The 203,394-nt window shown below is 48.6% G+C and overlaps 1 protein-coding gene across 1 annotated transcript; it reads left to right on the forward strand.

The window, feature by feature from the left end:
• Positions 1-45,644: 45,644 nt before the first annotated feature.
• On the forward strand, positions 45,645-203,169 carry ZSWIM5 (zinc finger SWIM-type containing 5). The gene is made up of 14 exons (XM_084637496.1): positions 45,645-46,221; positions 153,424-153,780; positions 168,331-168,479; positions 169,644-169,794; positions 177,204-177,383; positions 180,452-180,628; positions 183,594-183,740; positions 184,595-184,732; positions 185,885-186,145; positions 188,347-188,482; positions 190,233-190,390; positions 199,390-199,553; positions 200,675-200,756; positions 201,738-203,169. Exons 1-14 carry the CDS (start codon positions 45,660-45,662, stop codon positions 202,598-202,600), a joined length of 3,525 nt encoding a protein of 1,174 aa, XP_084493622.1. The 5' UTR covers positions 45,645-45,659; the 3' UTR covers positions 202,601-203,169.
• The last annotated feature ends 225 nt before the right edge of the window (positions 203,170-203,394 follow it).

The raw sequence follows: 203,394 nt of genomic DNA on the forward strand, positions 1-203,394 counted from the left end.
CATCGCTAGTTTGTGATGAGGAGGCAGCTCCATTGTTTGTATTTTTTACATTGCTTAAGATGCTTTCAGCTGCTTCTTAAATCCGGGGCTGGGGAGGTGGGGAAAGAGGGGGAGTCAGGGTGACAATGGTTAGAGCAGGGGACTCCAAGCCAGGACTGTGAGCTTCTCTGCCCTATTGTCCGACTGAGTGGCTCGTTGACCTTGGGCAAGTCCCTTCACAGATTGACTAGCAAGTCACCCCATCATTTCTTGCGGGGCTAATTGCTGAGTCAAATCAACACAAATAAAGGTGGCAGAATCTAGCTCTTCATCTCTGAGGGCCTCAATTCCCCCCTCTGTAAAACTGGGATGATAAGACAAACACACATCTGCACGTCTCCCCTTCGCAAAGCCCTTTGAGAGCCTCAGCTGAAAGTGGTGCAGCCTGGGGGTAGCCCTGCGGGCCCCAGGATATTAGCGAGACAAGGTGGGTGAGGTAAGATCTACTATTGGACCTACTTCAGCTGATGAGCGAGACCAAATGTTACCTCACCCCCCCCCCTTGTGTGTACTGAGTGCCAAGTATTCACGAGGGGTTAATTGGCTGGGAGACGTGAGTTCTGGCCCAGACCCTCCCAGGTTTGGGAGTTAGGCACCGAAAGACCTTTGCGGCTCTGGGCCTTGGTGCATATGCATCTGTAGTGCAATAACTTCTGAACGCCGGGTCCGATCGATTCCAAAACACCAGGGAACATTCTAGGCCTCAGTGGGTACCAGACTCCCGCAGCTTCACCCAGGTCTGTGCTTGGCTATAGATCAAAGACCCAGCTGACGGCTGGCAATACCGCCTTCCAGCACAATACCAGCCTCCCTGTGCTGTGCCCAGCCTCCCACCCGAGGTCACCATGTTACACCGCAAGAGACGTCTCTCCCAGACTGAAAGAAATGAGATTGGGGAGGGCAGAGGGGAATGGGGGTGCATAGACAGCCCATGGTCCAGGCAGAATGGGAGGGCATACAGAACCCCCGGTGTGGGGAGAGGGGAAAAGGGGGGGAACTTTGTATGGGGGGAAAAGGGGCATAGGGAGGATGGGGGGATTGGGGAGAATAGGGGACATGCAGCCTGGGGTATGACGAGACACAGAGCCCTTGGCATTAGGGGTAGGGGCTGTGGTGGGGTATACACCCCCCACTGGCACTGACAGTGTTAAGGAGCGTTTGGTTTCAGAGTAGCAGCCGTGTTAGTCTGTATTCGCAAAAAGAAAAGGAGGACTTGTGGCACCTTAGAGACTAACCAATTTATTAGAGCATAAGCTTTCGTGAGCTACAGCTCACTTCATCGGATGCATATCGTGGAAACTGCAGCAGGCTTTATATATACACAGAGAATATGAAACAATACCTATTCCCACCCCACTGTCCTGCTGGTAATAGCTTATCTAAAGTGATTTCCAGCACAAATCCAGGTTTTCTCACCCTCCACCCCCCCCACAAATTCACTCTCCTGCTGGAGCGTTTGGGAGCTCAATTAGGGCAGGGTCTGCACTGGTAGCAGGAGAGACCCTGGCCCTGACAGAAGGGTGGCCCTAGAGAGGCCATGGAGCCTGAGGTGAATGCAGGTCTCCAGCGGGCCCCAGCTCCCTCTTACAGATGCGCTCCTGGTCTGGATGTGATCCAGTCACGATCCCTTGTCCCTAAGCTGCCGTTCATTGTGAGTTCTGGGATCCGTTCCCCCTTAGCTGTCAAGACGAGGCGTGATACAGAATTCCCCGGTGTCGTCATCTGGAATGGTTAGAAAATCAAGGATTTTTAGGACTGGCGGCCTGAGACCTCCAGCACGTCTCATTCAGACTCAAGTCCCCCGTGATCACACGGCTTTTTTTTCCGGCATGATAGAGAAGAGCCAGTCACCCTGCTCCCTGGTGTGACTGGGGATCTGTAGCAGACACCAACTGGCACCCCATCGTGAGCTTTATCTGTTAGGATATCGGTTCATAAGCTTTCAAGATCACTTTCTTGCAAGTCAGGGGAGGCCAGGCGCACCCCACTTTTCAAAGTGGGAAGGCTAGCCCCTCCCACTTTTAATCAGCTGTAAGGGTGAGCGGCAGGGGGTGGAGAGGATTGAGTGTGGGGGGTGAGGTCTTGGGGGAAAGAGGCAGGGCAGGAGCGGGGCTTCGGGGGAAGGGGCAGCGTGAGGGTGGGATTTCAGGGGGAAGGGGAGGGGCAGTACAGAGGGGACACAGTTCAGGCATTGGTGGCCCCCCCGACTTTTAGGGACCTTCCACCGCTCCTGTTCCGAGTTAGCAGTGACTCAGAAACAAGTGATGCCCCAGCCCCTTGTGTCAGCTCAATCCTTCCTGCCTAGGTTATAACCAGCGGTGCTGCCAATCATGGGTCAGCAATACTCAATCAGCCCCCCACTGCAGCCACCACAGGTGTGGGGCTGGAGGCGGGAGCTGAATGGGAAGATCCTGCCCAGCCCAGCTGGGTGCTGACTGGGAATGGGGAGTGGGGCTGCAGCTCTCTCTTGGGAGAAGCCAGGACGCTGAGCCAGACGGCGGCCCGTCAGAGCCTCCTTGAGGGACGGCAGGCCTGAAGCAGGGAGCCCTGGCAAGTGTTAACTAGAGAAGACAGGCCCTGAGTGGAAAGGCTGGGTCCAGCCAGGGACTGGGATGGCTGCCCCTCCTTGGTTTCTGTTATATTTGCTTGGGAGCTTGGATCCTCTGGAAGGGGTGGAGCCTTGGTGTGACTAGCTGGTGGGGTAAGTCAATGCTGGGCTACATGGGAGGTGGCTATTTGACCACTGATGGCCCAGAGGGAAACCGAGGCAGGGTGTCTAGTACCTTACGAAGAGAGGGAAGAGCATCTTTGCGAGCAGGCTGGCTAACCTAGTGAGGAGGGCTTTAAACTAGGTTCACCGGGGGAAGGAGACCAAAGCCCTGAGGTAAGTGGGAAAGTGGGATACCGGGAGGAAGCACAGGCAGGAATGTCTGTGAGGGGAGGGCTCCTGCCTCATACTGAGAATGAGGGGCGATCAGCAGGTTATCGCAAGTGCTTATATACGAATGTACAAAGCCTTGGAAACAAGCAGGGAGAACTGGAGGTCCTGGTGATGTCAAGGAATTAGGACGTGATCGGAATAACAGAGACTTGGTGGGATAACTCACATGACTGGAGTACTGTCATGGATGGTTATAAACTGTTCAGGAAGGACAGGCAGGGCAGGAAAGGTGGGGGAGTTGCACTGTATGTAAGGGAGCAGTATGACTGCTCAGAGCTCCGGTACGAAACTGCAGAAAAACCTGAGTGTCTCTGGATTAAGTTTAGAAATGTGAGCAACAAAAGTGATGTAGTGGTGGGAGTCTGCTATAGACCACCGGACCAGGGGGATGAGGTGGATGAGGCTTTCTTCTGGCAACTTGCAGAAGCTACTAGATCACATGCCCTGGTTCTCATGGGTGACTTTAATTTTCCTGATATCTGCTGGGAGAGCAATACAGAGGTGCATAGACAATCCAGGAAGTTTTTGGAAAGCGTAGGGGACAATTTCCTGGTGCAAGTGCTAGAGGAGCCAACTAGGGGGGGAGCTTTTCTTGACCTGCTGCTCACAAACCAGGTAGAATTAGTGGGGGAAGCAAAAGTGGATGGGAATCTGGGAGGCAGTGACCATGAGTTGGTTGAGTTCAGGATCCTGACGCAGGGAAGAAAGGTAAGCAGTAGGATACGGACCCTGGACTTCAGGAAAGCAGACTTCGACTCCCTCAGGGAACGGATGGCCAGGATCCCCTGGGGGACTAACTTGAAGGGGAAAGGAGTCCAAGAGAGCTGGCTGTATTTCAAGGAATCCCTGTTGAGGTTACAGGGACAAACCATCCCGATGTGTCAAAAGAATAGTAAATATGGCAGGCGACCAGCTTGGCTTAACGGTGAAATCCTAGCAGATCTTAAATATAAAAAAGAAGCTTACAAGAAGTGGAAGGTTGGACATATGACCAGGGAAGAGTATAAATATATTGCTCGGGCATGTAGGAATGTTATCAGGAGGGCCAAATCGCACCTGGAGCTGCAGCTAGCCAGAGATGTTAAGAGTAACAAGAAGGGTTTCTTCAGGTATGTTGGCAACAAGAAGAAAGCCAAGGAAAGTGTGGGCCCCTTACTGAACGAGGGAGGCAACCTAGTGACAGAGGATGTGGAAAAAGCTAATGTACTCAATGCTTTTTTTGCCTCTGTCTTCACTAACAAGGACAGTTCCCAGACTGCTGTGCTGGGCATCACAACGTGGGGAATAGATGGCCAGCCCTCTGTGGAGAAAGAGGTGGTTAGGGACTATTTAGAAAAGCTGGACGTGCACAAGTCCATGGGGCCGGACGAGTTGCATCCGAGAGTGCTGAAGGAATTGGTGGCTGTGATTGCAGAGCCATTGGCCATTATCTTTGAAAACTCGTGGCGAACGGGGGAAGTCCCGGATGACTGGAAAAAGGCTAATGTAGTGCCAATCTTTAAAAAAGGGAAGAAGGAGGATCCTGGGAACTACAGGCCAGTCAGCCTCACCTCAGTCCCTGGAAAAATCATGGAGCAGGTCCTCAAAGAATCAATCCTGAAGCACTTACATGAGAGGAAAGTGATCAGGAACAGCCAGCATGGATTCACCGAAGGAAGGTCATGCCTGACTAATCTAATCGCCTTCTATGATGAGATTACTGGTTCTGTGGATGAAGGGAAAGCAGTGGATGTATTGTTTCTTGACTTTAGCAAAGCTTTTGACACGGTCTCCCACAGTATTCTTGTCAGCAAGTTAAAGAAGTATGGGCTGGATGAATGCACTATAAGGTGGGTAGAAAGTTGGCTAGATTGTCGGGCTCAACGGGTAGTGATCAATGGCTCCATGTCTAGTTGGCAGCCGGTGTCAAGTGGAGTGCCCCAGGGGTCGGTCCTGGGGCCGGTTTTGTTCAATATCTTCATAAATGATCTGGAGGATGGTGTGGATTGCACTCTCAGCAAATTTGCGGATGATACTAAACTGGGAGGAGTGGTAGATACGCTGGAGGGGAGGGATAGGATACAGAAGGACCTAGACAAATTGGACGATTTGGCCAAAAGAAATCTGATGAGGTTCAATAAGGATAAGTGCAGGGTCCTGCACTTAGGACGGAAGAACCCAATGCACAGCTACAGACTAGGGACCGAATGGCTAGGCAGCAGTTCTGCGGAAAAGGACCTAGGGGTGACAGTGGACGAGAAGCTGGATATGAGTCAGCAGTGTGCCCTTGTTGCCAAGAAGGCCAATGGCATTTTGGGATGTATAAGTGGGGCATAGTGAGCAGATCGAGGGACATGATCGTCCCCCTCTATTTGACATTGGTCAGGCCTCATCTGGAGTACTGTGTCCAGTTTTGGGCCCCACACTACAAGAAGGATGTGGATAAATTGGAGAGAGTCCAGCGAAGGGCAACAAAAATGATTAGGGGTCTGGAACACATGACTTATGAGGAGAGGCTGAGGGAACTGGGATTGTTTAGTCTGCAGAAGAGAAGAATGAGGGGGGATTTGATAGCTGCTTTCAACTACCTGAAAGGGGGTTCCAGAGAGGATGGTTCTAGACTATTCTCAGTGGTAGAAGAGGACAGGACAAGGAGTAATGGTCTTAAGTTGCAGTGGGGGAGGTTTAGGTTGGATATTAGGAACAACTTTTTCACTAGGAGGGTGGTGAAACACTGGAATGCATTACCTAGGGAGGTGGTAGAATCTCCTTCCTTAGAACTTTTTAAGGTCAGGCTTGACAAAACCGTGGCTGGGATGATTTAATTGGGGATTGGTCCTGCTTTGAGCAGGGGGTTGGACTAGATGACCTCCTGAGGTCCCTTCCAACCCTGATATTCTATGATTCTATGTGAACCACAAGGGGGTGCTGCAGAGACTGAACCTGGCCCCAGAAGCTGTTCTGGGCTTGTGATTGGCTGTCTAGGCCTGACTGTCATGATCTAGTGGTCATAAATAGCCCAAGCAGGGTGGCTGGCTGACACTCCAGGGCTAGTGCCTGTCTACTGGACCCCGGGCTACCCTGTGGCATGTCACAGGGCCAGTGCTGCTTGCAATGGCTCTCCTTTAGCAGAGACAGCGGGGTCTGCATTGCTGCAGGGAGAGGAGCTGAGTTTGATCTCAGCTGCTTCAAGGAAGTTCTGGGCGGCCACAGATTTGTCAGTGGTGTGGGGCTGGGAGCTGATGCTGTCAAGGCTGTGTGTTGGGGGGGGTGCTTTGTAGGATGGGAGACTTTGTGTCTCTGGATTCTGCAGTGGCTGGGAGGAAGTGGCAGCCGTGAGGGGAAGGACAGCCCACTGGTTAGGACACGACCTGCGTTTGATTCCCTGTTGCGCTACAAACTCCCTGTGTGACCTTGGGCCGTCCCTTAGTCTCTCATGCCTCAGTTCCCTTACCTGTACAGTGGGGATCCAGCCCTTCCCTCCCGCCCAGGGGTGCAAGAGGATAAATACAGTACAGCCTGCGAGGTGCTCAGGGACTCTACCCATCACCACTGGTCAGGTCCTGTCGTTCCTGGTGCAGTTCTTTGAAACACCAGCAGGTGTCCCTCCAGGTGCAGCTGGTAAATAACTTGCGTCCTGGCAGACTGGAGATGCCGCAGGCAGGCACCGGTTTGAATCCCACAGAGGACCCTAAACGGCCCCACCTTGTTCCTCTTCAGAGCGAGGCAGAGAAGCTGCAGTCCCTGAGGAGAGGGCTCCAGGGAGCAGCTGGAAACTTGCCAGAGAACAGGAGACTTCAGACGTGCAGCCGCTGGCTGTGAGTGGCGCGGGACTCTCTGCAGCGCCGGGGGAATCTCTCTTCCCCCCATGCTGTTAGGAGAGACCCTCAAGGCAGCCTGTGCTGGAGGCAACCTTGCTCCCTCCTGTGTGGTTCCTGCCCTGCCCTGGGCTGGGAGTAGGGGGGACATTTCCGCCCTGCAGATATGACCTGATCCATTAGGCTTCAGGGATCTCTTTGTGGTGGGGGATGTCCCCAGAACCTTCTACTGGACGGGGTCAAGACTGCTCCGCTGTGTGTCATAGGCCCTGTACTGCCCTAGGAGAGTTCACACTAGCTCCAGCGGCTAGGCGTTTGGAGCAGGAGAGCCCTAGCACTCTCCCCGCTGGTGCTATGTATTCTGCCTGGCCGTGGTGCACAGCGCAAGAGCAGTTCTGGTTCACCGCAGGTTTCCTGCAATGTCCCTGAGACTTAGTGGGGGCGGGGGAGTAGCAGGGCACATCCTGCTGTGCTTGTTTCCTGCACCAGCTGCTGCTGCTCCCTAAGGTAGATCCTTGCCCTGCTGCCTAGGAAGCAGCTTCCCCGGCAGTCAGCCGGAGAGGCAGGGCTGCCAGGAGGATGGATTCTGCACTGGGGTTCGGACAGCCGGCTGCAAGCAGCAGCCTGGCACGAAGGAAACAGGGACCCCTGTCAATCTCCCAGGGAGAGGAGCTGTTTCCAAGGGGGATAGATGCAGATGGCAAGAGCCCAGCGGACGCAGTGTCCCTTAGCAGCAGCTTCATCTAGATCCCTGCGGAGGGACTGGTGTGGCCGCTGGCAAATCAGCCGCCGGCAGCATCCTCTCTCTACCAGCTACAACCCTCTCTACACTAGCCTGATCCGCAGCCCTAGAGAACCTCCCAGTTCTCGCTGTGCCCACATTACTGCGGCAGCCGCTCTGATCCTCCGACTCACGAAGCACCGGCTTCTCCTGCTTGCGCTAAAGGGGAATCTCCCCTAGCCGTCGGGGGTCTGGGACCCACAGCAGAGCAGTTCTGAGCCCAGCCAAGAGAGGGCAGTGGTACATCGATACTCAGCAGTTCCTTACCACCGATCTCGTCGCCCCGGGCCAGGCCAACCAAGCTGTTGGCTTGTCTTGTAGAACATGCCCAAACTCCTGGGTGTGCCTCGATTGCCCAGCCATTGCCCTGTGGGCCAATGCGTGCCAGCTGCTTCTGCTCTCCCAAGGCTTTAGTTTGTTCCCCTTCCTTCTCCTCCCTCTGATCCCCTATGCTGAGCAATCTGGCTTCCTTCCCTGTTCCCAGCAGCCGGCAAGGGCACCTCTATCCCCTGCTCCTGCCGTCAAGAGCGGGGTTGTCGTCTCGCTCCAGCAGCCACTGTAATTGAAACAAAGCAGGCCGGGCCTTGCGGGCCCTGCTCTCGTTACGTATCTCGCCCACGCTGCCGAGACAATGAATCCATCTTATCGGGACACGGCTGGGCTCCTTGTCAGCAGAGCCAGAGAGTGGGTCCTGCTGCAGGGAGAAGAGTGGGGGTGTCTCCTTCCCCCGCCCACCCAAACTGAGAATGAGCATCCCTTTGGGGAGGGGAGAGAGGGTTCCTTGGCATCCCAGTGAGCAACCCTGTGTCTCCAGTAATGGAATAGGTCTCCCCCTGGATGGGTGTCTGAGGCAGCACCCCTGCAGGAGGGGGCAGCGCCCCGGGTCTTGGTGCTTGTCACCATCACAGCTTTCCAACTGCGACTGCTGCTCCCGAATCCAGTGATCCCAGCAGGCTCCAGCAGAGCAGCTGCCCCCAGGGAGCCCCAGCTGTCTGTAGAGGACTGGGAGGGATAGCTCAGTAGTTTGAGCATTAGCCTGCTAACCCCAGGGTTGTGAGTTCAATCCTTGAGGGGGCCATTTAGGGATCTGGGCCAAAAATTGGGGATTGGTCCTGCTTTGAGCAGGGGGTTGGACGAGATGACCTCCTGAGGTCTCTTCTGACCCTGATATGCTAGGATTCCTGCCCAGAGTTTGGAGACCCACCCGAGCTCTCCCCACCAATGGGCCTTGGGCTCCCACCACCAGAGCTGTCAAGGTTCCTTCCCCACTCTGAACTCTAGGGTACAGATGTGGGGACCTGCATGAAAAACCCCCTAAGCTTATTTTTACCAGCTTAGGTTAAAACTTCCCCAAGGTACAAACTATTTTACCTTTTTGTCCCTGGACTGTATTGCTGCCACCACCAACCGTCTAACAAATATAACAGGGAAAGAGTCCACTTGGAAACATCTTTCCCCCCAAAATCCCCCCAAGCCCTACACCCCCTTTCCTGGGGAAGGCTTGATAAAAATCCTCACCAATTTGCATTGGTGAACACAGACCCAAACCCTTGGATCTTAAGAACAATGAAAAAGCAATCAGGTTCTTAAAAGAAGAATTTTAATTAAAGAAAAAGTAAAAGAATCACCTCTGTAAAATCAGGATGGTAAATACCTTACAGGGTAATCAGATTCAAAACATAGAGAATCCCTCTAGGTTAAAGCTTAAGTTACAAAAAGATACAAAAACAGGAATATACATCCCATTCAGCACAACTTATTTTATCAGCCATTTAAACAAAACAGAATCTAACGCATATCTAACTAGATTGCTTACTGACTCTTTACAGGAGTTCTGATCTGCATTCCTGCTCTGGTCCTGGCAAAAGCCGACACAGACAGAGAGAACCTTTGTTTCCCCACCTCCAGCTTTGAAAGTATCTTGTCTCCTCATTGGTCACTTTGGTCAGGTGCCAGAGAGGTTATCTTAGCTTCTTAACCCTTTACAGGTGGAAGGGTTTTTCCTCTGGCCAGGAGGGATTTAAAGGTGCTTACCCCTCCCTTTATATTTATAACAGGAGGATTGCCTGGCAAGCCAAGAACCGAACTGCAGATGGAGAAGGGGGTAGGCGGGAGCCAGGTTCATTGCACCTGCAGCATCTCCCAAGCTCAGCAGCCATGAGCCACCCATCAGATGGGGGAGGGGTGGGGGCACATCTGCTGAACTGCATTAAAAATTATATCCATTTCCTCTTCAGATCCTTTCTCCATAATAGATTGGGAGGCAACACACCCTGCTGTGCACAAGCAACATACAAAGCCTAGGCGGCTATCAGGGCACACCCATGCGTGAACACCCAGGTAAGAATGCCCATAGACAACATGCGTGAGTCCGTCCATGCCTGCTTGAACACACATGGCAGCATATGCAGGTGCAGAGCCAACCCTGCACACACAGCACCATGCACCCCAAGAAGAAAAATTGCTGAGTTATCTCACGTTATTAATTTACGTGTATTTGAAGTCTTTGTCCCCTAGCCAAGTGAATTGTTAGTAGTTCTGGGTAACTAAACCCAATGAATACCTGCACCAAGGCAATGTAGGTAAGGGTACTCTCTGGGTTTGTAACTATGGTTATTACCCTTGTTAAATAACTAAGATTTACTAAGTAATTTCCCAATATTTCTTGTGGCCTCCAGCCATCCCAGCCTGTGCTGCGATCTTCACGGCACTCCTGCAGCCTGAGCCGGGGCAGAGGGATCCCTAAGGAAGCTGCTCTATGCTACAGGATGTGGTCATGGTGTTTCAACAGGGGGCGCCCTTTCCCCACACGCAGATCTGAACACGAGACTCCACAGGTGCCAGAGACCCCATGCTGCTGGAGTGAGGCACAAAACCATGGCCCATGAACACCAGTCCAAATGTGTGAGTCATTGCTTTGACCCACTTCACTGCAAAGTGACCTGTAAGCCGTCGGTGCCTTATTATTAATTACTCCGCCTACAATTGTGCCAACCAAGACTGGGGCTTCGCTGTTTCAGGTGCTGGACAACTCTAGAAGGAGTTCAGACACCATGGTGATGGGCATGAGATAGGAACCTCTGTGATTATTAAAGATCCCATGGCATCTTTTGCAAAAGTGGGGGGTTAACTCCAGAGCACCGGCAATTCCTGGCACAGATCAGTTTGATCTTGCTACCCACCACTGTTTTCATTCACTGCAACACTCTTCGCTTCATATTGTTATATGCTGATAAACAGCTGCTGCGGCTCACCTCCAGAGGTGGCTGCACTTAGAATCATAGAATCATAGAATATCAGGGTTGGAAGGGACCCCAGAAGGTCATCTAGTCCAACCCCCTGCTCAAAGCAGGACCAATTCCCAGTTAAATAATCCCAGCCAGGGCTTTGTCAAGCCTGACCTTAAAAACCTCTAAGGAAGGAGATTCTACCACCTCCCTAGGTAACGCATTCCAGTGTTTCACCACCCTCTTAGTGAAAAAGTTTTTCCTAATATCCAATCTAAACCTCCCCCACTGCAACTTGAGACCATTACTCCTCGTTCTGTCATCTGCTACCATTGAGAACAGTCTAGAGCCATCCTCTTTGGAACCCCCTTTCAGGTAGTTGAAAGCAGCTATCAAATCCCCCCTCATTCTTCTCTTCTGCAGGCTAAACAATCCCAGCTCCCTCAGCCTCTCCTCATAACTCATGTGTTCCAGTCCCCTAATCATTTTTGTTGCCCTTCGCTGGACTCTCTCCAATTTAGCCACATCCTTCTTGAAGTGTGGGGCCCAAAACTGGACACAGTACTCCAGATGAGGCCTCACCAATGTCGAATAGAGGGGAACGATCATGTCCCTCGATCTGCTCGCTATGCCCCTACTTATACATCCCAAAATGCCATTGGCCTTCTTGGCAACAAGGGCACACTGCTGACTCATATCCAGCTTCTCGTCCACTGTCACCCCTAGGTCCTTTTCCGCAGAACTGCTGCCTAGCCATTCGGTCCCTAGTCTGTAGCGGTGCATTGGGTTCTTCCGTCCTAAGTGCAGGACCCTGCACTTATCCTTATTGAACCTCATCAGATTCCTTTTGGCCCAATCTTCCAATTGGTCTAGGTCCTTCTGTATCCTATCCCTCCCCTCCAGCATATCTACCACTCCTCCCAGTTTAGTATCATCCGCAAATTTGCTGAGAGTGCAATCCACACCATCCTCCAGATCATTTATGAAGATATTGAATAAAACCGGCCCCAGGACCGACCCTTGGGGCACTCCACTTGATACCGGCTGCCAACTAGACATGGAGCCATTGATCACTACCCGTTGAGCCCGACAATCTAGCCAGCTTTCTACCCACCTTATAGTGCATTCATCCAGCCCATACTTCCTTAACTTGCTGACAAGAATACTATGGGAGACCGTGTCAAAAGCTTTGCTAAAGTCAAGAAACAATACATCCACTGCTTTCCCTTCATCCACAGAACCAGTAATCTCATCATAAAAGGCGATTAGATTAGTCAGGCATGACCTTCCCTTGGTGAATCCATGCTGGCTGTTCCTGATCACTTTCCTCTCATGCAAGTGCTTCAGGATTGATTCTTTGAGGACCTGCTCCATGATTTTTCCAGGGACTGAAGTGAGGCTGACTGGCCTGTAGTTCCCAGGATCCTCCTTCTTCCCTTTTTTAAAGATTGGCACTACATTAGCCTTTTTCCAGTCATCCGGGACTTCCCCGGTTCGCCACGAGTTTTCAAAGATAATGGCCAGTGGCTCTGAAATCACAGCCGCCAATTCCTTCAGCACTCTCGGATGCAACTCGTCCGGCCCCATGGACTTGTGCACGTCCAGCTTTTCTAAATAGTCCCTAACCACCTCTATCTCCACAGAGGGCTGACCATTTCTTCTGCATTTTGTGATGCCCAGCGCAGCAGTCTGGGAGCTGACCTAGTTAGTGAAAACAGAGGCAAAAAAAGCATTGAGTACATTAGCTTTTTCCACATCCTCTGTCACTAGGTTGCCTTCTGTGGGAGGTGGCATGATGGTTGTTTTTAAAGCAGTTTGCGGTGAGAGGTGCCATTTAAATGTGAGATCCTTATCAATGTGCTTCTCAGTAAATGCAAGTAAATCACCTCCGTCATCGTTTTATTTTTTTTATGAATTAATAAACCACTACGTATTTTTCCCTTTGGGGGTGTGTGGGGGTGTGTGTGCTTCTAAAGGGCACTGCACTGAGCACGGACTGGCACCCAGGGGGGGGGGTGTGTGTGAATACTCAGGCATATAGGCAGGGTTGGGAGAAAGTCTTTCCCTTGAGGAGCCAACAAGATGCTCTTCTAGTAGCTTTTTGCAGGCTTCAATCTTTGCTAAACCAAAGTGCACACAGATCATCAACGAGAGGCAGCTCAACCTAGCGCAAAAGTGGGTGCATAACTGGTTGGAAAACCCTTTCCAGAGACTAGTTATCAGTGGTTCACAGTCGAGTTGGAAGGGCATAAGGAGTGGGGTCCCGCAGGGATCAGTTCTGGGTTTGGTTCTGTTCAATATCTTCATTAATGATTTAGATAATGGTGTAGAGAGTACACTTATAAAGTTTGTGGACGATACCAAGCTGGGGGGTTGCAAGTGCTTCGGAGGATAGGATTGAAATTCAAAATGATCTGGACAAACTGGAGAAATGGTCTGAAGTAAATAGGATGAAATTCAATAAGGACAAATGCAAAGTTCTCCACTTGGGAAGGAACAATCAGTTGCACACATACGAACTGGGAACTTTTTTCAGAGTAACAGCCGTGTTAGTCTGTATTCGCAAAAAGAAAAGGAGGACTTGTGGCACCTTAGAGACTAACCAATTTATTTGAGCATGAGCTTTTGTGAGAACTGACTGCCTAGGAAGGGGTACTGCAGAAAGGGATCTGGGGTCATAGTGGACCACAAGCTAAATATGAGTTAACAATGTAATGCTGTTGCAAAAAAAAAAAAAAAGCAAACATCATTCTGGGATGTATTAGCAGGAGTGTTGTAAGCAGGACATGGGAAGTAATTCTTCCACTCTACTCCACACTGATTAGGCCTCAACTGGAGTATTGTGTCCAGTTCTGGGCACCACATTACAGGAAAGATGTGGACAAATTGGAGAAAGTCCAGAGAAGAGCAACAAAAATGATTAAAGGTCTAGAAAACATGACCTCTGAGGGAAGATTGAAAAAATTGGGTTTGTTTAGTCTGGAGAAGAGACGACAGAGAGGGGACATGATACCAGTTTTCAAGTACATAAAAGGTTCTTACAAGGAGGAGGGAGAAAAATGGTTCTTCTTAACCTCTGAGGACAGGACAAGAAGCAATGGGCTTAAATTGCAGCGAGGGCGGTTCAGGTTGGACATTAGGAAAAACTTCCTAGCTGTCAGGGTGGTTAAGCACTGGAATAAGTTGCCTAGGGAGGTTGTGGAATCTCCATCATTGGGGGTTTTTAAGAGCTGGTTTGACAAACACCTGTCAGGGATGGTCTAGATAATACTTAGTCCTGCCTTGAGTGCAGGGGACTGGACTAGGTGACCTCTCAAGGTCCCTTCCAGTTCTATGATTCTAAAGAGCTGGGAGAGACAAAATGCCAAGCCAGGCTCTAACACTGACACACGGGGACCTTGGCTCGTTTTTGCCTCAGTTTCCCCATCTGGGAAAGGGGGATAATGATGCAGTAGGGTGGCTGGTGTGGCTGCCTCTAATGGATGGAATCGAGAATGGCTCATTTGAGTCATAGTCCCTGTACTGCTAACAATCATTCCAGAGCTTTAGTGGTGGAAGAGCTTCTGGAGAGAGAGGATCTGAGTTCTCCACCCACTGTGGCCGTGACGTTTCAACGTGCAGCACAGATGTGACATTGCTGAATTTGCTGCAGTTTTCCTCTCAAGCAGCTGGAGGGTTTTGGATGGGTTCCGTGTCTCTTGTCTGTAAAGGGAAATGGGACGGTCTGCCTACGCGTTTGATATTGAACTGGAGTTCTTAGTGGCTGGGATCTGTTGCTCTTGGTTAATATGTGCTCCCCAACGGCAGCCTGGAAGGGATGGAAATCTTCCTGGCAGGTGGCAGCCAGGGGCCGGAACGGTTTGTCTAAGACACCAAAGGAACCCTGAGATAAAAGGCCTGGACTGGTCGGTCTTTTTGTCATCAGCAAGGACCAAGGCAAGAGGAGGTGGTTTCTGGAACACACAGGCCCAGGGCCCGTCAGACACGGTCTTGGCAGGGCCGTTTTGAATTCCAATTCTATCTTTGCTCTTCTGAATTTTTTATTCCCCGCCTCCGAAGCCGGCCGTGGAAAGGAGATTAAGAAATTCTGAGCTGGATAGTGTGTGTGTGTGGGGGGGGTCACTACTGCCCCCTGCTGGATGGAACTGGACCTTCCTAGCCGCGTGTCAGGCGTGACGTGACTGAGGGCAATTCTCCTTTAGCTGAAGCAGCAGGGGCCCGTTGAGTTAAAGGTGTTAACACGACTTCGTCACTGTCCGACATTTACAGTATTAACCAACGTCCAGGGTCTGGCCTATAGAGACCTCAGCCTGCATAGTACCGGAGCCGACACCCGCTTCAAAATCCTTCTGACCTTTTATGAAAGAAACAGAAAAGAAGGGAACACAGTGAAAGCCTTTGCAATATAAAGTAGTCAATAGGGCATTTATTTCATCACCAGCCCTTGTTCCCTCTCCCTTGAGTGGGAGAGTTTTTACAAGGGAAAACGGCTTGTCTGACAGTCTCTTAGATGGGATCAAAGATGGGGGGAAGGGTGGGGGAATAAGTTAGTTGAGCTGAGCTGCTGCTGTTAAAGTCTGAGCCCGTTGATGGTGTTTGGATTGAGCTGGAACCGGCAGAGGTGGCCACGTCATCGGCTGGGTCTCTCTTTCTGGCCCCGTCTGGTCAGGACAGCTCTCAAGATCAGTATGACAAAGGTCCCAGGAGATGGTGAGGGTGGCAGTGAGGATGGTGAAACTTGCTCCAGTCACCAAGTTTTCTCCCCATGGCCTTTCTTTAAGGCCCCAGAAAGGAAGGGATGGGTGCAATAGCCCAGCCCCTCATTGTCTTGTCGACACACTGGGCCTCGTTTCTGATGCAATGACTTTGGCTCACTGCTTTCTGCTTCCTCACTTTTCTTGTTCACCCACCATGATCCTACCACAGCCCTCGGGTTGTGTCTGGAGGCCTTTTTGTTTGGACTAATTCTGTCTTTCTGTCTCCCTTTTGTACCTTTTCCCAGCCATGGTTGTCGTTCTAGGTTATTGTGACGTGAACCTTCACGTGCTTTTCACAGCTGAGCTCAGAGTCAGGGTCTGTTTGTCAGCCTGAGGCTCACAACCATCTGCACTTCTGGAGCAGGAGTATTGTCCCCCCGCTGGTGCTGTCAAGATCTGGGTGGCCTCCAGGTGCACCCAGTAACCCTCCAGCTATGTCCCATTTGGGGAGTGTTAAGCACTTGACCCATTTAGACACTAACCCTCCCAGCCCCTGGAAGCTAGGTCAGGCTTACACAGACGGGGAAACTGTGCCAGAGGGAGATGAAGTGTCTTGCCCAAGGTCATGCAGAGAGACTGTGGCAGAGTTGGGAATTGAACCCACAACTTTTGACGTCCAGTCTTGTCCTCTAGGGATGGCACCTGTGTCAGCAAAAGCACCATCTAGTCCTGACTGGCAGCCTCAGCCCATAATGAGAGGCGCACATGCCATTCCCCACGACTCCCATGTTACGGGGCTAGGGTGATAATACAGTTACGGTAGCTCATCATTGACTCTTGACGTTGCCATGAAACCCCTTCTCCACATCTGCCCCCTTAAACCAGCACCCCCTGCACCTCCGAGGAGTAGCTGTGCCTTCCGGTTGCCGTATCTCCAGCAGCCATACGCCCCCCCCTCCCCCTCCGAGGGGCAAAGCACAGCCAGGGCCTTCCTCAGTGTGCCCGAGGACCCGCTGAGGCCCTCATAGAAGCATAGGGCTGGAAGGGATCTTGAGAGGTCATCATGTCCAGCCCCCTCCACTGAGGCAGGACCAAGTAAACCTCGACCATCCCCAACAAGGATTCCATAATTCCCTATGATGCCAGCCAGTATCCCACAATTCCCTGCAGCCAGTTCCCATCAGGCAGCGTGGCAGGCGCTGAGATGCCTCCGCGTGGCACGCCGTGCTTGCGGCGATCCAGCCTGCTGCCGCGGGCACCGGCAGAAGGGGCCCCGTGCGAATGGGCGCCCGTGAATCAGCCTTTCCCGCTGCAGGGGACGGCTCCATCCTGCTCAGGTGCAGTGGCTGCGGGCGCACGAGCCCTGCCTGATGGCGGCACAGCATCTCCCGCTCCTGTCTCCTCGACGCGGGGCCGAGTTGACTTGCTCTGCCGCTGCGGCGAAGGTATTAAAACAAATCAGCCATGAAATGAGCTCCTTCCTCGCCCCTTAATGGAGCTGTCCAAACTCATCCACAGCCAAGTCAGGGATTCAGACAGGGCTAATGGAACTTGGCTCCCTTCCGTCTCCTGCCCCCATGCAGCACGTACCCGCCTCCAGGTACGCCTCTGTGACTCCTGCCCCCTGTGCGTCCCACCACAGTGCCCGTTGCTTGGCCTCTGCAGCTTGGAGAGAGACACGGACCCCCCTTCCAAAGCATTGCCCAACTCTGCCCCCGCCTGGGGCTCTGCCTACGTCTGCTCCCGCTTTGGCTCCTGACCTTCTCTATTAATCACTGCAGCTTTCGTTCCTGCTGCTTCCTGGGCTTGGATCCGCCGACTCTCTGCATGCCAAGCCCCCTTCTCTTTTCTCCTTTGTTCCCTATCAGCTCTGTGTTCTTGGGGAACCAGGGCGCAGTACCCAGCCTGTCTGACTCCCGGAAGACCTTCCCCCGCCCAGCCTCTGCTTGAACCAAAACCAATCAGAAGAAAGACTTACAAAAAGCAATGAAAAGGCTGTGGGAGACACCTAAACCCCTCCAGACAAGGGTGACGGGATTAAGGATTCGTCATGCATCCAACGAAGTGGGTATTCGCCCACGAAAGCTTATGCTCCAATACGTCTGTTAGTCTATAAGGTGCCACTGGACTCTTTGCCGCTTTTACAGATCCAGATTAACACGGCCACCCCTCTGATACCCAGATGTGAACACCCCCAAACTCTGAAGCAGTTACTGGCCAGTCCACTTCTCCAAATCACAGTGGATCTGGATTGATTTACCCTCGTTTCTCCTATTTCCTTGTTGTTCCTCATTCTGCTTGAGGATGCAGAACAAGGCCAGTCACTTACACTTCCTGCACTAGTCCCCAGCTCTTGTGTTTGGATTGCAACCATTAAAGGGGAAAATCAGTGTTTAAAAAAAATGTATCCATTGAAACTTACATCTTTAAGCTATTGCAAAATCTTCTGATCCATACATAGAATCATAGAATCCTAGAATATCAGGGTTGGAAGGTCATCAGGAGGTCATCAAACCCCCCGCTCAAAGCAGGACCAATCCCCAGCTAAATCATCCCAGCCAGGTTCAACAAGGACAAGTGCAGAGTCCTGCACTTAGGACGGAAGAATCCCATGCACCGGTACAGACTAGGGACCGAATGGCTAGGCAGCAGTTCTGCAGAGAAGGACCTAGGGGTGACAGTGGACAAGAAGCTGGATATGAGTCAACAGTGTGCCCTTGTTACCTAGGGAGGTGGTGGAATCCCCTTCCTTAGAAGTTTTTAAGGTCAGGTTTGACAAAGCCCTGGCTGGGATGATTTAGTTGGGGATTTGTCCTGCTCTGGGCAGGGGGTTGGACTAGATGACCTCCAGAGGTCCCTTCCAATTCTGATATTCTATGATTCTATGTTAAGCCTGACCTTAAAAACCTCAAAGGAAGGAGATTCCGCCACCTCCCTAGGTAACGCATTCCAGTGTTTCACCACCCTCCTAGTGAAAAAGTTTTTCCTAATATCCAACCTAAACCTTCCCCACTGCAACTTGAGACCATTACTCCTTGTTCGGTCATCTGCTAGTACTGAGAACAGTCTAGATCCATCCTCTTTGGAACCCCCTTTCAGGTAGTTGAAAGCAGCTATCAAATCCCCCCTCGTTCTTCTCTTCCGCAGACTAAACAATCCCAGTTCCCTCAGCCTCTCCTCATAAGTCATGTGTTCCAGTCCCCTAATCATTTTTGTTGCCCTCCGCTGGACGTTTTCCAATTTTTCTACATCCTTTTTGTAGTGTGGGGCCCAAAAGTGGACACAGTACTCCAGATGAGGCCTCACTAATGTCGAATAGAGGGGAATACAGTTTGAGAAAAGCTTTTTGCTAATTTTGAAACCTAGATTTTTTTGGTCCTAATTGTTTCATGTTCTGTGTTTTGGGTAAAAATGTGAGAGGGCTCCATGCTTGTCAGACTAAGCTGGCTCTTTTTCAGAAAACTATCTACAGAAGTGCTGCAGCTGCCATTCAAGCCATGTGTACACAGACTGACTTCCTGATGGCTTCTCCAAACTCTTCCCTCCTGCAACACGTGCTTCTCCCTCCAAGTTCCATTCAAGTTGCTAAACTAAGGGCAGGTTCACACTTAACATGCTGCATCAGCGCAGTTGTGTCACTATAACACTTATGCCGATGGGAGAGAGCTCTCCTGTTGGTTTAGTTTATCCACCTCCCCAAGAGGCAGTGGCAATATTGATGGGAGAAGCTTTCCTGCCAACATAGCACTAACACAATGGTTAAGATCATGTAGCAGGGCGGTCACCCCGCTCCGGCTCTGAAAGGGTCAAAAGCCAGCCCTTGGAGAGGGCTGGGGCTGGGAGCCAATCACAGAAGGTTGGGAGGGAGCCAATCAGGGCCAGGCTGGGCCCTATAAAAGGGCTGCAGGGCCAGAAGGCTGGCAGTCTCTCTACAGCCTTGGAGAGAGATGGACCTGAGTACCTGAAAGAGCAAGGGGGACCTTGGACAAGAGCAGTGCTGGGGCAGAAGGAGCTGGGGAAGCTCCAGCCTGGCAAACCCTCAGGCAGAGGCCTTGCTGTCACGGCCAGAGGAGGTACTAGGGCTGTGGGGAGGCAGCCGGTCCAACCCCTTGGCTGATGATGAGTGGCCACTTCAGACTGCAGTTTGCCCCTGAAGGAAGGGGCTAGATGAAGACTGGCACTAGGTCACTGCGGTGAGGTGGGATTGGGGTTCTCCAGGAAGGGGAGGACCCAAGAGAAGAGGCACTGTGGGTGGGTGAGGGATGCAGGGCCTGAAGTCTAGTGGTGGAGATTCACAATGAGAGACACCAGCCAGCAGGAGGTGCTCTGAGGCTGGGATGAGCTAATTCCCAAATGACCAGCAGGAGGTACTGTGGCGGTGAGTCTGCACCTGTTACAGGTCGGTATAACTATGTTGCTCAGGGGTGTGAATTTTTCACATCCTTGAGCAACGGAGTTAGACTGATCTAGGTCTGTTGTGCAGACCTGGCCTTGAGAGTACTCGCTTTAAAGGGACACAGGTTGGCCAAAACTCTGACTGATTGGCAGCGACAGAACTCAGGGCTGACAGAAATGTTTCCTCCACTTTTATTTGAAATTGCAATGAGCCGCTCTGGTTTGTAACCGGACACATGGCACCCTTTCCTTGCAGCGTCCGCAAGCCAAACGTTCCAGCGCTCAGCACCGGACCCTGACACGGCTTTCACGGATCGTCGTCGCCTCAATGACAGATTCGTCTTGCCAAGAGAAAACCGGATATTTAAAATACTCATTTTAAATAAGCTAAGTTTTAAAAATGATTATTCTTTAGTGAAAGGCAGGGAAGGAAGCATTGCCAGGTCACAGCAGGGTATTTAAATAAACAAGGGCCGCTTTAAAGAAAAAAGTTTTTTGTAATGTCCATTTTGCCAACAGATGGCAGCATCACAAGCCCTTGTCTATCTGCATCCACCTTTTGTCTTACACAGATAATACCCAAATTTTCCTGATCATGTGATTAATAGGCAATACTGCCATCTGGTGGCCACATTCAATCAGTCCAACAGCTACAGTGTATTCGTCTATTTTCTTCTTCTTCTTCTCTCTCTGCTAGCCCACGCCGGTCGCCGCTGGACTCCTGATCTGACATACATCTTATTTTTCTTGCAGTGGCTAAATGTATTGGAAAATGTGAAATAAAGAGCAGACAGGAGCTAAAGTGATGATACAGACTAACACGGCTGTTACTCTGAAACGCTTTCCCCCCGGGCTAGGTTGGAGACTCTGGCAAGAAATTGCTCATGGGGATGAAGTCAAGTTAAAAATCCTATAGCAAAAATACTGCAGCAAATCCATGGCCACCTGGCATTTCGCAGCTGTCCCAGTGCTGCTCCCAGCAGGGATAGAACCTAGATCCTCCTGTTCCCAATGCACAGGTCCCTGCCACTCAAATGAGAATCTCCTTTAGCTGCTAGCAGTATGGGGTATATGGCACCTAGGTGAGCAGTTCTTATCCTGCCCAGTGGAGGACAGTGGTGCACATAGAATGCACTTGTCCTTGCTTATGTGTTCAGGCGAGGGCAGGCTAGAGGTGCGGCCCAGGCCAGTCCTTGCCTACAGACAGCCCCCCAACCTGAAGCAAATACTCACCAGCAACCACACACCACACAACAGAACCACTAACCCAGGAACCTATCCTTGCAACAAAGCCCGTTCAGGGGACACCATCACAGGGCCTAATAACATCAGCCACACTATCAGAGGCTCGTTCACCTGCACATCTACCAATGTGATCTGTGCCATCATGTGCCAGCAATGCCCCTCTGCCATGTACATTGGTCAAACTGGACAGTCTCTACGTAAAAGAATAAATGGACACAAATCAGATGTCAAGAATTATAACATTCATAAACCAGTCGGAGAACACTTCAATCTCTCTGGTCACGCGATTACAGACATGAAAGTTGCAATATTACAACAGAAAAACTTCAAATCCAGACTCCAGAGAGAGACTGTTGAATTGGAATTCATTTGCAAATTGGATACAATTAACTTAGGCTTGAATAGAGACTGGGAGTGGCTAAGTCATTATGCAAGGTAACCTATTTCCCCTTGTTTTCCTAACCACCACCCCCCACCCCGTTCCTCAGACATTCTTGTTAAACCCTGGATTTGTGCTGAAAATGGCCCCCCTTGATTATCATACACATTGTAAGGAGAGTGATCACTTTACATACGCTATTACCAGCAGAAGAGTGGGTTTGTTTGTGGGGGGGGAGAAAACCTGGATTTGTGCTGGAAATGGCCCACCTTGATTATCATACACATTGTAAGGAGAGTGATCACTTTACATAAGCTATTACCAGCAGGAGAGTGGGGTGGGGGGAGAGAAAACCTTTTGTAGTGGTAAACACCCATTTTTTCATGATTTGTGTGTATAAAAACATCTTCTGTATTTTCCACAGTATGCATCCGATGAAGTGAGCTGTAGCTCACGAAAGCTTATGCTCTAATACATTGGTTAGTCTCTAAGGTGCCACAAGTCCTCCTTTTCTTTTTGCGAATACAGACTAACACGGCTGTTACTCTGAAACCTGTATTTTGGAGATACCTGTCCTCCCAGAAAACTCAGCAACTGACAGAACAGTTTGTTCCTTCACTCGTCCCTGCCCGCAGCAGCCTGGCTGGATGGGGCGGGGACTCTGGCTAGGTTTCCCTCCTGCTTGCTGCTCGGGACCCTGTAAGGTCATGGGCTAGGCTGAGAGAGAAAAGCCTGGATGTTCCTTCTCCCTGCTGGAAGTGGCCGTGTGGAGCTGTCATTCGACTGGCAGATACAGATAATGCTCATGCCTGGGGCAAAGCAGATGCAGACTCTTTAAAGGGGCAGTGAACCCAGGGTCCAGAGCAAAAAAGTGACCCTCCTTAAAACTGTAGCCAGTGAGGGCCAGATCCTACAATCCAGGACACCTGCTTGTCCTTTTAAATCCTCCACTCCATTACACAGACACTTAAAGGAGGGAGGAAGAAGCTACAATTTGTGGAGGGTCTAGAGAAAAGCCATGTTTTAGGCTCTTGGGTGCCCCCTGCTGGCTCTGCAAGGGCAGCTGATAGCAGACACTGTTCCCGGAGCAGTGCTGTGCCACGGTGGGTGTGCTCAGGGCTGCTACTGTAGGAACAAGGCTGCAAAACTCACCCTCTAGATTTCAAGCTCTCTGGCGGTCTTGGGCGGAGGAGTGAGGGTGGCGAACGTGTGTGTGTGAACACGGGCTTGCCTCCAGGTGTGTGAGCCTGCACGACTTTGCATGCTGAGATGTGTGCAAGTGTGGCTGTTCACATGGTTTAGTGTGAACGGGAGGACGGTGGTCCTGGCTATGGTGGAATGCCTCCACTTTGGGGAACCCAATGACGAGACAGCCGGGCCCCATGTTGCACCCTAGTTGTGTGTTGTAATTGTAGACAGGACCAAACTGTGCAATCATCCCATTAAGGGATCTCTAGCCCCGCTGGTGAATTCGGGGGGTGTGTGTGAATAACTGGGGGGGACATTTGTGTATCTGTACAGCGGTTTGTGTGTGTGTACCTACAAGTGTGTGGGCACGGACACTTGTGACTGTGCAACTATATGTGAATGTGCCCGGATACGTGTGCCAATGTGCTGCCGTGTGCGGGGAAGTGGGGTTTTCTCTGGCTTCTCCATGTGTGGCGCTCGCTGGGGGAGGACAGCAGGCTTGGCATAGCATAAATCTTGCAGACAGCTGAGAGATGGGAGCCCAGCCAGGCATGGGGCATATGCACGGAAAGAGATCTTGGTAAAGGGCCCGGCTAGGGGGGCCTGCTGGGAAGCACAGCAAGCTGCAGGTACAGGCCAGCTGGGGGGCCGGGAGAGGGGACCCTAGGCTATTTCTCTCCATCAAGGCAACCTGAGAAGAGGGGGCGTGTTATCTCCTTATCGCTTCTATCAACAGGCAAGGACGGGAGAGACAGGAGGCGTCTGCAGTCTGTCAGCCCAAGGCCAGGGCCTGGGCTGGTGAGCTCACCCAGTGGAGGAAGGCAGGGCTGCGTGGGATGGGTTTTAACCAGGTTACAACTTCATTAGCCCAATGGCATCCAAGGTCCCCCAGCAGCACTGGCCAAGCCCCAAGGCAGCAAGCCCCCTGGGCCAGCATAGGAGAGACAGGGGGAGTCTAGGGAAACGGACCAGTCTAGTGGCAGAGATCGGGAGGAGATGGAAATGGTTAACAGCCGAGCTGGGCATTAGATTCCCCTTCCTGCTTCTGGCAGAGTAAATCCAGAGTAACCCACTGAAGCCAGCAGGGTTACACTGGTGTAAGCAAGATCAGCATCTGGCCCTGTGTTCTCAGTATTACTCTCCTCTGGACGCAGTCCCTTTTAAAGCTAGGTGGCCCAGGGCTGGCCCTGCTGTGCCAAGGCCAGCCGGGGGCGCTGGGCCTCACGCTGCTTGGTCCATGTCTAACCTCTGTGGTCCTCTCCAAGTCGCTCTCTGCAGGGAGCCCCGTCGGGAGCCCGTCTCTCCTCCTCCAGCGCTGCAGAGAGAGGCATTTCCAAGGCTGCATTTTGGAGGGACGGGGGGGGGGCAGGAGATAAGGGCCCCAGATCCCCCTTTATCGCAGCCAGGCCGGGATCCTCACTGCTAGTCGAATGGGGCAGCAGGAAGGAAGTGAAGTTCCCACGGCTGACACCTTGACACGGCTGACACTGCTCCCACGGAGATTGACCATGCGGCCTCCGGAGCTAAAAGCACAAGGGGGCTACAGCTTGAGCTAAAACGTGGCACCGTCCCGGGCGGTACCAACCCCCGCGGATTGGCCTGGCGGGCAACTGCAACGCCGCTTCGCTGGTGGGTTACGCGGTCCCGCTGGGAGTCCCTACGGGGAGCCTGGGGAGAAGAGCAAGACGGGGCAGCTAGTGATTTTCAGCAGGGACCCCGGCATGCTGCCGCCCACTCACGCTGCACGTCCGCCCCGCAGCTCTGCCTCGCCCCTCCTGCCAGCCGCCTGGTCCCCAGGCTTTGTTTCTAGCTCTCAGACAGCGGCAGGCGAGCGGCCGCAGGGCTCGCGTGAAGGCCGCTGACTAGCTGGCGGCGCTGCCCTGGACGAGCTTTTCTGCCCTTGCATTTCTTGCCGCCACCATCGTCTGTGTTTCCTGAGTTACAGCAGATTGCTCTGGGCAGGGCTGTCTCTTTGGAGTCCCCCAGCAGCCGGCAGTGACCACCCCCAGTAACGCACGGCCGCAAGCGTCTCGCTGCTTCATGAGCAAAGCAACGACGGCCAGACACCAGTGTCCTCTCCTCAACCCAGCCCTGGAAGCAGTGCCAGCCAGGCAGGTCTCCTTGGAACCTGAGCGGAACATGTGGCAGGGAACAGCTGGCGGAGCGGGGAGGGGGCCGTCCGAGCAGGGACATCAGGATTACCCAGAACGCAAACCCAGGAGCACTTCATGCAGCTCGTGCATAAGGCACCTATAAGGCCAAAGTGAACTAGTTCCAGCCCTCCTCCCTTCGATCTCACAGGCCCAGGAGGGCTGGGCCGGGTCAGTACCTGAGACTGCCAAGGAAAAGCCGGGGGGCGCTTAAGGGGCACCCCTCTCCCCAGACTCAGTACTGGCCCCAGCATGGCAGTAGGTCGGGGGCACTGTGCTGCAGAGAGCAGGATGGGTGGCACACATGAGGGGCTCTCCCTTCTGGGCCAGCACTGGCCTCTCTGTCTCAGCATGGTGCCCGGGAGCGGGGCGGCTGACGTGTCTGGGTGGAGAGGGGAGAACCCAGGGAGATCTGCTCGGCTCTCTCCCCGCCCAGTCTGCAGGAGCCAGCTGGCTTTGTTGTGGGCCGGCGGGTCCTGCTCCAATGGCACTGAGGTTTTGTGGCCGGCCCGACCGCATCCCAAGAGGGATTCCTGGCTGAGACGGCTCTGCCCCCTGGGCACACAAGTCTCGTTCTGGAGGGTGACGGGGCTGTTGTTCCGGGATCAGGGGAAAAGCATCTGTCCGGGGAGGCGATGCCCTAGGGAACTCTGGACCCAACCCCCCGGGGTGGGGAAATGGCTGTGTGGCAGGGACCCCCCCGGAGCACGCCCCCATGTGTCACCGCATGGTCCTGCAAGCACCTCGTCCTCAGGTCTCTCCTGTGAAGAGCAGGATCTAAACTTTGAAGTGGACCTAACTTGATGGTGGCTTAGTGGCAAGGAGCTCTGTCATGGGCTGGCTGGCCCCTTTAAGGGGAGCCGGGGCCCAGTCTGCCAGTGAGGGGGAATGGCTGCTCGGAACCTAATTGATTAACAAGCACCCGGGCCTGATGAAGGGCTGCCAGAGCTCCGCTGAGGAAGCCCACATGGAGGGGAACTCCCTGAGCAGACAGGCCCCAGGAGGATGCTGAGCAGCTCTCAAATACATGGGGGATAATTCTGCTCGGGTTATTGCCCAGGGGGAGGTTGTGGGTCTCCTGAACTTAGGAGAGACCGGAGGCCTGTTGGATTTGGCACCCAGGCTCCCAGAAAAAGGGTGGGCTGGAGTTTGCACCCTGCCAAAGCGTTAATAAATGAGCCACACTGAGGTGGGAATCCTGATGTAAGTGTTTGGTCCAGCAGACAAGCTTTGCAAGGGGGCAAGAGGGAGTGCAAGGGGGCAGCCGGCCTGCAGGGCCACCGGGTGCCAAGAGGGGGCGTGCTCAAGGGCAGTGCTAGCGGGCATGTCTACACTGCAAAAGCAGCAGGGCTGGGCTTGGCTCCGGTCAGCTGACTCAGGCTCCCTGGGGCCCAGACTGCAGGGCTCTACAATTGCAGTGTAGATGTTCCGGCTTGGGCTGGAGCCTGGGCTCTGAGACCCCTCTGCCTGGGGCCTGCATGTTACTGCAGGGAGGGCCTGACCCTGGGCCCCCCAATGGGCAACAGCTCTACGGGGCGGAGTGAAAATGGGGAGCTTCCTCCGGCTGAGCTGGGAGCAGCTGCCCTGAGCTGCAGTCGCCCCTGTGCAGATCGTGCGGCTGGTCTGTAGCCTGGGAACTTGCAGAACTCAGCCCTCTATCCACAGGCCGGGCCAGGGCAAGCTTCCCCCGGCTCCCATTGCGCTTGGGCCTGGATCATCCCCAAGTCCCAGCTCTAGGGGCCAGAGGGGAGCCGTGTCTCCAGAGCTGCCCCTCTCCTTGGCCTGTGTGCTCAGATCAGCTAGGATCCTGAGCCCCTGTTTCCTTCCTGAGCCCGGAGGATGAGAACAGCCCTGCCTGTAGGGGAAGCAGGGACAGGGCTCCAGTCCCGGGCCTGCCTCCAGCTGTGTTCTGCTGGCAGCTGTGAGCCTGTGTGGGGCCCAGATCTCTCTGCATTAAGCAGCAAATTGGGTATTTAATCCCCCTGTACTGGCACGGCAAGCAGCAAAAACTGGAAGGAAATCTCTGAAAGAATTCCACGTCTCCAGCCTGGGCTCCGTTCTCAATCCCTCGCCGTCCTCCTGCGTGTTCCCTTTGCTGCTGGAGGCAGTTCGTGGGTCGGAGGAGCCGGCGGTACAGCCAAAGCGTTAGCAGTCCAGTACCGTGCAGTATCCTCTTCACATTCCTGCCTGGGCAATCAGCTGCAGGACGATGGCCGGAGTTAGTGGCTGGCGGAGCTGCCTGAAGGAGGATCTCGGTGGCGCAAGGCTTCTCTCTCTCTTGTTTGTGTGGAGGGGCATAGTTGTCACGGAGCCAGCAGCTGCCCCTGCGATTGTGGTGGCTCTGGGTTTCCAGCGTGGGACTGGGTCCTCAGCCATTCATAAAAACCCGACTCCCCTCGCTTGGCTCTGTTCCAGCTGGCGCGCCGCAGAAGGAGGCCAAGCCAGCCGTGCCCGCTGCTGACCACAGAGCACGTGTCACTGGCGCAGCCCGTTCATTAAGAGCAGATTTATGGGGAGCTTAGCGCCCGCAGTGACACCTGGCCATGGGGCTGGAGCGCAGAGCCGGCTGGTGCCCTTGGGACGGGCTGCAGCTGTTTCTCTGAGCTGGGGGCAGGGCTGCAGGGGGACACGCACGCAGCTTGCAGGAGCATGCCGTGCATGAGATGCCTGGAGGGACTTTCTAAATCCATGTCACTTCCTCTCTTCCTGCTGCAGGATGGGCTGTGCGTCTGGCCGGGAGAACTAGAACAGGCCCTGTGATGAGCAGTCATTCCTGGGCTGTGTCACCTTGTTGAAGCCCACATGACCTGCTCCCTCCCCACGGCATGGGGGCGCGTCGAGCTGGCCCAAGCACACGGTGCAGTGGGCAGTCATTGGCTGGCAGAGGAGTCCCTGCCCTGATGGGCTGGTCCAGGGTGCAAGTGGACACAGACCTCATAAATCAGGAGATTATTTTATTTATGGGTGTTCCAGAGAGACAGCCCCTCCCCTAAAAAGCTTATAGTCTAAACAGACCAGACCAAAGGTATGAGAGAAGGAGACAGCGGATGAGCGGAAGATTGGGTAGTTGAGGCCCAAGGAGATTAAGTGACATGGGCATGGTCACCCAGGAGTCTGTGGCAGAGCCAGCAACTGGGCCTAGCTCTCGTGACTCCGGGTTCAGGGCATTGGCCACACCGCCATTATCAGCCCCGCAGGCTCTGTGGGTTTTGGGGAGGGTGATGCAGGGAGCCAGGCGGGACGATGGATGTCAGTGATGTAGGATGCAGCTGAGACTGGAATTTTGGGACAAAGGAAGCAGTGAGGAGAGGGGAGGGGAAGAGCATGGGTTAGGCAGTGTTGGTGGGGAGGGCAGTGCTCGCCACCACGGAGTAGGGGCTGGTGGGATTCAGGAAGGGGGTGACATGGTGAGAGCAATGGGAGAGGAAGGGGACTCTTGCAGTGGCAGATAGGGAGAGCAAATGGCATCGTGTCACTAAGGTGAAGGGAAGTGTTGGTCCCTTGCTTCCTAGGCCTCAGAGCTGTGTCCCTGGATGGGTTCTGCTACCACCGGTCTCGGTGTGCGAGGGGGTTGCCAGGCTGCGGCTGTGCTTGGCTCGGAGAAGCTTCTCCCCTGCCAAGAAAAGTAGCCCAATGACCGTGGCTCTGATCTCGCTTCCTTGACAATCTGCAGCCACAGTCCTTGATATCCCGGCCTTCCCTTGCCCTCCATGTGGCTCACCCAGCAAGGGCCCAGGATGGTTCCCTCAGGAGACTGGGGAACAGCAAGTACTAATGTCGGCAGAGGCTGGGTGAGGAATGGGCCCTGCTCCCCCATTCACCGGCGACAGGAGCTGGAGAGCTGCCGGCTGAGGCTGCTTTGAAGCCATTTCACTGAGGAGGGAGCTGAGAGACTGACAGGTGAATGGAAGAGGCCTGGTCTGCCCTGTGCAGTGAGCGTCTGCACTGCTGAATGGGAGGGGCAGCGTTTTATCCTCACTGGTGTAATGATGACACCAGGTGCCGGGCTGTGGGAGACCAGGCCCTGGGAATTTACCTTCCACCACCTTTCATATCCCCTCTGGCCGATTGCATCTTCCCGGCAGACGGCTTCATTCCGTGGTGTCAGCTTGACTCAGAATCCCAGGCGGTGGGGATGCAACCGAGCAGGTGAGCTGGTGTGATCCTTCCTTGGCTAGAGCTGAAATGCATTGACATCCCCAAGGGAAGAACCAAGTCCCCCAGCCCTGCGTGTGGCTGCACCATGAAGCTCTCCTGCCTTCCCAAGCAGCGGGCGTGGTGCTGAAACACATTCTGTCTACTTACGGCACCCTCTTCTGTCTCCTGCCTCCCTGCCCACCCGGCCTTGCGAGGCCCAGGGTCACCCACCTTTGTTCTGGCTCCAGAAATAAAGTCCATCTGGGAGAGTTCTCCAAAGTACTTCTCTGGAGTAGGCTGTCAGTGGGTGCCTCTCCCATACCCTTCCTACCTACAACAGGAGAGGGGAGAAGTAAGAGAGAGAGAGAACACTCAGCATAAATGTCTGGACCCGTTTCCTGACCCTAGGCTGTGGAGCAGCCTCCTGGCGAAGGACTGGGAGCTGCATGGCACGGGACATTTAAACCAGACTGGGCAGTGCCCGGGCAAATGTACTGTAGGGGACAATCCTGCACCAGCCCTGGGGGTAGATGGGATGACCACTAGAGTGGGCATCCTTCGTCTGTAGTTTCGCTGAGTCCGGGAGTTAAAGCGGGAGGGTGGGAAGGTGTTTAAATCAATCCACTAACTTGCCCCTTGCCTGGTAAATCGTGTCCCCTAAACCTCTCTTTTCCTTCCGTCTCTAATTCAGTTACGCAAACGCAGCCTGTTCCCGCCCCTCCATCTAACGCTTCGGGAGACTGGAATCAGCACCGGCTCCTTTCCTGTCTGTTACAATCCATCTGGAGGGGGTTGATGATGTCAGCCCTGAACTTTCACCTCCGGAGCGCTTGTTTTGGCCCAGCCGAGCAGATCTGCAGCCTCTGAGTCCAGCACTGACAGTCAGCAGCACCACGGATAATCAGAGGCGATCAGCAGTATCTGCTGCCCAGGAGAAGCCGAGTGAGTGTGGAGGCTGCATTAGACCCCCTTAGGGCCTGGCAGGTCAGCTTGGAGGTCGCTTGGAGAAGCTATGTGGGGGAACCGATAGGCACTGCACAGTATGGTGCTGATGTCAGGGAAACATGGCCATGTCTAGTTCGCTGGGAGAATCTGAACAGGAAGGGCCAAGTTAATTCCTAGTGTAAATCCTCTGCTGCCCAGGGACTTGCCCTGGGGATGAATCATGCTGGTATGTTTAATGATGATGGCACATTTTATATTTACCTCCCAGTGTTGAGTACAAATCCATAGCTAATGAGCCAGTCTGGTAGATAGAGCCATGTTTACAGGACATGCTACGTGGCAGGAAGAGGGAAAGGATCTGTAGCAGGGTACACTAAGACTAGAGGGAGCCAGAAGACTAGGGTTACTGGAATAAACAAAGGCCCTGGAAATGGCCTTGAAACAAGCAGAGACGACGTGATCCTGGGGAACTAGTAGTGGACTGGAAAAAACAGGACACTGTCCCTTTAAGGCCCCGGGACCAGGAGCTCTGTAACATAGGGTGGGGCGGGGCTCCCTTCTCTCCCACCAATCAGGGGAAAGCTGTCTGAGGGAGGGCTGTATATATGCTGCCTTCTCTCTCAGAACAGGGAGCAGGAAGGCTGAGCTCCCCCCAGGAAGGACAGGATCGGTGGCTCCGTGAAGAATAGTCTGGGGCCGGGCAAGAGCTCCACGTGCGGCAGAAGAGCCGGAGACCAGGATGAAATTTTGTGGGGGCCGTAATGCACTTTATTGCGGGGACACTGAGGACCATTTTGACAGGCTGTTGGCTGTTAAGCTGGCCCCAACGGGCGGTCAGTGGCAGTCCCGACAGGGGCTGTGGGGAGTTCCTGAGGGCCCCGTGGGGGAACAGAGCAAGGGCGCTGCAGAGGCACCACTGGCCATGAGGGGGTGCTCAATAAACAGCAACCCTGCTGTAGGATCCTATGGCGGAGAGCCTGGCAGGGAAGGGAGTACAGCCTGCGGATGTAACTCTCTCAGGTTTCTTCCCTCCATGCCTGGCGTCACCTACAGTTCAGCCTGGACTGTCCCTTGGGGCTCGGGAGATCGGGGTTCTGTTCCCAGCGCTGCCCCAGACTCGCTGCGTGACCCACGTCGAGTCACTGCATCTTCCTACACCTCAGTGCCCCATCTGTGAAATGGAGCCACTGCTGCTTTTTCTCACGCCCTTTGTCTCCCCTCCTGTCCACGTAGACTGTGAATTCTTCGGGGCAGGGCCTGTCTCTCACTGTGTCTCTGGAGTGCCCAGTGCGACGGGTCGTCTTGCTCGCGTCTCGAGGAGCTGCTGGAATACAAATCTCAAATAACTGTTGGAAAGTCAGCTGTTGTCATGATCTGACTGTCGCTGCCAGCCACAGTCTGGCAATCTGCCTGGACAGAGCCAACTCCCGGAGGGGGTGGGGGACCCTGTCCCCCATGAATGTGTGCTAGGCCGCTGAGGCACCAGAGATCAGAGCTAAGGGTGCCGGAACTTGCTTTTGTGGGTTTCTGACTCCACCTTCCTGCTTTTTTTTTACATAGGTTTTCTTTCTTCTGCTGTGTTCCAGCCACTGTGATCCAGCACAAACCAGCTGTTTCTCCGCACTGTGATGTCAGGCTGTTTTTTGGCTTCTACCTTCATCCGCCCGCAATTAAAGCAGGGGTTCTCAGGACAAAATTTTTGGTGGCCTCAGAGTGCGGCCATCAACTCTTGCTGGTGGCTGCTCTCACACTTTTCCCTAAAATACTTAATTAGCTTTAGGAAAAACAAATAAATATGCGCATAGACACGGCCAAATCATTGTAATTTATTTATTGCTAGCTAGTAAGTCCATTGTGAAAAGTGTTATTAACAAGTATCGCTTTTCACAGCAGACTTACTCAGCCCTGGCAAGCCTGGGGACAAATTAAGCCCTGGATGGGGGGCGGGGGGGAATCGGGGGAGGCAGCAGGGGCCAGGGGCAATGAGGGGGGGCTGGAGCCCGAAGCCCTGTGGCCACAGCCTGCCGCCCCTCTGCCCCACCTCCCAGGGCTGAAGCCTAAAGTCTGAACCCCCACCGCCCCTGGGAAGGTGGGGAACTCATCGGCTGCCTGGTCCTCCAACATTGTGCCCCGGGTGTCTCCACCCGGGGGAACAGGGCCCAACCAGTGCTAGCGACCAAAGCAACCAACACCAAGGTGGTGCTTCTACTCCCCCCCCCCTCGCCTCTACTCCCCCCTCCCCCCTCTCGCCCCGCATCACAGCCCAGGAGGCTGTGGCCGCAAGAAAAGCCCCTGGTGGCCACATGTGACCACATTGGAGAAACGCTGAATTAAAGGATGGCACAGAGAGAACAATTTGCTTCTGTTATCTTTATCCGAAGGTTGAAAGAAGCACAGTCTGAGCAAACAAAGCTGGTCCAGTACCATGCACCCTGGCACAGAAAAATCTCCCCCCAGCCAGCAGCAAGACTCGACACTCATGGATTTTCATCCCGGCTCAGACATACGGGGTCCGATTTTGAGCTCAGAACCAAACCTGGACCACTCATTACAAGGAGCTTTGTGTCTATTTAGTCCTATTTTTAAACTTTTCTTTACATTTTTTTTTAAAGCAAATTTGGTGCTGAACAAAGGGTGCCGTATCGGAAGCCTTCTGCTGAGCCATCAAGGAAAGCAGTGATGCAGACCCGCATCCATTCCACGCCCATATGTGTGTGCCTAAACCCTGTTCTGAAGAGACCAACTCCAAGGGCAAAACAAATGATCTGTGTGCATGGCCTATTCCGTGCTTTGCCTCTCTGAATTATCTGTGACAAAGGGACAAATTAGAAATAGCTGGATGGACTGATTAGATCATCTAAATAGGAGAAAGTTAGGGCAAAACTAGGATGGGTTCAAACCTCTAGTCAGCATCTGGAATGCCAGAGTGAGCGAGGTTAGCCAGGGAAGAGGCAGATTTGTTGTGATCAGAACTAACTTGGTATCTGCCCAATCCTGGTGTTCAACGCGTGTTGAAAGTGAGAGAACGGATGTGTTCTGCTGGTTGGCGCAGGGAGCATGGCAGTCAGGACCCTGGGTCTAATGGCTTGATCCGACATGATCTCTGAGTGCGGGTGCCACCGTCCCCGGGCGGCACACCTGGGCCAGTTTGAAACCGCTGGGCTTCTCTTTCAAACGTCCCGAGCCCCCTTGCCTCGAGGTGAAATCAGCAGCAGCTGCCGGTGTCCAGCCTCCCTAAGTGTGGCCGAAGGTATCACCAGGTGGGCATGAGAAATCTGAGGCTGTTCTCTGGAATGTTGGCCTCAATCGCTCCCAGATTCATCGATTTTGTTTGCTTGTTTCTTTTTTAGCAGCCAGGAGGGACTATTGTGTTCATCTCGTCTGACCTGAATAACGCAGGCTGGTGAATTTCACCCAGGGCCCTCCCTCAACCCCACAACATCTGGGTGAGCTAGCGCAGATTTTTTGGATTGAGACACTCTATCTTGATTCAAAGTCTTCAAGTGAGGCAGAATTCGGCACCTCCCAGAGTAAGCTGTTCCAGGCAGCAGTTAATTACCCTCACGGTTAAGATTTTATGCCCTATTTATACTCTGAATGAGTGAGACCCACAAAGATGTTTAGGTGCCTTATTCTCAGGTTTAGGCACCTCAGTGCCAGTTTCTCTCCACCAGGATCCACAAAACTCCTGCCAAACTCCCGAGGTGCCTAAACGCACTCAGTGCCTAAGTTTCTCAGAGTAAAGTTCCCTTAGCGCTTATGTTGGGTGTACGACCTCCCTCTTAGGGTCCAGACACCTAAGCCCCAGCGTGATTCACAAACCAGGGAAAGACAGGCATTTGGCTTCCAGAGTTGGGTGGGGCCTACTCCGCTTGGCATGCTCACAGGCTTGGGTCCCATCCAAAATCCAGTCAGAGGAGGCGGTGCTGGCCACCTTCTGACTTTTAAACCAGTGGTTAGAGCAGTCACCTGGGACATGGGAAACACAGGTTCAATTCCCCCCTCTCTGCCAGAAGGGAGGAGAGAATTTAAAGTGGGGTCTGCCACCTCTCAGTAACCACTGGGCTATGGGACACTCTGATGTTGGGCTGCCTCAGTCTCTCCTCTCGAAGCTGGTGCACTCTGGATAAATAAGGAAAGAGTGGCTGGAGCAGGGGAGTGGACCTGGGGTCCCCCATCTCCTACCCAGCTAGGTGCCTTGTCCACTAGACCAGAGTCACTGCAGTTCTCTTGCTGTGGCCTAATGATTGAGTATTTTTCCAGTGTGGAATAGTCACTCGGTGAAAGCACGTGCATGAGAGAATGGCTCTGTAGTCCAGGGGTTTGAGCACACTCCTGACAGCTAGGAGACCCCTGTGCAAATCCTTTCCCCCCCTCTGGCAGAGAGGGGGCAATTGAACCTGGGCTTCCCCTGTCCCAGGTGACTGCTCTAACCACTGGGCTAAAAGTCAGCAGGTGGGTGCAGCTGGCTCGTCCTCCTCCCCCGGCTTTGTGCAGAGCGAGTCAGACCCGTAACGCATTCCCTCAGCAAACCGTTCGGGTGTCTAAGCTGCTTGGCTTCAGGCCGCAGGTTCCCGCTCGTGGATCACTATGCTGACTTAGGCACCTCTGTGTGGGAGAGGGGCAGGGGCACCCCTCTCATCAGCATCTCCCACTGGCTAGCTTAGGTGACTCCCTGTCTACCGTGCAGGGAGTTTGAGGCGGAGGAGAGTTACTGGAGTCAAGGAGAGCTCTGTAAGGGAAACTGACGACACATTTCAGAAACTGGGAACTAGAACAAGAGGGGCTGGGTCGTGTCCTGAGTTGGGTGCAGGGAGTTGAGATTTCCCGAGATTCTGAATGGAATTGTTGACTGTATATGTGTCAACCAGAGGACTCGTGATAACGGCACAAGACCTGATGCATTCCAAGGTCAAATATCTCCATCTGGAACTTCTTAGTGAGTTCTCTTTGCCTGCAGTGGTGAGGAGAGTAGTAGAAGAACCTAGACAGGCAAAAAGAGAGAAGGAACCGATGAGTCTTAGGCACTTGGGACATGGGAGTTCATATTCTAATTCCCCAGCACGCAACCACCTGTACTGCGGCTGGTTAGGGGCTGCAATGCAACTCCGGTCCAGAGCTGACACGGGCTTTCCACCATGCTGGAGCTAGTTCAAGTCTCTGAAGTCAGGGCCGGACCCATTAGGAAAAGCTAATGGTCATGTTCCTGTTTACTCCAAGTGTTCATATAATTTATTCATGCTCTTTTAGGCTGGCAAAATGATCCCCTTGTTGCGTTAGCATTTCTAATTAACTGTAGTGAGCATTAATGAGGAGGGGCCAGGCCATCGCTCTGGAAAGCTCCTGGGAGCCAGGGGTGGCTGGGCCTAAAGCCTGTTCTCTGGTTTCTTTGAGTAACTTTCTAGATCTCTGCATGCTATTAGCATTCACGCCTAGGAGGGAGAAGAATAGTTTCTCCTGGAAGACTGGAGTCTTCACCCAGCAACTTCTCTGTATTTAATTGTCAGTCCATAAAGTACTTGTTGGCCTCAAAGGCAAATGCATTTGGTGGAACGATGAAGTTCTCTGCTGGCTGGATCTTGCAGCAAGGAAGTCTGCCTACAGATGCTCAGCCCTTTGCTTTTCATGTGGGTACCATGTGAAAGGAGGCCTGGGCTAGCTAGAAGCGAGGCCAAGCTGTTCCTCTTGTCCCTTTGTGGGTGGATGTGTGATGCTGGAAAGTAGGGATTGAGGGCCCAGCCAAAACTTCGCCTGTCACTCATTAATTATAGGGTCTGACATTAGCCACCAAGAAGGGATCTGGTAAACGTGGGGTCACATGCTGCTCTCCGCTGCCCGGAGGACTTACTCTGCTGTCGTGGCATGAGAGTGGAATAGATTTCAAGGCCTGAAGGGACCAGAGTCTGACTGTCTGTACAGCATGGGCCAGAGAACTGCCCCAAATAATTCCTAGAGCAGAGCTTTCAGAAAACCATCCAACCTGGATTGAAAAATCGTCAGTGATGGAGAATCCACCTCGACCCTGGCTAAATTGTTCCAATGGTTAATTACTGTCACTGTTAAAAATGTACACCTGATTTCCAGTCTGTGTGTCTAGCTTCAGCTCCCAGCCATTGGATTGTGTCAGACCTTTCTCTGCTAGACGGAAGAGCCCATTATTAAATATTTGTTCCCCATGTAGGTACCTACAGACTGTCACCCCTTAACCTTCTCTTGGTTAAACTATGTAGATTGACAGGTTTCAGAGTAGCCCCCGTGTTAGTCTGTATTCGCAAAAAGAAAAGGAGGACTTGTGGCACCTTAGAGACTAACCAATTTATTTGAGCATAAGCTTTCGTGAGCATCCGATGAAGTGAGCTGTAGCTCACGAAAGCTTATGCTCAAATAAATTGGTTAGTCTCTAAGGTGCCATAAATACTCCTTTTCTCTTTATATAGATTGAGCTCCTTGAGTCTGTCACTACACATCGTGTTTGCTAATCCTTTGATTATTCTTGTGGCTCTTCTCTGAACCCTCTCCAATTTATCAACATCCTTGAATTGTGGGCACCAGAACTGGACCCAGTGTTACCACACCAGCGCCAAAGACAGAGGTAAAATAACCTCTCTCATCCGACTCAAGATTCCCCTGTTGACGCATCCCCAGATTGCATCAGCTCTTTTGGCCACAGCATCACCCTGGGACCTCATGTTCAGCTGATTAGCCACCATGACCCCGAAATGCTTTTCAGAGTCCCCCATCCTGTAAGTATGGCCTACATTCTTTGTCCCTAGATGTGTACACTTATATTTAGCCATATTAAAACGCATATTGTTTGCGCGTGCCTTGTTTACCATGTGATCCTGATCGCTTTCTATCAGAGACCTGTCCTCTTTGTTATTTACCCCTCTCCCAATTTTCCCATCATCTGCAAATGTTTCCAGAGATGATTTTATGTTTTTGTTCAGGTCACGGGTAAAGATGTGGCCCCTTTATTCACTGATTTCCCCGTTCTGCAGGGCACTGAGCCTCCTCAACTTCCAGCTCTTGATTTTACAGCGCCAGCCCTTGGATACCCTGGGGACAAAGGCTATTCTAAAAACCTGAGATAGAGACAGAGCAATGTTCCGGTCCCAGATGAGAATTCCAAGCAGCATCTGTGTAGCCACAGAGAATGACCAGTACTTTTTTCTTGGCAGCTGTCCTCTACCCCATAGAGACCCCCCCCATACGTTCTGAAATGTTGTAGCCCTGATAAATGCTGACATGAACGATTGTCACACTTACAGTGTTTATTGGTGATCACACTAATGTTTCAACAATTAATCACAGGTCCTTTCCCAAAGCGGGCTATACAGAAGTTTCTCTCCGGATTAAACGTTTCTCTTTCTCTAAGGGGCTGGCGGGATCGGTGATAGAGCTGGATTGATTCAATTATAACCTTACAGAGAAACTAAATAATCACGCTACTTCTAAATATCAAACGGCATAACCCTATCCCAATAAGCAACCCGTGTACCCAAAGCGGTAGAGCTAATGAGCTCATTTCATACTTACTGTCTAAAAGAGGAGAAGAATCAGTTAGCTGAGCACCTCAGAAGGCCACAGAACCCATAGACACCAGTCCCAGAGCCTGAGAGAACCCAAGAAATGGGAACTGGGTATGGTGTTTTATACCCTACTTTCTGGAGATGTCAAGGATATATCCATATTTGATCCTGTTCCCTAATTACAATAAGGTTAATACTTGTCCCCATCCATCTATGGCATTCTGGGCATCCTTCATTAACCGTAAGCATTAATATTCATAATCTGCTTTAATCATTTCTTAATTATAGGTTGGTACTTTTTCATATAGCCGCTCACCCACATTCCAACACATAGGTTACATTCCCCTTACACATTACTGCTGAACTTAGACACTGAGTCTGAGTGAGACTAGAGCATTGCGTACACAACCAAGAGGGTGGGGAAGACCCCCTGACGTAGAACTGATTCACAACAGTGCCTTGGGATTTGCCCTGGTGCCCCACTTGGGTAAAATGAACCAGTGCAAATGGCGATGTGCTGTGGTCACTTGTGTTGACACAAGGGGTTTGTCCCATTGCTGCTACACTGGAAGCTTAAGTCGCAGTGTAGACAAGACCTTAGTTAATTTGCTTTAATTCACAGGCGAAGGGCCAGAAGAGAGGAGCATATGCAACCGAGAGGAGGATAGAAGAAGGTGCAAGATAAAGAGGGCCCAAGCTGTTAAAACACAGATCTTCTCTATGCAACATCAACCTTCCCCAGGGCTAGGGTTCCCTTTTCATTTGGCAATATAGGAAGGGCAGGGTAGCAGTGACCCCCAGGCTGAGAACCCCTGTTTTAAAACTTATGCAGTGGGGAGCAGAGGTAAGTAGATGTAAGGGAGTCTAACTGTGTGTGAAGGAGTTTAAATGAGCGACAGGGTGTCCACCTCGCACGCAGCTTCTGAAATTAGCCTTGTAATTGCTTTCTTCCCTTCTGCCACAAGAGGGAGCTGAAACGTAAAGTGGCAAAGATTTTTTGTTAAACCAAGCAAATTTAATTTCATTACAAAAGGCAAAGCCCTCTCCCAAATATCCAGACCCTTAAGTCTATTCTGTTCTATATAGGTTCTTATGGCATGCTCACCAGCATGGTATCTGACAATCAGAGAGTGACAGAATTAAGTGAAACATTAATCTGTTAACGTGTGGTAGCAAAACAGCACTTTGAGCATCATCCCTTGGTGACCTGTCGTATATTATTTTATTGTAGAATATAAACCCGCTAGCCATAAATACCTCCACTCCAGGACGTAGTGTGATAATACAACGTGGTGCTGCACTCCCTACCCTCCATATCTGCTTTATGGCTATCTGTTCAATTAACGTCATTACCAGTGCTGGAGAGGCCTGGCACATCTCTCCTCAAACAGTCACTCCAGAATGGCGGTGGCGGATCGCAATGTCTGATAAATCTGTTGTTGCAGATGTAGAGTGCAAACTCCTCTTGGGGGCATGCCCGCAAACTAGGAGACCCAGTGGAGTTCTGTTGTCTACCAGGGTTATGATAATAATCAATAGTTGTATTGCACCTGTCATCTGTTAGTTATTCTCAAAGCACTTTAGAAATGTTAACTGAGTCTCTCAATACCCTGTGTGAGGTCAGTAGGTATTATTTATGTTTTATCAATGGACAAAACGAAGACACAGTGACTTTCACTTGCCTAAAGCTCCAGTGGATAGTAAGTTAGTGGTGAAGCCGGGAATAGCTGGGAGTTCTGGATCCGGCTTCTTTGTTTTAACCACTAGACCCACTTCCTCTCTCTTCTATAGCAAAAGGCTTGAATGAAGGAGCTTGAATCAGTAAGTGATATTTTGCTGGTGGCTTTTTCTGGTGCCAGGAAGCCCTCAGAGAGGACATTGGGTTTGTGGAGCTCAGTAGAATCCCTTTCCGCTCTCTGTAAGTATAACTGAAACTAGGTATTTTTTATTAATTAATTGATTGGCTAACTTGGATTCATTTAACACTAAAAAGGTTGTAGGAACTTTACGGACAAAGAGGAGCATAAGATTCCTACCCTAAAGAGCTTAACATTACCATTTAAAATGTCTTATCTTTTAAATCAAGTGAGCACCATAGATAATAAAGAGGCTGGAGAAACCTGGGGCAACAGCCACCCAAATCTATTAGTTATTTATCTAAAGGGCCCCTTTAAAGTTTTTTTCTATGGCTAAGCCCCTCCAACATGAAAAAGAGTTCTGCAGTGCTTCCATTGTTTGGTACAAGAAGGGGGGGTGTCCTGCAGAAAGAAGGCAACACCCCCCTACCACCACACTTAGGCAGTGGAGGTCCATAGTGCCAAGGGTCCCTGACCATGACCACCCTGTATAGCTTCATTCCAGGCGTCTAAGAGCTCCACAGGGTTCTTACTGACCTCAAGTCCAATCTTTGGAGCTCCGGTGGGTGGGGACAGAAAGGGCCAGCTGGCAGTGACCAGTGGTGACATTAATCCTCAAGACCAGTTCCTAGATACCTCCCTATTACCGACAAAGCCAAACCAGTACTCACTGCTGCTGCTGCCCGTGAAATGCCGCCAGCTTCCGGATGCCTCCAGGAGAAAGAGGTCACAATGCAGATAATCTAGAAAATCAAAGGGATGACGGAGGCAGGTGGTAATACAAACACAGCACATTGCGGGTTATGAAAAATATTCAGGGAATTAGCGATGTGCCTGATTCCATGCTGCAAATGAATGGTGCATCAGGATCAGGGCTGGGCAAGAAGGGCATTTAACAACTATCCCCTTATGGTGGGGATTTGTCCACTTCATCAAGGAGTGGGGAATGTCCAGCTTGTCTGCTCACAAAGGTCAGAGAGGAACACAAGGCACAAGAAGAGGGAAAAGATGAAAACACAAGGGGAAAACGGTCAGAAAAATGAAAAATATATATTTTTTATCTTTAAAACATGGTAAATCAGGAAAAGTAAGACGGCTGGCCAGCGGTTGTTCCAGCCCTAATCTGATCTGAGTCTGGATTATATTGTTATGTAGTGAAAAACCAGTTGCTTTTGTGAATGACACCGGTGCTTGGATTAGTGTGACAGATCTGGAGTCTGAAATCCTCTCTACAGGCACAAAATAGGTATGACATAAATCATGGCCTTGCAGGCTAGCCAGTGTGAGAGTCCTGTTATGTCAAGACCCCTATAAGGGAAAGAGAGCAGTTCAGTCTCTGGTCCAGTTCATTCCTTGGCTTCTCTGCTGCAGCTGTCCAGAAAGGGGCTCAGTAAACTGTGCAAATGTCTGATGTTACAAATTCAGCATTCTGGTCTAACTGGGAGGCCGAAGCCCTCACTAGTTACCAAAGTTACTGGTGCTTTTACAGCAGACAAGTGTGGTGGGCAAAATGAGACCATCCACTTGGCTTGCAGATGAGGGAAAGTTTGTAGCTATACTTTGTTCTTTAGTCCAAAAATCCCTTGTGGAAGCTGAACTGCACCCAGGGCTGGAGGGAGTGATTTGTAGTTTAGCGAAGCCTAGGAACTGGTATAATGGATCAGACCAAAGGAATAGCTTGTCCGGTTTCCTGTCCCTGACAGTGGCGAGCACCAGATGCAAGTGCAGGAACTCAGGAATGAACAATTGTTGAATAGCTTGGCCACAGGGGAAGTTTCTTTTAGACCCTCCTAATTTAGCAGTTGGTTTATGCCCTGAAGCATGAGGATTTTTAATCCCTTACAGAATGTTTCATCCCATCTACTGTAACTGCAGATGTTCTCATTCTTCACCAGAGATGTCCAATCCTTTTTAAAATTCTGCTAAGCGCTTGGCCTCAGTGGTATCTTGTGGCAGAGAGTTCCACATGGTAATTGTGCATCATGTAAAACATTTTCTGTAATCCATTCTCAGTTTGCTGCCTTGAAATTTACTCGTTCTCTAAATATTAGAAGGGATGAAGTTGAGTGCCTGATTACTAAGAGTGAATGTGGTAGCTGGCTAGAAGTATTTAAAGGGTGTAAACCCCTGCGAGAGAGAGAGGAATTATTTAAATTGGTGCAAGGCAGTACGACTAGGATTAAATGAATAAATTTAAAATATAATTGAGTGCTGGGAGATCAGTTAGGTTATTGAGCAGTCTTTCAAGGTAACTGGTGGAGCATCATCACTAAACGTTAGACAGGACAAAGCACTGGAGCATGGACCCCTGGGAAGAATCCGGCATTGGAGGATCTAAGAGGTTCCTTTTCTAGAGCTTGATTCTCTTTTTACACTGGTTTTACATCAGTTTCACTATATTGACTTGAGTGGCATTATTCCCAATTTACAATAATAGTGTAAGGGAAAGAAAAATCAGAATCCTAACTTCAGGGTGGCCCAAATTGTAGTAGAGAGAAAAGACCTCAGTATATATCCCCAGTTAAAAAGTAAAACACAACACGATTCACCATCATAGTTAGAATTTACTGGCCATGTCAGCAGAGAGGCCAAAGCCTGAGCGGGCCACGGAAGCTGAATTTCCTCTTGCTCCAGGGATGCTCTGCTGCGGTCAGGGGTGAAGCAGTTTTACTACTGGCTTTTAAAAAAAACTGATTTCTATCTAGGGACAAATTCTGCTTTAGGTCAAGTAGCTCTCTAGACTTCAGTGGAGTTACTCTCTGCGTCAATGGGAGCAGGACTGGGCCTAGCTCTATAGGAGCTAAGCTAAATGCAACCCACTCAGAGTAAGTCTCCCAGGCGCTCAGCCATCTCAAGAGCTGAGCCTCCTTAATCCCCAGTGGGGGTTTCACAGGGAATCAACCCGACTCTAACCCAAATTCTGCACCTTCCTCAACTTCTGCGTGAGAGAAGCAGGGTCCCTGGGCTGGACTGGGGAGCTCAGCATATTCCCAACGCTCACTCCCTCCTCTGCAACATGCTGTAACTTGTGATACCCCTGTAAGGCCAGCTGGAGGTTCTTGCTGTCCCTCTTGGGCCATGTTCCTTAATGCTACCGGTCTTGAAGGTCCAGGCAGGCTCTCTGCCTGCTTATAGCCTTGGCTGTCACTGCCCCTCGAACAGGGGATGGGACAGGGCGCTGGTGCTAAAGGCTCCTTGTCAGTTGGACTTCAACTGTGGCTCTTGAAGCCCACTAGGAAAAGAAATTGGCGGGCGGGGGGTCAGGCTCCCTCCCCGGAATGGGGATGTGGGGAAGTGCTGAGGGCAGGGTTCCATCTAAAGGCAGCTGAGGTGGAGTGTGAGCCCAGGTGGGGAGGCAGGTGCTGAGGGTCGAGGCCTGGAGTCGGGGAGCAGTAAGCCTGAACAGTACACTCTGTGCGGGGGCCACAAATAGGTCCCTAAATCTGTGGCCTGATTCAGGATTTTAGGCAGCCACACTTGCAAACTTTGGCCCTTAGTTTACAAGCTGGGCCACGGCCTCAAAGAAGCTCCAATGGATGTCCAGCCACATACTCATTCCCTGGCGCCCCTTCACCCGTGTCCACTGACCAGCCTCGTCCGGGGGGGTGGGGAGGGATCTGACTCTGCTAGCCGGACAGGGGTTTGCAAAGGCAGCCTAGACATCTCGGCTGGGAGATGAAGGTAGCCAAATGGAGATGAGAAATGAGGGAGGGTAAATAATCTTTGGAACAACTCCCCTAGGAGTGTGGTGGATACGCCACCACTTAAAATCAATGTGGCTACGCAGGGAAGTACACGTTAAGCATGCGTTCGCAGGATCAGGGCCTAGGTGTGTGTGCATACACGCTATGTGCAGATCTGTGCCCAGAGGCTTGGCCATAGGCATGTAAGAAATACAACCAAATGCTAATGAAATAACAGACTATTGATAAAGACCTGAAGTTAGGTGAGCCGGGGACACCCACAAACTATGAAGCAAATCAGCCCGTGGGTGGGGTGCAGGGAGGGGGACTGATTTATTGTGGGGGCTGAGGAGGATTTGGCTCTGGAGGGAGTGTAGAGACCCTCCCTTTCCTTTTGAAGCTATTTCCCTGTATTATCCTGTGGCACTGTCTCCTGGGGGTAAGTTTGTTGCTCTGCACGTAGAACAGATTAATACATCCCAGGGGTTTAATAGTGAATTAATTTCCCACAGTACCACAATATACTACATTACCCCCCCTGAGCTGCTAGTGGGGGGGTCTTATGCCCCACTCCCAGTCATGGGTCTCCCCTTCCCCCCAGGATCTCCCCCTGCCTCCTCTCTTGTTTTCAGTCCCCCTTCCCTACCCCTTTTCTTCCCACTCCCCTGCCCCCCTTCTGCCCCAGGGTCTCCCCCTATGGGTCTCTCCCTGCATTCTCTCCCCTTTCAGGCCCCCTTCCCCAGCCTCCCCACTCCCCTCTGATCCCCTGTGTCTTGCCTGCCCCCCTGAGGGTCCCCCCCTGCCTCCTCTCCCCCTTTGGCTCCCCTTTTCCCCTGTCCCCCTCAGGAATTGGATCTTCCCCCCGCCTCACCCCAGTCTCCCCTGCCCCCCTTGATCCCCTGGGTCTCGCCTGCCCCCCCATCCCCTCCTCAGGAATCGGATCCCCCTTCGGTCCCCCCACTTCCTTGCCCCCCTCTGATTCCCTGGGTCTCGCCTGCCCTCCCCGGGTCCCCCCCGCCTCCTCTCCCCCTTCGGCTCCCCCTCAGGAATCGGATCTTCCCCTCTGCCTCACCCCGGTCTCCCCTGCACCCCTCTGATCCCCTGGGCCTCGCCTGCCCCCCCTGGTCCCCCCTCAGGAATCGGATCCCTCCGGTCCCCCCACTCCCCTGCCCCCCTCTGATCCCCTGAGTCTCGCCTGCCCCCCCCGTCTCCCCCTCAGGAATCGGATCCCCCCCGGGTTCCCCCGGTCCCCTGCCCCCCTGCCCCCCTCTGATCCCCTGGGTCTCGCCTGCCCCCCCGTCCCCCCCTCAGGAATCGGATCCCCCCCCGGGTTCCCCCACTCCCCTGCCCCCCTCTGATCCCCTGGGTCCCGTCTGCCCCCCCGTCTCCCCCTCAGGAATCGGATCTCCCCCCCCCGGTCTCCCCACTCCCCTGCCCCCCTCTGATCCCCTGAGTCTCGCCTGCCCCTCTGTCCCCCCCTCAGGAATCGGATCCCCCCGGTCCCCCCACTCCCCTGCCCCCCTCTGATCCCCTGAGTCTCGCCTGCCCCCCCCGTCTCCCCCTCAGGAATCGGATCCCCCCCGGGTTCCCCCGGTCCCCTGCCCCCCTGCCCCCCTCTGATCCCCTGGGTCTCGCCTGCCCCCCCGTCCCCCCCTCAGGAATCGGATCCCCCCCCGGGTTCCCCCACTCCCCTGCCCCCCTGCCCCCCTCTGATCCCCTGGGTCCTGTCTGCCCCCCCGTCTCCCCCTCAGGAATCGGATCTCCCCCCCCCGGTCTCCCCACTCCCCTGCCCCCCTCTGATCCCCTGAGTCTCGCCTGCCCCTCTGTCCCCCCCTCAGGAATCGGATCCCCCCGGTCCCCCCACTCCCCTGCCCCCCTCTGATCCCCTGAGTCTCGCCTGCCCCCCCTATCTCCCCCTCAGGAATCGGATCCACCCCGGGTTCCCCCGGTCCCCTGCCCCCCTCTGATCCCCTGAGTCTCGCCTGCCCCCCCGTCTCCCCCTCAGGAATCGGATCCCCCCCGGGTTCCCCCGGTCCCCTGCCCCCCTCTGATCCCCTGAGTCTCGCCTGCCCCTCTGTCCCCCCTCAGGAATCGGATCCCCCCGGTCCCCCCACTCCCCTGCCCCCCTCTGATCCCCTGGGTCCCGCCTGCCCCCCCCGTCTCCCCCTCAGGAATCGGATCCCCCCCCCCCGGTCTCCCCACTCCCCTGCCCCCCTCTGATCCCCTGAGTCTCGCCTGCCCCTCTGTCCCCCCTCAGGAATCGGATCCCCCCCCGGGTCCCCCCACTCCCCTGCCCCCCTCTGATCCCCTGGGTCCCGCCTGCCCCCCCCGTCTCCCCCTCAGGAATCGGATCCCCCCCCCGGTTCCCCCACTCCCCTGCCCCCCTCTGATCCCCTGGGTCCCGCCTGCCCCCCCCGTCTCCCCCTCAGGAATCGGATCCCCCCCCCGGTTCCCCCACTCCCCTGCCCCCCTGCCCCCCTCTGATCCCCTGGGTCCCGCCTGCCCCCCCCGTCTCCCCCTCAGGAATCGGATCCCCCCCCGGTTCCCCCAGCTCCCCGCCGCCGCGCCCCCCCGCCCGGGGGTCCCCCGCCGCCCGGCCCGCCCCAGTCTCCTCCCCCGGCCCGCTCCCGCCCGCCTCTCCTCCCTCTGCCGGCTCAGTCGGTCGCAGCCATGGCGGAGGGAGGCGAGGGCGACGGGCTGCTCCGGCCGCCGCTCCCCGCCGGGGCGCCGGGGCCCAAGCGCCTGTGCTCGCGGGCCGGGCCGGCGGCGGCGGCGGGGGGGGTCGGGGCGGCGCCGCCCCGCCTGGGGGGCCCGGGGGCCGGCGGCGGGGAGCCGGGCGGCGGCGGCGGGGCGCTGGCCGGCGGGGGCCCGGCCCTGGCGGGGCCGCGGGGCGGCGGGGGCCCGGCGCTGCTGCTGCTGCTGCAGCCCGAGTCGCTGCTGGACGCGGCGGCCAAGCGGGTGGCGGCCAGCTGGGCCTTCGAGCGGGTGGAGGGCCGCTTCCAGCGCATCCCCGAGCCCGTGCAGCGCCGCATCGTCTACTGGAGCTTCCCCCGCAGCGAGCGCCAGATCTGCATGTACTCCAGCTTCCAGCCCGGCCCGGGGGGCGCCGCGCCCGGCCCCGACGACAGCCCCGCGCCCGCCGCCGCCGCCGCCCCGCCCGCCGACGGGCTGCCCTTCCGCCGCGGCGCCCGCCTGCTCGACACCGGCGCCGTGGACAACGTGCTGCAAGTGGGTGAGTGCCCGGCCCGGCCCGGCCCGGCCCGGCTGCCCCCTGCTCTCCTTCCCCCCCCTCCCCCTGCTCTCCTTCCCCCCTCGTCTCCCCTGCCTTCCCTCTCTCCCTGCTTCCCTCAGCTCTCCTGCCTTCCTCTCCTTCCCCCTGCCCTTCCCCTCTCCCTGCTTCCCTCAGCTCTCCTGCCTTCCCCCTGCCCTTCCCCTCCGCCCTTCCCCTCTCCCTGTTTCCTTCAGCTTTCCTCCCCCCTCGTCTCCCCCTTCCCCCTCTCCCTGTTTCCCTCAACTTTCCTCCCCCCTCATCTCCTCGCCCTCCTCTCCCCCCCTCCCCTCCCCCTGCTCTCCTTCCCCCCTCGTCTCCCCTGCCTTCCCTCTCTCCCTGCTTCCCTCAGCTCTCCTGCCTTCCTCTCCTTCCCCCTGCCCTTCCCCTCTCCCTGCTTCCCTCAGCTCTCCTGCCTTCCTCCTGCCCTTCCCCTCCGCCCTTCCCTCTCTCCCTGCTTCCCTCAGCTCTCCTGCCTTCCTCTCCTTCCCCCTGCCCTTCCCCTCTCCCTGCTTCCCTCAGCTCTCCTGCCTTCCTCCTGCCCTTCCCCTCTCCCTGCTTCCCTCAGCTCTCCTGCCTTCCTCTCCTTCCCCTCCGCCCTTCCCTCTCTCCCTGCTTCCCTCAGCTCTCCTGCCTTCCTCTCCTTCCCCCTGCCCTTCCCCTCTCCCTGTTTCCCTCAGCTCTCCTGCCTTCCTCGCCTTCCCCTCCGCCCTTCCCCTCTCCCTGCTTCCCTCAGCTCTCCTGCCTTCCTCTCCTTCCCCTCCGCCCTTCCCCTCTCCCTGCTTCCCTCAGCTCTCCTGCCTTCCTCTCCTTCCCCCTGCCCTTCCCCTCTCCCTGCTTCCCTCAGCTCTCCTGCCTTCCTCTCCTTCCCTGCTGCCCTTCCCCTCTCCCTGTTTCCTTCAGCTTTCCTCCCCCCTCGTCTCCCCCTTCCCCCTCTCCCTGTTTCCCTCAACTTTCCTCCCCCCTCATCTCCTCGCCCTCCTCTCCCCCCCTGCCCTTCCCCTCTCCCTGCTTCCCTCAGCTCTCCTGCCTTCCTCTCCTTCCCCCTGCCCTTCCTCTCTCCCTGCTTCCCTCAGCTCTCCTGCCTTCCTCTCCTTCCCCCTGCCCTTCCCCTCTCCCTGCTTCCCTCAGCTCTCCTGCCTTCCTCTCCTTCCCCCTGCCCTTCCCCTCTCCCTGCTTCCCTCAGCTCTCCTGCCTTCCTCTCCTTCCCCCTGCCCTTCCCCTCTCCCTGCTTCCCTCAGCTCTCCTGCCTTCCTCTCCTTCCCCTCCGCCCTTCCCCTCTCCCTGTTTCCTTCAGCTTTCCTCCCACCTCATCTCCCCTGCCCTCCTCTCCTTCCCCCTGCCCTTCCCCTTTCCCTCAGCTTTCCTCCCCCCTCGTCTCCCCCTTCCCCCTCTCCCTGTTTCCCTCAACTTTCCTCCCCCCTCGTCTCCCCGCCCTCCTCTCCTCCCCCCTGCCCTTCTCCTCTCCCTGCTTCCTTCAGCTTTCTCCTCCCTCATCTCCCCTGCCCCCCATCCCTTTACCTCTCCCGGCTCCCCCCCCCAGCTTTCCTCCCCCCCTTGTCTCTCCTGCCCTCCTCCCCTTCCCCCCATTCCTTCCTCCTTCTCTTCTTCCTTTCCCTCATCCCTTCCCTCCCCCTGCTCCCCCCAGCTTTCCTTCCCCCCTTCTCCCCTGTCCTCCTCTCCTCCCCATGCCTTCCTCCTCCTCTTTCTCCTTCACCCCATCCCTTCCCCTCTCCCTGCTTCCCTTCTCTACCCCCAGCTTTTCTTCCCCCTGTCCTCCTCCCCTTCCCCTGTCCTCTTCCCCTCTCCCTGCTTCCCCTTTCCACCCCCAGCTTTCCTGCCCCCCTCTTTTCCCCTGTCCTCCTTCCCCCTGGCTCCCCCTTCTCTTGTCTTTCCTTCTCCCTCAGCCCAGTAGCCCCCATCTCCTTCCCCCTTCCTTTCCCTTCTCTGTTCTGTCTCCTAACCCCCTCTCATTTCCTTCTCTCCCATCCCTCATCGCTCCCTGTTGCACCTTCGTCTCTCCCCTCTGCCTCCGCCATGTCCCCAACCCTCCTTTCCTTTGCCTCTCCCCCACCGCTCTCCTTTCCTTCTCCCTGCATTCTTCTCTTCCCTCCCCGTGCCCTCTTCCCTGAGCCTTCCCTCTGGCATCTCTTCATTCCTCTCTTTTTCCCATCCTCCCTTCATCCCCCTTCCTTTCCCGTCTTCTTCCCTCTCCCTTTATTTCTGTTTATTCCCCTCTTCCCCATCTGCTCTTCCTTCCCCCTTTCCTCTCTTCCCCCCTTCTCTTCCCCTCCACTCTCCCCATATTCCTCTTTTCATTCCCCTTTCCTCTCCCTGCCCCCTTCCTTGTTTCCTCTCCCCTTCCTTGTGATCGCTGACCCCATTATTGTTATAGGAGATCTGGCTCCCCTGAAGTTTTTTTTTTGCAAATATTTCAGCCTTTTGTCTGGCAGATTTCTTGTTTGACAGTAAAATCTCCCCCTTCCCCCTCCCTCCGCTGCCCTGGATCTTCCCTGTACGCAGTAATCCCATTGGATCCTTCCCAGACTGTTTTTGAAATGGGGAGGGCTAATTGCTTTCCCATTTTCCCTTGCATATGACTTGGGAATGGGGTGTGTGAGCTTGTCAAAGACTGCAGCTGCCTGAATCTGGTTCAATCGATTCCTTTGAAAATTGGAAAACAGAGTGACTCCCAAACCGAATGTCTTTTCCAGGCAGCACCTCCCTTGAAATGTACCTTACCCCACCACAACACCTTAGTGCTAGCTGTGCATCCAAGGGCTGGACTGACAATAATAACTACAGGTGAAAAATGAGAAACCTACACACAGCCCTGGTGACGGGGGTACTTCTGTTTGCACCAATACCTGGTCACATTGGGTTTATAAATACCCTGTGTTTCACTAAATTCTCTTCATCATTTTGCCTTTTGTGTGTGTGTGTGCGTGTTTTTCACTTTTTCTTGAAAAAGGAGAGAAGATTTTCGACTCCTCTTCCCCCTTCCAAGTCTTGTTAATCTCATTAAATCTATAAATACAGCAAATCAGATTCATTCCATGGGTTGGGAGGCAGAAAATAAAATGAATTGTTTGGTGCTGACAAGTTGGGTGGACAATTAGGAGTCTATAGAGTATTGTGTGTAGGGTGTGTATGAGATTTGCAGGGTGTATAGAAGAGAATTTTTTACAATCAGTAACAAACGGAACATGGAAAAATTTGCCATTGTTTTTGATTGTTAGTAGAAGGCTTTTTTAATTAAGGGGTTTGTGAGGGGACTTGTAGTGAATTGGAAATGTATTTGCCCCATCAGAAATCTGCTTGGACACATGTAGGTACTTAAAGAGAAGCAAATTATAGTGTTTTACATTAAATAATTTGCTTCTGATTATTATTGAAAGTGATTGGAATGAGCGTTCCCATTAAAACAGGATTGTGCTGCTATTTGGTTTGCTAATGTAAATTAGTCTGGAATGGAGAGAAAGTTTGGGTTTTAGGAATGATTAGTCCTGCAGAGTTTATTTTTGAGTATTGTGTCCTCTGAATGGAAAGGGGGCTGTATAAATAATTACATTGCAGAACAGTTTACATGCAAAAGAGCTTGATCAAAACATTTTCCTGTTCTGACAGAAAATTTTTATTTTACCTTCTAAGCTATTTAGTTTAAAAAAAATAACAGAAGATAATGTTTTTAAAGACTATTTGATTATACCTTTTTTTGTCAATACATGTTTTCTGCAGGCTGCTTTGAGATGGTTAGCTTGCTTAAAATAATTTGAAACTGCAAGGCAAACGTATTTTATATGGAAGGAAGTGGTTCAGAAGGATCTTAAAATTAGAAAAATGATTTAGTATGGGAAATGTTTTATTAAACTGCCTATGGATCAAATCAATAGCGGATGTGGGAATAGATTACTTAGGAATATGAATATGAGGGCTTGAAAATCAGGACTGATTTTGTATGTTTTTTTTTTTTTTAAGGATGATTTTTCACTCATACCAGTTTGGAAGTAGGTATGGGGAGTTAATGTACATTATGTAAATGATTACTGTGAACTGTGGGGTGAGTATCTGGGAGACAAAACAGTATGATAGCACTGAAAAAGCTATTCGAATTTTGCAAGTCAAAGTTCCCAGTCCTCTTTAGATTTCCCCTAATCTGTTGTACCAGTGGTTGAAGCCTATAAGAAGATAGGGATGCTTCTGTCTCTACCATTTCATATCCCTTGGTGAGATGAGATTAGAGATCCCATCCACTAGTTTCTGAATCCTAAATTTTTAGGTCAGATTCTGTGTTTTGGAAATATTTGCTGCATAATTGGGCATGATTTAAAAAAAAAAAAAGACTATTATTGTAGGATGGGAACAAGAAGGTTTTTTTTGTTTTTGTGGAAACACGTACCATGCACATAGAGGGTAACTTTTCTTCAAATGGAAATGAGGAGATGGTGTGGAATTTAACAATTTCACTGCTTTTTCTTTTTGTCTAAAAGTTTGCCATTTCTAGATAAAATTATAACAGGCTCACACTTTGATGGGATGAAAGACTGCTAGTTTAGAGGGGCTGGAATAGTTCCACAGTAACAATCCTTTACAGAGCTGAGCCAAAAGAAGATTTAAATAAAACAAAATGCTTTGAAAGGCTGTGTGTTTGTCATACAGATGGTAGGCATAGCGAAAAAACAAAACAGAATGTTTTCTGCTAACTTTCCACGTCAATTCTGATAATGCTACTTAAAGTTGTGGTGACCTGACCCACACAGATGTAATGGGTTGTGAGTCCCATTAAGATCGGAATTATGATGCTGGCTTGTATGGGCACCATTCTATTTAAAGAACTTGGTTTTCTTGATTGTTACCAGTATTAAATCAGAATGATTGTTTGCCTCAAATGATCTCTTTCATGGACAACTATAAATCACATTGTTGTTAATAAAAAACAGATGTTTACATGGTTGAATTTTGGACCTGCCTTCTCAGACCTGCCAAAATAGTACGAATGTGCAGTTCCATCTTTTTGTGATTGAAACATGTTTTTGAAATTATAAAAATACAAAAAAACTAAATAAACTTTCCCATTTGAAAACTGCAGACGATGTAATGTGGAGAAGATTATAATAATCTGGACAAATGGTTTTGGTCTGCAACCCTTTTGTGCCTGCAAATCTGTCAGGTTTGAGTGATGTGTATGCTACATTATGAATTAATAATTCCTTCATGCTTAGTAAAACTTAAACGAGGCTTAAACCATGATCTCACTGGAGTCATTAAATTGATTTTCTTTTGTAAAGAAAGATCTTGGAAGTTGAACACAAGCATCTTTGTCTTTCTAAAAACTGCTGAATTATTATGTGCACAGATCCCGTCTTTGTGTGTGTGTGTGGTGTTGTTGTTTTTTTAGACAAATGACAAAAGCATGCAGGAAAGGAATGCAGAAATGCTGGGCTTAATGTAAAGCACTGCATGCTGGGACATCTAAAAGATACAAAACCTTTAACGGTGGAAGTTAATTTTTAACAAGTGCATTCACATAAATATTTATGGATAAAAGTTTTACACCCTACTTTTTTAGGTTGGTGGAGAGAAAAGACCTTCAGTAGATTTTGATAGCAGACTATTACCCATTGTAACAAATGCATGTTCCTAGTCTGCATTTCCTAATTTAGTATAATATAGTTTGTCCTTGAGTTGTCATGTTTAGTTCTGAGTATGCAAATATCTGTGGCAATTTTAGGTGAGTCTTTTTTTTATTGCTTTTATGATTGCAGCAAGGAAAGGCACATTTTATATTGTAACCATAAACACCAAGCTTTGCGTTATTCTCTGCATGATAACATAACATGTGAAAACCTGGATGGCAATGCATTATGTGTACTGCATATTTCTTCTGCAGAGTAGGCACTCTAAGAGATAAGCCTGTGTACAGTAGGGTAGTGGTATGCAGTCCAACCATTGGTACATAAGCAGAATTTACTTTTGCTGTTAGTGACAATGAAGCATGGTTTAAAAGTGCACTGAATCTGTAAACATAGAGAGTGAGCAAGTTTTTAGATCTGTTTATAATTTTGAATACCGGGAGTATGCAATCAGGCAGCAGCAGAGGATCCCCCCACTTCAAAAAAAAAAAAAAAAAAAGGGCAAATACACAACAGTACTGTGTTAAATGTAAACTGCTAAAAAAAGAAGGGGGGGTAAAAGAAAAAAAAGATTTGACAAGGTAAGGAAACTGTTTCTGGGCTTATTTCATTAAATTAAGATGGTTAAAAGCGACATTTTTCTTCTGCATAGTGAAGTTTCAAAGCTGTTTGAAGCCAATATTCAGTTGTGAACTTTTGAAAGAACCACCGTAACATTTTGTTCAGAGTTATGAACATTTCAGAGTTACGAACAACCTCCATTCCCAAGCGAGGTTCTGCTGTACTTGAACAAACTCTGATATGGCCAGCCCTTGTCAGCCTGTGGCCAGGCTTGTTGTGCAGTAGGAGCGTATGTTGGTAGAACTACATCGCTCTGGAAGAAACCACTTCAATAATTTTTAATTAAAACTTTTGGGGGAGGGGGCATCAGATGTCTGTTTTAATTTAAGCATGAGGATTTTGATAACAATTCAAAAGCCTTTTTGAAGATGAAAACAATAGTAAAATGCCTCATTTTTAACTTTACTGAAACCAGTTTTTAAAATTTCTTCTAGATTCAAAAGGAAAATAAGCATTTGGATTCTGCCGCACTTAACGTCTGAGTTAAGCCTAAAGTTTATGTACAATGATTTTTCTTTTTAAAATGTAAACTTCACAGATGTACTGCTGTTCAAAGGTCTAAATATTCTGTGTGGAGTCATTTTTACTGTGTTTACTTTATGCCTAAATATGATCAAGTATTTGCTTTAAGCATCAGTCATTCTCCTCCTGGAAGCAGGTTTGGGATTGGCAGTTGTGTGGGTGTGATAGAAAGCAGAATGAAGAGGATTTCTTAAAAGATATTACCTCCCTCACCTCATCTCCCTAATATTCTGGGACTAACATGGCCACAACAACACTGCAAATGGAGTTTAAGGAATTTTCTCAGCTCAAAACCTTATGTATCGTATTAGAATGACACTGATTAAAGCAGTTTAGGTTTTTTTCTTCTAGGGAATCTTTATTTTTGTTTTGTAATAGTTGTTTCACAAAGTGCTCCTAACTTATTAATTAAACAGAATTTTTTATTTTTACAGTTGGATTAGTTTATCTTAACCACGTCATATTAAAGTAACCCTTGTAGTCTACTTTTATGTGGCATGAGGGAAGTGGGGGCAGCCATGATGGAAGCAGTTATACACTTTTAATACATACCCTCCTCTTTCCATGTCTAATAATTAGTTCTGAACATTTAAAATGAAATAATCAAGGTACATTAAACTTTGCATCACTCCGTAATAAAGAGAACAGATTAGATATTTCTCCAGCATGTTTTTGAGTATATTATATAACTTTGTATCTGTGACGCTAAAACTAGAGGGAGCATGATTGTTGATAGGAGAAAGAAGGCAAGTTCAACTTTGAAAACTGGAATTTTACTTCAGCAGCTTTATTGACTTTTGAGTCCTTTTCAGATATATGAACAGATTTTTCTCAAGTAGGGTGAGATTTTTGGCTTAGAGTCAATTACTTGCTGGAAAGGTGGTACTAGTAGGAAGGGGTTAGGAAGACCTTGGAAAATAATGCACAATAACTTAAATATTTGGCCTTGGCTTTAGAATCTGAGTGGTGCTTCTTTAGAGAGAACTGAATTACATAGAACAGGTTCTAGTTCTGTAATCTAAAGAATGTGATATCTGGTTTGAGTAGCCAATAAGGTTTTGTATTTTAACTTGGATAATGTATTTTTTTAATGCTTAGAACAGGTGAGACAGGAGCATTTTTCATTTGCAAAGTGCAGTTAGTTTACAATAGGCTTTTATTTTGGTCACATAAGAAATCATTTAGGAAATATTTAACTAATCTAAAATTCCGGTAAAAGAAGGCATAGGGCCCTGTTTGTTGTGTATTCTGGAGCTTTGTATGAGGCAATGTATTTTGCTATTATTTAAGATTTTGATGAGAGAGATCCTTCATTCATCACTTTTAGCCCAAGTTAGAATTTTACGGAAACTTTAAAAAAAAAAAGTTAAATTTAATATTTTGATAAGTGGCATAACTTTGTAAGGTAAGGTTGTACTTTTAATTAGGTAACTTTGTGCTCTGAATTAGCCCTTCATATGTATGCGATTTTCATTTTCTCTGGAGACTCTAGTGGAGATTTTTTTATGTATTGGAGTAAAAGGTATATTGGGTTCATATGTATTTAAAATAAAACCTATAAGCCTAAGTCTGTAATTTTGGAGAGAAATGTGAGGATAGGAGAAAGACAGCGGGTTTGTTGAGCTTATTTAATTAATGCATTTCTTTCTTTCCCCATCCCACTAGTAGGAAGCCTGTCACACTGGGGCCTTAATTAGATTCTCACTTTAGTTAGCAGCAAAAAAGAAAATGAATTGCATAGTTAATATGTTGTGTTATGCTTAATTTTAGGGATTTTGCTTCTAGGTGTCATTTACAGCTCTATGTTTAGCTGGAATGCAATTTTCCCCTCATCTGCCCACTTCATGTAAGATTAGAATAGCTGGTATTGTGAAGGAGGTGGATAGTGATTTCAGAAGGAACAGTACTTCATGTGTGTTTTTTGACCAGCCTTGTCACAGGGTGGCCAGGATTAGAAATGATAATCAAGAGACAGAGATTTTGTTGTAGTGCAGCAATGAGCATGTTACTAAATACTGGAGCACTGGACTGAAAGGGTGGTTTTCGTCTGGAAACCTATATGAAGTTGCTGATCTTTTTCCTATGGGGGTAGGGCTCAGATTTCTGTGCATCTGACGCCTCTCTGAGTAATGGAAAGAAGTCATGGTATTCTGAACTTACCTAAGAGTTTCTGTAGAATAGAATATATTTTTCTCTCGTTGGCTTCATATGATGCTTGATCCTTCACCACTGAATGTAATGGAATTTTTTCCATTGACTTGAATTGGAGCAGGGTCAAGCCTGTGTTCCCCTGGTATTCAGAGTGAAGCCTCACTGTTTCCTCAGTAGTGACAGGGCTTGGAAAATGTACCTGATGCCTACTAGCCACAATACTGAGTCTGATAAGGAAGATTCTCTTGTTAGGTGGGCGGAGAACCAGTGAGATCTGTTGGGAAGGTGCTGGGATTCCTACCAGGGCGCATTCTGTGGACCCTGCTTTGGGGGCTTGCCTTGTGTAATTCTCTAGGTACTAGATGATAAATTTGAAGCTGGGCGGGCTTCCGCTTCCACACACTGTCCCCAGAGTACTGGAATGAACACATCCTCTCTTGCCCCTATTTTGAGTCCCCCTGGACTGAGTGGTGGAAGCGTATAGTAGTTTTCCTTGATGCCATAAGGATATACCACTTCTTTGTTCTCCTCCCAATCATCTAGTTGTTGCAATGGAGAGAGGCAACCTGTATCTGTCCTGCCCTACTCCTTGCCTTTTTTTTCAGGGTGGTTCTCCATGAATAACTTACATCTGCCTGTTTTGTTTCCTAGCTTTCTCAAACATCAACATCAGTAGAAAGTGATCTGTTTCCTGTCAGGTTCACAGCTGTCTCCTACAGGGTTTTGAATAGAAGGTATGAAAGTGACCAATCTTGTCAGTTGCACTGTGCTGATATTTGGGAAAATTATGGGCAGGCACAGAGGCATTCAAACGACCTGTCTGCAGATTCAGAAAAACAGCACTGAATCAATTCACATGCACAGTCTTGTCTTCACAGTCCTAAGGGTTAGAAATATAGGCCCTGATCTTGTGACTTGTTGCATACACATAATAAATTTCAGAAGTGGGGCCATAATCTCCTTTTTAAAAAAACCCCCCAAAACAACCGCATAGATTCTGCAGGAACTGATGGCTTAACGCTCCCCCAGCACTACGTTCACCAGAGGCGAAAAGTAAAGAGGATTTTTTTCTTGAGCCCAATAATGCTCCAAGAGCAAGTTTTTATTTTTCATCATTTTTTTTTAAATCCCAAAGTTTAAATATAAATCCAATATAAATGACATTTGGCTGACTTCTACTGTGCACATGATTTATTAACTATTGAGGATTTACCTGAGGGAGGTCAGGTTTGCCACCCCCCCTTACAATTTACTAATGTTTCATTTTAAAGTTATTCATTTTTGTCTTAACTTGTAAGCTTAGGAGTTAAAACAGGATTTTGGTTTGCTCTTATTAAAGTGGTTGAATTAATTTGCTGCTTTCATAAAATCTTGAGCTATTACTTGTAGTTTTCAAAGACTTTCTTGTAACTTCTATAGCGCATGTGCATATTACATATTTTTGATTTTCTTGAATCGTTATGAAAAGTCAGGTTTTAGAAAAGAGCACTTGAAAATACTAAATACTGGATTTGTTAACAGAGTAAGTTCTTAATGCTGTGATACTAGTCCATCTTTAGATGACACCTCCTCTCCTTGATTTGAAGGGGAAGTATTCCCTTATGCAGTCAAGATTCAAAGACTTCTGAACCTTCACTAGTACATGATTACCCAGCTAATCACTGTTCAGAACAACACAACCTCAGTCTCTTGTTGACATGCCATATCTCCAGTTGCCTTGCTCCTTTAACACACATGCTGTGTAATCAGCAGCTCAGTTACTCAGTGCAATTAGTTATTCACTGTTTAAGTCCTTACTCATTTACTCATGCTCAGTTATTCGTTTTATCTGTGTCTCCAGTGTGTGTCACCGGCTAGCCCCAAAATGAAAGTGGGCCACTCTTGAATTCTCATAATGACGTAGGATTTATACAGCTTCTTATTATAACTTGTACAGTCCCTATTGTGCAGTAGGTGCACAATGAACTGCTGGTACACTTTATTTAAAGCCTAAATGTTGATGATTAGTGAGAGTATCCATCCTTATTTGCATTTCTAAGGTGACAATCACTTTAGTAGCCTCGTGCCATTGTGTGATTTTAACAATACAAGTCCCCCGATAAAGACAAATGTTGCATCAAATGGAATTGCATCATACAAAACAATAGATTCTTTAAATAAAACTCCCTTTGACAAATTACAGCTGTTTAAATACAGGAGCTACAAAATAATTTATAGGTTAAGAAAAAACACATAAGACTTTTTCATCTACTGGTTTTTCCCCCTTTGGCAAAGCCAATTTTATTTATTTCACTAACAATTAATTGATCCTAGAGGATCTGAAATCTCTCTGAGGAAAGATTGGAACTATCTTACAAATGCTTTTTTGTTGTTGTCTTTTTTCATCCTTTTTTCAAATGAGTGGGTGTTATTGTTTCTAATATGCTAAAATCTGTTTGCTAGCATTTTCCTTGCATTTCTCAACGTAAACTAGAAATCAAAGCTAAATAAATTGCATGGATTTGTACCTCTGCTACAGATTTTTCCCCTCATTGAAGTCTGAGCAGCTGTCTTAATCCACACGCAGCTGATGACATCCACAGATGAGTTTTCTGCGATTAAAGGGAGAAATAATGCCCCAGTGTGCTGAATGGGGGGAACCGGGGATAGGAGCTGCAAGTGAATGCTTTATTACGCCTAGATTCTTGCGTGGATAAATAAGTAAGCAATAGAATCGGGAGTCACCGTGTATGAACTGACTGGCTGCTTGTACACTTGTGTTCAAATCTTAATTTCTCTCTAAATGTTTTACATGAGATGTCCTTTGTCACTGGGTGGAAAGCTGTTCTGCCAGTGAGATTCTCAGTCATACCTTTTCCAGAGTGGCTGCTCCCGGCTTCACGCAAGCGGGACACTGTGGAGGTCCAACCCTTTTATTTTATTTAGTTGGGTTGAAATATGTATAGCTCTCCCAATAGTGCACACTGAAATGGCTTGTTCAACATTTCCTGGGTATTTTTTCAGTGTACCTGGGTAACATCCAGATGCGAAGCAGTGCGGGGAAAAAAATCCCCACGTCTTATCGTTGTGGTACCATTATATTTGCATGCTATTGCTTTGGCTGTTGTGGGTTCAATAACATAAAACGATATCTGACCTTTTACTTACAAGTAATAGGTTAAACCATTTTTAAAGGCAGTGTTGCAGTCAAAGGAGCTGTTTCACGTGGTTGATAGGCTGTGAAACTGTTCAATGGACTTTGGTTTCAGAGACAATATCCATTTAAATTAATCTTTGTCAGATACATGCCACCGCAGACCATTCAAATTCCATTCACTTTGCTGATCTCATAACAAAAAAGCACCTTACGCTAGTTCTTTTATCATAAAATTAGCCTTTGTGTGTGTGTCCTGGTAACTGGGGTGGCATTAAATCTTGTTGAAAAGGCTCTGTTATAGGAGGATTCAGTTTCTATTAACAAGGCAGACTTTTTCTCTGAGCATTTTTTTTTTAAAGTGCTGAAGATGGATTAAAAAGAATGCAAACAGATGGACAGATTTGGTTGTTGTTGTTGGCAACCACCTAAGCAGCCATTTTGAGCAATGCTGATTCAGGGGTACAGACAGTGCAGTGATGAGCGTTGTATAAATACCCTAGGTAGATTTTTCTCCCCCTAGTAACTGAAGCCACAATTAATTATAAAGAATTGAGGAGCTTATTGCTTCTAGAGAGGTATTCTGTTGAGTGCAATAGACAACCAAGAAGTGGCTGAATATCTCCTCAACTTTCCTAACTCACACCACATATGTGGATGGCTTGACTTTTTCCAGATGTATAACTCAGATGTGTGGAAGGGAAATATCTTGAACTTGATTTGGCATAACAGTTTTATTAAATTGCTTTAATCCCTTTTGTATCATGACAAAGCAGGTACAGTAAAACCTGCCTTAGTGTCCACCTCTGAAGAGAGACTACCTGTGATCTGTGACCACCAACCATATTTTCTTACTCCCTTCAGAGCTGGGCGCCCAGCCAGCAGCTACTGCTCTCTGCTGTGCATTCAGAGCAGGGGGGCCGGAGAGTGACAGCTGCTGGCTAGGCACCCAAATAGGATGGCAGTGCCGCTGCCAGCAGCAGTAGAGAAGTAAAAGTGGCACAATATGGCATTACCACCCTTACTTCTCCTCTGCTGTTGGCTGCGGCAACGCTGCCTTCTTAGCTGGGCGCTCGGCCAGTAGCCGCTGCTCTCCGGCCTCCCAGCTCTGAAGGCAGCAAACCTTTGAAGAGAGACCACCTCTTACAAGCCAACTCTTTTGCTAACTCCCATGAGTGGTTGCTTTTGTCAGGTTTTATTGTATTACTTGGTCCTTCAAGTATAAATGGGGACAGCTTTCCTTCTTTTTTTTTCCATCGTAAGTGTTTAATTTTGAGGGACATGGTGGCCTTTGGTGGGTATATTCTGGGGTTGGCAGGAGACGTACTGTAACCTTAATGGCTTTGATTACTCATTGTCTAATATAACGGAGAAGAATGGTTGCAAAAGAGTGGTCTCCCCTGGCATGAATCCCGTTTCTCCCACTAGTTTCTCCCACTGTATTCTATATGCAGGCCACAATCTGGTCCTGGACTGAATGATGTTGTAGGAACTGTCTATCAGTGTCTGGACAGGCTGATTTTAGGATCAGAATCAGTGGTCTTGTTTTTCAGTAGGAAATGTAGTGCTAGAACAACATACTTGCCTTGGGCAGAGAGAACTTTGCAAGGAACGTTGTTCACCGATCCAAACAAATAATCCTCTCCAGGCTGGAGGGTGCGGGCTATTGAGTTTCGGCTAGGGAGCGTCCATGACTTGTTTTGGGGTATTGTGCTGTAGCAATAACCCCTAGTACTAAAGGCCGTGTGGCTTAGTTAGGAACACAGTGCTATAGTGCAGTGCTAGAACAACCTATTCATTGCCCTTTATAAAGAGGGCTTGGTTTTGAATGTGTAATAGATGGGGCTCATCCAGGGAAATAGGAAGCAGTCCATCTCCCTGAAATTCTTGGGGCTGGCGCTCAGCTCCTCTCCACATCAGGTTCTCCATCTCCGATGCGCAGCATGGAGAGCCAGCTTGAATGAGGGAGTTGATCAAGGATTCATTTTCCATACTCCCTTCTGTCTTCAGATTTGGACCAATGGTTTGGGATTTTCAAAGTGGGAAGTAGCCTTGATTGTGTCTGTCCCAGGATGGCTGTCAGGCCAGTCTTACTAATAGCTAAATGTGATTTTTATATTTGTGCTGCCAGTTCTCAGCAGGGGGCTTTAGACCAATGCTCTTCTGTTAAATTTCAGCATTTCCTGTGGTTTTGGAAAAAAATATTCCTGCCTGTCTTCCAATGAATCTCTTAGTTGCAGATGTTTGATGTGAAATCTCAACTGTTCTAGAGATGAGTACAATTAAGAATTTAATTTGGGATTTAAAACCAGCAAAATAAATATATATATTTGCATCTAATTATACATCGTGGCTGAAAGTTACTGTAAAATAACAGATGTAAGATTTTTTTTTTAAAGAAAAGGTTAGGTAAACATTTTATGTTTTCCTCTTATTTTGTTCCCTGAGGTTACTGGATCCTGAGCTCAGAGTAGTGTTCTAATTTTAATTATTTTTGTCTGAGGAGTATCTTCCCTTCACTGTGTCTGTCATGAAGTCATTCTGTTTAGGTTGATACATAAATCACTGGCCAACAATATTACATATTTGAACTTCTTGCCAAAATAGGTAGTCTGGCCTGGAAATTAGAAAATTGTGCCTTAAATTCTTCTCTGAAATTTCATTACATTGAGTTGGAAGGTCATTGAGGTCAGCTGTGATCTCTGAAGACTTTAATCAAGAGAGACTGTAGAGACCGTGCATAGGAACAGGTTAATTGTGTCTGAAGTTACTTGATGCTAGAGATGACCTGTACTTTGCTGCTCAAGTTCATGGTAAGGATGAGTGAGGGTGTTGCATGTGTGTTGTGTTGGGAGGTTTTGTATTGATTTGTTCAGGCTGCGAATGAGGGGTGTTTGCTGCAGTTGGGGGCTACGTATGATAGGGATTATCATGTGTGGTGTGCTGTGTGTTGAGTTGTGGCAGGGGCTGCCATGCTGGGCGATTTTGTGAACATTTGTGTGGGTGGTAAAGGAGGAGTGGTTGTATTGATTTGTGTGTGTGAGGGTTGTGCTTGGGGATTTTGTGTTGTGGAATTCGTAAAGTCAAAATGGTGGAAAACTTAAAACTACTTGTTCCCCGAAGGTGGTGCACAGAGCTGTCCCTGGGCTGGAGGTACATAAACCCGTGGAGCTGTCACTCCCACCTTCTCTGGTCACTGCCACATTCCTACCACCCACCGCAGGACCTTTGGACTCCAACCTCCATCTGGTCCTCACGGCCGCTAGGAATGAGGGTGGGCTAAGAGTTGTGTTGATTTGTCTGTGGGTCATAGAACCATGGAAATGTAGGGCTGTAAGGGACCTCGAGTGGTCATCTAGGCCAACTCTGGACTGTGGTGGGACCAAGTAAATCTAGACCATCCCTGAGAGGTGTTTGTGCAACCTGTTCTTAAAAACCTCTGATGATGGGGATTCCACAACCTCCCTTGGAAGCCTGTTCCAGAGTTTAACTATCCTTATAGTAAGAAAGTTTTTCCTAATACCCAACCTAAATCTCCCTTGCTGCAATTATGCCCCTTACTTCTTATCCTGCCTTCAAGGGACATGGAGAACAATTGATCCCCGTCCTCGTCGCATCTTTGAAGACTGTTATCGGGACTAAACATGCCCAGTGGTTTTCTTTTTAACCTTTCCTCATAGGTCAGGTTTTCTAAACCTTTGATCATTTTTGTTTCCCTCCTCTGGACTCTCTCCCAACTTGTCCACGTGTTTCCTGAAGTGCGGTGGCCCCAGAATTGGACACAGTATTTCACCTGACGGTTCACCAGTGCTGAGTAGAGCAGGACAGTTACCTTCTGTGTCTTACATACGAGACTCCTCTTAATACACCCTAGAATGATATTAGCCTTTTTCACAACTGCATCACAATGTTGACTTATATTCAGTGTGTGAGCCACTATAACCCTCAGATCCTTTTCAACAGTACAACAGTACATCTAGCCAGTTATTCCCCATTTTGTAATAGTCCATTTGAATTTTTCCTTCCTAAGTGTAGTACTTTGCACTTATCTTTATTGAATTTCTTCTTGTTGAATTCAGACCAATTCCCTAATTTATCAAGGTCCTTTTGCATTCTACTCCTGACCTCCAAAGTCATTCACAGATTTTATAAGCATGTTCTCTACTCTTTTAGTCAAGTCATTAGTGAAAATATTGACTAGTACCAGACCCAGGACTGATCCGATCCTTGCATGAATCCATTAGATATGCCCTCCCAGGTTGACAGCAAACTACAGTATTGATAACTACTCTTTGAGTACGGTCTTTCAACCAATTTTATACCCACATTATAATAACTTCATATAGACCATATTTCTGTAGTTTCCTTATGAGAATGTCATGTGGGACTGTGTCCAAAGCCTGACTAAAATCAAGATGTGTCAAATCTACTGCTTCCCCCTCTCCACTAGACCAGTAGCTCTGTAAAAGAAAGAAATTAGGTTGGTTTGGTATGATTTGTTCTTGACAAGTCTATGCTGGGTATTCCTTATAACCCTCTTATCATCTAGATGCTTACAAATGGATTAATCATTTCAGTATCTTTCCAGGTATGAAAGCTAGGCTGACTGGTCTATAATTCCTCGCGTCTCTTTATTCCCATTTTTAAAGATAGGTATTATGTTTGCCCTTCTCCAGTCCTCTGGCACCTCACCCAACCTCCATGAGTTCTTAAAGACAATAGCTAATGGTTCAGAGATTGCTTCATTAGTTCCTTTAGATACCGTAGGAGAAATTTCATCAGGCCCTGCTGACCTGAATACATCTAACTTATCTAAATGTTGTTTTACCTGTTCTTTCCCTATTTTGGCTTATGTTTCTTCCCCCTTGTTGTTAATATTAATTGCCTTGAGTATCTGGCCATCATTAACCTTTTAATTGAAGCAAAATTGGGATTAAACGCTCACCCTTCTTGATGTCACCAGTTATTAGCTCTTCTTCCCTGCTAAGTAGAGGACTTACACTTTCCTTCATCTTTCTCTTGCTCTGAATGTATTTAAAGAACTCTTCTTATTGCCTTTTATAGCCCTTTCTAGGCGTAGCTCATTTTGTGCCTTGGCCTTTCTGATTTTGTCCCTACATACTTGTGCTATTCTTTTGTATTCATCCTTCGTAATTTGTCCATGTTTCCAGTTTTGGTAGGATTCTGTTTTGATTTTCAGGTAATTAAAGAGCTCCTGATTAGCCTCTTACTATTCTTCCTCTATTTGCTTTGCGTTGGGGTACTTTGCCGTTGTGTGTTTAATATTGTCTCCTTGAGAGACTTCTAGATCTCCTTAGATTTTCTTCCTAGGAAATATTACTCTGTTTCTCTCAGTTTTTGTTTTTTTGAAGTCTGTTGTCCTTATTTTGCTGCTCTCTCTCCTTCCTTTCCTTAGAGTCTTTAAGTTTATAATTTCAGTATCATGTTCCCCCAAATTGCCTTGCACCTTTGGATTTGCTACCAGTTCTCCCTGTTGGTCAGAATCAGGTGTAAAATGGCTGTCCCCTTAGTTACTTCCTCCATTTTCTGAAACCAAAAAGGCGAAGGAACTGAATGGGGTAGGGTGAAATGTGAGGAAAAGCCAAGTGCCTTCTCTATTCCGTAGTGAGCTGAGATATAACAGACAGCGAGGCTGTATCTTGACATGTCCAAAGGCGCTTGTAGTTTTTGAAGAAATTGAGAAACGATTGGTTGTGCCACATAACTGCGTGTGGTTGAGAACATGGCTGTCTAACACACTGTTAGCTGTCCCTTTTGTTGTATGCTCCTACTCACCTGTTTTAGACTAGGAAAAACACCTGTTCGCGGCCAGGAGCATCACCAATGAATGCAGCTGAACAGGATTTAGTTGCAAACATAGCCAAGGACAAAGTGCATGCAGCAGATTTTCAGAAACTGGTGAAAACAGTCTTTTTAGCCCCATCTTCTGAGGCGGCTGTGTTTGTAGCTAAACCCCATTCGGCACCAGTTCAGTGGCATCCACTGCTAGGAGTATTTATTTTTTGGATTGTAGGCAAAGCTAAAAGCGACTGGAAGAAAACATAGGTAGAAAATGTCAGGACACATTCCTGCTTCCTGCAGCTCGAGGGTCTGAAGTCCATGGAATTTTCCTGTGTGAAGGGCATGCAGGAGTAGCCTCTGACTTTCGAGACGAGCTTTATTGGGAATTGGTGTTAGCAGCGATTCGTCATTTGGAATGCTACAGAACGTCATGTCTTGTCGCCCCCCAGCCCCATTGTTGGAATAATGCTGAACACTTGTTTCTTGTAGTGCATAACAAGTGTATAGGTTGCGTTGCATTGCATTTAGGCCATGATTCAGCAAAGCACTCGTGCACACCCTTCACATTCACCATGTGGGTAGTCCTGTTGGCTTCAGTGAGGCTATTTCCAGGCACAAGTGCTTTGTTGAACCTGGGACTCGCTCAGGAATGACTTACAGTGGCTCTCGTACCCACAATATTGAAATGGGCATCCCTTTTAAGGCATGTTGCAAAAGCTAAAAGAAAAGGAGGACTTGTGGCACCTTAGAGACTAACACATTTATTTATTTATCCGATGAAGTGAGCTGTAGCTCACGAAAGCTCATGCTCAAATAAATTGGTTAGTCTGTAGGGTGCCACAAGTCCTCCTTTTCTTTTTGCGAATACAGACTAACACGGCTGCTACTCTGAAACCTGCCATTATAAAAGCTGTCGTGCTAGCTGTGAGAGAAGAATAGGGCTAATTATGGAAAGCCCAGTGGAAGCTGGGGCACTTTGCTGATGGCTGTGTATTGTTGTATGCTCATAGGTACAAAGGGTCATTGAGATCTTTACTTTGGCCCCAATCCTGCCAAGGCTTCCCAACTTGCTTCATTTTACTCATGTGAGCAGTCAGTCCCCTTGAACTCAATGGAACTACTCACATGACTGTATAAGGGCTTGACTACACTTGCAAGTTACAGTGCACTAAAGCAGCCCCGGGCGCATTAGCTCACTCCCCATCCACACGGGCAAGGCACGTAGAGCGCTCTGACTCCGGCTACAGCGCTGCTGGTCTCCACCTCGGCGAGTGGGATAACGTTTGCTGCGCCCCTGCTGGAGTGCCACGGCACCAGTGTGAACGAGGTGTTGCATTACTGTGCTCTGATCAGCCTCCGGAAACGTCCCATAATCCCCTTCAGTCAAGTGGCCACTCTTGTCATTGTTTTTAAATTGCTGCAGGAATGCGGATATGCCCTTTGAAAGCTCTGTTTCTGACAGCCAGCCTCTTATCTGCTCCGAGACAAAGCAACCATTAGTGTGGAATGCTGTGTGAGAGAGAGAGAGGCGGGTGGGAGGGGGGTCTGCTGCTGTCTGAACTTACAAGACAGTATGCTGACATGCTCTCAGCCCCCCAAAAACCGACTCTCTCTCTCCCCACATACACATAACACACTCCCTGTCACACTCGCCCCTGCCCCCCCCTTGAAAAGCACGTTGCAGCTACTTGCATGCTGGGATAGCTGCCCATAATGCACCGCAGCCAATGCCGCTGCAAGTGCCGCAAATGTGGCCACGCCAGTGTGCTTGAAGCTGTCAGTGTGGACAGACTGCAGCACTTTCCCTACTGCGCTCTCCGAAGGCTGGTTTAACTCAAAGCGCTCTACATCTGCAAGTGTAGCCATGCTCTTAAGTGACTGCAGGATCTAGTCCCTTTGTTTGCAGACTCTTCTGGATTGCAATAAAAATTCCCTTTCCTGTCCCTCCTTTTTAAAATGGTGGAAGGGTCAAGATGAATTGGGAAGTGTTCTTATGCATTGTTCCAGAATCCTTCACTATACCTGTAGAGCAGATGGTGAACGGCACTTGAGATGATTTAGTGGCACTCCTAAAATCTGGAAAACTTTTTCAAAAAAAGGCACTTGGCAACAAGGCAAATGATGACCATGGTGGAACAGTTAAGAGCTGGTGGTCCCTGCCGAATGATTGATGTTCCATTTATTCTTTTGCATTTGAGTAACAGATGCAAAATAAGGAACAGCTGAAAGAAAGCAAATCAAATAAAAATTCAGCTGGAGGTGAGAATGAATAGGTAGTGTGGAGGATTCAAATTCTGTTATGGTGACAGGCCTGTTCTAAGGCAAACAGCAAATTCAAATGCCGCATCTTTCGCATCTTTCTTCTGCAAACAGCATTGTTCTCTCCCAAAGCCGTTGGTGCTGCTCAGCATCTGTGAAGCGTCAAACTCATCCTCTATTTATGTAACAGGCACGGCTCTTTTGCACATGGAAATTCAGTGCTGTGGAGAATGTTCTTAAAATAAGATCTAGTTTCCTTCTTTTGTGTGATCATTGTGGCTGCATGTTAGAAATATGCCATGTCGGAAGGTGTCACAAAGGACTATTCGGGTGCTCTCTGCAGATGCTGCTTGCCTTAGGGTTTTTGTGTCGCTTAAGTGTTTGGTGGTTTGGCGCTCAGGAATATAACACATGGTTAAAGTGCTGGACAAAATGGCAGCGTTTGCACTGACCAGTGGTCTTCAAACTTTTTATGTTGTGCCCCCCGCTTACCCATAATGTAATCTGGATACCCATAATGTAGTCTGGAGCAGCCCCAAGTGCCATGCCAAGGCATTGATTCTGAAAGAAGAACTGCCAGCTCCATTGCTTCCTGCGGCACCTTGGGGTTTCCCGTTCCAGTGCTGACCTGGCCCAACTCTGTTTAAATTGCCAGGTCTGACAGGATCACAGCCAGAGCGGGTATGACTGCATAATAAACGGCTGTTAGCAGTAACTAAGGACATTGCTTCACTGCGTGCCATTGTGATGTTGCATAAAACTACAGAGGAAGGTTTGGGTAGAATGGCATGGACAGATCAAGCCCAGCAGAGCTTCTGATTTCGCAGGACTTGATGCACTTTGTAATTCCATGACCCCAAACTAGGTCTGACATGTAGTGTCAGTTTTTTTCCTTCAGAATGTTCTAATTTGAGTAGTTAAACACTTTCATAGTTACAGGTCAAATTAATTTACCCAGCATAATGTTTGACTAGATTAGTACTCTGCAGCCCAGTAGCGTCTCTTAAAAGTGATTTTTCGGCTGCTTGGATACAAAGTGTTGACCTTTAGTTGCTAAGGTGTCTGGAACTGGGGAAAATTGGGTAATGTTGAGGGTCATAATACAAGTACATCCATTTGAAGGGAGCGTGTTGTTGCGTGTGCTGGTTATGTTGGCTTTAGGTGAAAGGTTTTATTCTAAATTCAGGAGAGAGTGTGTTATCATTTAAATGGGTAACTTTAGAAGAAAAGGAGTGTAATCTTGCTATTTCAATATCTTTAAGATTGTATATGAGTCTGCTGCATACTCTTGATCAAAAGGGAATGCTGTTAGCTCCAAAGTGGAATAAATGGAGGACACCCTTATCTGGGTAAGATAAATGACTATTGTTTAGGAAAGACACTCCAGGGACTGAAGAATTTAATTACACAGGGATTATGAATATGCATGTACATTAGACAATCTAGATTTGAAATGGCTACAATGCAACTGCAGGGAATTGTTCTGATTTAAAAGTGTAATAATTTTTTATCAGTATGTGGAGTCTAATAAGAAGGGAGAGGCTTCCCTCTCCTGTTTTGCTAGATTTTTCTTATGACTTGGCCTGTTTCAGGTCATTAAACAATGGAAATTATCCAGAGCAGATCAGCTGTCTGCAGCCTGAAAAGATGATGCACTTGATCCTTTTCCTCTCATCCAGGCCGTAATGAATCTTGACAACAACCAATAGGGAAGCAGTCTGCTGTGTGGAGAGATTGTGGTAACACTGACCCAGATAAAGGACTTGGAAGCCAGGGAGCATGTGGTTTTCATTCTGCTGGAAAAAGGGAGAATAAACCTGACTGATGGAAGGTTGGATAGCCTCACGCCTGCCTACGAGTAACTGAATCACATGCTTGTGGAACATGCTCAGTGATAGAAAATTATGATCTGTAGTAATGAGGTTGAAATGTGCATTTCTTTTTAAATTTCACATTGTTGTTGCCATTGTATTTGGAAAACTGCCTGCAAAATCAGTTGTGTTTTCCTCAACAGCTATTGCTGTGTGTGGGGTTTTTTTGTGTGTTAGTTTCCATTTGCACAAATAGGAAGATTTTTTTTCTCTGTTCCTGAAATTTTGGGCATTTTTAACATCAAGCTGAGGCCTACCTCAAAAAAGCAAAACAAAATTCTGTTGTTCAGGTATAAGTATTTAAAAGCTAATGTAGAAATACTACAGAGCTGCAGGAAGTATTTCTGGGGGGATATGTTGGCTAATCAGCTTTTAAAACTACCTTGGTATTTTTTAAAAATATACACCTTTCCATTTTTTGACTTCTCCTTTTTAAAAATGACTTAATCTCGAAATGGAGATGAATGTCTGTGTGGTTAAAAATGTTAATTGAGAGCTTTGTTTTTCTTATGACTGTGTAGCAAAGTGTGAAACAGCAGAGGTGCATTACTAGGGCCCAGGATTCCAAGATATTCAGAATGAAGTGTTAAAACCTGCCCATGCTTTAACTACAATCAAGTTGCGGAACTGATAGCATGGTTAAAATATGTAGCACAGACAGGACATTAAAAGGGTGTCAATTTTATATTTAAGTTCTGCCTTTTAAAATTATTATTATTTTTAACCTGCTACAGTAACAAGTAGCACAAACAATATAGCAGAAAGATTAAAGAGAAATATTTTTCTCTGTTTTCAAGTCTCTTTCCTTAATGTATTTGACATCCCCTCTTGTCCATTCACTTTCACTGTTTGCTGTAAGTAGTCAGTCAGTTTCCGTTGTTGTTTGTGTAAGGGTCTTCCAGCGGTGGGGGAGAGAAACATTTTTTTTAAAAATAGGAAAATGTGATGATGAAATCCCCAAAACTAGCAGGTGGACTTGGGCAGGATTTCGAGTTGCTTTTAACTTGCATTAAAAAAAAAGAAAAGAAAGAGAGACTGGATTTCAGATGGATGGTGTCTGTTTAACTGTGTTTCATAACGGGGCTAATAGTCTGACTTCTCTACTCCTCCCCCAGATTCATTTTTTTGTGTCTTTCTCCACTGTGATTAGTTCCAGTGGCTGTTTCTGTCACAGTATTGCCAAACAGACCCATCCGGACTGTGATCAGTTTCAGTGATGTCATTTAGAACCCTGTGAGCATGAATGGAACTGATCCAATTTCACTCCTCTTCATCTCTGGGAGGCCCTACAGTGGTGTACGTCTGCAGACCCAGGAAGGACCGCCTTGCCTTGGATCTCATTTGGGCGGTTACCTTTACAACTGTAGGGGATCAGCACTTTTTGTCTTCCCACCTCCCTTACTCCAGTACAGGCTTACATTAATTGAGAATGTAGCCTCATTCATCTCCTTGGGAAAATTTCCTGTTCATCCCCGGAGAGTGGTCATCCCCCTGCAACTCCTGAGTCAAATGTTTTAATTAAGGGAAAAAAAAGGGAGGGGGGGTTGGTCAGGGTTTTTTTCCCCCCACAGTTCTTAGATGCCAAATGAGACCCTGCTTTTGTTCAAGGAAAAATATAATGAGGATGTATATTTTTTGTAAAGAGATTAGTTTGAACATTTTGTAGTATAGTATTTGTAATAAAAATTAGTATGTGTGAGACAGTATTATGGTAGGTTTCAGAGTAGCAGCCGTGTTAGTCTGTATTCGCAAAAAGAAAAGGAGTACTTGGGGCACCTCAGAGACTAACAAATTTATTTGAGCATAAGCTTTCGTGAGCTACAGCTCACTTCATCGGATGCATTCAGTGGTAGTTCATTATTATTAAAGGTCATTTGAAGAGTATTAATAGTAAATGTTATGGCTGAAAGTAAACTTTGAGTGTTACAGTTATTAATATATATTTATGATCTATGGGATATATGTAGAAGAAAAGTGAGGAGGATATAAATGAGATGGCGAGCTTTCTTTATCAGCCTCATGTCTCGGTGTTATTTTGGGTTACATGATAAAGATGCAACTCTTGTTAAATGTTTGATATTATCTTCATGCAATAGATTCTGCTTTTTATTAAGCTTGTATAACATTTTCATTCTGCCTCATATTGGGATAGATGCTTTTATTTCTGACTGTATCCATCAAGGGCATGTGTATTGCGTCTGCTGCTAAAGTGTGTGTCTACTGCAAGACCTTTTTAAACACATTGGACCGTTTTAACACTGACACAGAACCGTTAAGGAATGAACTTTGTGTGTGCGTCCAGATTACTAAAATACCTAGGAACGCACAGTAACATGCACCCATGTTGAGTTTAATTAGCAGAGATTATATCGGTGGAAGCAATTAGGAAGCATACGTTTTAAATGAAGCAATTATTCAGTAACTCTAAAGCTGTATATTGAGAAAAATCAGGTTACTTCAGATCTGTTTTCGCTATATTCGAAGATTTTAATGTCCCCGTTTGTACATCTAACGCAGAAGAGCTACATAGACTGAATTTTCAGGCTCTTTGTATAAAAAAAGATCTGCTGTGGCAGTAGGAAGATAAACAGTGCTTGTGATATTTCAAAGTCACATTAATCTGTTTTTTTCTTTTAATGTATGACTTTCTCAAGGGAAAATTGTCTCCTCCTTGACTGCAGTGGATTAATGTTCACAGATCAGCTCCTGCCTTATTTTTCTGTTTTGACAGAGTGCTGATTTGTATTTTGCCAAGGCTACAACTTGTGTTTTCAGAGTTTGGAATAGTTCCACATTCAGAGGTGGCAAAAAAAGGGAAAGAAAGCTCTGATGTAAAACACTAGCAAACGAATCTCATTTAGTATGGAAGTTATTTTCTGGGCGGTAGTGATGAGAAGTCCACTAAAGCTAGTGGGAGACAGGTGAGCTCAGGGGAGCCACATAACATTCCAGTATGTATTTGTATGCAGCAACACCAAAGATCCAGGATCGGTGTTTCGATCAATACGTTCAGTTTCCGTTTTTTGCTAAGGGCCTGAGCCAAAGCCCATTGAAGTTCATGAGTCTTTCTATAGACTTCAGTGGGCTTTGAGGCCTTAAATTCCCACCTCTTGGATGAAATTCTGTTCTGACTGATGCCAGGGCAGCTTCTATTGAAATCAATGGGAGTCGTACCTGAATATGCCGTGGCGAAATTTTGCCTCTTGTGTTTAATGCTGTAGGCCAGGGGTGGCCAACCTCTGGCTCCAGAGCCACATGCGGCTCTTCACAAGTTAACACGCGGCTCCTTGTCTAGGCACCGACTCCGGGGCTGGAGCTACAGGCGCCAACTTTCCCATGTGCCGGGGGGCGCTCCCTGCCCAACCCTGGCTCTGCCCCCACTCCACCCCTTCCCGGGCCCTCCCCTGAGCCTGCCGTGCCCTCACTCCTCCTACTCCCCCTCCTAGCCTTCTGCACGCCAGGAAACAGCTGATCGGGAGATGCGGGGAGGGAGCGGCAGGCGCTAATCGGTGGGCTGCCGGTTGGTGGGAGTGGGGGGAACTCATGGGGGGCTGCTGACGTATTACTGTGGCTCTTTGGCAATGTACATTGGTAAAATCTGGCTCCTTCTCAGGCTCAGGTTGGCCACCCCTGCTATAGAGATTAAAAACCTAATTTAATCAGTCCAGTATTATAGGAGTTGTGCACCATGAGCCATAGGTGAATCCCTTCTTTTAGTCCTTGTTTTTCTGCCAGTAAGGATGGCTGCAGGAACTGTGCACTGCTAGGGGAGAAGCCGGTTGGCATGAGGCAAGGCAATATAATAACAAAAAGATGCAATTTTTGAGCAACGCATTCTCACTTGTCATTGATTATATGCCTGCAAATTGCAGCGTAGACAAGCTCTTAGAAGAGATTCCATGGTACAGGTGTGCTGGGCTTCGTACAATTATAGTATTGGAACGAAATATAAATTTCGCTTTGCCCAATGAGCATCAAAATAACATTTTTTAACTAATGAAGTGACTGTTAAACAATGTCACTGGCCAGAACTGAAACTGAAGCGACCGTATAGTGACAGACATTTTTCATGGCTCCCTCAGGATCTCTGGGCAATGAACTTGACGTTTCATTTTTGATGATCATCGCAGCCTGTTTTTAACGGTTTGTCTAGACAGTGCTGACACAACTATGAAAGTAGTTTGGTGACCTAGAATTAGAATTAATGTGTGTAAGAAATCAAACTTCAGATGTCTGCAATCCATCAGTGTGAATAATTATATTGCAGGGAAATTTAAAGGGAGACAGATTTTGGATTCTCTCCAGAGAGAGAATCATTTGCATTTTTATCAAAAAATATATGCGACAAGGCCAGAATGAGTGGTGAAAATGTCTGAATAAAATCAAATTAAAATATTAGGCTTGTACAGTGAGGGTAGGATTGTGGGGTCAGGAGCAGAAGTGGGATATTTTTCTCTTCTTTGGGCACAGAATGTTTCCTTGAGTTTTTATAACCCTGACACCAAACTTTTCTGTGTTGTCTTAAGAGACACACTGTCGACTTAAGTCATGTATTTCAAACAAATTTCTTTTTCTGTGTAACCAACAACACCTTCGATCGGTGATTCATGGACTGTAAGAGCTTAATGTATGGCATCTAAAATTCAAATGCGCTTGGCTTACCACCTTTATAACTTTAGTCAGTATGGCTATAATGGTTTTTTTGGTCTGATACAATACTGTAAACCAGCTCCCAGACCTCCTGATTGCTGCTCTGATGCATGTACCACAGTTTGAGAACAGCTGAAGTAGATTACTGAAACTGGAAATTTTAGAAATCTGGTATGTCTCATGCTGTCTGTTTGCTCTGCGTCTTTCTCCCTTGGTCAATGAAATGTCCAAGAAGTCAGCTTCCCTTTGAGAGTCACAGATTTACAATGTTGGGGTTGCAGACACTCTCAACTTCCCTGCAATGTTTGCAACTCCAGCTCTGAACTTCTGAAAGGAATAGATGAACACTGTCAGATAGTAATATTAATATGACCATGGCTTGGCTATGCTTACTAGTCGTCATTGGTTAAAAGTTGTGTACACAGCTAGCCACTTGTCTCCTTCACCTGTCATGTCTTGTATTTTTTTATTTTTTGTACTAAGCTTTGCTGTGGGAACTGTCATTTTACTGTGTTTGTAGGTTGCTTAGCTCCTTAGGGCCCCAACTTGGTGAACACCTGCAGGGCTTCTGCAATATAAATTTAAAATAATAAATATATCACTATCCAGTAGATTTGTGTATGGAATATGTCCTCTGTGTGTGGTTTTCTTTTGTTTGTGCTGGGTGTGTCCTACATGAGACGGCAGCCTGGGTAAAAATTAATTATATCTTACTCAACTAGATAAATGCTTAAAAATAAGCCTACAATGGGTATTACATTACAAAATAAAGCAACTCCCCCAACCATGCATCCGCAGCATTGGTCTCAATGTCTTTGTCAAGCCACATACATGGATCCAGTGACTCTGCTAAAGGTCTGGTTTGACAGGGCTGCTTCTGAATAAGTAAGAAACAGAAAAGCCAGGGAATGTTATTAACAATAGGCAATGAGAATTTGCATGCATTGGGCACTAATGCAGAATGCGCTGTCCTGCAGCCATAACGTTAACTAAATTTATTCTGATCTTGTCATAGTGTTCATGAGGTGGCCTTCATTGTGCAGTTCTGTAGCCTCTAAAAACTACCCAACCATACTATAGAATCATAGAAGATTAGAGTTGGAAGAGACCTCAGGAGGTCATCTAGTCCAACCCCCTGCTCAAAGCAAGACCAGTCCCCAACTAAATCATCCCAGCCAGGGCTTTGTCAAGCCGGGCCTTAAAAACCTGTAAGGATGGAAATTCCACCTTAGACTCGCAGGGAGCGTTTCTTAAATTGTTTATTGTGCATTTTGTGTCCTGGATCAGACCACAAATCGGAAGAACTAAATGCTGATTTAAAACAACTAGCCTATCTACAAGGGAATGTGTGACATACAAGAGGGAAGTTGCTATCAAACTTAATAGTGGGGTGCCACAGTTCAATTATTCCATGTATTAGTATTTACATAGCACCTGAAAGTGTAGTAGGCACTTTACAGACATACAGAGGCAGGCCCCTGCCCTGATGAACTTACATTCCAAGCAGGAATCATTGTAGGTTGCCAGCTTCAGTGGGCAGTTAGCAGAAAGATGAATGTACAAATTCAGGAGCTAAACAACTATAGCTGGGAGGAGGGTGGTTTGTAGAATCCCCAGTAAAACTCTGTGGCACTCCCATGCTTTCCTCTCCTTTCTGTTGCATCCTCTGAAATTTGTGTCAGCCAGATCCCTTCAAAGAAGGAAGTCATTTGCCGCATGCAGGAGAGGAAGCAGGAAACAAGTAACTCCCTGTGCTTGCAGAATCGTAGCCGTTAAAGATGGAAAAGTCCCACTGGGTCATCTAGTCAGTTCTGGGCCGATGTAAAACTCTTCCTGTTGGTCCACCCTTGGGCTTGACACAAAAGGTAGCTTTTCTCATTGGATAGCAGCCTGGAAAATCTGAGCTCTGGACTCGTGTAAAAGGTGGAGTTATTTAGACACTAAATGCTCTTGTAGTTTCCAGGTGTGGTAACATCTGATGGTATCTAGGTGTTGCGTGCTGACTATCCGCTTACTGCTACGCTGTAGGGATTAAAATGATCCTGTTCCTCTTTGTTACTTGGAGAAAATGATGGGCAAACAAGATCAAGGAAAGTTTAATGAATCAGCCGTGTAGACACAACTAACTCATGTGAGCGTGGCATTCGTGTTGCAGCAGCACAGCACAAAGGCAGATCTAGATTTGTTCTAGGGCTGGTCTACACTTCAAAGTTACATTGGCTTAACTATATCGCTCAGTGTGCTGAAAAATTTCTAAGTCGACCTAAACCCTGGTGTGTGTAGACACCATTGGGTCGAGGGAATTTACTGCACTGATGGAAGAATCCCATCTGTCACTGTAGCGTGTCTATACCACAGCGACGCAGCACTGCAGCTGTGCCGCTGTAGCGTTTCTAGTGTAGACGTACCCTTTAGCCTCAAAGCAAAGTGAGGGAGAACCGATCAGGGCCTTTTCATCCATCAGACAAAAGCATAACGAGACCGGATGCCTGGGAGATGAAATCAGCAAATTCAAACTAACAACAAGAGACGGGTGGTTTTAACAGTGAGGGTCATTAACCATTAGAACAGATTACCTAGGAAGGTGGTAAATTCTCCACCTCTGGAGTCTTTAAATCTAAACAGAAAAGGAGGACTTGTGGCACCTTAGAGACTAACCATTTTATTGGAGTATAAGCTTTCGTGAGCCACAGCTCACTTCATCGGATCTAAACAGACACTCTTGTTCAGCCAGAGATTATTGGGCTAGGTGCCGGAATTGCTGGGTGAGATTCTGTGGCTGTTATGTGGGTGGTCAAACTAAATGATCATAATGGTCCCTTTTGTCCTTAAAAGCTATTAAGTTTATGAGCTAACCTCTTGCTAAAAGAAGAAAAGAGTTGAATGGAAATAAGAATTGGCCTCCGAGCATGCGTAAGGGTATCTAATTCCTGAGAACTGCACAGTGACTTTGTCCCCTTGAACCTTTGCAGAAACCCCCTCACAATAACCAAATGTACTGACATTTCTGCCCTGCAGTGTGGAGACCTACACAAGCATATGCCAGAGTTTAAGGTGCTGTCTTCTGGCTGCAATTAGTTAGGGTGCCTTTAAAAACAGTTTTTCTTTACTGAATTGGAAACCTTGTGAAAAGGTCACGCTTCAGAAGCCTGCTCGGCACTGCAAAGCTGCCTTTGAACCAAAAGGTGTAGGAGTTTAACACCCTTGCTGCGGTACTGGGTTTATTAAACCCTTAGGTCAGAGTCTAACACAGCTGCAGTATTAACTCTTTATATAACAAGCACATTTGGTCTCAAATCAAGTCTTTATTTTTGCATTTTCCCTCTACCCTGGACAGATTTGAGGATTGTGCAGTCTGGTACAGATGTGCAGAATTATCTTGTAACTCACTGCCTGACCAGCTGGATGGAGATACTGCACAGGATGGTAGCTGCATGGGTTAGCTGTTATTTTAATATTATTTTTAAATAAAAGAAAAGGGAAGCAGATTTTTTTCCCCTCCCTGGATTTGCCAAATTTGTTCAGTTAATTCGATTATTTAGTTCGGGGGTGGCCAACTTGAGCCAGAGAAGGAGCCAGAGTTTACCAATGTACATTCCCAAAGATCCACAGTAATACATCAGCAGCCCCCCATCGGCTCCCCTCCTCCGCCCACCGGCAGCCTCTCCAGTCAGCTCCATTCCCGCACCTCCTGATCAGTTGTTTCCTGGCATGCTGGGGGGTGGGGGGTGGGGGAGGTGCGAGATCATAGCAGGCTCAGAGTGGGAAGGGGTGGAGTCGGGGCAGGGCCTGGGGCAGAGCCAGGGGTGGGGCAGTGAGCGCCCCCCGGCCCATGGGAAAGTTGGCGTCTGTAGCTCCAGCCCCGGAGTCGGTGCCTAGACAAGGAGCCGCGTGTTAACGTCTGAAGAGCCGCCTGGGGCTCCAGGGCACAGGTTGGCCACCCCTGCTCTAGTTCCCTGCATTACCAGTAGGTGAGTGGTGCTGGAACTGGGGGTACGGCTACACACCATGGTTTGAAGCGGTTTTCATCATTTACAGGGTTTGCAGTTTTGCTTAATGGCTATCAGCACCCCCGCTATAAAAATTGTCCCAGCACCTATGGGTGAGTTTGGCCTGGTAATTACCATATTATCAATTATTTTTATACAGCAAATCCCCAGCTCGCTTCCCTGCCTTCCCAGTCTGATGTCCCCTGTTACATCTTTACTTGGTTATTCACGGCCTCTTCACGGGTTATTCCTTTAAGCGTTATGTCTTGTAGCCTTTCTCTCCCCTTCGCTCATTTGAGCGATAATGAACATTTTTGCATTGTGCTCCACCCCCACAGTGATTATTCATAATGAAATCTTTGTTTAGCACCCCTCCACGAACCACAGCTCAAACCCTTTAATAAAGGCTGAGGCCTGGCTTTCACGGCTGGCAGCGCTTTAGTGGAGACACTCCTACGCTGAGTTCTTCTGTCGGCAGAGTTAACCCACAAGTTGTGCCCCCAAGAGGCGGTAGCTGTGGAGACGGAGAAGCTCGCCCATCAGCGTAGCACTGTCTACACAGGGGGTTAGGTTGATATAACTCCATCGCTTGGGGGGGTGGATTTTGCACATCCCTGCGTGACGTAGTTATATCCGTCTAGATCTGTAGTGTAGACCTGGCCTGAGACAAGGTGGAGGCGGTAATATCTTTTATTGGCCTAACTGGTGCTGGTGAAAGAGACCGGCTTTTGAGCTTTAATAACAAAGGCTGTTAGTTAGACATGAATGAGCTGCGCTGAGCGCTTGCAGTCCCCATTGATGTTCAGGGATCAATCCCCATTGATCAGTCTCTAAGTGCTGAAAAGGCCATATTGCTTATTAGAGAACAGGAGGCTCCCCACTTGCAAGTCTTGCATTACCCTTCGCATCCTTTCAAATATTGAGTTTTCTAGACACAGCAGTGCCAAGGGGCCAGCAGAATACGGGATCCCATTGTGCTAGGCACTGTACAAACAGAATAGGACACAGCCCCTGCCCCATAGAGCTGAAGGCCAACAGATCTGGAGTATTTGGGGCTATTCCGAAGAACAGCTCGTCACTTTCTGGTGCTTTTAGTGGCCAAGCACATGTTGCATGGGGTCTAAGGGGTGTTAGCAGGCAGTTAGCGTTCATCATATCATTCATCATATCATAGTTGCTGGTTCCGGCTGTTGGAAGGCCGGGGTATGGGGCAAAGGTCAGTCAGTTTTAGGAACATTTCTTTCTCTTTCCATTATCTACACTTGGTTATGGCCTGATAGCCCTTGCTCACCCAAGTTGCCTGTACTCACGGGACTAGTCCCGCTGACTTCACTGAGATTACTCGTGTGAGTAAGAGCTGAAGGATGGGATCAGTTTCAGGGAAAGGCAACCGCCACCATTAATTTTAGCTGTTGGTCTCTAGTGCTACCTTCTCCTATTTAGTTTCTGCAGCTTAAATTTTCACTGATTCCAAGGCCAGAATGGACCACGGTGAACATCTAGTGTGACTCCTGCATAACACAGTCCACTGAGCGTTCCTGAAGGACATACCTTCCCTTGGTTGGAAGTGAACCAAAAGCACGCCTCTGGTGGGACTCAACTCCCCAACCTTCGACTGCCTTCCTAGGTTCAGGAGTCCATTGCACTATCTGTTGCAATGCAGAGCCAGTTTTCAATTGTCCTGTACAGTTCTGAAGGAGTGGGGGAACGTGGGGCTTGGGAGATCCTGCAACGCTAGCAACCAGGACACGCTGCTTCCTGCACAGCACAGTGGATGATGATATTAACCAGGGGCCATGCCATTCAGAAAGGAACACATGGGAGCCATTAAAACCAAGAGGTGTGGTAAGCATGACAGTCTAGTCCAAACAGGTACTGGGTTGCAGCTAGTCTACCTCACGCCACTCCGGGTCAGACCTTCAGGACTTCTGGTGGCTGTGTTATTATTTGTTGACATCAATTATTCTTTTTAAAAAGAGGTGTGTCTGGTTTCCTGGCTGTGTTTGGGATTACTCTGTCCCTATTCTAGAAGAGAAGCTCACCCAGGTAAACGCTGCTTTCCCAGGTAAACATGGACTTTCCCATGTTAAATATATTCTGCTTTCTTCCAACCCCCCTGTGGTCCCTTCTTTTCCCATATCCAGCTAAATGAGATGGGAAACATTCTTCAGTGGCTAAGGTCCATTTTTCTGTGAGGGCCTAAAAGAGCCACCAAGGGGTCAATTTTGGACCCAGTAATTTAAATGGAAGGTTTGTGTCCAGGATTGACCGTGTTCAGGCATTGTCAGTCTTGTGAGACTGGCCGTTTTCTCCAATCCCTTCAGTCCCCCCAGGGCCCCTTTTCCTTTGTCTTGTAGCTAATCCCCTCCTAACATCATCACACTGAACAAATTTAAACAAGAAAACCAAAGCCCCCACAAATTGTGGCACTGTTGTCACTGGGAAAGTGTCTCTTCCCCATCACACGTTCCAGCAAGAACAGGGATGATGATGAATTTTGTTCTGTGGTAACACCTAGGAAACCCAGTCTTGCACCAGGATTCCATTGTGCAAGAAGAAGTCGAACTGCTCTAAGACTTAAAAAAATCTTTCAAAGCTGTGTCAGCTGAACTAAGGAGGAATTCTTTACCAGGGTGAGTCACCTGTTTGCCATGTGTTGGTGCACAATCTGCCAGACTACCCCAGTTCTCAAGATCTGCAGTCATCTTGTGTTCAGACACAGTCGGGTGGAGAAATTGCTGATGCAGCCTTCAGGGTATAAAATACATGGTTGCCATCTGCTTCCGTAACAAAATATAAGCAGCTTTCTTTTTTTAACTTGAGCTCTCTGATCGTCGTGGCTAATTGGCTGCCTTTGAGATTTCTAAACTTAAAAAGCTGGTAAGGTGAGATTTTTACCCATTGCCCTGGAAAGTAATGAATTTTAAAAACTAATTTAGACACAAAAAAAGACACAGATTCAGTTGGCTAATTTGTTTTAGTTTTAAAATTGAATTCTGATTGATTCATCGTTTCCAAATGAAATTAACACAGCTGTGATCTTGGGCACAATCTTGCTCTGTGCAGCTGTTCAGTACGTTTCTTGGAAGAAGGTGAAGAAGTTGTGCTGTCCCGCCATCCTGGTGGTTCTGAGCCAATAAGACGCTGAAATATACTAGACCCTCAGCGCCTGTCTTGTCTTCCCATGGTCAGTCGCTGGTCAGCTCACAGGCCTGGAACAGAGGGACCACTCCTTGCTGCTCTTACAAAGAAACCCAGTAGCTGGGGTTGGTGATTGGTTACTGAGCAGAATGGTGTTGGGTGGTGGATTCCCTCCAGAGCCCCCTTCCAGGCCCTGGTTTGTAACCTTTCACTGGCAAGGAGGGCTGGGTATAGTTCCCGGTAGCAGTAGCCAGCATGTTTAGCAGGCCAGAGGAGATTTATAGACACAGGAATGAGGTCATCCTCTGCCGGGACAGTACATCCTCCCTGCCCCTGCTGGCTCCAGACACGGGAGAGCGCACCCTGGTGTGGCCTGTGTCACTGTGGGAACTGATGGGCATTCTGGGGCCAACAGAGCACGTAGAAATAGGACTTCCCGGTGTTTTTAAAGGCAGTACGTTTTGGACCTGTTCACCTCATGTAGCCCTTTAAGAGGTCAAGGGTCTTATTTTTTATTTTTCCCAAAGAAAACCCAACTCCCTCCTGTTTGGTTTAGGTAGGAGTCATGGAGCCCGCAAGCAGTTGGTAACCACACCTTCAAATACTCGGAGCAAGCTTTGGGTAAGTTTCCATTAGGTCTGGGCCTCCTGCCATGTTGCAGAAACCACATCTGACAGATCTTAACACGAACTTGCTGCTTGCAAATGGAAATTACAATTTGATGCCGGGGCGGCAAACCTAAGTTGCAGCTACTGCCTCTGACATTTGCCCCTCCAGGACCAAACAATGGCCCAGCCAGCTCAGCTAGCTCCACTCTTTACACAGGCCTGCTGCTCTTGAGCATACCGATGGTCCACAGTAATTAAAAAAAATCCAATCTCCGTTTTGTTTGCTAGGAGAGCTCATTGACATGGGAGGCAGGTGTGTGGGGCCTGCTTCCACAATACAAGTTGCCTGAGTTCTGTGGACAGTGGCTGCAGGCAGACCTCTCAGGCCAGTCTCTTCTCTGTACTTCTCGTCAATGAGCTCAAGAGGAGGGAAATGTTCTCTGTTGCATTTCATTATTAAAAAAAAAAAAATTCCATCTCCCAAGAAACCTTCCCAAGTTTGTGTCTTTCCTGTACAAAGAACGATGTTTCCTTGTGTTTCTCATTCTAAAAAGGGCTGAGTCCTCCTGAAAGTCCTTGAATTAACCACCATTTAGAAACAGTTTGCTAACATTTTTCTCTCCCTCTCCTTGCAAATCGCTAATGATACATGATCTTTGGGCTGGGGACTCCATTGTCTGAGTCTCCTTGTGTAGTCACTTCCACTGGTGCAAAATGCTCCCGTTTTGGATTACTGTGCTGGTGAAAATGTCTGCATGAGGCGCAGGGGAGTGGAGAATCAGAGTTTGCTTCTGTTTTGTTACTTTCACCAGAACCTGTGACCTTGTTGGTGACATTATAGCCATAGGCCTGAAGCAGGTCATAATCCCCTGACATACAGTAATTGGTTGACTTCTAAATAAATGAGTCTTGCTAGAAACATCCCAATTAGTAAGTCTTAAAAGGGAAAAAGAGAGGCCGAAATTGTGTGTAAAATTTAAGCCTCCCGCCTTTTGGTCATCCTCGTTTTCTGAAACTGGTGTGATGATGTCTGAGTTGTACAATGTACATGAAAATACAATGTGCCTCTTTCCATCTCTGGCTGAGGGCGGCCATCTTGCTGAAATGTGAAATCACAGATGATACCAGGAGTTAGGAATCTCTTCGTAAAATTGATTCCTCCCTGCTTTTAATACTGGTTTAACATTCAGATGAATGTTATTTATTGCAGCTACCAAATGCTGGAGGGAGGTTGGATTTTTGCCCTCTGAAATTAGGGTACTTGTTTTGATAGAATTAGTGACACACTGCCTGACAGCTGGAGTTCTGAATGGTTTTTCTGTGCATCAGCTCTGTAGACAGAGGGAAAAACATTCCCCAGAATCTTTAATTGATTTTTTTTAAATGATAGGATTAAATTCTGTGCAGCCGGACAAGGAAAGAGAGCATACACAATTGCTAAATGAAATACTAGTCTTCTGCTATTTTGGGAACTCTCCTGTAATTGCATAGACTTGCTGTGGCTAACTTAAACAAAAACTGCGCCTAGCTAGGAGTATTACAAAGCTATAAGACTCAGTTCCCTGCAGCAACAACCTTCTGCAGCGCCTCTCCCCCGGCCCAAACTCAGAACTGTAGGAGATGCTTCAGGGAGCTACTGTCAAATTGAAGAAACACATGTGATTCGCTGACAAAAATCAGCGGGGTTCTGTGGTGGGGTTTTGTCTGTATTTGGTTTTCCCTCTTCATGTTTCTACTTCTCCTGTTTCCAATTCCAATTGGATTTTTCCACCTTTTTTGGTCTCTCCTCCTTCTCCCTCCCCTCCCCCCCCCCCCGGCTTGTCTTCCTCCTGCAGTTGAGTAGATTCGAGAGAACCTGTTAATTCTTTTTCCAGATCAGAGGGACTTCTTTCTTTCTCTCTGTCTCTCTCTCCCTCCCTCCCGTCTTCCTGCCCATCTTACCCTCTTTGTCTCTCTTCTTCTGGCTCTCTAGTCCTGTCAGTGGTGTGAGAGCAAACTGAAAGACCCAGAGGATGGTTCTAAGAGCTGAGGTTAACCGTATGATGGCATTTGAAGTGAGTTTGAAGGAGGACTGAATGTTGGCAGATTTGTAGGAGTTTTACTTGAGAGGCGTTGGGTTTGGGGAGCAGTGGTCAAAGGACATTGATGTTCCAAGTGCTTTAATGTCTCTTCTTCCATAATCTTGTTTTTTCATTTAAAAAAAAAGTTCTAAGTATGTAATGATTTGGTAGGCCAACTTGGATAGGAACTAGATTGCTGACCGACCATGTTTAGGGTCTAGCCAAGAAACATTCAGATACAAGATCTCAGAACTGGGATGAAATCCTAAACCCCTTGTAGTCAAATGGAGTTTTGCCTTTGACTTCAGTGGGGCCATGAGCAAGAGGAAGAACCCATTCCTATCGACACGGTCTTACCCAAAGCTGGCAGAGAAACCAAAGGCTACATCCTGCAAAAAGTTGAGCACCATGAGAGCTCCCTTTGGCAGTTCGGGGTTCCTCCAGCCCAATCGATGCCATAGTCCTTCAGCCTAGCCACCAACAAGCTCCCCAGCAGCACACGCTGGTAACAGAAGACACTGAACAATCACTGTGCATGTTCTCAGCTCTCTTTGGAAGTAGGAAAACGTCAGCTTCTTGGCTTTCTGTTTGCAGTGGCTAAATCTGTGGTGAAGTTCCATTCTGGGTGGTTTGGGAATTGCTCTGGAGAAGTACCTCCAAAATCATAGGTGACTCTTAAACCCTGAAAGAACAAGGGCTATAAGTTACATTATTTTTACTAAACCATGTTTGCACTGGAGTCTTGGAGAGCCTTTTAAAAAATCTACAGTATAATCACATTTAAACCTGAATCCATTGATCTTTTCTGTGGGATTTCATGAATATTTTTCATTTTTGTAGCACTGCTGTCATCTATCAGAGAAGTGTGATTAAACCAGGATTCTTTTACCATAAAACCCTATCTCCTCCCGCTTGAGACTGCGGTGAAGTGCTGAATCTGTGTGATAGTCATAGCAACTAATTTATTAGGAAGGAGGAATTACTAATGTTTGCTTGGTAGCAAGTGGCAGAGTTGAGGATTCTGTGAGATTTCTGTTACAACCCTCTGGAGTTGTACATGAACATGATAATAAATTGCTGAACTGTTCTATGCTTGGTCTCAGATCAATGATTAACTTTTGTTCAGTCCTTTCAAATCAAAATCCCTTTTTGAGCTCTGCTGTGGTATAAAAAATATTCATTTCCCCCATAAAAAGCTGTAGAACTTTTGGTATGTGGTTAGCTTAAAAAAAAAAAAAATCAACTTTCCAAATGATTAGCCCTCTGTGATGGCTATTCTTTGGACCAATTAAAAATGGAGTTAAAAGCAGTTTAAGAAGTTTTGCACATGTGTAATATGAATTTTCCACTCCATTTTTAGAGGTCAATACTGTTTAGAGCATTGATTCTCAAAGCCGGTCCGCCGCTTGTTCAGGGAAAGCCCCTGGCAGGCCGGACCGGTTTGCTTACCTGCTGCGTCCGCAGGTTCGGCCGATCGCGCTTTCCACTGGTGGTTTGGCGCTCCAGGCCAATGGGGGCTGTGGGAAGGGCAGCCAGCACGTCCCTTGGCCCGTGCCGCTTCCTGCACTCCCATTGGCCTGGAGCACTGAACCGCGGCCAGTGGGAGCCACGATTGGCCGAACCTGCGGACGTGGCAGGTAAGCAAACCGGTCTGGCAAACAAACTGGTCTGGCCCACCAGGGGCTTTCCCTGAACAAGCAGCGGACCGGCTTTGAGAACCACTGGTTTAGAGGCCTTCCCCCGACCAAAGATTTGAAAGTATCTTCTTTCCTCATTGGTCCTTTTGGTCAGGTGCCAACCAGGTTATCTGAGCTTCTTAACCCCTTACAGATAAGGAGGAATTCTAGGCTACCCTTAGCTGTATGGTTATAACAAGAGGTGTATGGAATAATACAATACAATTGCACTTGGCTGTGTAGGGATAGTTTTGCATTGGTATTTCACAGTTCAGGTGTATAGTCAAAATCACATACAGCTATGTTCCCAATAAAATCAGCACAGACATTAGGGTGCCCCCCTCCTTTCTTTTTTTAAATAGGGAAACAGAATTAGAACATTTGTGCACCTCGGTGTTAAGGATACAGTTTAAACATGCGGAAAGCTGGAAAGTCAAAGGTTCAAGTTGTCATAGTAACCATGGGTGAGATTCTGGTCTGCTACTCTGAGCTGCAGCCCAGAGGGAGCGGGTGCTAAGTTGGCTTTAAGTCACCTTTCGTGCCTTGATTCTGGGGTGCTTCATGGGAGATGGCATAATTTAGACAGTCCTGGGGGGCTACGGTACATCTCCCCTACGAGCTAGGGGTGTGATTCCTCGCCTTGCGTACGCAGCTACTTGACTGCGCTCTGTGCGAGTATAAATAGCAGCGTAGCCGTGGTAATGTGGGTTGTGGCCATGGAGGCATGGTGCCACTGGTTTCAGGTGGATCTGTACGCTGCTAGTTCTGCTCAAGCTGCCCCTGGCATGGGAGTTGGCAAGGGGGTCGTCAGCTGTCTTCCACAGCATCTGCACCAAGGGAATCCTCTCCCAGGTGGAACTGTGGGTTTTTGGGCCCCTCCGCTCTGCTCTGGCCCTTTTACCTGGCATAAGGCGGCTGGAGCAGGGGTGAGAATCTCACCCCGTCCCTCATCCAGCTATGGAGAATCTGGGGTTATTTGTTCCACTGTTACCGCTGACCTAAAATTCTGATCATCCCAGTTTTCCACTCTGACCTGCATGCAGAACTGTAATTGACTTTAATGGGAGTTGCACAGATGTAACTGAGACAATGTTGCCTCAGATATGGGAGTTATGGTTACCATTTGCATTCCTGGCTTTTGGGGTGTTCAAAATTGATAAGCCTAATTGGTTGTAGATGTATTGTGACACTTCCCAGCTCTGGTGTTCATTCAGCCTTTGTGTTTAATAATTTATTGGGTTACTGACATATAACTACGCCCATCTTTTCTGTGTCTGGGAAAGAGACTGACGGTAATCCCATAACACGCCCAGCGGTGCCCAGGTGCTGCAGAGACCTGTCCTCCGTTCCCGGAACCTGTATATTTCATCTAAGGGCAAAGAGCTCATTGTAAAAACAGGCTGGTGGCAAATTGATTGAAGGGGAACTAGATGGATTTCCTCCTCCACTTTATCCTGCAATAAACTCCTCATCGTGCATTCATGATCACCATTCACAAAGCTGGAATTCGCTAAGGGTGTCAGTCAGGCAAGGAAATGACATTGTTTAAACCCGCTTTTAAAATGTATGTAAACATCAATTTGCTTTTCAGGTTGTTGTATTAGAAGTGGCAGTAAATAGCTATATTATGGTACTTCTCAAAGGCCGCAAACCACCGTGCTGGGTGCTGTACAAACAGAGGAAACATTTTTTTCCTTTTTATCTTTCAGATTATTTCCTTACCCCCCCCCCAAAAAAAAGAGTGTGAAGTCTCAATATTTCTTTTTGTTTTGTCTTCCCAAATTCCTCCAGTCACTGTTCAGAGGTTTTACTCCCAGATCCAAGTGGTACGGTTTCGGTTTTTTTTAATAACATTGAATAGGCAGAACCATCATCTTTCAGCTTGCGATTGGAGATATTTGCCCTCCAGATTGAAAATCAGCTTTCAAAGGCATGGTAATTTTATGGAGTTTGCCACTTTTTAATGAGAACATTGAATTAGGAGAGATTTTCATCTGAGCGCGTCTTGTTTTAAAACTGTCGGGGATGTTGAGTGAAAACCAGAAAAAGCATAGGGAGAAACACAACCAGATCCGTAATTTAGGATACCCATATTGCCCATTTGTCTTTATTTTCATCATTAGCTGTTTGCTATAGGTCTTTTTTCATTAACTCTGAACACAAATGTTCCAGTTAGGAGGGTAAGGAACTGGTCACCTACCGGCATACCGCAGAGGACAGTTTAACAGGGTGAAATGAGCTCCATTTCTCTCCCCTACTGATCATTAGGCAGATTAAGCTATAGATTTTAAAAAAAAACCCTGGCTGTTGTTTGTCCCTTATTGATGGGGGTTTTGGATTGACTTTCAAAGGAAGATTGTTCCTTTGTGATGGTTGCTGTTGTGTGACACCTTTTCTGTGCAATATATTCACATTTCCCTCCCACCCCCCTGTATTTTTAAACTCCTAAAACATCAGCCACAGACATGAGCATAATTTTTTTTTGTAAAGGAGGGTGAATGTAAATGATGAGGAAGATCTCCTGACACTTCTGCCAATGCGCTTGAAGCCTGCTGAATCCAGGCTTGGGTCTCGGAGCAGAAACGGCAGGTTGTGCTGACATGTGTAATACATGAATACTGCGTGCAGGTCTGGTCGCCCCGTCTCAACAAAGATATATTAGGATTGGAAAAGATACAGAGAAAGGCAACAAAAATGATTAACGGCTTCCATATGAGGAGAGATTTAAAAGACTGGGACTATTCAGCTTGGAAAAGAGATGACTAAGGAGGGGATATGATGGAGATCTATAAAACTGTGACTGGTGTGAAGAAAGTGACTACGGAAGTGTTATTTACCCCTTCATATAAGACAAAAACCAGGAGTCACCCGATGAAATTAATAAGCAGCAGGTTTAAAACAAACAAAGGGAAGGACTTTGTCACACAACGCACAGTCAACTTGTGGAACTCGTTGCCAGGGGATACCGTGAAGGCCAGAAGAATAACCGGGTTCAAAAAAGAACTAGATAAGTTCCTTGTGGATCGGTCCATCAATGACTATTAGCCAACATGGTCAGGAACACAACCCCATGCTCTGGGTGTCCCTAAACCTCTGACTGCCAGATATTGGGACTGGATGATAGGGGATGGATCACTTGATGATTGCTCTGTTCTGTTAATAGGCCTGGAAAAACAGGATACTTGGCTAGATGGACCACTAGTCTGACCAATAATGGCTGTTCTTATGTATTTTTGTTAGGAAAAATGACCAAATTCATGATTTTTAATAGAAATCAGGATTTGAACCCAGGACTTCAGGAAGTGAGTCAAATAACCTGAGTGCATCACCAGCCCTGGCACAGAAATGATCAGTATAGAAAAGCGGGTTTTATAGGGACTTAACACTCATCCCAACTTTTCCCAGATAAACGTGGGAGGAATGTTTTCTATTAAACTGTGAAAATCTCTTCTTTTAAGTTGGGAATTTTTCTGCACCCTAATGCTTTTATTTCTGTTTGCATTAAGGGAGCTACAACTTTGAAAACCTAGCCAGCTCGCGAAGTACTTTTGGCACAAGGGACAAAGGAAAGAAGCATTTTAGCTGTGCAATGTGCAACATACCCACCATATGTTGATTTAAACCGTCGTGGTGTACAAGCAATGCATAAAATAGTAACGCTGCCATTCTTGATGCCGGCTGAACCTTCAGTTCATGCCCTCCAGGCTCCATGGATAGTGTATAAACCCATCAGATTCCTCCTGTGAGTGGGTAACTCATTAAATCCCATAACAGCGAGATCAGCAATGTCCGAACAGGTGTCAAAAATGTCTCTCAGTTTTTGAATGACATAGCTATTTGGTGGGTTAAATTATTCTAGTATAGAATTCAAATACCTAGTTGCAACTAAATGTAAATAGGAAGCAAGTGATCCTGCTGCTGTGACAATACGGACTGGTAAAAACAATTGACTGGACATTTAGGGCCTGATCCTGCTCTTATTGACTCCTGCAGGAGCAGAATTGGGCCCATAATACTTACAGCTCAGAACCTAGAGGAGGAGAATTTTACAATCAGAGCTTAAAGCTGTTTCTCATTTGCAAACTGGCATTACAATAAATACCTTGCGGTGCGTAGTGTGTGCATGAGCTTCCATACTGAAGCTGTACTGGTGAGTGGGCATGTCTGCTCAGTGTTAGGTGCTTGTGTGACTCGTTAATTGTGTACGTGTGCTGGCGGGAAGTGGCATGTTCGCTGTCATACTAGTCACGTGGCTATGTGAGGCATCCTCATTTGGGACCCTTTCAGGCAATACCGGGCTGTGGGGTTGGATAGAACAACTCAAGCCATTTCTATCATCAGTTCCTATGAATTGATGCTGGCCAACAAAACGTCAGCTTGTTGAAATGATAAGCCAGGATCATACTGTTGGTGTTGAAGAACTATGGTGGACAATGGGGTTCATGTTGCTGTTTAAATACACTGCTCTTTGGAAATCAACCTACTCTGACCCTTGACCGTTGAAAGGAGCAGCCTGTAGTAAGTTACAGATGCTGAAACAGTTCTTCGTGGAGCTCGTGTTCTTCCACCATGCCAACAGTATCGGTGTGAGTAGTAGATGTTTCCAGCCAGGTTTTAGCTGCAATTTCCAATGTGTGTATCTGCCTTCCCCGTGGATGCTTTCCGCATGGGCTGGGGGTGGGCGTTGATCATGACACTCAACGTAACAAAATGAGTTTGAAGAGACCAGTACTCTGATCGGCAGGTCCCCTCTCAATGTCTGTCCGTTCCTTCTGTATTAGATCCATCTCCACATACCTGCGAGGTCCAAGGTCCAGGGATGGGTAACAGGAAGTTGATTGCTGAACCAATCAGGACGTTCTCTGCCTGAGACACAGCAGGGCACTTCTGTTGGTCCTCATGCTTCCTTCAGAGAGCTTTAATACTTCTGGGAAATGTTCCTCAATGCACGTTTCTTACCTCTGCTTTTCCTTCTCTTGTGGGTCAGTAATTTTAGTACTGTGGGGCCATGATGTCCTCTGTTGGGTTCAGAGCACAGCAAAAGGAAGAAAAGGAGCATGTCTGGTGGATAGAGTATTGGAGTGGGACACAGAAGGAGTGGGTTCTATTCCCAGCCCTGCCACTAGTTGCTGGGTGACTTCACCTCCCTGTGACTTACCGGTAGTTTCCCATCTGTAAAACGTGGATAGTGATGCTTTTCCCCTTTTATAGAGCATGATGGATGGAAAATGCTGGATAAGATCTCTGTATCGAGCTAACTTCTGCTACAGCACCAAATGGAAATCTCTCTCTCTCATGTTTGTTGAGGGGAATCTGGGTCCTGTTTGTGGTTGTTCCCAAATCTCAGAGGAACTCTCCAAATCAGAAGGTGATCCCCCAGCAGCTGCATCTCCTCGCTGTATGACAGGGTCTGAGACAGCTGGGTCAAGGCAATGAATAGAATTCTCTGCTTCGGAAAAAGGGAAAGAAACAAAACCAAACCCACTACCAGCATTTAAATAAGACAGAGCTAGAGAGAAAACCTATGGTCCTCCGTTTCCTGTGTCTACAGCTACCTTTCAAATGGGGTTTGTGATTTCAGGGACTTACCTATGACTTGCATCTGGAAAAGCTCTGCCTTTCTCGAGGTGGTGAGGAAACTATTAATAGAAGCTGTTGTAAGGTGGCCACTGATTATTAGGGTCAAGGGGAGAAGTGACCCCCCAGAGTATGTACCAGGATATGGAGGAGATTCGGATGTTGGTATGTGGATAAAATAATTTAATTCAGAAAGAGCAAAATGAATTCCTCCTGTCAGAGCCAACCCTGAGATTGAAAGCCTCTTGCTGTCTTTCAATGTCTACACGTGGAATTTTTAAGAGGGGCAACTATTTTAGTTATCCGTCTGGGATTTCAACTCTTGAGTTGCAGGCTCCGATGAGCTAATTTCTTGAACCAATGGAGGCCTCTTTACCCTGTATTTTGTGTGGAAGGAGGCAGCATTTCTCCTTCTGGCTGACTTCCGTGGGACTGGTGTTGGATCTGGGTACTCCTTATGTCTGCACTTTTCACCAGGGCAAAGTGGTGGTAATCGGGTTGGGTGCGTCCACTCCTAAAGTTAGTGATGGTTCACCACCCACTAAAGAAAGGGTTACCTTCTTTACTGCTCAGTTCCTTATTGTGAAGAAGAGAGGCCTGTTTGATGTCTGTAGGACGTCTGAAAACGTACAAACAACCAGACCCTTTCAGGAAAGTTTCAGTTATTTTTTTCTCCCCCTCATCCCGATTGTTTTATCTGTAGGGACACCAGAGTGTACTCTGGCTCAGACACGGCGTCAGAGAGGTCTGTCCTCCGAGGGTATGTCATGTCCACATGGCAAGTGGAAGTATGATTGTGGCACAGGTAGGCATAGTCATGCCAGCTTTAATCCAGCTAGTAAGGAGAAAGGTAATAGTGCAGATGTGGCTGTACAGGCTTCAGTGTGGGCTAGCAAGGAGAGTATGTACCCAGGCCCCCCGTGGGCCACTGTGTCTGCGGTATTGTTATTACCTGGACTAGCTAGATTAAAGCTAGCACTGGGCTACAATCCTACCTTCACTTGCCATCTAGACATACCCTAAAAGGAGTTATTAGCCCTCATTTAACCATAGCAGTGCCTCCTTCATGGACAGGAACAGTCCAAAAACTTCAGCAGATATGTACAGGATGGGCATCGGGTCCAGCATCTGTGCCAAGAAAAAGGAAAAATCAGTCTATTGGATTTTTCTTCTTTTGGCACATATGTTTTGGCTACTTTTCAAAGGATTGATGGAAGTGTGTTAAATAAGAGGAGACTTTTCCTTACCTGTTAATTTCTTCTTGGAAAAAGCAGTTTCATGAGTGGGTACCTAACCTGAGCATGCGAGTAAGAGGGCATATGTGACATGAGCATAACCCTTTTAGGAAGACACATGCTGATGTCCGTTTGGTTCATTTCAGTGGGCTTGTAGTTCAAACAAAAGGGACATTGTGCTTAATCTTTCTTTTGAGGTTCTCCTACAACCTCAACTGCTGTCATAGAGAGAAGAGAGCCACAAGGACAGATAATGAAGAGAGAGAGAGAGGACGTCAAGAGAGGCCAACTTGTTCTACAGCGACCAGAGATTTTAGTTGCTCATCTTGAGTCCCCCGTCAGGAGCCTGATTTTAAGAGTTGGGGATGCAGAGCCCCCTTTTGAAGTGTCTCTGTTGGGCGCATGAAATCACAAGTCACTTTTGAAAATCTTGGCCCTCGTATTTAGCCCATGTGTGAGTTATACACAACGTTGTGGTGTTCGAGGGGACTGGGATGGGTAAAGAAAGCTTTAAGGAGCGATCTCCATTGAGCATGGTTTCCATGCTCATCAAGATTGCTTTAGGATAGTTTGAAATGTATCCAAAATTAATGGAATTAGAAGGACTGTGATCTGTGCCCTTGTGGGTGTCAAAATCCATTAGGGGATGTTCCTAATGTCCAGGGCTCCCCAGGAAACTGGAACCACTGAAGCAAGCCAATAGGCTTTCTCGGATTGCAGAAGAGCAACTGAGTCTCTGGTGTATAATTGCAGGTTTCAGAGTAGCAGCTGTGTTAGTCTGTATTCGCAAAAAGAAAAAAGTGAGCTGTAGCTCACGAAAGCTTATGCTCAAATAAATTTGTTAGTCTCTAAGGTGCCACAAGTCCTCCTTTTCTGGTTTATAAGGCGCCGTTCCCATTGCATTGAACTACCAATGGACAAGTATGGGCCACCACTTCTGTAGAAGAACCTATGGCCAGTTAACACAGTTTGATTTGTCGTCCCCCCCAGCCTTATCTCATAAAACACTTTGTGCTCTTCGAAATAAAAAAGGATTTGCTCCCCCAATATTCAGTGGTGTTTATCGTTTTAAAAAATGGTTCTTTTCCCCAGTCCATATCTCCTTGTACTGCGACACTGATCTGTTCTGTTGTTGGTGGTGTGTGTGTGTTTAAAAAAAAAAAAATCTAAAAGACTTTCTCCATTAAAAGTATAACTATGTAAATCAGCTGCAACCTATGCTGTGTGAATGAAGGCCTGGAAAAAATCTTGCTCAGCGTTAAATAGTTCTTCTTTGAACCCTCTGTACAATGGAGAAAGTGACAGGGTGTTGCTGGAAGTGCCTGATCTCTCTGTATTTGTATTTGCTAGGGCCCAGCACTCCATTGTGCTAGCCACAGAACAAAAAGTCAGTCCCTGCCCCGAAGAACTGGCAGTCAAAATATAAGACAAGAAACAACAGATGGAGACAGATAGGTGCAAGGAAACAATGAGACAATATCAGCCAGTCTGAGCCGTGGTGATCTCAGCACACTTGCAGCCTAACCATTGCGAGAAATGCTAGGAAGCTGAAATGGAATTCAGCTGCTTCTCAGCCCTTCCCCAGACATCATCCAGACAGCTTGGGCCACGGGGCTCTGCTCTCCACAGGGTTAGTTAACCATTTCAGTCTTTGGGATGGTTTTGGTGACAGCACCACCATTTCTACTGTGGCTTCATGCCACTTACGAACACCGCATCCCCCAGATAAATTACAATTCTGCTTTCAGGCCTTGCCCTCATGAGACTTTAACAATCGGTTTAGAGACCGATTTAATTAATTCGGTGTCTTTGTATAGACACTCTCTCTTTTATTTCAGTCTAAGATTGCCATGGATCAGTTTAGCTTAATGGTAAGGAATCCATTTATCCAACCACTCAAAACCGAAATGAGTGTCTACACGAGGGCCTTGCACCAGATTAACCAGATCAGTTTCTAAACTGATTTAGTTAAAATTGGCACCACTTTCACATGAAAACGAGGCCTTACTAAAAGCTCAGGGCACTGTGATCTGTGGAGAAATGTACCTGTGTGTGATCGTTTTTGAAGCAAGTTAACAAAACCGGTGTCTCGGAAGTGGGCAGTAAAAAACTCATTTCTTCTCTTATATTTAAGTGCTGACTGTATGCTTTGCAATACACAAAAGCAGACAGCTCCTGCCCTGATGAGCCTACAGTCTGATAGACAGAGACAGTAAGATGTGATGGCAAATCTGTAGGAGAGGATAAATAAAAATTATTTGTTAACTTACTTAGAATTATTGCTATGGCCCTGCTACAGCCAGCAGTTCCATAATTAAAGCTAGAAAACCTGACCCCCCCCCCCCCAGCTCTATATAACGTAGCACTTTTGTAAACTGCTGTATTTATACTCTTAAAACCCTGTCATTTTGCTACGCTACATTCATTTATAGTTAAGAGATTTCTGATCATCAGAAGCTCTAGGATCTACTCCCTGGAGCCTAATGCTAGGTGTAGAGATATCGGGGCTTGCTTACCTTTGTCATTCACCTGTAACCCAAAGAGAACAGTCTGAGTCACAGTGCAGGGGGTCTGAGCAAGATGGCTTGAAGTTAGCTTCCAAAATCCACGGGTAGGCCCTGATTCTGCAATTGACAGTGCCCGGGTGGGTCGGCTGTGCCTGCAGGGAGCCTCACTGATGTCACATGGAGCTCCTTGTGTGCTGTCAGTCCTAGGATTGGGAGCTCAGGCATCTAAATAAACATGGTCTGATTTGTGGAGGTGCTGAGCGCCCCCAAACCCATTGGAGTCCATGGCAGCCGTTGCTTTCTGACACTGCTTCTGTGTCAGTTACTTATAGCAAAAAGGCCATGCAGTTGCCTCTTGTCCAGTTGGCCAAAATGGCAATTTTTAGCTATTAAAACTGATTCAATCTTTTTTTTTTTTTTTCCAAAGGAATAAAAGGTGAAAGCGTTTGTAAGAGGACAGCAGCCTGCAGCGTGAGCAGGAAAACCTGTGCCCAGCTGTAATTAAACGGGCAGTTAAGAGAGCTTTTTGGAGGGACTGTCAAATTACTTCAGACCCTCAGAAAAAAATTACTCAGTTGCCAGCTTCATTAGTAATTAAATGTCCAATTAGTGTATGTAATGTTTCTGCTTTGCTGAACTCTACAACTGCATTCATAAACAGCCCTAAGGAAGGCCTCTAATCTGTGCCATTGTTCTTCAAGTGGTTTGCACATGCAGAAAAAGAAAAGAAAAATCAGCCAGACATTTATAATATGGAAAGAAAAGGGAGAAGGGGGTGGGAAGAGGAGGAAATCAAATCAACATCGCTCCCCCCTCCCCAAAAAGCTAGGATCTTTGCCAAAACCCATAGCGAACCCCCTCAGGCCCCTCTCAAGCATGCAAATGTAATTTTCTATCCAGACAACACACTCCTTTTTAAAAAAATGAACTCCAAAAAAGCAATCTGTGAATGCACAACAGAAGCAAGAGGGAAATTACAATAAAAGGCGGGGGAGGGAAACACAAACAGAAGGGGAGACCGAGGGAGAATGGAGATGAATATGTAGTGTCCAGAGCTGAAATAGACATAAAAGATAATGAAGGTGAGGGAGATTGTAATCAAACAAAATTATTTGGGGCCTCTTCAGTCATCACTGGTTTTCAGGCTGTTGCTTTGTACAAATTAGAGCAGGGGTAATTTATGAATATTCACTGAATTTCAATCACCTTCATTAAAGGGAGTCCTGTCAAGGCCCATGTGCCATCGGTTCTTTGTTTCATTAGAACAAGAAAGCCGCTTGCGTGCGAACAAGGGCAGTGGCTTGAATGCCCACCCTGCCGCAGCTGGCTACGGGCAGGAGTGGCTGACTCACAAACAAACAAGGCGGACCGAGGGGCTTAGGTGCTCAAGCAAGGTTTGGAACAACCAGGGTTGTGCCCCACCAGTCGCGGCTCTGAGATCTCAGATCGCTGTGGGGTGGGAGATAGCGGGGCTAAGGATCATCAGAATGGGCACTGCCTCTTTAACTCCCCCCCAAAACCTCCAATCTCTCTTTTGAAGGAAAGTTGTATTGAGCCAGAAATAGCTTTAAACCAATTTGGATTAAATAATTACCACATTTTACATTTCAGCCCTGGCTGGTGAATCGAATTCCTTTTCCTGCACATGGCTGGCCCCATGCTGTGGGATAGTTCCTCTAATACATAACCAATCAAAGATGTATTCAAGCCCTTTGTGATGAGACCATGGATGATTATAAGTAAAGAGATCCAAGTCTTTACCCACTGCTTTCCCTCGCACATTACCAAGTTTCTGTGAGAGCGGCAGACAAAGGCTGGCTTTTCAGACAACGTACCGCGATAGCCTCTCTTGGTTGTCTAGCATTTAACTGCCTCACAATATCAGCCTCTCATTTCCAAGAAAAGCAGACAGTGTATCCTATTGTAACATGTCAAGTACCGAAACTCTGCCATTCAGCAGCGTCTCTCTGTTTACACTACACATTCTCTCTACTCGGTTGGTATCGGTGATGCTGTGCGATCGCTTTTCTGCTGGAATGGCAGGGCGAGACCGGAGAAAAAACGTTCGTTTTAAATATTTGATTGCACTGTAACCATAACAAACTAATTGAGCTGCCCACCCCAGAACGCCCCTACATTATCTAAGTGCACATCTGAAATCAGTATGACTTTGTGTCAGGTTCTCTTATAAACAGTGTACTCAACTGTAAGCAGTCAACACACTGCAGATGAGACTCAGTTACTCTATAAAGAATATCTTTGCTTGGGGACCTGGGACTTGAACTCTGGTTCTTTGGCTTCAAAACCACAGCCCTCTCTTATTTGAGCTGATGGGGATCTCCTTTAGATGCTAGGGGTGCAGGTTCCATGCTCCCTGTGCGCCCAGCCACTAGAGGGCACCATCACTCACTTATATATGCAAAGCCCCTGAGTGCTATATAAGGCATAAATCTTGTGATGGAACTGTGGAAGGAGCTTCCCCTTCTGTTTGTCATATCACAACATTTTGGCTTCTGGGAAGAAGAAAAAAAATTAGATATAAGGAAATCCATGGCGGGAAATAAAACTCTTATTTTTATGCATGTTATTTAGCAACAAAATCTAGTTTACATTTTGTGCAGTAAAATGCCTGATGACATGTATTCTCGTCTCCTAAAGTAAGTTCTTTCCATTTCCAGATAACATGCAGCAAATAAAGCCAGGTACCCACATAATAGTTTTACATGCTCCAATAGAATCCGAATAGTCGTGGCTTCTGCTTAGACTGCAGGATATCCTGCAGGGTGCCCTTGACCATGAAACAAGCAAGAAGGGCAGATTTATATTCCTGGACACTAGCTCACATGATTTCGGTGGGTCAGCTGAGACAGAACAGACTCCTGCTCTGCCGAGCTTTCCAAGCTGACAGTTCAGTGAAAGAATCTCTGCCTTAGTAGGGAGCTGGAGTGGCCTCACTGATTTTGTCTTGAACAGAAGGAATCAGACTGAAGATGCGGAGCGTGGGGGGAATCCTGCGTGGCTATCAGTTGTCACCCTGCCTGTCAGGATGAAGGAGGAGGAAGACCCCCATGTCTGTGCTGCCACAGACCAAGCTGCATAAAGCACATTAGCCAATAAGTGGGAGTATACTTTTCCTTTGTTGCCTGTTTCTGCTCAATTTCCCCCAGTGTCTAATACAGGGCTGCTCCTTCTCCCCCTCTCTGGTTAGACCAAACTGCTTGTCGAGGCTCTTTGAAGTATCCTTGGGCCTCTTTACTTCCACTGGAGTAAACCCTGTTCCCTAAACCCACTGGAGGCAAGATTGGTTTGGTGTTTAGAGGAGAGACCAGGGGTCAGGCGTGCAGAGTCCAATCCCACCTCTGCTGGGGGATAGTTCAGTGGAAAGGGAAGCAGGCCCTGCCTTGTAAATTCCTCTTTATTATTTTTTGGCCCAAGAGAACAGTTCCCATCTTTCCCCCCAGGTAAGTTTCATAGGGCTCAAGGTGTCTGCATCTCTAAAATGAGAAACCCTGGTATTCCCCGGATGGAGTTGTGGTTCTAAACTCCCGTCTCCCTGCAACTCAGGAGTTGAACAAATGTGATTCCCCATTCCTGTTTTATCCTCTGTTCTAAGAAAGGTCCAAAACCAGCTTGACCTGGTTTGACTAAGTGGATACAGTCTTGTATTAAAGAATCTTAAAAGGCTGGGAAGAGTCCCTCTCTTCCTTGGGGGTCTGGGCACGTTCGCTAGGCGTCACCTTGTCCTTTGATGCTAGAGACCTGCCAGGCAGCAACCTTTTACCATGTGCCACCCTGTAGATTTGGCATTTCTCAGTGGGTGGCTTGTCTCAGCTGATCTTGCCGCCCTCAGGGGTGCCTAGGATTACGGCTAAGCAGAACTCGTTAATTGCATTTCTTCACAAGTTCTCCCAATCTGGAAGTGTTTTATTTTTGTGAAGGACTCTCCCAGCCTGGAAACTCTAGCTGCTGGTCAGACTGTATGATCTTTGGGGCTCGGGCCAGTGACTTTTTGTACAGTACAAAGCATGCTGGTGGTGGTCAATGTAGATTGGAAACTCCTTGGGGGTGGGGGATTGTCTTTCATTTTGGGTATGTACAGCACCTAGAACAGAGTGGCCCACTCCTTGAGGGCTGAGGCTAGTCACCGTAATTACCAAATGAGTCATGCCTGGGAGATCAGGGTGATCGCCCTACAAAGAGCAGTTGGAGACTGCAATGAGAGGGGAAGCATAGAAAACTGTAGAGAGACAGCAGGGAGCATGAGGGGCTCCTGCAGGGAAGTTCTTGTCTCAAGGGAGCTGTGAGAAATGAGCCCAGGAGGCTTCTGTGGAAAAACCTGGATGGAGTTTTGGGCCTAGGTGTTTGGGGGCCTAGAGACCAAAGCCAGACGGCTGAGCTCCAGCTAGGAAGAGCTGGGAGGACGGGCTGTGAGAACAGACGGGGGTAGAGAAAGAGCTCCGGCTGTGAGAGAAGACACCTGCGCTAAATATGGACTGTTGTGTGGTGATGAACCTCGTTTTGGGACCCTGAGGATTGTTTGAACTGTTTTGGTTATTAAACCAGCACACCTGAAAACCCATGTGTAGTACTTACGGGGCCACGAAGAGGGGGGGAAACAGAAGTATGGAGCTGGATAAATGTACCTGAATTATGGTACAAAGTAGCACAAAATTAATAGTTGTGTTATCAAGGAAATGCCAGCCCATGGCCGTGAGGAAGAAATGGAAAGAAAGGGTAACAGCACAGAGAGAAATGCCAAGAGATCAGACAAGACAATGGCATAAACTCAACATTATGAAGCCCACAAGTAGAAGTTAGAGATGGAAAAGACCTGGATCATATCTACCCTGTTCCACTGCCAGGACAGGATGGCTGCCTAGAACTTACTCTTTATTGCTTTGTCCCTTCTAGTATTAGATGCCCCAAGGAATGCTGCTTCTTGGGGAGACTATGCCCCAACTTGCTAAAGCTCCCATTCTAGCTCTCTGGCTAAAAACCAGCCCCCCACATTTATGTAATATTGAGCAGCAGCACAACCTCTTGAGTTTGGCCTGTTCTGTACATCAAATGATCACCACAGGCTTATTAATTTTTTTTTAATGGATTTTAAATAACTGGGTTTAGTGTTTCTGGCAAGTCCTGAAACCCTCTGGCTCTGCAGCCAACTTGCACAAATGTGCCAGTCCTGTGTCGCTGTGTCTTAACCAACAGAGTAAATGGTTTTATTTATAGCTGAAGTGGCTCAGCCAAGAAGTATAAATCCAGAAAAGAATATAAACTGAATCATGGAAATAATAAACCTCAAATTCACGGAACTTCTAATGTTCCACAAATCTGTTTAACAGCCGCGGAGTGATATTTGGCTGCAAAGCAGAAACCCAAAGTTGTTTTACCATGCCAGTGATATTTCTGAGTGTTTCCTTATTTGCTGGAATGAGGGAAACTTGATTTTCTTCGCTGGGTTTCTGCAGTGAACAGATAAAATTCCAAGTCATGGCTTTGCCTTTTTTCTTGGTTGATCTCTGGTTAACATCTGAGGCTTGTAGTTAGAGATTGTACCGCATGGCTTGTCATTAGGAGCAGCTTTTGGTCCCAAACCTCGGTACCAGCATTGACTGCAGATGTCCGTGTAGGGAGCTGGTGGGGAGAGTATGCAGCGCAGGAAAATCCTGATGCTAAGGAGCGTCTGGAGCAGTTTCACCAAGATACACGTTTTGAATCTTTTATGGAGCTGCTTCAGTCTGAGGAACTGTGATAGCAGTCGGTTGTTGTGAGCGACGGGCTGTTTTGGTCACAGTGGGTCCGGTTGCTAAGAGGGAGGAAGACTGAGTCAGTCAAACAGAGGTTTACTCCAGGCATCACAGTTTGAAAATAAACAAGCAAGCATGCTGGTACATTTTTGAGATGAGGAGCTTGAGGACAAAATTGCTCCAAACTGATATTCACAAAGAGCTTGGCCTTGCGCGTGCTTAACTCACCACTCATTCATTTTAAGGAGAGCAGGGTTGGGCCCCAAATACTTATATTTATAGCAGAGCCTTTTCTTTCAAAGGTAGTTTGTTCACCATGGACCTGATCCTGCGCCCCATGCTCAGGGACAGTACAAGTGAGTACACGGGAAATTACACAAAGTGCTGAATGGAAGGATTACTCATGTGAGTAAGGGTAGGACAGGCCCTCTAGGAATTACATGTGAATCTTTAGAAAACTGCAATTGTGTCCTCCTTGTTCCTAGCACCTGTGATTGTTTTACCCCTCCATTAACATGCTTTCTTTGCAGAAGGTAGTGGCTCACTGCAGCTGTGGCTAGAATCCGATCTTCTGTGGTGCAGTATGGTCTCTGGGAGACGTACACCCCTGGTTGATAACTGCTTGACTGTATTTTTGTTTTGCTAGCTTGGATCAGGTCAGTATTTCATGCAAGTTGTTGCCCCCTTCTCATAGCCAGTTGCTGTTTTCTGTTCCCTAAAAATCTGGCTCCATTTTGCCCCTCTGGGGCTTAACCCAGCTAAGCAAATTTGCAGTTTCTGTGGGTTTGAGTGATTGACACTGCGTTTGAACACCAAATTCAAAGCTAATACTTTGCGCAGATGCTGAGATAAATATCTGTAAATCTTTGCATTTACCATTATCCCCAATTTTCTTGTGCAGTGCCTGCTGTCAGTATATAATGGTATTTATCCTGCATGTAATCTGATTGGAAAATAAGGCTTTGAAACGGAAAGGAAAATACCCATTTCAGGTGGTGGTAGAAATGTCAGGTCTGGATGCCTAAACAGTTTTGATTTTCTCTAGCATTTGGAGCATTTTTGTTTTCAGCACCCTATTGTTAGATCTAAAGCTGCTTATTTGAGTCCAAACACTTCTTTTTGCCCAGGATGTCCATCTTAGATCCCAAAGGAGTTAAATTTGAACCGTTGGCTTGTGTAGTGAAGGTCCAAACAAAGAAACTGATCCTGCAGATGGAAAGGAATAAAATGCTCTAGTTAAATAATAATATGTCAACCTTGTCTCTTGCCCCCCACCATGGATCTGCTAAGGACTTTGCAAACAGTAAGACCTTGATCTCACAAGTGCTTGTATGGTGCATAGCAGGGTGCTTCGGGTTCTTGTGCGCCGATAAAAGGGCGTGAAAGAAGGCTATGTGTGGGCCATGGGTAAGGTTAAATGCTGGTATATCCTCTGCACTGAGGGGTAATAACTCTCAGCTCCTTGTGCACCTGCTTGCTCACCTGTATGAGGGCAGGGTGTGGGTGGAGAATAGGTATGCCAGGAGTCCTAGGCGATCTTCATGGTTGTGAGAGCGTTAGCTGTGTGCTCCCCTGGATGGCCTCGGGATCAGGTTCCTCCTTCCCCACAAACAGGAGTTGTCTGAGGGTTTTCCCTTTTTTAGTTAGGCCTTGGGAGCCCCAGGAGCTCTGCTGATTGATTGGTTGCTTTCTTCCCTTTCCCTTGGGGTTTCTGCCAGGTGTGGGGCCAGGGGGATGCATTTGAGGGCCCAGTTCTCAGAGGCACTGAGCACCTGCAATTCCAGTGAAGCCAGTGAGCGCTGGGAGGAATGGGCGCCTCTGAAAAGGCAGCTTGGCAGCACTGCCTGATCCTGGAGCTTTCTGCCACCTCCTCACTGCACAACAGACTTGCCTCTGCTAGAACTTCCTCCGGGGTGAGCCTGGCCAGGTGAATACCCCTGCCCCCTAATGATTGTTAGTCTGTTCCATCTGAGGGGATGAAATTAGCACAGACAAATCAGCTGAATTCTGCTTAGGAAGCAAGTCTCATTAGCATGTGCCTCTGCAAAAATCCATAGACTCTGGGGTCTGTAGTTTTTAGCATAGTAATGTCGTCAGCTGAATTTTTCCCCTCATTGTGCATTCAAATCTAAGATGCAGGCTGTGCTGGTGATCCAGTTTTAAATGTGGCTGTGATTTAAGTTTGGCATGGATCTGCGGGTTTCGCTTAATTTTGAAAGCTCCCAGTGTGAATAGTTCCTCTCTGAATGCAGATCGCAAGGGGTGGGGAGATATTGATTTAAAGCTTTAAAGCTGGTTGTGATGGAGTTAAAAAAAAAAAAAAAAAAAAAAAACAGAAGAGGAAAATTTATGTTGGCAGAGCCGGTTGTCCTAATGTTAGTCTCTTACGAAAGGGCCTTTCTGAGCAATGGACAGGAGTGACAAAAATCCTATCAAGTTTTAACTCTGATTTGATGGCAGTTGGAAGCCAGCTGTGGGACACTCCATGTTGCAGTTTCCCACTCACATAAAAATGTTTGATACGAACTCCCTGACTCCTGGGTAAGTGAAGTTAAGTGCATTAGTCTGGTTTCCTGCAGGAAGTGTGTAGGGTTGGAGCTGCTCGGAGAGCTCCTGCAGTCTGAACCCTTCCAGTTTAGCCTAATCCAGATTGTCTGCAGGAAGGGAAAGTGCAGGTGGGGGAGGGCTGGGAGGAAGATAACAGATTTGTTTTCTGTTGTGTTGTCTGCACCCTGGTGCTTGGAGATATTAGTGTGACAGCATTAGAACAGCAGGCTTTAGAGCAATTGGCAGAATGGCAGCTCAGAGGTTTAAAAACAAAAGCCCTTGAAATTGGGTCCAGTTTTTGTATGAAAGATGCTGCATGCAATTAAGTGAATTGTAAATGGGGAATTTGTACAGACAGGAAACCAGTCTGGAGGGGTCTCTAACACCAGCATTTTGCATTTCAGAGGAGATCCCGTTAACCACCTGTTTCGGTAAAACTTTAATCAATGCATCTTGGGAATTCGGAGCAGCCAAAGAAGCTCGCTTCCAATTGCCTTGCCATTCTATAGGGCTGGTTGTCTCTGAAGCTTCCTGGGTTGTGATGCATTTCTCTTGTACGGATTTGTTATGGATTGATTCTGTTCTGAGGCCTGAGGTCAATATTTGAAACTGTGCTCTCTTAAGCTGTTAATCAGTTTTAGCTATTGTGGTGATCCGTGCTATGGAAAGGCCTTAGATAGTGACCCAGATGCTTTGCAAAAACACATGTTAATACCATTAATTGGTCAGCTGTTTGCAGCATGTTCAACAATTTATACTCCATTTTATATGTATCTAACTCTTAAAATCGTCCTGTAAAAAGTTTATCCTTATGTCCATGCTGGGGAAGGTTTTCTAAAATGCAGTTACCAGGATGGACTGTTTTTAGCTTATGAAAATAACCCCTCAGCTGGCAGCCAGCTTTTGAGAGTTAAGTGTTAGTGACAGTCACTAGGCAGACAGTTTTCAAAAAGGCCTAAATCCAGTTTTTAAAAGATAGGTAGTTAGTAGCCTACATCTCATTGAAATGCTGCAGAGTAACTTGGATGCTTTTGAAAAGATGCTAGGTGTTTAGGCCCGGTTTTAACTACTTTAAAATTATTTGCTGGAGAAAGACATCAAGCAATTTTAACTAGCTAGTTAAAAAAGAAACCCAAGAAACGGTGTGGATATAAGCATCAGGGTTAGAGAGGAATTTTTTATGGGGATAAGTAGGACACTTGATTAAAATTCAGATGGGGGAACATGATGACTGAATATCAGGAAAAAGTGGTGGCTGGAAAATTGTCTAAAGGAAAGCTATTGAAAACCCATTATTTGCAATATTTAAAACTATCATCAAGATCCATGTGTGTAGGACTTGATCTACCACTGAAATCAATGGGAGTCTTCCATTTACTTTATTGGGAGTTGGTTTGGGCTTCTAGTGATCACCATTAAAAATATCAACATTTGCCAGCAGTTGCCACATCATAGTACTGAAAAGCCACACTTATTTCTTCTTCTGAGTCTAGGGAAAGCTGTTGTAACTGTTGGCAAATATAGACCGTAATGGTGACTACTGCATATATTTTACAGCAGCAAGGGTTGTTCGTTTAGGTAAAAAGGATCTGTGTACAAATAATGGCAATGATGCCGATAAAACTTGATTAGATTAGCAGAATGTAGTTTCCAGCTGGACTGACTCATGATACCATATGTTTAAACACCTAATTGCCCGACTTTATATACAGGATGAATTTATAGGAAAAAGAGACTCCAAGCCTGTTATTTCAACACCCATGGAATGTGTAAACAGTGCAGGATTTTAGAAACTTTCCTCTTGTTTTGGCTAACTTTTTAAAGTGGAAAATTAGAGTATAATACGGTAGCTGTCAGGTATTTCATCGCAGAGTATAGAATTTTACATATGCTAGACATTGTTCTGAACGGCATCCCTTCTGGTGGAGTTCTGTCTGATCCTGCTTTGTCCTCTGGCTAAAAGCAGTGTTAATCGTGAGGCTGGAATTTCTGACTTAACTGAATAGACATTTTAATGCTTTTCCTGTAATCAATCAGCAGCGTAGGAGACACTGCCTCAGTGGTGATGTTTTATTGACCTCAGCTGTGTCACTTGACTGCTTTCCCTGATCTTCAGTTCTTTCAAATTCAGGAATATTATCCAATGTGCCTCTTTTCCCCTCCTCTCCCCTTGAGTTGATGCCTTGGATGATCTGAAGGTTCATCTTGGCTGAAACAGAATGGGGCTTTTTATAGACCCTCTGGTTGCTGAAAAGGGGTCTTCTCTTTTCATTCTGCAGTGCTGAACGGTGAGTCAAAGATGTGGAGAACTTTCTTCTGAATCCATGCTGATAGAACAAAAAAAGCCCTTACATCAGAACTTGCTATTTATACTTCTAACTTGAGACTCCTTAGCTGCATTATTAATGAAGCGTTTACCAATTAAGATAGATGAGTCTGCTCTTGAGGGTGTTTGTTAAGGTAAGATACCTTATTAGCATATCTGATGGATTGAGTGCCAGGGTGCTGATTTAAACCTCCTGAACTCTCTTGGGTAGAAGTCTGAGGAAATAAGAATGAAAAAGTTGCACTGTTTCCTGGCTTTGACCTCTAATGGAGGCAGGGGAAATAGTATTGTATCCCTTCCCCAGATTCAGCCCTTAGATACTGACCTCTCTAAATACCTGAAATTGAAAAATTTCATCCGTTTAGATCAGAAATTCCAATAGGTTGAGTGATGCAGTTGTGATTAATACCTCTTGGATGTGAAAGGTGGAAAGACGTTGGTTTCAGTCTTCTTGCAAAGCTGGCAGTTTCGAAGGAGAGGAATTAGTTTCAGACATTGATCCAATAGATTATGTAGGCCACAAAAAATGGATGCTTACTTACATTATAGAGTTTCACTGGTACAGTAAATTAAGTTTGCAGGCGAAAGGCGAAATGATGCTGAAGTGCTGTAGCACACATAAGAAACCAGTTTTCCCATGAAACACCGTGGTATGGAGATCAGAGGGTAGCAAGTTTATCTATAGGCATGCTGTAGTTTAGAAGTTTCAGTATTGGGAAGTTGTTTTCTGTGTCCTTATGTAAGACAGCAATTAATGGCACGATAAAATACCAGCTGGGTAAGGTAGGTTTTTAACAGTCCATATGTGAAGAATATCTTTAAAATGTCTTACTTGAGATTCTGGAGGAACATACATATTTACAGAATATGTGCTGAGATTTTGTTACTCTTTGCTAAATATAGTTGTGGATGTAAGTAATCTGGAAAATATAGTTTCCTCCTAAATTATCATCTTGTCATTCTCTTCCAATTTTGGTGTCTGTACTGGGGAAGGTTGATTTGAAATGAATGATCGGTTTGAGGCAGACTGACGTCTGGAAGCAGTTTGCTCAAGGGATTTAAAATATTACATGTGGGACTATAGCACCACCTATTATGAGGTTGCATGACACTCCCAATGTCAGACCTTGTTTTTAAGTGTTTAGAACTTGGCCAAACTTTAGCCAATTGGGCTGAAATTGACCAGGCTGGGTGTCTGCTTCCTGATGATTTTTGAAAATTTCACACAAAATGGTTCAGCCATTTCCAAGAATAATAATAATAATTAAAAAAAAAATCTGGTCACCTTTTATTTTGAACCGTCCTAGCATCCTCAGGCTTTGGAGCAGAAATATGACGTTTGGCAGCCAGCTGGCCTTTGTGTCTGGGACGTGCCTTTTGCCATCCCAGTAAGATTTTGCTCAAATTTGGCCAAGGGATAAGCCTTTGAAAAATCACACTTCACACATGCTCAGGAGAGACTTCTTCGATTTCAGCGGCTAAATCGCCAAAGATTCCATCGTCACGAAGCATGCTCGAGCCTTTCTCGGCTCCTAATGGTGACCAGCCTGTGCATATGCCATCCCCACAGAGCGGCTGTGCTTGCTCCAGTCCAGGGCAGCAGCGTCAAAGTTGGGATTCCCTTGTAAAGGCCGTTCCCAGCTGCTCCAGGGTGGGGCCTGGTACTGACTTGAAGACCAAGGAAATCTGTCTCACCTGTGCACCCAGGCAGCCTGGGGGAGGACGCCTTCTGATTTGAACGGCGAGGAGACAAAGGAGGGAAAGGAGAGGAGTAGATTGAGATAAGGAGGGAAATAGGAGAGAATCGGCGACTGGCTAGGCAAGGAGACTGGGACTGGGAATCAGGAGTGGGGGAGGGAGGGAGGAGTTGTGCCAGGAGCCTGGGATTGGGAGCAGGGAGAGTTGGGGAGGCAGGTGTCCTATAGAAAAATAGTCTGTGCTCATGTCATTAAAGACACAAGCAGAGGCATATGCCTGAGGGGGCTGAGTTAGGGCTGCACAGGGAGACTTAATTATGGCATTTCCTAACCTTTGTGTACTTGACTTTATAACCCTTAATGCTCACTTAGCAAAGTGTTTTTGTGTATAATTATTTCTGTAACACTGTCTGAGCATGCAGCATTTTATAGATGGGCAGAAAGTTAAGGGGACACGTAAATGTAGCCACAAATGTGTGTGGTGTTAAAACAGGCATTTCTAAAGACCACAGCCCCTTTGAGAAATGGCTGGAATATTTCTTTAAAGTTTCAGTGCAAACAGTTGGTTTTTTAAACAAACATTCCCCTGCCTTGCTTGCAACCTGAACATGGGGGCAGATGACTACAGCGGCACCAGAGAAGGAAGGAGAACCGGCTGCTCTGTGGGGAGGAGACTGGCTACTGGCCACTTCAGGTCCCCCATCCAGGTCCCTCATCCATCGAAGTGAAGAACCGGTATGTTGTACTGGCTCACAGTCATCTCTACCAAGAGGACAAGGCGTAGGGTGCTAGTGATCTGGGACTTCCTTCTGAGGGGGGAGGGAGGCATCTGTTTGCTGACTTGCTGTGGTGTCCCAGGAGATGTGCTGCCTGCCTGTAGCCCGTGTCCAAGTCATGGAAAGATTGCCGAGGCTCATCCACATGGGCACTAACGATACTGTCAGGTGTGACCCGGAGCAGAGCAGCTCTGGGAGCAAGGGTGAAGGGGTCTGGAGCGCAGGTTGTTTCTTCTCCATCCTCCCAACTGAGGGTAAGAGTCCATGTAGGGACACACACATCCTGGAGATGAATACGTGGCTGTGCACATGGTGTCGATGGGAGGGCTTTGGCTTCCTCAACCATGAGAGGATGTTCTGCAAAGAATGTCTGCTGACAAGATGAGGGCCACTTGACCAAGAAGGGGAAGAGCATCTTTGTGCACTGACTCACTAATCTAGGGAGGAGGGCTTTAAACTAGGTTCAGTGGGGCCAGGTGGCAGAGCCCCCGGGTAAACATAAAAAGAGGTGACCTTAACAGAGGACTAGATGTTGGTGGGGCAATGAAAAATTACAATTGGGTCCTAGGAGCAATGAGAGGGAAATCAGTGGAGGAATCTGCTCAGTATCTTAGATGTCTGTACAGAAATGCAAGCAGTATGTGGAATAAACAGGAAGGACTGCAAGTATTAGCCACAAGCTCAAGTATGACATAGCTGGCATCACAGAGACTTGGTGGGATCAATCTCATGACTGGAATATTTGTATAGTGCGGTATAGTTTGTTCAGGAAGCAAAGGCAGGATAAAAAGGGAGGAGTGTTGCCTTATTGACCAGGAATATATATATTTGTTTTGGGGCCCAGAAGAAGGTGAGAGCCAGAGCAGTTGAAAGTCTCTGGGTAAAGAAAAAAGGGTTAAAAAAAAAAGGGAGAAAGAACAGGTTAAAGAACATTTACATAAGTTAAATGTATTCAAGTTGCCAGGGCCTGATAAAATTCATCCTGTGGTATTTAAGGAACTAGCTGAAGCAACTGTGGAACCATTAGCAATTATCTCTGAGAACTTCTGGAGGACGGGTGAGGTCCCAAAAGCCTGGGGAAGGGCAAACACAGCACCTGTCTTTAAAAATGAGAACAAAAAGGACCCAGAGAACGTATAGACCAGTCAGTCTAACTTCGGTAGCTGGAAAAATACTGGAACGAATTATTAAACAATCAGTTTGTAAGCACCTTGAGGATGCCAGGTTACAAGGAATAGCCAGCATGGATTTGTCAAGATCAAATAACGCCAAACGAACCGAACATCCTTCTCTGACAGGGTTACTGGCCTAGTGGATAGGAAGGAAGCAGTAGACATGATATATCCTATATCTTGATTTTAGGAAGGCTTTTGACACTGCCTCCCATGACATTCTCATAAACAAACTAGGGAAATGAGGTATAGATGAATTGAATATAAGGTGGGTGTGCTACTGGTTGAAAGACCGCATTCAAATAGTCATCATCAATTGCTTGCTGTCAGACTGGGAGGGCATATCTGGTTGGGCCCCGCAGGGGTCAGCCCTGGGTTTGGTTCTAGTCAATATTTTCATTAATGACTTGTAGACTGGAGTGGAGAGTATGCTTATAAAATCTTCAGATGACACCAATCTGAGTGGGGTTGCAAGCACTTTGGAGGACAGGTTTAGAATTCAAAAGGACCTTGATAAATTGGAGAATTGGTTTGAATTCAACAAGATAAAATTCAATGAAGGCAGGTGCAAAGTACTTCACATAAGAAATAAAAATCAAGCACACAACGACAAAATGGGGAATAACTGGCTAGGTGGTAATACTGCTGAAAAGGGTCTGGGGGTGATAGTGGGTCAGACATTGAATATGAGGCAACAATGAGATGGAGTTGCTAAAACAGGCTAATATCTCTCTGGGGTGTATTAATAGGAGCGTGGTGTGTGAGACACAGGAGGTAACTGTCCTGCTCTGCTCAGGTCTCAGCAGGAGTATTGTGTCCAGTTCTGGGCACCACACTTTAGGAAAGATGTGGACAAATTGGCAAGAGTCCGGAGGAGAGCAACCAAAATGATCAAAGGTTTAGAAAACCTGAACTATGAGGAAATGTCAAAAAAACAACTGGGCATGATTAGTCTTGAGAAAAGAAGATTGAGGGGGACCTGACTGAGAAGTCTTCAAATACGTTAAAGACTGTTATAAAGAGGATTGTGATCAGTTGTTCTCCATGCCCACAGAAGGCAGGACAAGAGGCAATGGGCTTAGTCTGCAGCAAGGGAGATTTAGGTTAGATGTTAGGAAAACTTTCTAACTCTCAGGGCAGTTACTCTCTGGAACAGGCTTCCCAGGGAGGCTGTGGAATCCCCCTCACTGGTTGTTTCTAAGACAGGTCGGACAGCAGTCAGGGATGGTCTAGGTTTACTTGCTCCTGCCTCAGCGCAGGGGGCTGGACTTGATGGCTTTGCAAGGTCCCTTCCAGCCCTACATTTCTAGGATTCTGTGGCACCCTGAGAATTTGAAAGTGAAACTGACTGTAAAAAACCAAACAAACATGAAACTGACGCCATTGAATTTCTTTGTCCAAGCTGAAAGAAATGCAAATAGTAAACATACAGGTAAAGAGATGAAATGTTAAATCAGATTTGAAATTTTTCCCAGTTTTAATAATATAAGAGGTTGGTAACGACATTTGCTTACGTAGCCCAGTTCTAGCAACATTTACTATGGGTGTAATGCTTATGAACATGAATCGTCCCATTGAACCCTGACTACTCTTGGGAGTAAGTCTTTGTGTGGTATCTCACTCTGACAGGTGCATTAGGACTGTCTTGTCTCTCTCCCCAACAGAAGTTGGTCCAATAAAAGATATCACCTCCCCCACCTTGTGTCTCGATGCATTGGGAAACATTCCTGTCGCTTGGAACTTGGAAAATTGCAGCTCAGACTTTGGCCTCCTGTGATTGCCCATTCCCCAGCCCCCCAGAGATGAGAAAAGACACTCCAGGAGAATGATGGAGGCGAAACCTAATTGCTGTGCCTATGAAAATCAAGCAGAAAGTTGCTTTTGGTTTTTCAATTGATGCTCCCATTGTACATAAGAGCAAAGAGTGCCCATGGAAATACGGATTCAGACGACATAATGTGGCAAGGTTTATTTTAAATGTTATGTATTGATTTTCCCTTTGGTACAGCAGCTGAGAGCAATAGTTATAAAACACTGCATCCAGCTTGCATCAGTCCTTCTTCCAGTTGGTTCTTTGCGCTATGGTACAGAACCTCCTTCTGGTGTGCTTAGGAGAGATGAGCTCGTAGGCTTTGGCACAATCCATCTCTTAAAGTGACAAGGGTGAGATATACAGAGAGGTCCATATGGAAGGGAGCCCAGGGGTATAATGCCTGTGTGAGATGCGATGGTTCTTTTGTTCTTTCCTTCCCCAGAGTCCTTCGTAAGAGAGGGATCCATTCTGGGAACCCTACTCTCTGACATGTGTCCTGTAAGAATTTGGAGAGAGGGTTCGTTGTAAGGATTTTGTGAATTGCTGGAACCCTTTCTACAGTCATACAAAATGTTGCCACTGAGAATAGAGTCACCCTCCGAGTAATCTCTGCATTCTCCCTGGTTACAAGCAGTGTTTATTTTATACAGGCAAGTTTTCTACTCAACAAGAATGACTTTTACAGCATAGAGGAATAGCTCTGCAGAGTGTGTTTAGTGGGAGAGATGTGCTCTAAGGGATATTTAAATCAGAGTCAGTTTTTCAACAAATACAAGCTGGGTTACTGTATTTAAAACAGCTGGGTCCAAAACTGTATTAAAGAACTGAACAGCGAAGCCAAGATGAGTCTCACGTGTTATCCTCTATAGATTTTGCCTGGAAGTCTCCGTGTACAATCTTTCGCTTCCATTGTGAAGGATCTACAGCAGATGGTCTGGGCTTCTTCTCGTCAGGATGCACATGCCAGGAATAAAATCAGCAATGAGTTTTCTATTAGAGAGTAAGAGAATTTGAGTGTGGGGACCAGATGGAGAAAAGAGAATAACTGCACACTTCCTTTTTATTTTGTTTACTTGTTACGCAGTGGAAATGGAAACAGCGCCAGTCCTTTTTGTCTAAATATCTGCCCTTTTCTTACAGGCCTTTTTAGCTGTATGCCCCAAACCCCAGGTGATGGGCACTGTTTTGCTGCTGCTAGGGAATTGGAATTATATCTGGCAGCTATATGGGGCAAGAGACAGCGCACCTGGGGGCGGCTGTGCTGTCCTGAGGTAGGAACCCTAGGAGCAGCCTAGCCCGGGGGAAAGTGCCTGAGTTGAACTTCCTTAATGTTCATTCTCTTGTGAGAGCCAGACTTCTGGGTCCTTCTGGCTCCACACTGCGTGCACGCCTCCTTGTGATGGGCTTGGTATGTTTTTTACAGCTGGGAATGAGTGTTAGCAAGCAACAGAGAAATAAAACGAAATGGTTTGTTATGATAGTAAAAGCTTTGTTATCCAGCATGTTGGGGGAATGGGGAGTGCTGGTAAGTAAAAAAATTCTAGTTAACTAAGAGGGAGGGAGATTGAGTGTGGGAGGGGGCTCAGGACTGGGGGTTGGGGTGCAGGATGGGGTGCGGGAAGTGGGCTCTGGGAGGAGGTTGGGGGGCAGAAAGGGTTTTGGGGTGCTGGATCCGGGCGGCACTCACCTCGGGTGGCTCCCCACAAGCGGCAACATGTCTCTGCTGCTCCTAGGTGGAGGCATGGTCAGGCGGCTCTGCGCGCTGCCTCTCCCTGCAGGCACTGCCCCTGCAGCTCCCATTGGCCGTGGTTTCCGGCCAGAGGGAGCTGCGCAGCCAGCGATTGGGGAAGGGAAGGGCTGGGCAGCACACAGAGCTGCCTAGCCACGCCTCCACCTAGGAGCAGCAGGGACATGTCGCCACTTCTGGAGAGCCATGTGGAGCCAGGTAGGGAGCCTGCCGGCCGTGCGCCAACCGGACTATAAACCGGACTTTCAGTGAAGATCAGAAATGCTGATTTATAGAGCTTTCCGGTTGGTAAAATGCCAGATAACACAGCTTTTACTGCAATTATATTCTCCCAGCAATGCCAGTGCGGGTTAAAACCTCCATCTGTAGAGATCAGATAATTATTTATTTCATTTTTAGCATATAAGAAATATCTCCCTGAAAGCTTGACCCGGTGGAAGAGAGTCATGTCCTTTGTGAAGAGGAGCAATTCTTAACTCTTCGGTTAAACTTAGATTTTGCCTTCCTTGTAAGATATTTGCCTAACACTTGGTTTCACTAAGGACCGATCACTCCTCTCCCTCTGAAATGTTCCTGGTGGGTCTGTGCTTTTGCATATGGTGGCCCTCTTTGCTGCAAAGCTAGACTAGAGCTTTGAAGCTCTCTCCACAACCTCTCTCAAGGAGGCAGGAGAAAAGGAGGTTGTCAGTGGAACTGCAGGACTCTTGTTTATCTAGTAAGAAAAACAAACTCCAGGACTATGATTTATTCATTTTCTAAGATTTCTTAAAGTTTTCTTGGGAATCGGAGTCTGTGTCCCCCTGGCTTGGCTTTAAAAGGCATTTCAGGAGGAAATGGACTTTCTTACATTTATTATGCACAGGGCACTTGGTGCTGTACAACATTAGAAAGAAGACATGCTCCCTTTGTGTTTTAAATAGACATGTATCAATGAACGCACTGGAAGTCTAACCTGGGGCTTTGTTTGCTTTCGGTGGCAACGGTGTTTTTTCACTTACCTAGATCAGCATTTGGGAGAGATTAGAGAATCAGCTAGAATGCGGTAACAGACAAACACCCGCACATATTAGTAATATCAGGTCTAATCCTGCACCATTGAGTTTTGTGACTGACTTGAATGGGATCAGGGTTGAGGGGCCCCATTGCGTTTGTGAAGAAATAAGCCAAATAGGAGAGTTTGAGCAAGGGAAAATCTATTCTTTAATTACATAGCTCTGGCACCCCAAGCAAACAAACAAACCAAAAATGGCATGTGTTTTTCTGTATCTATTCTTATTTTTGGGTGTGTTTTGCCCTTTTTGGTTTCTGCCCATCCTGTAAAATTGGGATCAGTCCCTTTCCGAAGTGCAGCACAGGGGGCTGCACGTTCCAGTGGTACCTGGCCTACGCATCTCGGAGGTGATTGTGCATTTCTCGTCTCTCTGTGCTCTGCTCTGTCTCAGTCTCTCGGGCAGGATTCAGGCAGTTGCCAGGAATGCAGGGAGGAGAGAAGGCACTGGAGAAAGGTCAAAGCACTTGGTTAAAATTATTCTCGGGGCGCTGCAGCTTCCAGTGACTTCAGTCGGATTTGTACAGGAGGTCAGACCACAATGTTCCCTTCTGGACTTGGAATCTATGAATCTTCAAGGCACGTCACAGACCTGATCTTTAAGCACCCTTGTGAGCTAGGTCAGTGGAGTTATCCCCACTCTGAAGCCTGGGAAACTGAGGCACAGTATCTTCAATACTCTCTGCGTTACTGTGGCTTGCTGCGCTCTTCACAACCTGTGTGAAGCCGGAGGTGAGCCGTTTCCCCCTGAATGGACGGGGGGGGGGGGGGGGGGGGCTGCATCGATACACCTCTCCTGGAAGTGCAGCTACCGCAGCTGGAGCTGGCTGCAGCCGGGCAGCAAGTCAGGGATGCTCTGTGTTCCCGCTTCAAGGACTTGCATGGCCCCATGGAAGAGGGAGAATAATACCTCTCTGACTGTGCTTGGGGAAGGGGAGGTCAGTGCTGGGTCTCGTTGATTTGGGGCAGGGGGGTTGCTTGCCATGCAGTGTACTTATGAATGACGTGACCACTTACCAGATGGGGCAGAGGGGTTGATTCACCTTATGGATCCATGTAAGGAAGCGATTGAAGTAGCTAACTGGAAAGAAATAGCATTTGCATACTAATTCCTAATTGGCCCTGATCACGTGTTCACCTTTATTATTTCAAACACACAATGTGTGATGTGATGCTGGGATAGCAGTACGCTTTCCTGGTAAAATAAAAAGCTTTGTTTAGACACGTGTGTTGGAAAAGGCCAACGTTCACCCGTAGCCTGGCAGGCCAGCTGCCATTACCACCCCAACAGAACCTTCATATACCAAAGTGCATGAACAAGTGCAAACCGCCAACCCATGTACAAGACGCAAACCCCCTCCCGTTGCATGTCCCCTGGCCCCTTGCTCTCCTTTCCCCATTTGGCATGCACTTGGCACCGGGAGTGTGTGCGCGAGCATGGGCATCCCCAGGGGGTGGGTCAATATGGAAGGCTGCATGGGGCAAAGTTAAATAGTCCGGCCGCTCACAGAGTCTGATTGCATGGGCCACCCAAGCTGCTTCTGGACTGAATCCCAGGGTGCTGCTCAGGGGATTCAGGCCCTGGTGTGGGTGATGCCGCAGAAGCCGGTACTCTTGAGATCATTAGCGATATCAGCCACTCAGACAGTTCTTTCTGCTGAGCTCTGTCCTCCCTTAGCCACCCTTCCTGTTCCAGGAACTGCAAAACAAGAGCCTGTTCCCTGCTGAAACCAGCCAGCCTGAGTCTTTCCTCTTGCCTCCCGCCAGGCCTGGCCTCTAGCCGTAAGTCCTCTCTCTTTGCTACTGGGCTTGCTTGTTGGCTCTGTCTGGAACTTCAACCATAAATTAATCACGGCCGCCTTCCTTGTGGGATGGGCTGTGTAGGTCCGTTGGCCCAGGCTTCTGCTGCAGTCTGGGTGAGCTGTGGCAGTCCTGCAGCCTGGAGAGTTCGAGACCCAGAGGGTTGGCATCTCTCCTAGCTCAGTGCAGGAGCACAGAAAAAAATCCTTGTGGAATATCAAGGACATAAAATATTACTTTTCCAAACTGAATGTCAGTATACTGTGAGAGGGCTGCTTCAGATCACAGCGAAAGAAGTGCAGAGACAATGGTCGGTGACAAATGCAAAGCTTTTTTGCTTTCTAAAAATTGCAGAGCTGCTTGGGTTTGGGTCGAGGGGGAGAGGCTGAGACTGCACCAGCTGTTCCCATCATTTCAGGCCTTGCACATTTTGGCGGACGTGACCGTTCTTGTCATGCCCTGCTGGCCAGGGGAGATGTTATTCCAAGCTGCTGCTGGGAAACCTGCCGTTTACGCAGCCAGAGTGTCCAAATGTACAGTGAGTGACCAATAGGTCTGTGAGTGAGTGGGCTGGTCAGCTGCAGAGGTTGTCCTGGAAACCATTCCCTTCCCCGAAGTCCTCGACCTCTCGGGTCCTGCTGTAGGAAAATCTGTAGTGTCAGCACCCTGGATTGGGTTAGAATTCCCGAGGAAATCAACAGGATGATTCAGTAGCATCCACGTGGCCTCGCCTGGTGTAGCTGCATGGAAGCACCTGCCCTACTCGGTCTTGAGCCACTTAATCTGCTTCCTGCACTGGTCACTGGGCCGGTACATTTTCAGTGCTGCCAGCGTCTTCACAAAGGACGTTCACCCATGGGCTTGTGGGATACTTTTGGCTGATTCCCGGGATCCGAGTCAGTGGGGAGGTGGAGGAGCTGCGTCTACACTGAAAAGCAATAGGGCTCGAACCCTGGTTCCTGGTTCCTGGCTTGACTCTGTCTCGAACTCTCCACCCCTGGAGGGCTCTAGGACCCTGGGTCTGAGCCTGAGAGATTTGTGTGTAAATGGAAGGGAGGGTTGGGCTCAAGCCTGGGCTTATATTGCAGTGTAGATGTACCATTAGTGCTGTCACTAGCAGGCATGCTTCTAATCCTTTCATCATTCTCGTGGCTCTTTTCTGAACCCTCTGCAATTGATCAATGGAGTGGGCCAAAAAAACCAAAAACCCCCTCTTCACTGCCTTCTGTGAAGGTGTTATAAATAAGGAGTTAAAAATTAAAAGTATTTAAAAACTCTGTTGCCTGAACCCCCCTTCCAAGGTCATGCTGTTGTTGGAACATGTAACCATCTAATACTCTGGCCTTCCACATTTTTCAATTGGTGCCTGTCACTATGATGCTGACCTAAAAGCTGAAAGGGATTTTTGACAATTCAAGTAGCAGGAGCCAAATGGAAAAGCGTTGGACCCACAGCTCTGCTGAAAATTGTGTTCTCGATAGTTCTGAGCCAACTTTGGAAATCTAGTATTGGCTTTGCTGGGATGGAGCAGAGTGACCTATATTAATCATAGAATCATAGAATATCAGGGTTGGAAGGGACCTCAGGAGGTCACCTAGTCCAACCCCCTGCTCAAAGCAGGACCAATCCCCAACTAAATCATCCCAGCCAGGACTTTGACAAGCCTGACCTTAAAAATATGTAAGGAAGGAGATTCCACCACCTCCCTAGGTAATGCATTCCAGTGATTCACCACCCTCCTAGTGAAAAAGTTTTTCCTAATATCCAACCTAAACCTCCCCCACTGCAACTTGAGACCATTACTCCTTGTTCTGTCATCAGCTACCACTGAGAACAGTCTAGATCCATCTTCTTTGGAACCCCCTTTCAGGTAGTTGAAAGCAGCTATCAAATCCCCCCTCATTCTTCTCTTCCGCAGACTAAACAATCCCAGTTTCCTCAGCCTCTCCTCATAAGTCATGTGTTCCAGTCCCCTAATCATTTTTGTTGCCCTCCGCTGGACGTTTTCCAATTTTTCCACTTCCTTCTTGTAGTGTGGGGCCCAAAACTGGACACAGTACTCCAGATGAGGCCTCACCAATGTCGAATAGAGGGGAACGATCACGTCCCTCGATCTGCTGGCAATGCCCCTACTTATACATCCCAAAATGCCATTGGCCTTCTTGGCAACAAGGGCACACTGTTGACTCATATCCAGATTCTCGTCCACTGTCACCCCTAGGTCCTTTTCTGCAGAACTGCTGCCTAGGCCATTCGGTCCCTAGTCTGTAGCAGTGCATGGGATTCTTCCGTCCTAAGTGCAGGACTCTGCACTTGTCCTTGTTGAACCTCATCAGATTACTTTTGGCCCAATCCTCCAATTTGTCTAGGTCCCTCTGTATCCGATCCCTACCCTCCAGCATATCTACCTCTCCTCCCAGTTTAGTGTCATCTGCAAACTTGCTGAGGGTGCAATCCACACCATCCTCCAGATCATTAATGAAGATATTGAACAAAACCGGCCCCAGGACCGACCCTTGGAGCACTCCACTTGATACCGGCTGCTAACTAGGCATGGAGCCATTGATCACTACCTGTTGAGCCCGACAATCTAGCCAACTTTCTATCCACCTTATAGTCCATTCATCCAGCCCATACTTCTTTAACTTGCTGGCAAGAATACTGTGGGAGACAGTGTCAAAAGCTTTGCTAAAGTCAAGGAACAACATGTCCACTGCTTTCCCCTCATCGACAGAACCAGTTATCTCATCATAAAAGGCAATTAGATTAGTCAGGCATGACTTGCCCTTGGTGAATCCATGCTGACTGTTCCTGATCACTTTCCTCTCCTCTAAGTGCTTCAGAATTGATTCCTGAGGACCTGCTCCATGATTTTTCCCCAGGGACTGAGGTGAGGCTGACTGGCCTGTAGTTCCCAGGATCCTCCTTCTTCCCTTTTTTAAAGATGGGCACTACATTAGCCTTTTTCCAGTTGTCCAGGACTTCCCCCGATCGCCATGAGTTTTCAAAGATAATAGCCAATGGCTCTGCAATCACATCCGCCAACTCCTTTAGCACTCTCGGATGCAGTGCATCTGGCCCCATGGACTTGGACTCGTCCAGCTTTTCTAAATGGTCCCGAACCACTTCTTTCTCCACAGAGGGCTGGTCACCTCCTCCCCATGCTGTGCTGCCCAGTGCAGTAGTCTGGGAGCTGACCTTGTTCGTGAAGACAGAGGCAAAAAAAAAAACGTTGAGTACATTAGCTTCCTCTGTCACTAGGTTGCCTCCCTCATTCAGTAAGGGGCCCACAGTTTCCTTGACTTTCTTCTTATTGCTAACATACCTGAAGAAACCCTTCTTGTTACTCTTAATGTCTCTTGCTAGCTGCAACTCCAAGTGTGATTTGGCCTTCCTGATTTTGCTCCTGCATGCCCGAGCAATATTTTTATACTCTTCCCTGGTCATTTGTCCAATCTTCCACTTCTTGTAAGCTTCTTTTTTATGTTCAAGATCAGCAAGGATTTCGCTGTTAAGCCAAGCTGGTCGCCTGCCATATTTACTATTCTTTCTACACGTCGGGATGGTTTGTCCCTGTAACCTCAATAAGGATTCTTTAAAATACAGCCAGGTGATGATCTGCTCAGGCACAGAGGAGTGGTGGCAGACGTGCCTCACAGCTGAATAGTGCACGCTGTGTCTCTATAGTCCAACACATGCAAAAGGCAACTTCGAGACAGCCCCACAATTGGTCAGGATGAGATCCCCCACCCAGCGGGCCGGGAGGTGCGTTTTCCCTTTCTGCAGTATCTTTCAGTGAATTTAAAGCTGGTGAACGGTGCTGAGCAAACAGCCCTGGCGGCTGATGGCTGCTTCACAGGCACCGAACAGGCCCAGTATAGGTAGCAGCTAGTGCAGGCTTCTCTTCCCCGTCCCCTCTCCCATCTAGCATGCTGCAGCAGCCACCTGTAGCAAATGAGCAGAGAATCCAGTTGTGGCAACTCATCTGAGTCTTCCCTTTCCTGCCGGGTTAAGTGCTTGCTCAGAGATCGTATTCCGTGTTGTTGATACGTTACAAAATAGAAAGAGAGCTTGGCTTTTGGCTTCAGCGTAATGCAGTTGGAATATAAAGGAAACTGCATCCAGCTGTTACGTGCACTGGCTCCAGACCTGCAGTCAGATCTGCTGGAGGGCAGTTGGGCCCTCTCCACATGTGCATCTGAGGTTCCACCCACGTGGAGCTGACTGCAAAATCGCCGCCCCAGCATTTGCTGCCATTTGAGGGCTGAGGGATTTTCCCTTGTGTAAAGCTTTAAAGGACTAGTGCAGTTATTACCTCACAAGTCCCACTGTTGATTTAGACGTTCCCGGAAGACGTCAATATGAAAAATATGAAGACAGCTGCAGCTGTTTTTCACAGTCTCTTGTACTCTTAATATAGGGAATGAATTGATGGGACGTTCCATGTCAGACCATAGCCACAAAGGCAGATGTGCTTCAGTATCACAAGCCAGCTTTCTTCTGACGTGCAGTCCAAGCATGTCTCCTAGGCAGGGCAGTTACAAACTCCTTCAGTCACATAAAAACCAGCCGGGTCCTCCCAAGTAAGCTGGGCCTGTGAGTAAAAGCCACATTCAGCTATGGTTTTCGAGCAATATTTTGCACTGCTCCAACGTTCCACTTGTACTTTATTAATTAGAGCAGAGCAGCAAAGGTCTAAGACTGACAGTGCTGCAATCTAGAGACATTTCAGACACAGCCGCGGAGAGATTGTATTTTCCTCCTCTCCTGCAAGTCCTGGTTTGCATCCTGCTCCCCTTTCATAGTGAAAGCATGATTGGGACATAGTGTTGCAGTCTTGACGACGCAGCGAGTCTTGGGCTTTAGAAATGCTTTGGTTTAACTATTAAATCAACAACGTAATGGATAAAACCAGAGGCAGCGTCTGCTTTTTGAGTCGCCATGTCTCTCGAGCCTACTTCCTTCTCTGCACTTTCTCCTAGACACATGCAGTGACCCCAAGATGATGCTGCCACATTAATGGACCCCTAAATTGCCAGGATAGAGTCCAAGGCTGGTTCTTGAGCCCGACATAACGTAGACAGGTGTTGGGCAAAACATATTCACCCACCGCCACCCTGCCTGCAGTCACAGACCCCAAAGTGGACAGCTGCGCTAATACACCTCAGTCCTGATCTCACTGTGTCAGGTTTTCTGGCCATTTTGTGATGACAATAGTAGATGTCCGTTAGGAAATAAGTTAATACCAGGGCCAGTCAAAAAATACCAATTGTTTTTTCAAGGGAAATTTCAAATAATTTGTTTCATTTTGTTTTCATTTTTGCAGAAATTTTCCATTGAAAATGTTTTGGTTTTTCCACCAAAAAATGAAACCAAACGACGAAACAACTTTGGTTTTCAAAATTGTTTTCAGGACAAATTTGCAGTTTCCAAAAACCTGATTTTGTTTTTTAAACCAAAACTGGATATACTTTAGAAACCATTTGTTTTCAATTTTCAGTTTCTGGTTTGTTGTCCAAAACTAGGAAAAAAATCATCAAAAATTAAAAAAAAAAAAAAAAAGTGAAATATTTTGTTTGCAACAAAAAGCCATTTTGGTCAAAATTCTTTTTGATTAAAATGTTTTGACCGGCTCTAATGGTGAAACCTAGCTCTTCTCATCAGTAGCTCTCAAGGTGCTTGGCAAAGGAGCTCAGTATCATTGCTTGGTAAAGTAGGCAAAAGCAAACCTGTGTTTTAATGCAGCTAAATGTAAATGTCTGGGAACAGAGAATGTAAGCCATGCTGCTAGGCTGGGGGGACTCTGTACTGGGAAGCAGCGACTCGGAAAAAGATTTGAGGGTTGTGGGTAATTAGCTGAATGTGAGCTGTCAGTTTGATGCTGTGAGCAAAAGAACTAATGCCATCCTGGGAGGTATAAACAGGGGAATCTTGAGTAGGAGCAGAGAGGTTGTTTTACCTCTGGATTTGGCACCGGTGCAACCGGTGCTGGAATCATGTGTCCAGTTCTGGTGCCCACAGTTCAAGAAGGATGTTAATAAATTGGAGAGGGTTCAGAGAAGAGCCTTGAGAATGATCAAAGGATTAGAAAGCGTCCCTTCTAGCGATAGACTCAAAGAGCTCAGTCTATTTAGCTTAACAAAGAGAAGGTTAAGGGGTGACAGGATCACAGTTTATAAGTGTCTACATGGGGAACAAACATTTAATAATGGGCTCTTCAGTCTAGCAGAGGAAGGTCTAACAGGATCCAGTGGCTGGGAGCTGAAGCTAGACAAAATCAGACTGGAAAAAAGGGGTACATTTTTGACAGTAAGTGTAATTAACCATGGGAACAATTTACCCAGGCTCGGGGCGGATTCTCCATCACTGATGATTATTACATCAAGATGGGATGTTTTTCTGAAAGCTCTGCTCTAGGAATTATTTGGGGGCAGTTCTCTGGCCTGTGTTATATGGGAGGTCAGACTAGATGATCACAGTGGTTCCTTCTGGCCTGGGAATCTGTGAATCTTCAAGGCACGTCACAGACATGATCTTTAAGCACCCTTGTGAGCTAGGTGAGTGGTGTTATCCCCATTTTGTAGCCTGGGAGACTGAGACACAGATCGGGGACAGGCCTAATTTCAGAGGTGCTGAGTACTCTCAATTCCATCTGAAGTCACGGGATGCTGCCATGCTCAGCACCTCTGGAAATCAGGGCGCTCAGTGTCTGGCTTCAGAACGAGTCCGTGAGTGGCAGAGCTGAGATTAGAACACGGGCATTCTTGGTTCCTTCACCCGAGCTCTGTTCGCCAGACCAGGCTGCCTTTCGGAAGCAGTGAAATCCGTCCTGTCTGTCTGCTGACTTACGTCTGTGCGGCACGCTGTAGGTGTTAACAGAACAATCCACTCTCTGTGTTTTCAGCGTGATGCACTAGAATAGTCGCAGTTTCAGGACAGGGTGTGTGCGCTCATGTACCATGTACTGGTTGTGTAACTGTGTAAGTTGGTGGAAGTTCTAACGGCGGAAGCCCTTCTCCACGGGATTGGTACTGCACAAGAAGTGGGGCTGGGTAAGCCAAGTCACTCTCCTTCATCTAATGTGCTTCACCATGACATCGATCAGGGACGGGCAAACTTTTTGGCCTGAGGGCCACATCGGGTTTCGGAAATTGTATGGAGGGCCGGTTAGGGGAGGCTGTGCCTCCCCAAACAGCCAGGCATGGCCTCCCCGCCCCCCTCCCCCCCGCTTCTTGCCCCAGAACTCCTGCCCCATCCAACCCCCCCTGTTCCCTGACAGCCCCTAGAACTCCCACCCCTGACTGCCCCCCGCTGCCCCATCTAACCCCCCTCCTTCCTAACTGCCCCCTGGGGACCCCTGCCCCCATTCAATCCCCGGCTGGGAGCTCGGGGCCAGCTGGCCCACGAGCTGTAGTTTGCCCACCTCTGATATAGCTGGATGTGGATGGGAGGGAAGCTCAGTCTCCGTGGATCTTTTGGTCCTTGGCACCGAAGCCAGCCAACACGGGGACAATGGTGGTGGCTGATAGTTGTGTTGTGGCTATTTCTTTACTGTAGTCTGCATTGAAACCCAGCGGGTTTGCCATAGGTCCTACCGTACTCTAGCTGGTGTCTTCATGTGGCTCTAAAGCAGATTGCACTGTGAGAAACGTAGCCTTGGAATGTCTGTGAGATGTCTTGATGTGGTCTGCTTGGAGAGAGGCAAAGCTTTTCCTTTGAAGCCCTTGGAGGGAAAGCGAATGCCTTTGTTCTGATGTTTGTGGGGCTTCAGAGCTATGAAAATCCTTGAGCCCAAAGACGACTCCCTTCATTAACCTCGGAGTTATTGGCCCCAGATTGTTCAAACGGCTCGGTCACGTGAAGGATTTGATTATTTATACAGTTAATGTTTCACAGAGTCAAAAGTATTAGAATTAAAGAGCTAAAGAGCTTCCAATTTCGCATGGTTTAGGTCTAATAAAACTATTCCGATCGGTGGTGTCTTTGCCCCACGGGGATTTTTTTCATTAGCTTTTGACTCTCCCATGTTTGAGGCAGATTGATCAGTTTCAGGTTAAGGGAATGCGTGTACGTTGGCAGCTGGGTTAAATATCTGATCTGCAGGGCTGCGTAGCGTTGGAAATTAATGTAGATGGTTTAATTGTCTTCTGAAACAGAAACAGCCCAAAAGGTCAGTTGAATTGAAAACCCTTCCGAAGAACATTAAAAGTTTGTGACCTATTGTAAACGCAGAACAGAAAAGTGGGTCTGTTTGCATTCCCATGTTTAAGGTGGATAGCATGCAGGAATTTGGGTTGCTTAGAGTTCAGTGTGCCTGGTGTCTTTAGTGCTAATGAGCACGGTTTTGACTGTTGAGCCATTCTGACTTTATATGTAGAACAAAGCCAGAAAATCTGGCTAAGAACAGCTAGGAGATCGTGTCCTCTTGAAAGAGAAATATCCACAGCTGCCCTTGTACCGTAACTGCATTTTTCTGACTCCTGATCGCTAAGATTGTGAAGCCAGCTACCCTGGTCCTCCCAAGTACTGCATTGTAATTCCAGGATTTGGCTGGTCGCCTGGCTCTTTCCCTTTTGAAGTGCTTTTCCCTGCTGCAGCCATGGGGATGGCTGGAGAGTGCCTCTGGAATGCAAGCCTGCGTTCCTGGAGGGGCAGTCCGCAGGGTCATTGTGTTTGGCACGTGGCAGAGATTTGAGGGGATGGGGGGCGGGGAGAGGTGCCACACTGGTTAGCTCACATGCAAACAAAAAAACCTCATGAATTTGAACTTGACATCTGTATTAGGTACTGGCAAAAGGGATCGTGCTGACCAGCTCTTAGCCGCTTAGAAACAGAGCCTTACGAAAATATAAATGGGTAGAGAACGTCGGTGATACAATATGGAAAAACTGCAAAACGTGCAACTTCTTGGGCATGCGCCTAAAGCGTTGCTTGAAATGAGCAGTCGAATTAACTGGATCCCAGCGTTCCCTGCCCCATTTGCTAGCTTGGACAGTGTTTGTGTTGCATGTCGAATGGCTGAATGTGGGTAAGGATGGGGGGGCCGGAGCTCATCATTAAATAGTGCGGGGCTGATAGGAGCGTTGGTATTGTGTTTTTGGTTTCATGGAAACATTTCTGCTTTTATTTTGTAAAAAGCAAACTGGCTTGTAATGCACTGAAAGAATTGAATGCACCTGCATTATTAACCTTGGTCTTGTTTTTAGGTGCACTAGTTATTTTGTTTACACCTGCACTCCTTCCCTCCCTCCCTCTGTCTCACACACCTACTTACATATAAAATAATGACAGACTCCTGCCAACCACTCAGCTGTAAGAAGTCCCACTGTGCTCTTAAATTAATTTGCTTCCATTCGGGCTCACCTGTGGCACTATGTAAAAATGTTAAACAGTCATTCATATGTTACACTAGTTATGACCAATCAAATCACGTTTCTTACAATCCGTGAATGAGCCCATATACCAGTGGTCCCCAAACTTTTCAGGGTTGCCCCCCTTTACTCCTGTCCGCCCCCTGCCCCCGAGCTGGGCCGAGAGCAGGACAGGGGCCAAGGCTGGGTGTGGAGCCATGGCCAGGCTGCGGTCAGGGGCCACGGCTGTGGGTAGGGCTGGAACAGAGCTGGGAGAGGAGGGAGGCTGGGTGATGCTCCCTCCCCGCCCCCCATGGGGGCTGGCCCTGGGCTCTGCTGACTCCCCCCTCAAACGTTCCTCTGTGCCTTGCTGTTTGGGGACCTCTCTCATATACTGTACCACGTCTATGGAGGCTGGCACTGAGTGGGCATAATGGCTGGGTTACTGGTGTGTTGAGACCATAGCCTATCATGCTGACCACTATCGTCTCGTTGGTTCCTTGTACTCCCCATCTGTCTGTGTCCATCTGTTGTCTCATACTCCTGATAAGCTGAATAGTGGGGGGGCGGATGGATTTTATTCAGGTAATCGGGAGTTCGGATAATCAAGAGGGCAGGAGCCATTCAGCAGCTGCGGGGGCTCATCATGGTTCCTGTCCTAGCAATCCTGACTGGGGGGGTCTCTGCTCTGCCCTGCATAACAGCCGGACTGCAGGGGGCTCCTTGTGCTGCCACAGGCCTGGTGACATGTGATCCCTGCAGCTGCCAGGTGCAGGGAAGGCTGTGATCCTGCCGGGGCAGAGTAGAGTCCTGGGCTGGGGTCTATGCTCTGCCCCATCAGCACCGCAACTTCCCCTCCTGCACCTTGCGCCTGCTGTCACAAGAGCACGTGAGTGAGTGAGTGGGCAGTGTTAAATCTGCTTAGAGAATAAATCTGCTAATGAATAATTTCTCTTTGCTGTTAACGGCACAACAAAATGCCGAAAACTGCTTTGAAGAGTTTGACATCTGATTGTCTGGAGGGAGTGATGAGTAATGGCTTGTACTTTTTAGGGGGTAGAGATTTTATTTTCTACATTGTTTGTTTACAATTGCAGTAGAGCCTCAGAGTTCAGCACCCCAGAGTTACGAACTGACCAGTCGATCACACACCTCATTTGGAACCGGAAGTACACAATCAGGCAGCAGAAGAGACCAAAAAAAAAAGGCAAATACAGAACAGTGCCGTGTTAACGGTTAAGTACTAAAAATATTAAGGGAAAGCAGCATTTTTCTTCTGCATAATAAAGTTTCAAAGCTGTATTAAGTCACTGTTCAGTTGTAAACTTTTGAAAGAACCAGAACGTTTTGTTCAGTTACGAACAACCTCTATTCCCCAGGTGTCCGTAATGCTCAGGTTCTGCTGTATTGGCCTGCTCCAGCTTTGATACACAGCGGGTGGAAAAGTTGCATTCCAGTCAGGACGTATCAGCTGTTCTGCTCTCTTTAGAGGGGAACTGAATTGCTTTGAAAAACAAAGCAAGCTCCTCTCTTAAGGTCTTGAGGTCATTAATGTAGGAGAGACCTGTAGCCAGAATTGCAGATAAGTACATTTTAAAAGTAAGCTCTAATTTTTAAATTCCATTGATTTTTACCAGTGAGGGCCTGAATTTGAAGTTTTCTTTTTTTCCCTTTGGAAGAGTGGCTGACTTCACAAATTACTAAAGAACTCGCCTAACCGCTTCAGGTGTTGATGTTTTCAACATGTGCAGAATGTGGTGGGTCCTGGCAAGTCAACAAAAGTGGAAGCTGTTTTCCACCGTTTTGTTTATAATTTTTCTTTTCTTTTAATTTATTTGTAGGTATTCCCTCCCTACTCAGTGTATTAAGAATTGAAGATTGTAGTTGGGGTTTTGTTTTTGTTTGGTGTCTTATTACCTGGTAGCATTGCTAAATAAATAATGAGAGTAATGATTTTTTTTCTTTTGAGAGAGGCTGGTATAGCTAGGTCATAAGACCAGGATAATTTTCACTATTCATGTGTGTGCGCGTAGTGACCTGGATGTATTTTACGATGGACCCTTTACAAAGTTATAACAGCATTGCATTTTTATTTCCGTTCTGGGGCGTAATGCCAGGCAGAAAGGTAAATAAGCTCTAATGAGTCCTGACCTGTATGGCTTTGGTATGTAGCCAGGTTCTTCGCTGACCAGTCAGATTCCTCCTTCCATAATGCTCCCCATGGCTTGCATGGAGTGTATGAAAGATCTGTCTGCATTAGGGTCTCAATTTACTGCTAAAACTCAGCTAGGAAAATTAGCAGAGTTGCCTAAAACTTGCGTAAAAAGGTGCCAAATTTATTTTTTGTGCCATTCCTGACCTCAGCACCTGTTGCCTCCACTTCACGCAGTCCGTACTCACCTCCACATTTGGGACTGGACAGCGGATGAGTGACTGAAGGTTGAGAGTTGCGTGGAAGGAGACCAGAAACCGGGTCTTGGGTCATGACATTTTTTAATGAAAATCTGCATCCTGGTTTCTCTCGTAAACAGGGCTCAAAACACAGCTCTGGCAGCGGAGGGTGGGCCGAAGAGGCTTGTGGCGTTTCTCCTGGCTGTTTTGATATTTTGTTCATCTGGCTTTCACAGGGGAATGGTGATGTGAGGGGGAGCGTGGAACAGTGTTAAACAATGCCAGTCCTCCCACAACACTGAGGTTTTCTCCCATCTGTGAATCAACGTTCCTTGCTTGGGGGTGTTTGGGGGAACCACTGCGTCCCCTCTGAAGCTCTGGGGAATGCAAGGCTGATGCCATGACTGCATTACAATTGGGGATCAGTAGAGACGGATGGTTATACTAAGGTGGCCCATCCATTCTCTGCTTTATTTGTTTAGTCCTCTGGTGTTGAGGCTGGTCACTTAAAGGCAAGGGAGCAATCAGCTTTTTAAAGGCAGGAAACCTCAGGCTTTCTCTCCCCTCGGTGGTGCAGAAGTGTTCATATGTGGTCTCATTTGCCACGTGAGAGAGGTTGGTGGGTATATGACAGAGGTCTATAAAATCATGACTGGTGTGGAGGAAATAAATAAGGAAGTGTTGTTTACTCCTTCTCATAACACAACAACTAGGGGTCATCCAATGAAATTAATGGGCAGCAGGTTTAAAACAAACAAAAGAAAATATTTCTTCATATAACACACAGTCAACCTGTGGAACTCCTTGCCAGGGGACGTTGTGAAGGCCAAGACTATAACAAGGTTCAAAAAAGAACTAGATAAATTCCTGTAGGGTAGGTCCATCAATGGCTGTTAGCCAGGATGGGCAGAGATGGTGTCCCTATCCAGAAGCTGGGAATGGGATGGATCACTTGATGATTCTCTGTTCTGTTCATTCCCTCTGGGGCAACTGGCATTGGTCACTGTGGGAAGACCGGATACTGGGCAAGATGGAAGGGGTGGGAAAGCATCCAAATATTACACTGGAGATGGCCCAGGCACTATTGGTTGGATTCCTACCCTTTAGTTTCAGGGTAGATAATGGGTAACAAGGCTTGGCAGGGTTAGATTTTTATCGATAAATGTTCGTAAACATCGATTTCACCATACACATACACGTCGATGCAAAAATAGTTCCATCACTAATAATCAGAAGGTACAGATAGGGAACGTAATTCAAATGCTGCTTGACAACTTCTTAGAGTTTGGTTGAAGGATATTGATTTTGTATATTTTGACATGGGATGTTGACAATTTGGGTTTTAACAGTTATAAAGCTTGAACTTTTTGAATCTCAACATTTGCTGTCCAATTATTATTGTCTGTCACCTCCCCCCCGAATTTCCCACAACTGACTATTTAAAATGATAAAAATGGAGAGCGGGAGGCATAAACCCATATTTATGTGCAACTATGGAAATTTAAATTGATTAAAAAGTTGCAGGGGGAGGTGTTTACAAATAAACATTGATGTTATCTGCCAAAGTTATGAAATAAGAAATACCGAATTCTGCCAGGCCCTATATATAACTTTGTCCTCCTCACAACTACCTGAGTCTAAGTACTGGTCGGGCTGGATGCTCTCCAGACCTGGTCACTCTGCACACACTTATCATATGGCCTGAGATCAGGCGGCTGACATACAAGGCAAGGGTGAGTATGTGTTTGGGTCATCGGACAATACCTCACCTCAGTCCCTGGAAAAATCATGGAGCAGGTCCTCAAAGAATCAATCCTGAAGCACTTGCATGAGAGGAAAGTGATCAGGAACAGCCAGCATGGATTCACCAAGGGAAGGTCATGCCTGACTAATCTAATCGCCTTTTATGATGAGATTACTGGTTCTGTGGATGAAGGGAAAGCAGTGGATGTATTGTTTCTTGACTTTAGCAAAGCTTTTGACACGGTCTCCCACAGTATTCTTGTCAGCAAGTTAAGGAAGTATGGGCTGGATGAATGCACTATAAGGTGGGTAGAAAGCTGGCTAGATTGTCGGGCTCAACGGGTAGTGATCAATGGCTCCATGTCTAGTTGGCAGCCGGTATCAAGTGGAGTGCCCCAAGGGTCGGTCCTGGGGCCGGTTTTGTTCAATATCTTCATAAATGATCTGGAGGATGGTGTGGATTGCACTCTCAGCAAATTTGCGGATGATACTAAACTGGGAGGAATGGTAGATATGCTGGAGGGGAGGGATAGGATACAGAAGGACCTAGACAAATTGGAGGATTGGGCCAAAAGAAATCTGATGAGGTTCAATAAGGATAAGTGCAGGGTCCTGCACTTAGGACGGAAGAACCCAATGCACAGCTACAGACTAGGGACCGAATGGCTAGGCAGCAGTTCTGCAGAAAAGGACCTAGGGGTGACAGTGGACGAGAAGCTGGATATGAGTCAACAGTGTGCCCTTGTTGCCAAGAAGGCCAATGGCATTTTGGGATGTATAAGTAGGGGCATAGCGAGCAGATCGAGGGACGTGATCGTTCCCCTCTATTCGACATTGGTGAGGCCTCATCTGGAGTACTGTGTCCAGTTTTGGGCCCCACACTACAAGAAGGATGTGGCTAAATTGGAGAGAGTCCAGCGAAGGGCAACAAAAATGATTAGGGGTCTGGAACACATGAGTTATGAGGAGAGGCTGAGGGAGCTGGGATTGTTTAGCCTGCAGAAGAGAAGAATGAGGGGGGATTTGATAGCTGCTTTCAACTACCTGAAAGGGGGTTCCAGAGAGGATGGCTCTAGACTGTTCTCAGTGGTAGCTGATGACAGAACAAGGAGTAATGGTCTCAAGTTGCAGTGGGGGAGGTTTAGGTTGGATATTAGGAAAAACTTTTTCACTAAGAGGGTGGTGAAACACTGGAATGCGTTACCTAGGGAGGTGGTAGAATCTCCTTCCTTAGAGGTTTTTAAGGTCAGGCTTGACAAAGCCCTGGCTGGGATGATTTAACTGGGAATTGGTCCTGCTTTGAGCAGGGGGTTGGACTAGATGACCTTCTGGGGTCCCTTCCAACCCTGATATTCTATGATTCTATGAATACAGCAATGTAATTCCTACGTGCAATAAGAAAAAAAGGGGCTGGGAATTAAGGGGCAAAATGAAGGTGGTGTAGCAACATCAACTGAATTGTCTCATTTAAAATGTGTGTGCGTCTGCTCTCTGCAGTAAGCCAGTACCAGTATTGGGTTTACCATGGCGCCTTGGTGCTGGGCCCCCACTCAGAAGGGGCCCCAGTGCCCAGACTGTGGCTCCTACCTGTGCTCCGCCCACACTCTGCCCCAAGGCCACCTCCCTGCTCAGACTTTTCCCCCGAGGCCCCACCTGCCACTCTCCCCTCTCTGCCTCCTTCCCCCCGGGCAAGTGGTGGGTGGAGTCCAGGGGGAAGAGGCCAAGTGGGGATACAGTGGGGGGTGGGCCCACGAAAGATTAATCCGACCCTGACCAGTACTGAATTAGGGCCAGGGCCCAGTTCTGTCACTTACTCACGTGGAATAATACTGATTTATGAGAATCCCATCCAGCCATAAAGACGGATGCCAGGATTGGGCCTTTGGCGTATAAATAGTTACATCCCTTAACTGTATCTTAAAGAAGGCTTTGTCTCTGAATCCCAAGGCCAAGCTTTCCGAGAGGCGTACAGTCTGGTCCAGACACGCCTGTTCCCAACCCTGCACCTTTTCCTTTGCTTTTAAGTTTCCCCTCTATTTGCATTGTGCTGTCACAGTCTGGAAGAGCTGGTCTGGTGACCTGGTCTGGAACAGTTGAACCTACCAAGAGCTTCACCTCTGGATACCCAGAATGCAGTGGATTTATAGCATTTCAATCCACTCAGCTTGCCTGGGGATCTGACCCTTTCTTAGGGGAACATCTGAACCAAGTAAACTGGCTTGACAAGGCCTTCTTCTCCAGCATATGTTGTGTGTCGTTTTTCTCCTGACAGGTGCACTTTGTAATCAAACAAATGCTCAGAGAGTACATCTCAGAGGGGGACGTGGCCTCTTTCTTTTCTCTCCTGGCTGTTCCTCATGTGCAAAAACAAACTGTGAGGGTATTTAATGCCTTATGTGCATCAGTGCAGCAAACTGTTATGGTTGCTTGGCAACAGCAGGAAACCTAGTTAACAACATTGGGGCAAGATTGAATCAACCGATAGATCAATTTTCAGGTGTGTTCTCAGCTAGGGTGACTTTCCCAGCATTTGCCTTGACCCCCTTGATTAGAGCAATTTAGTCTGTAAATTATGCACTGTAGCCTATTGGGTTTCCATTGAAATGAGGTATTTCCTGGAGAAACTGACCTCTGAGTTTACTGAAACCTTGCAAATATTCAAGGTTGAAACCAAGAATGTAGCTTGTGTAGGAGGCTTTGCTCTTCTAGAAAGGAATTTTCTTTCCAGAGATGTGGCAATAAGGTTCTATCTCTCTTTCGTTCTTGTCTGACACCGTTCAAAATTGAGAGAGACAAGGTAGGTGAGGAAATATCTTCTGTTGGACCAACATCTGTTGGTGAATGGGACAAGCTTTCGAGTTTCACCGATCTTGTCGTCACGTCTTAGAGCTCTGTGTAGCTCAAAAGCTTTTCCCTTCCACCCACAGAAGTTGGTCCAGTAAAAGATATTACCTCAACTACCTAGTCTCTCTCATATCCTGGGACCAGCACAGCTGCAACAACACTGCAACCAACCATGTAAAATTGCTGAGGTGTGGTCAACTGGTGAGTTCTATCCCCATCTCGGATACTGACTCCATTGTCACTTAACCACTCTGCCTCGGTTTTCCCATCTGTAAACTGGGCTAATAGTTGTTCAGTATGCTGGGCTGTTTTCAGGTTTAAGGTTTGTAAAGCACTGCTAAAATAGTACTGAGCATTGTTAATAATATGGAAAACTCTAAACCATTCCTAGAACAAGAATATAAATTCTCTGCAGGTTTGGCATGTTGTTGTAGGGTTTAGTAGACATCCACTGTAAATATATTCAAATTATGGAATAGATTTGACAGATTTTATACCCAAATGGCACTAATCCTCTCTCCCATAAAGTTTGTTTAGGATCATATGGGACTTGCATCTAAAGCAACACAATCCTGGCCTCTTCTGCCAGTTTTTGCTTTTCTGCATGGCTCTGAATTGGTGGCACACACGGCTCTAATTGGAATTCTTTATACAATAAGCTTTGTTGCTGCATTAGGGTGAAATGCATCCTAGTGTAGGGGCCCCCCCACTTAAAGCCCATTGCTAATGGTGTAAGTAGGGAGTGGGGTGCCAGTCTACTTTTGAGGTGAACTCCACCAGCAAATCTTTGGAGAAGAAAATTGTGAACAGTGAAATCAGCGAGGGCCCCATGGTGTTGCAAGATCCACTTCTCTGTGCAGCAGAAACTGACCAGCTCAGAGGTCTTCTGGAAATCAGCCACCTGTTGCCCCGTCTATCAGAGGAATCAGCCTGTTGGTGACGACAGTTGTTAACTTGTTTCCACCAAACTGGTACTGAGATGGTCGAACTCCTAGGGTAGATAGGGGATACTGCTTCTGGAGTCATTACAGAAAGGTGTGATTGAGGATTGGTTTCACTCCATCTAAAACTGCTGTCGGCATCAGGTCAGTTTTCTAGTGGGCTGGCTCCTTTATCATCCTCTGGGGTCATTTGCTGTCCCTTGAGACAGTCTTTCTCTTCAGGCTGAGCGTTTCTCTGTATCTTGCCAGGCCCTCGTGCCTTACTTTTTAATCTACTAGGTTCTCCGACCCACTCTTCACATTCGCAAATGCAAACGTACCTCACACAATGGTCCTCTGCCCCCAATCCCTCTTTGAATTTCCACTGCCACACACAACTTGTTCCATTGGAGAGGTTATTACAAAGGCACAGCGCTTGTCTGTTTCGTTCTCGTGTTTGCAGGTTGAAAAAGGCCAGTGGAAAAGTGGTGCTTATTCAGAAAGCCCTGGCAGCATCTGAAATGTTCTATACATGCTGATCCCGTTGGCGAACTAACAGCATATTGTTTTAAATGTAGCTATGTCCTAATTATCCTTAAAAATGTGATTAGTTTGCAAGAAGGATGAGCTCTGGATCTTGCAAGACAGTGGGCCAGATTTTGCTCTCAGTTACACAGGTGTAATCAGGAATAATCACACTGAGTTCATTGGGGTTACTCCACATTCAGCGTCTGGCTCATTGTCGCGGATCCTGGGTTCCTGTGATGCATTCTAGGTTGAGCTGAGCTCTGAATTGCAGCATTGTTCAGTCTTTGTGCAGTGCTTGGAGGTTCGCTCAGGGCTCCAGACTTTATTTAGAAAGCAGTTTTTAGTTCTTCCCGCCCCTCCCCCAACAAACCGAGTTGTCTGGGCATTTATTTTTGGACTTGTAAACCAGACTCGCTCCTTTCGGCTTGAATTGTTTTTGCTGACGTGCGCAGACTTGGCCATGAAATGGCAAAAGGGGATTCTCTGTTTAAGGCCTGGAACATAGCGCTTATCTAAGGAGCAGAGTTGGGTGGGTTTATATTTTAGAAACAAAGTGATTGAGCACTTGATGGGCCAGGGTGCAAAAAAGTTGCTTTTCTCCTTACAACATTTTAATGGGAAGATGTGTAAACGTTTGATGATTATTTAGGATAAAGCACTGTGCAGTGGGCGAATGTTTCTGAACAAATATCTACCCATTTTAGGGACTTCTATGGTTTCTGTTGCCTTGGTACCACATGGCAGGCACAACACTTATCACCCAAGGCACTTGACGTGGCCATTCAGGAATATATATTGGGTGCTCCACTGTTTGAAGCCTTGGGTCATGTCTGCACTCTAGAATTCTGCCAGCCACCGCAGAGGTCAAAGGTGTGAAGAAGGGTGATCCCTGAATGACACAGTTGCGTCCACACTAGGGGTGCTTTGCCAGTATGATAGACTGCTAGTCCTAAACCGGTAGAGTGCTCCTGGTGTAGATGTAGCGTGAATTTTTGTAGAATACTGCAATTTAAAATTCAACAGTAAGATTCTCTTCTCAAAGCCCAAAGAGATTGTGTATCCCACCAAACCCTCCTTACCTTCTCCTATTTTCTCCTGTACCCAGCCTGGAAAATGTCTCTTGTTAATTTAAAATAACCTCTCTTCAAATGGAAGCTTCCAATTGATATCGAGATAATACACTGATGATTAGCCCCCGTCTCCAAAAACCCTTCCCTGTGATCTTGGATGAAACCCCTAGACAGCATTGTCTACTCCAGGCAAATGGAGAAGTGGTTGCCCATCTGTTTTTGCTCTTTGCTTCATTTCTGTTTTATTATGCAGAGTGTCACTGAATTTGGTTGCTCAAATGCCAAGTCAAAATAAGTGTGTGTGTGTGTGTGTGTGTGGCGTGTTCTGCAGTGGAGCTGTGACTAATTTGAGTTATTAAAGAGAGGCCAAAACTGCAAGAGATTAGAGCTCTGAAGGGTTTGGGGATGGTGGAGGAAGATTCAATGAATTTGTGGGACTTTCAGATTATATTTCAGTCAAGCAGTGGATATTTGGCTGAGTTTTTTGCAGGGTTTTCTCTTTTACTTTTGGTTTAATATATAAAAAGACTTAGTGACTAAGAGACATCTGTGGGCTTGGAAGTTGGAGAATCTACTTCTGTTGCCAAAAAGTATTTCATGCCATATTGTGGATATTTGAAGGACAGTGGGGGGAGAACATTGCAAAATGCCTCACTTTGCAATTTTTTCCCTTTCCCTTCAGTTTTATGGCTTCTGCTTTAGCTGTGTAACTCACTTCTTCTTTTTCTGTGTATTTTTTTATCGGCTCTAGCGAGGACAGACATCTTTCCTTAGTTGTCTGTGACAGTTTTGTTAAATGTTTTGTTTTGTTTTTTGTATTGTGGCCATATTCACCCAGTGATAGATCTTGTCATTGTGCGGTGTCATTTTAGATGTTTGCACTGCACCAAAAGCAAAGGAAGGCGACTGCAGTATAGTCTGTGTATTGAATAACAATGTTTTCCAGCAGAAATCTGTTAATCAGATGTTTTTAATCAGAAACATGAGTTTTAGGGAGGCAGCTGGTTAACTGCCTCCAACACAAAGAAGTGATGGATCAGATTTCACTGGTTATCAGTTTATAGCCTTTTATTATTCTGAAGACTGCTATGCAATGGAGTAAGATTGACCTTTCAATATAAAATAGAGCTGATGCATTCCTGTATGTTTCAGCCCCCACGGCATACTTCTCCAATTCAAGGTTCCTCTCTAGAAGAAGCTGGTTTCTTCCTCTAGGCTTTGTCACAATAGCCTTCTTTTCCGCCAGGGATAGTTGGCAAAGATTCCAACTTTTAAAGCCCCTCAATACCACACCTGACTAGCCAGAAGGATTGCACTGGAGCAATGAGATTCAAGTGTTGTTGTTTCTTTTAAAGCACGACTGCAACACTGTTGTTGTGTATTGGGGGCAGAAATAGATGATTTCCTGCTAACCAAACGTGATCCAAACTCTGCGCATGAGCTGTTCAATCATTGCTTTGCCTGGAACTCTTTAAGTTCTTTTTGATGTTTCTGTAGCACCCATGTTAGTCATGCACTCCAGAAGTTTGGGATTTTACTCTGTGAGGTAATGTTAAGTGTGAATGCTGTGATGAATTTCATTGATCTTGCTAGATAAGATTCCCAAGCTCTTTCTTATAATGGGGTTGGCTGACTTTGGAATTTTGTGTCTCCTTGACATTGCACGGGATCAGACTGCCACGGCGTAGTTTGCAGAATCCTGCCCGTTGCCTGTTTGTCTTAATAATTTTGTGCTTGATCCTGCGCATTGCTGAGCATCCTCAACTCTTTTTAATGTCAATGGGAATTGAGGGCTTCTGGCTGCAGAATGGGGCCTGATGTTTGTGAAGGAAGCTTTCTTCTTGGGAATTATTTCTCATTCATAACTGTGGTATCAGAGCATCACACTCTGTGTGTGTGTGTGTGTGTGTTTGTTTTCCTGCTATGAAAATCAGTCCTTTGGTCGGTAAATGGCTGACTCCTCCCCAGTCTGACTCATGTTCTCAATTTGCTGGTGCTGCAGCAGTTTTCCCAGCCACAATCAGCCCCATTCTCCCTGCACATACTTCTGTGATGTTGGCGTTCTCCTTCGAGGGATATCCTATGTGTATGCCCCATGTGGGTGCACATGCGCCTGAGTCCGGAAGTGTTTCTAAGCAGTGTCCATTGACTCGCAAGTGTGTAGTGCATCTCCACACGCTCCCTGCCGAGGATATAAGGGGCAGAGTGGGCTGACGCCACTCCAGTTCCCTCTTACCGCCGCATGGCCTGCGTAGGAACCCCCATTCCTTCTTCGCTCTTGGCACACTAAGAGAGCTGTTCCATACTTTGTAGATTATAGAGTTAGTTAAATAAGTTTGTGTAGTATCAATTAGTATGGTAGGTAACTTCCCTGGTCTGGGGGAATCAACCCTTCACCAGAACAGAATCCTGGGTTTCGAGAACTGTGTCTCCTGTCCTCATTCCTTCTCCGACTGTCTGGGCGAGATGCACATCTCAGCGAAGTGTGCTATCTGTAAGTCTTTCCCCACCCACAGCCAGAGAGGGAACTCCGCCCCTGCAAATATCTCATGGAGGAGGCAATGAGGCCCTGTGCGCACTTGGATCCTAGCGTGGGAGACCCCCCTGCACAGCAGCCACCGCTGACTGCAAGTGCCCCTCCTAGCACCACGCACGGTGCGTTGTCTTTCCCTGTCTAGCGCCTAAATCCTTTCTGTAGCAGCAGTTTTGGTTTTCTTTGTAGTTTTCTTAAACCAAAGTAGCTGTTGCGGGAAGGCACATCTGAAGAAGTGTATTTGCAGTTAGTTCTAACAGTGGCAAAATTTGGGGGCCTTATCTCCAGTGGGTTCCACAGTCTTGGTCCAGCTGTTTGAATGTGCGGTCTCCTTCACTGAGAAGACTGCCTCTTGAAGCAGATAGTGCCAGTGAAATAAAATTGTCATGGGAAGTCATGGTAGGACAGGGGGTCTCTTGGGTGGTTTGGACCAGTTCCATGGAAGCTTTGGAATACCAAGACAGAGACCTTGAAGTGGCATTCAAAGTCTAGAGAATGGAGCACCTAAAACTCTTGACACTGTCCTGTGCTCTTTCCCCTGGAGAACTCCTCCAACACTGCCTCACTGGGTGAAAGAAGGTTGGGAAAAGCACCTTCCCTACATGATCCACACATGATGTAGAGTCCAAACTCAGCCGCCGCCTTTGGTTTGGGGTTTCCGAACACAGAAATTAACAGTGAGGTAAAGTTCAGCTTAAACCTTCTCTCCAAGCTCGGCTGCTTCTAGGGCCCTTCCTCTAAAGTACTCAAGCTAGATTGTCTCTCTAGAGCTACTCCCACCTTCCTTATCCCAATAGGATAACACACCACCAGCCTTGATGAGTTGTCAGAACCTGCAGCCACCCAGCAGGATCAGTGCTTGCTAACAGAGGGAGATTTGCCAAACAGACACTGCCAGCCAGTTACACTCATGTTCCGGACTAAGCATTGTCTATGCAGGGAAATTGACCACACGATCCTTTGCAGGATAAATTATTCCAGAATAGCTCTCAGAATTGACACTGTATCTTGGAATAAAAGTCACTTTGGGTCCCATGTAGACCAGCCCTAATAGGCTGCAGAACTTCAGCTTTGAATAAAAAAAAGTAATTTAATTTTTTTTGCAATCCACTAATTTGTATTATTTATTTGGCTGGGGGGAGGGACTCCCATAATCAGAGTGAGACAAACTAATTTTTTCAAAGTTTTGCTGGTTTTTTTACAAGTAAAAATAAGCGTGTGGCTGAGATCTGCTAGGCCAAGTTTTCTTGTAAAGAGAATATTTATAGTTTGATTATCAATGGGCTTTATAAAAGAAATGTTAATGAAGCCTTCCCTTTAATGGTCCTGCTTCCCAACTTTCTCTCATTGCAAGGGACAGTTCAAATCTATCTCCACTGTATACAAATCTGATAACTCACCTCTTTCATTGGAACAGAGGAATGTTGGATTAGCTGTTCTGAGTCAGATTAGGTTCCATCTAGTCCGATATCCTGACTCCAGTAGGCGCCAGTGCCACGTGCTTGTGAGGAAGGTGGAACTTCAAATTATTTACTTCCAGAAATGCTCCGATAATTAACTGGTGGCTGTAGAAAACTTTGGTTGTATCCCTTTCAGTTGAGCAACTCAGAACTGTTGTGCGCTTAGTCTCTGTGTATTTCTTCATCTTGAGTACAGTGAGGGATACCAGGATCCCTTGCTCAGTGCTCATACAGCAGACATGTAGATTCCCTCAGTGGAGCTAGTCTTTTAGGCCTCTCTTGTACAGAGACTTCACTAGCCACATCACCAAGGTAGATTTTGAACGGCTCTCTCTCAACACTCCCACGCGTTCCTCTTCTCCAGACCCAGACTGGTACAATCATGCACAGGACTCGGTAGCTTCCCTGTATACAAAATATAATTCCCCTACCCGCATCCGAGCCCTTTTCTCACTCTGATTTGGAGAACTGAAGTTGCAGAAATCAAATGAACGGCTAGGAAAAGCAAAATCTTCTAAATATAAATTGAAAAATAGTGTAGGTGGGGTAGGTTGGATTGATTTAAATCAAAATGATTTAAATCACTGATATTTATCATTATTTAAGTCATCAAGCATGTAACTTGATTTAAATAATTGATTTTAATTGTGTTTTGGATTTATACTTTTTAGTTATTTTCCTAAAGAAAGATTAATTCTCATTGGTTGGTAACCACTAACACATGTTGATTTGCAACTAAATACAGCCTTTACACTATATTTGTTGTCTCTTTTTGAGGATCAGGGTGATACACCGTATCTATGCATATTTGTTTAAGCAGCAATATAGTTTAATTTACATTTATTCAGATTCTTATTTTTTGCATATGTTAGAAAATGGTGAATGATACATGTCTAATTTACTTGATTAATTTTTTACTTGTGATTGGTTTCAAGCTTTTTTTACATGGAAATTCAAATTCAATTAAAAATGCCCCATAATTAATTAAATGTGTTGGATACATAAGAAAGATTATCAAAAAGTTTTTCAAAACATGTCTTGCATTTAAAACTAACTGATGTATTAAACAAAGGAAGTGCCACCTGTAGTTAGTGAATTGAACTGATTGTTTCTGGTCACTATGTCCTTCAAGATTTTAGAACTAGTAGATCTCATTCTCTCATATGTAGTTTTTATTCATAGACTGGAAGAGGAAAACAAGCTTTTCTGCTTTTTTAGCTCCCATTGAATGAATTGGTCATTGACCTGAACTAGTAGGATCAATTGAAATGAAGAAATATTCTCTCTTCACCTGTGGAAGAGGATTCTGCTGTCAAAAGCTGGTTTAGCACTTCAACTAAGGGCTTGTCTCCACTACCGTGGAGATGGATGCTGCTGCAATCGATGCAGCAGGGATCAATTTAGCGGGTCTAGTGAAGATCCATTAAATCGATGGCAGAGCGCTTTCCTTTCGGCCCTGGTACTCCAGCTCTCTGAGAAGAGTAAGGGAAGTTGAACGGAGAGCGTCTCCCATTGACTCAGCACCATGAAGACAGCGGGGTAAGTCGACCTAAGCTATGTTGACTTAAGTCGACTTACCCCTGTAGTGAAGACCAGCCCTAACTCTGGTTCCAGGGGCTTAGCTAGTGTTCAGTACTTTGACTTTCTGCTTAATATTATTGTTTGTATTTAATTTAAATTATTTTAATAGTTTATAATAAATTTAGACCTTACCATAGGTTGTCATCATTTCAAATTTGATTTTAAATGTTTTTTTAAAAAGATTTAATTTACATTTTAAAAATTGATATTTTGATTTATTTTTAAAGTCATCAATTTTTATCCACCCTGAGGTGAGGAGAGCGTTTCTGAGCATGAGTATGACGTGTAGTGTATCTGAAACACAGGCCAATCAAGCCACCTCATGCTGTTCTTTGTGTCATGGATGTTTTAGAAAAAAAGACTTCAGTCTTAAATAATAAAAATGTGTTTGGTAGTATGCTCTGTAACAGAGCAGTTTGAAAAAAATCTATGGAAATGTTGAAATTTTTGCAGTTGTTTCCATTTTGTGGGCCTTAAAACAGATCCATGTCCATTTTTGAGTTTTTTTTCTTAATTTGTTTGTGAAAAATATGAATTTAAATTTTAACTCAAAATGTTATTAAAACAGCTATCAACATGGTGTGACAGGGTCGGACCAGATGGCTACAGGAGAGTGATAGAAGGCAGATATATTAGCCCCAGGTTAAGTAAGTCCCTTTTCCCTGGGTAAGGTAATAGGGAAGGTTCCAGAACAATCAGGAACTTTCTGAAAACAATTAAGGCAGACAGGCTGATTAGAACACCTGCAGCCAGTCAAGAAGCTGCTAGAATCAATTAAGGCAGGCTAATCAGGGCACCTGGGTTTAAAAAGGAGCTCACTTCAGTTTGTGGTGCGTGCGAGGAGCTGGGAGCAAGAGACACAAGAAGCTGAGAGTGAGAGGGCATACTATTGGAAGACCGAGAAGTACAAGCATTATCAGACATCAGGAGGGAGGTCCTGTGGTGAGAATAAAGAAGGTGTTGGGAGGAGGTTATGGGGAAGTAGCCCAGGGAGTTGTAGCTGTCACGCAGCTGTTCCAGGAGCCACTGTAGACAGCTGCAATCCACAGGGCCCTGGGCTGGAACCCGGAGTAGAGGGTGGGCCCGGGTTCTTCCATCCCCCCATCCCTACTTGATACCGGAGGAGTTGAACTGGAGTGTGGGTTCCACCAGAGGGGAAGTTCTCTGGCCTGTTCCCCGATCCACTAAGTGGATCAGCAGAGACTGTGGGGATTGTTGTTCTTCCTTTCCCCATGCTGGCCAGTGATGAGGCTAACTGAGTGAACAGCAGATTTGAGCCACGAAAGTGGCCAAACTGAGGGCTGCCGTGAACCTCTGAGGCGAGAAAATCCGCCAATAAGTGCAGGACCCACCAAGGCAGAGGAGGAACTTTGTCACAGTGGTTAGTGACATTTTTTCTTTGCCAAACCCACCCTGGATTTTTGGTAACCACTATTTTTTAATAAAATATTGCCAAAATATTGAAAAAGTCATTTCTTGCATAATTCTTCATATTTGTAAAAGGACATTTTTAAATTCTCCTTTTGAGAAATGTTGACCAGGCTTTCTGTAATTCTAGGCTGCCTAACTGCTTCTTGTCTAACCGTGTAGGCTTCTGGAGGGCCAGAAAAACTGTACCAGAGAGCTTTCCCATACATTGAAGTACTGCTGTTTTTAAGGCCTAATATGGGAACTGCAGAGGGTGGTATCCATTCCTCTTCATTGGTATAAAATACCCCTTCCTGATCCCAACGGGTCACAATACATTGGACCCTTCCCCTGCTACTGGATGTACACCTCTGAGCCCTTTATTTTTGTTTTGTGTGGAGAGAAGAAGAGGCTTTCATGAAGGCTTGGTTAGTATGTATTAGTTTTTTTTAAAGGCAGCTCTTTGGAAGTTGCTCTGATATTTGGAATAGCAGAATTAGTCTTCAGGTGCGTTAGTGGGCAGAGTGCAGTTGACCTGCAATGTGTGTAAGAAGTGCAGTTTGTCACATAATTCTGCTTCTCATCGCTTTCATACTCTTGCGTCAGACACCATTTCCTTTGAGTGAGTGTATGCGTGTGTGTGTGCGTTCATTTAACACTGTATTCTTGTATAGCAATATTAGACCCATCAGTGCTTTCCTGTTTCAGCGTCCTGTTATGTGGAGCTGGCATTTTCCAGTGCATTTTAATTGTAACAATGGTTGACATTATTTCCCTTTCCTAGCAGCAGAGATGAGCGTATCCGAACTCTTGTGATTTTGGCAAAGGCAGCTGCAATTTGAAGATGACAACGTCTTATTTAATAGTGTTTTTAATTCTAAGTTGTTTTCCATTTGCACATCCCCCATATGCAGATCTGGATCAACCCTCTCATTTTCAGCCATGCTTACAAGCTGTCACCAAAGCACTCCTCTGGTTAGAGGCAAAGTATAAGCCTGTAAAGAGAACAAAAGGCCTGGTAAAGTTGCAGACACAGTAGGGAGGCTGTGTCTCCGAAAAGCAGGTCACCAATGAGAATGAGTGTATGGAATGAAAAGGACTTACCATGCTCTAAAGTAACTTCTTTCCCTACAAGAGGGTACATAGTGACAAGAGCGTAAACCAGGAGACTGGGACAATGGGTACAAGGAGACTATGATAGATTAACAGGGTTATGCAGACGTAACTCAATTTTTATTCAGACAGAGTTGCTGACACTGGGGGTTTTCCCCCCGAAGAACAGCTCCTCTGAGCCACTGTATGAGATCTGAATGCTTTTAGCCCTCTATGATTCCCTAAGCAAATCTGAACATGGACTACTGAGCCGTATTTGCATACTGCAGGTGTGACTCAGTTACAGTGACAGCCAGGGCGGCTGGGTTTGATTAAATTGTTTTACAATAAAATTGAAAGCTCTGTGCTAATTGGATCGGGGTTTGAAATTCCTGCTGCCCCAGACAGTTCAGGTGTGCTGGGTTAACAAGAGTGTCTAGTTTTTGCTTGATGGGGATCGTCAGTGGAAACGTCATTGTTTTTTAAAAGGAATCAGACATGGGTAGGCACTTTGCTTCAGCGTTTGGGATTATTTTTTGTGGTACTGAAGCGTTCTGTGGCATATGCATGAATCACCATATTAAAAAGGCCACACAGAGAATGTCATTAGGTTTCAAACACACTGAAGATCAGGTATGCTGTAGCGGTAATGATTTTATGGATTGATAATAAGCAGTTTCTAATTAAAAACCTTTTATGTATTGTAAGCCAGTTCCTCAACTGGTGTAAATCTGGGTAGCTCCTCTGAAGTCAATAGAGCTATGGCAGTTTACACCACCTCAGGATTTGGCCCTCTGTGTGTGTGGTGGCATTTTGTGTGACTCTTGGGTTGGATTCTTGCATATAGTAAAAATTTGTAACTTGGTCTGCTCCATTTTACAATCTTGATCAGTGTAAAACAGAACCTGGTTACTTGAACTTGTACCAGAAGTAAAATTTTTCTCATTAATGACTTCTCAAGACTTATAGCGAACCCTGGCAGCACCAAATGCACCTTTTGAGAAAAATATCAGAATAAGGTTTTTGTGTGAATTTATGAGACTGGATTAGGCATTCAGCCTTCCAATACATCCATTAATGAAAGCCAAGAGAAGGCTGAGCTGTGGTGATCTGCAAGCACACAAGCACTATTCTATATTGCCTTGATTCAAAGCAGCCATATTCCCCTGCTCTTTGTAGAAACTTATTACACAAACCAGTGTTCGTTTTTATTTTCTCTAGCTATTAAGGCTTGCTGTTCTTCAGATTAGACACCCCCATGAGGTAGAAATGTTAGTCCTGCAATATGGAACACAGGCATGACTACATGTCACCTTTTAGGTATTACACAGGCGTATAATACGTCTTAGTGAAGACTTGCTCTATTTTTCCTTTATCCAAATTCTGGGTATTGTCTGTACTACTACAAAGCAGATATTCTGATGCAGCTTGCTTTGCTGATACACTAGTGCAGTTCATCAGGCTTGAAATTAGGAAAGGAAATCCATTGTGCAGCCAAGGTTTTGTTAGTTTTTTGTTGAATTTTTTTTCCTTACAAATCTATGTCCTCTTTGCAGGAGACCATCTGATTTGGACGTCTGGGCAGATTAAAAATCCATTTGTCTAAGGGACGACTGATGGATGTTCTGGGTGATGCAGGAGATTTTGGAGGGTGGAGGAAGGAGAGACATCCCAGATTTTTAACAGACAACAAAGAACCTGGGGGTTGGGCAAGATAAGGGAACAATCCGAGTCTGATCTTCACTTTGTTTGAATTTTCTGGGAAAATGTCATTGACATGTAACATTGTCCTGGAGTACAGACTTTATTGAAAAGCTTCCAAGGCCTGGAGAGAAAAGAAAAGCTCGGTTTCAGGCTTCTAGATAAACAAACACCAAAAATCTTGTATGGATAATAGTGGGAAACACTGGAAAATTGAGTTAATACAAGGGCATCTGTGTATGTGAATGCTTGGGACAGGAAAGCTTCATTGTTCTTTAACTCTACTAATGCTGGAACAGATGGGAAGCGAAGGCCACTTCACGCATTAGCTGGCTCAGATAAAGAGCAAAACAGAGAAGGGCCCTTGTGGCTGATTAGAGGTTAACAGGAATAGAAACCAGCGGATTGACTCTTGATTTGCAGGAGGTGTTCTGGGATAGGAGCAGATGGCCAGGAGAGCGTCCCTCCAGCTTACTCAGCTGCTAAGAGAAGCTTACCATGACCTCTAGTACAAACAAGTCTACATACATCTCAGTTTAAAGCCACAGTGTAAATTTCTTACCTCCGCTCCGCCCCTCCCGGATTGCAGTCTCTTTCTTAGGTCTGCAATTGTTTGTGCTTCCTGTTTATTGGGCGCGTGTGTGTGTGTGTGTGTGTGTGTGTGTACAGGTGTAAAGATGGTATGTGCTGCATGTTCCTCTGCATGTTGGATAACATTCTAACAGAACCTTTCTAATTCAGCCTCATCCCTTTGTTACTCTCCTGAGGTTTTGCTGACCAACACAGTTCCTCAAGGTATTATCTTAACAGCTTATTGTGCCCTGGGAATCTTGAGCTTGCTTTGTTGGGTGTTAAGGGAGGGGAGAAAAAAGAAATATGAAATAAATAAAGTGGGTTCTTGCAGCTGAGAAAAGGGCCGGCCTCCCACACCATGCAAGGGACCTGCACGATAGGGTCTCACCAGATCACAGCTCCATTTGTCACAGGAGGAAATTGCTTTCTAAGGGAAAAGGCTGAAATTCATATGAGCCATCTCTTCTCTAATTAGATCTCTAACCACTGATTTTGTGTTTTGCCAGACAGAAATTACAATTGATTCAGCTTTTTCTCTTTCCGTTTTTTTGCTGAAAAGACACATTTTCTATATGTGTGGCAACACCTGCCTAGGGCGCCTCTGTGAATCCCGAGAAATCAAAAGAGCAACAAGAAAAGTGGGTTTAATTGCACACATCTTCAGCGGAGCTTTCTTGCACTTGACGAACAAAAGGCCATCCCTGTGCTGTTTGAATGGAGCCTGGGAGGGCTGTACGGAGAAGTACTCTCCATTACTTCGGAGGCAGATGATCCACTTTGCTGGAGCATTGTCATGTGCAAATGAGTTCACCAGCCCATCTTCTTTCCAACTGCAAGGTCAGGGACAGAGCAATTGTCAATTTCAGCTGGCTGGAGCAATTGATCTATTAGCTAGAAAGCTTTCTGAGAGTTTGCTAACCTCCCTTTCTCATTGCACACACACACACAGACTTTCTACAAAGCATGTGTACACATTACAAATATTGACTGGTTTAGGTTAACCCTGGGAACGTTGCTGTTGTGTTTTCTGTCTTGGAAATGTGTCCAAGAGTGGGTTATAAATAACACTCTGTGCTGCAATTATTATTCATTGCTAGTTATTGGTTTCACCCCATGGAAGAACAAATGGTTTTTCCACTATGAGTTTGTGCTGCAGTCAGTGTGTGTTTATTAAAATCACTAAGGAGCCTGGATTCAGTTTAGTTTAAAATACCTTTCCGCGACAGCTTGGAAATGCTGAAATATTTTGGGTCACGTTAACCCTGTTTATATGACTCGTGTTGAGGGTTGCAACTAATCCTGGACACATCTGCTGAGTCCCATAAATATCCATGTCTTCTTTCCCGTTTGTTTTTCCAAGTATTTGTCTGTCTGAAGGTTGGGAGTCTTGACAGTCTTGCATACTGCAAAACATCTGCTTATTCACTGGCAAGTCCTTCTGCAGATCGCAGCACACTGCCTCATAATTGACCTTAACTCTGACTTAGAAGGGCAGCATCTCTGGGGAAGGAGGGGCAGGACAGTAAAGATAGTTTAAGCATCCCTCTTCTCTAAGGTTGATGACAAAGGATAGGGTAAAGTCCAGCCGATGCCAAATCAACCTCATCCAGGAAAAGCCATATGATGCATGCCTTTCTTGTCCATTTATCACTATTACATGCCTGCTTTCCAGTCAGCTTGGTAATTGGACAGCGGCCTGTTATGCTGCAAACGAAGATCTGAAATTGGGTTAGTCTGATTAGATGTGGGTTCTTGGGAGCTGGGCGCATGGGGTAAGATGATATGCTTTGTAAGAGTGAAGGAGAGAGGCCATGCAGCTGCCCGCCCCAACAGCCGCTCTTTGTTGGCCAGCACGCAAAGAGAAATTACTGAGGGTTTCTGGAAGCAGCATAAATTGACTTTCTCTTCGGTTACTAACATTGATCTTAAAGGTGCTTTCCCAGAATATTGGCCTGGTAGCTATGCAGTTACTTGACATTTTAACGTACCGGTCTAGTAGCAAAAAATATATATATACTCTGTGTGTGTGTGTGTGTGTGTGTGTGTAAATAAATCAATCTCATCTTGTCATTTCAAGCTAGTATCCAACATGGCCGTCTCGTTCAGTGAAACAGGTGGGGTTACGTGCTTGACACCGGAGAGACTCCAACTTCCCTGCTTTTACGCAGGAGCGATGCTGCCGAGAAGAACACTTTAAGTTCTGTGATGGAGGGAGTCTCTACAGAACACTGAAGTGCCTCTGAGAGGCATCTGGGTCAGCATTTCCCCGTCAGCTGGCTCTTGTTTGGTCCTAGCTATGGCAGTGAAGCAGCAAAGCAGCTTGACCCTTTGCTACCCAGGTGTCATGAATCTGAATCCCAGAGTGGCTAGAATGGTGCCATAACAAGACAGCCCGTTTCCCGGAGCTTGGTTTCTGTCAGGCAGTGCATGTTGGTCCTATGCCAAATTCTGGGAATGGTTTGGCCTTGATAAATGCTGACTAAAGGGATTGTGCTGCTGCTTTGTGGGAGACAAATGAATGCGCCGTCTTGCAAGATCTAGCAAATCAAGGAACAAATGTTCCCAAGTGGGATAACAGTTTAAATCTGGTTAGTCAGGGAGTGACGCAGAGTCTACGGTAGAGGTTGGAACTGAACCCAGGTCTCCGGAGTCCAAGTCAGGTGCTTTAACAGCTTCTCACGTTTTTCCAACCTCTGCATGCGGCACAGACCCTAGAGGGGGTGGAGAGTAAGCATGGGTTACACTTGTTTCTTCGACTGCAGCTTCCTATGCTTTGTCTCAGGTGAATTTGGTTTGGAAAGTTTGAGCAAAATCAGTTGAGCTATATTGGAGTTGTACAGGCATCAAAACGTATGTTCTGCTACTTGCGTAATTCACAATCCTCTTCAGGTAGAAACTTCAGATTTTTATATATTCGCTTACTTTTGTAGCTCTTCTGGGGGTTGAAATATAATCCAAGACCATCAGCTCAGTGGTTTTAAAGTAACAAACATTCTATGTTTGATAAACGTCATCTGTGTGAGTCGACTTTATATTTTGTGCTTTTAAATGGGTTTGTTAAGGATCCCACCATTAGAGATGCGTTTGTAAAGATCTTGCCAAATTGAACATTCAGATTTTCTTAAAACTTCATTTTTGAGATCTACAAAGAGAATTTGGCTGTTTCTGACTGCAGCTGTCTTTGAGTTTGTAGCACGAATAAGTTGGGTTGCAGACAGCTGGGTTTGCAGAACTCTGGTGAAGGACTCCATCCATGGTGGTGAAACTGGAGGAGTGTGTAAGCACCTGTGGTTGGATAGATCTACAGATCAAGGGATTTAGCATGGCTTTTAAGGTCACTTGTGTTGACACCTCAGTGGTCTTGTCTCACTTTCAACCTTTCCTATGTTTGAACAAACGGTGAAAGTCAGCTAGCTCGATTCTTCACAACTGTCAGAACACTGTCAAGTTTTGTTGTATATAGAGCAGCCATGACAGAGATGCCATTTGGGACAGAAAGAGTACCTCATCCTAGGCTGATGTCCAGATCATGATGCTCCTGGGTCCTCCAGGCCAGGAAATCAAACCCCAGGTGAATATGCATCTTCTACTAGATCTCTTTGTAGGGACGATACATACACATAGTGAGAGCTTGCTAGAAACACACAGAGATGGAACTCCACTCTACCCTTTCCTGAATTTGTTTTATTCTGCAGATGTCATAGCAGAGTAAAGCTGCTGCACAAAGCCAGCTGCTTGTGATCAGTTTGGGAAGGGGGATTTTCTCTCTTCTGGATGCTGCATACAGGTTAGCGCCCTGGTGCAGGAAGTTTAAGTAGTTCTGCTTTATGTGGCCCACTATCCCCAATCCATTTGGTAGGTAAATAGAGTTTATTTAGGAAGGAGATCTACTAATCCCTCTCTGTGTGATTTAAACATTTGCAGCTCTGCTTAGTACAAACTTTATACAAGCCTTATTTAAACACCCTTAACCATTCTGTGACCTAGCAGTGACCTGCTGAAGCAAGTTTGATGAATCTATATATGGAGCATGAATTTTGTGTTATAAATTGGGTAGTATCCATAGTATTTTGAGCCTTAGTATAAATATTTGGGGTGTTGTAATGGGGGCAGGGAGGAAGCAGGTTATGAGAAACTGTAGCTGTTTCTTAGGCAAGTCAAGCTTGGATGAAATTTGACAGGACCTTAATTACGACTGAGAGACTTAATTTTTTCATGATTTTCAAATCCTGGCACTGTCACTGTGCTGGCAGCAAATCAAACACTAAGTTAGTTTGTGTTAAATGCATGGTTGGAACAGAAGATAAAGTCCTAGATAAGCATTAAACTGTAGGAACTTCTTAAACTGAACTGCGGGGGGAGAACACGGAGCCAAATATAGGTCTCTTCGGCGTTACCTGATCCAGATTTGAGCAACAAAGAGAAACAGAAAATGACCTCTCTTGTAGGGTGTCCGTTTTTCAGCATGATCAAGACCCTCCATTTACAGCAAGAGAATACTGCTATGTTGTGGTCGAAGTGGAATGCATATAACTCTGCCAAATAGGTTAGAAAATGTTACCCAGCAGCCATTAAAAAGACATTCACCAAATAGCAGAAGATGAGAGGATTGGCATACTTTGAGTAGGCGGCGTTTGTGGAGGGGAGTGGGATATGGGTCATAGGGTGTTGACTGTGGGGTTACTAGGGTTTGTAACTGTAGCAGGTAAGTGTTGTGTTATTGGGCAGGCGGCAACATTATATGTTGGGAGCCAGGGACAGGTGCTTAAATAGAGAATTAAATAAATAGAACAAGCAAAAGCTGTATCCTTTAACCAACACCCTAATTCCAGAGCTCCTCATCCCTATAGCAACCACCCTCTCATCAAGTTCCCGCCCCGAGGAGTGAGGGCAGTGGGAGCTGGAGCCATGACAGCCTGGTGGGTCCCCAGCCTTGCTGCTGGTCTGTCTGAATCAGCAAAAAGAAAAGGAGGACTTGTGGCACCTTAGAGACTAACCAATTTATTTGAGCATGAGCTTTCGTGAGCTACAGCTCACTTCATCAGATCAGGAGGGGTTGCCTCTTGCGTTAGGCTTGGATGTTTCTCCCACTGGCTTACAGAACATGAAGGAACTGTGGGTAGCTGCAGGTTTTCCTAGCTCTAATGTAAATATTCCCAAATAACTCTGCCTCTGTGGCCAATTCTTCTCTCTAGCCATGTTTAATTTCCAGCTAAGCTTATGATAAATATTTTGTATAGCGTTTCTAGTTTATTTTACATAGACCTGCTGCCGTGACAGCTAGAATCTAAACTGACACTTAAGGCTCTAACGCCAGATTAACTTGGCAGATGCTGGCATATTAAATGGTCTTATTTGCTATGAAAATATAGGACCTGAATTGAGCTCACTCTTCTCCTTAGCATCACTTCAGTAGCAGACAGTTGATGGCAGGGTACGATGCTCCTCAGGGTCTCTGGTTTGGATTGGCACCTCGTATGCATAGAAGCTACAGAGAATCTCAGCTTAGATTGCCTGTTTGTTTCCTGGTCCAGTGTCTCTATGCGGAGGCTGGAGACCAAGCCCTCAGCCTGGCTTTCCACCAAGGGTGTGGAACGTACTGGCTTTCTGTCCACTAGTGGCCAGACTGTGACCAAGCTTCACTGAGAGAGGTCAGGTAGCAACCGTAGTTCCATGTCCCGGTGCAGGGGTCCAGTTATGACCTGGTTCCCAAGTGAACGTGAGTCACGCCATTGTGCTGGAAATGGCCCACCTTGATTATCATACACATTGTAAGGAGAGTCATCACTTTAGATAAGCTATTACCAACAGGAGAGTGGGTTTGTGTGTGTGGAAAAAAGGCGGGGGGGGGGGGGAAGAAAACCTGGATTTGTGCTGGAAATGGCCCAACTTGATTATCATACACATTGTAAGGAGAGTGATCACTTTAGATAAGCTATTACCAGCAGGAGAGTGGGGTGGGGGGAGAGAAAACCTTTTGTAGTGGTAAACACCCATTTTTTCATGGTTTGTATGTATAAGAACATCTTCTGTATTTTCCACAGCATGCATCTGATGAAGTGAGCTGTAGCTCAGGAAAGCTTATGCTCAAATAAATTGGTTAGTCTCTAAGGTGCCACAAGTCCTCCTTTTCTTTTTGCGAATACAGACTAACACGGCTGTTACTCTGAAACCTGTCATACTCATCACAAAACCACCAACACTGTTCAGTAGCGGCTGCCCAGGGCCAGAAATGCCACCCGCTCAAAATGGAGGCTGCTTTTACAGCGGTGCATACAAGAAGCTTGCATCCAGAGCGGTCACACCCTTGCTTTCACACATGTTAAAGTAACTCACATTACCCATTTCTGGGCCCAGATTCAAACCACAGTTATACCTGTGTAAAGTAAGTAGCTCTCTTAAGTTAGTGGAGTTCCTCTGGATTTACACCAGTTAACTGATGATGCCCTGCCCCAAGGTCCCTGTAAAGCAAAGCGTTTTAAGGCAGCATTTATAGCTAATAATTGGTCTCAAAGTTTGGGGTTTGTTTTTTTAACTATAAAGAACTTTATTTCACATCCTTTTAACTCATTCAAAAAATAAAGTGGAAGGAGCTGGCAGTGAAACTGAGGAGCTGGCCAAGTACCGCAGACCGAAGATGTGGTAAAACATTAACACTTTGGAGTTTATCCTGGGGATTTATGTGGCACGGCTGTGCCAGAATGGGTTCGTGTGGAGTTAGGGGCCAGTCGGTTAGTTAATACACCGCCCCCTCTGGCTCTCTGCATAGATCTCAACACCATGCTCAGTCCTGAGTGGAAGTGAGAGACAGAGGAAGCCTGGTCCAGCCTTCCTATTTTTGAAATTGGATGTTACCAAATTAGCTGATTTTATTGACCACCTGGACTGGGTTTTAGTCGATCCAAATGGCTGAGGTCTGCTGAACAGGTCTGTTTTCTCCCCCTGGTTCTGAAGTGAAAGCAGGCCTCCTTGACACTTAATCAGATTCGAATGTGGGGTTTGGCCTTGCTTTAAAGAGCCTGGCAGTGAATAGCCGGTTTTGATGCCATTTATTAAAAACCTCTGGTAGAATTTGTCTCGGAAAGCCTTTGTGAGGGTTGGCAAACGCACAAGGGTTTTATGCAGTTAATGTATTTTAATCTCTCTCTCTCGTCGCTAATTGTAACCCTTTCAGCCGTCTGCCGCCTGCTTCAGGGGGATGGGAGGCCCCGGGGAGACTTCCATTGAAACAGGTTCTTAACAGGGCTCTGGTGACACGGGCAAAGTGAGCATCCTCCCTGGGGAGGGAGGCTAGGGCTGTGATCGAGGTGCACAGGACCATGAGTTGGGTTCTCGAGGACCACACCGGGCTCCAACATAGGCATACGGGGTGACCCTGGGCAAGTCAATTAACCTTCCTATGCACAGGGAGGAGAGGAAGTAAATACACTTCGCAGATCATTCATTTTGCCTTCCAGCTCCCCTCTCTGCTGCTCCCCCGCGGAGGTAGGTTAGGATTGTTGGCCAGGACTTCCCAAGGTGACTGGTGATTTTGGGTGCCCAGCATGAGACACCTTAAATGGGCCTGATTTTTGGAAGATGGGTGCTCAGCACTTTGTTCCAGTGGGGCCCTTAAAAAGTGCCTCAAGTTGGGCCTGCAGAATCACAAGTCTCTTCTGCAAACGTTGGCCTGTAATCCTTACCTGCCTCCTCAGGTGTGTGGGGGCGCTGTGAGGCGAAAGACCAAATGCCTTGTTTGTGAAGCACCGGGAGTTACTCTGCTGGGAGGCTCTATCATTTCCAAGTATGGCTGGTCATTTCCTTTGGTAGCTTTCTTGTGCAAAGAGCTCCCTGACAGACGCTGGGATTTCTTAGCTACCGTCTTAATTTCAAAAGCAGATGGATGAATGTACAATCTTCTCTCCACAACTTCATGCCCCTTTGTGTGAAGCACCGTCCTTGCCAGGCACTGAAAGACCTTCCTTCCCTGAAATCCCCATTTCTCACCCCTTGTTTTCTCTGGCTGATCTTGTCTTTTATTTACATGTCTGAGACTTAATTATTTGTCCTGTTCCTTTCTAAATTAGGGGGGGTGGGGAGAGAGAATATTCTTGGCATGAGGGACCCTGTTGTCAGAGGCGTTTGCAATGTGCCGTGTAGACCTGCCGAGCCTTGATCACAAACAACAGGGCATATTTATTCCTCTGCTTCTGGCTCCTTAGAATCGGTGGTGCTCTTGGTTTTAAGAGCCACCAGGCCTTTTCCCAGTTGACCCGGGAGATGTGAGTGTGTTCTCTAGTTAACAAATGAGCATTTTGGTTAGGAAGTGCAGCTCAGTAATGTTAAATCCTGCCTGTGTCTGTGAATATGAAGGGTTCGACACAGTGTGGTTGACGGGCAGAACATTGTGTAGCTGTAGAACAGAAATTCCATTGAAGCTCGGTTCCCCAGCTCTGAGAGGGATGTAATTCATTGAACAAACAAACATGGGTTTAAAGTTCACGGAGAGGCAGACAATGCTGCCAAGCTGTACGTGTAAGCCACCTTTTCTTGACAGAGGGTCAGTCCCCTGCATTGTTTGTTCCAGCCCTTTTGAAAAGTGTGTTTTTCCTGTGATAGCTGAAAGCAACCTGGCTGGTTGAGAGACTGAACAGGAGCCTACATGGTGTTAAAATATATCCTTGTCGGGGAAACGGAACGTACTGGTCAGTTCCTCTTAATCCCAACGCATGTGGGTTGTACCAGTCGCCTAAATAAGACCACACCGGGCATGCAGGGCTTACTTGTGTGAGTAAGTGTTGGCATGATTGGGCCCTGTATCCTTTGGGAAATTCAGAGATGGCAGAGATGGATCTGGCACAGAATTGCTCTACTTTTCTCTTTAGACTTGGCTGTTAAATGAAGCTGCTGACGGCCTGTTTGGGTGTTTAACGTGTCTGTGCAGATAGTCATTTCAGAGTATAGCCACCCGCTTGGCATCTGTCCGAGCAGAGCTGTTTGTAGCTTTCCAATGGGGAGTGTATGTTACAGGTCCTCTTCAGCCAGCGGGGACAATAGCAACAGGCACATACTGAGGAAGATTCATTCTGGAGCAGCATCTGTGTATTTTGTTTTGGATCATATAAGCTGAACACCCCGGAGACAGGACCTGGTGATTATAGAGCTGTGTGCAGGGGTGGAGAGGGGCATCAGTTCCGCAGAGCTGGCAGTTTCTTGGACCCAAGGTGTAACTGATGAGAATGTCGTTGTCCTGGAATGAGGCAGGACGATGCAGCATCCTACCTATCGAGGTATCGCTGCTCCCCTCCAATCGGCCCTCTGCCAACTCGTTCAGTTCTCGGATACCTTTGTGGTTTCTCCCAGGCTGGGCCACGTGCTTGGCAGGCACTCCCCAGAAACCCACAAAGCCACCTCGGTATCCATCTTCAAATGCCGCCTCAAAACTCCTTCACCCTGGCTCCTACCAAACCTTGGCCACAGTTAAGCTGCTGGTAGGCAGAGATGACTGCCCGTCGTGCTGACCGATATTGTCTCATTCGTTCCCTGGGCTCCCCCGTCCGTCTGCATGTGTCCATCTGTCCTCCCTTGCCTTATGTTTAGATTATAAGCTCCTTGGGGCAGGAACTCTCTGTTCTGTTTCTACAGCACCTGGCAGGGTGGGGCTCCGGTCCATGACTACGACTCCTCAGAGCTACAATAATACAAATAATAATGCAGTCCGTAGACTCAGTCCTCACCAAACAGTGACATTTTGGGTGATGGTGGATGGAATGCACAGACGCTTGCCGATATTCATTCCATCAGCATTCCAGAGCGCGATTGTGTTGGTGGCCATTTGCAAAGCTAAAATTGCCTCTCTTGATTTTTTCCCCCTCTCTCCCAGGATTCCACCTGAGCGGGACAGTAACGGAGCCGGCAACGGCGACAGAACCAGAGATGACCTACAGAGTCGCCATCAGCTTTGACCGCTGCAAGATCACTTCCGTGACGTGCGGCTGTGGGAACAAGGACATTTTCTACTGCGCACACGTGGTGGCGCTCTCGCTGTACAGGATCCGCAAGCCAGAGCAGGTCAAACTCCGTCTTCCCATCTCAGAGACCCTTTTCCAGATGAACAGGGACCAGCTACAAAAGTTTGTTCAGTATTTAATCACAGAACACCACACCGAGGTACTGCCGACTGCCCAGAAACTGGCAGATGACATCCTGTCCTCCAACTCTGAGATCAACCAAACGCATGGTAATTCTTACTGCTTGTTTGATGACTTGCAGCATAGGCGCCGACTTCTGCTCCTGCCAGTGAGTGCTTGACCCCCCTCTGCCCCCGGCCCTGCCCCGTCTCCACCCCTGCCCTGCCCCCATTCCAACTCCTTCCCCAAAGTCCCCAACCCAACTCCCCCCCTGCCCCTATTCCGACTCCTTCCCCAAATCCCTGCCCCACCTCTTCCCCGCCTCCTCCCCTGAACATGCCACATTCCCGCTTCTCCCACTCCCTCCAAGCATGCCGCCAAACAGCTATTTGGCGGTGGCAAGGCAGGAAGTGCTGGGAGGTAGGCAGCGGAGCAGGGACGTGGCATGCTCAGGGCAGACAGCGGAGGAGGAGAGGGGGGTCGGGGGGAGCTTGGCTGCTGGTGGGTGTAGAGTACCCACGAATTTTTCCCCATGGGTGCTCCAGCCCCGGAGCACCCACAGAGTCGGCGCCTATGACTTGCAGTAATATCTTTAGGCTCCGGGGCTGGCAATAGAGATTGCACAGGAGTGGACACGGCCTTGCCTGTCTGCTCTGCCCAGAGAGAGATGAAAGGGAACAAATTAAATTGACATCCAAGTGCCTGAGTTAGTATCACATCGGCATTCCACGTTTGTATCTGCTTTGGTCTCTGTTGTTGGCTGCACGTTTATTCATTGACCAGTGAATCCCACAGACGAGATACAACCAAAGGTCACAGATGATGTGCGATAAATAGCACAGAATAGAGGGGGAGGGGAGAGACACAGGCAGGGGAGGGCTGCATGTGGTTGTCTCCTCTAAGGAGTCCTTGGTGGGCTAAAGCGCAGCACAGGACAGGGAGTCAGGAGAACGGTTTGATTCCCGGCTCTGCTCTGGCCAGCTCACAAACTGTGGGAAGTCTTGGCAAACGCTCACTCTTCCCACCCCCGACTCTGCTCCCCCAGCGTTAGCAGTGTGCGGAGCCCTGGTGCAGCACCCAGGGAGCCGTGCCAGCCCAGAGCTGCATTAGAAGATGCAGTATTGCAAACGCTGGGTCTAGCAGCGCTTCAAACGTTGCGATCTCCAAGGGAGCTAACCCTGTGGGAGCCAAGTGTTGATGAGGCTTTAATCTCTCCTTGCCTCAATTTGCCAAGCTTAAAATGAGGATACTAGTCCCGCCCTACTTCAGCAAGGGTGCGGGAGTTTGTGAGGCTCAGTTCACATTTGTAATGTGCTTTGAGATCCTCCTCTGGAAGGTGCTGGATAAGTGAGTATTAGTCATGATGCTATTGGTCCAGCGATCTGAGCACAAGATTTAGTGCCAGGATCTCATTCGTTCTAATCCAGCTTCTGACGTGGCCTTGAGCCAGATACTTATGGCCAGGTTTTTCAGAGGCAGAGCATCTTCAGCTCCCTTTGACTTTAGTGGGGTCTCGGGATGCTCTCCACCTCTGACAGACCAGGAGTCACTGTGTCTAATCTTCCAGCGGTAAAGAGGAGATGATACTTCTCTGCTGCGTAAGGGTATTGTGAGGATGAACATGCGTAAAGTGCTGTGAAGATGGAAAGTCCAGTATAAGGGTAAGTAGGATCAAAACTGGTCTGAATCCCTGTGTAGAGCAAAGTTAGCGTTTAAGCAAAAAATGGTGGCAACTCTCTTCTCGCTCTGAACCACACCGCTGGGGTGTAGCTGGCATGAGAGCCATTCGTAGCATTTCTTCCTCCAGAGTAGGAAGAGCCCGAAGACCCTGTACGAGGGCAATTCGTTTGTTGGTATAGTCAGCAGATAGCAGCCAAAATCGTGTTGATTCCAAGTCTTGTAAAAACACAGATGCTGTTTTTTAGTTAGTGTCTATATTTTAAAGTTTGGAGTGGGGAAATAGTCTTTTAAAAAATCCTCTCTCTATATATACTAACAAATTACCTTGATCTGACAAAGCAACACATGCTTACTAAATGTAGGTGTGTGATTAGCTATCCAAAGATTCATGAATGAATTAGCTCTAATGCCAAAACTTAAATACCACATATCTTCATCCTTGGAGATGACACAGACACGCTTCCTGGAGGATAGAGAAAGGTCTATAATGCTATGACAAACCCTAAATCAGTCGATGTCTCCCACTGCACCATGATTCAAAACAGGGCTCAAAGAACTTAAGATAAATCATCAGTCCCCTCAGATGACTCGTAGTCTAAAGGGCCCAGTAGAAAATGTTAGTGTTCTAAGGCTCCTGTTGTCCAGGTTTTAGCTTGTGAATTGGATCAGTATTGCAAACTTTTATTAGTACGCAATGCACTCTGGATGCTACCAATAAAGCGCAGCAGTAATGCAGTTATACGGAAAGTGCATCTTGAGCAACAAGGCCTAAGGCAAGGAATGCAGGAAGTTCTGCAGCCTCCATCTGAAGGGGTTACGTGTCCCAGAGAGCGAGTATACCAGGGTCGTCCAACAGCTGAAGCTGGAAGCAATCTGAAGTAGGCCTAGTCTGTTTTTTCCCTTGCCTTCCCCTGCCCTTCCTTGCCCAGACCTGTGCTAGCCCAGGACAATCTCTCTGTATTCTTGAAGCTGGGTGAAAATTTGTAGATTTATTTTTAACTCACCCACCTCTCTGGGGAGTTAATTCAGTTTCCCTGAAAGTTCCAATGTATGGCTACACTTTAAATGGTACTTTTAAGACGTATTCCCTAATCCTCCCTGTCATTCCTGGTTTTGTCTGACTGAAACCCTCTGGGTGCCAAGATTTAGTCCTCCTCATGGTCAGAGGAGGCTTTCAGCATGTCAGCTCTTCAGCCCGAATCAGTCTGAGGTTACTTTGTCTTGGAGAAGGGGCTGTCTTCCCTGAAATCCCACCTTTCTGTGACGAGAGAACCTTCAAACGTCAGATCAGTGTTAAATCTTCCCTACCTGGCTCCACTCACAGAAGAGGCTGCTTTTTGTAGAGTTGCGTGTATCGATCAGGTCGCCCTGGGTGGCCAGCCCCTGTGATTCACCCTCACTAATGGGCTTCGGTCTGAGCTGTAAACCCTTCAGCGCTGTGAGTCATGCGGGAGCAGCATCGTCTAGTGATTAGTGCAAGCAGCTGGGAATTAGGTGCATTCTGACTTGCTGGGTGAGCGTAGGCCCGTCACGTAACCTTGGGGAAGTTTCACTCTTGTGCCCCATTTATAAAATAGGGATGATAATGTTCACATGCCTCCCCGAGTTCCTCAGCGCATTCGGCGCAGTCAGCGTGGAGCGTCGTGTGCAGCCAGCGGTGTCTGGCAGCCCATTTGGGTGTGTTAGTATTAGGGCTTGATGTTCCTGTTACTGTAAGGGACCTGCGGTGGTTAATTTCCACATGGGGCTTAGATCTGCTCTGTGGTATGTAGTTATACTGATCTGCTTCTTTACCTGTTATTATCCGAGATTCTAGTCAGAAGTATTGTTACTAACAAATACTAAAATGTATGTATTTGTTATTAACAATACTTCTGACTAGAATCTGGGATAATAATAGGTAAAGAAGCAGATCAATGTAACTACATACCACAGTTTTTATAATAATCAAATCCCCTCCCTAGCGGGACAGATGGGATCTCCAGCAGTCCAGGGAAGTAGCTTAACAATGACGAGCCTTGGCACGGTGAGGTTCCATCGAACCGGGGCTGCCGAAGGTGCCCCCATATCATCCCTATCAGTCACTGTCGGTCTGTTTCACTACGTCAGGCGTGGGCTTGAATGGAACCTTGCGAAGAGTCGGAGGTTCATAATGAAAGTGTTTCACCCTCTTAACCCGTCCGTGTTCTTAGTCGTCTCTGGCAGTTTTAATAAGGTGACCACAGAGACTTTCATTATGAGCATTTTCCCCCCGGGGGAGTCTCGTGGGCTTGTAGTAAAGGTCAATGTGACCCCCAACGTGGCAGAAAATGGTGGGCTTGCTGTCATTAACGCTGCAGATCAAACTAGGTTTCTTGTCCTTTTTCCTTGGCAGTCTGCCTCGGGCAGTAACGGCCCTCACACAGCCGGCAGCAGCCAGGGAGAGCTGCTAAAGGGGCAGACCAAACTGGTTGTGGCCGTTTCTGCTGCGGTACAAACTAAAGCTACTGGAAGTCTTCCTCTCCCCTTCAGCCCCCATGCCCACTGCTTTCCGTGTTGGGAGGGTTTCTTATCACTCTGGCAAGCTGCCTGCCCTCTTCCTCCCCATCTGGGTGAGCTGATGGACCGATTCCCAGCTCCTGAGAGCTCATGGAACTTGAATTTGTGCTTTTCACAGAGGGGACGATGGTTTTGGTTGGCGCTGTACAGAACACGAGATCATGGTTCTGCCCCAAGGCAGTCTGAGATGACAGAGGTAGGTAACAAGAAAGCAGATGCAGGAGGGAGAGCCGTTTTGTTTTGGACGGGGGGCGGGGTTCTCTAGCAGTGGTTCCTCAAGTGGAGGGATATAGCTGGTGCCACACGAGAGAAGTGTGTCTTTGAGGAGGTAACGGAGGGGGAAGGATTAGGAGAAACTTTATACTGGGCTGGGGAAGTGTGTTCCAAGTGAAAGGGGATTGCGGGAGAAGGCCGTGAAGCGTCAGGATTCATTCTCAGAGTAAAGGGGCTCAGGGACACAATAGTAGGACATGGAGGCCAGAGGGCTCGGAATAGTAGCCGTGGAACTCTGGCAACACTGGTCAGTTTTCACTACTGCAGCAAGATGAAGATGTGAGCAGCAGCAGAAGCATTGGCTGCCAGTCAGGCTGCAGACTCAGGAAGGCAGCTCTGCATGAGTTTGTTTGGTTCACGTTTGGATGCTAGCTCTGAAAAAGATTTGAGCGTCATCGTGGCTCATCCGCTGAACATGAGCACCCAGTGTCACGCTGTGACCAAAAGAGCTAATGCCATCCTGGGATGCATAAACAGGGGAATCTTGAGTAGGAGTGGAGAGGTTATTTTACCTGTCTCCATGGCACTGGTGCGACTGCTGCTGGAATCCTGTGTCTGGTTCTGGTGCCCACAGTTCATGAAGGATGTTGATAAATGGAGTAGGGTCAGAGAAGAGCCTGGAGAATGATCAAAGGACTAGAAAATCTGCCTTCTAGCAATAGACGCAAAGAGCTCAATCTACTAGCTTCACAAAGAGAAAGGTAAGGGGAGACTTGATAATAGTCTCTAAGTACTTACATGGTGAACAAATATTTAATAACAGGCTCTTCAGTGTAGCCGGGAAAGGTCTAACACCGACCCAATGGCTGGAAGTTGAAGCTAGACAAATTCAGTCTGGAAATAAGGCATCGGTTTTTAATGATGAGAGTAATTAACCATTGGAACAATTTACCAAGGATCGAGGTGGATTCTCCATCCATGACGATTTTTCAGTCAAGACTGGATGCTTTTCTAAAAGCTCTGCTCTAGGAATTATTGTGGGGCAATTTTCTGGCCTGTGTTATACAGGGAGTCAGACTAGATCATCACCGTGGTCCCTGCTGGCCTTGGAATCTACGTATCTATAAGCACCTCAGTGTATTTAGACTGAAAGAGCAGGTCTGGTTCTTCAAGCCCTGCCAGAAAGTTGGGGTTTGGATCAGCACTTGTTAGTCGGGGGGAAAAATAGGGGAGGAGCTAGATGGCATAAACAGATCTTTCTCATTCCAGCTTCCCCCCTCGCAGCTCTGACCACATCAGCCCTTGGTCAGATCCCTTCCATTGCCTTTTGCATGAAGCTTAAGCTTCTCATCCTGACCTTCAAGCCTCTGTCCCATGTCACTAGTCTTCGGGCTAGAAGGCAGAGGGCGAATGTTTCAAGCCACACCTGGTGTTAGTCTAGTTGGCAACATTGCCCCTGCAGAGCCAGGCCCTAGGAGAGGGGCGGTATGGGGCACGCCTCTCCCTGGAGCATTCCATTTACACATATCTGTCTCTCGAGGGGTCTGTCAGTTCGGCTCTGGGTTAGCCTGTGGGGTGGTGAAACCCTCCCTCTTCCTTCAGTTAATGGATGTAGCGTGTTCCTAGTCATGTAGCTAAGCGATGGCATCTGCAGTGGTGGGATGCAGTTCTTGTAGCCCACCCTGAGCCTAGTCCGCAGGCATTCATCCACAATGCGTGTCATCGTCTGTGTCAAGCCGCAGCTGCACCAAGGGCTGTCACGAAGGCCCCAGAGACACTAGTTGGCTGCACAGAGACCTTGCCTGGTCCAGAACCTGTTCAACAGGGGCCGTGGGCAATGGGGCAGGTCAAAACCAGGTGGGCAGATTTTGAGGCCAGCGGCGAGGGACTGACTGGGGATAACAGATCCATTCCTCTCGCCAGAGCATTTTCCGCCCTAACATCCTGGCATGGCGGACGAGACCATAATGGGCGACGTGACGGCAAACGTGCAGCTGGTGGTTTAAAAAGGTCACTGTGCAGCCGCAGGCTTGGATGGGCGCGTATGTTCTCCAGTAGCTTGCCAGTGGCGACCTCTCGCCTGATGTGAGGTGGAGCCATATTGCTCAGAACTGGGAGCCATGGGAGTGGAGTCGGACGCAGGGTGCTGGAGATGATGTGCATGGTGGCACGTAACTGCGTGCATGAGCTGTGTGGGTTTGGGGGCAGTTACCCATCCTGTTTAAACATGGTTCCAGCTAACACAGCTAGAGCAGCTGCACCATCAATTATTTTGCTATTTCTGGTAGGAGGGGAGCTTCCCAGACTACTGCTATGACCTGATTCAGTTTCAGTTACCGTATTCGATTTGTATGCTGGGTCACTTGTCTAAATCCTCAGACTTCCTTAGCAAACCTCATATGATCTCCTTTAGTTTAAAAAGAGAGAGAGGAGGTTTGAGAGACCCATCAAAAGACACGACCCTTCATGTCTCCACTTCTCTGCTATTTTTATCTCTAGTTATAGGTCATTTGCTTTCCTGGTGCCTGTTCTTCCCCTGGAGTTTTTGTCTGGGTGGCTTTCGTTCGCTTCTGTTTTCTCTCCAAACGTCAGAGAAACAGCCCAGCGGCTTTCCGTAAGGCCCCATGTGCAATCCTAAGACATTCCTCAGGGGCTTTGCGGCTGGCTTTGAGATCTGCTTCAGGATTTCTTCCTGAGCTGTCAGGTCCTAGGGCAAGGGCCTCAAGACACTTTTGACCTCCCACAAAGCTTCCAGTCAGTCCGTGGGAGGCTGGCTGGGAAGCCCCGAAGCAGAAGTCCTGAGCACCCGAGGTAGAAGCCGAGACTCAGACTATGTCTCAGTGCAGATCTACCAGCAGCAGCCTTGTGGTTCTGTTTGGCTCCTCATGGCTGGAGAAGGTGCTGCCTTCCTAGCCTTTGTTTGTTTTTGCTCCATTTCCAGCTTTTTTTTAAAAAAAAAATCTTTTCCTTCTCTTTTTACCCAGTTTTTTTTATTTGCCTCTTCCCCCTCCATCCCCTTTTTTTTATTACTTGCCTATTAAATCTCTCCCATCCCAAGTTCCGATGTGGCCCAGGGCATCTCTCCCACACAGGCACAGCCAGATGCCAATCTCATTCAAACAGCAGCTCCGTCTCCTTATGATGTGCCATAACTGTTTAGTTGCAAGCTTGTGACTTTTGCAAAGAGAAGGAAGGAGGGGAAGGGCTGAGGTCTGCTGCAGTCCTTTGCATTCTGCAAAACATTTCGACATTGGTGAGGCCTCATCTGGAGTACTGTGTCCAGTTTTGGGCCCCACACTTCAAGAAGGATGTGGCTAAATTGGAGAGAGTCCAGCGAAGGGCAACAAAAATGATTAGGGGACTGGAACACATGAGTTATGAGGAGAGGCTGAGGGAGCTGGGATTGTTTAGCCTGCAGAAGAGAAGAATGAGGGGGGATTTGATAGCTGCTTTCAACTACCTGAAAGGGGGTTCCAAAGAGGATGGCTCTAGACTGTTCTCAATGGTAGCAGATGACAGAACGAGGAGTAATGGTCTCAAGTTGCAGTGGGGGAGGTTTAGATTGGATATTAGGAAAAACTTTTTCACTAAGAGGGTGGTGAAACACTGGAATGCGTTACCTAGGGAGGTGGTAGAATCTCCTTCCTTAGAGGTTTTTAAGGTCAGGCTTGACAAAGCCCTGGCTGGGATGATTTAACTGGGAATTGGTCCTGCTTTGAGCAGGGGGTTGGACTAGATGACCTTCTGGGGTCCCTTCCAACCCTGAGATTCTATGATTCTATGATTCTAAAACACTCTGACCAGGCAGCTGGAGCAACAGGGGCCGCAGCATGTGGCTTTGAGATACTACAACGATGAGGAATGTTTAAATCCCTAGACAAATACATTTGAAAGCAGGGAGTTGGGAGAGGAAACCAGCCTGGAAACCCAGTGGATCATCAGATGTTCCAGAAGCGACGACAGTGAGCCCCAGGACAGCATGATCTCTGATCCATACCTAGATCTACTCTCTGAACCTCCATGATACCATGTTTTCTGCTTTATGCCCTTTATTCCTCCCCTGCCCGTTCCTCTCCTGGCCCAAGCAACCCCTTTCTCACGTTTCTTTTTGTGACAGCTTCTGCATTTGGTTAACTTCTGCATTTGGTTAGTGAACATGCTTCCTGGGCAGGCACATTGCTGTGGAACTAGGCAGGGGTTATTGGCCTTTCTTTCACACCTCTGACCCTCTTTGGGTGAAGGACTTCCTGCCACCTGCAGCCAGTCAGAGAGCATTGCGGGTGGCAGGCACAACCTCAGAGGAACGCCTTAAGAATCACATTAGGAAGCACCCATTGGAGAACTTGGCCATGCTCAAGCACTTGGGGTATCGAGACGAGGGCCCTGTGGCCATTGGAGATGAGCCAGGAAATGTTGGAATATTCACTGGCGCTCTGCTTTTCTCCCGTCCACCTGCCATGTGAATGACTCTCTTCCCTGTAATCATGTGAACAGAGCTAGGTTCCAGCTGTGCTCCACAGCCAAACACCGTGGAAATTTGGCCACTTATGTTCCGAGGCGGAATTGGGTTTTCTTTATATTTGGCAACTGATTTCTTAGCCATTTATTTCATCATCTCTTTAACCAGTTCGAAAGGTTTGATTCTATAGTTTAGCTTTGTTTCCCATAAAGAGACCTCTGTACGTGGAGGGAAATTCTTAAGCGTTGAGACTGGAGGAATGGATGGGACTGTTCGGCTGGCACTAAGTGGACCAATTTCATGTGCAACTGTACTTCCGAAATCTGTGTGATGGGTTTGCACCCTTTCCATGTGTGGTGGTGGTTCCTTAAATCTTGATCTTGTAGGAAATCTGTCAAGCGTATCTGAAAACAGGGTTTTTAGAACAGGAATTTTGCTATAGTATCTAAGCAGCATTTTAAGCAGACTCGAGACCTACTTTCCATGCTGTTCCCTGCTAACTTGGAGGCCGGACACAAAACCACCCTTCAGTTTTACTTATGTCACCACATTCTACTGGCTAGGTTACCGCAGTGTTAAAATTGGCAATATACAATTGAGTGTTTCTATCATTAATATTTAAACATCTCACAAATCCCGTTATTTACTCTTAAATGTTTGTCTATTTCCCCAGTGTAATTGGTAAGACGTTATCTGCTCTTCCCGGTCATCTGTGTAGGAGTCTGATATTACAAACATCCTCTATGAATCTTTTATATTAATGCAAAATAAATTCACAAGTAATAACTAGATATTTGTTTTGAAGTGCAGGAAGTATGTTACTATTCAACCGAAATCTAAAAATTGGATGTGAAAACTGGGTGACTCGTTATGGTGAAGGGGGACAACGTTACATACAAAATACACTCACCTGCTTCTTTCTTGCCATCAGGTTTTTGTTTACTTGTAGCAGTGACCATTATAACCGATCGCCGGATGGAAATCATGGTCGTGCTATTCGTGACCCCCGGATCATTCCAGTTTTGCATATTTTTAAACAATCCTCTTGTTCTTTACTCTTGGGTTTAAACTTTTTCAGAGGCGCTGAGTGTCCACAGCTCCCAGCGATGTCACTTACCACTCATCACCATACCTCGCACATCTATACAGCCCTTTGATGTAAAGAGCCATATCAGAACTATGTATTATTATTATTTAAATTTGCAAAGGAGATCAGTATCACCCCCATTTTGCAGGAGGGGGAAATTGAGGCATGGAAGTGAAGTGACTTGCCCAAGGTCAGCCAGCAAGCCAGTGGCAGAGCCCGGCATGGAACCCAGGTCTCCTGAGTCCCAATCTAATGTCTGTTCCTTTAGTCCACACTGTTTCCCTAGGAACATGGGAATTGTCAGACTAGATCGGACCCAAAGTCCGGGATACTGTCTCCAACAGTGGCCAGTGCCAAATGCTTCAGAGAACAGTATAGGAATGCCACAGTAGGCTGATGTGGGTACTCTGCTCCCTAAGTAGGTCTCTTCCTAATCCCTTGTTTTAGGTCCTGAAGTATGAGTTTTTATATCCTTCAACACTTTTTTTGGTTAGCATTATCTATTGCAACTCTGGATATAATATGGACATCCAATCTGTCTTTGATCTTGCTAAATACTTGGCCTCATTGACTTCCTCTGGCAATGAATTCCACAGTTTAATTGTACATCATATGAAAAAATATTTGCCTTTATCAATTTTAAGTCTGTCACCTTTCCGTTTCCTTGATCGCCCCCTTGTTCTTGTGTTAGGAGACATCGGGTATGTCTACATTGGGATAAAAGCCCTGTGGCTGGCCCGGGTCAGCTGACTTGGGCTCGTGGGGCTAAATGTAAACATTCAGGCTCAAGGTGGGACCATCCACCCTTGCAGGGTCTTAGAGCCTGGGCTCCAGCCTAAGCCCAAACATCTAAACAGCAATTTTTCAGCCCCCGATCCTGAGCCTCGTGAGCCCAAGCCAACTGACCGAGGCTAGCTGCGGATTTTTTATCCCCATGTAGACATACCCGTTAAGAGCAATGAGTGCTCAGAACATTACAAACCAGGTCATGAGAGGAAGGTACGGTCCAGTGGTTAGACATGGGAGACCCAGGTTCAGGTCCGTGCTCTGCCTCAGACTTCTTGGATGACCTTGAGCAAGTCACTTGGTCTCTCTGTGTGTCTGTGAAATGGGATAGCGGCAATTTTCCACCTCTGTCCAGGGGTGGTGTTTGGATTAATACATTGTAGGCGGGAGGTGCTCAGGTACTGTGGTGATGGAGTCCAGAAAAGTGCCTAAGATAGTCAGATTGGTCAGAGGTCCCTGGGGCTCTGGGTAATCACACTAATCTCTCTCTCTCTCTGTTTCATTAGTGTGGAAGAGGAGCTAGCCAGGAACACAGACAAAAGATTTTTAAACTCCAGCCAAAAGGGTCTCAGTCCCTTGGGCCTGTTCCTTCAACCAAAGTTGTAGGGTTGGGCCATTGGTGTCGGTGGAATCAGGATCAGCCTTTTGTCTCCAGTTTAACATCAGGAGCACCACATGGATGCCTTTGGACTTAACCAGTGTCTGTTCATTTCCTTCCTGCTGTTTTAAATTCTGCCCCAATGATTTTGTCCCATTGATTATAAATTATGCTGCTTAGGAAATAGCAATCAGTGTCTTCCTTTGGTAAGGTACAGTGTATTCCTAGGGCTTGGCTGGAAAGTCCCGCACACATTGATTGCTAGCAAGAATTAAAGGAGGTTTTTAAAAGGGTGTATAAAAGACAAGTAATTACATCTTATTGGGTCAAATGTGTTCGGTATCTCATCCGACAGGTGGCAGAGTGGCTTAGTTTTGTTGCCATCTCCTCAGACGCAGTTATCGGGCTCCACCAGAAGTATTAGAATTGGACTTTAGAGGGGTTGTTTTCGATCCGTTGACGTAGCAACATGGACTGTATCTCATCGTTTTCAAAGAGGGCCCCTCTGGGAGTGGAGTGCTCTCAGCGTCTCTCAGGATTGGGCCCATTGCACGGCCAGGAAGCTGACTGCATGGGATGCCAGTCTAGTTCCTAGAGGTGGAGAACTGCAGGAAACTCTCTGTGGCCTAGCTACGGCCAGCCTGTCGGGACAGTAGAGATGTGCTTTCCTGGCCCCATTCCTGCAGAGCGGAGAATATGTCATACAGCTTTAATTGGAAACATTTTAGCCATTGCTTTCCCTCTGCTGCCGGTGCGGTGTCCTGCTGTTCCAACGCTGACCTCCTTGCTCACTCCAGAGTGATGATAAGCACGAGAGCAGTAGGGTAAAGTTCAGCGGAGCATGCTCCAGGCACACTGATTTTTTATTGTCACCATTTTTCGCTGAGGAATTTCTATTGAGCCCTTTTGCTCTACGGAACCAAAACAGTCTTGCCCAGGGAGTCGGAGTGTTTTGTTATCTAATGTCAAGCATCCAGATGCAGAGATGCTGATAATTTTTACAAAGTAGCGGCATTGTTCGGCTGCTCACAAAGCTGCCTTTGAAGAATATGAAAGGTTTTAAAATACTCTATATTTTTGGTTAGTGCAAATCGACAGCGGCACCGAGATGCAAAATGTTTTTTAATTTAACAGGAGGGCTGCACAGCTGAGTGCTTCGGAATAAATATTGCTTTGTGCTCGACAGACACAAACTGCGTTTTATCTAGTGGCTTGTGAGAAAAAAAAAATCCTGTCAACTGGGTTTTTCATCTCTAAGCTTGGCTCCTTTTGACTTTGCAAGGAATGTCTTGGAAGCTGCCGTATTCGGGTATCTTCCATGCAGACTGTGCTAGGCATATCGGCTAGGCTGCCAGCTGCTGTTCGACACCAGCTCACTGCCTGTAGCCTAGTTAGTGTGAGCCTACGTCACTACCGGGCAAACTAGTTGAAACAATAGTAAAGAATAAAATTGTCAGACACATAGAAGAACATAAATTGTTGGGCAAAAGTCAACATGGTTTCTGTAAAGGGAGATTGAGTCTTACTAATCAATTAGGGTTTTTTTAAGGGGGTCAACAAACCTTTAGACAAGGGGGATCCAGTGGACATAGTGTACTTAGATTTCCAGAAAGCCTTCGTTGACAAGGTCCCTCACCAAAGGCTCTTATGTAAATTAAGTTGTCATGGGATAAGAGGGAAGATCCTTTCATGGATTGAGAACTGGTTAAAAGACAGGGTACAAAGGGTAGGAATAAATGGTAAATTTTCAGAATGGAGAGGGTAACTAGTGGTGTTCCTCCAGGGTCAGTCCTAAGACCAGTCCTATTCAACTTATTCATAAATGATCTGGAGAAAGGGGTGAACAGTGAGGTGGCAAAGTTTGCAGACGATACTAAACTGCTCAAGATAGTTATTTACTCGTTCCCATAATATAAGAATTAGGGGCCACTAAATGAAATTAATGGGTAGCAGGTTTAAAACAAATCAAAGGAAGTTCTTCTTCACACAGTGCATAGTCAACCTGTGGAACTTCTTGCCTGAGGAGGTTGTGAAGGCTAGGACTATAACAGGGTTTAAAAGACAACTGGATAAATTCATGGAGTTTAAGTCCATTAATGGCTATTAGCCAGGATGGGTAAGGAATGGTGTCCCTAGCCTCTGTTTGTCAGAGGGTGGAGATGGATGGCAGGAGAGAGATCGCTTGATCATTATCTGTTAGGTTCACTCCCTCTGGGGCACCTGGCATTGGCCACTGTCGGCAGACAGGATACTGGGCTGGATGGACCTTTGGTTTGACCCAGTAAGGCCAGTCTTATGTCCTTAAGGGACATTAATTGATTGTGGGTATGAATGTAGCAAAACAGATAGAAGAATTTGAAATACAAAAAGGAGAATGAGAGAGGTGTGAAGGGAAAACCAGATCCTTCTCTTTCTTTCTCTAAGATGCTACTATTTTTCCCTTTGAAATAACCTGATTCAGCTGTAAGAAAATATGGCTCGACCCCCACAAACCTCGCTCACACAAGCAGATCTGCTAAAGTCATTGGGGCCACGCGTGAGAGTGAGGACTGCTTGTCTGAGGAAGGTTTGCAACAATCGGGGCAAACAGAAATCTACAAACACTAGGAAGAGCCAGAGGAAAACCTCAGTTGTCTGCTGTAGTGACATTGTCCGCATTCTCTTTGTATTTAAAAGAAACCAGACTCACTCCTTATCTTGTCTTTAACCTTGCTTGGCAGAGGAGCATGGGGGGCAAGTTGCGTTCATTTTATCCCTCTCCACCACCAGTTTGGTTTGTTATCTTGGGCCCTGATCCTGCCAGTGGATCCACACAGAACGCCTCCTGGCCCAGGACTCACTTGAATATAATTGCAAAATGAGGGCGTTGAAGTGTGAATTAAACCCTAAGATGGCTAACCCTGAACATTCCCAAATCCTTTGACTTCTCCCATGGGGTCTCTTCTCACCTTTCACTCACTTTGAACAACATAAACTTGATGCACTGGGGAGTTCACTTCCACTCCTAGTCGGTGATCTATTTGCATCCCCTGGCCTAGGTTGGTGACAGAAAAGGCTATCACAAGCATTCGCTGACAACTACAAAACGAATCATGAAAAGCTCTTGGTGGTGGTAGGCCTGTAGGGGGCTTGATGCTCGCTTCTCTCTCTTTGTTAACGAACGCCACGTTTTAGGCCTCACGCCGGCAGGCAGCGTCTCCTGTAAGTCGTTGCACCTCTTCCACGGGGGAAGCGTGTGAGGGGAGATCGCCCAGGTCTAGCGTCTGCAGCTGTAAACGTGATCGCCTCCCTTTCCACAGGTGCACCGGACCCCACCGCTGGGGCCAGCATCAACGATGAGAACTGCTGGCATTTGGACGAGGAGCAAGTGCGAGAACAAGTGAAGCTGTTCCTGTCTCAGGGAGGGTACTACGGCTCTGGGAAGCAGCTCAACTCCATGTTCGCCAAGGTGAGCTGTGGGTTACTCTGTTCCTTGTGAAATTCTCTGATGCTTGTCCCCACGTGAGGCTTCTCCACCTCCACCCTGCAGGCAGCCGGCTTCCCGCTGTGCCTCACCCTGCACTCAGCTGGGAATCGTTGCGCGGGGGGTTGGACTTTCAAAGGCACAGCTCCCTTCTACAGATTGACCCTCTATTGACACAGCATGTTGCCGTCCAGCGTCACCCTGTACTGTCCGTTCCACGCCATGATCTCCGCACTAGGCTGCCCGGCTCAATGAGGTGGCTTCCTCCTTGCTCCCAGGCCCCTGCCAGCGCGGGATGTGGGAGGGCTGCCAAGCTGTGCATCCAGGAGCAACACAAGTGAACGCTTGTGGATGGTTGTGTGTGCTTGCAAAGGCAGGTTGCCCTGTTAGCTCAGCTCCCATCATTAAGTGTCGCCTCAAGCTCTTTAATGAGTCAGATCCTAATAAAACAGCAGTTCTGTAGCCTGGGATGGACGTGCCAGCTCAGACGGTTCTGAGGGCTGGGCTTGTCCGAGCCCTTCGAAAGAATCTTGGTAAGTTACTGTCCCTCTAGTAGCCTGGATGGGCGACCCCGAGTTGCCTAGAGCAGTGGGTCTCAATCAGGGGTACGCGGACTCCTGGGGGTGCACAGATCAACTCATCTAGATACTGCCTAGTTTTACAACAGGCCTAATAAAAAGCACTAGCGAAGTCAGTACAAACTACAATTTCATACAGACACTGATTTGTTTATACTGCTCCATAGACTATACACTGAAATGTAAGTACAATATTTCTATTCCAATTGATTTATAGTATAATTATATTGTAAAAATGAGGAAGTCAGCAGTTTTTCAGGAACAGTGTATTGTGACACTTCTGTATTTTTATGTTGGATTTTGTAAGCAAGTCATTTTTAAGCGAGACGAAACTTCAGGTTCACAAGACATCAGGCTTCTGAAAGGGGGACGTGGTCTGGAAAGGATGAGAGCCACTGGCCTAGAGGTAGCTAAGCATCCTGCTATGCTGCTGGCTAATGTGATCCGGTTGAGATGGAGCGTGTCTACGAAGAGCCTGGATGTGTTTTTAAAAACCTTTTCCTCTCCAGCTTCCCCCTCCCATCTCTAACTTTAGGATTTCTCCTGACCTCTTCCTCCCTCCCCGCTTCAGGTCCGTGAGATGCTGCGCATGAGAGATTCCAATGGAGCCAGGATGCTGACGTTAATAACAGAGCAGTTCATGGCAGATCCCCGGCTCTCCCTCTGGAGGCAGCAGGGAACGGGCATGACGGACAAATGCAGGCAGCTCTGGGATGAGCTGGGTAAGTTTCCCATCTTGCAAGGAAGAGCAGGGCTGCCAGTTTGTCAGATCACTTGTGCTGGGAAGGGCAGGAAAGAGCTCATCTTAGCAGAGCAGCCTGAAAGACCATAAGTACCCAGCACTTTGACTCTGCACAGCTGGCTCCCACAGCTGCAGAAGTCTAGACAGGTGCATAGGCAGTAGGGGGAAGGGTCAGTTTCGTAGCAATCGAGCAGATTGATATTAATTTCTTTTTCCTTCTGATTTAGCTTCTCAGCTTCAGAAATAACCAACCAGCCCACCCCTTCTCTACCCGGGAGATGGAAGCGGTGTGCGCACAGATGGACTGCTAGGCTGCAGGTCACTGTGTTGACAGCAACTTAGCTAAATGTCCGCCGAGGGAAGTCAGTGAGCTGCAAGTCCTAGAGGCTGCTGTGGGAACAACTTGGCTTGTGGCTTAGCAGTGGGAGTAGGGAAGGAAGTTTGGCTGGCTGGCTAGAAATCTCTGAGTAGACTTTGATTTGGGGCTGGCAGCTTTGGCAGGGGGTGTCATGTCCCTCTCCCTCTAGCCATCTGCCTGTTGGATCTCTTTGCTTAGCCTTTGGCAGAGAAACCCATTCAAAGGTTCACGCGGTGGCTGAGGTCAAAGGAGCTTTGGGGGGGTCCACTCCATTTGTTGCCATGGGCTGGAAATAGTGTTACTCACTAACTCTAATCTGCAAGGAGAGAGGAGGCTTCCTCAGCTTTGTCCAGGGGAGCAAAACTTTTACCCATGACAGGCAGTGGGGACAGATCACCAGTGGGTGCGGGAGGGAGTGACGTGGGGTTAACCAGGGTGACTCGCTGCCAGCTGCTCACAGCAGGAGGGAGCCTCGTCTGTGTTCACGGGGGTGGGAGGGATTGTCCCCAAGCTGCGGGCTACACAGGTGCTCCGCTCCGGGGGGTGTTGCAAGCCCCCGCCCTTTCCCACAGCAAGCGAGCTGTTTACACCCCTGACTTTGTTACACTCGAGTGCCCAGTCCCTTGTCTTTTGGACAGCTGCAGATCCGTGGAAGCAGAGCACTCCCATTTACCAGCTTCCCTCTCCTTAGCACCAGGCACTTAGACGGGTCCACACGAAAACCAAATCGCAGTTTGTTTAACAAAGCTTGAGTTCCAGATCCAAATAAAAGCAAGTGGAAGGAATTGGTTACAAGTGAAGGAAAAACCTAAGTTGCACTCTAGAGCCTGTACAAGTTACTTTCCTATCTGATAAAGTATTTGTCCCCCGTGATCAGTCCTCCCAGGGCTGGTCAGTCACAGAGGCGACATTCTGCTGGAGGTGAAGCAGGCGGTTGTGATTCATCCCAGGCACCTTGGATAACCTTGACAAGCAACACCAAGGGTAACAAAGGTGGCACCTGTCTTTTCAAAGAGGTGCTGCCGTGATCCTGGCAGATCAACTGGCCTGAAGCAGTGATTGAAGTGGAAGAAGACACCCAGCCGAATGTGATGTACTGGGGACAAACAGCCCGATTTCCGGGAAGGAAAACCCTGCTGCTCTGATTGAGAATTCTGACCATGTCAGCAAAAGAGGGGGTAAAAGAGAATCTGCCGGCAGCTATTAGGCTTTTCAAAGGGTCTTTAACGTAGGCCAGCATGGAGCTTCGTGAGGAAACTTAACTAGTTACAAGGTGAAGTGTGAAGTTCTCTGGGGATTCCTCGGATGATTAGTGGTGAAGCAGCAACTGAGATCAGGGTCCTATTGTGGAAGGTGCTGCCCAAGCACAAAGTTCCCGCCCTCAAGAGCTGTCAAGCTAACTAGGCAAGACACCCCTCAGGGTGGGAGAGGTAGGGGTGGCAGAGGGTACGTCTGCACTGCACAGAAAAACCGGGGCACCGGGTCTCAGAGCCCAGGACAATTGACATGGCTCGAGGGGCTGGGGCTGCTGGGCTAAAATTAGCAAGGTAGACATCCCCGCCTGGGCTCTGAACCCTGGCGAGGAGGGAAAGTCTCGGAGTCTGGGCTCCAGCCCAAGCAGGAACATCTACGCTGCTATTTTTAGTTCCACAGCCCCAGCCCAGGTCAATCGAGACTCGGTGCTGCTGGTTTTTCTTTGCAATGTAGACATACGCACAGGGAGGGGAAGGGTCTTGCCCAGAGTCACCCAGCCAGGTCACTTGGCCAGGAATTGGTCTCCTGAGTCCTAGTTGAGTGTCCAAGCCACCGGACTGCAGCTTTGTAGACTAGTGAAGAGTCAGAAAATAGAGTTGAACTAAACGGTCCATTTTCAGCATGGCAGAGGGCTAGTAGTAGCGGGGTGCCCCAGCATGGTCGGGGGGGCCTGGCAGTGTGGTATTTATTAGTGCTCTGGGAAGGAGGTGAGCACGTTTGCAGATGACACAATGACTGAGGCTAGCCAAAACGAGAGAAGCAGCTGAGGAACATCAGAGAGACCCACCAAGGCTAGATCGGTGCGATAATAGCTGAAATACAATGCCAGCAAATGCAAGGGAATGCACATTGGAAAGAAACGTTTGAATGACTCCTACACATTGCTGGATTCTCACCTGGAAAAATCCAGGCATCTTTGGGGATGGCTCAGTGGGTGCTCAGTGGTCAAAAAGGCATACAACCGGACAGGAAAAAGAAACTTTGGAATCAAACTGAATACAGCAAATATTATAATGGTATTCTATAAATCCATGGTATAGCCTCCCCTGGAATACTGTCTTCAGACAGAGTCACCTTTCAAAAGAAGACAGTGGAAATAGTGGGTGTTCAGAGATTGGTGATGAAAATTATTAGCGATGTGGAGAGACTTCTGTCTGGCTTAGCGAAGGGAGGAATGAGAGGAGACATGATGGAGATGTACCAAATAGTGGATGGTTTGTAAATCGGGCACTGCTCTTTACTCATTCTCCTAATACAAGAGCCAGGGGATATACAGGGAAATCTGAAAGATAACAAATTGTAAGCTGATAAAAGGAAATGTGTATTTGTTTTTATGCAATGCAGTTAATCTGTGGAACCCACTGCTGCAAGATATGATTGAGACCCAGAGTGTAGTGAGATTAAGATTAGGGTTTGCTGTATGTGAGACAGTGGTGAAAACACTTGGGTCCTGTCTATACTTGTGCTTACACCAGTGTTAGCACCAGTGCAATTCTCCCTGTGGTAGAGAATGACACACCTGCAACATAAAGCCATAAGACGTAATAAGGGGGCAGCCCTGTACCTGTCTGATTAAATAAACTGGACTACTCATCACCTGGCTTTGTGGTATGAAAGAGAAAGCAGGCCCTTTAAAAATAATGTTTTTGGACACACTTAATAACGAATAATTATTTGTACAAACCTTGTTTACGACTGGAAAAAGACCAGCCTTAAACTAGATTGTGGATTTATACTGGGTGAAAAGTGAAGGGCTTGGCTGGATTTCGTAGTTTAAATACCCCTCAAAGGCATAATTTTTACTTATATCTAGCTTGCAAACTGAGCCTGATTTAAAGTGGTGGGCTCCGAGCCAGAGGAAAGACCCGATCTGGGGTTAGTCTGAGAGCTGTGTCGCTCTGGAGGGTTTGCAACAATACATTAGTATTTGAGATTAAATCCCCATCATGAGAAATAGCAAACAGCTGAACTGTAGCCTGACCTTAATCTGCCTGGAGATGGGTTTATTCATCCACCCCCCACCCCACCCCGTTTGTTTACAATAGGGCATTTCCCCGGGTCTGGGAGGGGAGGGGGTGTTGTAGGAAATTGGAGAAGTTCTTTGATTCTTTGCAAACTAAGCTCTAGAACGTCCGTCCGTGTGTCCTTTTCAGGGAGGTGACCAGAGAGATTTAGGGCTGGAGGAAGCTCTAATAGCCTCCTTCCTCCCATCACCCAGCTGAAATCATGGTCTAGGGGCTCAGTGTAACCATGCTAGGCACATTTCCTTATCGTTCAAATGGAGGGTTATGTAGCAGTCGAGTGGACAATGTAACTAAATGCAAATCAGCATCTCTGTGGGAGAAGGGGATATGTAGACTAAAACCCAGCCCGCTAAACCCAAACTCCGGGAATGGTCTTGTCGGCTGATGTCAATTGACCGAAGGGGAGGTAAAACCTTTTTCCATTTCCCAGATAACTTCCTGTCGGATTCATCCCAGTCTATCAAGTGACACATTCGCTTAGCACAACCTGCAGGGTCCTCACACCACTGCAAACGGAGAACTCTAGGCGAGTGGAGGTTCTGGAGTGAGGGATCAGAGTTAAAATATCTCCCAACGGTCCCACAAACTACCCTGCAAAGCAGCGAGGACTCCCAACACCTCAGACTCGTGGATTAGTTTGAGCCAAGACCCAGGGGGTGTCACACTGCAGTGTAGACACTTCCTACATTGATGGAAAGGATTTTTCCACTGATGTAACTAGTCTCCAAACTCAGGCAGACTCATAAGAACTTAATCATGTCCACACTGGGTCAGACCAACCTGGGGCGTTGGGGAGCTCTTTGCATCACACTCATCTAGCCCAGCAGCCTGTCTCTGACAGTGGCCAGCACCAAGGAATGAACAGAACAGGGCGATTTCCAGTGATCCATCCAGTCCCAGCCTCTGGCAGTCGGAGGTTTAGGGACACCCAGAGCATGGGGGTGGGGCCCTGACCACCTTGGCTAATAGCCATTGATGGACCTGTCCTCCATGAACGTATCTCATTCTTTTTTGAGCCCAGTGATACTTTTGGCCTTCACAGCATCCCCTGGCAACGAGTCGAGCAGCTTGAACCAGAGACCTAATTGACCTAAAGACTCGATTCAAAGCCTGGGGGTCTGGTTTGTAAAGTTGCAGATCAGTCACAGCTCCTATTTGATTTCAGCGTTTGCAGGGGCTGCCCAGCGCCATTTGCAGGCCCGCTGAGTTACCAATGTTTTCAGCCCGAGAATTAGTTCCCATTTGTTCTTCATGAGATGCGTAGCTTAGAGACATGGCTCCTTCCTCTTTGGGCAGCCGTTGAGTGCAACCTCCATCCAGAGCCATGGTGTCAAATCATAGAATATCAGGGTTGGAAGGAGCCTCAGGAGGTCGTCTAGTCCAACCCCCTGCTCAGAGCAGGAGCTATCCCCAATTTTTGGCCCAGATCAAGGATTGAACTCACAACCCTGGGGTTAGCAGGCCAATGCTCAAACCACGGAGCTATCCCTCCCCCTGAAGGAGGAGCTGTTCTTGAACTCAGTTCTCACAGGCCACCAGTCCTGGCAGGCCAGTGTCCCATAACCAGCACCGGCACTGCGCCCCCCCACCCCCCGGTGGCACTGATCAGCGTCGGCAGTCGCCATCTCAGCTGACACACCAGTGGCTCGCTGGGCCGCGGACTCGATTGAGTCTGGTGCCCGTTGAGGTGGTTTCTGCACATGTGCTGCAGAGGCTGAGCGAGCCTGTCCTGGAGCCCTGGTCAGTGGGTGTCCAGAGAGCCCAGCTGCCTCCGATGGCCTAAGCACTCAGCAAACCAGGAGGTGGTTTGTGAAACATTTGCCTTTGTGCATGGTAGCAGGAGGAGTGCAGATTGGTTCTCCCGCAGCCAGCCACCTAGCCAAACCAGAGTGATAGAGCTGCCTTATGTTACCATACGGTCAGAACCGGGCACTGTCTGTAGGAGCGTCCTGCTGGTTAAGAGAATGGAGCGACCTCTCTCTGAGTCCTTCCCCTGGGGCCAGGCAGGACACAGCCCCCTCAATCAGGGCCACAGATGTTAAAATGATTTTGGCCAAGAGGGCAAAGTGTCAACATCTGCATTCATTTCTCTTCACTCCAGTTCATGTCTTGCCCAAGCGCCGTCACCTTGAGCCTATTGGACAGCTGGGCTTTGAGTTGCTAATTAATCCTTGGGGGAGGATTGCAGGCTGAATAACGGGGATCTGGTCCAGCATGCAGCAGAGGGCCTATGATCTGCGAGCTGCACAGCTCTCGGATGCTGACTGCTGGCTGGCAGGTTGCCATTGGTGCGGAGCACTGAGCTAGCAATGTGATACCGACACCGAAGTCAGATAGGACCCAGGAGAAGATGCTCCAGAGAGCCTCTGTCCCCTGTTGACATCCAGTGCTTAAAATGAGATGAAGACATGACCTGAGGGGAAGTGGTGAGGCTGCAGCCGGGAACCATGTGACTAACTTGACTTGCATGCATTCCACACACTGGAGTGTCTGAGACAGCTGGGAAAGCCCAAGGCTGGGGTAGCTCCAGGCCTCCTGGATTTCTCTGAGATCAGTGCTAACTCGTTGCATTAATAAGAACATTTTTCACCCAGAATTGCCATACAGACCACGTGTGGAAAGGGATGCAGGCAACACTTTGGCCTCCTTGGCCTGGCACATCAGTAGAAGCATCTGTGAGATGCGGTCTCCTCTGGGGTAGAATGTAGCAGCTGTTCTGCAGTGAACAACAATGCTGCGCCATAGGGTAGGACGGGAAGGGACAGAAAATATTGTATCCGGTTGACTCTGCAAGGGAGACGTGTGTAGGAATGTAATTACCCCAGGTCGGGTTGACAGCAGGGTTTTGCCCTCTTTTATACCCCTGCAATACCATTCCAGTCAGTGGGGGTGCAAGCGTGTACAGAGAGCAACATTTGGCTCTCCTGGGAGCCAGGGCTAACAGCCCTGGTCTAATGAAACATGTCATTTGATCTTAACAGTCACAAATGCTCACAGCTTTGGTTTTGCATCTCATCTAAAAGACAGTATCTGCAGCGTCTTAGCGCTGTGCTGGGGCGTCGGTTCGATAGCAACTCAGGGAAGAGCACCACTGGCCTGTATCGCTACCATCACCACCCTCATTTTTTCTTTTGCCGGGGCAAGTGGGCTCCTGTCCAGCCTGTGAGCTTTCCAAGTGTCACAACCCTGGAGAACTTTGCCTCCAGGACACAAACTCCAAGTGTCTCTGCTGAGGCCTGGGGACTTTGGGGGATTAAAACAAAAATAAATCAAATCTCCTTTTAGAATAGTTGAATGCAAATGGCCCGAAGAACAGTGGCAGATGAAATCCTGCTCTAGCTTTAAACCAGTGGGAATGTGTGCAGGATCAGAATCCAGTTGCTCTGTGGAGAGGCAGACTCACCAGCTTACAGGGTGGTTTTGAGCTTGCTTTGATGTGTAGTTCAAACAGTAGATTTGTCCTGGCAGACAGAAGTCCTGTTGAACAGACAGACAGGCTCCCCCACCTCTTGAGGTTATAATTTAGCTTCATTATGGAGGAGTTTTACTGGAATTTTTTTTTTTTTTAAAGCTTCTAAATCTGCCTTCTGGGCTCTGTAGATTTCCCTGCAATGGGCTGTTGATGCTGTTCCCAGCTTTCATTGCTGGTAGGAGGATGGAGGTGTTAGCTAAGCCAGCTAGCTGAAGCCAGATCACGCTGAATCATTTTTCCATGCGCATGTGGGTTTGTGTGTCGTTTTCTCTTCCCCATAGGGGCCCTGTGGGTGTGCGTCGTGTTAAATCCGCACTGCAAGCTGGAAGAGAAATCGTGCTGGCTCCGGCAGCTCCGGAAGTGGGGCGACATGGACGTGTGCCCGTTGGAGGACGGCAGTTACGGCAACGAGCTTCCCAACATCACCAACGCGCTGACGCAGAGCTCAAATCACAGCCAAGGTGAGTCAGGACTGCCCAGCTGGGAGGGCTTCACTGAGCCGTCTCCAGCAGGATCTCACCAGATGTTTCCCCCTTGGTTCACCTGCAGTTGGCATCAGCTGGATGTAAAGGTAACAGAGGTACAGGCAAGATAAAAATCTCACTACAGAAAATTCCTTGTCCTGCGTTGAATTGTTTTTTGCCTGTATCAATGCACTGTACAGAAAATAGCCATACAGGCTGAGTGCAGCATGATAGCTGCGCTAGAATGGGTACATGCTTTAAAGTATGGGTGCTGGGATTTTTGAGAACTCATCATTAGCCTCAACTCCACTTCCATTGAAGTCAATGGGCATTTTACCATTGATTTCGTTAGGAGTGGAGTTAGGCCAGTGGCAAATGCATTTGAAAGTCTCCTCCCAGAACAAATGTCCTAGAGGAGAGAGTTCTACCAGCTGCAGGCAGAGGGCACAGGAGCCCGATGTCTGGTCTGGATGCTGCCCAAGATACACACTAAGTTGGATGCAGGCTGCAACATAAACCTTGACTTCAACTTGGAAGAGGCTCATTTTGCTTCCTGCTCTGTGCTCAGACCCTGAAACGAGGCTGGTCAGTTTCACAGCCCGTTCCCATGTTCAAGTAGGAAGCTGCTGTAGAAATTTTCAATAGAAAATATTGTCTTCACTGGCATTAATTTTAAATGTTCATGAAAAAGTTCTGTTCTGTTCTACCTGGTTGTGAAAGAACCTAAAGATTTGACCTAAACTCCTTGACAGTGTCCCTTTAATGCCGCCAGCGCTCTGTGAATTTAGATTCAAGGGAGCAGTTGAAAAAGTGAGACAGGAATCCACTTCTGTGTGAATGTAAGTGAAGTTGAGCTCTGAAACCCTTGATGTAATATTTCCACAAGTGGGAGGAATTAGCTGATGTCGTAGAGACCTTGTCAGTCACCATTTTTTAAACCAGTTGTTTAATCTGACTTAATGCTCTTATATTTAGATTTTTGCTTGTGCCTTTCAGTAGCTAAGTTATTAACCTGGGCTACTGATTGCAGCGCAAGTGCAGAGCACGAATCAAGCAGCTTATTTGTGGGAATGTTCATTAGCACTAAAAGATTTTCTCAGACCCTGGCAAAGCGCTCGATCCCTGTAATTGTAATCACCTTTTTTTTCTTTGCTCAAAATAGACCTTAATTGAAACATGCGGTTCTGGCGATGTCTGCATCTGCTGCTCTGTAATTGGTCTCTGTGTATTTGATGCAGCCAATATGGAAAGGGGGAGGGAAGCAGCGATGTTGCGAAGTAAGCTTCCCTCTTCTGGGTGTAATTAGTTTTTAAGCCTTCCCCACTAATCATGAAGTCCCCCAGCTGACACCCCACTAGCCCGTTCCAGCTAAGCTCAGAACCAGATGTGCTCTCAACTTGCTAGACCTTTGTGTCTTAAATGCACTTTGTCAAGGACCATCTTAATTTAAAACAGGCTTAGCGACACTTGGCATTACGCTGGGGAGCAACCTGGCCTCCTGATCTGCGCACAGACCTGGGAGTCAGGACTCCTGCATGTGGTTCCCACCTCTGCTGCTGTCTCACTGGGTGACCTGGGTGAGTCCCGCGAGCTCGCTGGGCCAGATTTGGAAAGGTATCAAAAGCTGCAGATGGGTACCCAGTGGAGTGTCAAAAGCAGCGAAGTATCTGTCTGCATCTTTAGGCACCCAAATACCTTCCAAAATGTGGTCTGCGGTTTCCCCAACATTAAAATAGGGCTGATAGATTCCAAGGCCAGAGGGGACCGTTGGGATCATTTTGCCTGACCTCCTGTAGATCACAAAGCATTGACCCACCTCCCAGCAGGGTTAGGAGGTTCATGCGTGTAAAACACTTGGAAGATGTAAATTCCAAGAACCCCAATGGTTGCCATGAGGTTTTAGTGTTTTGATTCCTGTAAGATAATGTGTTTGTAACCTAAACTGATTCCTGAAATATTCCTCCGAAACCAGTTCTGCGGCCTAGACTTGCTCTGGCTCTCTGGGGATGAGCATATGTTTGTTTTCCAGCTCTGTCCATTCCACTTCAGAAGTCAATCTGAGCTGCTAGTTGCCTTTGTTTCCTGATGGAAGCAAGTTCGGTCTGTTTATCTAGCCTGCCATAAGCTGCCCAGCGTTGGAGCAGAGCTGCACAGTGCTCCTCCGGTACTTCCCAGCATTCCTCCTCTGACCCCCAGCAGCCCTAGCCAGGAAGGGATGTAGCATGACAGAAATTGAAGCCTGGAACAGCCAGGCCTGCCCCAATCCCTCTTTCATCAGGGAATAGCTTGCTACCAGTGCTTGGATTGGTCCCCAGCGTCACTTCTGTCTTGTGGTGAAACAGATCTCTGTTACAGGTCATGGTGATCACTGAAATAGACGGATCCCTTGCTGATTCCCTGCTCTGTTCATTCCCCCTGGGGCATCTGGCACCGGTCACTGTCGGAAGACAGGAGACTGGGCTAGATGGACCTTTGGTCTGACCCAGTAGGGCCGTTCTTACGTTCTTAGTGTCAGGACTGGGATTCAGACTCAGACATTTTTGGTTCCAGACTCATGATCAGACCATTGCGTTCCACTGCCGACCGTGGTACGGCCCAGAGCTTGTGACTTCAGGTGGAGGCTTTGTAGTGGGTTCGGTTCTACAATAGGATGTGCTGGTTTGATCCAAGCAGTCTTCAGCTTGGCTAAACGGAGCGGTTGACGTGCTAGGCCATGTAGCTTCCATCTGTATTAAAGATGAAGGGGGCTGCAGACTGGGGCAGAACCCAAGGACTGCCACAAACCTTCCGAATGGGCCCTGGCCCCTTCTGGCCTGACACGCCGCTGACATCTCCTCGAGCGGTGTGGCATGTGGTTCAGGAAGCTGGTCTGCCCCCATTTCCGGCAGCTCCGCGGAGCCTGTGGCCGAAGAGCGGACGAGCTCTTGCCAAGAGGAGATTAGAGCCATCTGATGGGGGCTCTGTTTGTGCACAGAGCCGAGTGGAGGGTGGAGTGGAGTGTTCTGAAGGCCAGGGAGTTGAACCGGCCGCTGAGCGGGGGACGCTGAGTGCTGTTTTCTTTGCAGACTCCCTGGCAAGGCCGAGACGGACAGTGTTCACCCGCGCCATCGAGGGCTGCGACCTGCACTGGCAGGACAGCCACTTGCAGCGGATAATCAGCAGCGACTTCTACGTGTCCCCTTCGTACCAGCGGGAGGGTGAGAGCCTCCTCTTCAATTCGCAAGGACAACCACTGTGGCTAGGTAACCCATCCCCCTTCGACCGTCTGCGCTCTCTGTGTGTCGCTGGGGGCCTGAGTGTAATGCCTTTTGCAATCGCCCCGAGCATGGGGACCCCAAGGGCCCTGCTCTGAGGGCTGGGGACGGGTGTGGAAGAGGATGTGCAGCTTGAGTTGCTGTCAGTGCAGTGCCCATCCCCTGGCATCTGGGCACCTGGATCTCCATTGCGAGCAGCGGAACGAAGCTTCCACCATTCCCTGAAAGACGCTGCAGGGGAAGCCAGTCTGGTTCATTTCCTTGTGCACTGCAAGGCTCCTGGAGAGAGACCAGACTGGCATGGCCCCCAGCGCGGTGGGACCCTGGCCAGATCTCATCTCTGGCACTTAGCTAGAAACATCCTTTTCCCAAACCTCACTGGCTCTGGCCTGGGTGAGGTTCGTTAGCCTCAGCATCTCCGTCCAGTGCAACTGCCACCGGGGGTGTGGTGCAGAGGTGGCCTGCCAGCTAGTGGACTTGTACGCTTTGACCATAAAGTTCCTGGGTGAAATCATGGCCATGTTAATGTCAAAACTCCCATTGACTTCACTGGAGCCTGGATTCCACCGCAGGATATTGAAACGGTCTTGACATTGGATAAGCAGCTAGGATAGCCTAGAGAGTACTGCCAGGACGTGCCATGCGTCGCGAGCGGCATGTGGCAGAAAATGGCACATGCTTTCGATGGCGTGCATTTGGTTTGTTTTATTGCCGGACGGATCACCCCAGACTCTGAGCCCTGCTGCCCTGGGTCCTTCCCGACATTCCTCCCAGCTCCTGCAGTCCAAATTCTACGTATCCATCTGCTCCCGGGCCTCAGGAGTGGGGTGAGTGCCCTGGCCTCCAGGGAGCATCCAATGCAGAGTTCTGGTGGTGACATCCTTCATCAGCAGGGCTCCCATGGGGCAGAGTCGACCCCATCACCAGGCTTAGGACAGGTTTTCATCACCCCTGCTTTGGGTGTAAATTGTTGTTCTCCCTCGCAGGCATGTGGGGCTCTGTGACCCATAGCAATTGAGCGGTTTTGTTAAATGCCAGTGCTCGTGAGAGTCAGGCCTCACTTGTGACCTACAGATCTGAAACCAGCTCGTCACCTTGAATACTGTGTCTAGTTCTGGTCAGTCGATCTCAAAACTGAGCTCAGAAATGGGAGGAGGGGCAGAGATGGGTGACAGAATGGGTGATCAGAGCCCTGAAAAGACCTGTGTGTGCAGGGAGAGACTGCAGAAATGAGGCCTGTGTAGTGTAGAGAGATGAGTAAGGGGGGGAAAGGCAGTACGATATCAAACTGTGGCTGGGATAGAGAGGGTAGATCGGGCTCCCCGTTTGCCCTGTCCCATATCACAAGACCAAGAAAATGAAACAATTCAATGAAACAGGCCCAAGACATAAGTTAAAGACAATCCACATAGTTAACCTGTGGAACTCACTGCCACAAGGCTACCAGCGAGGCCAAGAGCTCCATAGAGAATAAATACGTACATTGGTGTTTATAAAGATCACCACAACATTCCCAGCTAGAGAGGGTGAAAAGGCTCTACGGCCTGATATGCTTTGGAGCATAAACAAGCCATGAACTGACCGAGTTAAGGAAACACCATTGTGGGGAGTTTTTTCCCATAACTGTCTCACTGCAGGGCTCTTTGCACCCTGCTCGGAAGCAGGGGGGCCCCCGCTATTGTTAGGGACAGAACACTGGACTAAGAGGGCCACAGTTCCTCGAGACCTTGACTATCAGAGATTGGATAATGGACTCCTCTTGCTTCACGCTAGTCTAGTAAAAGGACTTAACGAAGCACATTCTTGTCCTCATTATTTTTTTTAATAGCACTATTGCCTTGATTTTCCATTTTCCATTCTCAGCCTCTTTCTGGAGGGTTTCCCAATGCCACGGAAAGCATCTGATTTGTCAGCAACATTTTAATGCTGAATTCAGAGAGAAGGCAAATATTTCACCCATTTAGCAAATAAACAGTAGAGGAAGCCAGTAAGAAATTCTTCTGCAAACCCTGCTGATTTTCACCTATTTTCACCATGAGTGGGGTGTGCTCAGTGTAACGTATAAACCTGATTGGGATTTAGAGAGGGACTTTTGTGCAAAGACCCTCTGATGTTTCCTGGAAACAGACGATCCTGCTTCCACAGTTTTAGATTTTCTTCATTTCCAATTTATTTTCGTGCTAGGGACATTGCAGGAACACAAGGTTTTTGTTGTTCACCCTACAGTATGTCATGTCATCTGCTGCTGCTAATTTCTCTCTGAGTCATAATCCTCTCCGCAGTCGCTTGTGACTTCAGGTGGGGAATAAGCAGCGGGAGCAGATGAATTTCTAAGCAACTGTGGTTCTGTTTTTCATGCAACTGTTCCTAATAATAAACCACCGGGAAAGAGAACAAGAAAATACACAATCGCTACCACTGGTTCCAGCGAGACATCCAGGAGGCAATTTAGAAGCCCAGATTGAAAGTCACGATGCAAAGCACATGCCTGTGTGCAGAAGTTAGGAAAGCTGAAGAATTGTGAGAGGGGAGGAGAAGAGAGATCTCAGCAGAGAGGGTACACCTAGGAATTGTGAAAAGCAGAATCCTTTGTGGATAAATGTAATGCAAACCCGCAATGTTGGTTTGGCACTTAGATACTATGGTGCCTCCTAGATTAGATAAAGCAGAGCTTTGTTTCCTAGGGTACCATCCAGGGCAGGGTCTGGTTATTTATAGCTGCTGTTCCTAGAATGTGGCAGGAACTCCATTAATATTCTTGGCAAGCATCCCCGTATGGAGCGTTAGAGGGGCTGATGATGCTAAGGCAGAGAACGGGGGCTGGACTTCCAGGGAGAAAGCTCATCAGAAGCAAGCTGATGGTGCCGGGTGCTTTTCCTTCCTGCAGCAGAGCGCTGTGAATCTCTGTGCTCTTCAGGTTCACGAGTATGCTGCGTTTGACTTTGTTTTGCAGAGCACGTCCCTACAGCGTGTGCACGGGTTGATGCCCTGCGTTCCCATGGGTACCCCAAGGAAGCCCTCCGACTGACTGTTGCCATAATCAATACACTGAGATTGCAGCAGCAAAGGCAGCTGGAAATTTACAAACATCAGAAGAAAGGTATGGGCTGTTCCCAGACTGGCAGACCCAACCCTGGAATCAACCACTGTGCTTGGCCAGTATACTTGGGGCAAATTACAGTGGCCCAGCCTCACTCAGATGCTGCTGAATGCCGAGAGCACGGATGCCACGGAGCTGATCTGTTCTCTGCCGGGGACAGCCAGTGCTGCAGGGTGTTGGATGCAGAGCACTGCCCACCAGAACGCTAGCCCGGTGTGTCTGTCTGATCCCAGCAGCATTTGACACCAGGTTTTCAGATCTGAAAAATGCCCGAATAGCCTTTGATATTGGATCGCTTGGATTGCCATGGCCTGGCCTTGACCCCAGAACGGCATGTCCGGGAGGGGGGGAAGCGTTTGTAGACAGGCCTGTGCCTCCCAGAGACATTCCTGCTGGCGTTCCTGAGTCACGTGCTGCACCTGTGGGAGCAGCACTGCGATCCCGCTTCTCCTTGCGCGGAGCTGAGTCCTGCTGGGTGACTAGTAACCATGGGTCACTGCTCAGGGGACCAGCCCCCAGGGTTTGTAAAATATGTGAACGAGCTGTTTATAGGGCTCCTGTTTATAGGCCTCTCGCACCATGTTTCTCAACCGTTTTGATACCAGGGACCAGCTGGCTGCCTTCCTAAGCTGTGTCCAGGAGCTCTCTGGGCCTGGTTGGTGAGAAACGCTGCTGGAGCACGCTGGTGCCGTTTCTCCCGTGCCTTCCCGCCGGGTGTTGTTTCCAACCTGCGCGGGCCGCTCAGAGAAAATGGAATGAGTCAGTGATCTGCTGCTGCGGCTTCAGGCCTTCCACTTGCCTCGAGAATTCTCAGCGTTTCTGTATTTAACGCTCTGCTTCTGTGCCGTCCCCAGAATTACTGCAGAGAGGAGCCACCACCATCACAAACCTGGAGGGCTGGGTCGGGCACCCTCTGAACCCCGTTGGCTGCTTGTTCCTCACCTTGACGGAGGCTTGTAGATTAGAAGAGGAAAATTGCCTTGAAATTTCAGGTATTCAAGTCTTTCCCCGTCCAGACCAGTGAGTTAAACTTCCAGAGCTCCAGCTTGTCAGCTGCTGAATCCAAGACAGAGCTAACGGCTCCCCTGCTGTCGTACGCTTCGGGTCTCCCTCTGTGTTGTCTCCTCAAACTCCCTCCTGGTTGTCCAGCCTCTTCTCATCCCACCGCTCAGTCTCGCTCGCTCCCAGCTCTCCTGTCTCTCCACTTGCAGAGGAAGAGAAGGTGCCGTGAGGTACCACGACAGGGTCAGAGTTCAGTCTGTTTAGCCTACCAGAAGGTTCAGGGGTGGGTTGATCACAGCCTGTAAGTACCTACGTGGGGAACAAATATCTAACAATGGGCTCTGCCGTCTAGCAGAGGAAGGTCTGACAGGATCCAGTGGCTGGGAGCTGAAGCGAGACAAACTCGGACGGGAAATAGGGCATTGGTTTTTAACAGTGAGAGTCATTAACCAGTTGAACAATTTCCCCAGGGTTGCAGTGGAGTCTCCATCCCTGACCGTTTGTAAAGCCCGACGGGATGTTTCTCTAAAAGCTCTGCCCTGGAGTTATTTGGGGGGAGGCCTCTGGCCTGTGCTGTAGAGGAGGTCAGAGGAGATGGCACAACCATCCTGGCCTGGGAATCTGTGAACTGTCATGCAGAGAGGGAGAACGTGGCGCCAGGCTGCGGCAGTCAGGTGACAGAGGAACAGCCACGCCCCAGAGTTGTGCGAGGTCGCCCCGGGACACGTGGCCCTTCTAGCACGTTGCGTGGCATTGCTCCATGGCACATTGAACGTGTTCTTGTCCAACTTGGCTCGTTTCCCCATGGCTGGTAAAAGTGGGGAGGACACTCATGGCCTGGCCTGTTGCGTTGGCACGTGGAGTCAGAACTGTGAGGGTCAGGCTGGCTTTTCCGTCAGTCAAACGAGCAACGCCAAGCCACTCCCCCAGCAGCCGAGCGCCGGGTCAGAAATGCAGGTCAGTGTCCTCCCACGCGGGCTCGCTCCTTTGGGCTCGATCTCTGCGGAGCCGAGCATGAGCAACGAGAGAACCCTGGCACTGGGTGTGGGGGCGGGGAAGAGGGGCGCTGGGCTTGGGTTTCATGCTGGGTTCTTTCCCAGGTCATTCTCATTTCTCACCCTAGTGACTGCCTTCCCCTCTAGATGCGGGCGACGCCAAGCCCCCGGTGTATCGGCATGTGCCTGTGGCGACGGGCTGCCAGGACAGCGGCGAGTCCTACCTGTCCCTGGCCTTGGAGGTGGCTCTGATGGGGATGGGGCAGCAGAGGGTGATGCCCGAGGGGCTGTACGCGCAGGATAAAGTGTGCCACAGCGAAGAGCAGATCATCGCCCGGCTGCAGGAGCTGGACCTGGACGCGGTGCTGGTGCAGACCCTTCGGGAGCAGTGCGTCTTGCTGCTGGAAGGTGAGGGGCGGCTGGGCTGCGCTGAGCAGCTGCCGGTGGTGTTGAAAGGCCGGCCTGGGAGAAGCCGCGTTCCCCTTGCTCACGGCACAGCGGACCGAAGAGCTGGATTACGGCGGAGGGTCGCCTGCTGGGCCAGGGCTTCGACAAGGCACCAGTAATAACCCGCCGCCAAGCCCCAGTGTTACCAGGGTCATTCAGCCTTAGGCTGCCAGCCTGGTGTTTGAACCGCCCTTCAGTCCCTATGCAGCCGTGGGCCCCAAATTGTGGGGCACGCCCCCCAGGGGGGCACAGAGGAACGTTTGGGGGGGCCAGGGCCAGCCCCCGGGAAGGGGAGGGGAGGGAAGGAGTGCAAGCCAGCCCTGCTCCTGTCTCCCAGCCCCGTTCCCAGCCCCACCTGCCCAGCTCCACCCCCAGCCCCGACTCCACCTCCGTTCCTGGCCCCACCCCCAGCCTTGGTTTTCGGCTTCACTCCCAGCCCCGACTCCACCTCCGTTCCCAGCCCCATTCCCAGCCCCACCCACAGCCCCGACTCCACCTCCATTCCCAGCCCCACCCACAGCCCCGACTCCACCTCCATTCCCAGCCCCACCCACAGCCCCGACTCCACCTCCATTCCCAGCCCCACCCACAGCCCCGACTCCACCTCCATTCCCAGCCCCGGCCCCAGCGTCACTCCCAGCCCCGACTCCACCTCCGTTCCCAGCCCCATTCCCAGCCCCGACTCCACCTCCATTCCCAGCCCCGACTCCACCTCCATTCCCAGCCCCATTCCCAGCCCCGACTCCACCTCCATTCCCAGCCCCGACTCCACCTCCATTCCCAGCCCCATTCCCAGCCCCGACTCCACCTCCGTTCCCAGCCCCATTCCCAGCCCCGACTCCACCTCCATTCCCAGCCCCGACTCCACCTCCATTCCCAGCCCCACCTCCATTCCCAGCCCCATTCCCAGCCCCGACTCCACCTCCATTCCCAGCCCCATTCCCAGCCCCGACTCCACCTCCGTTCCCAGCCCCGACTCCACCTCCATTCCCAGCCCCGGCCCCAGCGTCACTCCCAGCCCCGACTCCACCTCCATTCCCAGCCCCACCCACAGCCCCGCCTCCACCTCCATTCCCAGCCCCGACTCCACCTCCATTCCCAGCCCCATTCCCAGCCCCACCCACAGCCCCGCCTCCACCTCCATTCCCAGCCCCGACTCCACCTCCATTCCCAGCCCCATTCCCAGCCCCACCCACAGCCCCGCCTCCACCTCCATTCCCAGCCCCGGCCCCAGCCCCACCCACAGCCCCGACTCCACCTCCGTTCCCAGCCCCGGCCCCAGCGTCACTCCCAGCCCCGACTCCACCTCCGTTCCTGGCCCCACCCCCAGCCTTGGTTTTCGGCTTCACTCCCAGCCCCGCCTCCACCTCCATTCCCAGCCCCATTCCCAGCCCCGCCTCCACCTCCATTCCCAGCCCCACCCACAGCCCCGACTCCACCTCCGTTCCCAGCCCCGGCCCCAGCTTCACTCCCAGCCCCGCCTCCACCTCCATTCCCAGCCCCGACTCCACCTCCATTCCCAGCCCCGGCCCCAGCCCCATTCCCAGCCCCGCCTCCACCTCCATTCCCAGCCCCACCCACAGCCCCGACTCCACCTCCATTCCCAGCCCCGGCCCCAGCGTCACTCCCAGCCCCGACTCCACCTCCGTTCCCAGCCCCGGGCCCTGGCTGCAGCTCCATTCCCAGCCCCACTTCCAGCCGCAGACCTGCCCTCAACTGCAGCCCCAGCCTTGGCCCCCTTACCCTGTCTGTGTCGCCCCGCTCCCGGCCCTGGCTCCCGGTGTGGTGGCAGACAGGAGTAAGGGGGGCATGACCCTGAAAAGTTTGGGGACCAGGCTGTACAGGATTGTACCATTAGCCGGGTGCATGACTGGTAACTTCCTCCTGCCAGGCACGAGGGCCTATGGCCACCCTCAGCACCCCCAGTCTAGGGGAACGGGCCAGGGACTCAGATAACCCCGGAGTGCTCGCCTCGAAGGGACTGTGGAGATCGGTGCTGAGCGCATTCCCCAAGCCCCTGAGGAATTCAGACCCGAGAGGCTCTCCGTAGCCGGCTCTGGTCCCTGGTCCTAGCGTGGCTGGTGGGAAGCTGTCTGGCCAAGCGGCGCGGCCCCTGGCGGAGGCTCTGGTACAGTGGCTGATGCGGCTTTGCTGTCCTGCAGGTGGTCCCTTCAGCGGCCTGGGGGAAGTGATCCATCGGGAGAGCGTTCCCATGCACACCTTTGCGAAGTACCTGTTCTCCGCCTTGCTGCCTCACGACGCAGACCTGGCCTATAAGCTGGCGCTCCGGGCCATGAGGTTTGTGGGCATTTCTTCGCCTGGGGTTGGTTTCGATCCGATCTCAAGAGCAGCGACGTCACGCACGATATTCCCCCCCCTGCTTCTCTGACCCGAGTCTGGTCAGTATTGGTTTGCTCGGGAGCTGCTGCAGGGAGCTTGTGACGGCCAAGATTAGGTTCCTCTCATCTGAGAAAATGCCTACCCTGCAGCAGACGATTTCCTCCCATGGAAACTGCCAAAGGTGCTGGGGAAAGGACCCAGGCACTGGCTGCATCCATCGGCGCGCCGGGCCCTTCCCCCGCAGCTGCATCCTGCAGCGCCATCTCCCACGGCGCAAGGAGAGTGAAAGGCAGAGGAGATCTCAGGGCAGACTCTGCCCCCCAGCCCTGCTGGGCCTTCTCGCCTGGAAGCAGAGACCCTGTTCTCTGCATTCAGCTCCTTCTTTGAAGAGTGATTGAGAGGAGGATCGAGAACAGAAAAGCCCAGCTAGGAGAGAGAGCGGCCAGAGCTGGGCACCCAGCTGACCCTGCACTGATGGTGGCAGGACAACTGGCAGAAAGGACCCTCCAGAGGCCAGCCCCCTGATGGGCAGGCTGCCGCTTTCTGCGCTGCCTGTCAGCCCCCGTCCTTCCCTGGCCCCAGGGATTTGATCTCGGCCGGCAGGTCTGCGCTGGGATTTGTTCTACTCGTGGTTTTAGCCCTCGGAATTGCTGTTCCTGCTGGGTGTGTTACACAGCTAGACAAGCCTCCTCCTCTGGCTCCGTCCGCTCGCAGGCTGGAATTTAGCATCAGACGGGTGAAGAGAGGGATGAACGTCAATGGAAAATTACTCCCCCGGAATTGAGTTTGTGGGGCTCTCTCTTCTCCCAGCTGACACCTTGGCCTTGTGGTGGGGTCTCTGATCTGGGCTGGGACCTCCCTAGCTTTCACTGGAGGAATAGGGGCAGGCCCTGCTTACACATCTTCTGCCTTTCACTCCACTTGGCCTCCCTGCTTCCATAACCCGGCTGGTCTGGAATCCCCTTCGGGTTGGGACTCCAACCTGCTGAACTACTGATGCATAACTTCGCCTTCCTGGAGACGGAGTAAGCGGCACGGCATTGTCTTGGGCCAGCAGACAGTTTGCTGTCTGGTCCGAATGGTGGCTTGCAGACGTGGCTGCAAACTCTAGCTTAGCGGCCGTGGCGGTCCCGTCCCCTGGCAGCCGTTTACCTGCTAGAAGAGCAATACCACATCTGTCACTTGTAGTCACGCCCAGTAGCACCTGGGTTTGGGTGCTGGGCGGGTGGGGGGGACCTGTGGTTTCCTGTCACCCGGAATGTCCACGGCTTTGGGATATTCACACGCGAGCAGGTAACCCAAATCCACTGCAGGGGCCTTGGAGAAATGTGGTGCTACTTCTGATCCCAGCCCTCCGGTTTAAGAGGAACCAGATGATTTGCCTGAAAGCTCCACTTAGCCCGAAGATGAAAGGAGCCCCAAGTGAGCTTTTCCAGCTTGTGTTTTCCTTGCAAGTTTATAAATCACTTGCCGGCTTTCGGCTCCCTTTCAAGTCTGTTTGAAATTGATCCTTGCGCCCATGTGTTCCCCGTGCAGCCTCGGGAGTTGTCGCACGCCTGGAATGCAGCTTGGTGCTTTGAAAGAGCTGGTGCACCAGGCTGCCTGCAATCAGCCCTCCTCGTTGCCTGGGGGGAGCTAGCAGCGAAGGAAGGGGCAGGGCTTTGAGTTGGCAGAGAACCTGTGACTAGCCTTCTCCTGTCTCTCCTAGGCTGCCTGTGCTGGAGACGACCGCTCCCTCCGGAGACGTCACGCACCCTCACCACCTGGTGTCGGTCGTGCCCAGCAGGTACCCACGGTGGTTTACCCTGGGCCACTTGGAATCGCAGCAGTGTGAACTGGCCTCCACCATGCTGACTGCAGCTAAAGGTGGGTGCGGGGCCCGTCTTGCACCTGTGCGGACGGTTTCGTGTCAGACTGGGTAGCAGAGCCAGCACCCTTAGCGGGGGGCTCTTTCAGATGAACTTGGCTGGAGCAGACAGACTCCAGAGGCATGTGGCGAACTTCCCCATGATTTGGGAGGCAGGTGGGAGGGACCGTGAGCTGCTAGGGATCTGCGAGCGCAGTACTGGGAAGAGAATCACGCATGTAGCCTCCAGTGTGGCAGGGAGAGGGGAGTGGGACGTGGGACCATCTCGAAGGTGAGATCCCTCTTCCCCCATGGATCACCCCAGGACTAGGAACACAGGCAGGTGAGGGAGATGCTGAAAAAGGAAATCTTAGAAGTCCTGTGTTGCTTGGGGCCGTGGTCCCAAATCCTTTTCCTGATCAGCCGTCCGTGATGGCTGTTTGCATTCCAACGGTCGCATTGTCCATCCTGCGCTGGCTTCGTCCTCGCGGGGCCCAGGTAGCACTAGTGTGTGCAGTGCACAGCCAGGGGTGGCTGGGGGGTAGATGTTGCTCAGTGCCAGGGGCAGACGGGTTCAGTTTCTCCTGGGGCCCGATCTGGAATTGATGGAACGATCCTTGTTGACTTCAGCGGGACTTGTCTCCAGTTCTCTGGCTGAGCGTGCTGGGGCGTGGCTCTCCCAGCTGGGTGAATGGCACTGACAGCCTCTGCTCGCGTGTCCTGTCCATTCTAAGAGGGCTGGGGGCTGCAGTGCGAAGCCCAGGAAGGCAGAAGATACAAAGCAAGAACCTCAGGGCCTCTGAGGCACCCATCCTGGGAGTGAAAGGGAGGGGGGCTAGAAGGTGGGGGTGAGGGCGTCCATCTCTCTGCACTCAGTATGTTCTCTTTGTGTTGCTTCCTGCAAGCAGACAGCGAGCGTCGGGGTGATCTTTCTCCATGCGGTTTTGGAAGGTGGAAGCAGCATGTGGGTTTCAGCAAGGTCGCACCGTACCTAAGCCACTGAGGGGTGGCGTGTGCTGCCACACCGTCGCTGGGGTCCCAGATGCAGAAATTGTAAAACTGCTGGCCAGGATCTATAGAGCTGGGGCGTGCTGACGAGACAGGAAGGCAAATGGGCTTTTTACTTCATATTTATGAAATTTTCATTTGACAGGAAACCAGACCAACCCCCCAGGCCAGGCTGGAAAGGGAAGCAAATAAATCGTGATATCAGGCAGATGGGTGACAGGCCGTGATGTGCTTAGAGGGCTTGAAATCAGAGACGGTTGACAGGCTTCCGCTGTGTATCGATAACAGTGTCACTCAGTGCAGTAAAATCCCAGCTCCTAGCAGCCGTTCGGAACAGGAATGTTCTCCCATTCCTTCACTAGCCTGGTGAAATGGCGGCCAACATCAGAACTATTCGCAGCCGTTCCTTTTCCCATCCCCTTCTTGCTTTTTCCGGTTTTTCCATTCTTAGGGCTCTGGTTTGCTCTCACCTCCCTGTGATCTCGTGGAAAGCTGAGCCCAGTAAATGAGGGATTTTATTTATTTATTGTGCGTGTTCTCCTTTAGAGAGATAATAAGGGATAATAAGTCCTCCACGAGGACAAAAAGGCCACTTGAGTTTGATTTTTGTTTTTCTTCCAGCTCCCACATTTTCCCCCCAAATGTTCAAATGCTGGAGCATGTCCGTATTCAATCCCATTTCGTTGCCGTCTTTCCGACACATGGCTTTCCGTTTTTACATCTGGTCGTCTGAGGAGGCTTGGCTCACGAGTCCCCGTCACTGCAGTGACTGCTGCAGAGGGGGCAGAAGATAGTTTTAATCATTTGTCATTTGAAATTTCTTTTTGGTTTCCAAGTCCAGTTCTGCTCTGCACATTTTTAGTCACTTTTCATCATTCCTGGTGGATTGCATCTCCGAGCCTCCACGGCTAATGGGCTGTGTGCAGAGAAGAGATGTTTCTTTAACTGCCAGCCCTAGAAACTCGAGCTGGGACCCAAACAGGGTTCCTTCTGGGCTGTCGTCATCGCTAGTGTGCCAGGTTTTGCGGTGAAATTGACCGCTGTGCAATCCCATTGTCTTTGCATTCTGCCCTCTGTTATCCATGTCATCCCCGGGGAAGGCTGAGGAGGGTCCCCATGCATTACCAAAGGCAGAGCCCGACCCTGCAGTTGACACAGAGTTTTCCTCCATCCAGGCAGGTGTGGGTGGAGAGCTCTTGCTGCAAATTTCCAACACTCAGCCCGAGCCGGATCCAAAGCCCGATGAAGCCAGCAGGTGCCTTTCCATTTACTTCAGCGAGTGGCAAGTTCTTCCTTGGTGCTCACGCTTGGACAGGGCTTATGGGACAAAAGAAGGGGTGTCACGAGTGGTGGGGGCATGTTCCAGCTGAGGGTAGAAACTGACAATGACGTCTGGCACATTCTTTGATGCAGCTCGGTTTACCTACAGGGAAAGTACGAAGTCCTGCTTTTCCAAACGCAAGAGGAGCCAGAGACAAAAGGAATCATTTCTTAGCTTACTTCCCCCAAGCCGCCTTAGCCCACCCCAGAGCCAGAAAACTCTCTTTAGCCTTTTCCGTGGGCCCATTGTGCTCCCAGCTGCTGCTTGGCTTTCTTGCTTTTGCCTCTGTCTCTCAGTCTGCCCCCAGCTGGTCCTTTTACACATGGGAATGCCAAGCCCTCCCCCGGTGCTAGTTTCTGGACAGACTAGTTTAGGAGTGGCCCCTTCACTGTCGCACGGCTATCTTATGTAACGGGCACATTCACAGGACTTTAGTTCAGCCCATAGCCAGGCTTAACCCAGCAGCTCATAGCAGAAGATGGAAGGTGTTCCTGTGGCAAGTCACTTTCTTTCTTAGTGTATCTAAAATTAAGAATTAACCACATCAGTTAACTGTATTGGGACTTTATTATCAGTAGGAGGCCCTTTATCTGGGCAGACTCTTGGATGGAAAAAATTCCGATTTCATGGCTGATGGTCAGGCTGTGGATAGATGAGCTAGAGCCTGAGATCAAAGCACAGAGGGAGGGGTTTGATTCATAGAATATCAGGGTTGGAAGGGACCTCAGGAGGTCATCTAGTCCAACTCCCTGCTCAAAAGCAGGACCCATCCCCAATTAAATTATCCCAGCCAGGGTTTGTCAAGCCTGACCTTAAAAACTTCTAAGGAAGGAGATTCCACCACCTCCCTAGGCAACACATTCCAGTGTTTCACCACCCTCCTAGTGAAAAAGTTTTTCCTAATATCCAACCTAAACCTCCCCCACTGCAACTTGAGACCATTACTCCTTGTCCTGTCCTCTTCCACCACTGAGAATAGTCTAGAACCATCCTCTCTGGAACTACCTCTCAGGTAGTTGAAAGCAGCTATCAAATCCCCCCTCATTCTTCTCTTCCGCAGACTAAACAATCCCAGTTCCCTCAGCCTCTCCTCATAACTCATGTGTTCCAGACCCCTAATCATTTTTGTTGCCCTTCGCTGGACTCTCTCCAATTTATCCACATCCTTCTTGTAGTGTGGGGCCCAAAACTGGACACAGTACTCCAGATGAGGCCTCACCAATGTCGAATAGAGGGGGACGATCACGTCCCTCGATCTGCTCGCTATGCCCCTACTTATACATCCCAAAATGCCATTGGCTTTCTTGGCAACAAGGGCACGCTGCTGACTCATATCCAGCTTCTCGTCCACTGTCACCCCAGGTCCTTTTCCGCAGAACTGCTGCCGAGCCATTCATTCCCTAGTCTGTAGCTGTGCATTGGGTTCTTCCGTCCTAAGTGCAGGACCCTGCACTTATCCTTATTGAACCTCATCAGATTTCTTTTGGCCCAATCCTCCAATTTGTCTAGGTCCCTCTGTATCCTATCCCTGCCCTCCAGTGTATCTACCACTCCTCCCAGTTTAGTATCATCTGCAAATTTGCTGAGTGTGCAATCCACACCATCCTCCAGATCATTTATGAAGATATTGAACAAAACCGACCCCTGGGGCACTCCACTTGACACCGGCTGCCAACTAGACATGGAGCCATTGATCACTACCCGTTGAGCCCGACAATCTAGCCAACTTTCTACCCACCTTATAGTGCATTCATCCAGCCCATACTTCTTTAACTTGCTGACAGGAATACTGTGGGAGACCGTGTCAAAAGCTTTGCTAAAGTCAAGATACAATACATCCACTGCTTTCCCTTCATCCACAGAACCAGTAATCTCATCATAGAAGGCGATTAGATTAGTCAGGCATGACCTTCCCTTGGTGAATCCATGCTGGCTGTTCCTGATCACTTTCCTCTCATGTAAGTGCTTCAGGATTGATTCTTTGAGGACCTGCTCCATGATTTTTCCGGGGACTGAAGTGAGGCTGACTGGCCTGTAGTTCCCAGGATCCTCCTTCTTCCCTTTTTTAAAGATTGGCACTACATTAGCCTTTTTCCAGTCATCCGGGACTTCCCCCGTTCGCCACGAGTTTTCAAAGATTATGGCCAGTGGCTCTGCAATCACAGCCGCCAATTCCTTCAGCACTCTCGGATGCAACTCGTCCGGCCCCATGGACTTGTGCACGTCCAGTTTTTCTAAATAGTCCCTAACCACCTCTTTCTCCACAGAGGGCTGGCCATCTATTCCCCATGTTGTGATGCCCAGCACAGCAGTCTGGGAGCTGACCTTGTTCGTGAAGATAGAGGCAAAAAAAGCATTGAGTACATTAGCTTTTTCCACATCCTCTGTCACTAGGTTGCCTCCCTCATTCATTAAGGGGCCCACACTTTCCTTGGCTTTCTTCTTGTTGCTAACATACCTGAAGAAACCCTTCTTGTTACTCTTAACATCTCTCACTAGCTGCAGCTCCAGGTGCGATTTGGCCCTCCTAATTTCATTCCTACATGCCCGAGCAATATTTTTATACTCTTCCCTGGTCATATGTCCAACCTTCCACTTCTTGGAAGCTTCTTTTTTATGCTTAAGATCTGCTAGGATTCATCTGTCCTAGGAACAGTTAAGGAGCAGTGATGAGGTTTGGTCACCTCTGAACGTATCTGTTTACAGCTGAAGGCAAATCCCACCAGCTCTTTCCACGTGGAGTGAGCTGGGTACGTTCGGCCGAGTGTGGATAGGAAAAGCAGCTGAAGAGACCGTATTCCTTGTGCAGAAATGTCCAGCTTTGAGATCTCTGATCCCAGGACCGTGGAATGAAGGGTCGGGTTTGGAGCTGAGTGGGGGTGGATGGAACCGTAGCTAGGAAAGGTGCATGAGCTACAAAAACAGTGAAAAGAAAACTCACCACGTTTCAGCTCTTTCGGAGTTCACTGAACTTCCTGGAGTGGGGGCTGTAGAGTGTGTGAGGGGGGAACTCGCCCTAATGTTCTCCCGCCAGTGGCGTGTTGTGTGTCGTGCACCTGGAGTTGTGCTATCAGTGCGTGGAGGTTACTCCGGGGCGCTGTGTGCTTTCCGAGGCTAACAGAATACGAATGCGCTTGCCCTGTCTGTGAACATGTTGGCCACCAAACAGCCGTAGCGTGCCAAGGGCTGGGGAACGTTTCTAGTAGAAATGTGGGATGAAATGGAAGGGACGTGGCGTGATGGAGTGACAGACGATGTAGCTGATCGTACATGGGATGGACTCGGACACACTGTGACACCCTGGGACTGGCTGTAAGGGTCCGGAGTGTGTTTCTGTTGTATCAGGGGTCTGTAGTTATCGGTGGCCACGCTGCAATGTACATACTGGATCTTTTCGGATCCTTTCCCTCCCCTCCCCCATGACAGGAATTGGAGTGTAGTGAACAATTCTGCTGAGAAGGTAAGAACCGGAACAGACTCCAGTCTCTAGGCACTGGTCCCCCACCCCCACCCCCCAACCATCACTTACCAGTAATGGAATCTGGCTGCACCCCTCCCCTGGAGTCGGGGCCAGGAGCGGAGCCACAGGTCGGGGAAGGCCACAGTCAGACCTGGGGCTGGGGGCAGAGCAGGGCTGGGTGGCGCTCCATCCCAGTCCCTGCGCGCTCCATCCCAGTCCCTGCGCGCTCCATCCCAGTCCCTGCGCGCTCCATCCCACTCCCTGCGCGCTCCATCCCAGTCCCTGCGCGCCCCATCCCAGTCCCTGCGCGCTCCATCCCAGTCCCTGCGCGCTCCATCCCAGTCCCTGCGCGCTCCATCCCAGTCCCTGCGCGCTCCATCCCAGTCCCATCCCAGTCCCTGCGCGCTCCATCCCAGTCCCTGCGCGCTCCATCCCAGTCCCTGCGCGCTCCATCCCACTCCCTGCGCGCTCCATCCCACTCCCTGCGCGCTCCATCCCAGTCCCTGCGCGCTCCATCCCACTCCCTGCGCGCTCCATCCCAGTCCCTGCGCGCCCCATCCCAGTCCCTGCGCGCTCCATCCCAGTCCCTGCGCGCTCCATCCCAGTCCCATCCCAGTCCCTGCGCGCTCCATCCCAGTCCCTGCGCGCTCCATCCCACTCCCTGCGCGCTCCATCCCAGTCCCTGCGCGCTCCATCCCAGTCCCTGCGCGCTCCATCCCAGTCCCATCCCAGTCCCTGCGCGCTCCATCCCAGTCCCTGCGCGCTCCATCCCAGTCCCTGCGCGCCCCATCCCAGTCCCTGCGCGCTCCATCCCAGTCCCTGCGCGCTCCATCCCAGTCCCTGCGCGCTCCATCCCAGTCCCATCCCAGTCCCTGCGCGCTCCATCCCAGTCCCTGCGCGCTCCATCCCAGTCCCATCCCAGTCCCTGCGCGCTCCATCCCAGTCCCTGCGCGCTCCATCCCAGTCCCATCCCAGTCCCTGCGCGCTCCATCCCAGTCCCTGCGCGCTCCATCCCAGTCCCTGCGCGCTCCATCCCAGTCCCTGCGCGCCCCATCCCAGTCCCTGCGCGCTCCATCCCAGTCCCTGCGCGCTCCATCCCAGTCCCATCCCAGTCCCTGCGCGCCCCATCCCAGTCCCTGCGCGCTCCATCCCAGTCCCTGCGCGCTCCATCCCAGTCCCTGCGCGCCCCATCCCAGTCCCTGCGCGCCCCATCCCAGTCCCTGCGCGCTCCATCCCAGTCCCTGCGCGCTCCATCCCAGTCCCATCCCAGTCCCTGCGCGCTCCATCCCAGTCCCTGCGCGCCCCATCCCAGTCCCTGCGCGCTCCATCCCAGTCCCTGCGCGCTCCATCCCAGTCCCTGCGCGCTCCATCCCAGTCCCATCCCAGTCCCTGCGCGCTCCATCCCAGTCCCTGCGCGCCCCATCCCAGTCCCTGCGCGCCCCATCCCAGTCCCTGCGCGCCCCATCCCAGTCCCTGCGCGCCCCATCCCAGTCCCTGCGCGCCCCATCCCAGTCCCTGCGCGCTCCATCCCAGTCCCTGCGCGCTCCATCCCAGTCCCTGCGCGCTCCATCCCAGTCCCATCCCAGTCCCTGCGCGCTCCATCCCAGTCCCTGCGCGCTCCATCCCAGTCCCATCCCAGTCCCTGCGCGCCCCATCCCAGTCCCTGCGCGCTCCATCCCAGTCCCTGCGCGCTCCATCCCAGTCCCATCCCAGTCCCTGCGCGCTCCATCCCAGTCCCTGCGCGCTCCATCCCAGTCCCTGCGCGCCCCATCCCAGTCCCTGCGCGCCCCATCCCAGTCCCTGCGCGCTCCATCCCAGTCCCTGCGCGCCCCATCCCAGTCCCTGCGCGCTCCATCCCAGTCCCTGCGCGCTCCATCCCAGTCCCTGCGCGCTCCATCCCAGTCCCTGCGCGCCCCATCCCAGTCCCTGCGCGCCCCATCCCAGTCCCTGCGCGCCCCATCCCAGTCCCTGCGCGCTCCATCCCAGTCCCTGCGCGCCCCATCCCAGTCCCTGCGCGCCCCATCCCAGTCCCTGCGCGCCCCATCCCAGTCCCATCCCAGTCCCTGCACGCTCCATCCCAGTCCCTGCGCGCTCCATCCCAGTCCCTGCGCGCTCCATCCCAGTCCCTGCGCGCCCCATCCCAGTCCCATCCCAGTCCCTGCGCGCCCCATCCCAGTCCCTGCGCGCTCCATCCCAGTCCCTGCGCGCTCCATCCCAGTCCCATCCCAGTCCCTGCGCGCTCCATCCCAGTCCCTGCGCGCTCCATCCCAGTCCCTGCGCGCTCCATCCCAGTCCCTGCGCGCCCCATCCCAGTCCCTGCGCGCCCCATCCCAGTCCCTGCGCGCCCCATCCCAGTCCCTGCGCGCCCCCGCTAATGTTCCTCTGGGCCCCCCGGGGGGCACCTCACAGTTCGGGGTCCATTGCTCTAGGCTGTGCCGACTCCCACAGGGCTAACAGGAGCCCAGAGTAACAACTTGCCCTTGGTCCGGACAGCGGTGGGGACCCCGAGGGCCTGTCTGCACAAACATTGACCTGGCAGCAGGCTGGGCGCGGGGGCGGCTCCTGAGGCTCATCACTAATTCACTAATGTACTTTGATCTCGTCCTCTGTGAAACAGGAGTATCCAAGTGCATGAAAACTGTTAGTGTGCATTGACGGGGTCTGTGTAGACAATTAGCGCGTGGGCAGCTGGTGCAGGGTAGAGTCACCCCCCAGCTGGCTGTGCGCTCCTGTCAGCAAGCCCTGCCCCAAGCCTGCACAGCGAGCCAACACCCTTTTCAGCAGCCGCGTTTCACAGAGAAATCCCACTTCAGTGCTGCATTGTGAACTGCTGGCCCCTGTGCTCCCGCCAGCCGGAGCTCTCCAGCTCTGTTCGGAGAAGGCCCGTCAGGAGAGTCCATGATGCACTGGGTTTTGTGTGCGCTCTCTGGGCCCCACTCTGAACGGCCCCACTCTGAGCGAGAGACGACCAGGTCAGACGGGACCATTATGGTCGCATCACCTCGCCCCCCGCAGAGCCCGGTAGCCGCACAGAGGGCTGAGTGGCTGCAAACACAGAGGCAGTCTGAGCTGTGTGTGGCCTCACCCCTGGGAAATCACTGGGAATTAGGCGCCTCCAGACTTGGGAAGATGCGAATCGAAGTGGAAACGAACTGGAAGGAGCCTGGAGGGGGTGCGGGCCCTGGCGGGGCAGGGACTGACTTTCCGACCCGTCCCTCCTGTGTGTGCAGGTGACATGCTGAGGTTACGCACCGTCCTGGAAGCGATCCAGAAGAACATCCACTCCTCGTCCTTGATCTTCAAGCTGGCCCAGGACGCCTTTAAGATCGCCACGCCCGCGGACAGCAACCCCGACACCACCCTGCTCAACGTGGCGCTGGAGCTGGGGCTGCAGGTAGGGGGGGGCCACAGAGAGGAGAAACGTCTCGTCTTCGGAGGCTAACCCAGCCGCTGCTTTGGGCGGCCCAGTTCTGAGGCAGTCCGGCTGGCTCCTTCCCCGGACAAGTGGCAGCAGTGCCGAGGGCTGGAGGACGACCTTGTTTGGAGGGTGTTGAACGGAACTGTCGTAGGGGTGCCTGCCCTGCAGTGTCCCCTGCTGGCCGAGTGTGATACTGCAGGCTCCTCGCCTCAGTTTCCTTCCCTGAGGTTTCAGAGTAGCAGCCGTATTAGTCTGTATTCGCAAAAAGAAAAGGAGGACTTGGTGGCACCTTAGAGACTAACTGGTCAGTGCTGGAGATGGGACTTAGCCCTCCGGCCAGGTCACAAATGTAGCCCCTTCCAGGGGAGCAGCAGTCTGACTGAAAAGTCCCAACAAACCAAGTCCGTCAGCCCTTTGGGGGATTCCCCTCAGCTCACCTGCTGGGCCCAGTTCCCCACCCCTTCCTGGGCTGCCTTTGAGAGTCTGTCCTCTGCAGCCCCCAGGCGGGTTCCCTTGGAGTGCTGCTCTCAGCCCCTGGCAGCTTTCCCAGCCCTGGGCCTCCTGCACAGTGTGGGTCAGGGCCTTCCTCCAGAGTCTGCCGGCTCCCTGTCGCTCCCCATCCCAGCCTGGGCTCCCTGAGCCCTGGGATGAGGCCCGGCTGTCCAGTCAGACCCTCCTGCCTCAGGCAGGGAAGCAGCTATTTAAGCTTGGCCAGGGTGGGGCTGGCCCCAGCGCCCCTCACTGAGGGGCCAGTCCCCATGTGGCAGTAACTATATAGTGTCAAACTGGGGCAAGCTTGGCAAATATTGGCAGTTTGGTTTGGAGCAATTCGCTGCCCCTCTGATGCTGCCTTTCCGTGGCCTAGGGCACGGGGCTGTCCTGGCTCCACTCCCAGCCGTGGCGAGTCTGGAGATGCATCGGGCACCGTTTCGAGTAGGCATCGAATTGGCATGAGCCATTCCACCTGCAGGGCTGGGCCGGGGCGCCCTCGGCAAACAGCGCCGGGATGGGCCGGGAGTGAGTCCGGAGTTAGCGGTGCCCTGCCGGGGGGAAGCAGGGATGAAGGGGAGGGCTGGTAACTCTTTTCTGTCTCCTAGGTCATGCGGATGACTCTGTCCACCCTGAATTGGAGACGAAGGGAGATGGTGCGGTGGCTGGTCACCTGTGCGACGGAAGTGGGTGGGTACCGCTGGTCACTGCAGCCCCGCCAGACACTGTCCCGGCCCCCCAGGAGGGGGAGGGTCTCTGCTCCGCTCCCTGTCCCTTTGATCAGTGCCTGCCCTTTCCCCTGGCAAAGGGCCGGGGAGGGGCTTGCTCGGGCGAGTCCACTGAGCGACGGGATGGGACGTCAGTAGATTTCATGGCGTTTCGGGAGACGGGACCACTGGATTATGGCCCAGGCTGGAGAACCTCCCCCAGTCGCCCCTGTGCTGAGCCCAGCCAGTCGGGTGAGACAGACTGTCAGAGGCAGAGACCGGTGGGCACCAGTGCCCACGGCCCCTGCAGTGGCAGGGCATTGAGTAGCTGAAACGTGCCCAGATGATCCTGGCAGGTGACCCACATCCTGTGCAGCAGAGGAATGCAACCTCCCCTCCCCCCGCCTTCTCCCCAAGCTTCCAGCCAACCTGCCCTGGGGGAAAATTCCTTCCTGACCCCAGATCTAGCCATCAGTCGGACCCTGAGCTGTCAGCACTCAGCCCTTGAGCGGAGGGCAGTGGTGGGAACTGTAGGACTCCTGGAGGGGAGCTTATAACCTGTGGGCCCCTGGCGTTTGCTGGCTCCGGCTCCCATTCATGGGAACGCGGTTGTGCTCTTGCACCGTGTGGGATTCGTAGCTTCACTTCAGAACATTGTCCTGAAGCTCTGGAGCGATTTCTCTGTCTGCAGCGCATTGGCATCTGGTTGTCCCTGTATATCCAAGCCAGTGCTCTCAACCTGGGCTCCCAGGTCCTCCACCCCCTCCCACCCCCCCCACCCCCCCCGGGCTCGGATGAGAAGTGGCCCACTTGTCAGCCGCGCTGAGCGATCCCAGGTCCCAGGCAGAGCAGAGGGAGCTGGGATTGCTCAGCATTCTGGGCCCGGCATAGCCCCTCGAGGATTTAGGCACCTGCCCCCGTTGGAGCGCCGAGCCTGCGCTGATGCCATGTTCCTGTCCGGCAGGTGTGCGGGCGCTGCTCAGCATCCTGCAGAACTGGTACACGCTCTTCACCCCCACGGAAGCCACCAGCATCGTGGCGGCCACAGTGATGTCCCACAACACCATCCTGCGGCTGAGCCTGGACTACCCGCAGCGCGAGGAGCTGGCCGGCTGCGCCCGCACCCTGGCCCTGCAGTGCGCCATGAAGGACCCCCAGAACTGCGCCCTCTCCGCCCTCACGCTGTGCGAGAAAGACCACATCGCCTTCGAGACGGCCTACCAGATCGTCATCGACGCTGCCGCCACCGGCATGACCTACTCGCAGCTCTTCACCATCGCCCGCTACATGGAGCACCGGGGCTACCCGCTGCGGGCCTTCAAACTGGCCTCGCTGGCCATGACGCACCTCAACCTGGCCTACAACCAGGACACCCACCCGGCCATCAACGACGTCCTGTGGGCCTGCGCACTGAGCCACTCCTTGGGCAAGAACGAGCTGGCGGCCATCATCCCCCTGGTGGTGAAGAGTGTGCACTGCGCCACGGTGCTGTCGGACATCCTGCGGCGCTGCACCATGACAGCCCCGGGCCTGGCCGGCATTCCCGGCCGCAGGAACTCTGGCAAACTGATGTCCACCGACAAGGCCCCCTTGCGCCAGCTGCTGGATGCCACAATAAGCGCTTACATCAACACCACCCACTCCCGGCTCACCCACATCAGCCCCCGGCACTACGGCGAGTTCATCGAGTTCCTCAGCAAAGCCAGGGAGACCTTCCTCCTGGCCCAGGACGGCCACCTCCAGTTTGCGCAGTTCATAGACAATCTCAAACAGATCTACAAAGGCAAGAAAAAACTGATGATGCTGGTGCGGGAACGGTTTGGGTGAGCTCCCGCCGGCGCGGGCAGGGTTGGGCGGGGCACTACACGCAAAAGAAAGGAAAATCTAACGGCAATTGGCAAACCAGAGGGGTTTTGTTCTTTTGTTGGATTTAACCGTTTCACATCCTGCGAGGATTCCAACGTTCTTCGGGCACATCAAACCAAAAGACAAGCATGGGAAGAACAATTTACTCAGCATCCTACTCTCCTGAGCATATAACCATTTAATACCAAAAGCTAACCTGGAAATCTAATACCTCTTTCCTGAAGGAAGCGTTCGCCGGCTGGTCCCATGGTTGCCAAGCATAAAGGAAAAAGGAAAGAATAAAAATGGAAAGCAAAAGAGAAGCGCAACACTAAACCTCATGCGTCCCCAAAAGCGATGGCTTTGCAGCGCCGCACGCACCCTGCGGAGACGTGAAACTCCTCTTCTCCATTCGTGAAGATCTGTAAAGAAAACGAGAGTAACTGTTCTCAGGGATTGCTTACTAAAAGTAACAAAAACAAAAAAAGCATTTATGATACTGTAAATACTATAGTATATGTGTCAATTATTAAATTGTAAAGTTATAATTATTTATAATTATTCTGTCTTTTATTTGGGGGATACTTGAAATTGTCATGGGCTGGGACTTTTTTTTTTCAATTAAAAAAAGGAGGAGGAGACACGTGACCATTTCTCAGGTTTCGTCGGCACGTGAAGAGGGGTGGGAGGGAGGCAACCGGCAAATCGAAATGAATCCAGAATCTCTGCAGAACCACAATGAGGTTGCGGCCTTGGGGGAGACGGCACCTAGGCAG

Source organism: Lepidochelys olivacea (genome assembly GCF_965140295.1).
Source record: "Lepidochelys olivacea isolate rLepOli2 genome assembly, chromosome: 8".
In the NCBI taxonomy this organism is placed as follows: domain Eukaryota; kingdom Metazoa; phylum Chordata; order Testudines; family Cheloniidae; genus Lepidochelys; species Lepidochelys olivacea.

Bases quoted from the DNA above. Each gene is read 5' to 3' on its own strand.
- ZSWIM5 (XM_084637496.1), top strand. From the start codon at position 45,660: ATGGCGGAGGGAGGCGAGGGCGACGGGCTGCTCCGGCCGCCGCTCCCC. The intron at 169,795-177,203 runs GTAAGTTTCCCA...TCTTCCCCATAG, and splicing joins GCAGCTCTGGGATGAGCTGG to GGGCCCTGTGGGTGTGCGTC. The intron at 199,554-200,674 runs GTAGGGGGGGGC...TCTGTCTCCTAG, and splicing joins CGCTGGAGCTGGGGCTGCAG to GTCATGCGGATGACTCTGTC.